Source organism: Prionailurus viverrinus, chromosome F1 (genome assembly GCF_022837055.1).
Source record: "Prionailurus viverrinus isolate Anna chromosome F1, UM_Priviv_1.0, whole genome shotgun sequence".
Lineage (NCBI taxonomy): Eukaryota > Metazoa > Chordata > Mammalia > Carnivora > Felidae > Prionailurus > Prionailurus viverrinus.
In genome coordinates, this window is record NC_062577.1 from 18,594,668 (window position 1) to 18,871,022 (window position 276,355).

Consider the following 276,355-nt stretch of genomic DNA (forward strand, 5'->3'; position numbering starts at 1 on the left):
GTTCGAGCACCACGTCGGGCTCCCTGCTGACAGTGCGAAGCCTCCTTGGGATTCTCTCTCTCTGCCCCGCCCCTTCTCACTCTCTCTCTCTCAAAATAAATAAAAACTCAAAACAAATCATCTAACGGTTCTGCCTAATTTTGGGAAGACGCATTGCTTGGCTAAAGCCCTCGGGCACACAGGCTTGGGCTAGAGCGTGTGCTTTCCCAGCTGTGGATGGAGGTGAGGAGGCAGCTTAGAGGTGTATAACCCAGACGACCCTAGGTTGGCATCATTGCAACTGCTGTATAATAAGGTACTGCTAGGGAGTTTCTGGTCTTTTGTTTTTGGAGGACAGGAGGATTGGTGGAGAGGGCAGAAAGGTAGAAGTGATTGAGAGAACAGAAAAGGTAAAGCATCCTTGATCCTGGGCCTTGTTTCTGTTACTTAAACATAGTGGGGAAACAGCCTGTCCCCGATGGACAAAATGCTATAAAAGTTTCTAGGTCCATTCCTATTTCATTCGTATTTTCATATTTCTAGGTCCATTCCTATTCTATTCACGATACATTTTCTCTGTGAAATAATGCTCGGTTGGGTTTTATGGGCTAACGTCATAAACAAAAACACTTTACAGGTGTGTTTACTAAAATGTTTAAAGTTCTCAGGGATAGCAGGAACACATCTCCAAGGTAAAGTAATAACCTTGGATTAACATGAAGAGGAAACAGGTGGTCTGAAGGACAGAGCAGTCACCAAATAGTTACCATTTCTTTCCGTACTAGCAACATGGAAGTTCCCATTATAAGTAGCATTTTACTAACATACACGATTTTAATAGTATTTTTGTAGTGTAAGATTTTATAATATTATTGATTTTTGTAAGTCTTTAGAGGGTTTGCCATATACCTCAGCATGCTTTCTTAGTTACTTGGCTAATTCTTTTCTGTAGCCACATATTTCTAATTGTGTAAGACAAGTACACAGGAGAAGCTTACACTAATTGTGTAAGATGAGTTAGTGGACACTAAGACTTACAAGAATGTATTCATATTTAAGATTATCTGTACTAGAAGAGAATACTTCAGAGCATGTATGGATCACATAATGTCATTGCTGTTTGAGAAATAAGCAAGCTGGTAAATTCTATACTGAGAATACATCAGCCCCATGTTTACAGTGATGCTTCTTCAGATTTGAAGCGACATGTATCAGGTAAATGCTTTTGTCCTTTTATTTCTCTATTTTATTTATTAAATTTTTTTTAATGTTTGTTTATTTTTGAGAGAGAGAAACAGAGACAGAGAGTGAATGGGGGAGGGGCAGAGAGAGAGGGAGACACAGAATCCAAAGTAGGCTCCAGGCTCTGAGCTGTCAGCACAGAGCCAGATGTGGCCTGACGCGGGGCTCAAATTCATGAACTGTGAGATCATGACCTGAGATGAAGTTGGATGCTTAACCAACTGATCTATCCAGGCACCCCTATTCCTCTATTTTAAAGAGGTCTCCAGGGGTGCCTCGGTGGCTCAGTCAGGTAGGCATCTGACTCTTGGTTTCTGTTCGGGTCATGATCTCATGGTTCATGAGACTGAGCCCCATGATGGGCTCTGCACTGACAGCACGGAGCCTACTTGGTATTCTCTCTCTCCCTCTCTCTACTCCCCCCCACCCCCGACCATAAACTTTTTTTTTTTTAAAAAGGGGACTCCATAAAAAGAAATCCTTTTAAATTCTTTAATTAGGTGTAAACTTTATCTCCAGACCAAGTGTATCTTATTTTTTTTTCTTTTACTCAGGAACATTCAAGTGTCACTATGGTGCAATTATCAAGGTTAGATGTGAATATAGGGTAGAACATACAAGGTTGAGTGTGGTCAGGGAGAAAATGACCAAGACGTGCCTGTGAGGAGTTCATAGTATGGTTGGAGAGAAGCCTGAATCTTAAGTTCAAGATTACAGTAAAGTGTGATGAACACAATAATAGGGGCAGGTAGAAAGGGCTACGGAGCACATTTGACCCACATCTTCGGAAGTCAAAATTTAGCCCTGTACAGACGCAAAATTCTTTCCAAAGTAGAATGTTGGCTAAAGCTCTTTCCCATAATTACTCTGATTAAATGATGCATCTAAACCTGTTATATGGTTTCTCTGTCATTACATCATCTCATTGTCTTCTCATGCAGATTCCTGAATTGTGACTGTGTGCATTCCAAGGGCATTCCATATGGCAACCAAAGAAAGGGCAGGAGGTGAGGACAGAGTGCCTGACTCAGGGATGTGGCTGTTATAAGTCAGGCCCCTTCCAGTCACATTACCCTTGGCTCTTCCTATAACATGGGAGAGTCTTTCTTTTTAGGATTTGGTGGCTCAACAGGTCTGGAAGGATTTGGTAAGGGGAGGCTTCCTTGAGCTCTGTTGCTGGGAGAAGACAGGAAATTTAGCAAGTCAAACGGCAAAGGCAAAACCACTGTGGCAGGTTTGTCTGTGGACAAGGACTGGAGCGTGTGGAGGTATCGCAGCTGAGCGGCAGCCGGAGTGCCCGCTAGGATCTCAGCTGCTGTTCTCAGGGACTCGGAGGCGGCCTTCTCCCCTTCCGCAGCGATCACCTAGAGAACGGATGTGCAGAGAAGCAAAGTGACTTTTCCTCCTCGTTCCTCCAAGGCTTTCCTCACTATTCAGGGTTCCTCAGCAAACATGGAGCATGGAGCACCTAGTAGGTGACGGGCACTGTCAGGCACAGAGCAGACTGCCCTGTTTCTCAAGGATCTGGTCCAGGGGAGACAGGTGATACTACTGGTGTAATTTAGGGCAGAATCTGTCAAGGGCCCTGACAAGCAGAGTGAAGTGTTGAGGGAGTTGTTATGTCTGCTGGGCCTTGAAAGATTAGTAGGATTTTGCCATATTGAGAAAAAGTTGGCCGGCATTCTAGGCAAGGTCGTGGAAGCCCGAAAGGGGGACTCCTAACTAGGGCAAAATGAACAGTAAGCATTTCAGAAGAAAAAGCACTCAGCTCACCATCCAAATGCCACCGTCGAGTGGACAAAGAGGGCGACCCAGAGATCGGGAAGGTACTCTGCCCAGCGGACCACTTCCTTCCCTCCCTCCTCCTCCTCTCCACACTCCGGGGTTACTGACCTCTTCTGTGGTAGGGTTTTCTCCACGTGCTTTCTGTTCTTTAAGAGACGTCTGTCTCTCCTTCTGTCCTCATTTTCCTTTTCCTGACACCCGTCCCCCCACCCCCACCTCGGTCCTCGGGAGCTGCCGGCAGCCACATCCGTGCCACTCACTGGCGTGGCCGCGTGGAGGCTGCGAGCCGCGCAGCCTTCCCTCGGCTCTGGCATTGTGGGAATTGGGCCCTCATCATGGTCACCCCTGCACAGCTCACACAGAGGTAGGGACACAGGTCTGGTGTCATTCACATAGAGGTGACGGGTGACTGGCATTCCCTAGGGAAAGGCGTCAGCACAAGAGAAGGATGAAGGATGGAGAGACGCCCTTAAGGAGAGGGAAGGCAAGACTCCAGAAGGAGGAGGTGGTCACTGTTACCAGTAGCTTCAGAGAGAGGGCGTAAGAGAGATGGTTTTAATAGAGTGGGGTGGGGGGCACAGGCCAGCGTCCTCCCAGCTCCTGCACAGATGGGAGGTGAGGAAGCAAAGGGGACATGTTCTGCAGGAGCAGGCCTGGAGAGCGGGCGCAGCGCTGACTCACCCGCGCTCTGGCCTGTCTCTGCGCTTCGGCTTCCATAGCCAGTGAGTGTTGGAGCCCGGCCGGCAGCCTCACATCCTTACTGGAAGAGAGAGACAGTGGGCACGTGGGTAAGCAGCACTGCTTGCAGCAGCCGGGGCTTCCTACAGGCTGGCCACCCGCGCAGCAAATTCGGACCGCTCAGCGGGGTGTCCTGTCCCTAGACTCTGAGGTAGACAGTGGCGGGGGAGAGCATCTCAAAAGTCAGTGCCTCAAATGCAGACTGCTGTTGTCGTGGATGTTACCGTAGAGCTGTGGCTTTTTTTTGACAAGTAGAACACGTTTTTCGGTTGATGGGTTGTTACGATCTTTCCCACTTACAGTTTAGGCTAAATCCCAGCTATTAAATTTGAATACTGAAAACAGTCTTGGGGCACCTGGGTGGCTCCGTCGGTTAAGTGTCCGACTCTTGATTTCGGCCCAGGTCACGATCTCATGGTTTGTGAGACTGAGCCCTACGTAGAGCTCTGTGCTGACAGCATGGAGCCTGCTTGGGATTCTCTCCCTCTCTGCCCCTCCTCCACTCATATGCTCTCTCTCAAATAAATAAAAGATAAAAAGCACATAACCTTTAAGAAAAAACACAGCCTTGAAGGGCCATACTATTTAGAATAAGGGAACTCATCTAAGTTTATAAAGGAATTGATTTTGAAAAGAGTAGAACTGACCAGACAAGAGTAATACTTAATGTATTACATAAAAGATACAAAATTGTATTTTTACCCTATTTGAAACTATGAAAATCACACAGAAAACAATTTGGCAGTTCCAGGCAAAGTTAAACACAGAGTGACCGTATGGTCCAGTAATTCTATTCCTGGTTGTATCTGAAAACGTGTTTGCACAAAAACTTGCACCTGAGCGGTCACTGCAGTGTTGTTCATAATAGTCCTAAAGTGGAGACAACCCAAATGTCCATGACCAAATGAGTAGATAAGCCAGATGTGGAGGATTATCTGACCATAAAAAGGAATGAAGTGCTGATACCCACTTCACCATGGAGGAACCTTAAAAACAATATGTTAAGTGAAAGAAGCCAAACGCAAAGGGCCATATAATATATGACTACCTTTGCATGAAATGTCCAGGACCGCCAAATCCAGAGAGGAGACCCGTGCTGTCAGGCTGAAGGGGGTAAGTGAGCAGTGAGGGGTTCCTGCCTAATGGGTGTGGGCTTTCTCTTTGGGCTGATGAAAATATTCTGGAATTAGATGGTAGTGATCGTTACACCACTCTGTGAAAATAATAAAACTCTTGATTGTACTTTAAAATGGTTATATTGGTCCATTTTTATGTTATGTGAATTTTATCTCAAAAAAATTTTTTTTAATCCATGAAAGGAATTTGCCTAAATGTTACAGTGGTTCTGTTATGGCTATGAGTACTGGGTAATTTTTTCCTTTTTCCAAATTTATGCTAATGTGGCTATAATACTCAACTCACTGAAAATAATTTTTGAAATTATTAAAAAAAAAACCCAACACATTTCCTTTTATCATATTATCTTTCCTGGTTGATTTCCTACCCACATTTCTGTTCTCTCCACTTTGATTCCCCAGATACAGGTCACTGAATCCAAGGCCACCTGTGGAGGGAAGAGTTGAGATGTCAGTGAGAACCTCCAGGTGAGGGGAGCACCTCTACGCCCTCATGGCCCTTGTTCTGTACTGAGGAAGTACATTTCCTCTGAAAGGACTTTTGTGTTAGCATTACCGTACCTTGCAAAGAGTTGCTTAACTTTGCACGGTGCCACTCAACAAACATTTGTGGAATTAAAGATGGTGTGGTAGGCTGAATAGTGGCTTCCAAAGACAACCGTGTCCTAATCCTCAGAGCCTGTGAATGTTACCCCGGAAGAGCCCTTGCAGATGGGATTAAGTTAGAGGATCTGAAAATGGGGAGAGTATCTTGGGTCTTCCCAGTGGGCCCCGAATGCAGTCACAAGTGTCCTGTTAAGAGGAAAGCAGAGGGAGGTGTGACTACAGGAGAGGAGAAGATGATGTGATTCTGGGGGCAGAGACTGGAGTGATGGGTTGTGAACGTGGAGGAAGGGGCCGCAAGCCGGGGAAGGTGGGGGAGAGGGGGTTGAGAGAAGCTGGAGAATGCAAGGAAACGAATTCTCCCCTCAGAACCTCCAGAAGGAAGTGGCCCTGCTGACTGACACCTTGACTTTGGCCCCAGTGAAGCTGATCTGGCACTTCTGGCCTTCGGAAGTGTAACAGACTAGACCGGCATCATTTGAAGTCCCCGAGTTTGTGGTAATTTGTTACAGAAGCCGCGGGAAACCGATACAGATGGTGTAGTTGTTAAATCTGTTTTAAGATGCATCTGTTAGAGAAACCAGAGTCTAGTGTCTCCCAAATGGCTGGCATTTAAATACAGGTGCCTCCTTCCCGCCAGTGGCACCGATTCCCCCCACTTCCCAGACCCACAAGGCAGGAGAAAGGCAACTGGGCTCTGGGAAGGAGGGGAGGGGATAGAGCTCCGCATGTGGACCCACACTTTTCCTTTTAAATGATTTCTGATGATTTCTCAGTGGCTACACAGTCAGCTAGCTTCGTGCATGGAGGGCCCTGAGGAGGCTGGCTAATCTGGGGGTTAGGGTTGGGGTGATGACAGGAAGGGATGTTGAAAAGAGGAGGTGGCGTCTTAAAGGACAAAGAGGGTTTTGCCTGCAGGGAGAAGGGAAGCAGCCCAAGAGGAGGCGTGCAAGTATGAAGTGTTGCACGCGGGCCAGGCACCGAGTGCACGGGGTTAGCTGCCCAGGCGGAGTAGGGGGAGTAACAGTGGGGTCACTCATTCACTCATCCAAAGCACACTATCTGACTGCTGTGGGACAAGCCCGGTGACAGGTGCTGAGAACAGAGAGACGAATAAAATATGACCCCTGCCCTTATGGAGTCCATAATCCAGGAAGACAAATGTGTGAATACATAAAAATTCAGTGTAACAAAGGCAAGCTTGTGTGTCCAGAGTCTGGACCCTTTCCTTTACCCTTTAGAGGGGAGGGATGAATAGGAAGAAAGGCTGAGGGGGACGAGGGGGAACACACTGGAGTGGTTTTATTTTATTTTTTTTAAATGTTCATTTTTGAGAGAGAGAGTGTGAGTGATCGCGGATGAGGGGCAGAGAGAGGCAGAGAGAGAGAATCCCAAGCAGGCGATGTCAGCGTAGAGCCCGACGGGGGGACTCGATACCATGAACTGTGAGACCATGACCTGAGCCGAAATCAAGAGTGGACACTTAACTGATGGAGCCCTCCAGACGCCCCCATGCTAGAGTGGTTTTGAAATTCCAGAGCAGCAACTACCTGTGTTCCTCTTATTCTAACTTTTTTCTTTTTTGGTTCTCTTGTTTTCTCAATTTTCTCCTTCTCCACCAAGATGCTAATCTCAGTTTTATGAGTAACAAGTTGGACAAATCACAGACACCTGGGTACTTCACCTTCTAAGATTAGTGACCGCTCAGGCCCCATCAGACGCAAATGCAGATGACTGATTGGGAGATTAACCACTAAGGGTCTGTGACATCTTACCTCTTTTGATCTGAAAGTCTTATTTGAACTTACTATTTAACTTTGCTGTTTTCCCAACTAGGCCGTAAGCTCCCAGGAACCATTCCTGACCATCTGTGTATAACCACCACCCTGTCCTGTCCAGCCCCGCCATCCCTGCCAGCTCTCACTCCCACACTTTGTGCTATGTGGGCACTTCGCAGTGAGTCCAAAGCCACTGGGGCAGGGTTAAGAGCAGAACTTACGGCAGTGACTGACTAGTCATCACCAGATTGACCCAGGGTCAAATTTGGCGGCCTCTTCCTTAGCGGTCAGCTTAGCAGTGAAGGTCTGGCACATGCTTCCATAGCACATGCTTCAATAAGTGGCTAATGAAGAAATGAATAAAAGAGCTATTTCAACATACTTGATGTTAAATTTATCTAAGTACCTTTATATCTTGGGCAATGCTCTTCCTCTCTAGAAGAATCTCAGTGAGGGAGCGATGTGCTAGGAGACGCTTCATGGTGGTTTGCACAAGAAACTGGACAGCTTTGGACACGTGAGCAAGACTGCTCAGGAGAAGAGAGGCATTTTCCATTCGGTAGTAGCAGATGGCATCTATCTCCATTATAAACATGTCTTTGGTCACAACCTGGGCAGAAAAAAGAGTTTGGATAACAGGCCTTATGTTAGGGCTCCTTTCCCAGGTGGGGATAGAGAAGCTAAATGTGTTCAAAGGAAAGCTTCTCAGTAAGATTATAGCAAGAAAAAAAGTCATTGGCCCACGCTTTATTCAAAATAGATGTGTTTTTGAAGATTACAGAGTTTTTATTAAATACAATAAAGAACTCACAATTTAAAGGAATCCTGTTGTAAATGGCTTTGTAAAAATATCAGGAATACTTTTCTTAGGCGAAAACATCCAGTTAATTGTATACCAGACCTTTTTAACCTGAGGCCGAAAGAACCCTGATGCTGAAAGAGAAGCACATTCTGGGAAACGAGCACTCTGATGAGTTGCTTGCTGGGAGTACGAACGCTATAGGGCAGACTGGCGACGCACTCCAAGAGTCCTAAACGCTGCACATGCTCAACATTTCCGTCTTAGACGCTTACCACAAGGACATATTTTAAGGATTTAGCTGCAAAGATGTCATTCACAGCGTTGCTTATTATCATAAAAAATTAGAACTAAATAGTCACCATAGGGAATTGGGAATTGTGTATCCATATGCTATGTGTCCATTGAACACAAAGGGGTAGAAACATAGCTAATATATGCAAACGTGATCACAACAGTGTTGACTGAAAAAGGCATGTTATGAAGCAGTATGGTATGTATACCTGTCTGTAAATATAACAACACACATGGAAAAATCTGAAAAGATACACTCCAAAATGACAATACCTATCTATAGATATATATAGGATGGGGCGCCTGAGTGGGTTAGTTGGTTAAGCGTCCAACTCTTGATTTCAGCTCGGGTCATAACTGGGTTCATGGGATCCAGCCCCACATCAGGCTCTGTGCTGACAGTGCAGAGCCTGCTTGGGATTTTTTTTTCTTTCTCTCTCAAAATAAATGGATAAACATTAAAAAAAAAAAAAGAATTTAGATATGCATAGGATATAAATATAAATATGTATATGTATATACCATTTATATATACATATAGGATACATATAGGATTAGGGGTAAGTTTTATTTCTTCCCTTTTTACCTTTAATTATCCAAAATAAGCCTCTTAAAAATTTATGTATTATTTGTATTTAACAAAAGATGGAATGAGAAAGACCTTCAAATGGACAGTGGGAGACAATTTAGGAAAAGTTTACAAATCTAAATTACTAATACAAAAATCTGGATATTTACTTTTAGTTTTTAATTGTGGCAAAACACACGTAACATCCAATTTACCATTTTAATTTTTTTTTTTTTTTTTTTAGGGAGAGAGAGTGCGAGCTGGGGAGAGGGATAGAGGGGAGACAGAGAGAGAGTGAGGGAGAGATTCTCAAGCAAACTCCATACCCAACATGGAACCCAATGCAGGGCTCAATCCCATGACCCCAGGGTCATGACCCGAGCTGAAATCAACAAATGCCCAACTGACTGAGCCACCCAGGTGCCCCCTCTTTTTTAACCATTTTTAAGCATACAATTCAGTAGTAGTATGTTATACAAGTCACATTGTGGTACAACCAGTCTCCAGAACTCTCTTTTATCTTGCAGAAGTGAAATCCATTAAACAACTCCCCACTCCTTTCCCCCAACCTCTGCAACCACCATTCTACCTTCTGTCTCTATGAATCTGACTCCTCTAGGTACCTCATATAAACGTAATCCTAAGAATATTTGTCTTTTTGTAATGGCTTAATTCACTTAGCTCAATGTTCTGAAGGTTCATCCATGATGTAGTATATGTCAGAATTTCCTTCCTTTTAAAGGCTGTGTAATATTCCATTATATGTACCACATTTTGTTTTCCAGTCAGTCATCAGTGGACACTAGGGTTATTTTCATCTTTGGCTATTGCGAATAATGCTGCCATGAACATAGGGATGCAAATATGTCTTCAAGACCTCGCTTTCAATTCTTTGGGGTATGTACCCAGAAGTGGAATTGCTGGATCAAATGGTTAATTCTATTTTTGATTTTTTGAGGAATTGTTTTCTATAGCAGCTGCACCATTTTACTTTCCCACAAACAGTGCACAACACAATTTCTCTACACCTTTGCTAACCCTTGTTATTTTGTTGCTGCTGCTGTTGTTTGTTTTTATAGTAGTCATTCCAACAGGTGTGAGGTGGTATCTCATTGTGGTTTTGATTTGCCTTTCTCTAATGATTAGTCTGCTGAGCATCTGTTCATGTGTTTGTTGGCCATTTGTGTATCTTCTTTGGAGAAATATCTGTTCAAGTCTGTATTAGTTAGGGCTCTCCAGAGAAATAGAATCATTAAATCATTAGGGTGTGTGTGTGTGTGTGTGTGTGTGTGAGAGAGAGAGAGAGAGAGAGAGACAGAGAGAGAGAGAGAGAGAGAGAAAGAGAGAGAGAGAGAGGGAAAAACAGTAATTGGCTTACACAATTGTAGAGGCTGATTAGTCCAAAATCTTCAGGGCAGGCCAACAGGCTGAAGACCCAAGGAAGAGCGACGTTGCAGCTCAAGGCTGAGAGCAGTCTGCTGGCAGAATTCCCTCCTCCCAATGGGAGGTTAGTCTTATGGCCTTCAACTCATTGGATGAGGCCCACCTACATTATGGAAGGTAATCTACTCAAAATCTACTGATTTAAATATTAGCCTTATCTAAAAAATACCTTCACAACAATACTCAGATATGTTTGACCAAGTTTGGGTGCCATAGCTTAGCTAAGCCGACACGTAAAATTAACCATCACAAAGTCCTTTGCCCATTTTTAATTGAGTTGTTTGCTTTCTTGTTGAGTTATAAGATTTCTTTATATATTTTGAATATTATCAGGTATATTATTTGCAAATATTTTCTTCCATTCCATAGATTACCTGTTCATCTTTTGATCATGTCCTTTGAAACACAGAAGTTCTTAATTTGATATAGTCCATATCTTTCCTTTTCTACTTTTGAGCTTAAATATTATTTTGCCTTGGGTCAGACCTGGTAGCTCAGCCATATGAAATGTAGAGAGAAAGCAAAATCCATCATTTGGCTTACCTCATGAAAGGGTATCTCCAAGGTTTGGAGACGAAGGTCGACCTTGTGGTAGGTATCCAGGCAGGGCAGAAAGAAGAAAAGGCCTATAAGAGGGGGCAGGGAAATTAACAGGTGAATAATTAGTAGGGAGACTGCTTGGGGTTCACCTCTTTGGTGTCAGGTCGCATATTGCATTGTTTTTCTTAGCCTCCAAATACACACAGATCATCGGGCAATCCCACCTCCACCCATATAATGTGTTTGTGGTTGCTAAGGTTACCATATAAATTTTTTTGTTCAATCTAGCACACTTCTGAGGATGAAAGGAGAGCACTGTTACAATGTACTCCAGGAAACTGGCATTAACAGGGATTAGCCCCAGCAAAATGGGCCATATGGTTACCTCGGTCATGGTGCTGACCCCTCCAGATCTTGAGTAACATGTCTGTCCTCTTCACTAGATTTGAACTCCCTAGCAAGAGTGTCTTATGCACTATTGCTAGCTTTACTGCCTGATGTAGTGCCTTTTAGGTGCTCTGTAAAATTATTTTTGAATGCGTGCACGTCCCAAGATGACAAACTTTAGAGCCAGCAACCTCCCTGTGGTACTTCTTAAAATGTGAGCCCCCAAGGTAGCACAATAGCAATATCATGATACCAGCCATTGAGTTGGTTCATTATTCCTTATGTACTTAATGTAATGTACAGGGTTAATGGGCAATAAATAGTTTTAGATTGATTTATCGAGATTTTCTAGAGCCAGTGGGCAATGTGGGCTCCAGCAATCGCCAAAGCCTTACTGGAGCCAGGAGCACCTCACAGAGCCCAGGACCTCTCTGAGGAGCAGCCCAGCTACTGGCCCTTTCTAGCCCCAATAAAGAAGGAGGCCGACAATTAGAACCAGAACAAGATGGTCGCTGTCCTAGACTACAGGGTCTGGTTCTACTTTTATGTGGACCCATCTGCTTGTCCTGAATCGTCAAACTCTGATTTGTGTCCTCTAGTCTAGTCTCTCTTCTCTGCTGTTTCTGTTTTCCTGGCTTAGCACTTGGACCCTTTCCAATATATGCACAGTGGGACTTTGTTCCTTCCTATGACTTCCTGGCTGGCTTGGATCTCTAAACCCCAACGACTAGACTTTATAGGCTAACCATGCTTCTATCTGTGCACCATAATCAGCTTGGACCTCTAGAGAGCAACTCTACTAAACTGTAAGGTCCTAGAGATCAGAAACCATGTCTCATTTATCCACCTTCATCTCCCTGGTAGTTTTTTTTTTTTTTTTTAATGTTTATTTATTTTTGAGAGAGAGAGAGAGAGAGAGAGAGAGAGAGAGAGAGAGGAAATGAATGAGTCGGGGAGGGGCAGAGAGAGAGGGAGACACAGAATCTGAAACAGGATCCAGGCTCTGAGCTGTCAGCACAGAGCCTGATGCAGGCTCAAACTCACGGAACAGTGAGATCATGACCTGAGCCAAAGTCTGCCGCTTAACCAACTGAGCCACCCAGGTGCCCCCATCTCCCTGGTAGTTATATAGTATGTAAAACACAGGAGGTGCTCAGTCTATGTTTTCTAAGTTCCATGAACCAAAGGCCAATTTTCCACTTGGATGCTAGACTTTGCCTATCTCCCATGGTTTGGTCTGACCCCTAGATTCTGAACTAGCTCAGCTTTGCTCTGAGAATGGACAGCACTCTAACCAAATACACGTTCTGCTCAAACCAGTGCCCAGCCATGGGCCCTAAGCCTACTTGCTACTCCAGCCAGCCTGGCCCTGGCATTTGACTTTCTGCACCCATCCTCTCTCTTGGTCACTGTGACTTGGTGGTAATGCTCTCTGACTAATCTTTCATAACCTGTGCTACAAATAACAGAGGGGTGCCTGGGTGGCTCAGTCGGCTAAGCATCCAGCTCCTAGTTTTGGTTCAGGTCATGATCTCACGGCTCTTGAGTTTGAGCCCCACATTGGGCTCTGTGCTGATGGCACAGAGCCTGCTTGGATTCTCTCTTTCTTCCTCACTGCCCCTCACCTGCTCTTTCTCTCTCTCCCAAAATAAATAAACTTAAAAACTTTAAAAAGATTAGAAAATGCAAATACCACGGATCAAGTTATTTCATATTATCTGAGGTCCAAATGACAAATATGCATGGATTGAAGAAACTGGCAAGTCTATGGGGGATAAAAATGTGTTTCGTACCAGGGCCTTTGGCTCTTCCAGGAAGTAGATGTCCCAGTCGGAATATTATTACTCTCTCATACTCCTGTACAACCTAAAGGGAAAGATTATACTTTTGAAACATTCCAAGAAAGAAAAATAAAGTCTTCAAAAGGCCTTGGCAAGAGAGTGATCCTAAATATCAGAAAACTTTAGTTCTGAGAACCAAGAAGAAATTTCTATTAATATTTACATTTCCAAAATCTACACTTAGCAAGTGGAGAATTTCAGAAACATGTTATTTTTTTTGAACCTATGAACAGAATTTTGTTTAAAGAGTCATGATTATTTAAAAAAATACTTCTACTATGTCCAACATATCTAAGTCAAGAAAATCACGGCATGTTTTATCTTGTATTTTCCTGGGACTTCTGCATTATTAGCTTTTATATGTATCACGCATTAGCTATTTAATAGAGAGGGTATATTTTTTTTTTTTAATTTTTTTTTCAATGTTTATTTATTTTTGGGACAGAGAGAGACAGAGCATGAACGGGGGAGGGGCAGAGAGAGAGGGAGACACAGAATCGGAAACAGGCTCCAGGCTCTGAGCCATCAGCCCAGAGCCCGACGCGGGGCTCGAACTCACGGACCGCGAGATCGTGACCTGGCTGAAGTCGGACGCTTAACCGACTGCGCCACCCAGGCGCCCCGAGAGGGTATATTTTAATACCACTTGTGATATTTTGTTTCAAACTGCAATTTTTCTGAGGTTGCTTCAAAATCATTCAATTGGCTTTTAATTTGTCTATTCTCATTGGTGATGTATCTAGAAAAATTAAGTGCACCCTGGAAATGTGTAGTTATTTTGTAAATGGCAAAAGGGGAGATTCTCTGTGTAGAATGTCTGTGTATTAGAAAAGCGACAGGAAAGTTAATGAACACTACTTCAAAAATAAACTTCATTTTCTGGCCCAGTATCAAGATTTGGGTTCTAATGCTTGCTTATCATTAGCTTACATGGTCTGTTGTTTTGTATATATGCCCCCACCTGTGAACTGTTGAATGAACAAATGATTATTTGTGACTGAGCCATATATCTATTTTCCTTCTTCATTCTCTTTCCGCTTTAGAAAGCTCCACTGAGGGGCACTGGTGGCTCATTCAACTCTTGGTTTCAGCTCAGGTCATGATCTCAGAGTTCATGAGTTCAAGCCCCACGTCAGGTTCTGTGCTGGCAGCGCAGAGCCTCCGTGGGATTCTCTCTCACTCTCTCTCTGTTCCTGCCCCATTTGCACTGTCTCTGTGTCTCTCAAAATAAAACAGTCAATTATTAAAATGTAACAAAGAGACCAAAAGTAACACATTTTGAAGTGTGCTTCTTAGGGTAACAGGCTCCACTCTTCCACTATAAGTTCCTTGGGGTCAAGAACCATGTCTTGTTGATCCTGCTGAGTCTTATAGCTCCTGTGCCTGAATGCTGCCTTGCCTGGTGAAACAACGAATGAGAATGAATGTCTAGATTTGGTTTCCAGAGCAGGCCCCAGGTACCCACAATTTCTTGGCTCTCTAGCATTACTTGTTTCTCTTCTGCTTTTATTGGAAGAAACAAATTCTTCCTAGAGACGAAGAGGAGTCTCACTCCTTCAAGACCTTGCTCAAATGTAATACCTCATTCTGCTTCAATATGCTCTTCCTAATTGGCTTTTAGGGTTTACCATCTTAAGTGGCCGGACCTGAGAGCCTTCACCACAATGCGTGGCTGAGTTAGTGTTGGACTCTAGGGCAGCCATACAGGTGCTCAGATCCCCCTTCAAAAGAACCCACTACCCACTATCTGCTGTCTATAGAAGACACATTTTGGATTAAACGTTACACATAGATGGAAAGCAAAAGGATAGGAAAGACATACCACACAAACAGCAACCAAAAGAAAGCAGAAGCAGCTATACTGATACCAGACAGAATGGAATTTAAAGCAAACACACAAAAATGTTATAGGTGATAAAGAGGGACGCTACATAACAATAAAAGGGTCGATGCATTAGGAAAGTATAACAATGATAAACATGTATGCACCTAAAAACAGAGATCTAAAACATAAGAAGCAAACACCAAGAGAATGAAAACAGAAATAGACAATTCAAGCAACCCTAATAGTTGGAGATTTTAATATTCCACTTCCCTTTTTTTTAAGTTTATTAATTTATTTTGAGAGAGAGAGACAGAAAGAGTGTGAGCAAGTAGAGGAGGGGCACAGAAAGAGAGGGAGAGTGAGAGAAGTATGGGGCTCGAACTCATGAACCGTGAGATCATGACTGTAACCGAAGTCGGACACTTAACCAAATGAGCCACCGAGGCACCCCTTTAAAATTTTTTTTTTAACGTTTATTTATTTTTGAGACAGAGAGAGACAGAGCATGAACGGGGGAGGGTCAGAGAGAGGGAGACACAGAATCCGAAACAGGCTCCAGGCTGTCAGCACAGAGCCCGATGTGGGGCTCGAACTCACGGACCGTGAGATCATGACCTGAGCCAAAGTCGGCCGCTCAACCGACTGAGCCACCCAGGCGCCCGAGGCACCCCTTTAATATTACACTTTCAATCACGGACAGAACAACTAGACAGAAGATAAAAAAGGAAACGAGACTTGAACAACACGATACACAAATTAGACCTAACAGATGCTGACACACAACTCCACCCAACAACAGCAAAGTATGCTTCCTTCTCAAGAATGCAGGAAATCTCTCGAGGATAGACTAAATGCTAGCCATAAAATAAACCTCGATAAATTTAAAACTACTGAAATTACACACAAAGTATATTATCTGACTACAAAGGAATGAAGTTAGAAATCATTAACAAGGAAATTTGGGGAATTTGCAAATATATAGAAGCTGAACAACACACTCTAAAATAACCAATGGATCAAAGAAGAACTCAAAAGAGAAATTAGAAAATATTTTGACTGAGTGAAAACAATAACACAAGATACCAAAACATATGAGATGCAGCTAAAGCAGTGCTGAGAGGAAAATTTATAGCTGTAGATGCCTATAATAAAAAAGAAGAAATATCTCAAAATAAAACCCTAATTGTCTACCTTAAGACACTGGAAATAGAAGAGCAAACTAAACCTAAAAAAAGCACAAAGAAGAAAATGATGAAGATTAGAGTGGAAGTAAATGCAATTGAAATTAGAAAACCAATAGAGAAAATCAACTAAGCCAAAAGTTGGTTCTTTGAAAAGATCAACAAAATTGTCAAATATTTAGCTAACCTGACCAAGAAAAAAAAGAAGACTCAAATTTCCAAAATCAGGAATGAAAAGGAATGACAAGAACATCATTTCGGTCCTTAGAGGGAAAAAAAAAGATTATAAAAGAAAATACTATGAACAACTATATGCCCCAAATTAGATAATTGAGGTGAAATGGACAAATTCCTATATAGACACAGTGACCAAAACTGACTTGAGAAAAAAGAAACCTGAAAAGACCTAGAAGTAAACGACTGAATTAGTAGTTTTAAAATTTCTCATAGAGAAAAGTCCAGGACCAGAGGCTTCACTGGTAAATTGTGTCATCCATTTGACAAGGAAGTAATACCAGTTCTTCACAGATTCTCCCCAAAAACAGAAGAGGAAGAAAATATGTCCAACTCATTCTCTGAGGCCAGTGTTGCCCTGGTCCCAAAACAAGAGTGAGACATCACAGGAAAATAAAACTGCAGACCAGTATCTCCTATGAACATAGATGTGAAATCCTCAACAAACTGCCAGCAGCCTAAATCCAGAAACCAGTGAAAAGGATTTTACACAACAACCAAGTGGGATTTATGTTAGGAATACGCAGTTGATATAACATTCAAAATTCAGTGAATGTAATACACCGTATCAATGGAATAAAGGGCAAATACCACGTGATCATCTCAATGGGTGCAGAAAAAGTGTGGGACAATATTCAACACCCTTTCCTGAAGAGAGAGGAGGAGGAGAGAGAGGAGGCAGAAGAGAAGGTCTTAACGTGAGAAGTATAATCAGCAATGGCCCCAGCAGCACCTGTAGCATTCCAGCCAAGGACATGCTCTTCCCCAGCAGCTCCAGACACTGGTAACAATGGCAGGGGTCTTAGGGCCTGGCTGTTTCTGCCCATCATGAAGCAAACTTAGCTCTGGAGTTCCCTTTCAGGCCAACACTACCTTGGGGCCGTGCCACAGTCTGAGGCTCTTTCTGTCCAATCCTTCCTTCACTTCTTACAGCACAGGTATCAGAACCACATCATTATCTGAAGGCTTTCTTTGCCTACTCTTATTCTCTCTCCCCTTAGTCTTTCATAGAAAATGCCTCCCAATAAACCCCTTGCACTTATGTTCCTGTCTTGGCACGTGCTTCCTGAATAGACATGGTCTTTGGTCTTCATTTACTTCGAGGACAGGCATGTGGGCCAAAGAGAATCATCGTTCATAGTACAGAAGCTGCCTGAGAAGTTTCTGGAAGTGCCAGAAGTGGACATCATGATCTATTCTGGGTTGATCTTTGTGTCGCAGAGTGCAGATGACCTAGACAGAGCCCCTGACCTGAGGGCTCTCAGTCTAACGGGAGAGACTGGGTGCCAACAAAGATTATACATGTACTAAGTGCTAGAATGGATGTGAAAGCAGAGAGACACGAGAGCACCGGGAAGGAAATGACAGTCTTGGGGAGTCTGGGAAGGCTTCGCAGTTACATTTGAGCAAGGTCTGAAAGGAGTAAGAGCTCTCCTGGCAGACAAGTGGGCGGAAGGCCATCCTATGCAGAGCAGATGGCACATACCAAACCGCAGAAACGTGGACGTGTGGTCAGTGAGAGGCACCGGGAGATTACGTATTGGGTCCTCATGGAATCTCACCTTTATGCAGAACCAGATAGAAAAAGGGAAGGTCACAATGACGAAGAGCAGGGATGTGAGGACAAGAAGCCATTCACAGGCCCCTAAACCTGAAGACTTGGTACCTAAAAAAAAGTCAGGGAATAATTATATTAGAACTTTACCATACTCACTGACTAGCACTTGTTGGTCAGTCCTTGGTATTAGGGGCAGGGCAGACTTTGTTGGAAATTTAGAGTGAGGTGGATGTCAGTGGTCAGTTCCCATGATAGGGCATGTCTGTGAAGGGCTATGTGGGCCTGTGGAAGGTGGAGAAGATTCCTGGAAAGGGGGGGAATGCCTCAAATAAGTACAGAATCTGGGCGGAAGGTCTGAGTTCGAGTTCTGGCTCCACCATTTTCTGTCAAATGACCTTAAGCAAGGCACGTGATCTTTCTGAACCTGATTTCTCATCTATGCAATGGGGAGGCTAACTATGCTATATCTGTTATATAGACATAACACTATCTCTTAAAATCTCATACCAACACTCTCATGAGACATTTTCCATAGTATCGATGTAAGTATGAGATGGCATAGATGCACAAAAAGTACTGAAGTGTGCTTCTCATGTACCACGTGTTGAATCCGAGGAGACTGGACCTCTGGTCCGGTGCAGAGGCTCATCTTCCCTGAGCTTACTTCCCCCTCCACTCCTGCCCCAAATGTCCCCATTCCTCCACTGGAGTCCCTTCTTTGGGTCAGGGTGTGGATCTCCAGACAGTCGTTACCAAAGTAACGATGAACTGGACTGCAGAACATCCGGGTTGCTTGGGTGATAAAGGAAAATGTATGAGGGAAAGTTAATCTCAAGAACACAAGCTTCTTGGGGCCTTGTCTTGGTTACATTGTATCCTCAGGGCCTACAATAGTGTCTGACGCAACATAGGTGCTCCATAAATATTTGTTGAATCATAAGACTGAAGAAGTGGATAGTGAAAATTAGTTAAATGTAATACTTAGGGAAATCTCAAGAATTTTAATCTCCAAGGTACTGTGACACTGGCCGAAGGGATATGATTTGTGAGTTTAAAAACCTCGTAGAGGACTAGAAGGTGACTAATCATTAGGAATGGTGAAAAGTCTATTTTTGAGGGATGGAAAAAAGAGGAAAATTAATCGGTAGGTTTGAATGTTTGATTTCCATGCCTGTGAAATAGTTGGAAAGGTCATCACCAAATTGATCACTTGAAGAAAACAGATGCAAAGCTATGCTAGCACGAAACTAGCATCAGCACTAAATGCTCTAGTACATAGTTCCCCAGGTCTGTCCCATGGAACTCTAATCCCACAGGGTGCCCCACAAACCAAGAGTTCCCTGGCTAAACAAGTTTAGGAAATACTGTGTACTGTATCCCAGTGTTCACCTGCATACTGAAGCTACGAGTGTCCCTGCAGTAAAGAAGCATTCTTAGCTTTGTTTAACCTAGGATTTCCCAAACATTTGGCCAGGCAAGTTTTCTCCAAGGAAATTCATGTTCTATAAAATTTATTTCCTTTACAATCTATTTTGGGAAATGCTACTCTAGCAACATCATATTAGTTTTTACAGCATTCTTTCTTAGGGGCAGTAAGGGTGTTATTGCCATGTTTAATTAGTTTATAAATATATTTCATTTGCCAGTGGTAACCGTGCAAGTAAAAATAAATAAAAGTACATACAGACAAAATAACATCTTAGAAGGGAAGGAAGGCCTCAAAATGCCTTCCTGCAGTAGTTAGGGATGTGAACAGAAAACTAACAGTTATATTCCAAATCTAGCTTATAGCTTTACTCACAAAATATTATTCTCTTGAAATGAGTTCCTTGTATACTCAATTTGGTTTAAGTGAATGGTGAAATATTAAATGTTAAGGCAGAAGGAGCCTTAGATATGACATAATCGAAGAATCTCCAACATTTCGGTAAGGTGAAGCTCTACTCACGTCCGAAGCAGCCTGGCCGTGGGAGTGTGGTTCTAGGTGAGAAGGGGATGTTGTTTCTCTTGCTCCCTGTCCCCTGGAAGCCACAGAAAGTTCAGACAAGGGCTCAGCAAGGCCGACTCACCTTCAGTGAGATTTCTCATCTATTGCTTGGAGTCTTGGGCTCCAGTCATTTAATAGCTGGAGAAACTGAGTGAAGCCCACGAAGGCGACGTTACTTGCCTGAGGCCACATAGCCGGTTGGTGGCAGTGCTGGGACCATGACCACAAAGCAGGACCACAAAGCGCGGTACCATGCGAGGATGGGCTTTTCAGTGAGACCACCTTACTCTGGAATTCTGGCTCCTCCACTTCCCAGCTGTAGGTTTTTGGCAAGTTACTTAATTTCTCACCATGCTTCCTCATCAGTGATATGGGAATGATAATACTCAGTAAAATACCCAGTGTGTGCCTGGCACAGAGTTAAAACTCCATACAGGGCAGGGGGCGGGGGCTTTCTCCCTTGCCTATCCTGCCAATGTGGTCTGAGGCATAATACTTACCTCTAACCTCATCCATACTGTGGCATTGACCCAACAAACCTTTAATGACCAGAAGTTTCTGAGTGATGAAAGGGCTCAGTTGGGCAAAACAGCATTAACACGGTCTGTATAAACTGCATCCCAGCTGCAGGAATCTTTCATAAATCATAGCTTTCAATGTTCCAGCATACACTGTTTTGCTGGTAACCAGGAAATTATGTTAAAATTTCATTGCCAGCAGGAAGCAATACAACACACTATTCCTTATTTACTATCCTCTAGACCCCTGTCATTCTACACTGAAGGTGTAATGATTTTTTTCTCTTCCATTCATTACGAAAAGGGCTGGAAGCAGATATATTTGTTCCTAAGAGTGGCTTCACCCCCAGAAGCCAAAAATATCTATTTTCCTATGATTCCCTCCTTCAGTCTAACTTTCCTCTCTCTTGCAAGGAATCTGTGCAAATTTGGTATATTCTCTGCTCCAAGCTTTGTGCAAAGTGCTTTGGATGGCATATCTCCTTGTACCCTCACCTCTTTCCTCCAAGGTACCTATTGTTGTTATCCCTGGTGCTTAGGTGGTTAAGGCCCTGCCTCTGATCACATGGCTAGTTAGCTGAGTTGGAATCCAGGTCTGACTCTTCTTGGCTCTGCCGTCAAATGATCATCCCAAAGTTTAAAATACTTTTAGGTAAGACTGGGGATGAGGAGAGAATAATAAGCTACATAGTGGCGTAGAACCACCAACTCAAGAATGTCTTCACTTAAATTAGGTGCCCCTATACTCATTAGCCACGAAAACCAGCTGCACATTCCTTTGCCATATTCACTGGTCCCCAACCTGGACCACACTCCCCTCCGCTTCCCATCCATGGCTGGCCTCTAAGACCAACGTTATTCAGTTGATGTTATTTGTATTTCTTTTGTATTTTGGTCCCCACCACTTGGTGGAGGGTTGGTGGGTCCTAACCAATTTAGGCCTTTCATTCCCTGGGAATCTGAGCAGGAGCAGGAGGTTGCTCTGGCGTCGGTGGCTCTCGGTGCCATGACTCGTTCCACTTGATGTGACATCCCGTGGTACCACCTGGAGAGACACCCCCCACCTCCCTGCCCATATCCCCCGTCCTCCCGTACCTTCCTCGGGCCGCTCGCTCTCCAGCAGCGCCGCCACCTCGGTGCCCTCCTCACCGGAGCCGCGGACCTCATCCACGTCCACCACGGTGGCTGCGGGCGCTGGGGGCTCCCCCCGGCTCCCCGCCTGCTCCCGCCCGGCGTCCCGGCGCCCACGGACACCGCCGCCCCTCTGGGTCTTCGCCCTCCTGTCCTCCCTGTGGGGGGATCCGGCGCCTCTCCCGCGGGCCTCTCTGGAGGAGCTCCGAGCCCTCCTCTCCATCGTCGGAAGCGGGCCCGGGATCGCGGTCCCTGCAGAGTGGCCCGCGGGCGGGACCAGGGACCATCTTGACCGTGGGCGGGCCCGGGCGGTGCGCGGGGCGGGGCTCTGCTCGCCCGGAGGCGGGACGGCGATTCCCCGAGGCACGCCCGCCCGCCCAGCCCGGCGACTCGCGCGACCTTGGCCACGAGGCGTTTGTGAGAAGCCCGCGTGCCGCTTGGTGTGGCATCAACATGCGTTTCTACGGACGACGATTTGAGCTGTAAAGCAGGTTCGGTTGCCTGACCCACCGCGGAGGCTCGCAGATCGCCGAAGGGGCGATGGCGCTCTGCGCGGCCTCTGCGCGGCCTAGGAACTAGGGACGTGGTCCTCGAGGGGGCGCTAGACAGCTTAAGGGAACAGAATATAGGTCGTCGAATTAGGGTAACCCTAAGGTAAAATGAGAAACTTCTCCCAAGCGTCCCCTTACCCCCTGGAGGCTTCCGCAGGGCGCCTTTCCCCTCTCCCCCTCATTTATTTTATATCCTGGCCCTGCTCTTGCAAGTGCTTTCAAAGTGGAATTAGTGTCGTCGGACTACTTTTGGGAGGATCCACATTTCAAAAGGTGGGGGGATTAGGGAAACTCTTTTAGGCCCCTTCTCTCTCTCTCTCTCTCTCTCTCAGTCTCTCTCTTTCTTATTTACATTTATATTTCTTTTTTTTTTTAAATTAACTTATTATTGTGTTTACTAATGCTTAAGCCTGTTGATGATGTAATGCTTCTTGAAGAATCATAGAAGGGAAGGGATCTGATTTTTTTTTTTTAAGGATGCTTTTGTCCTTTGCTAGGCTCTGTTCCCATGCTTCCTTGATGAAGGCAGGACTGTCACTTTTTCAGGTTCCTGGCCATGCTCCATTCAGCAACAAACTGGGGGAGCTGCCCCACTCACTTCTGAGGAACTTGAAACATTGAATAAATTTATTTCTCTTTTACTATTAATCATTTCTCACTGAATGGGTAATGCTTCAAACTCAAGATTGAGGATTCTGCTCCAATACCGCAGATCACGATGGCAGAAATGTTTTTTATTTTTCCATAGTTACTGAGTTCACACAGGTTTTCCTGTCAAAAACCTTATTAAAGAATGTGGACCCGAAGTAACTCCCAGGGCTCTGGAAAAACCACTCCAGTACTTTCTTCCATATATTCTAAATTAGGTCACTGGGAATAAAATAAAGGATTAGTAATAAAGTAACTTAAATAGATTTGGCTTTTACTCTCTAAACCTGATTCTTGCATGGTAGGAATGTAAGAGAGGCAAATGTTTCTTTCGAGTGCCTGCCTCAATTTATAGTTCCTGCCTAGAGCAGGACACTTAGAAAAATTCTGCAGCTTCATTTGGTCCATAGAGGGAAAAGTATCATGATTACCTAATATTCACTCAAATTAATAGTTGCTATTAAACACAGTTTATCATCCTGTAAATATTTTCCTGTTCAGAAAAGCCTGAAATCGATGATAGTATTTGTTTTTCTTCTCAGCCTTTGATTCTGTTACAAATTAATTGGACCTGGGGTCCTAGCTATGGATTCTTAAAGTAAACTTGGCCCTCAATTTTTACTCCAGGAATTGGCAGGCTATCTGGCCAAATGATAATCTCAAAATTGCACCCTGTCTGCCAAGAAGATAGAGGGATTTCTGGCCGGAGAAAAATTGATGAGAAAAGGCCCTACTTGGCATTGGAGCCCATGTAGGGTGCCTGTTGTCAGTCTCCTTTGCTGTAGGGATGATGGAGAAGTTACATGATCTGACTTCATTTTCAGTATCCACATATAACAGTAACACACGCACCTGCTTACAACACAAGGCTGTTGAGATTATGGATGGCAATGACAATAGCTGAGAAAGAGCATCACGTTGCATGGTAGAAAGGTCAACCCAGCATCTCTGAAAGGTGTGGGGTGGGGGGGTTGGGGAGTGCTGAGGCAGCAGAATGCACCTCAGGCTGGCTGTACTTACAAGGATGTTGCTGTTTTCTTTCTAGATTCCTTTTTAATTGAAAGTATTGGTCATCCCTTTGTTGAAAGTATATGTGCACATTTTTGTACTCTTAATACTTTACTCCTTGTTTGGATTTGTTATGAGACTGGCATCTGTGAGGGTTTACTAGGAAGGGAGGACCAATTACAGTTGTTGACTTTTGAGTTTGTTTCCAAGATCAAAGGCCAAAGGTCTTGGACGATTTCAAGGCTTTCTAAATTATTATAGTTATTATTTAGTATTTTGAAATTTTATATCCATTTGCTAAGTGGAGTGAATATTGGTTTATATGAATTATTTAATAGAAAGCCTGGACTTCCTTGTCACTAGATAAAGTTGCAAATCTTATCATTTTAGAGCTGGAGGAGACTACAGGGACTTAAATTTGACTTTCTCAATTTGTAGATGGCAGAGAGGCCAACCAGGAGGGCATAGCAGAGGTCTAGAAAAGTGGTGCTATTGAGAGCTGGACCTGGGCTGTGGCAGTGGGAATGGCCAGGAGGCAGAAGCTGCTTCTCCGGCGGAGAATCAACAGAATTTGGTGACCACCTGCGTTAATGAGGGGGGCAGTGAGGAGATAGAAGACTTGGGAAGGGTGGGTATTTTAACCTTAATAGGCTGGGCAGTTGGTCACAACCGTAGACATCTCTGGCAGACCCACTTCCCCTAACTATACTGATCTGGAACATCTATGTTCCTTCCCACCTTCTTCACTGGCGATGCACTTGTCCCCTTGTCAGGTCCAGTGGTGAGGTAAGACTGACCTGACTTTTCTCTCATTAATTCACTTCACAGATACTTAGTGAGCACCTGCTATGTGTTTGGCACTGCTCACCTCTGAGGACGTAGAGGTAAGATATGGCACATGCCCTCGAGGAACTTACAGTCTAACAGGGAGAAACTGATGTGTAAACAGGTGTAATAAAGTGTTATGATGGAAGGGTAGCCTGGGATAAGGCTGTTCCTTTTATTTTATTTTATTTTATTTTATTTTTTATTTTATTTTTTATTTTTTTAAAGGTTTTTTCGGGGGGTTATATATTTATTTTGAGAGAGAGAGGGAGAGAGGGCACATGCAGGGGAGGGGTGGAGAGAAGGAGGGACAGAATCCCAAGCAGACTCCGTGCCATCAGCACAGAGCCTGATGTGGGGCTTGAACTCACGAACTGTGAGATCATGACCTGGGCCATGATTGAGAGTCGGCCGCTTAAGCGGCTGAGCCACCCAGGCGCCCCTCCTTTTATTTTTTTAATGTTTATTTATTTATTTTGTGTGTGTGTGTGTGTGAGAGAGAGAGAGAGAGAGAGAGAGAGGCAGAGAGAGAAGGAGAGAATTCCAAGCAGGCTTTGTACTGTTAGCACAGAGCCTGATGGGGGCCCTGATCCCACAAACCCTGAGGTCATGACCTGAGCGGAAACCAAGAGGCAGACATTTAACCAGCTGAGCCACTCAGGTGCCCCAAGGCTTTTCCTTAATTGTAGGTAATCTTCCGTCCCAAATCTGGAGGTATTCCTGATTGCCAAGAGGGAGGGAAGACAGAGAACCACTAAAAGAGAACATAGCATGCAGAAAAGGGATTATGGACAGCTTTGGCTCCATTATACTTCAATTTAGAATTTGTTCCCATTATAGATGAAATTCCCTTAAATTTCTTATTTCTGGTGACTTGTGTGACCCTGAGGATGCTGAAAACAGGTATGTTACCTGTTTAAGTGTTGGGTTATGGAGGAGATGGAGGGGGAGGGAGAGGGAGGGGGAGGAAGAGTGAGAGAGAGATCTTGAGATCCTAGAGCAGTGCTTCTAATTTGCCCATTATGGCAAAAAAAATTTGAATAGCATACTGGGGCATACAAAAGGATTTGAGGTTATCTATAAAGGGCACAGCAATAAAATTATATCTTTGAGGGGAGCTGGGTGGTGTAGTGGGTTAAGCGTCCAACTTTGGCTCAGATCATGATCTTGTGGTGAGTTTGAGCCTCATGTCCAACTCTTGTGCTGACAGCTTGGAGCCTGGAGCCTGCTCTGGATTCTGTGTCTCCCTATGTCTCTGACCCTCCCCAGCTCATGCTCTGTCTCTGTCTCTCTCTCAAAAAATAAACACTTAAACATTTTTCAGAAAAATACATCTTTGATATATGATCATGGTAAAAAGAAAATGGAAAAGTATTAGGGATTCAATATCAGAAGGTTTGTGTACTAATAAAATATTTTTTAATTACTTTGAAAAAATGTTTATTTATTTATGTTTGAGAGAAAAAGAGCGAGAGCATGAGCAGTGGAGGGCAGAGAGGGAGAAAGAGAATCCCAAGCAGGCTCTGCACTGCCAGCACAGAGCCCAACGTGGGGCTTGAGATCTCACTCATAAACTGTGAGATCATGACCTGAGCTGAAATCAAGAGTCAGACAGTTAACTGACTGAGACACCCAGGCGTCCCCTAATAAAATATTTTCAATTTTAAAATACAATCTTGAAATGCATGAAGGGAGTAAAGAGATACAAACTTCCAGTTATAAATAAATAATGGAGATATGTAGTGGCATGGTGACTGTAGTTAATAGTACTGTATTTCATAAGAGAGTACATCTTACAAGTCCTCATTACAAGAAAAAAAATTTTTTCTAAACTGTGTAGGGGCATGGATGTTAACTGTTGTGGTGCTCATTTGCAATATATACAAGTATCAAATAATGTACACCTGAAACCAACATGTTACATGCCAATTAATTATACCTCATTAAAAAAAATTAAAGTTCGGGGCGCCTGGGTGGCTCAGTCGGCTAAGCATCCGACTTCAGCTCAGGTCACGATCTCACGGTCCGTGAGTTCGAGCCCCGCGTCGGGCTCTGTGCTGACAGCTCAGAGCCTGGAGCCTGTTTCAGATTCTGTGTCTCCCTCTCTCTCTGACCCACCCTGTTCATGCTCTATGTCTCTCTGTCTCAAAAATAAATAAACGTTAAAAAAAAAAATTAAAAAAAAAAATTAAAGTTCATTTTAAATGAGGAAAAGAAGAATCGTGAGCTTGCATCCACAAATATATTTTTTGAAGTTGTTACATAAAATTTCTAATCAAATCTTTTTAATAAGCTTTTAAAATTTTTGTCACCATTGATGAGAAATGTGTTCACACAATTTTAAAAGTTATTTTCCAGCTTTAGTGAGCTATAATTGACAAAAATTATTTTTAAGGTGTCTAACACGATAATTTGATATACATCGTAAAGTGATTAAAAGAGTTTTTAAAACTGGAATGTGTGGGTGGCTCAGTTAAGCACCGAACTCTTGATTTTGGCTCAGGTCAGGATCTCACGGTTAGTGGAATCGAGCCCTGCGTTGGGCTCTGCACCGACGGTGCGGAGCCTGCTTGGGATTTTCTCTCACACAAAATAAAAGAACGTTGAAAAAAAAAGCTGAAAACTCTTTTTACAACCACTTAAAAAAATTTAGGTTAACAGTTGAAGAGTCGAGTAGCTTTCATCAACAAATGTAATTTTGATATTCCTTGTGATGATGCAAATGGATTTAAAATCCAATCAACCTTTTTCCTAAGGACTATTTCAGAATCACGATGAAACCTTAAGGACCAGGTGCCTTACTAAGAGCGCTCAAAGCACAGCTAGAGCGGAAGCTGTCCTGAGTGCGCAGACAAGGGCCCAGCAAGAGCCACGCCCCTCCACCATCGCGGGCCTAGCTTCGCGCTGCGCTGCGCAGACTCTGCGTTCAGGTCGGGAACTTCATCCGCGCAGCCGCAGGGGTGGCCCTGAAGCAGAAGTAGAATCTTTAGCGCCTAGCTTCTTGAGCCTGTTGGTGAGTGTTGAACGGCCCTTGCCTTCCTACCTGGGTCCCTGTGGGTACTGCGTCTGACCCCACTTGCTTGCCTCTGAAAAGTCTGGGTGGAGGCTACTTTGGGCTGGAGGGCTTCCAGCACCTGCTTGCCCCCACCCCTGAAGCCGCCCCAGTGGGCTGAGAAAAATCGGCATTAGACTCCACGCCTGTAATGTATTCATGACGCGTGCGGTGGGAAACTGCTCTGGAGTGGTGGTTCTCACTTTGCATGCCTCAGAATCACCTGGAGGGCTTATTAAAACACTCTGCTGGACCCTCTACCCCTCCCCCGCTGCCGTTTCTGATTCAGCAGGTCTGGGGTGGGGTCTGACAACTGGCGTTGCTAACAAGTTTTCAGGTGATGCCGCGGCTCTGGAACCACACGTTGTAAAACCACTATCGTAGAGGCCAAACAAAAACAGTTTTCTAAATACTTCATTTAAAGCAGTCCCTTCTCACTCCCTTAAGCAATTATTACTCAACATTATATATTTATCTGCCTTTTGCTTGTCCTTGTTAAGGTCCGGGAGAACAGGCACTTTGTTTTGCTGTTTTAGTTCCATCTTCTAGAACGCTGCCTGGAACGTAATAGGAGCTAAAAAGATATTTGTTGCTTAAATGAACAAAGGCAGCCCCCAAAGCTGAAACCATGAGAAAGAAAAAGGTCACTCAGGAAGAGGGAAGAGTAAAAAGGAGAAGGGCCAAGGACACACCCTGGAGTACGTGGGCATTTCATATCAGAAATAGGAAATAGAGCAGAAAGCTAGGATCCAAGGCTGGTGCAGCATAGAAACCCACCAAGGAGAGATTTTTAGAAAAGGAGGGGACACCAAAAGTAAACATCAGAGATTATCAAAGATGAAAAGATTGAAAAGTCCTTAAGATTTGTCAATTACAAGATTTATCATTGGTGATTTTGCTAAAAGTAGCTTAAGAAAGCTATTTAGAGTAGCAGGCTCCTTGCTTTGGGTTGAGTAGTGAGTGGTGGATGAAAAAGTGGGAAAAAAATGAGTGTGGACTGTTTATTCAAGGACTTGGCCACGCAGGAATGGCTACAGAGGTACATAGGTCAAAAGTGTATTTTTACGTTTCCCACTCCCTGTGTCTGTGTTGTGTAAGATTAAAAGGATTAGCGCATAATTTTGTTATAGGAAAGGAGTGTAAAGAGATGTTGATTATACAGCACTGTGTAATAATAGCCAAAGGTCATGGAGCTAGAGGAGTTGGGGAGATAGACACAAGAGTAGGATGGATGGGTGAGATAGATGGTCCCTCACCTGCTGGGTCCACAAGGAAAGCTGAGAGCAGGGCTAATTGAGTTGTTTCTGAGTTGGAAGCTCAGAAGGTTCATGCATGAGAGCCTCCACTTTCTCTGGGAGTCCAAGCAAAGTCAATTTCTAGTGGTGAGGCAGGAGTGGGTAAAAAGTGTAGGAGGGATGGCAAAAGTTGGAGTAATTGCTTGTGGGAAGAAAAATTGAACAATACCATCAAATGGTCCCAAATTAGGCATAATGTTAAAAAACGTTGGGAGGCAGGAATGCTATATTGGTTCTGTCATGAACTTGAACTCACCCACTCTCTCTTCTGTTTGTCTAAAGATCCTCTCATTCTTGTCATGAGGCATATTTAAAGCTTCAGAAGCTTGAACAAAACACAAAAACCTCTTTCCTGGCTGTTTTCTAAGGCAGAACTGCTGGTAGCAGCAGCTGCAATTGAAATACGCTCCTAGATGCAAGCAGGGATGGGAGGAGACCAGCTGGAGACAGTTAATTACCAGAATTAACTGATCATCATAATAGGCAGCAGGGTGGAAAAACACATTGGTCTAACTCACAGAACTCTCTGGTTGTTGTTAATTAATGGTAGGATCCCAAGGAATGAACTCAAAAAACAGCGGAGTCTTTTTGATTTGTGTAACAACAAAAGCAAACAGACCAACAAAACACTATTGGAGGTCTAGGGAACAGAGGCATCTCATGAGTGAGAGACCTGGCTTTGTCACCCTGTTCCTCAAACTAAATCAGATCCTGGACCCAGAGTCTCTTGAATGCAATCTGACTATTCTCTTACAGAAAGATGCTGCCCTACCTAACATTACAAACCTTCATCCTTTTTAGGATAACTGCTCTGAAGAAAAGGAAGCGCCTACGTTTTTCAGTGACTATCACTTCCTAATGCTAACTAACTCTAATTTCTGGGACCCCAAAAGTCACTGTTTGCCATTCACATTCTGAGTGTACAGGGGTTGGTGATAAATGAATTCTGGCCCACTGTCACCTTTGGATAGGGCTAGTGGGACTGTGAGTTCCTCTTGGGGTTATGTACCCTGCTTGCCAAGTGAAAAACTGGACTAGGAATCTCAGTAACAGACAGAATTCCTGCATTGGTGCATTCACTCATTGAGTAAGGGCTATTCTGGTAGAAAATGCCAAGCAGAGTGCCAGAAACATACATCAAAAGCCTACCTGGAGAACTGCAGAGGCAAGTGTTACCATAAGACATGGAAGATACCTGGTGTGATTGTTCCTACCTTATTTCCATTCACTTCCCAGGTGAGTCATCACAAAAGACTTTTGGGTCTTGGAGAATGACTGCATTATCATAAACCCAAGCACGTGAGGACTTCCAGTGGGATCTCCTCACTGGAGTAATTCAAATAGCCCCTGACTCTTGGTTTTCAGTTATTGATCTGGGATTTAGCTCCAGAATAGCTTTCTAAAAGTCTCTTTTTTCTTACCTTTCTAGATTGAGCCATAAGTTTTATGTTTTTCTTGCCTATCACTCTTTGTTGTACCTTTGTTCATGTCTGTATATCCGTTTCTTCACTTTAATGTGGGGATCATGATTGTACCTCAGAGTAACTGGGGAGAAAATTAGATATTCTACATAAAAGAGCATCTTGTAAGTGCTCAATGTGTGGTAGCTGTTAGATAATTGGGGATGAGAATCTGGGATAATGTTTTTTCAATTCTTTGTTCATTTTGCAGGAGTCATTCTCAAGTTAGATAAGCTTTCTGAATCTTACATGTCTGAAAATGTCTTTTCTTTTCCTGCACTTAATGCTGGTTTGGCTGGGTAAAGGATTTGTTTCAGCTTTGAAGATACTGCTCCACTGAGAAATCCGATAGCCATCTAATGTCCAGTGCTTATATAATCTCTTTATATAAAATCTCTTGGGTGCCTGGGTGGCTCACTTGGTTAAGCATCTGACTTTTGGTTTCAGCTAGGGTCATGATCCCACTGTTTGTGAGTTCGAGTCCCACATGAGGCTCTGTGCTGACGGGACAGAGCCTGCTTGGGATTCTCTCTCTCCCTCTCTCTGCCCTTCCCCCACACACTCTCTCAAAATAAGTAAACTTAAAGAAAAAACAAAACTCTTGATTCCCTTTCTTCTAGGCTTGGGATGGGATCTTCTCCTAGGATGGGATCTTTTTTTTCATTACTTATTCTAAGGACTCACTCGGCCCTTTTAATCTGAAAATGTGTTTTTCTTCACATCTGGGATATTGTCCTTCTTTTTTAACTCCCAGACCTCATCACCATTCTTTCCGTTGCTTCTGTAACATTTGTCATTTGGATGTTGGAACATCTAGATTCACTTTTCACATCTCATCATTTTCCTTTTTGTTAATTTGCTATTTAGCCTTGTCCATTCGACTATAAACCAGCCCATAAATCTTTTCTATTTTCTGTCAGGGGTTCCTCAATATACCTGCCTCATTGATGGAACATTTTGTTCCTAGAGCTTTTTTGGATTTAACATGTCATGGAATTTTAGATGGAAATTAAAGTAGATGTGCGTGCACAGCTTTCCTTAATTCAGATTCCTTGGTTATGTTTTGGTTTGCCTTTTTACTTTTTTAGAGTGTACATCTTAAAGGTCTTTATACTGTGCCTCTGTTCTGCACCTCTTAAACTGTTTTCTAGTTTTCAAGGACCATAGAAATCGGGCTCATTCCACCTGTCCAGTAAATACATTCCCAGGTTATTTACCCAAATATACATTCCCTTTTTTAGTTTGCCAGCTCGTTTTTCTCCAATGGCACCTGGAAGTGTCTTTCTCCAGGTCCCAGTCATTCGTCTCTTCCGGGAGCTTAAATTGCATGTAACTCTGCAGGGATTCAACACCTAGCGTCAGAAATGCCTGTAATTTCCCCCGACGATCAGACCTGGGTATCTTTTTTCCCCTTAAACAAGCTCCACCGGTGACTATGAGGCACACCCAAGTCAAGAACCTCGAGGCCCCCTCCACCTCCTCCTCCCACCTGCCTGTCCCAATGGCGGGACGGCCCGCTGCCCTTGCCCCTGTCGGTCTGGGGATGTGGTCGGTGGTCGGAGAGGTTCTTGAGCCGCGGCCCCACCTGGCGTCTCCCAGCCACGCTGGACGAGGTAGGCGCCGGCGATTTCCGGCCCCCCCCCCCCCCCCCGAAGGAGCCTACGCCGCCCGAGAGCCTAGCGTGGCGGCCCCGCGCCGGCCGCCCCCAGCCTGGACCCCCGAGCGTCCCGCCCTGCCCAACCGTCCCACCCGCCGCGCGCCCTCGGGGCTGGAACGCCGCGCGGGTTGCACGCCTCCCGCCCTCCAGCACTGGTGCGCAGGCGCGCGGGCGCCTTGGCGCTGCTCCTACAAGGCGGCTGGATGGGAGAGCGCCTTTGAGTCTCTGGGCCACGCAACGGCAGCGCCCGCCCTGTGGGCTACACGGGTGAGGGGCGACACTCCACGACGCCTGCCTCCTGCCGGCCTCTCCCCACAAACCCCTCGCTGCGTGGGCAGTCCCCAGGGATCGAGGGAAGGGAAGCTTCCCCTTCCGCCTGGCGGCAGGGAGGGACGTTGGGGTGGGCAGGGGACCCCGCTCCCGGGCACAGATGAGGTCGTTGACTTGGGTAAGAGGAAGTGGGCAGCCTCCCCGTCGGTCTGGGGAGGTATGCCGGTGCGAGCTTCTTTACCGGGAGCCCTCTCCTAGCGCTGGGGAAGGCGGTATTGCGTTTGCCTCCTTCCCGAGCTTTTTCCCAGCGTCGAGGAGGGATCCCGTCTGAAGCGAAGTTTGCGGTGTAGAGACCCCAGACAAACCGTTATCGGGGCTTCAGCAAAGTCGAGCCAGGAACTTGGACTTCCCACACATTAGCCAGGGGCAATGATGTCTCCAGACTCGTGCAGGTGAATCGACACAGGTTGAGAGAGCTTGAATAGTGTGAAACGCCGAGTTTCAGAGAATCCTCATAGTTTTGCTTCTGCTTTATCACCTTTAGAACTCTGGTGTCGATTGTTTATATTCCACTATTGATCCTTTTAAACTCTCCCCTCCCTCCGTCTTGGGTTTGTCTGCTCTTGCTAATGAGCCACGTTTCTATCTTAAATCCGGTAGGGTGCTATGTCTGAACAAGAGCGCATCCAGGAATGCCTGAGGAAAGAAATAAGGTCACTTCTCATCTCCACCAAAGATGGTTTGACCCCACAGCAGTTGGAAAAGGAGTACCTTTTGATGGTTGGCAGCCATTTACCACTCCGGGTTCTTGGATATCGGTCCACTATGGAGCTGGTGTTGGACATGCCTGATGTTGTCACTGTCTGCCCTTGTGGGGATGGTACTGTAATACTGAAAGGTAAGCTTAGAATTTGAAGATCTATAAGTAACACGTAATTAGTAAAGAATTTTTCTGGTAAATAGGCAATGGGGAGTACGCCAGGTGATGTATGGAATTATTGAATGTGGTACACCTGAAACTAATATAACACTGTATGTTAACTGGAATTAAAAATATAAAAGAAAAAAGAATTGTAATAGCGATTATCCTGCACCCCAGGCAGGGGATTTTAATTTTTTGAGGGGGAGAGGGTTCATGGTTACCTTTGAAGTTGTGAGCAGAGTTAAAGCTTTAGCAAAATCAAGAATTTATTTCTCCAGAAAAATGTGCATTCACAGGAACTACATTTTGCATGTGATTCAAATTATTGCACCTTAAATTGGAAGAAGCATAACAATGGGACTTTAACTACGAATTCATGTTTTAAATTTCGTGACGCACAGAAAAAAACATTGCAGGAAAGTTTGTTCATCTTGAGAGTTTCAGATATTTCAGGAGTCAGAAGTAATGTTAAATATTGGGCTTGATCTTTCTGTCTTCATCGTCTGATAGAGGAGCTAACAAGTGGTTGTCTAAAAGATGGAGGAACCAAGGGTTCATGTTTATCATGTTGCCTAGATACACAGCTCCTTGGAGAATTAAAATTGTATAACCACAGATGTAAGGGTAAAGAAAGGAGCACGTTTTCATCTAACTGTGATTTCTTTTTTCACACCTCCTTAGCCATTCCAGATGAATCCACCAAAGGAATAGCAAGTTTAGTTGCAAAACAGAGGAGCAACCATAAGGTTCGAAATTCCATGCCAAGGGGAAGGGCCAGTGTTTGCTCTGGGCCGAGCTCCCGTCGGCGAGTACCTTACCGGGGAAGGGTGCCTCCCATTCTTCCAGCTGTTGTGAAGAGTGAGTTGAAAGACCTGTTGGCGTTATCTCCCGTTCTCCTTTCTGATTTTGAAAAGGCATTTTCCAGGCGATTTGGACGTTCATTCCAGTATGTACAGTATGGATTCCTCTCTATGTTCGAAGTACTTAATGCTGCTTCAGATGTCATTTCAGTAGAGCAGACCAGAGCAGGTTCTTTGTTGATGCTAAGGAAGAGCGTAACAGAGGAAAAGCAGAGAGGATGGCCAGCAGGTAAGCATGTTAGCATTAGTACTTAGTAACTTAGTACTTAGTAATTGTGGGTTAGCAAATTTTGGAGCAGTCATGGTAGATAGAGAGGTGGGTAATGCCTAAGCTCCCAGAGTTTGTCAAAGTTGCATCTTGGCTCTGCCACTTGCTGGTTGAGTGATCTCATTCCAGTTACTTAAAACATCTGAGCCTTAGTTTCCTCATCTCTAGAATAGGAATAATCATACTTGCCTCTTGGAGTAGTGCTGACGATGAAACGAGATGAGGTCTGAAAAGTGCCTGGCATTTATAAGGGTGTAATAAGTGGTAGCTATTATAAAAATACAAGATCTGTTTTCTCTGGAACACTGTAAGCGAACATTAGTTGTGTGTGTTGACGTAAGGAAGATAGGGAAGATGAAAAGTTTAAAACTAATACTAGTTAGTAACATTTGCCATCTGAGTTTTGCTGGCACTGATGTTTGGTATCCTAGCAGGCGCTGCAATAATTTATGTAGTGTAATGATAACCACTTATATAGCGTTTTACCTTGGATTCTTCTAGCCACACCGTAGGGTAAATGACCCAGTCTTAGGGATAAGGAAAACAAAGCTCAGGATACGTAAATGACTTTTGCAAAGTTGCATGGCTAGAAAGGTGTTATAGCCAGGGTTAGAAACGCAGCTGTTAATACTGTTTAGCCAGTGCTGTTCTTACCCAGTCATTGTCCCTCTTGTTTTTGTTTTATGTTTATACACACACACTACTATATACCTATATAGTAGTTGAGTTGACACACAGTGTTACATTAGTTTCAGGTGTGCAGCACAGTGATTTGACTACCTTGTGCTGTGCTCCCCACAGTGTAGTTACCATGTGCCATACAATGTTGTTACAATACCATGGGTTGTATGCTGTACCTTTCGTCTCCGAATCACTGTCCCTCTTAAAGTCTCAGAAGACCAATGTGATCATTTGTATAGTGCATCACTAGACCCTTGACGATACAGAATCTATACACTGAGCCTATTTTGGGAATCTCTACGCCTATTTCAGTGATTTTTCTTTTTCTATAAAATCTGTATTTAGATTATTATAGGTGAAACCATGAGAATGTCCCCAGTTTAGAAACCAATACTTAAACTGTGGTAGGAAATGTAATTTGATATAGATATCCTAGGGGGTTTACGAGCTCTCGTCAGGGAAGACTATAGGGGCCAGTGTGTGTTTTGAATCTTACCCTCAACCATCAGCAATATCAGTATTCTTGAGTTACTTGAACTTGGGGAGACAAACCTATGCTATTAAAGTTGTAAGAGGTTGATAGTGTATAAAGCAGCTTGCCAACTTATTGAATGGGGGGAGTGATATTCCTTCCCAGTGATTGGATTGTTCATGTTTCTCATCTGTGACCCTTCTTCCTATCATCAGGGTATCTTGGAAACAATTTGTGTGTGTGTGGGGGGGGGGGCTTGATCTTATGGTAAAGAAAGAGACCACAGTGAGGTCTAGTGATTGATCATGTTGTACATCAGCATATATCTTGCCAGTGGTATTTTCCTCCCTACAAATCTTGAAGAAAAAAAATCTGTACTCTAGAATAATATCCTTTATTCTATAGCTTTTTATCCCCCTTTCCTGCTCCCATACTACTAGGTGATTATTCAGTTTGAGAAGCATAGTTTTAAGCAGACTTCTTAGTTGGAGACTTTTTGGCCTCCTAAACGTTTTTAGGTTTTTACCTATTGAAATCTGCCTTTCTGTAATTATATTCAGGTGATCTTAAATGGAGTTTTTAGATAGCTCCAACCTTCTCAGTAACATATGTATGATCCCTTGGTTTTCTTTTATAGATGACTAATCTTTTCCATTGTATGTAAATTTTATTTGGCAATATGAAAATGTAAACTTACTTTCCATAATTGTTATTTCTAAGTTGGGAACAGTTAGGTCACAGTAGCCTCTATATAGAATCACCAGAAAATAAAGTAGAAATTGTTAGTGACAACTTTTCTCCGCTCTTCTTTTATTCACAAAAGGAGGTAAAATGTTTACCCAGCCTTTTAGAATGAAACAACAAAGGTCCTACCCTACAGTCTCCCCAGTCACAAAGGCACGCTTTTCGCAACCCACTTCAAACTTGGAACCACCGAAGCAAATACTGAACGTGGAAAATACTTTTAAGTCAAATGTGGTAGAGACTTCAAGGCTGAATCACGCTGAAAAATTAAACCAGGTGAGATATAGGAGTTTGGAGGTATAAACCAAAAATGTGTTTAAATTCAGTGGTTAATACTTAGACGGAGAAGCTTAATTTCAGATTTAACTTGAGCATTTTCTATGGTTGTGTGAATTATTAGCTAGTAAGAGGTGGCAGTGAGAAAAGAATAAAATTGTATCAACTCCCATGGTTTCTGTTCCAGGCTTCCCCCACTGTTGGAAAGTAGGGTGTTCCTATGAAACCTTTTGAAAGTTGAAACCGTGTAAAGCAAAGAAACAATTGCCATTAATTTATATAGAGAAAATTTTGAGCCTTCTTAGACCCCAAAAATAACCTCTCTTAGGCTTTTCTGATACCTTATGATACATCTAGCCAATGGATTTTGTACCTTAGGACACATCTTGCTAATGGATGCACAAAATAAATGGGGGTAAAGCACAATTCAAAGCTATGGTGGTTTGATGCTGAATGTAGTTCTTGGGGAAGGAGGCTGGTGATGCCACTCTGGCTGCTCGGCGCGCGCTGCCCCTATAACCGCTCACTGCAAAACAATTGCTGGATGCTCTTTTTGCTTTTGGCCTTTATTGATAAAAGTGAAAATCCTCTTTCGATTTCTTTGGGTTAGCAAAAATGAGAACGGACCCTAGATTTTTCGTAAAAGTGAAAGGGCATAGCATGAACTTTTGAAAAGTGAGGGACACCTGTACTTTGTGCAGCTGTCTCTAGTTCCAGCTTCTCACCAAAGTCCTAGAAGTATATTTGCAGCTTTCCTCATGAATATCTTCACCTGAATGGCTGGCCCTGAGCACTACAGTCCTGGTACTTTTCTGACTGTGTGTATGCTGAAGGAGTTTTGAACAAAAGCTACTAGAATATAACCAACAAAAACCCTGGTTAAATTAGCAAGATGACAACTTTCGTAGAGCTTAGAAGAAGCACATGGAAATTAAATTCAAGATATAAAAGTGCCTTACCTCTATAACTTAAAAAATACTAGCTTTAGTAGCATAACTTACATATAGTTTATCCATTTAAAATGTACAGTTTGAATTTTGACAAATGTACCTCATTGCATAATCATCAAAATCAAGAGGCCAAACATTTCCATCATTCTCAAAAATTTCCATTATGCTGCTTTGTAGTTGATCTCTTTCCCCAGCTGTAGACACTACATAAATATTGCTTTCTGTAAGTTTGACTTTTCAAGAATTTCATATAAATGGAATTAAATAACATCTAGCGTTTGTGTCTAGCTTCTTTAACTTACCATGGTGCTTTCGAGATTCATCAGTATCAGTAGTTTGTTACTTTTTCTTGTTGCGTACCGTTCCACTATATTGATCTATCTCAATTTGTTATCCATTCCCATCAGGTGACATCTGGGTTCTTTCCTGTGTGGGGTATTTATATAAATAAAGCTGCTATGAACATTTGCATACACTTTGATCGTGGACTTCTCTTGAGTGAATACCTAGGAGTAGGATTATTGGGTCATTCAGTAAGGGCATGTTTAACTTTATAAGAGATTGTCAGACTCTTCTAAAGTGGCTGTATGATTTCACATTACTCTAAACTACATATGAGAGTTCTAGCTGTATCTTTGTTAATGTTTGGTATTGTCCACTTAAAAAAATTACTATTCATGGGGCGCCTGGTTGGCTCAGTTGGTTAAGCATCCAAGTTTGGCTTGGGTCATGATCTCATGGTTCATGGATTTGAGCCACGCGTTGGTGTGGTGACACCTGTGCTGACAGCTCAGGGCCTGGAGCCTGCTTCCGATTCTGTGTCTCCCTCTCTCTGCCCATCCCCAACTCGTGCTCTGTGTCTCTTTGAAAAATGAATAAACATTAATTTTTTTTTAAATTATGGGTGTGTAGTGGTATTTAATTATGGTGTTGAAATTTCTCTAATGATGAATAATGTTGGGCATCTTTTCATATGCATATTTTCCATTTGTAAATTTTCCTTAAGGTGTCTCCTTGCATCCTTTGCTTGTTCTTAAAAATTGACTTTTGTATTGAGTTGGAAGAATTATTTATATATGAATGGGTACAAGTCCTTTACCAGAGACATGTTTTGCAAATACTTTCTCCTGGTATATGCTTATCTCATTTCCTTAGTTCTGCCTTTTGTGAAGCAGAAGCCTTTAATTTTGATGAAATCTAATTTATTTATATTTTTCTTTTGATTCTTGCCTAACTAATCTTTGTTAAATCCAAAGTCACAAAAATGTTGTATGTTTTCTTCTAGAAGTTTTATGATTTTAGTTCTTAGGTCTATTACTGATTTCAAGTTAATTCTTATATAAGGTACCAGTATGGACCAGAGTTTTTTGCAATGGATTGCTAATTCCTCTAGCACTATTTTTTTGAAAAATACTCTTTTCCTTGCTGAACTACCTTATTACTTTGGCACCTCTGTGAAATCTGTTGACCACTTGTATGTGTAGGTTCTGTTTTTAGGACTGTCCATTCTGGTCCATTGATCTACAGGTTCTTTTGCCAGTACCCTTCTCTCTTAATATAGCTTTATAATATCTTTCTTTTTATTTTTTTTAATGTTTATTTATTTTTGAGAGAGAGAGAGACAGCAAGCGGGGGAAGAGTAGAGAGAGAGGGAAAAACAGAATCAGAGGCAGGTTCCAGGTTCCGAGCTGTCAGCACAGAGCCTGACACGAGGCTTGAACTCATGAACCACGAGATCATGACCTGAGCCCAGGTCCGTCGCTAACCCAGTGACTGAGCCACCCAGGTGCCCTTTAACATCTTGAAATTATGTAGTTAAGTCCTACAGCTTTATTCTTTTTCAAATTGCTTTGGCTACTTTAGGTTCTTTGCATTTTCATATAAACCTAATTTGATATAAATCAGCTTGTCAATTTCTACCAAAAATAAATATGCCTCTTGTGATTTTGATTAGAATGAAACAAGGGATCTAGAGGTAAGTTTGGGGATAAATGACATCCTGACAGTATTAAATCTGCTGATCCATGAGCATAGTATAATTTCTCCACTTCAGTCTTTAAATTTTTAGTACTCTTTTATAGTTTTAAGTACTCAAGGCCTACATATGTTTTGCTAAATTTAACCCCCCCCCCCCCCAACCACCATTTTTCATACTTTGGATATTATAAAGGGTATTTTCAGTTTATTTTCTAGTTAATTGTTATTAGTACATAGAAATCAATTGGATTTTTGTATATTGACCTTGCATCTTGTGACCTTGAATCAAGGTACTTGATAAACTCAATACTGTAGTTGACAGGTATTTTCAGTTTATTTTCTAGTTAATTGTTATTAGTACATAGAAATCAATTGGATTTTTTTTATATTTTGACCTTGCATCTTGTGACCTTGAATCAAGGTACTTGATAAACTCAGTACTGTAGTTGACCTCATTCTAGTAACTATTTCGTAGAGTTGGGATTTTCTGCATAGACCATCATACCATCTGGGAGTAGACCATTTTACTTCCTTTTCAATCTGTATGCCCCCCCCTTTTTTTCCCCTTACATAAGCTGGGCTCTCTAGTATAATAATGCATAGAAATGGTGAGCATGGAAATTCTTGTCTTGTTCCTGACTATAGGGGAAAAACATTCAGTCTTTCATCATTAACTATGGTGTTAACTCTAGCATTTTTATAAATGCTGTATACCAGGTTGAGAAAATTCCCTTCTGTTCCTAGATTCTGAGAATTTTTTCCATGAATGTGTGTTGAAATTTTCTCCATCCATTGAGAGGATTATAGGATGTGCTATTGTGATTTATTATATAAAAATTATATTCCTTTTCTCATTTCTAGCATAGAGCTCCTAAAACTCTTGGAATTTTTGAAGTGGTAAGAAATGTAAAGGTATCTTTTGTTGCTAATGAAGTGTCTTTAGAAAGGACCTAAGGATGGGGGCTGGTTGCCAGTTGGAGCAAACAATGTCGTTAGAGGGTCTGAACTTTTAGTCCTACCCCAACCTCCTGAGAGAGGAAGGGGGCTACAGATAGAATCACTGGCCCCTAGTGAATGAATCAATCAGTTGTGCTGTTGTAGTAAAACCTCCATAAAACCCCAAAATACTGGATTTGTAGAGCTTTTAAGCTAGTGAACAGTAGAGTTTTGGGGGAGACTGGCATGCCTGGAGAAGGTATGGAGCTCTGTGCCTCTTCCCACTTATCTGGCTGTATGCATCTTCTCCATCTCACTATTTCTGAGTTCTATCTTTAAAAAATTTTTTAACTGATTTTTAAAAAAAAATTTAAGATACAGTTGATATATTAGTTTCAGGTGTACATGATGCTTTGATATGTGTATAATGTGAAATGATCACAGTATGTCTACTTAACATCCATCAGCACATATAGTTAGAAATTCTTTTTGTGATGTCTTAAGATTTACTGTCTTAGCAATTTTCTGTAGTAACATATATAATACATATTATTATAATTGTATAATGTGTCATGTAGTCTTATTATATTTATTAATACATTATGAAATATAGTTACCATGCTGTATATTACATGCTGTACAGGACTTAATTATTTTATAACTGGAATTTTATACCTTTTGACCCTGTCCACCTATTCTACCCACTCCCAAATACCTGCTTCTGGCTATCATCCATCTGTTCTCTATATCTATGAACTCAAGTTTTTATTTATTTATTTATTTTTATTTTGTTTTTTAGATTCTGCGTATAAGTGAGATCATACAGTTGTCTTTCTCTGACTTATTTTCCTTAGTGTGATGCCCTCAAGGTCCGTTCATGTTGTCACAAATGGTAGGATTTCCTTGCTTTTTTTTTATGGCTTAATAATATTCCAGTGTGTGTGTGTGTGTGTGTGTGTGTGTGTGTGTGTGTGTGTGTGTATCATACCATCTTTGTCCATTCATCCGCTGATGAATGCTTAGGTTGTTTCCATGTCTTGGCTATTGTAAATAATGCTGCAATGAACATAGGGATTCAGATATTTTTTTGAGTTAGTGTTTTTATTTCCTTTGGATAAGTACCCAGAACTGAAGTTGCTGGATCATGTGGTAGTATAGTTTTTTTGAGGAACCTCTGTAATGTTTTCCATAGTGGCTACACCAATTTACATTCCACCAACATGCCCCAGGGTTCCTTTTTCTCCATATCCTCACCAGCACTTACTGTTTCTTGTCCTTTTGATAATAGCCATTCTAACAGGTGTGAGGTGATACTTCATTGTGGTTTTGCTTTGCATTTTTATGATGATTAGTGATGTGGAGTACGTTTTCATGTACCTCCTTGTCATCTGTATGTCTTCCTTGGAAAAATGTCTATTCAGATCCTCTGCCCATTTTAAAATTTGGTTGTTTTCTTGCTGTTGAATTGTATAAGTTCTTTATGTATTTGGGATATTAACCCCTTATCAAATATTGGACTTAGAAATTTTTTCTCCTTTTAAGTAGGTTGCCTTTGATTTTGTTGATGGTTTCCTTTGCTGTGTAGAAGCTTTTTTGATGTAGTCCCATTTGTTTATTTTTGCTTTTGGTACTTTTGGTGTCCAATCTAAAAAATCACTGCCAAGAATGGTATCAAGGAACTTACCATCTGTGGGTTTTTTTTTTTTTTTTTTTAGGGTTTGTATGGTTTCACATCTTACATTCAATTTTAATCCATTTTGAGTTTTTGTGGGTGTAGCATTATATTGTTTTATAATAAACCAGTAATAAATCAGTAAGTAAAATGTTTATGAGTTCTGTGGCTGCTTTAGCAACTCGGTTGAACCCAAGGAGGGTGTCATGGAACTTCTGATTTATAGTAACTTGATCAGAAGCACAGATAATAACCTGGACTTGGAATTGTGGTGGGAGTGGGGCACAATCTTGTTGGACTTGGCCCTTAATTTATGGAAGCTGATGTAATGCCAGGTAGATAGACATGAATTGAAGTACAAGATACCCAGCTGATGTTGGAGAATTGCTTGAGTGTGGGATAAAATCCACATACATGTAATTCGAGTCAGAATTCTATAGTGCTTTTCTTTTCTAAAGAAAAATTATTATAATTATAAAAAAATTATAATCCAAGTAATACAGGCCTCTTAAAAGGAATTGGGAAGTTTTTCTTTTATTTACTTATTTATTTGGCATTTTTTTATTTTTTATTTTTAATATGAAATTTATTGTCAAATTGGTTTCCATACAACACCCAGTGCTCATCCCAATGGGGGGGGGGGCGCACCCCCCCCTTCCCTCCCTCCCACCCCTCCCTCCCATCAACCCTCAATTCTCAGTTTTTAAGGGTCTTTTATGTTTTGGCTCCCTCCCTTTCTAACATTTTTTTTTCTTCCCCTTCTCCATGGTCTTCTGTTAAGTTTCTCAGGATCCACATAAGAGTGAAAACATATGGTATCTGTTTCTCTGTATGACTTATTTCACTTAGCATAACACTTTCCAGTTCCATCCATGTTGCTACAAAGGGCCAGATTTCATTCTTTCTCATTTCCACGTAGTACTCCATTGTGTATATAAACCATAATTTCTTTATCCATTCATCAGTTGATGGACATTTAGGCTCTTTCCATAATTTGGCTATTGTTGAGAGTGCTGCTATAAACATTGGGGTACAAGTGCCCCTATGCATCAGCACTCCTGTATCCCTTGGGTAAATTCCTAGCAGTGCTATTGCTGGGCCATAGGGTAGATATATTTTAAATTTTTTGAGGAACCTCCACACTGTTTTCCACAGCAGCTGCACCAGTTTGCATTCCCACTAACAGTACAAGAGGGTTCCCATTTCTCCACATCCTCTCCAACATCTATAGTCTCCTGATTTGTTCATTTTAGCTGTTTTCACTGGCGTGAGGTGGTATCTGAGTGTGGTTTTGATTTGTATTTCCCTCATGAGGAGCGACATTGAGCATCTTTTCATGTGCCTGTTGGCCATCTGGATGTCTTTGGGGAAGTGTCTCTTCATGTTTTCTGCCCATTTCTTCACTGGATTATTTGTTTTTCGGGTGTGGAGTTTGGTGAGCTGTTTATAGATTTTGGATACTAGCCCTTTGTCCAATATGTCATTTGCAAATATTTTTTCCCATTCCGTTGGTTGCCTTTTAGTTTTGTTGATTGTTTCCTTTGCTGTGCAGAAGCTTATTATCTTGATGAGGTCCCAGTAGTTCAATTTTGCTTTTAATTCCCTTGCCTTTGGGGATGTGTCGAGTAAGAAATTGCTGCGGATGAGGTCAGAGAAGTTTTTTCCTGCTTTCTCCTCTAGGGTTTTGATAGTTTCCTGTCTCACATTCAGGTCCTTTATCCATTTTGAGTTTATTTTTGTGCATGGTGTAAGAAAGTGGTCTAGTTTCATTCTTCATGTTGCTCTTCCAGTTCTCCCAGCACCATTGGTTAAAGGGACTGTCTTTTTTCCATTGGATATTCTTTCCTGCTTTGTCAAAGATTAGTTGGCCATACTTTTGTGGGTCTAATTCTGGGGTTTCTATCCTATTCCATTGGTCTATGTGTCTGTTTTTGTGCCAATACCATGCTGTCTTGATGATTACAGCTTTGTAGTAGAGGCTAAAGTCTGGGATTTTGATGCCTCCCACTTTGGTCTTCAATATTACTTTGGCTATTCAGGGTCTTTTGTGATTCCATACAAATTTTATGATTGCTTGTTCTAGCTCCGAGAAGACTGCTGGTGCAATTTTGATTGGGATTGCATTGAATGTGTAGATTGCTTTGGGTAGCATTGACATTTTGACAATATTTATTCTTCCAGTCCACGAGCACGGAATGTTTTTCCATTTCTTTATATCTTCTTCAATTTTCTTCATAAGCTTTCTATAGTTTTCAGCATATAGATCTTTTATATCTTTAGTTAGGTTTATTCCTAGGTATTTTATGCTTCTTGGTGCAATTGTGAAGGGGATCAATTTCTTTATTTGTCTTTCTGTTGCTTCATTATTAGTGTATAAGAAAGCAACTGATTTCTGTACATTGATTTTGTATCCTGCAACTTTGCTGAATTCATGTATCAGTTCTAGCAGACTTTTGGTGGAGTCTGTTGGGTTTTCCATGTATAATATCATTTAATATTGTTATAAATCTATTCTTCTATGCTTATAAAGGAAACATATATACTTGTAGAGTTTTGAGTAGGAACAGCTAGTAAACTCCTCTATAATTTTGAAGAAATGGCAAGTTGTACTTTTATAAATAGGATCTTCAGAAAGGTAATATCTTTGTGGGTAGCTCTAGACTGAAGGTTTTCTCTGGACTGTCTTAGTCACTAGTGCTTCCATAATAAAGTAACTTAGATCAGGTAGCTTTAAACAACAAAAATTTATTTTCTCACAGTTGTGAAGGCTGGAAGTTCCAGACTGGGGCCATAACGTAGCTGCGTTCTGCTGAGAGTTCTCTTGCTGGCTTGCCCCTTCTCGCAGTGTGCTCACATGGCCTTTCCTCAGTGTGTGCACATGGAGGAGACCAAGCTCTCTGGTTTCTCTTTTTGTAGGGGTGCTAATCTCATCACGAAGGCTTCACCCTCATACCTCACCACAAAAAAAAAAAATTACATTGGGGGTTAGGCCTTTAAAATATGAATTTTAGGAAACATAATACCTATCCTAACAAAGCAAAACTCAGAATGATTTAGTCCAAATAAATTAACTGTGTGAAGCTCCACAATGAATAAGTTTGTTTTGGCTTTTCCAATGTTTGAAGTTATTTCCATTTTCCAAATTTATTGTATTGATTAAAAATTCCCGAACAAAATATTAGAGAATGATATAGCATGTTTTTTGGAGACTTTATAGAATTGGGTGGGACGACTGTGCGTTTAGCCATCAGAGCCAGGGAATAACAAATGCAAAGTCTAGGACCTTTGCTCCTGGCATGGCTCCAGGGAGAAGGGTGAGAAAGATGCACATACACTTCTTCTATATCTTTTCTCCTTTGAGTTTCATCCTGTGTTTTGCAGCTCCAAGAATTCCTCGTAGCTGCTGTCTAATAACCACATTTCACTTCTGGGTGAAGTTTTTGCCATTGGAACTATTTAAATCTTGTTCCAAAGAGTTGGCTCTCATTCTTGAACTATGTATTTTACTTTGGTAGCAGACCATACTCTACATAATTACCAGATCTTACATAATCCTATTTCTAAAAAGTACAAATTCCATTTCTTCAGAATTTTAGATCAGTTTGCTATGTGTTTTTGATCAAAACTCCACATGTATTTATGAACATAGAAAAAGAACAGATCTATAACAAATTTAAATTATGAATTTACAGACTTCTTTTTGATCATCTGTATTTCACGTATTTCCAGTGAACACGTTATTTTGTAATAAGGAAAACATGTTATTAAAAAGAAGAAAAATAAGTTTCTCCTTTGTAAAATGAGGGTTAGTATTTTTTCATCTTTCACCTTCAAGAGAAACAGCCAGGGTGGTCACTAGTATCTACCCTTTGTCCATTGTAATGCTTTGTTTCACAAAGGAAATGGTTAGAACAGTTTAAAGCCTCTTTTGCAAGATACGAATAATCTTTTTACCACATTCTATTAAATTTCCTTTAGATTGACTGAAGGGAAGTTTGGATGGAGATGCAAATGTGAGTAGGTGAGAATGGATTAGCTGTATTTTCTAGTGAATGAAGCTTCCTGTAGTCCTACATCACAGGTAACCATAGTGTTACTGTTACTGTGAATAGGTCATGGCCTGTAACAATGGCCGGGGTTTGGTCGGGGAACAGGGATCTGACATTTCTAGGTTGTCTAGCTTTAAGAGTACCCCATCCCACCCTACCCCACCCTACCCCATCTTACATAGTAGAAAACTTCATTGTAACATTCAGCATGAGGTTTAAAGTAGATAAACCTGGAATTATAAAAAGATCTCGCCTTAAACGAATTAAAAATCAGGGCTGGGTGTTAGTTTGCACCTAACTTTTAATTTGCAACCAGACAATTTGGTAGTTTCTGTGTGAATAAGGAGGTGTGCTTGGTTATTGCATATAAGAAAGGATACTTCTTGTATCTCACTTGGTGACCTGGCTCAACTATCCTGTGAGCATCTTCCCTCAACAAGCAGCTGGATACGCTAAACAGTTCCTGTCGGCAGGAGCCGTTCCTGGCTTCATTAATGCAGTTCTCCAGAAGTTGTGTTCTCTGGCCAACTCAAAGTAGCTGTTCGCTATCTCGTTTTCTTGTGAGTTTGGGTGAAGTTTTTAGTATGGCAAGTCACATTCCGTGCTGCCTGGCCTTTAGTCAGATGAGGTATCTGGCAAATATTTAAGCAGTTGAAAGCTTTGCTTCCGTGTGTGTATTGGTGCCAGTTTTGTGATCTTTATCAGAAATGTGTTCATGTTGTACCATATGGCCAAAGGGCTGGAGTATATTCTTCTAAGATGTCACTTCTGTACCTTCCTTCCTTTCAAAATGCTTCCACCCTCATGTTTCTAAATAGCACCCAGGTGTCTGTTTTTAAAACCTTTTTTTTCTTATTACAAAAGTAATATAGATTGATTATAGAAGACTTAAATACAAGAAGGCACAGAAGAAAATAAAAATCACCTGTACTTTTATCATCCAGAAAAGCTGATTTTTTAATTTAAATTCCAGTTCGCTAACATAGTGTAATTAGTTTCAGGTGTTTAATACAGTGATTCAACCCTTCATACAACACCTGGTGCTCATTGCAAGTGCCCTCCTTAATCCCTATCACCTGTTGACCCCTTCGCCTCTCTAGCCATCATCTGGTTCTCTGTAGTTAAAGGTCTGTTTCTTGGTGTGCCTCTTTTCCCCCGTCTTTGCTTGTTTGTTTTGTTTCTTCAAGTTCACATATGAGTGGAATCATATGGTATTTTTCTTGCCCTGACTTATTTCAAAAAGGATACCTACACTCAGATGTTTATAATATCATTATCTACAATAGCCAAATTATGGAAATAGCCTGTGTCCATTGACTGATGAATGGATAAGGAAGATGTGGTATATACATACACTGGAATATTATTCAACCATAAAAAAGAATGAAATCTTGCCATTTCCAATGATGTACATAGAGCTAGAGAGTATTATGCTAAGTGACTTTTTCTTTTTTTAAATAGAATCATTCTGGTCCAGGTTTGTGACCTGCTTTTTTAAGTCATAACTGTGAATTGTGAACATCCCACACTGTTAAATATTGTAATGCAACATAATTAAAAAAATTTTTTTAGTGTCTGTTTTTGAGAGAGAGAGAGACAGAGACAGAGCATGAGCAGGGGAGGGACAGAGAAAGAGGGAGACACAATTTGAAGCAGACTCCAGGCTCTGAGCTGTCAGCACAGAGCCCAACGTGGGGCTCAAACTGAGGAACCGTGAGATCATGACCTGAGCCGAAGGTGGACACTTAACCGACTGAACCACCCAGGTGCCCCACCAATACAGTTTTTAATGGGAGTAGGATGCACCATAATTTATTTAACTTGTAACTTTTGTTAGGCACTAAGGCTGTTTCTAGTGTTTGCTATTAAAAATAGCCTTGTGGGGGCACCTCGCTGGTTCAGTCGGTAGAGTGTGTGAGTCTTAATCTCAGGGTCATGAGTTTAAGCTCCACGTTGGGCATGGAGCCTAGTTAAAAAAATAAAAATAGCCTTGTGATGAAAATCTTGTTCAAATTTGCATATATCCGCTACTCCACAGAATAAATTTCTAGAGCAACAGTCACTGCATCAAAAGGAGTGTGTATTTTTATGTAGTTAAGTTGTCCTCATAAAAGTTTCAGGTAGCACTGAGGTAAGGTGCGTAAGGAATGTGCTTCTTGTACCTTTGATGATACTCAGTATAAATGATCTCTCCCTCACCGCCAACCCAGTATGTTCGGTCTCCCAGTGCTTTTCTAATGCCTTCTGGCATATTATCCCTTCATAACACTCTGTGGATCTTTTCATGATATTTTTTATAATTGCAATTATATTTATGATTGTTTCATGTCTGTCTCTCCACACCAGACTGCAAGTTCCAGGAGGGCAGTGACCATATCTAGTTTATTGACCCCTACAGTGTGCAGCACATAGTATGTGTTCAGTACATTTTTGTTGAATGAATGGGCATTATTATAAAATTAATTTTCCAATATGATAGGTAACTATATTGGACTATTGTCTTTTTATGAGCTTGATGCTTTTATTGCTTAATATTTATCAGTTGCCTGTTTATGTCTTTATCCTTTTTTCTGAGGAGTCCATCTTTTTGATTCAAAGTTCTTCTCTGCCTCTTCTCTGTTCCTAGAGGCTCCTCTCTGAATATGGTATTTTTTCGCATCACTTTCCATCTTTATTTGTGCTCTGATAATGTTTTGTTCACTTGATTTATTCATTCTTTTTGTTTGGTATTTAGGCATCTGGGACTGGAGGATTATTGAAATCAGAGGCCCCTCTTGATTACTTTCCTTATGTCAGTCACTGATTACCTTCCTTTCTTACCCCTGCCCCGGCCCCCATTTTAATTTCTACCCTCCAATTATAGATATCCCCAAGATTAACTGGACTTTAAAAAATCTCCCCACCCCATTCAGTTTAAAGTTAGCTTAATATAGTGGTCTAGCTTGAGGCTAAAACCCATTTTTTTACTTTAAAAAAAAATAATAAAAAAAATTTTTTTTAATGTTTATTCACATTTGAGAGAGAGAGAGAGATAGAGCACAAGCTGGGGTTGGGGGCAGAGAGAGGAGGAGATACAGAATCTGAAGGAGGCTCCAGACTCTGAGCTGTCAGCACAGCCCGATGTGGGGCTTGAACTCACAAACCATGAGCTTATGACGTGAGCCAAAGTCAGACATTTAACCAACTGAGCCACCCAGGCGCCCTGAAGAAAAATTTTTTTTTTAATGTTTACTTTTGAGAGAGAGAGAGAGAGAGGGAAGGGCAGAGAGAGAGGGAGATACAGAATCCAAAAGCAGGCTCCAGGCTCCAAGCTGTCGATACAGAGCCTGATGTGGGGCTCAAACTCAGGAACTGTGAGATCATGACCTGAGCTGAAGTTGGACACTTAACCGACTGAGCCACCCAGGCGCCCCTGTTGTGTTGTTGTTTTGTTTTTTTTTTTTTTCCTTCTTGAGAAACACTCTGTTCCTAGGTAAGAGCATTGTAAACCCAGGCTTGGTAACTGTTTTCTCTAAAGGGCCACGTGGTAAATATTTGAGGCGCTGTTATAAACACCCAACTCTGCCCTTGTGGTGCGAAAAGCAATCATGTGGATAATGGGTAAATGAGTGAGTGTGGCCATGTTCCATTAAAACTTTATGAATACTGGAATTTGAATTTCATATAATTTTCATGTGTCACAAAATATTATTTTCTCCCCTAGCTGTTTAAAAATGTTGAGACAATTTTTAGCTTGTGATTTGCCTGTTACAAGCCATAGTTCAGAGGGAAAAATGACATTTGTAATCCTCATCCTGTTACCTCCCAGTTTCTCAAGCTTTTGGAATTGATTGAAAAACAGCAAAATCCTATCTCTGTGTTCCCAGGTCCTTTTTCCTTCTAAACTGTATAGTCTTTGAGGCTGTTTCCCTGGCCTCTTCCTATTCATCCCTCAGCAGTTCCCTCCTTTGCACGGTGTTCTTTCCTAATTTCCTGGATTCCATGTCCCACCTTTGTCGTGCCCCCTCTCTCTAGTCTGACTTGCTTAGTGCCCTGGTGAAGACGCCTGCCCTCAGTTTTCGTGGCCTCCCAGTTGGTCGTCCACCCTCCCAGTATCATTTTCTGCTGCTGCCAGATTAAACTTCTGATGATGCCTCTCCCCTGCTAAAAATCTCCAACATATGGATTTGTCTACATAACCCGGTGAAACTCCTTAGTTTGGCGTCTTAGGTATTCTGTAGTACTTCCTTCTCCTTTTGTCAGTGTTGTCTTCCGCTCTTTCCTTATTCCCTTCAGGCAAATTATTATTTTTTTCCTTTTTTCCTGTGTTCGTGAAGTTCCTTATACCTTTATTGCCTTCTCTACCACCCTTCTCTGTGATGTTCCCCGGAAGGAAGCCTTCGTTATATTTATAACTTAGTGTGATAATATGTCCTTGTGCAATTCTGCACCTCTTCTTCAGTGATGCTCAGACTCAGCCTTAGCTTATAGTGGTTTATCCATTTATCTCCTTTCCCTACTTAATTTTAAGGGGCTTGAGAAGAATGGCACTGAGGTGACTGTGTGTGTGTGTGTGTGTGTGTGTGTGTGTGTCCGTCCCCTGAAACACCTAGCACAGTGATAAGACAAGAAGTTGTTGTATTGAATCTTCAAATGAGGGGACCATGTTGGGATGTGAAGAATCCGTTACCTTTAGATGCTCTTACTGTTCACTGGGGGAGCTTTAGGGGGTTATCTCATGGCGATTCAGAAGATGTGTGAAGAACATAAGCCCAAGGGCCGAGGCTTTTTGTGAAAGCTAGTGATATAATAATCTTAGGAACCTAATCCGCCCCCCCATCCCCTTTCCCTGTCAACCTTAAGAGATAGTGAAATTCATTTTTCAGATGAGGAAACCCAGACCTAAAAAGGTTACACAGTTTGTAACTAATAACAGACCAAGTGTCAACAAGAAGAAAGATGAAAAAATGCAAAGTTTAGAAGGAAAAAGTATTAATAATGTTTGTGTCTGTGTGATAAAATTTTAGGTAATTTGTTGTTTTTCTCTTTTGTGTCTTTTGTAACATATTTTTTCCACTCATTGTCTTTAAACATAACTCCATGATCTTTCATTCCACTTTAGATCTCCCTGCTGTAGCTGTTCCCTGGGTGTGGGCTGTCTGCATATGCTCCGTGCTTCTCTGACCATGCTTGCCTATGCTTCCAGCTTGCTTTTCCAAGTATTCCTGTACATCTGCCTTACTGGGGCCTCTCCATGCCATTGGCTTCTCTCAGCTAAAATCCTGAGTCCCCTGTTGTCTTAACTTTGGCCTCTCCTGTTTTCCTTTAGAACTGCCGGCCTGTTGCCCTTGCACAGTCCTCCATCATTTTCTCGCCTTTATTTTTCTACTGTCTCAACTGCCTGAACTTTTTTCCCCTTCCCTCTAACTCTTAGGAATGGGCCTTGCTGCCCAACTCACAGAGAATACTGAAGTCATCAGGTAGTAACTCCACCTGACCCCACATTCTGTATCATATGCCTCCTGGTTCTTTCTCCCTTTTTTTTCTACTACAGCAGAAGAGCTTTTCCTTCTTGCCAGGCTCTGGTGCTTTCCTGCCTCCCAGGGACCTTCCATCATCCAGTCTCTTCCTTGCATTTGGCATTCACTAAGCATATGTTTAGTAAACACTGAATTTTTTTAAATAGAAGGAAACTAGGGGCGCCTGGTTGGCTCAGTTGGTTGAGCATCCGACTTCGGCTCAGGTCACGACTCGCGGTCCGTGAGTTCGAGCCCCGCGTCAGGCTCTGGGCTGATGGCTCAGAGCCTGGAGCCTGCTTCCGATTCTGTGTCTCCCTCTCTCTCTGCCCCTCCCCCGTTCATGCTCTGTCTCTCTCTGTCTCAAAAATAAATAAATGTTAAAAAAAATTTTTTTAAATAAAAAAAAATAAATAGAAGGAAACTAGTAACAAGAATCCTTTCTGGGTATGAGTAGGAGATTGAAAAATTGGATACTCTAGAATCTAATTGTTAAAGAGAATGTTAATTATTCTGGAAAATTGAGAGTGTTTAGTTTTATAGATTGCATCTATTTTAGAGGTATTTTATGTGGTATGAAATGCTACAGTGCCTCTTAACAATATTTTACCCATTTGATTGAAATAAAATTTCCTGTGGTAGATGTTTCCTTTTACATATTGTTCATATTTATCTTTGATCTTTTTGGATTATAACCTGAACTTTTTTTTTTTTCATAGTTGGAGAACACATTCAAATCAGTTATTGCACAAATTGGGCCTGGAGGGACTATCAATCCAGAACTAAAACATAAGATAAAATTGGTAAGTATTTTCTGTTTCTGGGAAATGAATAGGGATGATTGATTGTACAATTTAAAAATCTTTTAATGTTGGTTTGTTTTTGAAAGAGCACGAACAAGGGAGGGGTAGAGAGAGAGAGGGAGACACAGAATCCACAGCAGGCTCCAGGCTCTCAGCTGTCAGCACAGAGACAGATGTGGGACTCAAACTCACAAACTGCTAGATTATGACCTGAGCTGAAAAGTTGGCGTTGAACAGACTAAGCCACCCAGGCACCTCTAATTATATATTTAGATCTCATTTGTGGTTAAATTTAATTTGCCTGTAAGTATTTATTAGTTTTACACTTATACCTGATCTTTTCAAATATATAGCAAATGGAGTGGCTATTCGTTTAAGATCAGAAAAAAAAAATACCCACTCCTAAAATTTTTTAATGTTTTCAAAATTATTTTAAAAATTGAAGTGCCAGAAATGCTGTCTGCCTTTTGTTCTTCCCCTTACCCCAATAAATCGTTAGCAAACAGTTCAAGATCTTTACAGTATCAGTTTCGTACATATGTATGTCAAATATTCTAAAAGTTACGTGGCATTTTACTCTGTCGATGTACTATGTTTCATTTATAAGATGTGCAGTTAATTAAATTGGGTTATTCTAGCCTTGGCTATTAAAAAATACTACAGGTAATGTCCTCAAACATGTATCTAGAAGTAGACTTGCCAAAGGTATTGAATAGTCTAGTTTTGGTCATTAATACCTAATTACCCTCTAAAAGGTTTGAACAGATTGACACCCCAAGTGACCGTGAAATGTTACTATCCAATTGGGTTTTTGTAGTTTATACCCCTTGATTTTTACATTGAGCATCTTTTCATATGCTTAGTAGTCATTTGTATTTCTTTTTTTTTTTTAAGAGAGCATATCTTTTTTTTTTTTCAACGTTTATTTATTTTTTTTGGGACAGAGAGAGACAGAGCATGAACGGGGGAGGGGCAGAGAGAGAGGGAGACACAGAATCGGAAACAGGCTCCAGGCTCTGAGCCATCAGCCCAGAGCCCCACGCGGGGCTCGAACTCACGGACCGCGAGGTTGTGACCTGGCTGAAGTCGGACGCTTAACCGACTGCGCCACCCAGGCGCCCCAGCCATTTGTATTTCTTATGTGAATTGCTTTTTCTTGTCTTGGCTTAATGTGTTGTTTTTCCCTATTAACTTGTGAAAGTTCTTTGCCTGTTACGTATCAGGCTAAAGGGTATGTACACTTGAAATTTTGGCAGGAGCTATTTTTTTTTTTTTTTAATTTTTTTTTTTTAACATTTATTTATTTTTGAGACAGAGAGAGACAGAGTATGAATGGGGGAGGGGCAGAGAGAGAGGGAGACACAGAACCGGAAGCAGGCTCCAGGTTCTGAGCCATCAGCCCAGAGCCTGACGCGGGGCTCGAACTCATGGACCGCGAGATAGTGACCTGGCTGAAATCGGATGCTTAACTGACTGTGCCACCCAGGCGCCCCAGCTATTTGTATTTCTTATGTGAATTGCTTTTTCTTGTCTTGGCTTAATGTGTTGTTTTTCCCTATTAACTTGTGAAAGTTCTTTGCCTGTTACGTATCAGGCTAAAGGGTATGTACACTTGAAATTTTGGCAGGAGCTATTCTTTTTTTTTAATTTTTTTTTTTTAACATTTATTTATTTTTGAGACAGAGAGAGACAGAGTATGAACGGGGGAGGGGCAGAGAGAGAGGGAGACACAGAATCGGAAGGAGGCTCCAGGTTCTGAGCCATCAGCCCAGAGCCTGACGCGGGGCTCGAACTCCCCGACCGCAAGATCGTGACCTGAGCTGAAGTCGGACGCTCAACCGACTGAGCCACCCAGGCGCCCCGGCAGGAGCGATTCTTAATTGAATGATCAGAGTGCCATTACAACTCTTACTGCTTTTGAAGTTATTCCATTTCTGATGTCATGATTTTACTGGGAGAAATGCAAAAACCATGGTGCATTCAAATCCTGCTTTTTTGTTTGGACATTTGACCATGTATCCAACGATTATTTAAGGATGTTGAATATGATTTTTTTATGGTAATAAAAAGGAGAAAAATTAAGTATTCACTGGTAAAGCATTGGTTAAATTAACTACCCAAACTAGACAACATCATGTGGCTCATAAAAATGTTTCTTTATATCTCACTTAATTTACATGGAAGTATCTTCTTGACATATTGTTAGACTTTAAAAACAGGGTTTATAGAATAGCATGTTAAGTGTTGTCCTTTCATGTAAAGTCATGTGTAATGTGTGTGTACATAAAGGGGTTTCTGAAAGGATGATTTCTGAAAACCAGCAGCAGCTATCTCTGGGTCACAGGATTTTGGAGTCATTTTTATATTTTTCTGAAACTTGATTTAGACTTTTTAATTAAATATGTAAAATTTGGAAGAATCTGGGAAAACAAAGCTTTTTATACTTTCAGGGGATAGAATAAGTTTGCTTTTAGGAATTTTTCCTAAAAAATTGGACAAGTGTGAAAGATGCAAATAAGAGAATAATTATAAGAATTGTGATGATAACAAACAGGACACAACCATAAAGAGAGGATCTAGTAAATAAATATAAATATATTGAATTATTAGAAAACCCTATAACCAGTAAATATGTTGATCCGTATTTACTGCCATGGAAAGATGGTGGTATGATAATAAAAACTTGTTATGGAAATGACCTTATTTTTTATACTAAATATAGATATTTTTATGTGCATATGGGCAACAATGACTATGGATAATTTTTTTCTTTGCTTAATGGTATTTTTTTCAAAGTTTTCTATAGTGTCCATTGTATTTTTTCCTTCCATTTAAAATACTTGAAGCTATGCTGTAGGGTATTTATTTTATGTGAGCTAAAGCTAAATAGGTTTGCTAAAGATTTGTAGGAATTTCTGGAGAGCTGTGGCATTGCAGTGTTATGTAAGAATGATTTCCCACTCTGGAAACATTGGAAATCACTGCCTTCGTTTGGTTATAACCTTTTTTAAAACTGGAAACCGATCTAAATTATTGTGAGTTTTAATTCATTCACTCAATAATTTTTTTTTACCTTTATTACTATTTAAGTTTATACTGTTTTATTTTAATACTTTGTTAGCAGCACCCTAATGGTGTCTATTTATATTGCATTTTATTTTCTATTAGGTTGTATCCAAATTTCCAGAGGGTTTGCTTATTTCTAAACTTCTTGGAGAGTTTGAGGTGAGTATTTTTTTTTTTTTAATGGCTTATGTTTCTTGTGATGGATAGAAATTTTGTTGCCACTCGTGGGATCTTCCAAGTGTGTGCCCTAGAACTTAAATATTTTGTTTTGCGTTTTGGTATCCTTTTCTTTACCAAAAGAGTTAAGAATATGGTGCTTTGTAAGTACTTCATTGTACATAGGAAGGATATCTTTACCACTTAAAATTATTATTAGAATCAAAGTTAATTTATTTTTAAGGCCTGATAATACTAAGTGTTAGTCGGCATGTGGAGAAACCAAATACGTCCTCCACTGCTTGTGCAATAGAGCCCCTTTGGAGAGCATTTTGTCAGTATCAAGTAAAGTTGAAGATTTGCACCCCCAGTGATCCAGCATTTCCACTTCTAATGTATACTCTAGAGAAACTGCTGCATGTGTGCACATGCACACATATGTAAGACGTGCACGTGGCAGCAGAGTAAAAACTGGAAACAGATTAAACGACTGTCATAGGAAGATGGATAAATTGAGGTGGACATTGATGCACTGGAATAATACACAGTAGATAAAATGAACTAGGTTTGTTGTGCAATGCAGATCATTTTTGGAGCCATCTGTTGAGTGAAAAAAATCAAGCTGCAGAATGGTAATTCAGTTATTACTTTAAATCCAATTAAAAAAATGCTAAGACCTGTATAAGTTCTATGCCAAGCTGCATTCTGACTGCTTTTCATATTGTAATTCATTTGACTTTCACAACAGACTGAGGCACAGAGCAGTGACTTGCCTAAGGGTCACATAGCCAGTAACAGGTAGATCCAGGATTTGAACCCCAGGCATCCTGGCTTCAGAATCCTAAATCTTAACTACTGTGCCATGAAAACTGTCATATATTCGCAGATATAAACACAGATATTGTGATATACTACCACATAATAGTTAAGATACATTAACCTTTATGTGCTAGGTAAAAAAAATTTGTTTTAATGTTTATTTTTGAGAGACTGAGAGAGGCAGAGCATGAGTGGGGGAGGGGTAGAGAGAGAGAGGGAGATACAGAATCTGAAGGAGGCTCCAGGCTCTAGGCTCTGAGCTGTCAGCACAGAGCCTGACCCGGGGCTCAAACCCATGAACAGCGAGATCATGACTCAGATGCTTAACTGACTGGGCCACCCAGGCACCCCTGTGCTAGTTTATAAATGATATGTAAAGTCAGGATATTATTTACTCAGTTTTGTGAAGTTGTAATGACTTCAAAATGAAATGCTTAGAACAGTGCCTGCCATTGCTCAATAAATATTAACTCTTAGAAGAAAAAGAAAGATTGAAAAGACACACATCATGGCTTGGGGTAGTGATAGAGAAAGCTTAACACTGTTTAAAAAAAATGAATCTTTTAGAGCCACACAGTTTATTTCAAATGAACTTAAGGGCTCTTTTTTTTTTAACCAGAAAATTAACTTATCTAATGAAATTCCAGAAAAAAGTCTATAATAGAATATGACTTAATTATCACAAATTTATGGATGAAATCAATCTCCTATGCGAGATTCATAACTCAAAGTGAATAGTTTTATACCACAAATGTAGCTTATGATAAAGTTCATGTCATTAAGGTTGCAAGTCAGCAATCTTGGAGAAATTAAAACAAACCTTTTAGGCTAGTCTCCAAAATCTGTAAAGAGCTCACCAAACTCCACACCCAAAAAACAAATAACCCAGTGAAGAAATGGGCAGAAAACATGAACAGACACTTCTCTAAAGAAGACATCCAGATGGCCAACAGGCACATGAAAAGATGCTCAACGTCGCTCCTCATCAGGGAAATACAAATCAAAACCACACTCAGGTATCACCTCACGCCAGTCAGAGTGGCCAAAATGAACAAATCAGGAGACTATAGACGCTGGCGAGGATGTGGAGAAACGGGAACCCTCTTGCACTGTTGGTGGGAATGCAAATTGGTGCAGCCACTCTGGAAAACAGTGTGGAGGTTCCTCAGAAAGTTAAAAATAGACCTACCCTATGACCCAGCAATAGCACTGCTAGGAATTTACCCAAGAGATACAGGAGTACTGATGCATAGGGGCACTTGTACCCCAATGTTTATAGCAGCACTCTCAACAATAGCCAAAGTATGGAAAGAGCCTAAATGTCCATCAACTGATGAATGGATAAAGAAATTGTGGTTTATATACACAATGGAGTACTACGTGGCAATGAGAAAGAATGAAATATGGCCCTTTGTAGCAACGTGGATGGAACTGGAGAGTGTTATGCTAAGTGAAATAAGGCATATCTGTATGGCAGATCTGAAAGACAGATACCATATGTTTTCACTCTTATGTGGATCCTGAGAAACTTAACAGAAACCCATGGGGGAGGGGAAGGAAAAAAAAAAAAGGTTAGAGTGGGAGAAAGCCAAAGCATAAGAGACTCTTAAAAACTGAGAACAAACTGAGGGTTGATGGGGGGTGGGTGATGGGTATTGAGGAGGGTAACTTTTGGGATGAGCACTGGGTGTTGTATGGAAACCAATTTGAAAAAAATTTCATATATTGAAAAAAAACCTTTTAATGTTACAGCAGAGCTCTTTGCTCTTCCTAGTAAACAGATTTATGCAGAAATTCACCTTGATGATTAGAAGTATATACTAAGTATAGATTTAATTTAACTTTTGTTCTAACTTGTGGAAACACTTGCTTAACCTTTATTTATCCAACGTGATATAAAAGCTACCTTTATGATTTGCTCTCTTGAAATACCTGGTGAGTAGTCTGTCATTTGTTCAAGATCCCTTGTTAAATTGCTAATTGAAGGGAAGATATAGTGCAGTGGCAGCATAGTTTTTGGCTTCTCCTGAGGCTCCACATAAAGAGAGAAAACCAGATAGCAAAACCAGAACTCCACTGATAATATCTACAACAAAACTGGGTAATATATTTTCCAAGAACAATTGTGTGGGGAGTAGTTACCAGCAGCCACAAGGTCTTACTGATACCAGTGTCTGTGTCAGGATAAAAGAGGGAAGCAGGGGAGCCAATGTCTGATGGATCTAGAAACAAAAAACTATGAAATAACCATCAGATATTCACTAGATAGTACAGCAAGCCATTTTGAAAACAGCAGCTGAGACTGGATAATATTTTGATATATCTAATAGCAGAGAGTGCAAAGCACATGTATCTAAAAGCAGGGAGTGTTTCATGGTAAGCCTTGAATTAGGCTGGAACATATAGTTACCTGTGAATTCTTGAAATGGACAGGTCAGAACTCTCTTCCAGATAGGACCAAAAATGAGGGAGAAATTGAGCAGATAGGGACCATAGAAAAAGAAGAGTCCAGATGTAAATAGGATTAAGGGAAAAGAGCCAGGACGCTTCAAAAACAAGCTACTATATATATATATTTTTTATTCATTTTTAAATTTGAATGTAGTTGACAACGTTGCATTTAGTTTCAGGTGTACCACATAGCAACTTGACAAGTTTAAATATAATGGTGTGTTTACTGAAAGTGTAGCTACCATCTGTCACCATACAACACTTATAATATCATGGACTGTATTTCTTGTGCTGTGCCTTAATTTCTGTGACTTATTCCGTAACTAGAAGCCTGTATCTCCCACTTCCCTTTACCCATTTGGCCCCTCCATTCCATCCCCTCCCTTCTGGAAGCCATCAGTTTGTTCTGTGTGTTTACAAGTCTGATTCTGCTTTTTGTTCTTTGTTTGTTTGCTTTTAGATTTCACATATAGTGAACTTATATGGAATTTGTCTCTGACTTATTTCACTTAGCATAATATTTTTTAGATCCATCCATGTTGTTGGCAAGATCCCATTCTTTTTTATGATTGGGTAATTGTGTGTGTGTGTGTGTACACCACGTCTTCCTTATCCATTCATCTACTGATGGATTCTTAGGTTGCTTCCATATCTTGGATATTGTAAATAATGCTGCAATAAATATAGGGGTGCATAAATTAGTGTTTTCATTTTCTTTGGGTAAATTACCCAATAGTGGAATTGTTGGATCATCCTGTATTTCTATTTTTAATTTTTTGAGGGATATCTACAGTGGTTATAGTAGGATACTATATTTTTTTTTTAATTTTTTTTCAACATTTATTTATTTTTGGGACAGAGAGAGACAGAGCATGAACGGGGGAGGGGCAGAGAGAGAGGGAGACACAGAATCGGAAACAGGCTCCAGGCTCTGAGCCATCAGCCAAGAGCCTGACGCAGGGCTCGAACTCACGGACCGCGAGATCGTGACCCGGCTGAAGTCGGACGCTTAACCGACTGCGCCACCCAGGCGCTCCAGGATATTATATTTTTTAACAGTATATGAAAATAGTAGAAGAAGGAACTCTGTGTAGCACAAAAGCCATCCAATGTGATGTTTTAGAAATTAGGAGAAAGAATTTCACCTAAAATGTGCAACAGAAGAGGATCAGGGTCAAACCTCTTCATTGTGTTAAGAAAAAAGAGAAGAAGAAGTAGAATATATTTACAGGTAGTGAAAGTATATCAGAAACACATGCCCCTATACAGATCAAAACTGAATCTTCTTTTTCAAAATGATACATTGAGAAAGTGATATAAAACATGATATAAAACATAAATCCAAAATACATGAGTTTGAAAATAAGGTAATAATAGACTGGAAAGAATGGGAAATGAAAGAAAAAGTCATTTCCAAAATGAAGACTAAACTGCAAAGATGACAAGAGCAAAAATGCAACAGATAATGCTCTCAGAAAAACAAATAAATATGAGCAACCTTTTGAAAATCAAAAGGAAATGAAGGAAACACTGGGCATCCAGGCATAAAAAAGTCTGTAAGGTTTTTGAAATCTAGTGAGAAACTCAGGTATGCAAATAAATTAAGATGATACTGTGTCTGAGTAGCATATATTGGAACAGTCTTGAAGGTATTACCAATTCTGGACGTAGCGTAAAAAAACTATCTGAAGTTACTAGATCAATACCTAAAAGTAAGCAGAAACTGGACACGTTTCAGTATTTGCAAGAGGGAAGGCTCCCACCCTGTTTTTGTTTTGGCACCTCTTGTTTGCCTAGATTTTGTCCTGATGGTGGTCCCCATCCAATGTTTGGAATTTGGACAAAAAATCAGAAGTTTTTGCTTCCTCAAGTAACCAAAGGAGCTACATAAGCAGCTGAGAAATGAGAAATTTTAGGATGGAGACAGCTACAGAGAAGTTGCATTAAATTCTTCATGTAAATTCTCCCCAAATCTCTGGCTGACAGTTGAACTGCACATAGTTAGGGTAGGCTCAAAGCAGCCTACTAAGGCTAAAAGAACTGAATATATTTTGGCTGTTGACCATTACAGAGAGGCAAACTTTGTGTTTAAGTTCAGCCAAATTAATTCCCTGCTGAAACAAAGCAAAAAGCAATAGTCTTAAAAGGAATATAAATGATTCCTAAGTCTTTACACTATATAATTCATGATGTCCAGGATACGAAACAAATTACTAAATATATTAAGAAACAAGAAAATGCGATCCTTGGTGAAGAGAAAAAGTAATCAGTGCAAACATTGGTAACGCAGATGTTGAAGTTAGAAAAAGCGTTTTAAAGGCACTTTTATAGTCACATAAAAGGATATAAAGAAATACATGTTTTCAGCATTACCTTGATTTCAAAACCAGACAAAGATCCCATTAAAAAGGAAAGCTACAGACCAGTTTTCCTGATGAACATGGATGGAAAAATTCTCAAGAAGATATTAGCCAACCGGATCCAACAATACGTTAAAAAAAAATTTATTCACCATGATCAAGTGGGGTTCATTCCTGGGCTGCAGGGCTGGTTCAGTATCCACAAATTAATCAGTGTGATACAGCACATTAATAAAAGAAAGGACAAGAACCACATGATCCTCTCAATAGATGCAGAGAAAGGATTTGACAAAATATGGCATCCTTTCTTGATAAAAACCCTCAAGAAAGTAGGGATAGAAGGATCATACCTCAAGATCATAAGAGCTGTATATGAAAGACACACTGCTAATATCATCCTCAGTGGCGAAAACCTGAGAGCTTTCCCCCTAAGATCAGGAACACAACAGGGATGTCCACTCTCACTGCTGTTAATCAACACGGTATTGGAAGTCTTAGCCTCAGCAATCAGACAACACAAAGAAATAAAAGGCTTCCAACTCACAGAGGAAGTCAAAACGTTTTACTCTTTGCAGGTGACATGATACTCTATATGGAAAACCCATAAGATTCCACTAAAAAACTGCTAGAACTGATCCATGAATTCAGCAGTGTCACAGTATATAAAATCAATGCACAGAAATTGGTTGCATTTCTATATACCAATAATGAAGTAGCAGAAAGAGAAATCAAGGAATTGATCCCGTTTACAATTGCACCAAAACCCATAAAATATCTAGGAATAAACCTGACTGAAGAGGTAAAAAATTTATACACTGAAAACCATAGAAAGCTTATGAAATAAATTGAAGACGACACAAAAAATACTCCATGCTCCTGGATAAGAAGAACAAATATTGTTAAAATGTCAATACTACCGAAAGTAATCTACATATTCAATGCAATCCCTATCAAAATAACACAAGCATTCTTCACCGAGCTAGAACAAACAGTCCTAAAATTTGTATGGAACCAGAAAAGACCCCAAATAGCCAAAGCAATCTTGAAAAAGAAAACCAAAGCAGGAGGCATCACAATTCTGGACTTCAAGCTGTATTACAAAGCTGTAATCATCAAGACAGTATGGTACTGGCACAAGAACAGACACTCAGATCAGTGGCACAGAACTGAGAACCCAGAAATGGACCCACAAACCTATGGCCAATTGATCTCTGACAAATCAGAAAGAATATCCAATGGAATAAAGACAGTCTCTTCAGCAAGTGGTGCTGGGAAAACTGGACAGCGGCATGCAGAAAAATGAACCTGGACCACTTTCTTACACCATACACAAAAATAAAATGGATGAAAGACCTCAATGTAAGACCAGAAGCCATCAAAATCCTCGAGGAGAAAGGCAGAACCCTCTGTGACCTAGGCTGCATCAACACGTCTCTGGAGGCAAGGGAAACAAAAGCAAAAATGAACTACTGGGATCTCATCAAGATAAAAAGCTTCTGCACAGTGAAGGAAAACAATCAGCAAAACTAAAAGGCACCTGACAGAATGGGAGAAGATACTTGCAAACAACCTATCAGATAAAGGGTTAGTATCCAAAATCTATAAAGAACTTATCAAACTCAACACCCAAAAAACAAATAATCCAGCTTAGAAATGGGCAAAAGACATGAATAGACACTTCTCCAAGGAAGACATCCAGATGGCCAACTGACACATGAAAAAATGCTCCACATCACTCATCATCAGGGAAATACAAATCAAAACCACAATGAGATACCACCTCACACCCGTCAGAATGGCTAACATTAACAACTCAGGCAACAACGGATGTTGGAGAGGATGTGGATAAAGGGGAACCCTTTTATACTGCTGGTGGGAATGCAAACTGGTGCAGCCACTCTGGAAAACAGTATGGAGGTTCCTTGAAAAATTAAGAATAGAACTATTCTATGACCCAGCAATTCCACTAAGTATTTATACAAAGGATACAGGTGTGCTGTTTCGAAGGGGCACATACACCTCAATGTTTATAGCAGCGCTGTCAACAATGGCCAAAGTATAGAAAGAGCCCAAGTGTTCATTGACAGATGAATGGATAAAGAAGATACGGTGTGTACACACACACACACACACACACACACACACACACACACACACACACACACAATGGAGTACTACTCGGCAATCAAAAAGAATGAAATCTTTCTATTTGCAACAACGTGGATGGAACTAGAGTGTATTATGCTAAGCAAAACTAGAGGAAGACAAGTATCACGATTTCACTCGTGTGGAATTTAAGATACAAAACAGATGAACATAAGGGAAGGGAAGCAAAAATAATATAAAACAGAGAGGGGGACAAAACATAAGAGACTCTTAAATATAAAGAACAAACTAAGTGTTGTTGCAGGGGTTATGGGTGGGGGGATGGGCTAATGGTCAGGGGGCATTAAGGAAGACACCTACTGGGATGAGCCCTGGGTGTTATATGTAGGGAATGAATCACTGGATTCTACTCCTCAAATCATAAGTGCACTATATGCTAACATATAAATTGTAAATTTAAATGTAAATTAAAAAAAAACTTTATTGTTACTGATATGAATATTAAGCAATTTTACTCTGTAAAAATGAATTCCTAGTGGGGAATTACAATGTAGTTTGATACATTAAAGTTATTTTATGATTACTACACTAAAATTTTTTGAAGATTCTTCTCACTGAAAACCAAGAAAACCTTTGGTAATGACAAAGCAAAAGCTGATTGGAGGGTTTTGAAGTTAATGCTAATATGAATTGCAAGTTATTTTTACAGTGGCTTCATTCAATATGACAAGAACAAAATTTTTTAACTGTTGTTTGTTTTTATTGGTAATATTTTTCACCATCTTGAGTATTCCTCAGATGTTTTTAAGTTGAATAGTTATGAAATGGAATATAAATTATTAACTTACTGGAATTTATATGTGTAATCACAATTGATGATGACAATCCTTACGAATTTTTCTTTCCCATGTAACCATGCACTGTTTTCTACAGAACTAAATATTGATGAAAACTTAAAAAATAAGAAAATAAAGTTAAATGAAGTCATGAGGTGAGGCTCTAATCCGGTAAGACTGGTGTCCTTTTAAGAAGAGCAAGAGATAACTAGGAGTGCGTGAGTGCAGAGTAAAGTCCATATGAGGGCACAGTGAAAAAGCAGCTGTCAGCAAGCCAAGGAGAAGCCTCCTTGCCATGTATTTGATCTTGGGCTTTCCAGCCTCCAGACCTGTGAGAAAATATAAATGTCTGTTGTTTAAGCCCCCCCATTTGTGGCATTTTGTTACAGCATCTCTGCTTATACTAATACGATATCTAAGATTTTTACCTATTTAAAAAAAATACATATGCTCATATTGAATGAACAGATAAAATATGTTAATAGAGAAAAATGATTTTCTAGAACTGGAAATAATAGAAGTAAAAAATTCACTGTAGTATCTTAACAAATTGGAAATGGCAGAAGAAACCATCAGTGAACTTTAAGACAGATCAACAGAAATAATTCAGTCTGAAGGACAGAGAAAATAAGGATAAGAAAAAAAGCAGAGTCTGAGAGACTGCTGGGAAAATACCAAGTGGTGTAACATATGTGTAATTGGTGTGGAGAGAAAGGGCAAAATATTTGAAAATATGGCTGGAAGTATTCCAAATTTTATGAAAAGTTTACAGATTTAAGAAGCCCAGATAATCCCACACAGTGAATACAAAGAAAACCTTACACAGGCACATTCTAGTCAAACTGCAGTAAACCAAAGATAATTAGAAAATTCTGAAAGAAGCCAGAGAAAAATGATTTTCAGAGAAGATCCTGAAAGCACCCAACAAAATGCACACGGTTGAACAATGATACAAATGATGACTGACTTCTCATTAAAAACAATAACTAGAAGATAGTGGAAGTATATCTTTAAAGTGCTCAAAGGAAAAATGTTAGGCCAATATTTTGTATCCAGTGATAGTGTCTTTTTTAATGTAATTAATTTTTTCTTTTATTTATTGAGAGACCACTCAAGCAAGGGAGGGGTAGAGGGGGAGAATCTTTTTTTTTTTTTTTTAATTTTTTTTTTTCAACTTTTTTTAATTTATTTTTTTGGGACAGAGAGAGACAGCATGAACGGGGGAGGGGCAGAGAGAGAGGGAGACACAGAACCAGAAGCAGGCTCCAGGCTCTGAGCCATCAGCCCAGAGCCTGACACGGGGCTCGAACTCACGGACCGCGAGATCGTGACCTGGCTGAAGTCTGATGCTTAACTGACTGCGCCACCCAGGCGCCCCTAGAGGGGGAGAATCTTAAGCAGGCTGCACACTCAGTGTGGAGTCTGACGTGGGGCTCTGTTTCACACCTGTAAGATCATGATCTGAGCCAAAATCAAGAGTGAGATGCTAAACTGACTGAGTGAGAGACCCAGGTGCCCATCCAATGATGATATCTTTTAAGAATGAAAGTAAAATAAAGACATTTTCAAATAATCAAAAATTGAGAATAGTAAGCAGTCCTGCACTATAAGAAATTCTAAAGAACTTTCTTCAGGAGCAATGAAATGATTCTAGATTGGACTTAAATCTGCAGGAAGAATTGAAGAGCACAGGAAATGGGTATATATGAGTTTTCTTTTTTTTTATTTTTTAATTTACATCCAATTTAGTTAGCATATAGTGCAAAAATGATTTCAGGGTTAGTTACCCATTTAGCCCATCCCCCCTTCCACAACCCCTCTAGTAGCCCTCTGTTTGTTCTCTATATTTAAGAGTCTCTTATGTTTTGTCCCCTCCATGTTTTTATATTATTTTTGCTTCCCTTGTGTTCATCTGTTCTGTGTCTTAAAGTCTTCATATGAGTAAAGTCATATGGTATTTGTCTTTCTCTGACTAATTTTGCTTAGCATAATAACCTCTAGTTCCATCCACATATTGTAAATGGCAAGATTTAATTCTTTTTGGTTGCCGAGTAGTACTCCGTGTGTGTGTGTGTGCGCGCGCGCGCGCGCGCGTGCACGCGCTCATGCGTGCCACATCTTCTTTATCCATTCATTCATCGGTGGACATTTGGGCTCTTTCCATAATTTGGCCATTGTTGATAGTGCTGCTACAAACATTGGGGTGCATGTGTCCCTTTGAAACAGCATACCTGGGTGGCGCAGTCGGTAAAGCGTCCGACTTCAGCCAGGTCACGATCTCTCAGTCCGTGAGTTCGAGCCCCGCGTCAGGCTCTGGGCTGATGGCTCAGAGCCTGGAGCCTGTTTCTGATTCTGTGTCTCCCTCTCTCTCTGCCCCTCCCCCGTTCATGCTCTGTCTCTCTCTGTCCCAAAAATAAATTAAAAAAAAAAAAAAAAAAAAAAAAGAAACAGCATACCTGTATTCCTTGGATAAATACCTGGTAGTGCAATTGCTGGGTCGTAGGGTAGTTCTGTTTTTAATTTTTTGAGGAACCTCCATACTGTTTTCCAGAGTGGCTGCACCACTTTGTATTCCCACCAGCAGTGTAAAAGAGATCCTCTTTCTCCACATCCTCTCCAACATCTGTTGTTGCCTGAGTTGTTAATGTTAGCCATTCTGACGGGTGTGAGGTGGTATCTCATTGTGGTTTTGATTTGTATTTCCCTGATGATGAGTGATGTGGAGCATTTTTTCATGTGTCAGTTGGCCATCTGGATGTCTTCTTTGGGGAGGTGTCGATTCATGTCTTCTGCCCATTTCTTCACTAGATTATTTGTTTTTTGGGTGTTGAGTTTGGTAAGTTCTTTATAGATTTTGGATACTAACCCTTTATCTGATAGGTCGTTTGCAAGTATTTTCTCCCATTCTGTCAGGTGCCTTTTAGTTTTGCTGATTGTTTTCCTTCACTGTGCAGAAGCTTTTTATTTTGATGAGGTCCCAGTAGTTCATTTTTGCATTTGTTTCCCTTGCCTCTGGAGACGTGTTGAGTAAGAAATTGCTGTGGCTAAGATCAAAGAGGTTTTTGCCTACTTCTCAAGGATTTAAAAAAAAAATTTAAAAAAAAAATTTTTTTTTTCAACGTTTATTTATTTGTGGGACAGAGAGAGACAGAGCATGAACGGGGGAGGGGCAGAGAGAGAGGGAGACACAGAATCGGAAACAGGCTCCAGGCTCTGAGCCATCAGCCCAGAGCCTGACGCGGGGCTCGAACCCACGGACCGCGAGATCGTGACCTGGCTGAAGTCGGACGCTTAACCGACTGCGCCACCCAGGCGCCCCTAAAAAAATTTTTTTTAATGTTTATTATTGAGAGACAGACACAAAGCATGAGTGGGGGAGGGGTGGTGTGGGGAGACACAGAATCTGAAATAGGCGCCAGGCCCTGAACTGTCAGCACAGAGCCCGACATGGGGCTTGAACTCACAGACTGTGAGATCATGACCTGAACCAAAGTCGGTCACCTAACCAACTGAGCCACCCAGGTGCCCCTCTCCTCAAGGATTTTGGTGACTTCCTGTTACATTTAGGTCTTTCATCCATTTTGAGTTTATTTTTGTGTATGGTGTAAGAAAGTTGTCCAGGTTCATTTTTCTGCATGTCGCTGTCCAGTTTTCCCAGCACCACTTGCTGAAGAGACTGTCTTTATCCCACTGAATATTCTTTACTGCCTTGTCAAAGATTAGTTGGCCATACGTTTGTGGGTCCATTTCTGGGTTCTCTGTTCCATTGGTCTGAATGTCCATTCTTGTGCCAGTACCATACTGTCTTGATGATTACAGCTTTGTAATACAGCTTGAAGTCCAGAATTGTGATGCCTCCTGCTTTGGTTTTCTTTTTTAAGATTGCTTTGGCTATTTGGGGTCTTTTCTGGTTCCATACAAATTTTAGGGCTGTTTGTTCTAGCTTGGTGAAGAATGCTTGTGTTATTTTGATAGGGATTGCATTGAATATGTAGATTGCTTTGGGTAGTATTAACATTTTAACAATATTCTTATCCAGGAGCATGGAATATTTTTCCATTTTTTTGTGTCATCTTCAGTTTATTTCATAAGCTTTCTATGGTTTTCAGTGTATAGATTTTTCACCTCTTTGGTTAAATTTATTCCTAGGTATTTTACGGTTTTTGGTGTATATGACTTCTTTCATCAATTAAATATATGACTGCTTAAAGCAAAAATTATTACATAATTGGGTTTGTAACATGTAGGTGCAATACATGTGAAAACTATAGCATAATGAGTGGAGTGCATGGAGCTATAGGTTTCAAGGTTCTTTATAATTTATATGAGGTTGTACAGTCATACTGAAAAGTTAAGGCTCTATAAAGAAGCCATAAAAATGCAGATTTGCAGCTATAAAACCAGTAGATAAATTAAAATGGAATTATATAAAAATACTTTGTAAACCCTAAGGAAGATAGGGCTTACCGATCAGCTCTCTTGCTTAAAAGATGGTGAAGGAACAAAGTCTGAGAGGAACAGAATTCAGATAGTATCAGAAAAAATTGAAGAGAAAAGTGGTAGCTGTAAATCCAATTACATTAATTTCATAAATGTAAGTATACTAAATATTTGGTTTAATGCAATTATAAGACAGGGTGAAAAGGCAAGGTACAACTAGCTGTCATCCATAAGAAACACACTGTAAATATAAAGACAGAGACTGAAAGGAAAAGATGAATAACATGTACAGGTACATGCAGTAAGCATAAAAGGACTGAATTGATTTAAAAAAATCAGATAGGGGCACCTGGCTGGCTCACTCTGTGGAAGTGTGCAACTCTTGATCTCAGGGCTGTGAGTTTGAGCCCCATGTTGAGTGTAGAGCTTACTTAAAAAATAAAATAAAATATTTAAGAAAATCAGATAAAGCAGAGTTCAAGACAAAGTATATTATCAGAGGGCCCTTTCATAAGGGTAAAGGATCAATTTATTAGGAAAACACAACAGTTAAATATGTGTTTACCTATTATTTTAAAATAAATGGTCCAAAAATGGACAGAACAGTTATTTCCATAAACAGATTTTTTTCCCCAGCAGTTGATGGGATAGTAAAAAAAATGAATAAGGACATAGAAAATCTGAAACACCTCTTTACCATTTTGATCTATTTTATAGAACACTAGACTCCGCAGTTGCAGAATACACATTCTATCCAAGTATACATGGGACATTTGCTAAGATAGAACATAGAATAGAGTTAGCTATAGAATGAAGTCTTAAAAAGTTTCAAAATACTGAAATCATAGAGTATGTTCTCTTATTAAGAAGGAATTAAATTACAAATCAATAAATTAATTAAGAATTAACCCTTCAGATAATTTGGAAATTAAGTAGCGTTCTTCTAAATAATTATTAGAGAAGAAATTACAGGGAAATTAGAAAATATTTCCAGCTGCACGGTAATGAAAATGGAACATATCATCTGTGAGATGCAGCCAAAGCAGTCGTCTTATGGGAATTTATAGCTCTGAAATGCCCAGATTAGAAAAGGAGAAAGGTATAAAACCATCACTGATCTAGGGGTTTACCTTAAGAAGGCTAGAGAAAGAGGAGCAAAGTAAACTCAACAAGTAGGAGGAAGCTAAGGATAGAAATCAATAAATTACCAATTAAGAGAAAGTTAACAAAGCCAAATGTTGATTCACCAAAACTGATGAACCACTGAATACTTAGGAATAAAAAGAGAGGGCACAGATTGCAGTATTATGAAGGAAGAAGATTTTGCCATTATAGATAATTTAGTATTCTACAGGTACTAAAATGACAGTAAGGGAATTTATAAACTGTGCCAGTCATTTGACAACTTAGATGAAATGGGCAGGTTCTACAAAAAGCAAATTGAACCTGAAGAGGAGAAATAAAATTGTCTTTATTTGCAGAAAACATGATTGTCTGTAGAATATATTAAGGAATCCAAGAAAAAGCTACTATAATAAGTGAATTTACTGAGACCAAAGGTTCATGGTTTAATATTTTAAAAATCTGTTACATTTCCCGATAAAGCAGAAAACAATTGGAAAATGAAATTTAGAAATTCCTACTTACAATAGTGTCAAATTACTTGAAGATAAGATTAAGAAACATAAAACATTTACACTGAAAACTGCTAAACATTGCTGAGAGAAATGCAAGAAGAATTTATTTTTTTAAATTTAATTTTTTTTTAATTTAATTTTTAAATATAATGTATTGTCAAGTTGGCTAACATACAGTTTGTACAGTTGGCTCTTGGTTTTGGGGGTAGATTCCCCTGGTTCATTGCTTACATACAATACCCAGTGCTCATCCCAGCAAGCGTCCTCCTCAGTGTCCACCACCCATTTTCCCCCTCTCCCCTGCCCCCCCCCCTGCCATCAACCCTCAGTTCTCTGTATTTAAGAGTCTCTTATGGTTTGCCTCCTTCCCTCTCTGTTTGTAACTATTTTTCCCCCTTACCTCCCCCCATGGTCTTCTGTTAAGTTTCTTGAGTTCCACATAGGAGTGAAAACGTACGATACCTGTCTTTCTCTGACTGACTTATTTCACTTAGCATAATATCTTCCAGTTCCATCCACGTTGTTGCAAATGGCATGATTTCATTCTTTCTTATTGCCAAGTAGTATTCCATTGTATATATAACCCACATCTTTTATATCCATTCATTAGTTGATTGACATTTAGACTCCTTCCATAATTTGGCTGTTGTTGAAAGCGCTGCTGTAAACATTGGGGTATATGTGCCCCTATGAATCAGCACTCCTGTATCCTGTGGATAAATTCATGGTAGTACAATTGCTGGGTCATAGGATAGTTCTATTTTTAATTTTTTGAGGAACCCCGTACTGTTTTCCAGAGTGGCTTCACCAGTTTGCATTCCCACCAGCAGTGCGAGAGGGTTCCCGTTTCTCCACATCCTCACCAACATCTGTTGTTTCCTGAGTTAATTTTAGCCACTCAGACTGGTGTGAGGTGGTATCTCAGTGTGGCTTTGATTTGTATTTCCCTGATGATGAGTGATGTTGACTTGAGCATCTTTTCATGTGTCTGTTTGCCATCTGGATGTCTTGTTTGGAAAAGTGTCTGTTTATGTCTTCTGCCCATTTCTTCACTGGATTATTTGTTTTTCAGGTCTTGAGTTTGGTAAGTTCTTTATAGATTTTGGGTACTAACCCTTTATCTGATACATCATTTGTAAATATCTTCTCCCATTCCATCGGTTACCTAACCGAAGATGTAAAAGATCTGTATGCTGAAACTATAGAAAACTTATGAAGGAAATTGAAGAAGACACAAAGAAAGGGAAAAACATTCCATGCTCATGGATTGGAAGAATATACTGTTAAAATGCCAATACTACCCAAAGCAATTTACACATTCAATGCAATCCCAATCAAAATTGCACCAGCATTCTTCTCAAAGCTTGAACAAACAATCCTAAAATTTGTATGGAACCACAAAAGACCCTGAATAGCCAAAGTAATATTGAAAAAGAAAACCAAAGCGGGAAGCATCACAATCCCAGACTTTAGCCTCTACTACAGAGAAGAATTTAAATAGAGAGCTGTAACACATTTATGGCTGAGAAGTCTCAGTATTGTTATTCATTGCTAGATTCATTACATTTGCCATTATAATTCCTGAAGGCTATGTGTAAATCTTGAAAAACCCACGGATTAGCCATATATGAGTATACTTGAAGAGATCTACTCAGATGCACTCAAATGATTTTTGACAGAGGTGTCAAAGGAATTAAGTGGGGAAAGGAAAATCTGTTCAGCAAATGATTCTGGAACATCTGAATATCCATAAAGGAAAAAAATGAACCTCAGCCCCAACTTCATACTGTGTACAAAAGTTAATTTGAGATGCATCATAGACCCAAATGAAAATTTAAACATCTAGAAGAAAACACATATTCACAATCTGGGTTTGGATAAGAGTTTCTTTCTTAGGACATAGCAATAATTGTTTAAAGGAAAATTGACAATGAGGCTTTATTAAAACTCTCTCTGGGAGAGGCACAGACTACAGACTTGGAAGAAATACTTAAAACCATCATCTAAAAGACTTAAATCTAGAGTACATAAAGAGCCTTCTGTAGCTCCATTACAAAAAGGCAGACAACTCCATTAAATTGCATAAAGATTTGAACGCTTTACAGATGTAGATATGTGAGTGATTAATAGTATAAAGCACAAATGATGGTAAACTTGTATTTTTGGTACGAATATAAAATGGTGCAATTACTTTGGAAAATGTCCTGTTTCTTATAAAATAATTATATGTATACCCTTTGACCCAGAATTATACTCTTAGATATTTACCCAAGAAAAATCAAAGCCTGTGCTCCCCCCCTCCCGCCAAAGACTTCTATATAATATAGCAGCTTTATACTTGCTTAATAGCCCAAACTGAAAATGCTATTATTCATCAATCGGAAAATGAATAAAGATATTATGATACATTCTACTACAATGAAATACTTATTCAACATTAAGAGATAAGCTACTCCTTTGGATTCTGTGTCTCCTTCTCTCTCTGCCCCTCCCCCACTTGCACTCTGTCTCTCAAAAATAAACGTTAAAATTTTTTAAAACTGTCTCTCAAAAATAAACGTTAAAATTTTTTAAAAAAGAGATAAGCTACTGACACATGAACCAACATGGATGAATCTGAGAAACGCTGTGGAGCGAAATCTCACACAATGGAGTATTATTGGATGTGTTCCATTTGAAGTGCAAAATAGCCAAAGTTAATCTGTGGTGAAAAAGAGTTGTTTGTCTCTGGGAAAGGGAGAACTTACTGGACTGTTGGAAATGTTCTAGATCTTGAATACTTTCACTTTTTCAAAGCTAATTTAATTGTAAGCTTAAGTTTTAAACATTTCACTGTATGTAAATTTTTACCTTAAAAAAATGAACAGATCTTGAACTCAGCTAATTATGTACATGCTAACTTATTTTGGGGTGAAGGGCAGGTTCCTTTGAAATGTATAAAAAGATAAGATGGATTGGTAGGTGGATGGATTGATAGATGATAAAGCAAATTTAGTGGAATACTAATAATTGTGGTAGATGGTAGGTGGTAGATGTTCACTGTCTAACTCTTTCACCTTTTGTTGTGGTTGAAATTTTTCATAAGAAAATGCTGGAAAAAAATGAACAAAGAAAAAGATTTAAGAGAAAGTAACAGATTTTGAAAACATGCCAAGAAGAGCCAATATAGAAGTAATAAAACCAAAGAATGGAACACAACAAATACTGAAAACTGTAATTTGAGTGAACTTTACTGAAATGGAAAATGTGAAACTATATATTGAAAGAACACATGACATATGTGAGAATGTTGACCAGAATGACCCACACCAAAATTACCGGACTTAAAGAACAGTCCTTTGGGCATCTAAAACAAAAAGAGCAAGTGACTTATAAGGGAGACAGAATTAGGTTATAGATATTTTCACAGTAGTGTTTTATACTAGAAGAAAAGAGAGTAACATATTTCCTATACTCAAGGAAACAAAATGTAGGTCAAGGATTTTATAACTAGCAAAATTGACTTTGAACTATAGAAAGCCAATGAAGCTATTATCACCATGTAAGAATTTAAGAACTGTTGTTCTGATGAGCCCTTCTCAAGGAGTCTACCGGACAATGAACTTCAGATAACCAGAAATGTTGAGTGATACCAACAGAAGAACTAATCTGTGTTACTTATAAAACTAAGACCAAATGAGAGTTAGAAATGAGAGAATATATAATGGCTATATACTCTGACAATGTAGATAAAGAACAATTACACAAAATGGTAGAAAGAGAAGGGGTCAGCACAGGCAAAAAAGTTTGATTGCTTTTATTAATGGTATTGATGTTAGTACTGTTATTCAGTTTTGAGACTTGTGTATTGTATAGAGCATTGAATAATTATGGAATATATGGGATTAATTATGGGATAATTTTTATTGTGTACATAGTCTAGTTGCATATGCAGAATCTGGAATGTCTTGTCATTCCAGACTAGCAAGGAAGCTTATTAATGACTAGGTTCACATCAGGATGGCTTAGGAATCCACTTGAGTTAGTTGAGGTTTCAATAATGGTAATACTTGCAGTGTTTTTGAAACCCACCAAGTATGTTTAACTCTTTGAGTTGCTCTGATATTAAAAACTAATTGTTTATCTTGGAGGATGATAGAGTACCAATTTATTTTCTTGAAAAAAGATTAAAAGAAGGAGCCAATCACTTATCCCTGTTTTCCAAATAATCTGGTATGACTGGGTAACCAAGCAGCAGATGAGTGGAGCATATCTCTATAAAATGTTCCAACTAAATAACAAAAAAGAATTGATACAATTTCACTCTACAATTTCTCTTAGTAAAATAGTGGATCTAGGCATTGACCAGGAATGGCTACTAACACCATCAAAAAAGAGACAGCTAGACGTTACATGCCTCTTCATAAATACAGCATCACTTACAGTCATGGAGCAGGAGTCTGACCAAGCCTTTGGATCTAGCTGTCAGTTTGCAGAAAATAGTGTTTGCACTATGAGTATGTCATCTGCAAAATCCACACAGTGAGGAAATGAAATCAGGTTAATAGGAAATATTCATATATTTGAAGGCATAAATATAAACTCTATGGAAGAAATAATATAGCTAAAATTGGAGATGGAAGAGAGAAATCAAGGAAAGTGGGAGTAGAAATACATCAATTCTTCCTTGCTTATGGTTGGGAGTCTGTATCAACCTGGAGGCATAACAAAGAAATTAGGAAAAAATATATCTGACATACCAATCAGTGGACAGAACCAACTTACTAAAACTGATTTTCAGAATCACAAAGCAAAACTCAATTTTTCATGTACTGATATGGAATTCTCCCTGTATTAACTGAAAGCAAAAATGGGCACAATAAATATATGTTGAAACATGATGTGTATTCATGTTTTGACAATTTCTAGAAAGTTGCCTAAGAAACTGGTGATTTTGGTTTGTGCAAGAAACTGGTAATAATGGTTACCTCCAGGGAAGTGATCTCCTGGACCACTGAGGGTTGGGAGTGAGCCAGAGACTTAGTTTTTGCTGTATGTTTTTTTTGAACCTTCTAAATATCATGTATTTAAAAAGTAATAAAATCCTTTCCATCCTAGTCTTGTATTTGACTGACTTGCATGTTCATAGTACTAGGTACTTACAGACAAGGTAAAGAAACCATTAAAGAGACTAATGAACATAAAAGGTAAAGAAGTCATAATATGTAATGTGCAAAGAAGTAGAGACATAAAGGTTGTGTGGGTGGCTTAGTCAGTCAAGTGTTGGACTTTTGATTTTGGCTCAGGTCATAATGTCATGGTTTTTGAGTTCAAGCCCTCTGTCAGGCTCTGTGCTGACAGTGCAGAGCCTGCTTGGGATTCTCCGCTGTGTACATACTCTCCCTCAAAATAAATAAACTTTAAAAAAAGTAGAGATACAGTGTCATTTACCATTACGTGTCCCCTGTCTTCTACCAAGCCTTTCTCTCTTGGTATTTTCACGATTGGTTATAGAGGTGATATTAATGACCGTTTAAAACCATGACTTGGCTGATGCTGGGCCCTCATTTTTCAAGTGTTTTGGAAGAAGTCATAAAAGAGTAGAGTTGGGTCTCAGCATCCATCAACAAGAAGGTATACAGCTGTCTCATCCTCTATTGGAGGTCCATTCTTTTAGAGGGTTTGCTTTCTGTGTTTCTATTGATTTTTCCCTAAGGTTATTAAGTCAGAGAAAGTTTATTTCCTACTCGAAGTTGGAGGAACAGAAAAAGAACTATGAATAGCTCAACTGCTTTACCTTGGTTAGGGAGACAAAAGTTTGACAATTTGAACATTTTTTTCTCTTTAGAGGGAGCCTGAGAATAGGGGAGAGAGAGGGAGAGGCAGAGGGAGGGTGTGCAGAACCCTGTGTGGTGCTCAAACTCATGAACCATGAGATCATTATCTGAGCTGAAATCAAGAGTCAGTTGCTCAGTTGACTGAGCCACCCAGATGCTCCAAGAATTTGAACAATTTAATAGGAGATCTTACTAAAAAGGGCAAAGTGCCAATTTACTGTGCAGTTTAAACCAAACATTTAGTATATACCCTGTATATACATTTTTTTATTTGGTGTAATTTTTTCCTAAGGCAAGAGAAACAATATTGTGGGTGATAACACTGATACCTGCTTAGTCATCTCAGCTTCTAGGGTGAAATCCTAGAATTTTAAGGAAATATTTTAAAATCATATTACTTTATTGCATGTTGAAAATGGTAGTGAATACTTTCAAAACTGAGAAATATCAAGTTTTATTATGACTTTTGTATTTTGTGTACCGCCCTTTATTCTTTTGCTTTATAATTAGACATTGTTAAGAACAGGAGGTAAAAAGTACCCTGATTTTCACTTCATTGTACCACATACTATATTTCTTTATAAAGTTTATTTATTTATTTTGAGAGAGACAGCAAGCAGAGGAAGGGAAGAGGGAGAGAGAGAATCCCAAGCAGGCTTCACACTGTCAGTGCAGAGCCCAACATGGGGCTCAAACTCATGAAACTGTTAGATCATGACCTGAGCCGTAATCAGGATTTAGAGGCTTAATTGACAGAGCCACCCAGGTGCCCCACCATATACTTTAAAAGGAAGTTGAAACTGGCCTGGAAGCTTTATGTTGTAGTTCTCTAGGTTTGGATTATACCTATATGGAAACAAGCCTTTAATACCTGAGATTGCTGACCCTTACAAATTTAGTTTGACTAAACCAAAATTAAAAAAAAATTTTTTTTTCTTAATGTTTTTATTTATTTTTGAGACAGAGACAGAGCATGAGCAGGGGAGGGGCAGAGAGAGAGGGAGACACAGAATCCGAAGCAGGCTCCAGGCTCTGAGCCATCAGCACAGACCCCAATGTGGGGCTCGAACTCACAGACTGTGAGATCATGACCTGAGCTGAAGTCGGATGCTCAACTGACTGAGCCACCCAGGCGCCCCTGACTAAACCAAAATTAAGACATTGTTTTAATTTGTGTATGTATCTGTATATATTGTATTCCATTTATCTAATGTTTTATGTTATTTTTGTTTCTTTTGTGACAGATAATCTTTAAAGAGCAACTTTCACCAAAAAAATTGGGCTTCTTAAATGTGACAGAACTCGTTGGAGCTCTTAGTGACATTCTGCGTGTTGAGTTCAGGGAAGGAGAACAAGACTTACTGGTGTTTGATGCTGATATGAAGCCACTCCCGCCTGGTGAGTTGAATCACAATATGATGCAAACCTGATTTTTTCTTTTTAAATTGAAGTATAGTTAACATCCATTTATATTAGTTTCAGGGGTACAACATAGTGTTTTGACAATTTCATACATTTTGCTGTGCTCACCATGATGAATGTAGTTACCATCTGTCACTATACAATATTATCACAATATTATTGGCTATATTCCCTATGCTGTATATTTCATTTCTGTGACTTACTTATTTTATAACTGGAGGTTTGTACCTCTTAATACCTATCACCCGTTTTGCTCCTCCCCTGTTATCCTCCCCTCTGGCAACTACCAGTTCTCTGTATTTATGATTCTGTTTCCATTTTTGTTTGTTTTGGTGTTTAGATTCCACATATAAATGAAATCATGCAGTATTTGTCTTTCTCTGTCTGACTTGTTTTACTTAGCCTAATATCCTCTAGGTTCATCCCTGTTGTCACAAATGGCAAGATTTCATTCTTTTTATAGCTGAGTAATATTCCATTCTATATATACTACATCTTTATCCATTCATCTATCGATGGACACTTAGGTTGCTTACATAACTTGGCAACTGTAAATAATACTGCAGTAAAGATAGGGTTGCATATGTCTTTTAAAAAAATTTTTTTTAACATTTATTCATCTTTGAGAGACAGAGAGAGACAGAGCATGAACGGGGGGAGGGGCAGAGAGAGAGGGAGGCACAGAATCCAAAGCAGGCTTCAGGCTCTGAGCTGTCAGCCCAGAGCCTGATATGGGGCTCGAACTCACAAACCACGAGATCATGACTTGAGCCGAAGTCGGAGGCTCAACTGACTGAGCCACCCAGATGCCCAGCATATATCTTTTTTAATTAGTGTTTTCATTTTTTTGGGGGGGGGGTGGCAAATAACCCAGTAGTGGAATACTGGATCATATGTTATTTTTATTTTTCATTTTTTTAAGGTAACTTTACAGTGTTTTTCACAGTGGTTGCACCAATTTACATTCCCACCAACAGTGCACAAGGGTTCTCTCTTCACATCCTTGCCAACACTTGTCTATTTCTTGTCTTGATATTAGCCATTCTGAAAGGCATAAGGTGATGTCTTACTGTGGTTTTGGTTTTGCATTTCTCTGATGATTACTGACAGTCAACATCTTTTTATGTGTCTGTTGGCTACCTGTATGTTGCCTTTGGAAAAATGTCTATTAAGATCTTCTGCCCATTTTTTTTGGGTTCTGTGTTTTCTTGGTATTGGATTGTAGAAGTTCTCTGTGTATTTTGGGTATGAATCCCTTATTGGATATATCATTTGCAAATGTATTCTCCCATCCAGGAGATTGCCTTATTGTTTTGCTGATAGTTTCCTTTGTTGTGCAAAAGGTTTTTAGTTTGATGTAGTCCCAATATTTTATTTGTGCTTTTGTTTCACTTGTCTGAGAAAACATATTCATAAATACATTGCTAAGGCTGATGTCCAAGAGATTACTGCATATGTTTTCTTTGAGGAGCTTTATGGCTTCAGGTCTCATATTTAGGTGTTTAATCTGTCTTGAGTTTATTTTTGTGTTTGGTGTAAGTGGTCCATTTTCATTCTTTTGCACGAAGAGACTGTCTTTTCCCCATTGTATATTGTTACCTCCTATGTCATAGATTAATTGACCATGTAAGCATGGGTTTATTTCTAGGCTCTCTCTTCTATTGCTCTGTGTGTCTGTTTTTGTGCCAGTACCATACTCTTGATTACCATAGCTTTGTGGTATGTCTTGAAATTGGGATTGTGATACCTCTGGGTTTGTTCTTTTTCAAGATTGCTTTGGCTATTTAGAGTCTTTTGTAGTTCTGCATAAATTTTAGAATTGTTTGTTTAGTTCTGTGAAAAGTCCTATTGGTATTTTGATGAGAATTGGATTGAATTTGTAGATTGCTTTGGGTAGTATGGATGTTTTAACAATATTGGTTCTTCTAATTCATGAGGATGGTATATCTTTTCATTTGTCTCATCTTCATTTTCTTTCATCAGTGTTTTATAGTTTTCACAGTACAGAACTTTCACTTGGTTAAATTTATTCCAAGGTATTCTGTTCTTTTTGGTGTAGTTGTAAATGGGACCATTTTCTTAATTTGTTTCAGCTTACTTCATTATGGTATAGAAATGCAACAGATTTCTGTATATTAATTTTGTATCCTGCAACTTTACTGAATTCATTTATTCTAATAGATTTTTGGTGGAGTTTTAAAGATGTCGTATATATAGTATCATGTCATCTGTGAGTAGAGACAGTTATATTTCTTCATAATCAATTTGGATGCCTTTTTCTTTTCTGATTGCTGTAGGTGGGACTTCCAGTACTATGTTAAATAAAAATGACAAGAGTAGACATTCTTCTTTTGTTCCTGAGAGGAAATCTTTCAGTTTTTCACCATTGATTTTGATGTTAGCTGTGGGTTTGTCATATATGGCCTTTATTATATTGAATTATGTCCCTCTATATACACTTTGTTGAGAATTTATCATGAACAGATGTCAGATTTTGTCAAATGCTTTTTCTGCATCTGTTGAGATGACCATATGGTTTTTATCTCTTCATTTTGTTAATGTGATATATAAAGTTGATTGTTTTGTGGATATTGAAACACTCTTCCGTTCCTGGAGTAAATCCCACCACTTGATTGTGGTGAATGATCCTTTTAATATATTGTTGAATTTAGTTTGCTAATATTTTGTTGAGGATTTTTGCATTGTATGTTCATCAGGGATATTAACCTGTAGTTTTCTCACTCTCCCCCCCCCCCCCCCACACACACTTTCTGTGTGTCTTTCTGTCTTTTTTGTAATGTCTTTGGTTTTGGTTTCAGAGCAATGCTTGCTCATTGAATGAATATGGAAGCTCTCCTTCGTCTTTTATTTTTGCCACAGTTCGAAAGAGTGGCTGTTAATTATTTAAATGTTTGATAGACTTCACCTGTGAAGCCATCCAGTCCTGGATTTTCATTTGTTGGGAGTTTTTTGATTACCTATTCAGTTCTGTTACTAATAATTGGTCTGTTGATATATTCTGTTTCTTTCTGATTTAGTTAATTCATCCATTTCTTCTAATGGTCCATTGGTTGTCCAATTTGTTGGTATATAATTTTTTTGTAGTGTTCTCTTATAATCCTTTGTATTTCTGTGATGTTGGTTGTTTTGTGTTTCATTCTGATGTTATTTGTTTGAAACCTCTTTTTTTCCCTTGGTGAATCTGGCTAAAGATTTATCAATTTTGTTTCTCTTTTCAAAGAACCAGCTCTTGGTTTCATTATTATTTTTTTTTAATGTTTATTTATTTTTGAGACAGAGACAGAGCATGAACAGGGAGGGTCAGAGAGAGAGGGAGACACAGAATCTGAAACACGCTCCAGGCTCTGAGCTGTCAGCACAGAGCCCGACACAGGGCTTGAACTCACAAACTGTGAGATCATGACCTGAGCCAAAGTCAGAGACTTAACCGACTGAGCCACCCAGGCCCCCCTTGCTTTCATTATTCATCTACTCTGTTACTTTTTAGTCTCCATTTCATTTATTTCTGTTCTCATCTTCATTATTTCCTTCCTTTTACTAACTTTGGGCATTGTTTATTCTTTTCCTAGTTCCTTAAGATGTAAGAATAATTGTTTACTTGAAATTTTTCTTGTTTCTTGAGATAGGGCCGTATCCCTATAAACTTCCCTCTTAAAGCTGCTTTTGCTACATCCCAAAGATTTTGGACCATTATATTTTCATTTTCTTTAAAAAAAAAATTTTTTTTAAACGTTTATTCATTTTTGAGACAGAGAGAGACAGAGCATGAATGGGGAAAGGTCAGAGAGAGAGGGAGACACAGAATCTGAAACAGGCTCCAGGCTCTGAGCTGTCAGCACAGAACCCGACGTGGGGCTCGAACTCACGGACCGCGAGATCCTGACCTGAGCCGAAGTTGGACGCCCAACCGACTGAGCCACTCAGGCGCCCCATTATATTTTCATTTTCATTTGTCTTTGTTTTTTTTTATTTCCTATTTAATTACTTCATTGATTTTTTGTGGTTAATAGCATGTTGTTTGGCCTCCATGTTTTGGTGTTTTTTGCAGTCTTGTTTGTAGTTGATTTCCAGTTTCATACTGTTGTGTTTGGAAAAGATGCTTTATATGATTTCAGTTTTCTTAAATTTATTGAGTCTTGTTGTGTGGCTTAACGTGATATAGAGAAGGAAAAAACTTGAAAAGAATGTATATTCTGTTTTTGGATGGAATGTTCTGTATATATTAAGTCTATCTGGTTTAATGTGTTGTTCAAAGCCATTGCTTCCTTATTGATTTTGTGTTTGAATGATCTGATCATTGATGTAAGTGAGCTGATAAAGTCCCCTACTATTACTGTGTTAATATCAGTTTCTCCCTTTGTGTCTTTTCATATTTGCTTATTTAGGTGCTCCTGTGTTGGGTGTGTAGATACTTACAATGGCTCTGTTTTCTTGTTGGATTGATCTTTTTAACATTATACACTGCCCTTATTTGTCTCATTACAGTCTTTATTTTAAAGTCCATTTTATCTGATGTATTGCTACACTGGCTTTAAAATTTTTTTTTTGCTTCCATTTGCATGGTATAAGTTTTTCCAGGTCTTCACTTTCAGTCTGCATGTCTTTAGGCTTGGAGTGAGTCTCTTATGGGCAGCTATAGATGTTTTTTTTTTTGTTTTTTTTTGTTTTTTTTTTTGTTTTTAATCCATTCAGTCACCCTTGTCTTTTGGAGCAGTTAGTGCATTTACATTTAAAGTAATTATTGGTTAAGTATGTACTTACTGCCATTTTGTTTTTGTTTTCTGGTTGTTTTTATAGTTTTCTGTTTTTCTTTTCTATCTCTCCTTGTGATGACCTCCTTCAGTGTTATGCTTGGATTCCTTTCTCCTTATTTTTTGTGTATCTGGTAGAGGTTTTTGTTTAGTGATTACCATGAGGCTCATATATAACAACCTGTGTATGTAGCAGTCTATTTTATATTTTTAGTTGATGGTAAGTTTGAACACATTCTAAAAATAGACATTTTTGTTTTGTGTATATCATATTTTGTATCTTTTTATTTCATGAGGCCCTTAACTAATTTTTTAGATAACATTGATTTTACTACTTCTGTCTTTTAACCTTCATACTAGTTTTATAAGAGATTGATTTACTACTCTCCGTTTGCTTTTACTTGTGAACTTTTTTCTTTTTATAATTTTCTTCTAATTATGGTCTTTTCCTTTCCACTTAAAGAAGTCTTGTGAACATTGCTTGTAAGTCTGTTTTGGTGATGATGAACTTTTGTTTGCTGGGAAACTAGTTCTTATTAAATTCTGAATGATAACCTTGCTGGGCAGAATATTCTTTGTTACTGTTTTTTTTTTCCTTTCATCAGTTTGAATATACCATGCCATTCCCATCAGAGCTGATACTCCTATGGGGTTTCCCTTGTACATGACTTGTTGCTTTTCTTTTGCTACTTTTTAGATTTTCTCTTTATCTTTAATTTTTGACATTTTAACTAATGTGGACCTCTTTGCGTCCTTGTTTGGGGTTCTCTCTGATTCCTGGACTTGGATGTCTGTTTTCTTCTCCAGGTCAAGGAAGTTTTCAGCTATTATTTTTTCAAGTTATTTTTCTGTGCGCCTTTGTGTGTGCTGTCTCTCTCTGTCTCTCTCTCTGTCTCTCTCTCTCTGTCTCTCTCTCTCTTTGGGACCCCTATAATATGAATGTTAGAATGCTGGATATTGTCCAAGAGATCTCTTAAACTTCTCTGAGTTCTCTTAAACTTATCCTCATTTGAAAAAACATTTTTCTGTTTAGTGTGGGTGCTTTCTATTACTGTTTTCCATATCACTGATCCATTCTTCTGCATCCTCTGATATGCTGTTGATTCCCTCTAGAGTATTTTGCATTTCATTTACTGTATTCTTCAGCTCTGATTGGCTCTTTTTTATATTATCTGTTTGTTGAAGTTTCACTGAGTTTATGCACTCTTCTCTGAAGTCAGGTGAGCATCTTTATGATCATTATCTTGAATTTATAAGATAGTTTGCTTATCTCCATTTTGTTGAGTTCTTTTTTGAGGTTTTGTCTTGTTCTTTGATTTGAAGTATGTTATTCTGTCTCATTTTATTTGACGCTCTGTGTTTTCCTATGAATTAGGTGGAACAACTACTTCTCCTAGACTTGAAGGAATTGCCTTATGCGGAACATCCTCTATGTAGACTGTGTGTGTGTGGCAGCTTTGGCTGGCTGGCTTAATCTTTAGCAGGTACAGGCTGGGTGTCCCATGGCACTTTGTGCTGGGACTACCCTGGTGGTATGGCTGGAGCTGAAGCAGGTACACACCAGGGGATCCTGGTGCTCTTCATACAGGGGGTATTCTGGAGGGACAGTTGGAGCTGAAATGAGTGTGGGTTGGGAGTTGCCAGAGTGCTCTGCATAGTGGGTGCCCCGGTGAGTTGTCTGTAGCTGAAGTGGGTATGGGCCTGGAGTATGCTGGGAGATGCTAACCTGATTTTTAATTGTCTTTGTAAGGACAAGGAAAATAAAGCATGATTATGTAATATTCTTTATTGTAAGCATATGAACCAGACAGATTACACATTAGCCTTGAAAACACTTTGTATATGATGACCTTTCTGGTGATACTTATTGTAATAAGGCTAATCGGTATTACTAATAAAGACCATCTATCTGACTTTTTAAAATATACTTTCTTCATTATCCAGATTTTTCTATAACTTTGAAGAAACCAGTTTTCTGAAACAGTGATCTGATGGGGAAGTGCTAGATCAGCGGTTGTTAACTCTGGCTGTGTATCAGAAAGCTTTTAAGAAATACAAGGACATTTTTGATAAATGGGTGTGCATTGGAACCTAGCACATGTATTTGTTTTTTAAACAAACTTTTTCAAACCTAAAACTAAAAATTATCTTAGGTTTACAGAAAAGTTGCAAAGGTATTATAGATTCTCTTGTGCCTTTCATCCATCTAATATTAACATCTTACATTAATTACTATGATACATTTATCAAAACTAAGAAATTCTGATATATTATTATTAGCTAAACTGTAGATTTTATTTAGGTTTTACCAGCTTTCTCACAATTGTTCTTTTTCTGTTTCTGGATCTACTTCAGGATACCACACTGCATTTAAGGCACTTGATTTTTGGTTTTTTGGGTTTTTCTTTTGAAATTTTTATTGAGAGTATTGTAGGCTTATATACCGTTAAAAACTAATACAGGGAGGTTCCGTGTATTCTTTATTTTGTTCCCTCAGTGGTAACATGTTGCCAAATTATAGTAGTGTAAGGTACAGTTGACTCTTAAATAACATGAGTTTGAGTTGCATAGGTCCACTTATATGTGGATTTTTTATGGTAAAATCAGTATAATATTGTAAATGTAATTTCTCTTCCTTATGATTTTCTTAACATTTTCTTTTCTCTGGCTTACTTTATTCTAAGAATGGGCATTGAGGAGGGCACCTGTTGGGATGAGCACTGGGTGTTGTATGGAAACCAATTTGACAATAAATTTCATATATAAAATAAAAAAAAATAAACTGTAATGGAGGGAAAAAAGAATATAGTATATAATACATACATAAAATATATGTTAATCAACTATCTATATTATCAGTAAGGCTTCTGGTCAGCAGTAGGCTCTAGTAGTTAAATTTTGGGGGAATCAAAAGTTATATGCGATTTTTGACTGCATTGGGGGTTGATGCCCCTAAATGCTGCAGTGTTCAGGGTCAACTGTCCTTGTATTTTTATAAGCTTCTAAAAGTGGTTTTGATGGATCGCAACTTTTTTCCAGAATATCAATGTATCTTTGATATAAACATACCCACTTTGTTGATTTTTCTGATTAAAATAACATGAGTTATAAATAATGTGTAAATAACTCATGTTATTTTAATAAGTTGAAAGTGAATATTTCCCATCATTTTACTTCCCTGAAAAAATCTGTTAGAATTTTTATTGGTCTTTGAGATTTTTTTCAATGAATATGTAAGCATACATAGATTTTTAAAAAAATTATAAAAGCAATATTTGTTTAAAAATTCCAGTAAGGTAGATTGGTAACTAGTAATTATTTTAATAGGTCTTTTTCTGGACCTCTTGTATAATGCCATAGTTATTCATTACATGTAGAATTTTCTTGCGTAAGATAGTGTTCTGTATATATATATAAGTTCTTTTTATACTTCGTATGTTATGGATGTTTTTCCATATCAGCATATGTAAGTTTATTTCATCCTTTTTAACTACATACAATTCTTTTATGTGACTGTATCATAATTGATTTAGTCTCCTGTTGACAGACATATAGAGTGTATTTATTTTTTGTCATTATAAAAGATACAGTGATAAACATTCTTGTACCTCCATCTTTGTGCACTTACTAGTTTTTCTGTAGGAGCCACTATGGTTTTAGGTCTATCTGGGTCTGTTTTAAGGTGTCAGTCTTAAAATCATCATACACATGTAAATTTGAACACAATATGTGATTGATTTGGTAATCCCCTAAAAATTAAGGCATTATATTATGGGATATTCAGTAGTCACATTAATACATTAAGTAACTATGCATATTCACTGCGAAAGTTGAGCGGGAAGTAAACTGAAATCAGGATATTGAAAAACAAAACCTTTAACCAAAGTTCAAGAAACTTGCCCTTTCCCTGCCAATGTAAGTAATTTAAGATTTGTTCCCATCTAGAACTTCATTTCGTTTCTCCATACTGAAAGGTCTATAAAGTTAGGTTTGTATCTCTCATTTGTCATTATTTGCCCAGTGCCTGGGCCATAGAATGTGCTTTGTAACAGTTAGACAAATTACTATAATGGCTATCCACAGGCTACTCTGTTGATTTTTTCAGATGAACCCATTTCATCAGTCAAAAATTCATGTTTAGTTCAATCAGATAAGAAAATAGAAGTCAAAGCTTGTGTCTCCAGCCCCCCTAGAAATTCACTGTCTACTGCTGCTATCAAGGAGACTGCCTGGGATTGTCTTCCTAAAAACCCTAAAGAGCCAGAAAAGAAGATTTGCAAAAAGCCTAATCTGGTGGTAAAGCCTTTACAGCTGGTGAGTAGGTGTAAAGACTTTGTACACTGGAGATCAGCATTATGGAAAGTAACTAAATGAATATTTCTTTTTTTAATGTTTTATTTATTTTTGAGAAAGAGAGAAAGTGGGGGAGGGGCAGAAAGAGAGGACAGAGGATCCGAAGTGGGCTCTGTGCTGACAGCAAAGAGCCTAATGGGCTCAAACTCACTAACCATGAGATCATGACCTGAGCTGAAGTTAGACACTTAAGTGACTGAGCCACACAGGCACCCCTAAATGAGTATTTCCTTACATCAAAATTCTATTCAGGAAAATCTTGTTTCAAGATGCATGATTTTTTAGAAGAGAGCAGAGTTTTGGTCTGAAATCACCTTATACAGCATTTATTCTTATTTTCGATCTTTTGTATAACTAACTTTCAACTCTCATTTTAAAGTTTTCAGATGGGTTTGAAGACTTGCCAGTTTTCTCAGGATGATAAAGCCAATGGTCTGTCCATGTTTTTGAAAATGTGGGCTGGAAAACCCTTAAGGGCTTCAGAGGGAAGATTTGAGGAGCTTTGTTTTAGCTATATGTCTCAATAATTGCTGCAAATTGCCCCTGCTCGTGTACTCAATTATAGGGTGTATTTATTTTTTATTTTTCATTACGTTTCCACACACAATTTTCCTTTTTTGTGTTCTCATCTTCTGTTATTTATTTTGTTGTTATTAAGGAATTAATTGCTTACACTTCTTCTATCGTCTGTAACTGGCTTCTTTCATGGAAGGAAAACATTTTGTTTCAAGAGACTGCTACATATTTTATAGAGGGTGAGAGAAAAGTCTAAAGGAAAATAATAGATTTTAGAATGAAAATGTTTGAGAAACCCTATTTAAAACAATTCTGGGGGGGGGAATGCAAGCTGGTGCAGCCACCTTGGAAAACAGTATGAAGGGTCCTCAAAAAACTGAAAATAGAACTACCCTATGACCCAGCAATTGCCCTACTAGGTACTTATCCAAGGGATACAGATATGCTGTTGCGAAGGGACACATGCACCCCAATGTTTACAGCAGCACTATCAACAATAGCCAAAGCATGGAAAGAGCCCAAGTGTCCATCGATGGATGAGTGGATAAAGAAGACATGGTGAATGGAGTATTACTCGGCAATCAAAAACAATGAGATCTTGCCATTTGCAACTACGTGGATGGAACTGGAGGATGTTATGCCAAGTGAAATTAGTCAGAGAAAGACAAAAATCTTATGACTTCACTCATATGAGGACTTTAAGAGACAAAACAGATGAACATAAGGGAAGGGAAACAATATAAAAACAGGGAGGGGGACAAAACAGAAGAGACTCATAAATATGGAGAACAAACTGAGGGTTACTGGAGGGGTTGTGGGGGGGGGGATGGGCTAATTGGTAAGGGGCACTAAGGAATCTACTCCTGAAATCATTGTTGCACTATATGCTAACTGATTTGGATGTAAATTTTTAAAAATAAAATTAAAAAATATAAAAATATATATTTTTTTAAGTTTTTGAGAGAAAGTGCAGGTGAGCATGTGAATGGGGGAGGATCAGAGAGAGCAGGGGAGGGAGAATCCCAAGCAGCTTCCACACTCAGGTCTGAGCCCAATGTGGGCCTCCATCCCACAGCTGTGAGATCATGACCTGAGCCGAAATGAAGACTTGGACACTCAACCTCCTGAGCCACCCAGGTGCCCTGAGAAACTATTGTTGATTGGAAGATTAGTGTGAAATTTATTCTTTAAAGTTACCTTTGTTGGTAGGGTTGGGTAGGAAGACTGTCTTCGTTTAGCCTGAATATTTAAAGTACCATATTTTCAATTTTGAATGGGGCAGTTGTATAACATACTTTTGACTCTTAATTTCATAAGGCAGTTTTCATATATTAATGTAGGTAAGGATCACCTAGGGAATTTTTTTTAATTTAATTTTTTAAATTTACATCCAAGTTAGTTAGCATGTAGTGCAACAATGATTTCAGGGGTAGATTCTTTAATGCCCCTTACCCATTTTGCCCATCCCCTCTCCCATAATCCCTCCAGTAACCCTCTGTTCTCTTTATTTAAGAGTCTCTTATGTTTTGTCCCCTCCATGTTTTTATATTATTTTTGCTTCCCTTCCCTTGTGTTCATCTGTTCTGTGTCTTAAAGTCCTCATATGAGTAAAGTCATATGGTATTTGTTTTTCTCTGACTAATTTCACTTAGCATAATAACCTCTAGTTCCATCCACATATTGTAAATGGCAAGATTTAATTCTTTTTAGTTGCCGAGTAGTACTCCGTGTGTGTGTGTGTGTGTGTGTGTGTGTGTGTGTGTGTGTGTATACCACATCTTCTTTATCCATTCATCCGTCGATGGACATTTGGGCTCTTTCCATAATTTGGCTATTGTTGATAGTGCTGCTACAAACATTGGGGTGCATGTGTCCCTTTGAAACAGCATACCTGTATCCTTGGATAAATACCTAGTAGGGCAATTGCTGGGTCGTAGGATAGTTCTAGTTTTAATTTTTTGAAGAACCTCCAAACTCTTTTCCAGAGTGGCTGCACCAGTTTGTATTCACACCAGCAGTGCAGAAGAGATCCTTTCTCCACATCCTCTCCAACATCTGTTGTTGCCTGAGTTGTTAATGTTAGCCATTCTGACTGGTGTAAGGTCTCATTGTGGTTTTGATTTGTATTTCCCTGATGATGAGTGATGTGGAGCATTTTTTCATGTGTCAGTTGGCCATCTGGATGTCTTCTTTGGGGAGGTGTCTATTCAGGTCTTCTGCCCATTTCTTCACTTGATTATTTGTTTTCTTGGGTGTTGAGTTTGGTAAGTTCTTTATAGATTTTGGATACTAACCCTTTATCTGATGTGTTGTTTGCAAGTATCTTCTCCTGTTCTGTAGGTTGCCTTTTAGTTTTGCTGATTGTTTCCTTCGCTGTGCAGAAGTTTTTTATTTTGATGAGGTCCCAATTGTTCATTTTTGCTTTTGTTTCCCTTGCCTCTGGAGACGTGTTGAGTAAGAAGTTGCTGTGGCCAAGATCAAAGAGGTTTTTGCCTGCTTTCTCCTTGAGGAATTTGATGGCTTCCTGTCTTATATTTTGGTCTTTCATCCATTTTGAGTTTATTTTCATGCATGGTGTAAGAAAGTGGTCCAGGTTCATTCTTCTGCATATCTCTGTCCAGTTTTCCCAGCACCACTTGCTGAAGAGACTGTCTTTATTCCATTGGATATTCTTTCTCCTTTGTCAAAGATTAGTTGGCCATATGTTTGTGGATCCATTTCTGGGTTCCCTGTTCTGTTCCACTGATCTGAGTGTCTGTTTTTGTGCCAATACCATACTGTTTTGATGATAGGGAATTTTGTTTTTTTAAGTTTCGAGATAGCACTAGCTGGGGAGAGGGACAGAGGGAGAGAGAGAGAAATCTCAGGCAGGCTCTACGCTCAATATGAGACTCAATGTCATGAACCATGAGATATGACCTGGGCCGAAATCTGGGGTCAGACACTCAACTGACTGAGCCACCCAGTACCCTCTAGGGAATTAAAAAAAAAAAAATTTTTTTTTAACGTTTATTTATTTTTGAGACAGAGAGAGACAGAGCATGAACGGGGGAGGGGCAGAGAGAGGGAGACACAGAATCTGAAACAGGCTCCAGGCTCTGAGCTGTCAGCACAGAGCCCGACGCGGGGCTCGAACTCATGGACCACGAGATCATGACCTGAGCCGAAGTCGGCTGCTTAACCGACTGAGCCACCCAGGCGCCCCTCTAGGGAATTTTTTTAATACATAATTATGGGTCCGACTTCTAGGTATTCTGAATTAGTAAGTCTGGAATAAGCCTAAGAAGCTTTGTTTTTATAATTTTCCAGGTGATTCTGATAAAGATGACTCATGAAGTATACTTAGGGAAATGTCATCATAGAGTTTGAAATTTCACCCAAAGATTTCTTTTATTTCTTTTTTTAACTTGTAGCAAGTGGAAGTTGATAAGTCACAGCTCAGCCTGGCAATTGCAAACCATGATATCCCACCAGATGCTGTACGGGACAAGAAATTATGCAGACTGCCACCATTAGATACCAGTACCCTTGTGGGGGTCTTTGTGGAGTATATCATCTCTCCTAGTCAATTCTACATCCGAATCTATAGCAGGGATTCATCAGAGTTACTTGAAGACATGATGATTGAAATGCGGTAGGAATCTGTTGTTTTCAATGTACTTTTCATGTATCTCATTCTAAATCAGTACTTGTCAACATTTTGGTTTTAGAGCTTTTAGCAGTTAAGGACTTGAGAGCTTTTCTTTACTGATATTTATCTTAGAAATTAAAACTGCAGCATGTAAAAAAATTTTGTTTAAAAAAACAGTAAGTCCATTTGTGTGGATATAAATAACATATTTCTATGAACAGTAACTACTTTCTGGAAATTAGAACAGTGACATTATTTTATTACATTTTTGCTGATCTCTTTATTATCTGTCTTAATAGGGGAAAGTTTGTTTTTAATGTCTACTTTCATCTTTAATGTCTTGAGCTTCGTTGTTTTGATTGTAGTGTATGAAAACATCTGGTCACACAGATACATAGTTGTGAAGAGGAGTATTTTCTTTCTTTTGCCAAAAAAACCTATTTTTATTTTAGAGAGCATGTGAGTGGGGGTGAAGGGCAGAGGGGGAGAGAGAGAATCTTGAGCAGGCTCCATGCTCAGCATGGAGCCTGATGTGGGATTTAATCCCATAACCCTGGGATCATGACCCGACCCAAAATGAAAAGTTGGATGCTCAACCGACTGAGCCACCCAGGCACCCCTCTTTTCAAATTTTTATTTTAATTTTAGTTAGTTAAACATACAGTGTAATATTGGTTTCAGGAGTAGAATTCACTGATTCATCACTTACATACAACACCCAGTGCTCATCACAAGTGCCCTCCTTAATACCCATCCCCCATCTAGCCAATCCCCCACCCATTTCCCTCCATTAACCCTCAGTTTGTTCTCTGTATTCAAGAGTTTCTTGTGGTTTCTCTCTGTTTTTCTCCCTTCCCATGTGATCATCTGTTTCTTAAATTCCATATATGAGTGAAATCATACGGTGTTTGTCTTTCTGTGACTGTCTTATTTTGTTTAGTGTAATACATTTTTGCTCCATCCACATTATTGAAAATGGCAAGATTTCATTCTTTTTGATGGATGAATGATATTCCATTGCATATATATACCACATCTTCTTTATCCATTCATTAGTCAGTGGACATTTGGGCTCTCTCCATAGTTTGGCTATTGTTAATAATGCTGCTATAAACGTCAGAGTGCATATACTTCCTTGAATCTGTATTTTTGTATCTTTTGGGTAAATACCTAGTAGTGCAAGTTCTGGATCATAAGGTAGTTCAATTTTTAACTTTCTGAGGAACCTCCATACTGTTTTCCAAAGTGGCTGCACCAGTTTGCATTCCTACCTACACTGCAAGACGGTTCCCCTTTGTCCTCATGGGAAAAGGAGTATTTTAGTAGCCTTTTTAGAAATTTGTGAATAATCTTTGATATTTAAGGAAATTTGTGAACATTCCAAAACTTGACAAGTGGTAGTTTCTTAAAGATTGGTTGCAATGTGGAATTTGAGCTTTTCATACACTGCTGTTAAAATTCATTGGTCTTCCTTTGTACTTTGAACAGATTCAGGTTTGGTTATGCTGTTTCAGGTTCCAGTGCAAAATTAAAATGCAAGTCTCCAAGTTGTAAAATTATTAAGTATTTCAAGACAGCAATAGCAGAACATTAAAGCAAGCATAAGGCACTCAGTGTAACCAGCCCTGAAAGCATCTTTTACCTTCATGTATAATTTCAAAACATCATGCATTGGAAAATACTGGTTCACTGAGTTATGTAGGTCTTCCAAATGTTGACACATTTCATCACATAGTATAAAAAATCACATTCTTTAATATCACCACTGATCTCATCAGAGAAGTATTACGTATTAGGGAGCTGTCAAACTCGTGGTGGATGCAACATTTCCAGAATCTAAATTTTCCCTCGAAAGTCTTGAATTTTAACATTGATGACAAATACTGTCAGTGTTTTTCTTGAAGTGACGGGCTCACTTCATTTTTGAGAAAATGTGCATCAGATACTCAAGTCTGAATAAACATAGTTTGATAGTAGTCATTTCAAGTAAAAATGATGTTCCATGAAAAAAAATGTCTAGTTCCTCTTCCAAGTAAAAATGTTACACAAAAACAGCTAGTTCAGTTCTCAGATGCATAATTGCTTTTCTTAAGACAACTTGAGCAGTGTTTTATGTGTCTATTACTTCCTTTTTTGTCACATAGAATATTAAAAAGATGGTCACTCAGTGGTTGAGATTTAATATACTTAATTTTTGTTGGTTTATGAAGGACATTCTTACGTGACATTGGCCTCTTTTTTTTCTTCTTCTTTGTCTTTTATTTAATGTGACTGCATGGCAGTGACAAGTGACTGCTAGTAAAGTTTGGTGACACTGCCTTGATTTGGCTAAGGCACCTTGCTTTTACACCTTCATTACAAATGTTAATGCAGTGAAAAGGGCAAATAAGTATTTTCATAGTAACACTAAAATATTAAATTAGTCTTGACCTTATGGACTTGTTAAAAGGGCATCACGGTCCTGGGGGTTTGTGAACTGCACTTGGAGAACGACTACTCTAGTTAATCTCTTTTATCTGCCGAAATATCATGTCCTTTCTTAGTAAAACACCCTGTAAAATGTGTACATTTGCAGTCACTTTAGATTTATTCATGAACAACAGTGTCTGATTTTTACATTGATGTCGTATATAAGAATAATGTATTTATTTATCCAAGAGCATTCCATCTTTTAATCTAATTTTACTGCATTATCAACTCCTCTCACCCAAGAACACCTGGTATAATGTAAGTCACATAATAAACACTCAGTAAAAATATTATATATTCCATTCCAGTATGCCTGTAAGATTTAGTACATGTTTTAAAGCACACGTACTGGCTCTATGGCCTTGAAGTTACTTTTAACTCTGGGCCTAGTCTCCTTATCTCCAAAGTAGGGATAGTACTCATACCTGCCTCACAGAGTTGGGAAGATTCAAGCACTTAGAATGGAGTCTAGCTCACCTGTTGGCTGCTATTGTTACTAATACCACATCTGCTGTGTGCTTGGGATTTGGGCATGAGCAGTATGAGGAGAAGACAGACATGGTCTTTGCCTTTGTGAACACCACGATTATCTGGGGATACAGAGAGCAGATAAGTGGGGTACTGCATGAGGCAGTAATTCTGCCTGTTGAAGGTGGAAAAAAGCTTCACAAAAGGAGAGATTTGAACTAGGCTTAAAAAACAAGTAAGAATTTTCCAGTCAAAAAGGTGTGAGTGGGTATGTGTGGATCCAATCGCTGGCACCAAGGCCACTGTTGACAACAGAGTAGCATGGTGTTCTGGGAGCAACAAATAGGGAAGTGAAGCACCACTGCATGAGGTTGGGTGACAGTGACTGAATGTGAAACTGGAATACTGGGGAAGAGCTGGAGTATGAACACCATGGGCGGGAATTCTGACTTATTCTGTAGACAGTGTGGAGCCTCTGAAGGTTTAAGAAGGTAGGGGCATCAACAGGTTTGTATTTTAGCAAGATAACTCTCGTTGCAGTGTGGAAGATGGGTGAGTGAACAGGAGAGCATCCATTAATATGCTAGTCTTGGTAAGAGAGTGAGAGTTGAAAGAAATTGGAAAAAATTTGGGGAAGTAGTTGTCAGGTCTTGGTGACAAGAATGGGTTTGAGAAGGATGAGGGAGAAAAGGAGAATATGAAACCTGTGTTGACTTTAGAGATTGAGTAGGTTTGAGCCGGGGCTAGAAGTTTACACCTGGTGCGTCTAAGGTGACCATGGAGTAGTGAATTGACAATGTTGAGTGGACAGTAATAGTTAGGATTAGGTTTAGCCACTGCTACAGAGACATAACTTAGCCTAAGACATAGTAGCTTAAAAAAGATAAAAATTTATTTCTTCTTCCCATACTAGTCCATATGTAAGCAGTAAAGGTGGATAAGGTAGCTCCCTGGTGTTAGGGACACAAGAGTTTTCTGTCTTGCTGTCCCAGACAGTGTGTTGCCCCATCTACATGGTCCAGCATGTAGCTCGCCATCACATCCATGAGATCCTCATTTCAGCCAGTGGGAAGGAGAATGAGAAGAAGGTAGGTGGTTGGAGATGTGCCGTTTTCTTTGAAAGACATGAGCTAGAATTTCTATACTTTTACTTTTTTTAATTGTGGTAAAATACACATAAAATTTACCATCCTAATCATGCACACTTTTTCTCACATCTCACTGCTCAGGACTTAGTATTCACATCTAGATGCTAAGGAGTCTGGGAAGTCTGAATGCCTATATACTCAGTTAAAATTCGGGATTCTATTAGGAGAATGAAAATTGGGGAACAACTAGCATCTTCTCTGTACAGCTGGAAATAAAGTTTTAAAGTTCCGAAGTGATTCAGAGTTTAAAGATCAAGATGGAGAATCATCGTTTTATTTGTAGTGGTATAAAGATATGAAAATGGATGAGATGGTATACAGAAAGAATAGTAATAGTTAATGGGTACTTAACTGTATTTGGACTCTGTGCTTGGCATTCATCTATTTTTGCTAAGGTTTTATTGTCCTCTCCATGCTCAACAAGTAAACTGAAGCACAGAAAGATAAAGTCACACAGCTAGTAAATGATGGAGTCACAATTTGAGCTCATGTGACTGGGTTCAAAGCCTGAGCTCTTATTATTTTATACTTCCTAAATGTAAGATCCCAGAGAACCTAAACTTTAAAGGCAATTAGAGAGCCAATATAAGAATAATTATTGACAGAGAAGAAATAGGAGAAAATAGTGTCTTGGAAACTAAGTAGGATAGAGTTTGAAAGAGGATAGGATCAGGGTCATGTTGCAGAGAAAGAAGTACATCGAAAGCTGGCGAGACAGGCTATTGGATTTGGGAATTAAGGGGCCATTGGTGTCTTAAAAATGTCTATTTTAGGAAGTGCTGACGAACAAAGTTGGATTGCATTTTGCTCAGAGAATATGAGATAAAATGAGTGTATAACTTTCCATGTGAAGAAGTTTATTGATGAAGAGAAGGGATTTGGCAAAGAAAGAGGAAAATAAAATTAGTTGGTATTAATAAGCATTAACCAATCAGAAAAAGGAGGATTTTTTTTCCCTTGCTTTTTGCCACGACTTTCTTGGTCTTGATGCATCAAATGATATTTTCTCCCTCTTTGAAATTCCCTGTTTTATGGAATTCTACAGGCGCTGCTATTCCAATCAGCTGGTTTCTGATCGATATGCCATGCCGGAGTATTTTATCCAGCCGGGACATCTCTGTTGTGTCAGGATTTCTGAGGATAAGTGGTGGTATCGGGTCATTATCCATCAAGTCCTCGGGAAACAGGAAGTTGAAGTATTCTACCCAGACTTTGGAAATATTGGAACTGTTCAGAAGTCCTCCCTAAGGTTTCTCAAGTGAGTTAACAAATCTGGTTAAATTATTACTAAGTTTTGAATCATAATGCTCATAATGCTAAAGCTGCATGGGATTAAGATTGCTCTTTTCTCTTGCCTTCCTTTCTTCCATCCCTCTTTTTTTTTTTTTTTTTTTTTTTTTTTTAGTGCAAATGAACTTGGCATATGGTCCCTTAGTTTCACGTTGGGATTATAATCTCTTAGGTCTTCTTTCACATGACTGAATCTGAATGGACCATGAGACTCTAAAAAACAATCTCTTATTAAGAAAATGATTCTTGGGGTGATGCTAAGAATTGCATTTATATAGCATGAAGGTTGGTCTGTTCCTACCTATATTTTAATTGCATGGGTTTCAAGGACTATGATGTTTAAAATTTTTATTACTTAGAATGCTTTAAAGTGTAAGGCATTAATTTAAAGATGCATGAGTAAAATAGTCTGAAGTGCTGTAAACAGCTAAAATCAAGAGTGGATTAGAGATCCCATAAAATGCAGTTTTAAAACATGATGGAATATTGAGGTTTGTGATCATCTCTTGCAGGTGCTGCTACACAAAGCTCCCGGCTCAGGCCATTCCTTGTTCCTTGGCTTGGGTGAGACCAGTACAGGTATGCTTGTTCCCATTTAATCAGCAAACATTTGGTGCTGAGAACAGTCTGAGGATCTCAGGATACAAAAACAAAACCTAGAATGGGCCCTAAAAGAAATCGTTGTAGATAGTCTGGAAGATGGACATGGAGCCAGAAGTCAGTCCTGTGCTGTGTCACATTCGCTGTACGGATATTTAATAGTGTGTGCCAGGGGTGCCTGGGTGGCTCAGTCAGTTAAGTGTCCAGCTTCGGCTTAGGTCATGATCTAGCAGTTTGTGAGTTTGAGCCTCACGTTGGGCTCAGCTCGGAGCCTGGAGCCTGCTTCAGATTCTGTCTCCTCCTCTGTCTGCCCCTCCCGTGCTCATGCTCTGTCTTTGTCTCTCAATAATAAATAAACGTTAAAAAAAAAAAAAAAGCATGTGCCAGATGTGCAACAGAGGACTGTGCTTACATCTCTGTTGAGTCTGGTCAGGGATGACCCTGTGGTAGAGTGGAACTTTGAAGGAAGAGTAGGACTATTACTGGACACAAAAGGAAGAACATTCCAGACAAAGGGAAAAGTAACATAAAACATCTCGAATTTGAGAAATGTTAAGTGGCTCTGCCTCTGTGGCGGCACGTGAGCTGGAGCTGATGGACGGCAAGCTATGCCAGAGAAATAGGGCCCTGTGGTGGGGATCCGTATCCATGTTCAGGAGTCTACGCGTTGTCCTGTAGATATGGGGGAGCAACTGAAGGGCGTACCTCAGGAACTGCCGTACTCAGTTATGTGGGTTTTTTTTTGAAGAATTCTCTAGTAATGTAGTTGCGTGAGATGAGTGGCATGAAGCAGGAGGCGTCTTCATCCACAGAGATACATTTGTTTATGTAATTAAGATTATCGTGCACCTGACTTTGTGTTTTTCCCTCAGAACTCTTAAATATATGTGGCATACACACTTATTACACCACATTTGTTTACCTTATCATTTGCTTACATGTACATGCATTATTCCTTAAAACTTTTTTTTTTTTATCTGGAAAACACAGTAAAAGGAAAGAAAAAGAAGAAAACATGACCTGTTATTCTACCATTCAGACACATTCAGTTTAGAAATTTGATGTGTGTTCCTTTCAATTTAGTTTATTGGATATTGGGGGGGTCAGGGTTTTTGTAGGGTTTCCAGGGTTACATAAAATAGTAATCATATTCTTCACTCAGCATTATTATAGCATAAATTTATGTGTTGCCATAGTTCTCAATTTTCATAGATTCACAGTAATCTCTTAGGTAAGTGTCTATCATAGGTTAACTGTCCCTTTATTGTTAGACATTCAATCTGTTTTGATGTTATTGTGAATAATGTATGCAGTTACGATTTTTGTGCAAGTCAGTATTCAGGATTGTGTTTCTAGGGTGCATGTTAGCCTTGACCAGGCTTCTCTCTACTACTGCCAGGAAGCTCAGGGCTAAATTTGTGACCCACTTGTAGGTAGTGGTCATTATTCTCATATTATTCAGATGGCTTCCATTTTTGTTTCTCTTTTTGTTTTCTTATTTCCTTCTTGAAATTCTTCTGACCTTAGGGCTTTTGCCGGTTCTGATCATTGGAATAGCTTGTTCAAAGAACTCTCATGGGTGGTTCCTTTTTGTCATTCAGATTTAAGCTCAGTTGTTATTTTCCCAAGAAGGACTTCCTTGACCATGGTGCCAATTGAAAGTACACATTTCCACTTCATTGTCACTTTATCTTTATAATACCGTCGGGTATGATCTTAATTATTTGTTCATATACACAGGGTAAGCTCCTGAGATGAGGGCCATTGTCTCTTTACCACTGTACCTCTGATGCTTAGATGAATGGTTGTTTTATGGTAGGTGCTTAATAAATGTTTATAACTAAGTGAATGACTCTCACTGTATTTCTGCATCTTTTTCCTGGTTTCAAAAATAGTAAATGCATTTGGTAATGGCAGAGTAGCAATAGAGTAGCATGGTGGGATGACTACTCCCATAGACAAAATCCAAAGCAGGCAGAGAAGCAGAAATCTATCCTTGGAGGTCAAGCTGCAGTAGGTAAGATCAGGAAATTTTCAGCTTCTATCCTGGGGTCACTCCCCAGTCCATAGCCTTGCTGGCTTGAAGAGTTAGAAGACATCATTTGGGACTGGCTGAAGCTGAGAGTTAAGGGAGAAATGCTTGAAGGGAGGGAGCCACAGAATGGGTGTTCCAAAATCAGTGCATGCAATCTGCCCAAATCCTTAGTTGATTACTAAACTCTGCTGGTGCTAGGAGAACCTAGTGGCCCTGGTGAAAAATCACTGGCTTACCTATTCTTTTTTTTTCTCACCCTGCATGCATCATTTGGAAGTTTTTAAATAATTCCATTAAGTAACACACTATATTATTTTAGGGATTCCTCTAGGACATAAACACATCTGTATGTAAAGATGCAAGAACATTAGAACACGTTCTTCTTTAACCTCCTCTGCTGATCTGTTTTTGTTGTATAATTATTGTTATTGTTTTTAATCCCTCAACAAATTGACCACATAAAATAATGTGCATTTAGATTTAGTCATGTATTTCTCAGTTTCTTGGCTCTTTGTTCTCACCACTCAAACCCTACGGGAACATTTTGCTTGTATTTAAACTGTATCCTTTAAGATTTCATTTTGTGAGGGTTTGCTGATGGCAAACTTAGTTATGTTTACCTGGAAACATAACTTTGCACTTAATTTTGGAAGATACATTCACTAGGTGTAGAATTTTAGGTTGGCAGGTAATACATTTAGTGAATTGAAGATCTCATCACAGTGGCTTCTGGTCTCCCTTACCTTATTGGAGAGGTCAGTAGTCGGTCTGATGGATGTTCCTTTGAAGGCAGTGTCCTTTTTGTCTGTAGCTCTTTGTGACATTTCCTGTTGGTTGCTTGTAGCTTCAGTGTTAGTATCTTTATGTGTGAATTTATTCTTATTTATCCTACTTTGTGGTTCATTGAATTCCATTTTATCCGTGCTTTGTTACTTTTTATTAAATCTGGCAAATTCCCAGCCATTATCTCTTCAGTTATTTATTGTCTTTCCCATTATTCATATTTATATTCCATCTGTCTCTGTTTTTACGTCTGTTTTTCCAGGACCACAATTGAACGTATGTTAAACTTTCTCAATTTATCTTCTGTATTTTTTAACCTCTCTTCTGTATTTTACATATTTCTTTCCATGTTGCATTCTGGGTATTTTTTTCCCAAATTATCTTCCACTTTACTGATTTACTCTTTAATTCTACCAAATCTGCTACTGAATCAACATATTGGGTTTTAAGTTTTGGTTATTGTGTTGTTACTTTCTAAAAGTTCTCTTTGACCTGTAATTTTGCTAGATAAATTTTTGTAGATTGCTGATACTTGCAAAAGCTTTCAAATCTTTTTTGTTTTTGCTTGAAGTGTAGTAAGTCTAGTTGTTTATAATTGTCTGGGAAATCAAATATCTAAAGTTTTTGAAGGTTTATGTTGTTCCTCCTTGTTCTTACTTGTGATTTGTTGTTTCTTTGTGTGCCTTTTATCTTTGCCTGCATACTTTTCATTGTCTTTGAAAAATTATTTGTAAGAATGTTTGAATAATATGGGCTGAGACTGCCTACCTCTAGAGAGATCTGCATTGTTCCTACCAGGTGCCTAGGAATACTACCAGTCTGGAATCACCTTAATTTAGATGAACAACTTGAGGATTTGTGTACTGTCCAGGTGATGTGAAAATTGAACTGCAAATCCATGTGAAGGCTAGTTTATTTCTTTTCCTTTTTAAGGTAAAATAGTTCCCACTTTCCCTTTAATTTTGTCCTGATAATAATGTTACTCTTGATAGTTCTTGGATACTTTTGGACATATTTTAAAAATACTTTAGAAATTTCAGTTGTTTCTGTGGGAGAGTTAGTCCAGTAATTTAACCATTTCTGAAAACGGAAGTTTTTCACCACATAAATGATAAAAGATTTTCTACAGTCACATTTTTCATAATTTTTCCTTTTTTCTTACTTTTCTCATTCCCAATCATAACTATCCTGAAGTGTGTTATTCTAGTACTGTTATGGTTTTGTTTTTTGACTAAAATCTCTAGTTCATTAGGAATTTATTTTTGTGTATGGTTACTATAATTCATATTTGAATTTATCATCTAAATCTCATGTCTTGATTCTATTTCAGGAACACTGGACGTCCAGAGCTATTTTGCAGTTCCAGAAGTTGTGTGGTTTAAAGCCATTAGTGGGGGTAGTGGATGAATATGTAGATGGAATCCTTAACATTTTTCTCTGTGATACATCCTCAAATGAAGACATCTACTTCCATCATGTCTTGAGAACAGAGGGCCATGCTATTGTATGCCGAGAAAATGTCCCTTCTAAGGTGGATCAGTCGGGATGTATTGTGTAATAGATTTTATTTAATCTCAGCCCTTGAAGGTGTAAGAGAATTTAATGCAGGAGGTTATTTGATATACTCTTTAATCTTGGAGACATTTGTAAGATTCCTGCCCTCTTAATGCAGAGCACTCTCTTAATTTTCAAATAACCACAAAAAATACATTTGGCTTATGGTTCTTTAGAATGTGAGTGCTTGTATTTTAAATAATTGATTTGAGGATTCAATCTTACCTCAGACTATTTTTTTTTTTAATTAAAAAAAATTTTTTTTTTTTAACATTTATTTATTTTTGAGACAGAGAGAGACAGAGCATGAGCAGGGGAGGGTCAGAGAGAGAGGGAGACACAGAATCCGAAACAGGCTCCAGGCTCTGAGCTGTCAGCCCAGAGCCCGATGCGGGGCTCCAACTCATGGACCGTGAGATCATGACCTGAGCCAAAGTCGGACGCCCAACCGTCTGAGCAACCCAGGCACCCCACCTCAGACTATTTTCTTGGAGGTCATCTTAGAGAAGACAGCAGTCTCTTATTTTGCAAATATTGATAGTGATGTCTGTATCACTGTTAATATTGATGTTGATAATTTTTGTGACTAGGAAAAATTGTCACTATGGAAAATTTTTTAACTGTTAAGTTTTTGAAGATAATACATTTCCACAACACTTGAAAATTATGAAGTGCTAACTTTTTAATTGTTTTCTCTAATTAACCTCTTCCTTCTTTTTTTAATCCTAGGGTTTCAGAGAACTCAACCCTTTAGCTTTATATACTAACTCTGATGCAGGACCAGAGGACGTGGTCCTGACAGAACTGGGTTATCCTTCCCAGCAACGCTATTTTAACAAAAACCGAGAGATAAGTCCACAATCAAAGGAGAGTGAGTTATATACCCTGGTAAGAGTTTTTTTGCAAATATTATTATAATTGTTTTTATTATTATTAACATTTAATGAGTACCTGCTATATGCCAGCCCCTATAAAAAGCACTTTTCAGCATAACGTATTATTTAATTCTTATAAAATCCCTGTGATAAAGTTACCATAATTGTTCTTATTTTAAAATTTATTTTTGGGGACGCCTCGGTGGCTCAGTCGGTTAAGCATCTGACTTCGGCTCAGGTCATATTCTTGAGGTTTGTGGGTTCCAGCCCTATGTTGGGCTCTGTGCTGACATCTCAGAGCCTGGAGCCTACTTTAGATTCTGTGTCTCATTATCTCTCTGTCCCTCTCCCACTTGCGCTCTGTCTCTCTGTCTCAAAATAATAAAAATAAAATTTATTTTTTTAATATTTATTTATTTGGGGGGTGGGCAGAGAGAGAGGGAGAGAGAGAATCCCGAGCAGGTTTCACGACACGGGGCTCAATCTCACAACTGTGAGATCCCAACCGTCCGAAATCAAGATTCGGACACTTAACTGACTGAGTCACCCAGGCGCCCAATCGTTATTTTATAGATGAGGATCTGAGCCTTTCCAAACCTAGGAAACTTTGGAAACTTTATGCAATGATCTTAACAGTACCTTGTCTCTCATTATTTGGTTTGAACCTTTGCTTCAGGAACGCCTGGGTGGTTCAGTTGGTTAGTCTCTTGATTTGAGTGACTCTTGATTTCACCTCAGGTCATGATCTCCTGGTTCGTGAGTTCGAGCCCAGTGTTGGGCTCTGTGCTGATGGTGTAGAGCCTGCTTGGGATTCTCTTTCTCTCTCCTTCTCATTCTTCTCCTCCCCTGCTCGTTCTCTCTCTCTCTCTCTCTCTCTCTCTGTCTCTCTCTGTCTCTCTCTGTCTCCTCTTTCTTTCTCTCTTCCTCCCTCCCTCCCTCCCTCCCTCTCTCACTCTCTCAGAATGAATAAATACACTTAAAACCCAGAAGTCTTTGCTTCAGTCATGCTTTCTTCTGTATTATTTCTTGCATATGCTAAATCCCATGGCTGCCTTGGTGCATTTGTGAGTTTACCTATACTCATCCAAATGCTGTTCTTCCCTCTGCGCACTTCAGACTCTTCATACTTTATTTCTTTCTCTGTAAACCTTGGTGACTCCCACCCACAATAATAACAATATTAGTATCATTACTACTACTATTGTAATTATGTATTATTCCAGCCAACAAATTAAATAAAATTAAAAAAAATTAGCAACAGCAACCTTTATTGAACTTGTACTACATGGGAGGGGCTGTTTGAAGCACTCACATGTACTGGTTAATTTAGTCTTCACGATCACTTTACCAGCTTGGTATTTTAGTATCTCTGTTTTAGATGTAAGTAAAGTGAAGCACATAGTAAGAACTTAAATGATTTTTGAACAAATCAGTATGTCCTCTAAGTCTTCTATTCCTCATGACAACAACAAGTATTGGGCTACGAATACAGGGTGTGTTCAATTTGAGAGCCAAACATGTTTTGAGCACAGCAAGCCTTTTTACTCTCTTTGAAGAAAATAAGAAAAGGGTATTTTGCTTAAATAGGATTTATATATTTGACTTGTAAAATCAAATTGTGGATATGATCTTAATATTTTTAGTAGACATTTACAAAGTATTTGATAAAAAGGGAAGGCCAGTTTGACCACTGGGAGATTAACCTGTTCTGGAAAATATGTATGAATGTTTATTGCTGCATGTTTGAAACAGTAAAAGAGTTTTAGATTTCTAGTTTATGTTAAAATTTTAGGCTCGTTTGGCCCATAACACTTTCTGAAGCCTGAATTTTCTTAATATTTATTACTTGATTAGAACAATTACATTTCCTGATTCTTAAATAGTGGCTTGAATACAACCTTTGTAATTTTAGAATATCCTGTCATTATTGTATTGATCATAGTTCAGTCCCGAAAATGAAATAAGGCCATCTTTTCTGCAAAAGAGATAAGACTTAAAATTCTCGTATCCCACCGCCACCTATATTTTAACATTTTAAGACCCTCCCCCACCCCTGAAACCCAGCCCCTGGCACACCGCCCGCCCACCCGCCATATACCTGGTTCCTTATAATTCCTACTCTTCTTTTAAGCATCCTGACAGTTTGTGTTACCTCTTTCATTGCATCTTCTCAGGCGTCTTCCTCCCCAGCAATATTTTGGTCATGTCTCTGTGATGGTTCTACACTGAAGGTTGTATGTTGATTATCTGATTGTGTGTCTTCCTTCTATATTTTGAGTTCCTTAAGAGCTGGGACATGCTGCACTCATCTCTGTATCCACAGAGCTACCCTGTGTACATTTCATAATGTGTGCTCAACAAATGCTTGTTGGCTTGGACAGTTTAGCAGGATAGGAAGATACAGGGTCATGGATAAAGTTAGAAAATAATGTAGCATTTGTGTGACCCATAGTGAAAAATTCCTCCTAGAATGTATGGGCATACAGATTTTAGAAACAGCATTAGTGTAGAAAATAAGTTCTTTAAAACAATTTTTTTTACCATTTATTTTTGAGAGACAGCATGAGTGGGGGAGGGGAAGAGTGGGGGAGGGGCTGAGAGGGGCACAGAATTGGACGCAGGCTCCAGGCTCTGAGCTGTCAACACAGAGCCTGACATGGAGCTTGAACCCACAAACCATGAGATCATGACCTGAACTGAAGTCGGACGCTTAACTGACTGAGCCAGCCAGGTGCCCCTGTAGAAAATAATTTCTAAAATAATTATTTTAGAAAATAATTCCTTCTTTCATATTTACAAGCAGGATATTAATGATGAAAAGGCTTTCAGTCACCTTAAATCTGAGTTAAAGGAGCCATTAAAGGATTCTGAATTCAGTTCTTTGAAAACCCAAGATAAGAGCTGTGGAGAAGATCCCAAGTGGTCCTTCCCAGAGCTGAAGGATCTGAAGGAAGAAAATGAGGTAGGAGAAGGAAGGAGTTTTTTGAAAATGTGATTAATATAATTAATTCACAAGTGAAGGGGATTGGAATAAAATAGCTCTTTACATTCTGCTTTCAGTGCCATCAGAGCACCTTTCACAGATGAATTACATTTTCTCTACAACTGTCACCAACACCAAAGTTGAAGCAACATAGTCTTGATCACAAAAAAGGAAAGGCATTATCTGGCTTTGATGTGTTGGTTTCTATCTTGTTGCTTTGGATGGTCTTCAAGAATTGTGTAGTGATTAGAAACTAGTATTGAGAAATAATATTGGGAAAACCCAAGAGGAAAAGTGTTGACAGTTTTATTGGAGGATGTATTGTATTTTGATTTTCTTATGTTTTAAAATGTTTATTTTCAGAGGCAGAGAGAGAGAGAACATGTGTACTAGAGTGAGCGAAGGAGAGGCAGAGAGAAAGGGGGTGAGAGAATCCCAAGCAGGTTCCATGCTGTCAGCACAGACCCTGATGCAGGTCCGATCCCACAAATCGTGAGATCATGACCTTACTTGAAATCAAGGGTTGGATGCTCAACCAATTGAGACACCCAGGCACCCTTTATTTTTATTTTAATCAAATGTTTATGTACACCTACCTTAGAGTGACCTATAATCCCTTCCTCTGCATTTTGTATTTCACAGAGCAACCATTTCATCTCTTTTAGCTGCTGCTTTTGGAATTTACTTCTATTTCTTTCATTAAATAACATGCTTATGTTGTTATTTACTGAATTTTCTGTGTTATGTCCCTCTACGAATGATGAGGGTTTAGTTCTCTTTAATCCCTTCACCTCACCACACACACACACACACACACACACACACACACACACACACACACACATATCCTTTCTGCCCCCTCCCCCTCCATCTTACTAATGTTGTTAAACTTTTTTTTTTTAATGTTTATTTATTTTTGAGAGAGAGACAGAGTGTGAGTGGGGGAGGAGCAGAGAGAGAGGGAGACACAGAATCCGAAGCAGGTTCCAGGCTCTGAGCTGTCAGCACAGAGCCTGTTGTGGGGCCAGGCTCGAACTCACGAACCGTGAGATCATGACCTGAGCTGAAGTCGGACACTTAATGACTGAGCCACCCAGGTGCCCCTTACTAATCTTGTTATATACCACGCTTTCCATTAGATCAATATTTACATTATTATGACTGTGAATGCTATTGACAGTCAAGTAGTATGCTGTAGCAACTTTTCCTTTCCAGAATGACTTTTTATTTTCTCTAGTGTTAGGATTTCTTTCTTTTTAAATCAACGTAGAGTAAAATTGACTTTCTTCTGGTGTATTGTCCTATAAACTTTAATACATGTATCAATTTGTGTAACTGTCATTATAATCAGGATACAAGATGGTTCAATCACTGGACAAACCTCCCTGGTGCTATCCCTTTATAATCAGTCTTCCCACATCCTCAACTCTTAGCAACCATTGTTTTCTGTCACTATGTGAGTTTTCCATTTCTAAGGTGTCATGTAAGTGGAATCATAGACTACGTAACTTTTTGAGACTGGTGTCTTCAGTTTAGCATGGTACCTTTGGGATTTATCCAAATTGTTGCATATATCAATAGTTTGTTCCTTTTGATGGATGAGTAGTAGTTTATTGAATGGATATACCATAATTTGTGTATCCTCACTCACTGAAAAATATTTGGGTTGTTTCAGTTTTGAGTAATTGTGAATAGAGCCTCTATAAATATTTGTGTACAGATTTCTTTATAAACATAATCAGGAGTAATATGATAAGTGTATGCCAAACTGTTCTTATCTGGAGAGCAGTAGATATTATTAATAATTTTTATTTTTAGCTATTCAAATATGTAGTAGCGTCACAGTGTGAATTTGCATTTCCCTAATGACTTGTTGAACATCCTTCCATGTGCTTACTTGCCATCTATAATACATAGTTCTTGGTGAAATGTCCAAGTGTTTTGCCCATTTTTTGGTTGGGTCATTTTTTTTCTTTAAATATTCTGAATACAAGTGCTTTGTCAGATATGTGATTTTCAAATGTATTCTACTTGTAGCATATCAGATATTCTCTTAATAGTGTCTTTTATATGGCAAAAGTTTTTAATTTTGAGAAATTCCAGTTTATCAGTATTTTTCTTCTATGTACAGTGTTTTCTGTATCAAGACATCTTGAGTTAATTTTAGTGTAAGGTATGAGGATTAGGTCAATATTAATTTTGTTATGTATGGATGTCCAGTTGTTTTAGTATCATTTGAAAAGACAGTGCTTTCTCCATTGATGAATAGCCTTTGTAGACTTGGCAAAAATCAGTTGTCTACATTTGTGTGTGTCTGTTTCTGGACTCTGTGTTCTGCTCCATTGATCTACCTGTCTCTTCAATAATACCACACACTGTCTTGTTTACTGTAGCTTTATAATACCTCTTAAAGTCAGGTAGTAGGATTCCTCCTCCTTTATTCTTTTTCAAACTTGTTTTTATTTATTTATTATTTATTATTTTTATTTTTATTTTTTTAATGTTTGTTTATTTTAGAGAGAGACAGCAGGCAGGGGAGGGGCAGAGAGAGAGGGAGACACAGAATCTGAAGCAGCATCCAGGCCCTGAGCTGTCAGCACAGAGCCTGAAAGGGGCTTGAACCCACAAACCATGAGATCATGACCTGAGCTGAAGTCGGCCACTTAACCGACTGAGCCACCCAGGTGTCCCTCAAACTTGTTTTTAATATTCACCTTCCTTTTACTTTTCATGTAAATTTTAGAATCAATTTATATCTGAGATTTTGATTGGAATTACATTAAATCTATAGATAAGTTCAAGGAGAATTAACATCTTTAATCTGTGAACACAACATATTTCTCTCTCTAGGTTTTCTTTTATACCTTTGTCAGGGTGTTACAATTTCAGTATACAAGACATGTTTTATTAGCTTTATGCCTAAATATTTCACTTGTTTTGGGAGCAATTGTGATACCTTTTTGTTTTCATATTTTCATTGCTAATAAATACAAGTTGAGTTTTGTATTTTGACCTTAATCCTATGAACTAGCTAAACTAGGAGGTGCTTTATGGATTTCCTTTGAGATTTTCTACAAAGATGATAATGTCTGAATTGGGACAGTTTTATTTCTTCCTTTCCAGTCTGTATGTCTTTATCTTTCTTCCTGTCTTATTAATAATTATACTGGCTAGAATTTCAAATATGATGTTGAACACGAGTTGTGGGAGAGGACATCTTGTTGTCCTGCTGAATGGTTTTATCATGAATACATGGGTGTGAATTTTGTTAAATGGTTTTTCTGTACGTATTGATGTGATCATGTTGATTTCTTCTTTTGATCAAATATTGCAGAAGACTGGAATTCTTGGGATAAATCTGACTTGATCATGGTGTATTATTCTATTTATATTGCTTGATTCCATTTGCTAATATTTGGTGTTTTATGTCTGTTTTCATGAAAGATACTGGTCTGTAGTTTTCTTGTACAGTCTTTGCCTGTTTTTATTTTATTTTATTTTATTTTTTTTTCAACATATGAAGTTTATTGTCAAATTGGTTTCCATACAACACCCAGTGCTCATCCCAAAAGGTGCCCTCCTCAATACCCATCACCCACCCTCCCCTCCCTTTGCCTGGTTTTAGTACCTGAGTACTGCTGGCTTCATAAAATAGATTTGGAAGTGTTCTTTTTCTTTTCTATTTTCTGGAAAAGATTATATAAAATTAGTTTTATTTCTTTTTTATTTTTGACATTTTGTGGTAACTGAAAATTCTTGTGCAGTTATAAGAAATGATACAGAGAGATCTTCTGTAATCTTTGCCCATTTTCTCCAATGGTCACATTTTAAAAAATTGTAGTAAGTATTGCAACTGGGATATTGACATTGATAAAATCTGCCTATCTTATTCAGATTTCTCCAGTTTTAATTGTATTTGTGTGTGTGTGTGTGTGTGTGTGTGTGTGTGTGTAGTTTTATATAGTGTTAGTACATGTGTGGGTTCGTGTATCCAGCAGCACAGTCAAGATACTGAGCACTTCCGGGGGCACCTGGGTGGCTCAGTCGGTTAGCATCGACTTCAGCTCAGGTCATGATCTCATAGTCTGTGATTTTGAGCCCTGCTTCGGGCTCTGTGCTGACAGCTTGGAGCCTGGAGCCTGTTTCAGATTCTGTGTCTCCCTCTCTCTTTGCTCCTCCCCTGCTCATGCTCTGTCTCTCTATGTCTCAAAAATAAATAAAAACATTAAAAAAAAATTTTTTAAAGATACTGAACACTTCCATCCTCATGAGAATTGTATTGTCCTATTACAACCACACTCATCCTCTCTCCATAATCCCTAACCCCTGGCAACCACTAACCATTTCTACATTTTAAAAATTTTGTCATTTTAAAAATGCTGTATAAATGAAATCATATAGTTGGCATTTTTTGCTCAGTATAACTTATCTGAGTTGTTGCACAAATTGTTCTTTTCCTTTTTTTGCTGAGTAGCGTTCCATGTACATGTACATGTCACGGTGTTTCACCATTAGCCCTTTGAAGAATATTTGGGATGTTTGGAGGTTTAGCTATTGGAAAGCTGTGATGAACATTTGTATACAGGTTGTTGAGTGAACATAAGTCCTCTGGAATAAATATTCAGGAGCGAAATTGCTAGGTTGTGAGGTAATTACATGTTTGGTTTGATAAGAAACAGCCATCCTGTTCTCCAGAGAGGCTGTACTACTTTACATTACCTCCAGCCAAGTATTGAGTAATCCAATTTCTCTACATCCTTATTGGCATTTGGTGTTGTCACTATTTTTTAGCCCTTTTGTTAGGTATACAGTACTTTTATTGACATTTCCCTAATGGCATATTTGCCCTTTGTGTATCATCCTTGGTGAAATGTCTTTTTCCCATTTTCTAATTGTTTTTTTTTTTTGATGTTTTTACTCTTGAATTATGAGAGTTCTTTATATTCTGGATCCCACTCCTTTATTAGATATTTGGTTTGCTAATATTTTCTCCCAGTTTGTATCCTTTGTCCTCTTTACATGGGCTTTTGCAGAGAAAACATTTTTTAATTTTGATGTAGTCTATTTTAACACATTTTCTTTTTTTAATTTTCATTTTTTAAGTTTTTAATTTTAATTCTAATATAGTTGATAATAAAGTGTTATATTAGTTTCAAGTGTACAATATAGTGATTCAAAGTTCTATGCATTACTCTGCGCCCATCATGGTAAGTGTACACTTTAATCCCTACCACCCACTTCCCCTCTGGTAACCATCAGTTTGTTCTCTGTAGTTAAAAGTCTGTTTCTTGGTTTGTCTTTCTCTCTCCTTTTTTATTTTTTCCTTTGCTCATTTGTTTTGTTTCTTAAATTCCACACATGAGTGACACCATATGGTGTTTGTCTTTCTCTGACTGGCTTATTTTGCTTACATTATACTGTCTAGCTCCATCCGTGTGGTTGTAAATGGCAAGATATCATTCTTTTTTATGGCTGAATAATATTGTTTATATATGTATATGTATATATATGTATATGTGTATATGTATACACACATATATATAACAGACACCACTCTTTACACACCATACACACACACCACCTCATTATCCATTCATCTATTGATAGACACTTGGGCTGCTTCCATAATTTGGCTCTTATAATTAATGCTGCAATAAATATACAGGTGCACGTATCCCTTTGAATGAGTGTTTTTGGGTAAATACCCAGTGCAATTACTGGATCATAGGGTAGTTCCATTTTTAACTTTTGAGGAACCTACATACCGTCTTCCAGAGTGGCTGTACCAGTTTGCATTCCTACTTACAGTGCACAAAGATTCTCCTTTTTCCATATACTCTCCAACACTTGTTTTTTGTGTTTTTGACTTTAGTCATTCTGACAGGTGTGAGGTGATAGCTCATTGTAGTTTTGATTTGCATTTCTCTGATGATGAATAATGTTGAGCATCTTTTCATGTGTCTGTTGGCCATCTGTATGTCATCTTTGGAGAAATGTCTGTTCATGTCTTTTACCCATTTTTAAATTGGATTATTTTTGGGGTGTTGAGTTGTATAAGTTCTTTGTATATTTTGGATGCTAACCCTTCATCAGAGATGTCATTTGCAGATATCTTCTCCCATTCAGTAGGTGATCTCTTAGTTTTGTTGACTGTTTCCTTTGCTATGTAGGAGCTTTTTATTTCACTATAGTCCTAATAGTTTATTTTTGCTTCTGTTTACTTTGTCTTAGGAGACAATATCTAGAAAAAATTTGTTATGTCCAGTGTCAGAGAAATTGCTGTCTGTGCTCTATTCTAGAATTTTTATAGTTTCAGGTCTCACATTTAGGTCTTTAATCCATTTTGAATTTATCTTTGTGTTGGGCATAGGCCAGTGGTTTAGTTTCATTCTTTTGCATGTAGCCTGTCCAGTTTTTCCAACACCATTTGTTGAAGAGACTTTTTCCCCATTGCATGTTCTTTCCTCCTTTGTTGAAGATTAATTGGCCATATAAATGTAGGTTTATTTCTGGGCTTCCTGTTCTATTCCATTGCTTTATATGCCTATTTTTGTGCCAGTACCATACTTTTTAGATTAATATAGCTTTGTAGTATGATTTGGAATTGGATTGTGATTTTTCCAGCTTTATTTTTCTTTATCAGATTTTTTTTCAATGTTTATTTTTGAGAGAGAGAAAGAGAGAGAAAGGGAGGGAGGGAGAGGGGCAGAGAGGGAGACAGAATCAAAAGCAGGCTCCAGGCTCTGAACTGTCAGCCCAGAGCTGGTCACGCAGCTTGAACTCATGAACTGTGAGATGGTGACCTGAGCCAAAGTCAGACATGCAGTTGACGGAGCCATCAGATTTTCTTTTGATGGATTGTGATTTTGACGTGAAGACTGAAGACTCTCTGACTAGCTTATAAATCTGTCCACTTAATTTTTGTATAAAACAGGAAGTTTAGGCCAAGGCTTTTATTTATATTTATATATATAAATGATTATTTTTGAGAGGGAGAGAGCACAAGTGGGGGAGGGGCAGAGAGAGAGGGGTGCAGAGGATCTGAAGTGGGCTCTGCACTGACAGCTAAGAGCCTGATGTGGGGCTTGAACTCATGAACTGTGAGATCATGACCTAAGACAAAGTTGGACGCTCAACTGACTGACCTACCCAGGCACCCCAGTCAAGGCTTTATTATTATTACTATTATTATTGTGCCTGTTGATACCCACTCGTTCTAACAACATTTGATTAAAAGACTACTTTTCTCCATTAAATTGTTTATGCACCTTTGTAAAAAGTCAGTTGAGCATATTTGCATTGGTTTATTTCCAGGTTCTCTGTTCTGTTTCATTGATCCATATGTCTCTCTCTCGACCAATACTACCCTATTACTGTAGCTATATAGTATGCTTTAATATCTGCTAGAGTGATTCCTCTCACATTATTTTTCTTTGTCGAGATTATTTTAGCTATTTGAGGGTTTGTGCCTTTCCATATAAATTTTAGTATAAGTTGTCTACTTCAACAAAATACCTTGCTGGGATTTTGCTAGGAATTACATTACACTTACTCATCAGTGGGGGACAGTTGACATCTTTACTATGTTGAGCCTTATAATATACAAACATGTTTCTACATTTATCTAGATCTTCTTTGAATCTTTACATCAACATTTTGTAATTTTCAATGTATAGGTCCTGTACATGCTTTAAGTATGACCTATTTATTTCATATTATTTGGAATGATTGTAAATGGTGTTGTGTTTAAATTTTAGTTTTGTATGCTCATTGCTGGCATATAGAAATGCATTTGATCTTTCTATACCAATCTTGTATTCTGTGACATCGCTCAGATTTTTTGTAGATTCCTTGGCATTTTTTTACATAGACAACTGTGTCATCTGCAAATAGGGAGGTTTTGTTTCTTCCTTTCTGATCTGCATGCCTTTTATTTCCTAGCACTATGTTGAATAGGAGTGGTGAGAGACAAACTTGCCTGATTCCTAATTTTGGGGAGAAAAGCATTAAATATAATTTTGGTTTTTTTTAAGATTTTTTTTTTTTTTATCAAGGTGAGAAATTCCCCTCTATTCCTATTTTTCTGGGAGTTTTTCTCAAAAGTGTGTGCTGAATTTTATCAAATGCTTTTTCATTGATTGTTACCATATTATTTTTCTTCTTTAGATTGTTCATATAGTGGGTTACACTGTTTGAGTTTCACATGTTAAACTAGCTTGGCATACCTATAATAATAGCACCTGGTCATGGTATATAATTCTTTTATATATTGTTATATTTGGTTTGCTGATGTTTTATTGAGGATTTTGCATCTCAGTTCATGACAGATACTAGTCTGTAGTTGGTTTTTGTTTTTGTTTTTTGTACTATCATGTATGGTTGTAGTATCAGGGTTGTATAGTATCAGTATACTATCTTCATAAAAGGACTTGAAAAGAAATGTTGCCTTTTATTTCTTGGAAGAGATTATGTAAAAATTGGATCCTTTTTTGTGGGTGGAGGTTAAATCTTTACATGGTTTGTAGATTACTTCAGTAAAACTGGCCTGGAGATTTCTTTTTCAGAAGAATTTAATTCATTGCTTTAATAGATAAAAGATTATTAAAGGTGACTGTTTCATTTTGGGTTAGTTTTAGTGTTTTGGGTTAGTATTTTGTGTTTTTTGAGGAATTGGTTCATTGAATTTAAATTGTCAATTCTATGTGTCTACATAGAATTGTTAATAGTATTCCTTTATTATCCTGCAGCAGTGATACCCTCTTCCATTCCTGATCCTGGAAATTTGTATCTTTTATTTTTTTGTCAGTTTTACTAGAGGTTTATCAATTTGAGTGAATTTTTTCCAAATAATCAGCTTTTGGTGTCATTGATTTTATCTGTTTTTCTGTTTTCAAGTTCATTTTTGTTGTTCAGTGTTCAATGTTGTTCATTGTTCTTTTTGCTTTCTTTGGGTTTATTTTCATTTCTTTTTCTACTTTCTTAAGATGGAAACCTAGAGCAGTGCCTGGGTGGCTCAGTTGGTTAAGCATCCGACTTCGGCTCAGGTCATGATCTCATGGTCTGTGGGTTCAATCTCCATGTCGGGCTCTGTGCTGACTGCTTGGAGCCTGAAGCCTGCTTTGAATTCTGTGTCTCCCTCCCTCTCTGCCCGTCTCCTGCTCATGCTCTATCTCAAAAATCAATAAACATTAAAAAAAAAAAATTATTTATTTTTAAAATTTTTTTTTTCAACGTTTATTTTTTTTGGGACAGAGAGAGACAGAGCATGAACGGGGGAGGGGCAGAGAGAGAGGGAGACACAGAATCGGAAACAGGCTCCAGGCTCTGAGCCATCAGCCCAGAGCCTGATGCGGGGCTCGAACTCACGGACCGCGAGATCGTGACCTGGCTGAAGTCGGATGCTTAACCGACTGTGCCACCCAGGTGCCCCCAAAAAAAATTTTTTTAAAGATGGAAACCTAGATTATTGATTTGAGACTTTTTTCTTCTAATGTAAGCATTTCATGCTATGACCTTCTAAACACCACTTTAACTACATCTCACAAGTTTGAATCTATTATATTTTCATTCATTTCAAATATTTGGTGATATCTTTTGAGCTGTCATCTTTGACTCATTGTATGACCCATAATTGTTATATGGGGCGTGTAACAGTGGGTCATATACATATGGATTGTTTAGAAGTGTGTTGTTTAGTTTCCAAGTGTTTAGACATTTTCCTGTTATCTTTCTCTTACTTGTTTACAGTTTAATTCTCTAATCTGAGACTTACATTGTATCACTTCAGTTTTTTAAATTTGTGAAGGTTTGTTGACACAGGATGTAACCTACCTTGGTGAATGTCCCATGTGCCTTTCAAGAGACTGTATGTTCTCCTTTGTTGAGTGGAGTGTTCTATAAAGGTCAATTAGATCTAGTCGATTGGTGGTATTATTTACTTCTGTATCCTTGCTGACTACTAGTTTACTCATTACTGAAAAGGATGTTGAAGTCATCAACTATAATCTTGGATTATAGCCATTTCTCCTTCTTATTTTTTCCTTATGTATTTTAAAGCTTTATTGTCAGGTGCTATCTAGTTAGGATTGGTATGTTTTCTTGGTGAACTGACCCTTTTATCATTATGAAATGTCTTTCTTTATTCATAGTTACTTTCTTTGCACTGATGCCCACATTGTCTAGTATCAGGATAGCCACTCTAGCTTTATTTTTTTATTCTTGACGTAGTGGATCTTTTTTCATCCTTTTACCTCTAACTTAACCTACCTATATCATTATATTTGAGGTGTTTCTTGAGACAGCATGAAACTTGGACATTTTTTAATCCATTCTAATTATCTGAATTTTAATTAATATGTTTAAACATTTTACATTTAATATCATTATCGGTATGTTTTGATGATAGGTCTGCCATTTTATTATGTTTCTGTTTGCTCCTTCTGCTTTTCGTGTTTTTGCTTTTTCTTCCTTCTTTTAGTAGTATTCTTTTTCAGTATTTTTTTTATTTAGTACTTTCTTAGTAGACCATTTTAGTTTATTATGTTTTTATTATATCTACCTACGTAGTGTTTTTACTAGTTACTGTAGGAATTACAATATACATCTTTGACTTTTCACAATAGACATAATCCATATTTACCACTTCAAGTGGAATATAGATATCTTAGCCACCATGTAGGTGTTTTACCCCTTCCCACGTCCTTTATGCTATGTTTACATATAACAACTATGGATGTTGAGAATTTATAATGCTAAATTTTTTTGCTTTACACCTTCAAACATATAGATGATTTAGGAGAAAAATAGTCCATTGTACTTACTCAGGTACTTATCATTTCTGTTATTCTTTATTTCTGATACTCCAATCGTCCTTCTGGTATCCCCTCCTTTCTGTCCAAGGAACTTCCTTTAAAAATACCTTTAGAGTATGTCTGCTGACAAAGAATTTTTTTAGTTTTCTTCATTCAGAATGTATTTCATCTTCATTCTTGAAAGATATTTTTGCTGGATGTGGAATTCTGGATTACTAGTTCCTTTCTTTCAGACCCCTTTAAAGATTTCATTCCACTTCCTTCTGGCTTTAATAATTTGTGATGAAAAATCTGCAGTATTGAGATTGTTGTTCCTTTATAATTATCATTTTCTTTTGGCTACATTTTAGATGGTTTCTTTGTCTTTAGTTTTTAGCAGATAGATTATAATCTATCTAGACATGAATTTCTGTGGGTTTATCCTGTTTACTAAGCTTTTTGACTCTGTAAGTTTATGTCTTTCATCAAATTTGTGAAGTTTTCAGACATTTCCTCAAATAATGTTCTACACTGCACTCTTCCCTTTTCTCATTCTCGGACTCCCATGAAACAGATGTTAAGCCTTTGGTATTGTCCCCAGGGCTCTGTTTGCTTTTGTTTTCCCAGTTTTTTTCTCTTTGTTGTTTATATTAGATCTGTCTTCAAGTTCATGTATTGTTTACTCACATTGTTTACTCTCATCTCTGTCCTGCTATTGAAAACAGAGCTGGGGGGGTCTTAATATTCAGGATAAAAACCTTCACTTAATTCCCCTGTTTTTATTATGCTTGCCTTACCCTCAGTTTTATGCCCCAAGAAGACCCTCTGGTTTTCCAGTGGGGGAAAAAAGTATAGTTTCTTGGGTTTGTGAAATAGGGGAGGGTGTCTGAAGAGCTAACTGCTTTTTACACAGACTTTCAACCAGTGCTTTTGTTTTCATTCCCACTTTACATTCTCACTTCCAAAAACCTTGTAGTAGCAATTCCTGAGGGTTTATAGTATCTGTAGTATAAATTTGGGTTGCTTCTCAGTTTTTCCTGCCTATAAGCTCAGGATTCTAGTTTTTCAGGACTGCTTAGTAAGTTGTCACTTGTCTGTTTTCCTGTATCTATAATTGTAGGTGGTGTTTTCTCCTCTTTTCTCTTTATGAGTTTATACCTAAATCTGTTTATTTTGGTGATGTTTCAGAAGAGAGACAGTAATAAATTATGTATTTATAAATTATGGCAAACTGCCATGTTTACCTGGAGTCAGGAAAAAAATTGTAAACCTAAATTTTAAAATGTACTCATATAGCAACTGTAAATTAAAGTTTTACTTTGTCTTCTGATACATTCTAGGATGAGATCCCCACTGGAATGCCATGCCTAGAATCAGTGACTATTGGTGATGATGTTTGGGATGAGAACTGGCTACCTTTGCAGGCTAAAATGGGAAAAGGGGGTGATGCTGCCTCCCACTTATTTACCTCAAGCCTTGGTGGAAAGAAGCCTTATCCGTCATGTGAGGAAATGCCGCAGAAGGTTAGATCCCTGGGAAAACAGAAAGCTTATCATTACTGAAAAACGGAAATGTAAATTTCCTCAAGAAATCTATACACTCGGGTATTCAGAAGCATCTGTCAGATGATAATTCCCAAGAATTCATTTTTTTCCCTCAAGATGACAGTGGTCGGGAAGAGGACAAGTTGGAACAGGGAAGAGTAAATCATGGGCTTATTGTCCCATCTGTCCTTTCAACTGTTATGATTTTTGTTTTATCACTGGGAACCTTTGGCCTTAGGATCTATAAATAAACTGTTTTCCCTAATTTTATTTTTATTAGCCTTGTAATATAATCTCTGAATCTCTGCATTGAGAATATCAGCTAATATTAGGCCTAACTATATACTTAAAATTTATTTCCCACTGGTTATTAGAAGAAATATCTATAGTTAAATTGCTCCTTATTATTTGTGCTGTTTAAAATACTAGATGATCATGAAAAATCATCTGGCCATGAAAAACAGTATTGAAGAAAATAATACAAACCAGAGTTGTATTTGTTTCTATGAGAGCTGTGTTCCAAGGAATTCAAGGTATTGGGTGTGGACCAATAAAATAAGGGGGGAAAGTCACACTGATACAGAAACTTAATAAACACTTTTTCTTGTTTAATTGACTTTGCCTCTTTGCCTTTCCCTTGCCCAAGTTATTCTCTGTTTGGATCATGTACTCATACAGCAACTATAAATTAAAGCACTCTAAAACGTATCTTAGTTTATTGTAGCATTTTTTTCTCTATAGGATTGGTGCTTTTCTAAACCCAAAGATACATGGGATGATTCATGGCAGCCTTCAGGCCTTGTGAATGGAATGAAAGTAGAAGCTCAAAAGCAAGAGGGACTGGGTGCTCAGGAGAAAAATACTGGCACAACCAGAATTCAAAAGGTAAATGTCTAATGAATGTTACTGTGACAGATTCTTATTGGGAAGTACTTTCATTTTTAGAAAGTAAAGTTCTGGTTAATGATCCCACTCTGAGCATTTGGTGGAATACATATACACAAAATGTATGTTGATTTAAAATTAATTTCAGTCAATTTAATATATTTATCTCTTCAGAAGAAAATCCTAAGCCTAGAATTGAAAGACTGATTAAACCTCTATGTTAGAGAAATAGAAAACAGATATTTTCATATAATTTAGCCATAAGGAATGTTGATAGCAATAAATGCGTACATAAAAAAGAACAGTGACACACGACTTAACTTTATATCTTTGGGAACTAAAACAAACAAACAAACCAAAAACAGCAATGAAAAAAACAAACTAAGACCAAAGTTAGCAGAAGGCATGAAATAATAAAAATTAGAGTAAAAATCTATGAAATAGAGAACAGAAAAAAATCAATGAAATTAAGAGCTAGATTTTTGAAGCTATAAACAAAATTTGCAAACCTTCAGCTAGACAAATAAAAAAAGGAATACTCAAATATCAAAATAAAAGAAGAAACATCAAATTTGATGCCAAAGAAATAAAAAATGATCTTACTACAATTATATACAAACTGGATAACCTGGAAGAAATGGATAAATTCCTACAAACATAACAACCTACCAACACTGAATCACGAAGAATAGAAAACTGAATAAATAGGTCAATAACAAGTAAGACTGAATTAGTAACCAAACCCCACCCTTCTCCCCAAAAAAGGATCAGATAACTTCACTGGTGAATTCTACCAAACATTTAAAGAATTAACCTTCTCAATCTTTCTCAAACTATATATCATAATCATCCTCGTGAGTGTGAAATTGTATGTTATTGTGGTTTGGGGCTATGCTTTTGATTGCATATGTTAATCATGAACATGTTTCTTGAAAGTCTGTCATTAATCTCTAGTTCCATGAGGTATATTTCTAGATAACTATGATGGAGTCAGTCATTAACAACTGTAGAGAGCTGAATTTGGCAGAACAGTGCTTCTCGAACTATAATGTGCCTACAGATGCCCGGAGAATCTTGTAAAAATGTGGGTTCTGACTGGGTGGCATTGGGACGGGGACACAGGTTGTGCATATCTAACACAAGCATCCGGTTGATGCTGCTACTGCTGGTTGGCGAACCACACTTTGAACAGCAAGGCTGGACAGCGCTCTTTGGAGAAGGAATCTTGATGGTTGCTAAGTGCTTAAGTTGACTGAAGGTACTTGGTCTCAGTACCATACAGATTTAGAAAGGATTCATCCATGGGTTTGGGGTTGTTGTTTTGTTTTTGTTTTTTTTCAGAATGAGAAGCTATCACAGTGCATCTTAAATACGTTTTAACGGTGCATCTTTCTTCAAAAATCACACTTAGGAAAGCAAAAGAATATAGCTTTAAAAACTTGTTTCTGATTTTGATTTTTGTTCAACTTGTAAAAATAGGCAGCAGACGTGTGGGTGCCTGGGTGGCTCAGTTGGCTGAGTGCCCGACTCTTTATTTTGGCTCAGGTCATGATCTCACGGTTTATGAGTTTGAGCCCCATATCAGGCTCCGTGCTATCCGCGAGGAGCCCATTTGGGATTCATTCTCTCTCTCTCTGCCCCTCCCCCACTTGCATGTGCATGCTCTCTCTCTCTCTCAAAACAAACTTAAAAAAAGGCAGCAGGGCATAATGTAAAAATCACTTGGTCTGAGTGGTCTGCAGTTTAGGGTTTAGCCTTATCACAACTTAATGCCAGTTAACATTGAAGAAGATAAGTGCTAAGTTACATAGATTGTATCTACTTCAGTAATGACGGTATAGTAGGATACAGGATCTCATGGTTAAAATTTGACACTCCATTCACTGAAGCCCAAATTTAGTCTCCATATGGGATGTTCATCTCTTTCTCTCAAATCCTAGTTCTTAATGCTCCATTTTGTCTCTTCTGAGGAGCCTTCCTTTAACTACTTTATGTTCTATGCAGGTAATGCCTCCATTTGTGGCTCGCTGCAGCACATACGCTATTTCCTAACTGAGGACTGTGAGTTTAGGGACAGTGATCCTATCTTACTAGGAGGTGGGCAGGTGGGGCATAGAGAACATGGACTGGGCTGAGTTCTGGTCTCTGCTTTGTCTCTTACTTGTTGACCTTGGATAACTTAGCCTCTTGTGAAAAGCATTATGCTAAGTTAAAGGACCCACAGTAAGGAAGACCTAACACCTAGGCTAGTGCCTTGTACTGTGGTTTAAAGGAAGAAGCACGTGCAAGTAACTTCACGCTGTGCCTGACAGTGTGCCTGCCGTGTGCGCTTTCTCATTTCCTGCCACTCTTCCTTAGCTCTGTGTGGCAGCAGACAGTACCATGTTTGCTTATAACATGTGTTCAGTAAATGCTTCCTGGATTGAATGGATGGTCACTAAGTTAGAAAAGGACTTGTTTCTTCTGGAGAGTATCTAGGTTCTTAAAAGTGAGTCAGTTATTAATGATGATATGAAAAATATTTGTCTTGTATATAAGGATCCAAAACAGGGTTAATTCTTCCTGTTACGCTAACAATTACCTTTCATGCTTTTGCCCTACTTTTCCCATACTGCAGCAGCCAAGCTCAGAGAGTTCTTCAGACTCTTCCACATTGCCCAAATTGGAAGAGTTCTACATCTCTCTTATCCAGTCACAGCAGTCAGCAGAAGGGAGCCAGTTTGAGCCCAGCAGCACTCAGACTCAGGCAAAGCAAACCCAGCTACCCCCAGCAGCCTTCAGCGCAACCCCTACGGGGATGGATTCCCCAGAAAAACACTCTGGTTCAGGTAGGTTTACATACAATTGACAGATACGGTGGTTTGTCATTTATCTTTTCCAGAACATAACTTGAAAAATTGCTGACTTTAGCATTTGTCTCAAGTCCTTACGTTATTCTGGGCTCAATTGTTCCCTTTTATTTTGCCACTCCTTTTTTTTTTTTCTTTTGCAGTTTGGTTGGGGGAGTCAGTTTTACAGACAGTGAAATTTGCCACTTTTGATGTGTACAGTTCTGTGAGTTTTGACATATGTATCCAGTCTTGTAACCACCACCACCACCACCATCATGATATAGAGCAATTCCACCAGTTCCTCGCGTCCGTCTGTTGGTCTGCAGTCATTCACTCCCGTTGCTTGCTGGTTCCTGACATGTTACTTTCCTTTTTCTAGAATTTCATAAAAAGAGAGTCATACAGTGTATAGTTTTTAAGTCTGAACTTTTTCACTTAGGATGTTTTAGAGATTCATTTATATTGTTGCCAAGGTCAGAAGTTTGTTCTGATTTACTGCTAAGTAGTACCCCATTGTATGGATATAGCATAATTTGTTCATTACATGACAGACATCTGCGTTGTTTCTGGATTTGGGCCATTATGAAAAAAGCTGTGAACGTTCACATACAGCTCTAGTACATGCCAAGGAGTAGAATTGCTGGCTCCCATGATCATTACATGATTAACTTCTTAAGAACTGCCAAAATGTTTTCCAAAGTGGCTGTACCATTCTTTATTCACACCAGTAATATATGAAAGTTCTAATTGCTCCATCTCCTTGCCAACACATGATATTATCAGTCTTAAAATTTTGCCATTCTAGTGCGTGTGTGATGGTATCTTGTGGTTTTAATTTGAATTTCCCTCTTTGCCAGTGATGTTGACCGTCTTTTCGTGTGCTTACATGCAATCTGTATATCTTCTTTAGTGAATTGCACGTTCAAATATTTGTTCATTTTTATTAAATTATCTTTTCATTGATGTGTAAAAATTATACTTGACACAAAAGCTTTTTTCAGATATATATATGTGTGTGTGTATATGTATATATACATCACAAATATTTTCAAGTGTGTGATTTCCTTAACAGCATCTTTGGAAGAGCAAAAGTTTTCGTTTTGATGAAGTCTGATTGATTTTTTTCTTAGTGTAAAGGTTGACCTTTTTGTGTCCTGTTCAGAAATCTTTTTTAACCCAAGTAACTGATTTTCTCTTTTTCATATGAAAGTTCTCTAGTTTTAGGTCTTACAATTAGATCTGTGATCCAGTTTGTTAATTTTTGAGTTACTATTTGTATTGTTATTATTATTATTATTATGGTGCGATATAAGGATTAATGTTTATTTTGACTGCATATAAATATTCACTTTTAGCACCAGTTCTTGAAAAGGCTGTCCTTTCTGGGGCACCTGGGGTACTCAACAGTTAAGCATCTGACTCTTGATTTCAGCTCAGGTCATGACCTCATGATTCATGGGTTTGAGCTCCCACATTGGGCTCTGAGCTGAGCCTGCTTGGGATTCTCTCTCCCTCTCTCCCTCTCTCTCTGCCCCTCCCTGGCTGGCTGTCTGTCTGTCTCTCAAAATAAATAAATAAACTTTAAAAAAGAAAAAAAAAAGGCTGTCATTTCACTTTTAAACTGCATTGATATCTTTGTCAAAAGTCAGCAGGCTGTATATGTGAGGGTCTATTTCTAGACTTCTATTATGTTTTAGTAGTCTGTATGTCTTTATACCATTGCCTTGATTAGTGTGGCTTTATAAGTCATGAAATCATACAATTTTGTTCTTTATCAGATTGTTTTGGCTATTTTAGGTCATTTTCCACATGAATTTTATTTATTATTTTTAAATATTTATTTTGAGAGACAGAGAACGTGCGTGCGCGCAAGTTGGGGAGGGGCAGAGAGAAGGAGACAGAATTGCAGGCAGGCTCTGCACTGTCAGCACAGAGCTCAATGCAGGACTTGAACCCATGAACCATGAGATCATGACCTGAGTCGAAATCAAGAGTGGGACACTTAACTGACTGAGCCACCCAGGAGCCTCTTCCATATGAATTTTAGGATTAAGGTAAATTTACACAAAGCTTGCTAAAGTTTTTATTGAGATTTTTTTTTCATATGTTATAATATTAGTTTCAGGTGTACAATATAGTTATTCACCACTTGCATACGTCATCTGGTGCTCATCACAAGTGCACTCTTTACCCTCCATCACTTTGCAGGTAGGTACCTTCTCCCATTCAGGGAGGTTTTAGGTTTTTGATTGTTTCCTTTGCTGTGTAGAAGCTTTTTGTTTTGATGAAGTCCCAATAGTTTATTTTTGCTTTTGTTTCCCTTGCCTCTGGAGACTTATCTAGAGCTATGACTGATGTCAAAGAGCTTACTGCATGTGTTCTTCTCCAGGATTTTAAGGTTTCAGGTCTCATATTTAGGTCTTTCATCCATTTTGAATTTATTTTTGTGTATGATGTAAGAGAGTGGTCCAGTTTCATTGTTTTGCGTGTTGCTGTCCAGTTTTTCCAGCACCATTTGTTGAAGAGTCTGTCTTTGACCAATGATAAGATTCTTTCCTGCTTTGTTGAAGATTAATTGACCATATAATTGTGGGTTCATTTCTGGGTTTTCTGTTCTGTTGATATACGTGTCTATTTTTGTACCAGGACCATACTGTTTTGATTATAGCAGCTTTGTAGTATAATTTGAAGCCCCAAATTGTGATGTCTTCAGCTCTGCTTTTCTTTTTCAGGATTGCTTTGGCTATTTGGGATCTTTTAGTGTTTCCATACAAATATTAGGATTGTTTGTTACAGCTTTTTGAAAAATGCTGTTGGTATTTTGATAGGGATTGCATTAAGTGTGTGGATTGCTTAGGGTAGTATAGACATTTTAACAATGTTTGTTCTTCCAATCCATGAGCAAAGAATGTTTTTCCATTTCTTTGTATCCTAGTTTCTTCATAAGTGTTGTATAGTTTTCAGAGTACAGATCTTTTACCTCTTTTGTTAGGTTTTTTCCCAGGTATCTTGATTTCTTTTTCTGCTGCTTCATTATTGGTGTCTAGAAATGCAACAGATTTATGCACATTCATTTTATATCCTGTGGCTTTGCTGAATTCATATATTCTAGCAATTTTTTTTGGTGGAGTCTTGAGTTTTCTATATAGGGTATCATGTCACCTGCAGATAGAGAAAATTTGACTTCTTTGCTGGTTTGGATGCCTTTTTATTTCTTTCTGTTGGCTTATTGCTGAGGCAAAGACTTCCAGTACTGTGTTAAATAGTAAAAGTGAGAATGGACTACCCGGGCTTGTTCTTGGATGTAGAGGGAAAGCTTTCAGTTTTTCCCCATTGAAGTTGATACTAGCTGTGGGTCTTTTGTATATGTGTTTTATGTTGAGGTATGTTCCATCTATCCCTACTTTGTTGAGGGTTTTTATCAAGAATGGATGCTGTATTTTGTCAAATGCATTTTCCGCATCTATTGACAGGATCATATAGCTCTTATCCTTTCTTTTATTAATGTGGTATATCACATTGGTTGATTTGCAAATATTGAACCAGCCCTGTAGCCCAGGAATAAATCCCACTTGATTGTGGTGAATAATTCTTTTAATGTATACTGTTGGATTGAATTTTCTAGTATCTTGTAGAGAATTTTTGCATCCAGTTTCATGAGGAGTATTGGCCTGTAATTTAGTGGGGTCTTTGTCTGGTTTTGGAATCAAGGTAATGATTCATAGAATGAGTTTGGACATTTTCCTTCCTTTCCTGTTTATTTGGAACAGTTTGAGAAGAGTAAGTGTTAACTCTTCTTTAAATGTGTGGTAGCATTCTCCTGGGAAGCCATTTGGCCCTGGACCCTTGTTTGTTGGGAGACTTTTTTTTTAATTTTTAAAAAATGTGTATTTATTTTTGAGAGAGAGACACAGAGCATGAGACGGAGAGGGGCAGAGAGAGCAGGAGACACAGAACTCGAAGCAGGCTCCAGGTTCTGTGCTGTCAGCGCCGAGACCAACATGGGCTCGAACTCATGAACTGGGAGATCATGACCTGAGCTGAAGTCAAGGCTTAACAGACTGAGCCACCCAGGCCCCCTGTTTGTTGGGAGAGATTTGATTACTGATTCAGTTTCTTTGCTGGTTATGGGTCTGTTCAAATTTCCTATTACTTCCTCTTTCAGTTTGGGTAGTGTGTGAGTTTCTAGGAAAGCAAAGCAGCCATAAATAATACACAAATGAATGAACATAGCTGTTTTCCAATAAAACTTTATTAAAAACCAGGTGGTAGGTAGGCTGGATTTGGCCCACAGACTGTCGTTTATCAACACCTTTGTAGGTCCAGGTTTCTGTCCAGCATTATTTTATTTTTTGCTTGAAGAACTTACATATCTTGTGGTGCTGGTCTGCTACTGATGTCTTTTCTCAGTTCTTTCACGTTAGGCAAAGCCTTTATTTTTATTTCATTTCATTTCTTTTCTTTAAGTTTTTTTTCTGGATATAAAGTCATAGGTTGGTATATTTGTCACTGCATTAAAAGATGTCACTTTGCTTGTCACTGTGATGTCAAGTCTGTTGTCATTTTTGTGTTTGTTCCTTTGTAATGTGTTATTTTCTCTGGATGCTTTTAAGATTTTCTCCCACATCACTGATTTTCAACAATCTGATTATAAGGTGGCTTGGTGTAGTTCTCTTTGTATTTCTTCTGCATAGAGTTCATTGAGCTGTTGGATCTCCAAGTTTATAGTTGCCATTAAATCTGAAAAAAATTCAATCATTATTCTTCAAATGTGTTTTTCTGTCACTCCCCCTTCTTTTTTTTTTTTTTAACTCCAATTTTACACATTATATGCGATAGGTCACTTTTTCTACACCTACTGGTATACTTCTTTTCCCTAGTCTTTGGATGGTTTCTATTACTGTCTCTTAATGGTGCTCACCTTTTCTTGTTCAGTGATTAATATATTCTTTTCCCATCCAGTATATTTTTCATCTCAGAAATTGTATTTTTCATCTCTACTGGTTTGGTTTGGGTCTTTTTAAATCTTTTTTTTTTTTTTTTTCCTCATCATACTTGTATTTTTCTCTGCCTTCTTGTATACCTGGAGTACCCTTTTTAAAAAAAAATTTTTTTTAATGTTTATTTGTTTTTGAGAGAGAGAGAGAGAGGCAGACAGAGCACGAGCAGGGGAGGAGCAGAGAGAGGGAGACACAGAATCTGAAACAGGCTCCAGGCTGTGAGCTGTCAGCACAGAGCCCGACGCAGGGCTCGAACTCACAAACCGTGAGATCGTGACCTGAGCCGAAGCTGAACGCTCAACTGACTGAGCCACCCAGGTGCCCCTACACCTGGAGTACTCTTAGAACAGCTATTTTAATACCCTTTCCTTGTGATTCTGGCATGTGTACCATTTCTGTCATTTGTGTCATTGCTGAATTGGCTTCTACCTGTTGCTTTTTCTCCTGAGAACAAGTCCTATTTTTCTCTCTTCTGTGCACATCTGGTAACTTTTTATTATATGGCAGACACTGAATTTTACATTATTGACTGGGCCTCTTTTTCTTTTCCCTCCCCTCCCCTTCTCTCCTTCTTTTCTCCTTCCTTCTCTGTGTGTATCTCTCTCTCTCTCTTTCTCTATCCACCCATCCACCAATTGGTTGGGGGGGATTGGGGAAGATGCAGTTTAATCACCTGAAATTGGTTTTATCATTTTTGCATTTCTTTTAGGTTTCATTAGGCTGGCCTAGAAAAGTCTTTAGTCTGTTGGCCCTGCTATTTAGGCAGTACCATTCTGAGGGTAGAGATAGGACTAGATGTTCCATATGTTAGGATTTCTTTACACTCTGTCTGGTGGGAACACGACCTACTTTGCCTAGAAGCTACAATGATTGTTCTGCCTGTTCCTTTCAGGATGGTTTTCTCCTTGGCCTCATGGTCTCCTCACGTGCCTGAGCCAGATCACTAGCCAGCCTAAGACTCAAAGGGACCTCTCTGCAGATTTCCATCTGCTTCTTCTTTGGTACTTTCCTCCCACAAATTCTAGGCAGCTTGGCCTCCATGAGTTCCAAACTCTGTCTTTTCAGCCCAGTAAGATCTCCAGGCTCAGTTTGGATTCTCCCTTCTTGTACTGAAGCCAGGAAATCATCTTAACAGTGAGCTGAGGCCCTTGTAAAGCTCACTTCATTTGTTTCCCTTCTCTCAGGGATTACTATCTTGCATGCTTGCTGTTCAGTGTATAAAAGCTGTTGTTTCATACATTTTGTCCAGTTTTCCAGTTGTTTAAGGCAGAAGAGACTGTTTTTCAATTCCTGTTGAATTAACCTTATGTCTGGAAGCAGAAGTTTCACTACTCTTTATCCCTTTTAAAATCTGAACTCACCAAAACTTTGTGTAAAACCACTTGTTTTTATCTGAATGCACCAGCTCTTTTCCCCTCTTGTGGGCATTAATTACAACTTTTTGATCAGAATTTTACTCTCAAATTCTTGAACGTAATTCACCACAAATGTACGGAACATATGCCACATGCTGCTATGTTAGATGCTAAAAATGCAAAGATGAATAAAGTACTGATTATGCCTGCGTTTTCTCTAGATTTTCTGAAATATGTGTTTTTAAGATCTAGGGCAATGCTTTACAAAATGTAATCATACCGGTGGCAGTTTGGGAAGTGTTTGTGATGATGGACATTGTTTAGCTCACCTAGATTTTTTTTTAAACTAAAGCAGAGCTTTCTTGAAGGAAGCAGTGTGTTTGCTTAGATGCTGGCATCAGAGTGCCTTCTCTCATTGTAAGCAGGCGGTAAACGGGTGTGCTGGCCTGGAGTAGACGCGTGAGAATGCCTGGCATCCCTTCCTGCTGTTCAGAACTTTTGGCATTGGAGTTCCCAGCGAATTCATTTCATTTAAAAGGTTCTTTCTTCGTAGTTGAAACTAATTCCTAAGGAATTTGTTTTATGGCTGATAACTGGTTTTTGGAACTCCTTACAAACATCTTGGTCAATTTTGTTTTTACACTGGCACAGTCTCAAATTGGAGCCACTTTGGCAATAGAAAACACCCGTGGGGTACACTTGTGTTCATTGCCGGATGGAAATAGGGGAGCTTAAGGGCTCCTCCCTGGAGTTGGAATCATATCCAACTTATTTTTATCGTGTCCTAGAGAGAAAATTTCCCTTCCTGTTCATAAATACGTTTCCCCCCTCTCTTTCCCTCTCCTCATTCTGACAAGGATTTACTTCATCTCAACGCATGACTCTCCACCCTCATTTCTTTTCCATTTGTTGACTGGTTTCCCAGGCTCATCTCTGATCGTAACAGAAGGTGTCACCATGTAACAGAAGTTGATTGTAACACATGTTAATAAAGAACTAGAATGGGAGAGAGAAGGCAGAGTATGAGAACCCCTTGAGAAGACTTGTGTGTTCTTTCTTTTTCAGTGGAGAGCTCTCCAGAGCGCCTGAAGAATGATTTTTCTAGTAGCCATGCTATTACAGTGTTCAAAGACAAGAGTCACGGAGCCATGGACCAGCTGTCTTTGATTTTGTCTCCTGAGCACCAGATCTCCCAGAAGCTCTACATTCCCCGGAGTACAGCCACTGCTGCCTTAGGAGCTGCTGCGCGGCTGGCCACATCCAGGAGCCTCCTACATTGGTATCCCATGTGAAAAGGATGGAAACTTGAGGGAGGAAGTCGAGGAGAAAGCAATAAGCCAGGTGCTTTAGGGCTTGATGATTTCCCAAGGCCAAAATAAGGCGGTATTGAGACAAAACAGTATTTTGATAGTTGATGCTTATGTCTTTCTGTGTGATTGTATGTTAGCTGTGTTATGCTAACAGTCTACTTTGTTGTGTAAGTATTGATATTTAATGTTTTCATTTTTATTGTTTCTTCCCTATAGTTTTGTTCACCTCAGTTTAATGTAGTGTGAAGGAATTCGTGTGTGTGTTTCTATAAATGTCTTTCTTGTACATAACATGACTGATAAATGAAAACTGGAAAACTGATGTCTTGTGATCCATATTTAGTAAGACAAAAATGATCTCTGATTCTTCAGAAAAAGGATGTCTGAATTGTAAGGCTGCTTTTTTTTTTTTTTCTCATTTGAAATTTTCTAGATCATGGAGATAATCCAGAGCTCCACTTCTTACCATTATCATTTCTTTAAAATGCTAGGCTCAGTGAGAAAATCCATATCCTGAGGCTTTGGTCGTGAAAGAACTTTCACATTAAAAAAATTAAGCTGTCTTTCAGTACAGGCAGTTTCTTGAAGACTCATAATGCAATTCTAGAGACCGGTTGTTCACACTTAGCTGACTGAGCCTTCCCTGTAGGACTCACGGTTCCCAGGAGCTCCTGGGTGGTAGTCATTCAGGAGGGTACTGTTTAAGCATCTGTGTAACATGATGCTCTCTGAAGTCAAATTGTGGGAAACGCTATAGGACATTTTGTTAAGTTCACAGAATGAACCATCAAGAACAAACAAGAGACTGAAAGGTGAAATTAAAGAATGTGAGTGATACTAATTTAAATTCTTTGTGGTAAAATACTAGACTTATCCCCAAATTTAAAAAATCCAATACAGAATCATTTCTTAGAATTAAAATTTGAGAAAGAGCTGTGAGTTACTGGTGTGCTACTTATAACTAGAGTTTCACCTTTCTAGCCCCTCTTCTAGGGCTTCTATTTCGGCATTAAATGCCAGAGCTGGCCCCTACTTCCTTTCTCTCTCTCTCTCTACAATACAGGATTTCTCTTCTTCTCAAGTACTTAATCAGGAAAATGTCCACTGAGGAAGAGAATGAGATGAGAGTAAATTTAGACTATTACTGGCTGGAACTTCTTAGGATTAAGAATCGTGAAACAAAGTTAAACCCAAAGTCTCTAAATACTGATGGCTTTTGGTTTAAAAACTTAAGAGAAAACATATTTAATTCAATAAAATTTGAAAATCCAGATTCACCTTTAATTCCAATATATCTTTAAGAATGATATTCTAATTGACAAAAATAATAATAATAATCTGGAAACATCACGATAGCTGGCCTAGTAGAAAGAGCAAGTTCCCATTTGGGCTTTTGTGATTTTATATCAGACATCTTTATTGGAGAAGACAGTTGAAAAGTTATATGGAGGGTCAGTGACCAGTTAAATATCCTACTCAACTGTGATATGAACTGGAAAAGTTCTGGTTTTCATTGTAGGTTTACGTAATCCACAGTTTGTTTCTAAAGAAAAAGATTCATTTTAGAATCACACTTCTTAGAATTCTTCCTTTAAAGAAACCAAGTGTGAATAATATACTTGACTTCTCCAGATGGGCAGTCATTGGGCTTGGGGTGAGGTGAATCTGGTAGAAGCGATGTTTATATATTTCGTCGGTTACACTGTAACTCTGTGTAATGGCACTGAGCTATCAGTAGGGATTCTGCCAATACTGGGTAACCTGATGGGGATTACAGAATCACTGTGCTAAGGCTCTTTCATATTCCCATCCTTTTGCAAATGGCCAGATGATTATTTAGACAGAGGCATCTCTAACAAGTGTCAGTATACTTTGTAAGAAGCCTATTTGGCAATTAATAGTTAACATCCTGAGTGAGCAGAGTGAAGAATGAGCCTCTGAGAGGCTTGTACATATTTTGACTACTTGACTTTGACTGGGACGGCCAGTCTGCCAATTTGTTTATCCCATAAGGTGGGTTTTGCTTGGTAGTTAACTAAAATAGCCCAACACATCAACAAAATTTAGTAGATCATTTGAACGTGAGTAAATAGATTTATGTATATGGGCAGGGATAACAATAAGAGATGTTAAAACAATAGGTAGCTGCTCTGTAGTTTAGGGTTAACTATATTTTATTGTCTAAAGATTGGTTGACACATATACTTAGAACAGACCCCGCCCCCTGTATTTTTGTTGTTAAAGATCTGTTAGAAGTGATGGAGGTCCCCAAGTGTTGACTGGGATGTGGGGGCCTGAGGTGTGTGAGAAGGAATGGGTATAAGAACATAAAGGAAAATTCTGGTTATAAACTCTTTAGGGTTGGAAGAAGGAGTAGCTTTACTAATAGCCATTCAGGTTTTAAAACCAGTGGCTTGTAGCCAATACCTGTCTTCCATCTAAAAACACCCCACGGGATATCAAAAGGGGCCCTCCTCACTGCAGTCAGCCATGCCTGGACTGACCCTTTAACTTGCAAACATTTGAGATGCCAGTTGCCCAGTTTAAGGTATGAGGCTAACTAGAGGCTTCTGCCTACTGTCAGACTCTGTCTAACCTAGAGACTTAGAATTGTAGAGTTTTGATCTACATCTTGATGTTAGATGAAGAAATTTGAAGCCTAGAAAGACTGACTTGTCTATGGTCACATGCCTCAAATTCCCTTATCTGCTGACTTCTAGGGTCAGTGCCTTTTCCAAAGGAAAATATTGCAGCTCTGTGTTTTGTAATTTAAATGATTTGGTTCCAGAAGACAAAGTTTACTACATAAGTCCAAAAGAATGGTGATTCTTTTTTTTTTTTTATTAATATTTGTTTATTTTTGAGAGAGAGAGGGAGACACAGAATCCGCAGCAGGCTCCAGGCTCTGAGCTGTCAGCACAGAGCTGGATGCGGGGCTTGAACCCACAAACCGCGAGATCATGACCTGAGCTGAAGTCAGACGCTTAACCCACTGAGCCACCCAGGTGCCCCTAGAATGGTGGTTCTGATAGCTGGGCAAACCCCTGGTGTTGGAGGGGAGAATGATTGATTTACAACATCTTGTATTCTTGAATGTAGATAGCTTAAATGACAGTGGGCCAATTCTATGGCTAAAGAATCTAAATGGGGTGGGGGGCATGGTAAGGGATGAGAAACCAACATCTTACAGAGCAGTCTTTCTGAAGCTTCCTATTATATTTATACATGTGTAGCAAGGCTTTTCTAACAAACTTTGGATCCTCTTTTCAGAATTAAATTCATTTTATTTATATATACAGTGCCATGGACAGCATTATTCATAATTTTACAGGAGCCATCACTAAGACATCAAAAATTTTTCACTTCCTATAGCCCATTCAGATCTTGATGTTTTACAAGATGACAGTGAAGTTCTGTCTATATTCTTTGAACACAGTCCTTTTCCTAACAGGTGTCATTTGTCTCACTTAGTCACCAGTCAGCCTGGTAAGTTCTTGGTGTCATTAGTCTCTGGTTCTGCAGGAACCAGAATACTTTAAATTCTGCTCGTTTTTAAGCACGTAGACAAGTTACTTTAACTTCTCGGTGAAGAAGGTCTTCTCTAACATTTGGAATCACAATTGACTTGGGTGCCACTTCTCACAGGAAATTGAGTGACCCACTTAACAACTGAGTGGAGAATTTATTCACAGCTACATTTTCTTGGTTATAAGCATAGTTTTCAGGAAATGCTTTTTAGATTTCTGTTTGATATAAACTTTGTTTTATATTTTCTGTTAACATTTTTTCAAATGTTTTTTTACTTTGTGGAAAAATATAAGAAACAATGTTTACTTGATTATTATTACTTCTTAGTGCAATTTAGATAAATAATTTGATGAGGAAACCAAACTTCTGACCCTTTCTCTGCTCTCTAAACTTTTGTTATAGAACTAATGGGAAGTTACTGGGATCAAGGAATTATGATTGGCCTGCTCTTTGGAGTTTGTAACAGCATTTTGTTTGACTTCTATATATTTATGAAGTTGGAATTTGTTTTGTCAAAAAATGTCTAGGTTTTTTATTTTGTCTAGCTTATGTTGTGATGATTCTGTAGGAATGAAAATTTCACTTAATATATGACCCAAAGAACTTAATTGACTGAAATACAAAGGTTGCTTATATAGTTATGAAAACAGAGATTTGACAATTTTCTTGATTAAAACGTTTGTCTTCATATTTGGCACGACCTTTTTGTTCTTGACCTTTGTAAGCCTTTGCTGTGTTGTAGATAAAGACTTTTATTCCATGAAGTTGGAAGTTCATTCCCACTAGAGCCACTTCTTAAGTGCCTGACAGCTACATCTCAGACTTGTTTTATTTCTCTTGTTAATAGCAACATCTCAAACCCTTGTAAGCCATGTTCCAGTTTCTTAAATTCTCTTCTGAGACTGTTCCACACACTGAATACCAGTGTAGTCTCCGCTTGCAGCTGTCATTCAGTGCTGTCTCAGTTGCTTACCTGATTTCCTGATTCCACATTCAGAGCCTTTGCTACAGTGGGTCTTCTGTCCGGAGCAGATGATTTCTGTTCTCAGGCTCCATTTGGGTGGTTTGGTACAAACTTATCCTTAATCTGTCATTCGATGGGACTATAAGTAGGTACCAAAGCCAGTTTCTTACTGGAACAAATGACTCCTTGACAGAAGTATCCTGGTACTGCAATTGTCACTCATATATTCTTACAAAAATTGCTTCTGATACCATATATACGAAAAAACCTGTCAGCCAGATAAGACTCTCTGTGTACCATTTAGGATATTGACTGTTAGGCACAGCGTATCCTTCTGTTCTCTATTTCTTCCTCATGATACCTGTCTTTCCCTTTGCTTAGAAGGAACTTAAGTGAGCATATATGGGCCAGAGCCAAAAGTTTACCCTTTCTTTTCTGAATTTTAAAAGTGATGGCCTTCCTGTATTGATTTGGAGTAGGATAGTTAAGCAAATGGAGAGTAGGGAGGTGGAACATTTGGCTCTAATTAAGTGATAGCATCCTTTTTACACCTTATGCTTTTGGCAGTGGAACATCTGTTTATGATCGGATAGAGTGTGAGCTTCAACAACCTTTTCTACAATTGATGTAGATTTATTTTTGCTAAACTTTTTAGATTCAGAAATGGAACTCCATGAAAACTCTTTGGTCTCTATGTAGTTTTTATGTGGAATTGGTCCAATTACCTGGACTCTGTCCAGATTCATGAGGCTCGGAAAAGTTGCCTCAGCAACTTGATTTAAGAGAAATGGTGAGTATTTCAATGAAAGCCAAAATCAGGTGTCACAGGCATCAGTGTAGTTAGTTACCAGTGAACCTGCCTTCTGTTTTGGCCTGGCTTAGGATCTTGTCCGAGTCAGAGAGTCCTTCAACATTGTGGAAATCAGTTTGTGGTATCAAATCTGGAGGTCGGTGGAAGTTTTGTCAAGTCTTTTGGCTAAATTGAAAGTAACCCATGATCACTGGTACTACTTTGTCCTGGTACTGGGTCAGAAGCATGGAATGCTCTCGAGACATAGCCTTATTAAAGACCATTTGCTTGAGCAGCTTGGTAGAATCATCTGTTTGACATGAATGTCTAAAAATTACCAAATTCTGTAAGCAATGGACCAGTGATCCCTGACCTTTTATGATGTTATTAACTTCATTTAAAATGTCAAATACTGAGGGCCGTTTCCTGAGAAAGTACACATTCATACAAAATTATTTCCTAATTTCCAGGAGTCCCTGACCCCTGTAACTTACCCTACACTTTCTTGAACAGGAGGAGTTGGAAAGATAGCCCTCCTCCACCTCCAGTGTTCCCCACATTGTCCACTAGTTGCTTCAGATGAAAACCTAGGAGTAGAATCGTCCTTGAATACTCCTGGCCCTTCATCCCCACGTTTGATCCATTGTCAAATCCTGTCAGATTCTACCTGCTAGGTATCTCAGTAGCCCTCCTGTTTTTCTGTAAATCTGCCATCACCTTAGGTCAAGCCAATTTCACGTCTCTCCTGGCATGGGGTAGATGTTCAGTAAGTTTTATTGGGTGAATGAGTAAACAGGATGGAATGGGATATAAATAAGGTTCACCAACATCTTGATCTTTTTTCTACGATGCTATGTTCTGAATGTCTATGAAACAGAAGGCTTCATTGGGAAGAGTTTAATCAAACACGAATAGACACCCAATTTAAACTTTGCATTTAGAATTGAATGAAGAGCACATTGCTCAGGTAAGAGAACAGAGTAGAAAGACCCAAATATTTTGTCTAGGTTATTCTTCTGTACAAACCATACTTGGTTATTTTTCTGGTTTGGTCTGTGAAAGAAAAGGGCAAAAAAAAAATAATAATAATGATTTGCAGCTTCTTAGCAATCAGCCTCTTGGCCTTCTTCCAGAAAAGTTTAATTTATCAAATTGGCTCTTTTTAGTTCATTGTTCTTTGTTCCTGGAAGTACATCTCTGACCTCAAAATCCTTCAGTTCTATAGACCCCAGTTCGGTGATGAAACAAATTCATTTAAAAGTGCTCTTTAGGGTTAATGTATTAATTTGGACGCAAACTGCTTTTTGTGGACTTTCTGGTGGTCTCTCAATTTGGGGCTGAATTGTGTTGTAACGAGGGGGAGGCAGGCCTGTGGCAGTGCTGAACTGTGCCAGAACCAGATCGTGACTCCAGGGGTAAAGGCAAAATGAGAGAAACTGAAGAATCTGCTCTCCTTAGCAAGATTCCCCCCACCTTCTGGTTTCGTGGTGACTTTTCTGCCATTAATTTTTTTAAAGAACATATTGACTTTGAAGATTTAATATTGTGAGGCTTCCTGTTTTGAATTCAGTGTAGTGTGAGAAAATGTGATAAAAAAAATCACTAAGGCAACTAAAGAAATGAGCAAGGAAATTACCTCTAGCTTTAAATTTGTTAGCCGGTTAAATTCTGGATTCACACTGACAAATAAAATGCTGTGACTAACCGTTACCAAGCACCCCTGAGCCAGCAGGGAGTACCAAGCACCCCTGAGCCAGCAGGGAGGGCAGCAGTTTGCAGGCCTGGCCTTGTATGGTAATCACCTGGAGGAGTGCTCAAAAACTTGCTTGGATCACATCCCTGAAGGTCCTGCCCTTTCCTCCTTTCCCTTTGCCTCTCTCCGGTGGAGCCCATCGTCCAGCCAACCTCCCTTTCCTCCCAGGCATCCCTGACACAGTGAGCTGCTGGGACAGACTGGCGTGGGAAGAAGTTGAGAACTGTGTTAGAAACACGGTAGTGACAGGCTACTACAGCTGATCGTTTAGATTTTATTTAATCGTAGTAAGAACACAGCATGGGGTTTTACCCTCTAAACAGGTTTTCCTTTCCTTTTTTTTTTTTTAAATATGTAATTTATTGTCAAATTGGTTTCCATACAACACCCAGTGCTCATCCCAGCAGGTGCCCTCCTCAATGTCCATCACCCATTTTCCCCTCTCCCCCACCCCCCATCAAACAGATTTTCAAGAACACAATGTTGACTATAGGCACAGTGTCGTACAGGGGATCCTAGAACTTCTCCATCTTACTTTACTGAAGTTTTAACCCCACTGATTAGCAACTCCCCATTGCCCACCCAATGATCTTCAGTTGATTGTCATGTTCTTTTATATCCTGTGATGGCACCTTCCCACTAAGTATCATAAAGGTTTAATGTGGGTAGTGTTGCGTCCTTGAATTGTGGTGACCTTACCCCCGCCCAGTGAGGACCGAATGTTATGGCGCCCGGAGAGTGTTGAAGCAGCACACCCCACAGTGGGGGGGGGGGAGGGGGAGCGCTCTCCTTTTATTGTTAACCAAACAGTGGTCGTTTTACCTTGGAGGCTTGATAGGAAACCTGAACAAAACTGAATTTCCTGCTGTCTTTGGAAGGAGTCTGTAGGAATGTCAGGGTGGTCTGGTAGTCACGGGGCACTGGCTGGGGGCTTTCCTTCTAGACTCCACACAGCCCAGCTTTCAGGAGCAGCTGCTGAAACAGAGGTAGTGTATGAAAACCTCGGGGGAGTTTTCACGTAGGGATTATAAGCCTAGAATGCTTCTACTTGAATTACTTGCCAGAATAGATTTGGTGAAAGGAATATTTCACCAACGCTGGATTAAAAAAAAAAAAAAAAAGTTTGTGAAATGAAGTATTCTTTACAGAGTAAGTCTTGCCTTCTCCTTACCACCGGGTGGCGCTCTAGGACAGGCGTTCCATTGCCAAGCCCGGAGCCAAATCCTTGCCCTGAAATACTTTTGTTTCACAAAAAGGAAAAATAAATCCTTTGTTTCATGGCACTGTATGGAGAATTGTTGAGTTGGAAGTGGAGCTTGGAGTTCACTTCCTCCAACCGGTCTTTTCACTTGAAAACAAGCTAAGTGACAAGTGAATTGGGGTAGGGTCTTGGAGGAATTTTCATAGGATCCTCTTTCCCACAGTTTAAAATTTCTCCAACTCGGCCTTACAGGAAGCTGCCTTTTTACACAACTTAGACTTTAATACTGTATGGTTATTTTTACTCCTTGAAGGCAGTGGGGAAACACAACAGGCCTCTATCATATTCAGATGCGACAGCAACTAATTCTGGCTCCAGTGAAAAAATTGTAAGGAAAAAAAATTCACCTTTCCATCTTTATTTTGGACTTTCCAGGTTCTTACCTCCTTTCTAAGTTTCTGTTGTAGAAAAAAAAAGAAAAAATTCTTACGATTTAGTCACATTTTGAGTCTTTAAAGGGATTTTATTCCAGGCATTAAATGTTGTGTGTTTGTATGTTTTCAGAGGAAGGTTCCTCAGGTCCTCAGAAATGATTAAGAACGCCTGCATGAGTTCTGCATCCTGTGTTCTAAGACTCTGCTTCCCAGGTTCTCCAGGGAGATGGAAAACAAGTGTTAACCTTTGCGACTTCACTCCCAAAGATCCCTGGTGTAGAGAGTGGGTTTAACTCACAATGAGATCCTGAGTCAGTTATAATAACCATCACTTGCAAAGGGTTTTACACATCACAAAACAGCAGAGACAGCTGCTGTTAAAACATCAAAAGACATCAAAAGTTAATGAGGTTAGGGGCGCCTGGGTGGCTCAGTCTGTTGAGCGTCCGACTTTTGATTTCTGCTCAGGTCATGATCCCAGGGTTGTGTGATCAAGTCTTGCAGTGACCATGGAGCCTGATTAAGACTTCCTTTCCCTCTCCCTCTCCCTCTCCCTCTCCCTCTCCCTCTCCCTCTCCCTCTCTCTCTCTCTCTCTCTCTCTCTCTCTCTCTCTCTCTCTCCCCCCCTCCCCCCCCTTTCTTACTCCTTCTCTCCCTCTCCCCAGCTTGCACATGCTCACAGGCGCTCTCTCTCTCTCTTAAAAAAAACCAGTGAATGAATTTAGATCACATTACCCAAGGATAGTATTATCTGACAGGAAATTATAAGTTCTGCACCCCATTCACTTCTGAGCAGCACTGCATTTACAACATTCACAAGAGAATTGCTTGGATAATCAGAGCTTTATTGCCACAAGTTATTTGCTTCCAAGTGCTGTAAGTAGATTATCTCATTTAATCATTACAACAACACTATGGGGTGGGTACTATTATTGCTTCTACTTTACAGATAAGGAAATTGAAGCACAGAAAGCTTAAGTATCTTACTACACTCTGACAGGAATTAATACTGTCGTAACAATGTTAATGTTAATTTACTAAGTACTTATATGCTGTGCCCTTTACATATTTAATTTTCACAGCATCCTTATTACTATTTCTTTTTTTTTTACAAGAGGAGACACTTGTAGCTCAGAAGATTAAGTAATTTACCCAAAGTCAATCTAGGGAGTTGCAGGAACTATAGTTCGATAGTTTCAGGAACTGTCTATATTGTCTTCTATTATGCTTCCCCTGTTCCCTCTTAAACCCGCTCCAATTCTCCCTGTGCCATTCTTCCAGAAATGCTCCTGTTGAGGCATCCACTGATCTCCGTATTGCTGAATTCAGTAGTCAGTCCTCAGCCTCCGTCTCATCTGACTTATCAGTAGCATGTGACACTTTACATGTCCTCCAGTGACCTCACATTCTCTAGGGTTCCCACCTAGAGAGTTGGTCAGTCCTCCACTCCTCCTTTTCTGGCTCCTTCTCTCTTCCCTGACGTCTTACTGCTGAGGTGCAGCGTTAAGGAACTTGCTGAATTCCTCCAGGCTCATGGCTTTAATTACCATCTACACTCTGAAGATGCCCACATTTAGATCTCCAGCTCCAAGCTCTCTCCTGAGCTCCATACTCAAATTCCTACGTGACCTTTCTACTCAAGCTACCCAAATGCCATTTCGGACCTAACAGGTCCAAAATGGCACTCATGGTATTTGTCCCACCTGTACCCCAAAGCATGCTATCTACAGAGCCTTCTGTAAATTAGTTGCTGCAACTCCAACTACACAGACCAAATTCTTGGAGTTACCACCGACTCTTTCTCTCCTACCCTGCACCCAGTGAGCCGGGAAATCCTATTGGGCATTCTTCCAAAATGTACCTGCAACCCGTCCCACCACTTGCACTCCTCCCACCTGGTCTGAATCGTGGTGTTTAGTCTGGGTTACTCCAGCTTCATCTAGTTTCCCCGCATCCTACGTTACTCTTTCATCTGTTTTCCACAAAATAGCCGGAGGGAACCATTCAAACTCTAAGTCTAATGGAGTCCCTCTTCTGCTCAGGACCCTCCAAGGGCTCCCAGTTTTACTCCCAAGTCCCTACAATGGCGCTCGCGTGGTGGCATTGCTAGGTAACATGCAGGATGCCCAGTTCAATTTGGTTATCAAGGAATGACTTTTTAGTATGTCTCCTGCAATATTTGGGACGTAATTATGCTTTTAAAATATTAGGACTCTGAGATTCAGGTTAACTGGGAGTCCATGTTTTTATTTGCAAAGTCGGCCAGCAGTACCCACAGGCCCCACGTGATATGCCCCTCACCCCATTGCCTCTGACCTCATCCCCCGCTGCCTTCCCTTGGCTGACTCCATCCTGCCAAGGCGGACGGTGTGTTCCTCCCGCACAACCAGGCAGCTCCCACCTTTGACTCTGCCTTGGCTGCTCTCCCTCCAGTGTCTGCATTGTCTCAAAGAGGTCATTTTGAAAACGATTAATCTCCATCCTCCTCATGGCTCCCTTTGCCCTGCTCTACTTTTTCCCCATAGCACCTGACTTTTAGGCTACACCTTTTCATTCTGTTTTATGTCCATCAACCACAATGTAAACTTCCCACAAAGCAGGTATTTTTGTCTGTTTTGTTCATTATTGTATCCCGAGAGGCTGACACGAGAGCACACAGGTACGTGATGCATTTCTGTTGATAAATAATTGTTGAATGAATGATTTTAAACGCCTGTGTCCCTTTCCGTTGCATTATAGCCTCTCTGTTTCAGTTCGTCTTAGGACAAATACTTCAAGAACCTGAGAGGGTGTAGAGCCTGGAGAGGTGATGGGGGAGGCCGGCGCGGGGCGGGTAGAGCACGCACATCTCAGATGTGAGTTCTTTTATCCTGGGGCATTCTGGGTCAAGGCACAGGGCTGTCCGTGCCTCTCTGCTCGGTAACTACCATGTCCCGGCGCCCTCAGCATTGCCTTCTATGTAACAAAAAAGTTTATTTTCTATATGTCAGGCCTCATGCAAAACTCCAAGGCTGTGAGGATAAACAAGGTAACTCCTACTTAGAAGGACCTTACAATGAGGTTCCTGCCTGTCTGACAAAATGATAGGGAATGGGGCCTTTCCTAATAAAACAAGATAGCTTCCACGTGCCCCGTATATCCATCTCCCCCTAGGTTTTTTGTTGTTGTTTTTGTTTTTGTTTTTTTCCTACTTTGGTAATCCCCAAGAGAAAATCCCAGCGAATCTGAAGCAGGAGAAGCGAGAAGAACAACTGCTCTAACCTCTCTGTGACCCCGGTCCGTGGCTCGCAGAGATAAATTGCAGCAGGCGCAGGACGCCAGTGGCGTCAGTCTCGAATGACGCCAACAGGAAGGTGGCACGGGAGGCCGAGGGAGCGCGAGTGCGCACACGGGCGCTGAGAAGCCGATCTGCAGCTGAGAATCCTTGCCCCCCGCCCCGCCACGTCCCAGGAGCAAAGAGCATTAAAACTGGGGAGGTAATGCTTATCCAGGGGCTTTGTAGAAATTTTCAACCCACCTTGTTTCTGCACGATTATGTTCCTGAATTACCGAACAGAGAAGTATCTGAACATGCAATTTGCTAACTAGGAAAATCTAGGGCAGGCCGCGGAAGTGCCCTAGTGACATGGCTAAAATGCATAAACTAGGAAGATGGGGAAAGAAATCTCTTTGGGGGAGGATGGTTTTCTCTTCTGCCTTCCCCAACATTCTAGGTGAACTGCCGGCATGTATCTGTCGCTAGATGAGAGGTTCTGCCATTTTCTAATTCAATGAAAATTTATTGTGGGCCTGCTTGACACAGGCTGCGTAACTTCCTGTTTCCATGGTATTAAATTTACTAAGAGAGCTCATCCTTTACTCAAAGAACATAGCTCCCTGGTGCAACTGACCAGGCCTACCAGGGCGTAAAAAAAAACAGGCCTTGGGATCTATTATATGCCAGTAGCAAGAACTTGTTCTTTCTTTAAAAAAAAAAAATGACCGGGTGCCAGCTAGAACTCAGGACACCTCACAGGACAGCCCGGGGATATAGAGGGAAGCGGACCTCATCAGGTGAACTGGCCCAGCAAGACTGGGAGTGAGCCATTCTGATCCAGTACTCTCCCTTCTAAATTTGCTCGCTGTGACCCAGAACTGGCCACAGAGTGCCTGGCCCGGCCCCATCCTGGTGCACGTCTTAGAGTCAGGATTTAGCGGCCAGCGGTACCCACAGGCCCCAAGTGATATGCCCCTTGCCCCATTGCCTCTGACCTCATCCCCCATTCCCTTCCCTTGGCTGACTCCATCCTGCCCAGGCACACGGTGCATTCCTCCCGCACAGCCAGGCAGCTCCACCCAGTCCAAACTTCCACTCATTACTTAGTAACTATGAGCGTCTTCTAGTGAAATGTGTCCCTGACTAAACCTCCCCCGCCCCTTGCCTTTCCTTTGCAGTGTACGTAAAAAGGCAGAGAATCTATGCTCTCTGAGTGCTTGCTTCAACACTCTTCATCCTTGCCCTAATACAATGCTTTTCTGTTCCTTGACAATAATGTTCTGTGAGGAAGTATTTTAAACTTATTTTGGCACTGTGCATTTATTATTCTTACTACCTCGATGGGGTGGAAGTCTGGAAGTAAATAAGAATTGAATTGCCAAAAAAAAGAATGGTTTTCTTTAAAATTAAATAATTTTACTGGAAAAAAACTACACTTTGAGCACCAAAATAAGAACCTTGTTTTCAATCAGTCTGGTAGATCATGTCGCAAGAGCAAAATGCCCAGGGCAGGCCTGTCAGACCTCCCATAACTATCGGGAATGTTCAGGCATAAATGTCTAGTGCCGTTACTTTTATTTTAAAGGTTAATAAAATTTCCACAGCTAAAAGTAGGATCTCACAGGATCTGCTTAAAACTTTATCCCAAACCCCAGTCTTCCTCCCTATAACAATTCCCAGGAAACTCGGCTATCTAGCAGGGGAATGTGACAAAACCAAATTAAAAGGAGTACTGATTACTATAATAGTTTATATAACCCTTTCTGGAGAGCTTGTCTTTTGGAAAGTCAATGAATGAATAAAGAAAGTGAGGCTGTAAGTGTCTAGGACAAAATAATTCCTTCTTAGATTTTATGCTTCAGAGTAATATGAAAACTAAGTGAAATTCTGAGCATTATACCAAGGAGAGAACATTCCATTGACCCTCATCATAATGGAGTCAACTTTCAGTTCTTTTTAAAAAAAAATTTTTTTTAACGTTTATTTATTTTTGAGACAGAGAGAGAGGGAGACACAGAATCCGAAACAGGCTCCAGGCTCTGAGCTGTCAGCACAGAGCCCAACACGGGGCTCAAACCCACAGACTGTGAGATCATGACCTGAGCCGAAGTCAGACACTTAACCGACTGAGCCACCCAGGTGCCGCACAACTTTCAGTTCTTAATCCTCCCCTGTTTCAGACAAATGTCGGTGAGTAAGTAGTTCCCTTGTTTCTAATTGCTCATATATGGTAACACAAAGTGGTATCATTTTAACTATGAAAAGATGTTGCATTTCTTCATCATGTTATTAAAAAGTGTGTAATTCAATCACACACAAAATGAAAGATGGCTGTTAAAGTTTTCTTCCAAGATATGTTAAATCTCCAACTCTTCCAAACTCAAAGGACCCATTTTAAACTGAGGAATCAGCTCTAACAGGAGACGCTAAAACAAGTGTTAATAAATGTCTGGATGCTTCTGGACGGCTAACGCTCACCTTCTTCAAGAAGCAAATAATTGCCAAGGACCCACTGTGCCAGGCGTTGTACTAGATGCTAAAGAAAAAAGATTATTCCTATATTTAAAGGTTTCACAGTTGGGTGAGAGGGTGGACAGGGTGGAGAGAACTTGCAGATCGACGACCATAATAGGATGTGATAAGTGCCGTAGGGAGCATGTACAGGCATCCTTGGCCACATAGAAAGCTTGACCCAGCGTAGGTTTGGAGGGCAGTATACATTGCAGGGAGTTTTTTCAGAAGTTGCCACCGAGGCCGGGTTTTCAAGGTCATACACCTGTGTCTAGTTTTAGTTCATGGAAGGTATTTCAAAAACACTTAAAAGATACTTAAAAAGCACAAAAGGAAGACACAGACCATTGGGAAATAACATTCCAGTTGGCTGGGAAAAGAAAAAAGTTAAAAAAAAATCAGTTTAAGGAAAATTACCCCAAACTTTTAAGCGTGTAAAAGATCATTTTATGATCTTTTATGTTAAGCTGGGAATTTTCTGATAAGCCTACCCAACTCGTACTTGCACAGCTAATCATGGCCTAAACATTTTACAAGTCTGTAACATTTGTAATGAGATTTTCTTTCCTGCCAATGTAAAGAAGAAACTCCAAGGGTTGTGGTTTATTGTCCTGTTGGGCATTAACCAATTGGAAACTAACTTAGCAAATTTATTTCACTATTTTTTTTCTTCATTCCTTATAAATATCCCAAGTTTTCACAGAGTCTTTGAAAATAGCTTTGACATCCTGCTGGTGTCATCATTATATATAAATAAACACATTATACATAAATAAAACTTTGCAATGAGCTCACTGGTTTTTGTTTAAGAATCAAGTGTTTACAATTTTGAGAATGACACCTTGATGGATAAGTATGAGCAGAAAATAAATAGCTCATTATAAAAGCATATGCTGTACATGAAGTGTTTATTCAATATAGGTATTTGATTTACTGTTGTTACCCAACCGTCATTAGCTACCCTTTGTTTTTCCATCCTAAGAAAAATTATGATATTCAGTAATGCTCTAGACTCGGCATTTTTATCTAGGCAGCAATTCCAATCATTGTTCTGTCATCTATATGCACTAATAAGGATATTTTTCCACTGCTTCATCTAGGGAATCTGTGGAAATGTTAATTTGTGCTTCTCCTTCTGGTTTAAAAATACTCTCAGAAAAGCATATACATTCACAGAGATTAACTTGAGAACATCAGAACCATACAGTGTCATAGAGAACACGTGTACCTGCCAGGAAATCACCTTAAATCCTTCCAGAAGCAGTGCAATCCCGTGATCGGGATACTTTCTACTGCTCTTGCCCATCACAAAATCCAAAAGTTTTGATACGAATTTAAACAGGGTAAGTTTTAAGTGAGTGCATGGATATTTTTAAAGGGGTTCATTCCTTCTTCACTTAATTCATTGCACCCACAGTGAGGGACAAGTGTATAGATAGATAAGATGGAGAGCAGCTATGCCCCAAGGAGAGGGACTGCATGTACAGAGGCACAGAGATGTGGGGCGCAGGGGCAGAGGGTGTTTAAGGAGCTTCGAATAGATCAATATGGCTGAATCACGGAGTGCAGGTAAGGTAATGGAGGAAAAGTGCTGCCCAAGCAGGCAGGGGCAAAATGAAAATGGGCCTTGCAGGTCATGCAAAGGGGTTGTGATTTCTGAGAGCAATAGGGAGTAATTGAAGGATTTCTTTTTTTTTTTTTTTTCTTTTTTAGTTTTAATTTAAATTCCAGTTAGTTCACATACAGTGTAGTATTAGTTTTAGGTGTACAGTTTAGTGATTCAATATGTATATATAACACTCAGTGCTCATCACAAGTGCCTTCCTTAATCCCCATCACCTATTTCACCCAACCCCCCACCCACCTCCCTCTGGTAACCATCAGTTTGTTCTGTATAGTTAAGAGTCTGTCTTGGTTTGCCTCTTTTTTTCCCCTGTGATGTTTTTTTCTTTTTTCTTAAATTCCACATATGAGTGAAATCATATGGTTTTTTTCTTTCTCTGACTGACTTATTTTGCTTAGCATGATACTCTCTAGCTCTATCCATGTCATTGCAAATGGCAAGATTTAATTCTTTTTTATGAATTGAAGGATTTCAAATGCACTTTATAAAGATCACTTTGACACCAAATATGAAGCCTAGTCTGAAAGACACAAGACTGGAAATAGGGCCATTGGCTAAGAGGTTATTGCAATAATTCATAATTCATGTAGGAGTAATGAAAGTCTAAAGGTGGTAAAAGGGGTAGAGAGGATCAGATTACTTCTTTCTGAAAAGGAAAAAGTCTAAAGATCTTATCAGAAAATACAGCTCTTTTCCATGTCTTGTCTCCACATCTATTTGTCTGAAAATAAAGAGACAACAATAAAATACCAAGCAATAATTGTATCTATGTGTCTGAGTCTATTCAGAGAACAATATCCATTGACATATGGCCTCTCCAGCTATATCTAACTCTGTATGTGTATTTAAGTACTGAAAGTTCATGAAACTTTCCCCCCATTTCTAGGATGAGCATACTGAGAAGAATTGGTCATATGGAAGGAATACTGAACTACTGTTATCTCCCGGTTAGTCTTTTGGAAACAGAAAATTTCCATTTTCACAATTCCAGTGAATCACTTATAACTAATCAAAGCACATTTCTTTAAAAAAATGCATCATTTTCTTTTACTAAATTTGGTATTTTCTTTGGCATGTGGTGGAAAAGCAGATAAGTTGATTTCTTAGAGGGGGCTGCGACACCAGCTGGTTATTTAAGAATGAGAAGGAGGGGCACCTGAGTGACTCAGTCAAGTGTCCAACTCTTGATTTTAGCTCAGGTCGTGATGTTATGGTTATGAGATTGAGCTCCACATCAGGGTCTGTGCTGAGTGTGGAGCCTGCTTGGGATTCTCTCTCCCTCTCTCTCTGGCCCTACCCCCACTTGTGCTCACTTTCTCTCAAAATAAATAAACATTAAAAAAGGCAACGAATGAGAAGAAGACAACTGAAGAGCCCAGGACCCAAAGCTGTCCTGTTTTTCATAAAAGCAACAAGAACACTGGCAAAGTTGTCAGAATCATCTTTTTCAGAATTCTGGAAATTAACCAAAGGTTTGCTGCAATTCAGAGGATGTTTATGCAAGAAAAACTTGCTAAGAAGAGCAAGATTTGTGGCATTTTAACTTGCCCCTGTTTCCATCCTCTCTCCCTAGCATCACAGTAGCCTGGAAACCAACCACCCTCATACAGCGAAAATCAGCAGACTGGCAGCTGTTGTGGGGGGTACAACAGGATTGGAGCTCTTTCAAGGCCCTATTACCGGAGAACGTTCATTGTTTGACCTGTCCAGTGGTTCCCTGGAACACTCCACTAGCAAGTATGTCTTTGCTTGACCTGATTCAGAGTTTAACCAGTGCAAACAGCCTTTTATCTGGGGATATTTTATTGAAAATAATCAGAGGCAATTGTTTTACATCATGAATGCCTGAGGTAGCAGATAATAGTTGGAACTATAGGTGAATCCAAAAGCTTGAAAGTAAGGAATGAGAAATGCATATAGAGCTTTGGAAAACTTTGAGATATATATATATATTTTTTTAAATTCCAGTTAGTTCACATACAGTGTAGTATTAGTTTTAGGTATACAGTTTAGTGATTCAATATGTATATATAACACTCAGTGCTCATCACAAGTGCCTTCCTTAATCCCCATCACCTATTTCACCCAACCCCCCACCCACCTCCCTCTGGTAACCATCAGTTTGTTCTGTATAGTTAAGAGTCTGTCAGTATATGTATATCAGTATATATATAAACTTTGATATATTCCTGGGAATAGAGAACGCCACATGCAAGGCTATGCACATGCTCTGGAAAGAATTAAGAAAGCCCTAAGCTCTCACCTTTGGCTAAACTTGAGGCTCTCTGCAAGCAGGTAATTAAGGCTAAAGCAGAGTTATAAACAGCCTGGCTGAGTGTTGAAGGCATGCCCCAAATATACACAGAGGTCCTTGGCAAACAGTGAGAGAATTACTGGCCTCAAGCATTTAAGGAAATCTCCATCCATTATTAGCTTACTTCTAAGCTAACAAAGAAGGGACTTCAATGGCCACATGAGACTAAGAATACAAACTTCACAGAATTAGTTCACTAAACAACAGCTACAGCAACAACAAAAACCCTAGGAGGAGGGAGAATATGACTTCCAGAGTTGCTCATTATATTATGTCAGGAATTCCATTTTCAACAACAAATTATAAGACATTCAAGGAAACAAAGTATGGCCCACACATAGGAAAAAGCATTCAATGGAAACTGTAGCTGAGGAAGCCTAGATATTGGGCATTGGACTTACTAGTCAAAGACTTTAAGTCACCTATTTAAAATATGTCTGAAAATGTAAAGGGAAGTATTAGAATGATATCTTGCCAAATAGAGAATATTCATAAAGAGATAGAAATAATTTTTTTAAAAAAGAGAAACTTGAGGTGAAAAATAAAATAAATGAAAAATTCACTAGAGGAGTTCAACATTAGGTTTATGCAGACAGAAAGAAGAATCAGCAAACCTGAAAATAGTTCAACTGAGATTATCCAGCCTGAGGAGCAGAATGAAGAAAAATGAACAGAGCCTTGGAGATTTTGTCAAGACATAGGCATAATGGGTGCCCCAGAAAGAAAGGAGAGAGAAAAAGAAGCAGGATATTCTAAGAAATAATGGGCAAAATCTTCCCAAATTTGATGAAAAACAGAAGTCAAATAGACTTCAGTAGAAAAGGTCAAATGCATCCCCACCTGAATCAGTTTAACCAGTGCAAACAGCCTTTTATCTGGGGATATTTTATTGAAAATAATCAGAGGCAATTGTTTTGCATCATGAATGCCTGAGATAGCAGATAATAGTTGGTGAGAATATAAAATGATGCAGCTGCTTTGAAAAACAGTCTGGCTAGGTGTGCCTGGATGGCTCAGTCGGTTAAGCATCCAACTTCAGCTCAGGTCATGATCTCATGATGTGTGGATTCGAGCCCCATGTCAGGCTCTGTGCTGACAGCTCAGAGCCTGGAGCCTCCTTCAGATTCTGTCTCCCTCTCTCTCTCCCCCTCCCACTCCCCCGCTCTCTTTCTCTCTCTCTCTGAAAAATAAACATTAAAAAAAAGAAAAACAGTCTGGCTGAACACATTATTGCCCTATGACCCAGAAATTTACCTCCTACCTATTCACTCAAGAGAAGGAAAAAAAGCTACATCCTTACAAAAACCTGGACACGAATATTCATAGAAGCACTATTCATAGTAGCCAATAAAATGACTCATGACAACTCACGAGTGAATATACAAAATGTGGTCCATCCGTAAAATGGAAAGTTACTCAGCCATAAAATGGAATGGATTAGTGGTGTATACCAACAACACCAACAGAGATGAACCTTGAAAACATGCTAAGTGAAAGAAACCAGACACAAAAGAGTACATATTCTGTGATTCCATTTATATGACATTTCTAGAATAGACAAACCCATAGAGACAGAAAATAAGATTAGTGACTGCCAATGGCTCAGTGGCGGTGAGGGGAGAACAGGGAGTAAATGCTAATGGGTATGGAGTTTCTTTTGAGAGTATTGAGAATATTCTGGATTAGGTAATGGCAATAGTTTCACAATTTTATGAAAAAACTAAAAACCACTGAATTGTACACTTTAAATGGCGTATGAATTATATTTCAGTAAAAAAAAAAAGTTAATAAAAAACAGCCTTTTGATAGGAGCAAAAAAGCCCATGTTGATCAAGCAAAGAGATGTTGACTTCACAGACTCCAGAGGAGGCTTAGTACAAAGTGCTGTGTGGTGATGGGTCTTAAATAGAGACATAGTTGAGAATCACCTGTGGAAGTCTCAGAATATACAGACAACTGGCCCATTTGGAGGTTTTCTGATTTAGTGGGTCTGTAGCGAATCTTGAGTGTTTCCATGCCCATCCCACCCACCCCTAAAGTGTGGATAAGATGGAAAATAGGATTTTGTATATTCCTGACTTAGTTGTTGAAGACTGCCCAGTTATTAGAGGACAACATTAGAAATCAGAATTAGGAAATCCAGATGCCTCTCATTGTAAGTTATTTTGGTTCTATACCAAAATTTCTTTTACGTGGTCTAAGAGCAGTTGCTATCCATGACTCATGAGGAATATTTACGCAATATCTCCGTCACTGATACTTCCTTTCTCAAATTCATGCCAACATCTCAATTGTGTCAGACATGTAGGAGGTACTCAATAAATGTAATTTATATTCCCTTCTTTATATCAACTTATGTCCAAGACCCTAAATCTTTAGGAATGTATAGCTTACTCTACTAGTAGCTTTGGGATTTGGAATAGTAGCTTTTGTAATAATACTTGGAGGGTATTTCTATAACAAAAAGAATTTAGACAAAGATTAATATTGGTTGATCTAAAAGTAAATATAAATTCTAGTGAAAATGGGAAATCTCCTTCATCACTGAATGAATGCCTGAATGGCGTTACGTATGTAATTCTGTCGCTCACAGCCTGCCTTGGCAAGTGTTAGAACACGAACTCTCTAGGGTTGTCCCAAACACAGTGGGTCCCAGAAAAAGAAGAATGACTTGTGACATGAACCCTGCAGAGTACCTCAATCTGTTTCTATGATTTACGATTCCCTTACCTCAGTGATGACTCCCACCATTTGGTTCAGACCTACAGAGGCCATGTCTGAAATTTTGGCAAAGAGAGGGGCACGTACCATATTGAATCTATCTTGGGCTCGCGAATCACCTTTCTTCCCTGCAAAGTTATCAGCTGCTTAATTATAGATGAGAAGTTTGCATCTGTGGCCAGAAACCAGGGCCAGGTTTAGTAAAACCTGAGCTGGCTCCCAGTTTCCAAGGACAGTCAACATCAAGGAATCCCACTGCATGCTTTCCCAGGACTGCAGGGTTGGTGAAAAATGCCAGTCTTCCCAGGTATGATGTTTTCTCAGATTCATAAATGGCTCCTGACAGTGTCAGTACAACAATGCTAATCCATCTGGGTTTAAGTGAGATGGCAAGAAAACCAAAATTCACTATCAAGGTGACCTATAAAAATTACTTCCCATCTGTCTCCATTCCTTGTCCTCTAAAACAATATGGTGGGGCGTTTGGTGGAGCCCTGTAAAAGGTAGGGGAGAGGAATGAATGACTTCTCCATATTCTTTCACTTCCCACACCGTATATTCCAGTATTGGGGAAATTTTGCGCAATTATTGTTTTTATAGCCCAAAACATACACATTGTACAAAACTTAAGAGAATTGAAAAGGTTCCACAGTCTCCCCTCATCCATTTCCCTTAATCTGTTTAGTATCTCAGCCACAGTGGCATTAGACACTGCCCTAGGTCCTGGGGAGAGAGCAGTGAATGAAACAGAGTTCCCGTCCTTCATGAGCTGCATTCTAGTGTAGAGAGACACAAAACAGCTTTGGGTACTGATAGATCCTACACGAAAAATAAAAGAACCTGACAAAAATCAGCCTTTGAGGCTCTGAAGGAGAGTATGGTCAGCTCTTTCAAATGTTACCAAAAGGTAAAGAATGGAGTAAGATGTAGTCATGTGTCTACTACTAGATGGAAGGTAGTCTTCAACCACGAAGATGGTTGGTGACCTCGAAGGTAGGAGGAAGAATGAATGGGAAGTGAGACCGTGGAGACAATGTCGGCTCACCCTAGAGACTTTCTGTGAGTAGGCAGCAAATGGGACGTTGTGACACAGCTGGAACGTTGTGACACAGGCTAAACGAAACCGTGCGCGTTCAAGTCCTGAGCCCAGGGCCCGGCCTGGAATGAGCACATAGCTATTCTTAGTGTTATATCTCCTGCCCCCTGTCTTTCCTGTGTCTCTTCAGAGTTCATTTTTCTCCTGAAAGTGTTTCTGGTCTGTGACTGTCTTATGCGAGTCCCAGGAATGTACAGTCACTCAGAGAATTATCCACAGTTATGAATGATTGTATCTCTGGCCTCTCTAGACGAAAGTTACGCTTCCAGGAATCGTAAATGGAAGGGCTTTGTGTCTTCAGCGGCCCGTCAGAGTGCATTTGGTGCTGGCAGGATGAAGCTGCGTGTCCGCTCACGTCAGCCTGACAGGGTGCTTTGGAGGTGCCAGCAACTACCAGATTTCAGGCCGTGAGTGATCTTCCTGCTTCTCTCTGTGGCGCCGCAGCACAGATGCGAGAGCACCCAGGGAATTCGTGGTCTCCAGACAGGTTTTCTGGTATTTCCGTATTTTCCTGTGACGATTTAGGAGAGGTGATGTTAGCCTGTTTGTGGTTGGATGGCTTCTGGTCTTTTGTTTGCTAAATGTCTGCCAAAAGGACATATGTCCCCAGTTGTCACTATTCATGATCACTTATATGGCCAGAGATTCGTCACAGGGGTTAAAAGACAAAGCAATCTGGATAGCCTACAATCAGCACCAACTACCCTAGGGATGGTTGTGTTCAACCTTAAGTCACTGTGATCCTGTTCCTCAGGGCACCAGCTCATGGCCCAAGCACCAGACCCATATTTGTTCCCGAACGTGGGCCTAGGTGCACAGCATGTCAGTCCTGTTAAAGAATCAGTTAATCCCAGATTCTCAGTAAGTGCACCTATTTGTACCCAGCTGGGTAGCTATCATTATGGGAGAGGAAGAACATTCCTTGTCATATTCAAGGCGCCAGAGTCAGACTGGACTCCCTGCTTCTCCTCCTCCCAGCTGAACAGCAGATCCTGAAGCTACTCTTCTGGGAGTTGTTGCTTCTTAATGCCCTCCCTTGGGGTCTCTCTAGCAGAATCTCCCTTTCCAAGGAAATCTGATGTCCATTCTTCATATAACACCACATATTTGTGACTTCACTCAATCATTGCCTTGCATTGACAGAGAGTTGCTTCGTGTCTGTCTTATTTTTGTGAGCCGTTTAAATGTCTTTGAATTCCATTCAGCTGAGTATGCAGTGTAGACAGTCTGCAAATATTTTTGAATTCGTTTTAATGCATTGCTTTACCCTCAAGCATCTCGGAGTTTCACTGGGAAGGCAAGGGGTAGCCAGGTGAAATAGTTCACTAACAGGGCAAGGCAATAGGTCAGTGCCAAAGCGGAAATGTAGACCCCGGAGGTTCTGTGCTGAGGAAGTGGGGGGAGAAAAGTCTGGAGGCAGGGCCAGTCCGAGAAGGCTCTTGCTTGTAACAGCGGTCGCCTGCAGAGAGAAAATAAGTCCGTAGTTGCTTTCCAACTTGGCCTGGTTTTACAAATGAATCTAGCTAGCATAACAGTATTTCTGCGACTGTCATCATGTCCTTTGCACACTGGTCTCTCTGCTTCCTCAAAGGCATTTGTCCTGCAGACAAGCCAAGCTCCTGACCCCTAGAAATCTCACAACAAAGTTGACTTCTGTCCTCCTTTCCCACTCACCAAAGCCCTTTCATCGCTAGTCTTTTTTTTTTTTTTTAAGCCTCTGTTTCTTTGAAAAGTTTTATCTTATGGTTCAGCTCTCTGAAAAAAAAAAAAAACAGAGCCGATAGCAGGAGAAGGAGCAGACAGAGGATGCATACGCTTTCTGGCACTGCTTTCTGGGTGCTGCACTTGTGCTTTTTAATCCGGCTGCTGTCAAGCTCCATTAGGAGATTTGAACATCAGCCTCTTGCCTTTGGGGCCTCGCCTCCCATCAGCCCTGGCTGGAAGGAGGACGGCGTTTGAAGACGAAAGACAGGTTGAGTGTTGCAAAGAGCCCTTCCTCACCGTCCTCACAGCCCAGTCACCTTTCGTTCCATATGGCGGCCTTCATGCTCCCACGTGCAAGCACTGACCACTACAGGGAAGCCATCAGATTGCCACGTGCTGGCATCCGCAAGGTGATTCGAAAACCGTAGAACAGGAAGCAAGGTCAAGCCCTCGTAACCCCTGTCTACCTTTGAAAAGAAGCAGATTTCCTCCTTCAGGAACGCCGAACAGTGTTGGAGGAGGATTAGAGCCTCCACTCCCACCAAAGTGGTAAAAGTCACTCAAAACGGTCCTGGGACCGCAGGGCGACAGATGTTATAGCCAGACAGCCTTCCACCTCTGGCCTCTGCTGTGGCTTTGGTGGGTCGAAGCAACATTTGGATTCTTGCCTCGGGGGCCTGGCAGCAGGTTTCTAGGAAGGAAAAGTCCCCTGGTGACATTCTCTTTCTTTGCATTTGATAAAAAATAGAAACCAGTCCTGCAGAAAGAATCTATGAGGGTGTTTGTTTCTCAAGCTGAAATTAACACTTTTGTTGGCATCAGCAGAAAATATTAAGTGCCTGACTCTGTAAGTCATTGTGCTGGATCTAAAACCAGAGTCTATGTATGGTTTGTTTGTTTGTTTGTTTGTTTGTTTGTTTGTTTGTTTTGGTGAACCTTAGTGTAAAAAAGCAGTGGTTTGCATTCAGCAAATCTTGAAAATTATATGGAAAAAAAAAATAGATGGACCATAAAGCTCAAATCATTGTTATTAGGAAGAACAAATGGAGAGTATGTGTTTATCCCTGTGTTGTTACCACTATTAATTATTACAGTAAATGCTTCATTGAAGAAAGCTCAAGGTTTAGAAAGAAAGCTCAAGGCTTGCTGAATCAGGCATTTAGTTTGGAAATTTAATTTATTTTCCATTTAATTCAAAATTTTAATATATATACATATTTTTTAAATGTTTATTTAATTTTGAGAGAGAGAGACAGAGCGTGAGTAAGGGAGGGGCAGAGAGAGAGGGAGACACAGAATTCAAAGCAGGCTTCAGGCTCTGAGCTGTCGGCACAGAGCCCGACATGGGGCTCGCACTCATGAACCTGTGAGATCATGACCTGAACTGAAGTCGGGACCAACAGGCACCCTTTACAATTTTAATATATTTTTTATGTAACGTGGCATTAAAATGAATTTGCAAAAGAAGGTGTATTGTAATGCCTATGATTGGGTTTAGTGATACAAATCCAACACACTTAGTTTTTGAAATGGTTAAGTTGTGCTTCCTTCATTAAGTTGGAGCAAAACTTCTGCCAGTGTTGGGGCACCTGGGTGGCTCAGTCAGTTAAGCGGCTGACTCTTGATTTCGGCTCAGGTCATGATCTCACGGTTTGTGAGTTCAAACCCCACATCAGGCTCCGTGCTATGAGCAACTCACGCTGTCTCTGTCTCTCTCAAAATAAATAACTAAACTAAACAAATAAACTAAAACAAACAAACAACTTCTCCCGGTATTGTGTGTACAGTCAGTGGACAAATCCATGCAGCACTGAAGGTCTGAGACAAGCTGAGACAGAATGGACTGGGAGGAGAGGGGATACAGACTTTGGAGGTAATATGCCCTGAAGAGCTACACACGCAAGCTTGGATGTGAAGCAGTGGAGGAGGGACTGAAGCAACCGGAAATGTCCAGATGACAATGAGCAAATTCTGATGGGAGAGCCTCAGAGAGCAATACTGAGCTAAGCACAGAGATTTGGGGCTCCCCTCCGGGCAGCAATGGTAACAGTAGGAGAGCAGTCTCAAATTTTCAGAGGAAATAAGGCAGTTTGCTCCACAAGACAAGACATAGGAGACAACAGTACATTTATATGGTAGATTTTAAACTAGAACTTCTGGAATAAGAAAAAAATACTGACCACCTTGGGCCAAATAAACAATGCTCGGCCCTTGCATCACTGCAGCAAGACTAAGTGTTGTCCCCACGGCGGTACTAATGGCCCATCACAATCCTCCTGTGTCTTCGTGCAGTTTGCAGATTGCCAGAACACCGTCTTTTCCCTTGTGCTCATCTACCTGCTTACAAATATGCTATAAAAAGTCTTTTTTTAGGGAGCAAATATTGCATCCTTTTTTTGTTGTGGCGTTTCTGTCCTTTATTTTTTCTTTTTTTCCAGCTTCATTGAGGTATAAATGACAAATACATGTATTTAAAAATGTATGATGTGGTGACTTGACATACTTTGTGAGATGATTACCACAATCAGGTTAATGAACATCTCCATCAGTTCATGAAGTTACCTGTATGTGTGTGTGTGTAGTGAGAATGTGTAAGGTCTACTCTCTTAGCAAATTTCAAGTATACAACACAGGATTATTACAGTATTACAGAGACCATGCTGTATGTTAGCTGCCGAAATTTATTCTTCTTATAGCTGAAGGCAAGTACTCTTTGACCAGCATCTCCCCATTTCCCCTACCCCTCAGCCACTGGTAACCACCATTTTACTCTGTTTCTATAAGTTCAGTTTTTTATATCTCACTATAAGGGATATCATGCTGTCTTTGTCTTTCTTTGTCTGGCTTGTTTCACTTAGCATAGGCCCATCTGTGTTTTTACAAATGTCGGGATTTCCTTCTTTCTCATGGCTGAATAATAGTCATAATTATATGATATATGTATATATCACATCTTCTTCATTCACTCATCTGTTGGTGGACACTTAGATTGTTTCCATATCTTGGATATTGTGAATAATTCTGCAGTGAACATGCAAGTGTAGAAAATTTTAAGATAATTACTTTGTTTCCCTTGGATATATACTCAGAAGTAGGATCACTGACTGTATGATAGTTCTATCTTTAGTTTTTTGCAGAGCCTCCATGCTGTTTTCCACAATTGCTACACCAGTTTACATTCCCACTAACAATATACAAGGATTCCTTTTTTTCCACATGTGTTCGCTTGTCTTTTTGATAAAAGCCACCATGACAGGTATGAAATGATACCTCAGTGTGGTTTTGATTTCCATTCTCCTGATGATGAGTGACGTTGAGCACCTTTTCATGTACTTGTTGTCCATTTCTGTGTCTTTGTAAAAGTGTCTATTCAAGTCTTTTGCTCATTTTTTAAAAAGTTTATTGACTTATTTTGAGAGAGACAGAGACAGCGCTAGCAGGGAAGGGGCAGAGAGAGAGAGAGGGAGAGAGAGAACCCCAAGCAGGCTCTGTGCTGCCATGAGGCTTGAACTTACAAAACCGTGAGATCATGATCTGAGCCAAAACTAAGAGTCAGACACTTAACCTACTGGGCCACCTAGACACCCCTTGCCCATTTTTAATTGGATTTTATTTTGTTTTGTTTTGCTCTTGAATTGTATAATTTCTTTATATAGTTTGGATAATAACCCCTTATCAGATCTATGGTTTGTAAATATATTTTGCCATTCTGTAGGCTGCCTTTCATTTTGTTGATGGTTTCCCTTGCAGTGCAGAAACTTTTTAATTTGATGTAGTTCCACTTATTTTTGCTTTTGTTCCTTGTGCTTTTGGTGACATTCCAATAAATCACTGGCAAGACCAACGTCAAGAAGCTTTTTCCCTAAGTGTTTTCTTCTAGAAGTTTTTTAGTGTTCGGTCTTACCTTTTAGTCTTTAATCCATTTCTGGTTAATTTTTTTCTGAGTAGTGTAAAATAGGGGTTCAATTTCATTCTTTTGCAGGTGAATTTACAGTTTTCCCAGCACCATTTATTAAAGGGACTGTTCTTCCCCTCACTCCCCCCCCCAATTGCATGTTCTTGGAGCCCTTGTCAAAGATTAGTTGACTACATATGCATGGATTTATTTCTGGGCTCTAAAATTTGTTCTATTGGCTTAGGTCTTTGTTTTTATGCCAGTACCATACTGTTTTGATTATGGTAGTTCGTGTGATACTTCTGGGCTTGTTCTTTTTCCAGATTGCTTTTAGCTATTGGGCCTTTTGTGGTTCCATACAAATTTTGGAATTTAGTATTTTTTTCTACTGTTTCTGTGGAAAATGCCACTGGAATTTATTTTAGAGATAGCATTGAATCTGTAGATCACTTTGGGTAGTGTCGACATTTTAACATTATTAATTCTTCCAGTCAGTAAATGTATCTTTCCATTTATTGGTGTCTTCTTCAATTTATTTCTTCAGTGTCTTGTAGATTTCAGTGTATAGGTCTTTTTCTCCTTGTTAAATTTAATTCTAAGTATTTTATTGTTTTTGATGCTATTGTAGCCAAGACTGTTTTCTTGACTTCTCTTTCTGATGGTTTGTTGTTAGTGTATGGAAATGCAACTGATTTTTGCATGTGGATTTTGTATCTTGTAACTTTACTAAATGTATTAGTTCCAACAATTTTTTGATGGAGTCGTTAGGTTTTTCTATATAATATTATGTCATCTGCAAATGGAGACAGTTTTACTTCTTCCTTTCTAATTTAGATTTCTTTATCTCTTTTTGGAGTCTAATTGCTCTGGCTGGGACTGCTAGTACTGTGTTGAATAGAAGTGGGGAGAGTAGGCACCCTTGTTTTGTTCCTGGGGCCAGCATTACTCTGATACTAAAGCCAGACAAGGACACTACAAGATAAGAAAACTATAGGCCAATATCCCTGATGAACATAGATGCAAAAATCTTCAACAAAATAGTAGAAGCAGAATTCAACAGCATGTTAAAAGCACCAAACACCATGATTAAGTTGAATTGGTCTGTGGGATGTAAGGATGGTTCAACATACACTAAAGCAATAAATGTGAACATCACATTAATAAAATGAAAGACAAAAATCACTTGATTATTTGAATATAAATTGACAAAATCAACATCCTTTCCTGATGAAAACTCTCAGCAAATTAGTTATGGAAGAAATGCACCTCAGCATAATAAGGGCATTTATGACAAGGCCACAGCTAATATCATACTCAATGGTGAAAAGCTCTAAGTTCCTCCTAAGGTCAGGAACAAGACTAATATCACATCTTTGAAGGCAAAGAGATATTTTAGTGCCAACAATGAGTTCCTAGGTCTATGCAGATCTTCTGCATAACTTGAGTAAGTCACTTATATACTCTATCCCCACATGTAAAATGGGCTAATAATCCCAGTTCTTGTGGCCCTTGGAGAAGCTCCCAAAGATGTAAATTCTTTGCTACATGTATGATTGTGTTGGGAAAGATAAATAAGTTAATATCTTTCTCATGCTTTAGGTGGCTAAAAGCAGACCCAAGGCCAACTAATTCCATTTCTTTAATTCATTCTCCTGTCGTTTAAGATTTTACAGAAGTCTCAGGAACCACTTGCAGAGGCTACAAATCTGAATAGGAAATTGCTCCTTACTCATTTACTGAATTATCCTATAGCTCTTTTGTGAATTTCTATTAAAGAACTGATTCACCCTCAAGTATCTTCTGGTGGCCCATGCAAACATGTCAACTTTTCTTTATACTGAAACACAAATGCCCTTCAGCTCTTTGGTGCTGGTGCAACATTTAGGGCGTGGATGCTGGTACTCTGTCCCCATATAGCCACACATACTTTTTTTAATTCCCATTTTGCTCTACCAATTACTTTAATTCAATCATGAGAAAGTACTTCACTATGCTGAGAGTGCTTTTCAGCACATTGTTTTCATGAGTCCTATTTGTATCTTCCTAAGAGAAGAGGCTGACCAGTCACTCTTGAAAGCAGCTGTTCTGGCTGTGAAACGGTGGTGCAGACGGTCTCATGCATCAGCCAGGACACCAGGGCAGGTAAGGGGAATTCAATAATCCCTGAGTCCCACAAAATGACCATAAAATAAAAGACTTTGTCTCCAGAGAGGATGGATGTTTCACTTCTATGAGAGAGACCAGGAAACAGAGACAGAAGAAAACGCAAGATGACATCCAGACTTTCACAGCGGTCGCACGCTCTGTTATTACCTTTTCCTTAGATATTTAACTATACCCTACCACAATCCTAATTCCAAGACCTTGTGAGAGAGGACAACTCCCTCCCCCCAATAACTTCTGGGAGTACTCAGAACTGTCTCACATTCCTCTCTATCTCTGTGCTCACATATCCATCCCTACTTGCTGCCTCTTTTCTGACCTACATTGAAACAGGCACAAAGCCAACCACTTGCCCCCGTTCCCACACACCTGCAAATTCACTCACAGAAACGCACAGTGTCAGTTTGGAAACACCGCTGAAGATCTGGGGGGAGAAGGTCACGGAACGTGGTGCACCGAGAAAGCGCAGTCTTCAGCCATATGCCCGTGTCCACTTTCCTCCTCTCTTCCTCCTTGTCCCTTGCATCCCAGGAGCAATCGCGTCTTCCCCTTGCCTCACAGAAAACAGGTTTTTGAAAAATCAATCACCCCTCCCAAATTTAGAAAGGTAATTTGGTGCACTTCCTGTCTATTAGCGTAACACACCCCTAACAGAGACCTGAGCGGCAAACACATCTATGTTTTTGCAGCAAAATGAATAAATATTGGCACCAAATGAGATAAAGATTTTAAACATCCTCCCTAGAGCTTAAGTTTTGCCCCTACATCAGATCAGGTCAGCTCTGGTTTTGTTCTCAAATGAGATCTTTTCTAAGCTGACTTTCAGAGAGTTGTGAATTTCAAATTGTGGATAAGCCATCGTAGATCTATATGAGAGAAAACCACTGAGCTGGGCCTTATAATCCAGTCCTCTCTAGAGAGAGCTGTGATCTTAATTGCTTTAAAAAGAAAAACTTGAATCCTAATGTGTAGTTTGAATATCAGATGGCAGAGTTGGTCACACAGAAGAAATTAAACTAATATTCCTTTCTGATATGTCAGGAATCTTCCACCAGAAGAACTTGTGTTTAGACAAAAAGTAATTTTTCCCCCCAATGATACCAACAACACAAAAACTGCTTTGGGAAGAGAGGATGGCCTCCTCAGATACAGCAGGAGAAGAGGCTTCCAGTGGCCCTGGGAAACGGGGGGTGGGAGGCAGGGTTTTGTCTCACTCCTATTAAGTGATGTGGCCCCTGTCGGAATGGTCCTTTGATTGATTGATTGATTTTTTTAATGTTTTTATTTATTTTTGAGAGATAGAGCATGAGCAAGGGAGGGACAGAGAGAGAGGGAGACACAGAATCTGAAGCAGCCTCCAGGCTCTGAGCTATCAGCACAGAGCCCAATGCAGGGCTTGAACTCATGAACTGCGAGATCATGACCTGGGCCAAAGTCAGACGCTCAACCAACTGAGCCACCCAGGCACCCCTGGATGGTCCTTTGATTTTATAATGAAAGTTGGCAAAAAAATAATACTTTACTAGAATGCACCTAAGAGTGCAAAAGGTCTTGGTAATTACTTTTTTCCTTGATGTAGTGCTATTGATGTTTAGCAAAAAGGCAGTATTTTCACCCAAAATAAATCCTTCCAGATTAAAACAACAGCACATTCATATATGCAACCGGAGAACTTGTGCTTCTGATGACGATGGCAGACCCATCGTCCTGCAGGGTAAGCTGAAAAGAACTCAAATATTTGATAAAATGTTTTAAATCATCTTAAAAGCATCAAAGAGCCAACTAATTCATAAGGAATTACTAGCTTTAAGTCTCAAGAGAGGGTAGACATTCAAACAGATGAGTCTTACACGTGGGGCCACTGGGGGGCATCTAGTAATCCTGGTTGGAAGTCAAAAGTTAGAGCCCATGGTTCGCCGGAGGTATGGGTGCTGTAGAACCACCCCCTGCTTTGGGTTGGGATCCTAAAGGAGTTACACTCTAGGGTGGGGTGAATGGGAGGCACTTGTACCTGAGTGTGGACTGGATTCAGTGACTCACTTCCAATGCATATTGTCTGTCAAAAGTGACTTTTTTTGCCCATGGCCTTTCATCCTGGGTTTCTTTACACCATGGTGGGTTCAGGGCTCCATATCATACTTATGAAAATTTATAAGTTTTGCTTGCACATTCATATGTGAAAAATGTCATAGTTCCAAATTACATGAAACAAAAAGTGATAGAATGAAATGAAAAATAGACTATTCTACAACGAAAGTTGGAGACTGTAATTTTAGAAAACTTTTTTTTTTTTTAATTTTTTTTTCAACGTTTTATTTGTTTTTGGGACAGAGAGAGAGACAGAGCATGAACGGGGGAGGGGCAGAGAGAGAGGGAGACACAGAATTCGGAAGCAGGCTCCAGGCTCCGAGCCATCAGCCCAGAGCCCGACGCAGGGCTCGAACTCACGGACCGCGAGATCGTGACCTGGCTGAAGTCGGACGCTTAACCGACTGCGCCACCCAGGCGCCCCGAAAACTTTTTTTTTAAAGCAAGCTCTACATCCAGTGTGGGGCTCAAACTCACAACCCTGGGATCAAGAGTTACATGCTCTACTGACAGAGCCAGCCAGGCACCCCGAAAGTTGGAGACCTTAATATCTCACTTCTGAAAATGAATAGAACAACTAGACAGAAGATCTACCAGGAAATAGCAGACTTTGAGAAACTTTAAGAAAGTTATTCACAAATAGGAAGAAATTAAACAGCAAATAACCACTCCCACATAACCAATGGTTCTAGGAAGAAATCACATGGAAAGTTAGAAAATTTGAGACGACTGAAAATGAAACCAGAATGCACCCAAACTCATGGAATGCAGTGAAAGCAGCACTTAGGGAGAAGTTGACGCCTAGAAACACCTATATTAAAAAGGAAAAAGGATCTCAAATCAACGGCCTAAACTTCTACCTTAGGAAACTAGAAAAAAGAGCACACTGAACCGAAAGCAAGAAGAGAGAAGGAAATAATAAAGATTAGGGTGGACATAAGTGCCATAGAAAATATAAAAACAATAGGGAATCAATGAAAGTAAAACTGTAACTTGGAAAAGATCAACAAAGTGAACAGACCTTTAAGTAGATTGATCAAGAAAAAAGAGAGAAGAAAACTCGAGAATGAGAAGTAATCACCTTACACAAGCATCAGGATGCTAAAGGAACACCACAGACAGCTGTATGCCAACAAACTGGATGACCTAACTGAAATGGAGAAACTCCAAGAGAGACACAAACTATAGAAACTAACTCGAGAAGAGATACAAAAGTCTGAATACACTGAAGGCAGATTGAATTAGTATTAAAAAAATTACTCTCAAAGAAAGCCTAGACCCAAGGAGCTGATGGATTATACTATTTCAAGATGAATTAACATCAACCTTCACAAACCCCTCCAAACAATACAAGAGGGAATAATTCCCAATTCATTCTATGAGGTCTGTATAACCCTGATGCCAAAACCAGAGAAAGACATACGAGAAAAGAAAACAAATATCCCTTATGAATACAGGTGCCAAACATCACAACAAAATACTAGTAAACCAAATCAGCAACATATAAAAAGGATTATACACAGGACCAAGTGAGAGTTAATCGAGGAATTCATGGTTGTTTTTAACATCCAAAAATCAATGAATATAATACACCATTTGAACAGAATAAGGGCCAAAACCATTTGATGACAGTAACAGATGCAGAAAACATTTAACAAAATCCTCCATCCTGTTATGACAAAAAAACCCTCAACAAACTAGGAATAGAAGGGATTTTCTTCAGCCTGATAAAGGATATTTATGAAAAACCTACAGCTAATAATTTACCTAATGGTGAAAGGCTGGATGCTTTCCTCCTAAGGTCAAGAACAAGACAAGGATGTCCGCTCTTTCCACTGCAATTCACAATTTCACTGGAGGTCCTAGACAAGACAGGAAAAGTGGAGAGAAGAAGGCTGACCGCATGGAATCAAAGTAGAAATCAATAAGTGAAAGATAACAGAAAATCTCCAAACACTTGGAAACCAAACAACACACTTGTAAATAATGCATTGATCAAGAAGAAGGTTTTAGGGGAATAAAAAAATACGTTGAACTGAATGAAAATGAAAATACAAATGTCAACATCTGTGGGACCCTGCTAAAGCAGTGCTAAGGGGGAAATTTATAGCACTAACGCATATATTAGAAAAGAAGAAAGTCTTTAGTCAGTAATCTTAAGCTTCCACCTCAAGAATCTAGGGGAGGGGCGCCTGGGTGGCTCAGTCGGCTAAGCGTCCAACTTCGGCTCAGGTCATGATCTCGCAGTTTGTGAGTTCGAGCCCCACGTCAGGCTCTGTGCTGACAGCTCAGATCCTGGAACCTGCTTCAGATTCTGTGTCTCTCTCTCTCTGTCCCTCCCCTGCTCACGCTCCGTTTCTCTCTGTCTCTCAATAATAAATAAATGTTAAAAAAAATTTTTTTAAAGAATCTAGGGGAAAAAAGAGCAAAATAAACCTAAAGCAAGAAGAAAAAAGGGTATAATTAAGACAAAACCAGAAATCAATACAACTGAAAATAGAAGAAAATCAACAAAGAGCTGTTTCATTGAAAGGTTCGATAGAATTAATGAAACTTGGGCAAGACTGGCAAAGGAAAAAAAAGGAGGGCACAACACAAATTACCAATGTTTCTGGAATGAAACAGGGTCATTATACAGTCTGCAGATATCAGCAAAGAAAAAAAAAGGAATAAAATAAACAACTCTACACACATAAATCTGACAACTTAGATGAAGTGTCAGTTCTTTGGAAAATACAAAGTACAACACATCTCACCCAATATGAAATAGGCAATTTTAATCACCCTATAACTACTAAGATAATTAAATTTATAATTTCAAATCTTCATTTTATTTATTTTATTTTATTTTATTTATTCTCAAGTAAGTTAACATACTTCAGGAGTAGAATCCAGTGATTCAACACTTACATATAACACCCAGGGCTCATCCCAACAATGCCCTCCTTAATGCCCATCACCCATTTTCCCCACCCCACTCCCATCAACCTCCAATTTGTTCTCTGTATTTAAGAGTCTCTTATGGTTTGCCTCCATCTCTGTTTTTATCTTATTTTTCCTACCCTTCCCCTATGACCATCTGTTAAGTTTCTCAAATTCCACAAATGAGTGAAATCATGTGATATGTGTCTTATAATTTCAAATCTTCTAAAAGGTCCAGGCCCAGATAGATTCACCAGAGAATTCCAGCAAACATTTTAACAAGACTTTACACCAAATCTACATGGTCTCTTCCAGAAAATAGTAGAGATGGGAACATTCTCCAATTCGTTTTATGAAGTTAGTATTACTCCAATACCAAAACCAGACACAGACAGCACAAATAAAGAAGACTACTGACCAAAAATCCTCTCGTGAATATAGATGCAAGAAATGCTCAACAAAATATTAGCAAATATAATTTAGCAATACATAAAAAGAATTTTATACCATGACCAAGTAGGCTTTATTCCAGGGCTGCAAGGCTGCTTTAATTTTCAAAAAGCAATCATCAACATAATCCACCATATTAACAGGCTAAAAAAGAAAAATCACACGATTACATAACCCAATGTAAAAGCATTCAACATTTACTAGCCATTTATCACAAACATTTCCACAAAAAATAGAAAGAAATTTTGTTAGCTACAGCTAATTTATACTTAATGATGAAAGGCTGAATGTTTCTCCTTTGTAAAAAAAAAATTTAATGTTTATTTTTGAGAGAGAGAGAGAAAGAGAGAGAGAGAGAGAGAGAGTCAGAGACAGAGTACAAGCAGGGGAGGGTCAGAGAGAGAGACACACACACAGAATCCAAAGCAGGCTCCAGGCTCTGAGCTGTCAGCACAGAGCTCGACTCAGGGCCCAAACTCATGAACTGTGAGGTCATGACCTGAACCGAAGTCAGATGTTTAACTGACTGAGCCACCCAGGCGCCCCTGAATGTTTCTCCTTAATATCAAAATGCTAGCAAGGTTCTTGGTAGATATAGAGAAGATTATTCTTAATGTGTAAATGGAAAGGCAGAGGACCTAGAAGACCTACAACAATTTTGAACTATTTATTTTAATGTTTATTTATTTTTGAGAGAGAAGCAGAGTGCAGAGAGAGAGCAAGCAGGGGAAGGGCACAGAGAGCAAGACACAGAATCTGAAGCAGGTTCTAGGCTCTGAGCTGTCAGTGCAGAGCCTGACGCGGGGCTCAAACTCACAAATCGTGAGGTCATGACCTGAGCTGAAGTCGGGCACCCAACCGACTGAGCCACCCAGGTGCCCCTAAAACAATTTTGAATAGGAAGAATAACATGGGCAGAATCAGTCTGTGTGGTGGTACTGGTGGAGGAAGAGATCAACGCAACAGATAGAGCATCAGAAATAGACCTATGCAAATACGCGCAATAGGTTCCGGACAAAGGTGTAAAAGCAACACATGGGGCTAAAGCAATTGGACATACTTAGGCAAGAAAAAAGATCTCAACCAGAAGTTTACATCTTATATAAAAATTAACTCATAATGCTTCATAGACTTAAAGGTTAAAATGCGAAACAAAAAAATCTAGGAGAAAATCTTTAGGATCTAGGGCCATGCAAAGAGTTCTTAGACTTGACAGAAACTGCATGACCCACAGTAGGGAAAAGTGAAAAATTGGACCTTATCAAAACTTAAAAATTCATCTGCAAAATCCACGCAAAGAGGATGAAAAGATGATCTACAGACTGGGAGAAAATATTTGCAAACCATGTATCTGCAAAAGAACTAAGATCCAGAATATGTGAAGAATTATCAAAACTCAACAGTAAAAAAACAAACCCTCTAACTAGAAAATGTCCAAAAGGCATAAACAGATATTTCGCCAAAGAGGGCATTTAGATGGAAATACAGGTGCCAAGATATTCAACATCATTCGCCATTAAGGGGAATGGTAATTAAAAAGCACAATGAGGGGCGCCTGGGTGGCGCAGTCGGTTAAGCGTCCGACTTCAGCCAGGTCACGATCTCGCGGTCCGGGAGTTCGAGCCCCGCGTCAGGCTCTGGGCTGATGGCTCGGAGCCTGGAGCCTGTTTCCCATTCTGTGTTTCCCTCTCTCTCTGCCCCTCCCCTGTTCATGCTCTGTCTCTCTCTGTCCCCAAAATAAATAAACGTTGAAAAAAAAATTAAAAAAAAAAAGCACAATGAGATATCACCATACATTTATCAAAATGGGTAAAATTTTTTTAAAAAGTGACAACTCTAAATTGCTGGCAAGGATGTGGAGAAACTGGTTAATTCATACACCGCTGGTGTGAATGCAAAAAGGTACAGCAAGTCTGGAACACAGATTGGCAATCTCTCTTAAAAACGAAGCGTGCAACTAGCACATGATCCAGCACGGCATTTCTGGGCATTCATCCCAGAGATATGGAAGCTTATGTTCACACATAAACCTTCACACGAGTGTTTATAGCAGCTTTAATCAAAATAGCTCAAAACTGGAAAAAAACCCGGATGTCTTTCTTATGAGTGAATGAATGGTTACACAAGCCATGGAACATCCATACCATCCAGTGGATAAACCTGGATGAATCCCCAAGGAATTACGCTGAGTGGTGAAAAAAAATACAAAAGTTTACATACTGTATTATTTCATTTATATAATATTCTTAAAATCACGCTGTTTTAGAAATGGTAAACAGATAAGTGGTTTCTAAGGGTTAGGGATGAGAAGGGAAGTGGGTGTGGCTATAAGAAGGAACTATGAGGGACTCTTGTGCTGATAGAAATTGTTCTGTATTTTGACCGTGGCAATGCCAATCTCCTGGTTGTATATTGTACTATAGTTTTGCAAGATGTTAAAGATGGGGGAAATTGGATAAAGGGTACCTGAGATCTCTGTATTATTTCTTACAACTGCATTTGAATCTACAAGTATCTCAAAATGAAAATTCTGCTTTAAAAAATTATTCCTGATCATAAGATGAAGGTTAATGAGTGGAGAAGATACTTGCAATCTATAACCAACAAAGGCATTTAGCTAGAAAATACAAAGAACCTTTATGGATCAACAAGAAAAAAAAATCAGATAACTCAATAGAAAAATGGGTAAAGATTTGAATAGGCACTTCACAAAACTGAAAATTCAAATAGGCTATAAGCACATGTAAAGGCCCACAATCTTATTGGTAACTAGGGATATGAAATGAAGATCACAACTTTGATATCATTACACATCCACCAGATTGACAAAAATCAAGAAGCCTAGTAATATTATCTTGGCAAAGATGTGGAGCAATTGGAACATAGCTGGTGGGAGTGTACATTTCATGACCGTCTCGGTAAACAACTTGGTATTATCTAATAAAGTTAAATAGAAACATACCTTATAGCCCAGCAATTCCACCCCAAGGTATACCCTAAAGAAAAGTTTGCATTAAAAAATTTTTTTTAACGTTTATTAATTTTTGAGAGACAGAGACAGATTATGAGCGGGGAAAGGGCAGAGAGAGAGGGAGACGCAGACTCTGAAGCAGGCTCCAGGCTCTGAGCTGTCCGCACAGAGCCCGACGCTGGGCTTGAACCCACGAACCATGAGATCATGACCTGAGCCGAAGTCGGATGCTCAACTGACTGAGCCACCCAGGCGCCCCAAGAAAAGTTTGCATTTAGACACCAGGAGATATACACAAGAATGTTATTAGCAGTACTACATTAGCAGCCCCAACTACAACTATATGCAACAAAAATAACCCCACAAACATGACCAAGTGAAAGAACAAGCAGGCTACACATGAAAAATCCATGCTATATTATTCCATTTACAGAGATTACGAAAACAAGCAAACTAAACTACAGTGTTTAGGGATTCATAACAAGCTAATAAAACCAAAAAGATATATAAGGAAGTGATTACTATAAAGTCAGGATGGCTGTTGCTTGGGGGGGAAGGGAAGGGCTCCGGAAAACAAATGGGGGCATTTGTAGGGTGATGTCAATGACCTGGGTGAATACACCAGTTTGGTTTATGATGATTGGTTAGGCTGTACATATACTTCATTTTCACTTTTCTCTCTTGTGTCATTGTGTACAACAAAATAACACGTCTCTTCATATTTCACTTTTGTCTCTGAGAAGAAGTGAGGCCAGGAAAGAATGTAGGTGTGAGGTTTGACTGGGTGAGAAAAGGCAGCACGTCAAGATCTGAGGTCAAAATTTAAAACCTGCGAAGAGAAGGAGGAAAAATGTGGAGTGTTGAAGCAACAGTAAATCTTCTGGAATGAGCAGGTGGGTAGCTTTCCTTTGGATATGATATGTTTTATATATAAATATTATATATCATAAATAAATATAAGAAAAAATATATTTAAATAGTGGTTTAGGAATAATAAAGTTTGCTCCAAGTGCTAAATTTCTTACTCCTCTCCGTTACAAGTTGGACCTGGGCTGAGGGACCAACGTTTTTCTTTCTTCCTGTTTGAGAAATTGATACAGTGTTCGCGTTTGCTTTGAATCCTCCAGACTGTCCAGGGTATGAAGAGGAAAATATATTTGATGTGGGGAACACCGCCCCCCCACCCCGAGCATTAATTTGGGTGACTCCCTTTCCTCCTCCCCTGTCTTCAGTCCAAGACTGGAGAGCAGGGTCAGGAGAAACATGAACAGATTGGAACAGGCAAAAGTTCCACACTGAGATGCTTTGGTGACGCTAAAAAGTGAGTTTCCTTCCATCTCACCCCACCTACCATGTTGTCCAGGCAGACTGATGTCAGAACTTATTGGCTGGGGGTACAGCACATAAGCTACTTGTAGAGTTTTAAAACACCTTAAGAGGGTAATTTCAAAGAAATCTAGAGCACCGTTAACGTTTTCTCCTCCTGCTGGGGGATGGGGAAGACATTGTGTCCCCTTCCCTGCCTTTTCCTGCTAGATCTCGCGGTCACACTTCCAATTACAGATTGACTCCCTCTCTGCCCGCTACAAGGACGGGGTACCCCTCAACGGCGGGGGCACCCAGGTGTGACTGGACTTCCAGGGAACAGTGCTAGCCAGAAATAGGGAAGCAGATGAGCCTTTCAGGCGGCTTTCCAGGCAAAGTCCGGTGGACAGCGACACACCCTGGTCCTTAAAACTATCATTCCCACGGGATTTTCAATGCTGGACTTGAGCTGTGGCACATAGAGTTCCCTGTATAAGGCGTTCCTAGGGGGCCCGACTCCTGAGCTTACATTTCTTAGGCGAAAAGGCAGCGGAGCTACGGGAAGGCTCTTTGGAAGACGCCAGCCTGCTCTGCTTGGTCCCTTCCCTCCGCCCTCGTGCAAGCAGCCTCTCTCGTGGGGGATTCTCCCAGGACTGGGGCCAGCGCCAATCAGGTGGCTCGGTACCTGCCCCCAGCCCGGGCCACCTGGAGGGGCGATGAGGCTGTCGGCTCCGTGCAGGGGCAGTTCTCGGAGTGCCGGGGAACGCACAGGAGCCTCACGTGGGCAGCCCCAGGCCCAGGCGCTCAGCAGGACGCGCGCAGAGCTGGTGCCAGCCCAACGCGCGAGTGGACGCCGGAAAGGAGCTGCTCAGCCGCGGTAACGGGTTAGGGTGCTCTTCGAGCGAGGTTCCCCGAAGGAAGAAAAGGAGGGACGGGGCGGAGCGGGGCGGGCCGAGGATTCCTTCCCCGCCCCCCACCGGGGCGCCCGGCTCCGCGCGGGGTGGTGCCCGGCCGGGGCGTACTTCCGAGGGCGCCTTAGCACCGGGGTAAGCGCGCCCCGGGGCCACCTTCCCCGCGCGCCCCTATCTTGACCGCGGCCGTGCCGGACTGGGTCTGGGTCGCCGCTTGGCTCTCCCGCTCCGCACCGCGGGCCGCGCGCTCCGAGGGGGTGGGGGTGGGGGTGGACGTCCTCGGCCTCGTGGCCAGGCCGCCGGTCGCGCTGTCCCCGCCTCGGGGCCGGACTTGCCGAGTCCCCGTCCCCGCCTGCGCCGCTGCCGCGCGCTCCTGCTCCGCGAGCGCCTTCCGCCGGCCGGAGCGCACACGGACCCGGCAGCCGCGCCTCGGCGCCCGCCAGCACCCGGGAGCATGCGGCGGCCGGGGCCCGCGACGCTGCACGCTCGGCGGGACCGCGGGGCGCGCGTAAGTGAGCCGGGCCGGGGCTGAGCACCGCGGTGGGTGGGTGCGGGGCGGGCGGGCGGGCGGGACGCTCCGCCGCCGTCGGTCTGTGCGTGTGGGTTCCTCCGAGCGCGCGGGCGCCTCTGCGCCAGCCCTGCACCCTGGTGATCCTACTCAAGTTTGACCACGCTAGGAGGGCGGAGGTGCGTTCGCGGTGCGGGGTCGCCATCTCCGCCGGGCCGTCCGGGTCCAAGACATCCGGCGCCGACGTCTGCCTAAGGGACAGAGAAACCGGACTGTTACCCGGGCCGCTGTCCGTTTCCTCCCGAGGAGGGAGTTGCGTCCCGCACCCCTATCCCCAGGGCCGTGCGCGGCGGGCCGGGCTGGGGGCGCCGGCCACATAGAAGCTTCGCTCAGCGGCCGGAGGAGGGTTTGGCTCAAATAGAGCAGGGCAGGAGCGGAGAGCAGTGTCGGGCTAGGCCCGGCGTTCCCCTGCTCCCGTCCTCTTCACCCTAGCCGGCTGGGGTGGCTTGGGTAGAGTGCCCAGCGCGGCGCCCCGGAGACCTCCTGCCCGGGTGACTTCGTCCGGTCTCTGCGCTTCCCGAGGCCGCGAGGGAGGGCAGGGATGGAGCTCGGTCTTCTCTGTCGGTGCCCTTGGGCTGCATACACCACCCGTGCTTTTCTGTCACACTTGGGCATTCCTTTTCTCTGGGTGGAACTGTGGGGCCCCAGAAGTTCGCTCTTCCTAGCAAGTTGGCCGCGGCGGGAAGGTGGTGGGGGGCAGGTGTGCAACCGCAGGCAGCCCCCACTCCCCCCTGCAGTCAGTTGAGGCACTTTCTCCTGTCCTTTCCAGTCTGCCCAGCCCGGGACCCTCCTTGAGGAGGCCACAGTCGTGGCCCGGGGCTGGAGGACCCGGGTTGGAGCTGGGGGTTCAGTGCAACTGGCAAGGGTGGACGTCTACGTAGTCGGATCTCTGTGCCCTGTCCCGCGTCCTCCAGTGGTTGAGCCAGACTCACGTTTTATACCGCGTGAGAAACAATGATGGGGGGACTTCAGATCTGGAAAAGTGCACTTTGCCTGAGATTTGCTGCGATTTGGGGTGTTCTTAGGGGGGTAGAGTGGGGGTGGAAGGCAACTTCCTTTCTGTGCTAATAAAGTGTTTGGAAGTACATTTGGCCCCTGCCCCTTCCCTTTATACTGGCAGAGGTGGATCAAAGGGGAGAAAGAGCAAAGGCATATTCTCTGGGAGCAATGATAATTTCTCAGACCCCTCTCCAGAGGTTCCAGCTCCCGTGTCTGTAGGGATCTAAACCAGTACGTAGAGACAGGGGTCGTGTTGGCACTCGGGGTGGCTCAGCTGTGGTCTTAGGCAAATCAGCTGCACCCTCCTCACAGTTCCCCCTACTCACAAGCAGAGCGGGGGCAGGATTTCTGCCCTCCTGGGAGATGACCATGAGTGAATGAGAGAGGACCATGTGTGAATGGGAGAAGCCTCTGAAGTCCTCTGGGGGTGGGGGTAGGGTGTGTGTGTCACATGCATGGGTAGAAACCCTGGTGGTGGGTTTCACTGGCATTCCTGCCAGAACCAGAAATTTGCATTTAGTGACCTTATCAAAACCAGTGCTCAGGAAAGGCAGAATGGGCTCCAGTGCTGATGAGAGCAAGTGCCTCACATTTTGCTCAAGGATCTCTGCTTTGTCTCCAGTGTGCCCATCTGTAATTGGAAATGAGCTCTGCTTAGCTCAGAGCGGCTTCAGTCTGAGCGCAAACATCATCCAGCAACAGGGGGGCCTGTGTTGGCACGGAAACGACCCACCCTCACCCAGAGACCCAGGGTAGGATTTTAGTGATGTCTCCCGATAACCTTGGAAAGGAGGCTGGTGGCAGGGGGTTGGGGGGGGGGGGGAGATCGTAGCAGAAACTGGGAATAGTCTTGGTGGCCCCTTTATCGTCAGAATGGCCCTGGCTGGTCTCATCAGTTGTGGAAAGTGCCCCGAGGTTTAGAATCTGGCCTGATGATCGTTAGCACTAAGGAAAACTGCCACCATGTATTGAGTACTTTCTATATGTCAGACACAAGGCTCTGCTAAATCAATATTATTATCCCTGTATTTCACACGAGGAGGCTGAGTTTGGGAGAGGTTAAATAACTTGCTAAGACCCTAAAGTGAGTCCGTGGCAGAGCTGTTCTGTGAAGCCAGGTGTCTCAGTTCCAAAGCCCCCTGCTCCCTCCACACGGCCGTTCTTCTCCCATTAGGAACGGACACATGTGGCAGCTGAAAATCCAGAACCGTTGTGAATAAACACGATTTGGAGGCGCAAGAGATGTTTGTGACCCCGTTAGGCTTTAGGGAAAGTGCTGGCCAGGTAAAACTGCTTGCTCTTCATTCCCTCTAGGACCCACGGGTTTAATTGTACACAAGGGATTGATCCTTTAACATGTAGACTGCAAACTGGCGGCAGTGGGGCAATGGCCTACTTATTTCCCTTTCAGTTAGCAAACATCAAAAAGATGGATAAACTGCTAATGAGGTTCTAGAAAAATAGCCCCTCCATATGTTGCTGTTGGAAGAGTAAATGGGTACAACTTCTTTGGAGGGTGTTTTATTTATTTATTTTTTTTTTTTTTAAATTTTTTTTTTCAATGTTTATTTTTGGGACAGAGAGAGACAGAGCATGAATGGGGGAGGGGCAGAGAGAGAGGGAGACACACAATCGGAAACAGGCTCCAGGCTCTGAGCCATCAGCCCAGAGCCTGACGCGGGGCTCGAACTCACGGACCGCGAGATCGTGACCTGGCTGAAGTCGGACGCTTAACCGACTGCGCCACCCAGGCGCCCCTGGAGGGTGTTTTAGAACCATCTACCAAAATTAGAAATGCACATGCCATTGGACCCAGTGATTCCATTTTTAGGGGTTGAACTTGTCCTTACACTTGCCCATGGGCACAAAGACGTATGTACAGTGTAGCACTGAAAGAACAATCCACATGCTCATCAAAGATGAACTTGTTGAATGTCTTGTGGCACCTCCAGGCAGTTGGATACTGTGCTATTCATTCATAAAAAGAGACTTGGGAATTTCTCTGTAATTGACATGGAATGATTTCCAAGATATATGGCTAAGTGGAAAACATGCATAGAGTGTCTCTATGATGCTGTTTATGTTATAAAAGAGGAGGAAGAATTCCAAGAGAATTCCAAGATGTTTGCTTGTGTATGCATAGGTATGTCCAAAAAACCTGATAAGATCTGTTGCCTTCAGGAAGAGCAGACCTTTAAACCCTTCTGTACCCTTTCAATTCGGAACCATAGGGATGCATTAACTATTTAAAAAAAATTTTTTTTAACATTTATTCATTTTTGAGACAGAGACAGAGCATGAACAGGGGAGGAGCAGAGAGAGAGGGAGACACAGAATCTGAAACAGGCTCCAGGCTCTGAGCTGTCAGCACAGAGCCCGACGCGGGGCTCGAACCCACGGACCGTGAGATCATGACCTGAGCCAAAGTCGGACGCTTAACTGACCAAGCCACCCAGGCGCCCCAGATGCATTAACTATTTTTAAAAATCCTCTTTCCTTGTCCTGTGCCTGATACATTCCCTCAAGCTCTTCTCCGGGTGAACGGTGTGGAGGTGGCACCCCCACCCTCAGGTTGCTTGAGGGGTTCCCTTTGGGGTAAAAGCCAAAGGTCCCTGAGAACACACAGGATCCCTCAGCTCTGGGCCATCCAGAATTCCTTTAAATACGTAGGTTGTGCTTGGAAAGCTGGAGGGAGAGGTGCCTTTAGACACCTTTCTGAGCTGGGTAGGCAAGATATGACCCTCTGGCCTTGAAGACAATACGAAGAAGTAGAAATTTTTTGCCCTAATATTCCCTTATACAAGAGAAACTGCCAGCACTGGGGTAGCCTCAGTGGGGCCGGGGGTAGGCGGGAGTAGGGGGAGCACTGTGCCTCGTCATCAGTGAGGGCAGTAAGTCTATTTCTGGTGTTGTATTTGGACTTCAGAAAGGAGAGGGAGAGAGATATACTTGAATGAAAAGTTTTGAAAATTATTCTGGGGTCTCGGGCTGTTTTGTCCCAGAGGAAGGAAGAAGGTTATTGACGCAGCTGTAATGGCATCAGTTGGTATGTTCTGGAATGCCCCTTTGGGCATCTCCCATCAGCACAGATGTCCAGCCCCTGCCCTGCTCCCCAGCCAAGAATTCCCTTCTGCTGATCACTTACTGTGGAAGCTGCTGGATGCATGAAGGGGATGGGAGCAAGTATTAGGAACTGCCTTCCCTCCTTCAGGTAAACAGACTGTTGAATAGCAGAAGCAGAAGAAAGACTTTGTTCCAGCCACACGAGAAGGGACCTTCCAGTAGGTGGGAAGCCTTCGTTAGGAACTTTCTGTGTCCAGGTACTCCGCGAAGCACTCTGCCTACATCATCTCATTTAATCTCCTGATCAGGTATGTGTGAGAGCCCAGGCTCTTTGCCATGAAGCAGCACCTTTTTTGCTCTTTCTTCGATGACTTTCTTTCCTGCATAGTAACCTGCACCAGAGACACAAGAGCATCCCAGGTGCTCAGAGACTTGGTTTGGGTTATAACAGTGTGTAGCTGAGCATTACATACTTTGATGGATGAGCTGGAATATTTGCAGTCTGGGTAGGTTTGTACAGGGCACAGTTCAGAGACAAAGCAGTCAGCATTCTTGGTTCAGGGTCCCATCTTTCCTGCTTCTGTCTCTGTGTGTGCATTAGGGCCAGGCCGAGTGGACTGTGAGTGTGATGTTCCCCAGGGACGGAAGGAGGAAAGGGAGTGCTTGTGAGGGTCGGTGTCTGCACCCAAGGAAGAAGGTGGGCAGGGTGGCCCCTGAACTCCCCCCCCCCAGGTCTGTGCTGGGGGTCTGTCTGCTGTTTGGCAGAAACAGCCTGAGAGCCAAGGGCCTGGCTCATTGCACACCTTTCTCCTCCCACACAGCTTGCTGGCCAGGGCTCGCCTCTGACTCCCACTCCACTTCAAAAAGAAACCGCTCGAATTTTCCCCCAAATGAATTGTAGCGCAAAGGCAGCCATTGCTGTGGCTTATGGGGTTGAGAGCAAGAAGCTGGGCTAGGCGCTCAGCTAAGGCTGCCAGAACCTAGCCATGAGGGGGAAAGCCAGATGCCCAAATGGTGTTTTTAAAAAGTCCTCTTATGATACCCCAAAAATGATGTTTGCACAGCCAAGCAAAATAGTAGTGGATGATCGGTGTAATACACGTTAGAAAGTGAGTATTGCTCAAAGCACTGGGAAGACCAAAAGATGAGCAAGCCGTGGTTCCTGGGCTCGAGTTGCCCACAAGGCAGTGTGGGAGAGGGACATTTGCGTCAGCAGCAGGATCCTGCAGACTGAGGAAGCACGTGCTAAGTAGAGGTACAAATGGCATGTGGTCAGGTGTTGAGGGGTGACAGTGAGCCAGAGGCTGGCCCCAGTAATTTGGTAGATTGTTAAGGTCTTTTTTGGAGGAGTGATTTTTGAGCTGGGCTTTGAAGGTTAAGTATGATTTTGATAGACAAGCTCAGAAGAAAGGGTAGAAGAGGCCAAGAGAACGGTTTCGGTAGAATATGGAACATTTCAAGATACATTCATATCAGTAATGTCATTATTTACTCAACTTCTGCCACAGACATAATACATGGCATTTTCAGGTGCTTACAGAGTAAAACTGTTTATGTCCCCATAAGATAGGCAATCACAATGATTTTTTTTTTTTTTTTGGTGGTAAATCAACAGGGCTTGATGACGAATTAGATATTAGAAGGGCTTCTCAGAGGCACAAGGCTCTAAAACCATATTAGGCTTCTATCAGATTCATTTTACTTGTTAAAATAACAACAGGTGATATCGGACGTGTGTGAACTCGACATGTCTGTCCTATCAAACCACTGAATGACCATGAGCTTTCCAGTGGGGAGGCAGCGGGGTGCCAGGAATGGGGGCTCCAGTTCTGCCTCAGCATTTTATTCTGTGTTCACTCATGTATTCACTCGTTCATTTATTCTTATGGGCAATGAAGATGATCCATGTGCCCGAGCCAAGTGCTGGGCTGGCTGGGGGCAGGGGCGAGTGGAGGGAGAGAGAGAGAGGGAGGGAGAGGGAGAGAGAGAGAGAGAGACAGAGAGAAGGGAAAGTCAAGGGCCCTGTAGCCTCCAGGAGCTTGTAGTACATGGGAGATATCACAGGAGAAGGTGATAAATGCCATAGTAAAAATAGCAACAAAAGGCTATGGGAAAACGTAATATGTGCTCAATAAATGCTTGTTGCTAAAACACATAAACATCACGATCGGCAGTACCAGATATCACCAAGAGAACAAATCAGAGGGCTAAAAATATTTCTTTGGATTTGGCCAGTGGGTCTCAAAACACTTGTTCATGGCATGAAACCCATGGAAATTATGGTGCTTGCTGGAGAATACCATAGAATTTTGAAAGGGCTGAATATATAATTTTGAGCTAAATCAGAGAGCATCTTATGCTAGATTCTACTACAGGCATAGAATAGCAGACACCAAGTTTTAAGAAAGAAAACTTTATGAAACAAAAGCCTTAAATTGAGGATATTCTGTGAGCTATTTTTTTTTTCTATGAATCAGGGAAAGCCTGCCAAGATTCTATTTTAGTGCAGGAAACCCTCAGTCCAGCTGGTAGAACACCAGGGATCCACAGGCGCATAGTTTTGGCAGTTTGAAGGTTGTTGATGACTCTAGCAAGGGCAATTTCAGGAGAGTAATGAGGCCAGAAGCCCGATAGAATTGGGTTGCATTTTCATGATGTCAACCAAGTATTTATTGAATGTCACAGGGGATACAGTGTCTGTGTGTGTGTGTTGGGGAAACCAGAACTGTCAAAGCCCCAGCCTTCATGGAGCTTGAAGTCATTCAGGGAAACAAACTTGTCACAAAGTAAATGTAAAGCGCCACTTATACAAGCAATAAAGTGGAGGTCCGTGGCATTGTCAGGGTGTTTCATAGGAGGTCTGGGCCACTCAGGGAGGATCTGGGAAGTCATTCTGGGGAAATGATAGTTCAGTAGTCCTGGAGAGTGAGTAGGAGAGAAGGAGGTGAGTGGGGTTTTGGACCTGAGAGAGGATATTCCGGGAATGGGGGAGGGTCTTGGCTAGAGCAGGCATAGCATTTTGAGGTGCCAAAGGCCAGTGGCCTGGGGTGCCTAGAGGGAGAGGGAGAAGAATGTGAGATGAACAGGAGAGGCAGGAGGGAGTTAGAACCCTCAGTCTTATCAGCCACGGTAGGGATTCTGATGTTGATTCTACAGGAACAGGTAATCACAGAAGTACTTAAGCAGGAGGGTGATATAGTCAGATTTCCTACTTTAGGAAGATCTCTGTGGCTGTAGGGTGTGGACAGTATATTTGAGGTGGCCAAGGGAAGATCCGGGGAGACATCTCGAGAGATGGTTGTTTACACTGGGACATTTGTAGTGGAGAGAGAAAGAAGACAGAGTTGAGAGGTTTAGAAGTGAAATGGACAAGAAGTGATGGTTTGGTCAGAGGGGAGTTTTGGGGACGAGCCCTGGGCTGCCAGCTATGTAGCAGTGGATGGGGGTACCATTTCCTGAGACAAATGACATGAGTTCAGTCTCAGCGTGTTGTGCTTGAGGAGACTTTGAACCATCTGGGTAGAGGGAGAGCGGCCAAGGGGATATATGGACAGGAGTTTGAAGGAGAGGTCTGGGCAGGATCTATGCCCCCATAAGCTGTCAACATCCAGGGGTAAGTGAAACCATGGCATGGAGGAGGCTGCCGAGGGAGGAAGGACAGGCTTAGAAGAGAAGGCATGGGGTTAACTTTGAGTTAGGATGGGCCTAGAAAGGAAGCAGAGAAGGATGATCTAGAGAGATAGGAGAAAAGCCAGGAGTGGGAAATGTCATGAAAACCAAGGGCAGAGTGTTTCCTGAATAAGAGAAGAGGAAGTATAGCCCATTATGATGAGGACCAATGAAAGTCCATTGGCTTCAGAAACAGAGATCACAGGTGATTTAAACAACAGTTTCAGGGATGTGATGGGCAAAAGTCAGACCGTAGTTGGCGGAGGGGAAAGTAGACGCTGAATGTACAAATAAGTCTTTCCAGAGGTTTGGAGAGGTGGGGTGGTTTTGTTCTGTTTTAATGGGGGACAGTTGAGCACCTTTACATGGCAGTGTGAAGGATCCAGTTGAATGGAAAAGCTATAGGTTCAAGGAAGGATAATTCATAATGTGAGGTCCCTAAGAAAAATGGGTGGACAGCATCAACCAAGCAGGTGGAGGGAATAGGCCTTAGGATGGAGAGGGGCCATGCTCTGGGATAACTGGAGAGAAGGAGGGGAGGAGAAGGCTCATGCCTGTTTGTTTTTATGAGATGGTGGAAGATGAGGATGTTTCCATCTGATGAAGAGAAGGAAGGATGGCTAGAGGGGAGAAAGGATGGAGGACGTTTACTTTAGAATGGGGGTGGTGAGGACAGTGAAGAGAGAAGGGGTGAAGACACTAGTCAAAGGTGATACTAGTCAAAGTGAAGACACTAGTCAAAGTCGAGCATGTATTAGCCGGGTGACATTGAGTCCATTTTCTTACCTGTAAAATGGGAATGATACCCACGATGCTTACCCCACAGAGTTGCGCCTGGCACGTAGAACACCATCAACAAATGCCTGCTGCTGTTTTGACTTTTCTTCTCACCGTCAGTGGCTAGCCTAGTGCTGAACACATAACTGGGTTTAGTATGAAAGAGTCGTCAACACTTCCAGGTACTTAGTACCTGAAATTTAGACGGACGTCTCTCCTTACACCACTTGTCTCCCTTCCATCAGCACCAGCCTCTTTTCTTCTCTAAGCAATTGGAAGCTTTTCTGCTACTTAATGCTTAGGGATTCATTTATATGTGGTGCTTAGCCAGGGCAGATTCTATTAGGGGAGTTAAGCATATGGACAGGGCACTGGGCCAGGGTGAGAAGAGACGAGGTTCAATTAATTCAAGAGCCCCATCTCCTCTGGCCTCATTGATACACAGAGGACAGGGCATCTGTGGGACTCACGCCTTCATCACTTTCCTAATATCCAGTGAAGCCAACTCTGAACCAGGCCTGTACCCGGGGCTGAGATACAGAGACTAATAGAAATGGTTCCTGCCCTTGTGATATTAATGTGATCAGATAAACGTTGTAATGGCTGCATCCCATGCTGGGGAGCATAAAAGAAGGAGCCCTTGGCTGTGCCTGGGCTAGGCAGGGAGGGCTTCCCAGAGGAGGTAGTGTTTGAGCTGGAATGTGAAGATCAACATCTTTGTAGAGCAGAAAAGGGAAACAGACAAGGAGGGAACATCTTTGCAGGTAAGAAGGGAAGTCTTTGGGTCCTTCAAGGCGCAGTTAGGCCCGGGAAGCTCAGGAGACGGTGGGGGGAAGCAGAGACTGAATTTGGTCCAGCAATGTCAGAGCAGGAAATGACAGGCGATGGGGAGGGGGTGAGACACAGGCCGGCAGGCTGGTGTTCTGCCTCCTGGCCTAAGGACCTGGACTTGAACCTGTGGGAGTGGTAGAGCCACTGGAGGTTTCTGAACAATGGCAGAGTGATTGGTCAAGGTTCAGTGGCGGTAGTCTAGGCGAGGGTTGACCGCAGGACAGTTTCAGTGATATGGGTCCAAGGTATGGTCATTGCTAGTGAATGAGTGAAATGAAACTAAAAGCCAGTGGCATTAAGGAAGTTGTGGAAATACGATGCTAGGGCGTTTGGAGAGGCCATCTTTGTGTGTATTGAAACTTTCTACGATGATGACAGAACCTTAAATGAAGGGGGACAATTGCTAACGTCCTCAATGAGTGAGGGAGAGGCAGTGGTATGGTGAAGGATAGAGTGAAGAATAATCAAATATCATGGACCTCAAACGGATAAGGATTTTGACAAGATAACAGAAATGAAACACTCTAGAGTCTAATTCTGGAAAACAGAATAAACGCCTGAAAGGACTGAACTGTTGTTTATTTCCAAGGTGAGGGGGCCACCAAAAAACAGGTGGAATGTATTTCCAAGCTGCTGGACCACTGAGTACCGCTCAAAGACACCATACAACATCACAGATGGGTGCCCACCAGTTCGAGATCTCAAAAATCAGCTGAGTCCTCGTGATGGCACCACAATCCATGATGCTGTCCTTGCTGGAGTCCATTTCCCAGGCCCCTCAGAGAATCATTTCCAACATCTTTGCTGAGGTCTTGCTGATACCAAGCATGTCCTCTCGTTGTGGCAGAGGAGTTAGGCACCCAGCACCCTTCACCTCAGGGGGCTGACAGCTCAACACCAGATTTCTCTTAGCAGATGGGTCTCATTGCCCGCTTTCTTCTCTGCTGGGCATACTCTGTACCCAGTGTTGTGCTCGGGACATTGGAGGAATCAGAAAAATCCCAGACATGGTCCGTGCCCTCAAAGATCTCAGGGTCTAAATAGAAAAGCTGGACTGGCACACCTGGAACAGCGATGCCCTTTGTTGTTTGGTTTAAGGGAGAGGTGGTTGGGTGCAGGAAGGAAATAAGGCAGATGTACTGCAACTGTCTAGTCAAGAGTTGAGACAGAAGGAAAAGACAGAGTAAGGAACCTAAAATGACCTGCAGATTTTTGGATGTGGGGAGTAGGCCTGGCAAGTGGGGGTGCCGTTCTGAGAGACAGGAAGTACAACAGAGGAGAGACTTGGGAGGGCGGTGAAGAGCTCTGACTTGAAAATGGACAGTTTGGGGCGCCTGGGTGGCTCAGTGGGTTGAGCGTCTGACTTCGGCTCAGGTCACGATCTCACGGTCCGTGAGTTCGAGCCCCGCGTCAGGCTCTGGGCTGATGGCTCAGAGCCTGGAGCCTGCTTCTGATTCTGTGTCTCCCTCTCTCTCTGCCCCTCCCCCATTCATGCTCTGTCTCTCTCTGTCCCCAAAATAAATAAACATTAAAAAAAAATTAAAAAAAAAGAAAAGAAAATGGACAGTTTGCAGGCTCATTTATAAATGACACAAGTAGATGTGGAGCTCAGTTGCCTTTGTTGATGTGACTGTATTAAGAGTAAGTGTTTTAACAAAGGGAAAAAAGTTAATGAGGAGGCAGATGAAGACAATGGTCATAAAAGGATGGAGAACGGATGTACTTTGGAAACATTTAAGGGATAAAGTGAGTAAGATTTGGTGGCTGAGTGGATTTGAGGGGAGAGATGGAAGGGGGAGACTGCAGTGATTCACACACCGCTGGGCTTGGGGACTGGGGGGATGGTGGTCCCATTAATTAGGGGGAGAAAGGCAGGAAGGCAAGCACTTTGAGGGGGAAGAGCAGGTGAGATGATGGCGTCTGTTGGAGGCCATTCGAATGCAAGATTCCTGTAGGATAGCTAAGTAGACTGTGTCCAAGCACCAGTTGGTGGTGCAAGTCTGAAAACCAGGCCAGCCGAGCTCATAGCTCTGTGACTTGCCCATGGACAGGCGAGGGCCTAAGGAAGGCATGGGAGGGCAAGAATGGAGCCTTGGGAAGGATTCACGTATAGGAGGGGAGTGGTGTAGAGGGGACAGTCTAAGAGGGAATAGTCGGGATGGCATGAGTTGAACCAGGAGAGGTAGTGTGATGAGTGGTTGATGAGGAGAAAAGTTAAGGGATAAAGAGTTTCAAGTAGGAGTGGGTAGTCAACGTAGATTGTTTGGGAGGGACAACACACGGGTCATTGGAGATCTTTGTCAGAAGTGATTTCAGAGTAGCGGGTGGGAGCTGGAGGTGGATTTCAGTGAGTTCGCAATGAATAAGTTATGAGAAAATAGAGAAACAAGTGTACAGAAACATTTGAGGAGTTTTGCTGTGAAGAGGCAGAGAAATGCAGTGGTATCTGGAGGATTATCATCCAGATGTGGAGACACCGAGTTTAGGCTTTTTAAAAAATGTTTATTTTTGAGAGAGAGAGAGAGCACAAGCAGAGGAAGGGGTAGAGAGAGAGAGGGACAGAGGATCCAAAGCAGGTTCTGCACTGACAGCAAAGAGCCTGATGGGGGGGCTCAAACTCACAAACTGTGAGATCATGACCTGAGCCGAAGTCAGGCACTTAACGAACTGAGCTACCCAGGCGCCCCAAGTCTTTTATTCCTAGTGGCTTTGTTGGGAAAGAGAAGAGAGACAGTTGGGAAAGTAGCTGTAGGGGGATGTGAGGTGAAGCGATGGGTTGTTTTCAGAGTGGAAGGAACTCGATCATGTCCATGGGCCGAGGGTTTAGAGATAAGAGAGGAAGTGGGAAGCCTGGACTGGAAGGAGAGGGGGAGGTGGGTGTTTGAGGGGGAGAAAGCTGCAGTTTCTTGGAAACAGGCTTTTCGTGGTTTAGGAGAAGAACAATAGAAAGAAAAAACCTGCTCCCCTCCCACCCCATCAGCCTCCCCCCCCCCACCCCACCTGTGTGTCTGCTCATGCTCCCACTGTATCTCAGACCTACCCTTACGAGGTAAGTTTGAGTAAGTGTGGAGGACACGGAGATTCTATGTCTCCGTAGACACTAGAAAGAGTTCTTTCTTGCCCCTCACCTCTCTTCACCTCATTAGCCAGTTCATCGGAATTCCTGGCCTTCTGCACATCCATCCATCTGTCCAGGACTGACTTGGAGGAGGTATGAATTGGTAGGGCCATGCAGGGTGTTACAGTTTTTATATACTTTCTTATCAGGTGGCAAATGGCCACTTCCCGGAGTTCCTTGAGTCCCCCACCCCTGGGGCTGCTCCCGCACCCTCCCTTAGGGCATCCAGACTCCCCACAGTCCAGCGACCAAAGGGAAAATGCCTCCTCTTCCCAGCTCCAGTGCTATGGTGGGCATCAGTTCTGATCGGTCCTGATGTGCCCTGCCGGTTATGAAATAGGTTTAATAACACCCCTTCATCACCTGTCAGTTTTTCCACCCAGCTCCCTATGGAGGGAGGCTCACCGCAGACACTGAGCCAGGTGCTGGAGATAGAATGGTGAAGAACGCAGGCAAGGTTTCTGCCTTTGTGGAAACTACAGTCCTGAGCAGTATTTTCTTTTTTCTTTTCTTTTCTTTTCTCTTCTCTTCTTTTCTTTTCTTCTCTTCTCTTTAGTTTTCTTTTCTTTTTTTAAAATGTTGATTTATTTATTTTGAGATAGAGAGAAAGATCACGAGTGGGGAATGGGCAGAGAGAGAGGGAGAGAGAGAATCCCAAGCAGGCTCCACACGGTGAGCACAGAGCCAGATGTGGGGCTCAGTCCCACAAACCATGAGATCATGACCTGAGCCAAAATCAAGAGTCCAATGCTTAACCAGCTGAGCCCCCCCAGGTGCCCCCATGAGCGGTATTTCTCAGTCGAATCACCACTGACAGTTCTTTGTTGTGGGGGGACTGTCCTGTGCATCGTAGGGTGTTAGGCAGGATCTCTGGCTTCTGTGCGCCTAGATGCTAGCTGCACCCTCCCCCAGTTGCGACAGCCGGAAGTATGTCCAGACATTGCTGAATGTCCTGTTGAGGGACAGAATACACCCTCCCCCATTTAGAGAATAAAAAGTATTATCAAACAGCTGATCACAAAAATAAAAACACAATTACTAAGTATAAAGATACCCTGACAAAACATAAGCGTGTGCCATGACAGAGGAAGAAAGGAGACTTATTTTAGGTTCAGTTATAAAGCAAGGCTTCCTGAATGAAGTAACCCTGAGGCAGAAGCCTGGGGGCTGAGAAGGAGCCAGTCACACGAGGAATGAGGGACTGAACGTCCCTGGTGGGAGAAGACCCCAGTACAAGAAAGGGCCTTGGCTGTTTGAAGAACAGAAGGAAAGCTCGTTGGCTGGGGCTTAGGGACAAAAGGAGAGCAGTGCGAGATGAGACTGGAAAAATTAGTAGGGACTAGATTATGCTGGGCCTCATAAACTGTGTGTTTTAAGAGTAATTCAAAAATTTGTGCAGTGTTTTTAATTTTTTAAAATGTTTATTATTTTGAGAGAGAGACAGAGCATGAGTGGGGAGAGGGGGGGAGAGAGAGGGAGACACAGAATCTGAAACAGGCTCCAGGCTCTGAGCTGTCAGCACAGAGCCTGATACGGGGCTTGAACTCACAAACTGTGAGATCATGACCTGAGCCGAAGTCGGATGCTCAACCGACGCCCCTGTACAGTGTTTTAAGTAGGAATGAGACACACCCAGGCTGATGTCTGAAGATCATCTGTCTGCTGAGTGGCAGTCAGTCGGAAAAGGACTAAGTGGCCGAGGCAGGAGACGGGGGGGGGTGGCCTGAAGCCTGGCACTGGAGACAGAGAGATATATATGGACTTGAGATTTGCCCCACCTGTTCGTGATGTCTCACATATTTTGGCCATACCCAAGGGTTGGCAGTACTGGTTCTGGGACCGCCTTTATTCAGTAACATTTATTGAGTGCCCACTGTATGCCCAGCATGTAAGACACTGGCCCCGTCAGCTCCAAGTCTTGTAAGGACACGGACACAATGCGATCTGGGTGCAGAGGTGCGTGACCCTATAAGCGTGAGGTGCCACGGAAGTCTGTGGAGGTGGCGCTGGTCTGACCTGGGAGCGGGGAGGGCCAGGGAAAATTGGAAGAGGTGACACCTGCACCAGTTGATAAGAAAAAAATCAGTGAATCGAGTGAAGGGAAGGAGAACGCACATGCCAGGCTTCGCACAACCTGGCAGAGACCCGGAGGGTGCAAACAGCATGGCGGGGCAGAGGCAGAAGACCCAGGGCAGGGACAGGTGGGAGAAGAGGCTGGAGGGGTCGGCAAGGGCCAGACCATGACAACAAACCCAACCTTTGGGCCTCAAGGGCCAACTGACAGTGCGGTGAAGACGGGAGCCGATGCAAGTGCGGGGGTTCCAGTCTAGTCTCTTGCAGGACACCCGCTCTTGCCACCAGAGGGTCCTGTCAAAGTCTAGAACTGCAGAAGGTCTGCCGGTGTTCCTCTCATCTCCTGTGTCCCCCGACGCTCCCCACAATGGCTCCCGAGTGTCATCATCCCACCGGAGCCTGGCGCACTAAGCGACATGTACTTTCATCGACTGCCACCTTCTAAACCCCGTCACTCACGCTGCTCCCAAAAAATCCCAAAAAGAGAAAACCCAAGATTTTTTTCTCACAGTGCAAGTGATGAGTAGCAACGGACCTGTTTAAGATAAGAAGGAATTTCTCCAGTAAACTGGCAGCCGCTTAAAATGATGTCGGAACGTATTTTACCTGAAAAGATATTCATGACGTATTGTTCGATCATAAAGTGGAGCGGAAGCGTGTGCGGGTGTGTGGAGGAGAGGATGACAAAGTGTTAACTGTGCTTATCTCCAAGTGGACAGAGGCACAGGGGATTTTCGCTGTGGGCGTTCGACTCACCTATTTTTAAAATTTTCTAGTATAAGATTATTTTATGGTAAGACATAAACAACATACAAAGCTGCTCGGGGGGTCTGGTTGGCAGTGCTCCCAAGAGTCCTTGACCTCTAGCTGGTTACCCTGACTGCTCGTTGTAGACACGGCAGTATTTTTCTCCAGGAGGGCTGCAAGCAAGACTAATTCGTTACATGCTTTCCGTCCCGAAGATGACAGGAGCCAGGAAGGCATAAAGTCTTGTTACGACGACAGCCAGCCAACAGCCCAGCCGGTAGCCTTGATGTCTGTGTGTTTATTTATTAACGGGACTTTATGTATCCATCCTCCACAAGCTCCAGGAGCTCCCCAGCTGACTCTGATACAGATCATATTCTGAAAATGGTACAGCCCATCAGTCAGCATAAAGACAGGGCTGGCTCACCAGAGGATTAACACAAAAAGAACACTGTCCTAGGAAGCAAAATGAACTGGAAGTATTGACTGGGGCACGGAGTTAGGAGAAGGGAGTGTGGGGGAACAAGCTGGGTTCTTCGGTCACTTTTCTTAACCTGTCAATTATTGAATGCCTTTTCCGTGCCAAGCATGGAGTCTGTTTCTGTCTACACTTTCTCCCGTTTAAACTTCCTGACGGTTCTTTATTTTTAATTTTTTTTTAATGTTTATTTATTTTTGAGAGGGAGAGAGACTGAGAGCAAGTGGGGGAGGACCAGAGAGACAGGAAGACAGGGAGACGCAGAATCTGAAGCAGGCTCCAGGCTCCGAGCTGTCAGCATAGAGCCCGACACGGGGCTTGAACCCACGAACCGTGAGACCATGACCTGAGCTGAAGTCGGATGCTTAACCGACTGAGCCACCCAGGTGCCCCTAAACTCCATGACACTTCTATGAGGAATGATTCCCCTGTTGAAACAGGCTCAGGGAGAATAAATAACTAGTTAACAGCAGCTTAGGTTTTAACGTAGCTGTTTTTTCACCGAACACTACCCCTGCCTACACCTCCCTGCTTGAAGAATTCTGCTTAAAGGCGGGGAATTTTAAAGCTTGGAAAATGCCCCATTGATTTGGGCTTAGAAGTTACTCAGCGTGCAGTAGATGCCAAATGCTCTTGTTGAATGGACGGAGGGATAGAGGGAGGGATGGATGAATGAACAAAAGAAAGCATGAGTTTTGAAAGGTCATATAATCACATAAAGGCAGAGAGAGATAATCACATTAGAAAGCTATCACCAAGATAGTTGCCACAAATGAATGTGGCCAGGATTCAATAGTACTTTCTGTTGCTTACCCAAGAGTTACAAGAGATGGCTGTAATGGGAGTAAACGTCAGGAGAGTCATTTTTCGAGGGCTGGAGAGAATTGGGGTCATGTGGGTATGTGGGTCGGGTCAGTGCTGTCATGGTTCTGGGTGGGGAGGGGCTAGCCTGGTCGAGTTCCCGTGCACAAAGCTAGATGTCTGCTGTTCTCATTTGCAAATTGGTTACCAGGGTCCTACCGGGTCCTAGCAGTTTGCCTGGGCCTGCTCGGTTCTCAGGGCCTATGGACAGAGGAGCAAGGAGGCCTCAAACAGGGAAGCTTCTTGGGCCGCTTGGGAAGAGCAAGGCTTTATTTCTTTATTTTTCTCAAGGTTGCAGCAAACTGACGGCCTTCCTTGGCTCCAGCGAAGAGCTGTTTTTCTCCACATGTGCCGCTCAGAGATTGGTTACTGGGCCAGCAAGTAGAGATTGAGGAAAACCTTGGTTCGCATCCCTTATCTCCTCATTCATCTTCCCTGCTGTGCATAGAAGCTCGAGTGTTCCTTGTTCCAGCTTGGCAACGGGAGGGAAGGCCACGGCGTCCAGACTACTGTGGGAGCCTGGAAGAGAAATGGTTCGGGCAGCATGTTGGTCTTTGTCTTCCGGGAGCTCAGTTTCCTCTAGAGAATACACGCTACCCGTGGGGTTACAGTGCCACGCCGTTGAATCATGAAAATCCCGTGAGCGAGGTGGCCTCGGGACACCGGGCTGGCTAGTTTCTTCTTCTGAAAGATGAGGCAGTTGGGATGGCTTCTGCTTTTTCCGGTTCCCCGTCTGCTCTAAGAATGTGTGATTCTCCAGTCTAATACGTCTACTAAGGTTGATCAGGAAAGATCTGAAGGAACTGACTTAGGGCACAGCACTTGGGAGAGCTGCGTCCCAGCCCCGAGGGGACACACGGTCTCTGGTGAGAGGCTGTGGCAAGACCCATTTCACAGATGTAGAAACTGAGAGCCAGACCTACCCCCCCGCCAAAAGCAGGGAAATCCCAATGCGTGGACCACTGCAAAGGCTGCAGACAACTGCTTTCCCTGGTCTGAGAAGAGGGGCTTCCCCCAGAGGCCTCAGCCGGGTGTGTGGAGCAGTCTGAATTCCTCTCTCTGACCCTCCTCAGACTTTGCCCCTCGCGCCGTGCTTCCTCACCAGCCCCATCCAGTTGGGGTTGGGGAACTGCTTTAAAAAATTATTTCTAAAAGATCACACACACACACACACACACACACACACACACACACACGCTGAGTGAGCTCTTTGTATTTTATATGGGAAATCATAAATGGCTCTCGGGCTAAATGAAACCTGAACCAATCAAACAACTTTCCCAGGGGCTCAAAAGAAACAAGATTCACAGAACCGGCTGCCAGTCCTGCAGAAAATAGAGCTGATGGAGACACCCATGTGGGTGTCGGTTGACCTTGACAAGGGAAACACTAGCCAGTATTTTTATCTACCTTTCTTTTCTCAGGACATTGGTACTGTCACATGCACTAGCAACAGGCCCCTGTTTCTTCTGATGCAGTGCTCCGGCAGCTCAAATTCTATAATCTCAAGGATTTCCTATTACATTTCTTTTCCCTTTATTTCTCTTCTGTCTTTCCTCTGTGGGAGACAAAGCATCAGCCTGTACCTCTGAGGCAATTAACTTGCCCAAGACTCTCCCAATTTTAGCCCTGAAGGTCTCACATCCAGGGAACCCTCTCAGTCCTGGGCAAACCAAGACTGTTGATTTCCCTGAAGGTACGTCACTGCTTCGAAAGAAACTCCTGGGGTGGGGAGTGTTTCTCAGCTCCCTTCCGGGGGCGGTCTCACATGGTAATCATCTGTGCCAGGTAAGGAGCAGATCACTTGACCTCTCTGTGCCTCAGTTGCCTCATCTGTAAAAGGGGGATAATGATAATCTGCACCTGGAGAGGTTGCTATATGAAATCATGTAAATCAACACATGTATTTTGAAATAGTGCCTGTCTCATAGTAAGGGTCCAGTAAATCTTAGCCACGGTTATTATTCAGTCAGCATCTGCCTGAGATCACAGGCCCTCAGAATTGATGGGATGCCTTCTTAGATTTCATCTCAGTGTCCCCACATTTATTTATTTATTTTTTAAGTTCATTTATTTTTGAGAGAGAGAGGGAGGGAGAGGGGCAGAGAGAGAGGGAGGGAGAGAATCCCAAGCAGACTGTGCACCATTGCAGAGCTCAGTGCAGGGCTCAAACTCATGAACCGTGAGACCATGACCTGAGCAGAAATCCAGACTCGGAGGCTTAACTGACCGAGCCACCCAGGCGCCCCAGGGTCCCCAAGTTTAAATGCACTTTGTGCACTGTAGCAAGGTCCTGCTGTGTCTACCTCCCCTCTCTCTGCTTCCCCCGTCCCAACTATGGGGACAGCTGCAGCTGGTTAAAGTTGTTTGGATTAGAGTGGGTTCTTCCCCGCTTCACCTGGGGCAGGGGAGGTGGGGCGTGATGTGTAAGTGCAGGACCTCAGACTTGCTCACGCACACGAATCACCTGGGGATCTTGTTAAGTCTAGTTCAGCGTGGGTGCTGATGCATCCGCCTGGAGATCCCGCATTTCTGACAAGCTCCGGGGTGAAGCTGCTGGCCCGGGGACCACGCTGTGAGAGCAAGGCCACACTGTGTGTCAGCCTATGTGAGTCTGGGCAAAAGCCTATGAAGTTCATGCTCATGTGAAGTTCCTAAAATGAGAGCATTAGTATGGGGTGGGGGGTTGTTGCTTAGATGTGCTCAAAGCGTTTGAGGAGAGCAGCTCAGGCAGCGGGGAAGCCAGGAGGCTGCCAGTGCCCTAGGCGGGCGTGGACACCTGTGGTGAGCAGTGGTTGCAGGTAGTTAATAACACTGGGTAAGGAAATGAGCTTTGGGAATTCTTTTGCTTATTTGAAATATCAGAGCTGGTTCGAGGCTATAGCTTTAATCATACCTTTCTCATCTGTGTCCCTGGATTTGCACTCTTGAATGGTGGACAGAAGGCTGTACTCCCCTCCCCCCAATGCCCAGGAGTCACACGTGGTCAGTGTCAGGGACCCAGGGTGTGACTACAAGAAGGTTCAGAACTACTGCCTGAAGGGACCGAAGCCCCTAAACGAAGTTGGGCCCCCAGGCCCTGACCCAACACTCCTTCACAGTGACATTGCCTGGGAGGGATCTAATACTCCCTCAGGCATCTTGAACCTGACCTGTGAGAGCCACCTGGCACTTATACCTCCAGTTGGGATGGATCGACCCAACTCTCCCAAATAATCTGAGTACCCAAATGAACATAACCGGTGACCTTCGCGTTTGAGACACCTTTATTCCTTTTTCGAAGCCTTGAACAGGATCCTCTCTGCCATTCTCCTCCCAGCTGTCTTCCCTCAGAGTCCCCGTCAGACACCGACACAATGTTATCACCCGGCCACGGTCATTTTGTTCTCTGCTCTCTGGCCTGCGCAGATTCCAGACGAGCCTTTTCAGAAGAGGTAGGAGAGGGGCGCCGGGTGGCTCAGTCGGTTAAGCGTCCGACTTCGGCTCAGGTCATGATCTTGTGGTTCGTGAGTTCAAGCCCCGCGTCAGGCTCTGTGCTGATGGCTCAGGGCCTGGAGCCTGCTGCAGATTCTGTGTCTCCCTCTCTCTCTGCCCCTCCCCCACTCGTGCTCTCTCTCTTTTTCTCAAAAATAAATAATAAAACATAAAAAAAAAAAAAAAAAAGTAGAGGTAGGAGAGATGGAACCAGACAGGCAATTCTGCCTGCTGTTGCCTGGATTCCCTTAGGCCAGGCTTGTGCTAATCTGAAAAATAGCTTTAGGATAATGCACACTAAAAGCACTCTGCAGACCCTGGTGCCCTGGGAGGAGATTCAGGGACTCAGTATTGCCAGCTCCCTGCCCCCCCACGACCGCTGTCAGCATCTACGCACTTTTAATCTCCCACACGTCTGCCAAGTGTGGTACACATTTGTATCTGTCACTTCGGATCCCCCCGCATGGCTGCTCCCGGCCAGCTGGGCTTTCTCCTTTCTTCCCAGAATGTTCCCCGAGGACAGCCCGGCCCCGGATAAGGGATTCCACTTTCTTTTGTTTCTCTTACTTGCTGAACCCCCCCACCCCTTGGCCCCAACAAGTACCTTACAGAGCCTGCCCGGTGCCCTGGCGCCCCGACCCGCAGCCTCCTGTTTCCTCCTGGATGAGGCCGAAGTAGAGGAGTTTCCAGACAGCTTCCCTCCTGCCTCACTCTCTGAAGGAGTGTAGCGGTGTTCTGATGTGCCTCCCAACCCGGCTCAAAGCAACAGCTCAGGATTTATCACACCCCACCAACTCCTACTAGGACGGGCTGCAGAAGTGTTTTATGTTTTTTATTGTGGTGAAAACCAGAGCATAAACTTTACTCTCCTACCTCTGCTGAGTGCGCAGTTTCGTAGTGTTCAGTGTATCTGCACTGTTGTGCAACAGATCTCTAGACCTTTTTCATCAAGCAGCACTTAAATTCTATACCCACTAAACACGGATTCACCTCCTCCCTTCCCCCAGCCCTTGACCAACCACCTTTCTACTTTCTGTGACTTTTGACCACCTCAGATACTTCACATGAATGGAATGAATCATGCAGTATCTGCCCTTTTGCACCTGGCTTCTTTTGCTGAGCACGATGTCCTTGAAGTTCATCCATGTTGTGGTATGTGAAGGATTTCCTTTTTGAGGGTTGTGTAATATTCCACCGTGCACCACACACCACACAGTCTTTATCCGTTCATCTTTCTGTGGACGTTTGGGTTGCTTCCTCAGTTTTTTTAACCCCTTATTTTGTAGCTAGTCACCACATAAACATTTAGACTTACCTAAGGCCACGCAGCCAATGAGATGTGTGCTTGCTCAGGATTTTATGTTGTCTCCTTGGTTTTGGCATCAGCATGTGGGAGGCTCTGGTCCAACCCGAGTTGGCTAAAATAGGATCTCCAAGAATTTTACAGGCCACAGAGTCATGTGATGACATCCAGGCAGCAGGTCCTGATGACTGTGTGCCTGTGTGGCATCTGGCTTTGGTTACGTGGCCAAAGGCTCTGTGTGTATGGATACTGGAGTTTTTAATCAAATTATGCAACTGTTATTAATTTGTTCAGGTATGCTAATGATACTGTGTTATTACAGGTTTTAAAAAGAGGTACTTTTAGGGAGCCGCCTGGGTGGCTCGGTTGGATAAGCGTCTGACTTTGGCTCAGGTCATGGTTTCAAGGTTCGTGAGTTCAAGCCCCGCACTGGGCTCCATGCCGACAGCACAGAGCCTGCTTCAGATCCTCTGTCTCCCTCTCTTTCTGCCCCTCCCCTGCTTGCATTCACTCACTCTCTCTCAAAAATAAACATTAGAAAATAATTATAAAAATAATTAAAAAAGAACTACAGTACTTTAAAAAATGCATACTGCGGCATTTGTGAAATTAAATGTACGGTGTCCCAAGATAATATACTTCAGAATAATCAGTAGAAGGTATGGATGAAACCAGGCTGGGGCTCATTATATTACTCTCTCTATTTTTGTATATGTTTTCAGTTTTCTATAATAAAATGTTTTTAATTTTAAAAACATTTTTTTAAATCTTACATTTGGATAGGGCCACATGTACCCACTCTCCGGGAACTTAGCAGATTATTGCTGAAACAGGAGTGGTTCGGGCCATTATCGATTGTATGCTGTAGAGAATAAAATACCGCCACCACTGGGCAATGTGAGAACAAAGAGAAACCCTGCTGGCTGCAGGGGTGGCTTCTGTGTGTAGTCACGGGACAGAGCTGTGAGTGCGCAAGGGGCTCATCAGATTTCTTTACTGGAACAGCACAGGCCCTGGGCTCTGGCGTCCTTGAACCCGGGGGCTTCTCCACCAGACCTTCCCCTCAGCAGGGACCAGCTTCCTAACTTAAAAACGTTTGGCCACAGTAGGAAGTAAATATGTTTGTTTGTCCATTTATATACGCGTTCATTCGCCCATCCCTGGTTACTTCCTTTTCTAACCACCTACTTCCAAGCATCACCAGCTATGGCTGAATTTACCTCCTGAATACCTCGAACCTGCCCACTTTAACCCGCGGCCCCTAGCCAAGTCCCTGCATCAGCATCGCTTAGCTAGGTAGTGCAACACCTCCTAATTGCCCTCCTTCTCCACACTCTGCCCCTTCCCTTCCATTCTTGGGTTAGATCTCGTCACCCAACCCTGCTCCAGAAAAACCCAGAAAGTCTTGCAGGTGCCTGGGTGGCTCAGTTGGTTAAGTGTCCGACTTTGGCTCATGTCATGATCTCACAGTTTGTGGGTTCGGGCCCTGCGTGGGGCTCCACGCTGACAGTGCAGAGCCTGCTTGGGATTCTCTCTCTCTCTCTCTCTCTCTCTCTCTCTCTCTCTCTCTCCCTCCCTCCCCCCCCCTCCACCTCTCTCCCTCTCTGACCCTCCCCTGCTTGCGCAATCCCTCTCCCTCTCTCTCAAAAAATAGACTTAAAAAAAAAAAAAAAAGCCCAAACCCAGAAAAGTCTTCCCTCTGCCCTCAGATGTAGTCCAGACTGCAGTGGTGCTTCACAGAGTTGTTGGGGACGTGACTCTCCAGTCTGTCTGCACCCCCACCCCTCTTTCCCTGTGCCCCAGCCTCCCTGAGTTCTGAGTTCTTTCAGTTCCTCGGGACACCATGCTCTTTCTCACATCCGGGCCTTCGTACATGCTGTTCCCTCTGCCCCGGATACTCTCTCTTCCACCACTGCCTTCTTCTCAGTGACTCGCCATGGGAGGGGCTCAGTTAACCTCGCCACCCCCCCCCCAAAAAAACGTTCTTGCTGTCTCCCCCTCCCCCCGCCGGAAGACATGCCCAGTTGTTGGTGATCCTGCCGGGAGCACCTCCTGTAACTGCCCCCCCTCCCCCAGTGCGTTCAGCCCCACTTACTAGAGCTGCGCTGTACGAATTTTTTGAATTGACAGAATGCATTTGACTTGAAAGCAAGGAGAAAGGAAGCAGAGTACATTGCAACAAGCGGGTTGCAGTATCTCCGCCCACAGATCCCCTCGTGCTCTGTCAGGCTGCACACATTCCCCGGTCTGCTGATCAGAGGCGGATTCCAGTTGCTGCTGGCGGGCCTGCTGTGTCTCTTGTGATCTCAGCTCCCCATCTTCGCAGCATCCCCCACCCCCCACCCCTGGCTCTGGCCCCACCACGCACGCACGTGGGACCTCACACCGTGCCCCCTGGGCGGGGAGCTGGTCCCCTGGGTGGTCCCACAGTTCCAGGCCTGGTGGAGCTTCCTGACCTGGTGCGTGTCCTGTGCTTGCAGCCCCGTGGTCACCTCTGCGCACAAGCCTCACCCAACACCAGGGGCCCCACCTGCTCCTCAGATGCTCAAAATCCAGCTGCCTTGACTTCCTGCCCCCTGGGCCTTGCTGCGGTCCTTCTCTGAGAGCGCAGCCCCTGTGGTCTCCCCTTTGCAGGGTTTCTGTCCTTCCCGCATTCTCTTGTCATGTCTCTGAAGTGTCCCTCTGGCCTGTGTGTCTACCTCACCCTCTCCTCCCTCGCTCAGGACCCTGTTCCCTCCCTGCCCCCATTTTCCTGGTATCTTTGGTCTGCCCCCCTCTTCCCCGTGTTAGTGTTCTCTCCGGTCTATGCCTGTGTTTGGATGTTTTCCCTTGTAAAGCTCTCCCTGCCCTTGTGACCCCGTAAGCTCACAAAGGTGGCAGAGAGCCCCCTTTCCTCCCCAGGGGAGTGTCCCCACCCCCGTGTCATCAGCTCTCCACTCCTCACTCCCTGTCACCTTGGCACTCCCCATATCGAACCCCGGGTCCTCAGGAGTCTCCTTGACCTCTGTGCCGCCCGGACCCTGATCCCATCCTCTTCTCTCGGATGTTCTCCTCAGGCTCCCTGGCTCCACGTCAGCCTGCTTCTGTCCTTGTCCACACTTTCTGACTCATCTGCTGGCACGTCCCCGTCTTCCCAACCTCTGAGAGTAAGTTTCTGTGAGACTCCGTCCTCTGCCTGTCCTGTCTACACAGATGCTCCGAAAGACCCTTCTGTGCTCTTATTTGGGATTTCAACGTTGTCAAATGGGCTAAACTCCACGGCTCCCCTCTGAATGGCGGCTCCTCCGGAGTTTCTCCTTCCAATAGCAGGACCGCCATTCTCTGGGCCCTCCCTCCTTCGGCACCGTCCTCGGCTCACGTCTGTCAGCCTGCAGGCCCCGCACTTCCGCTGTCCCTGAGTTCCTCTTGGGTTAGTGGAAGCCAAGCTCCCCTCTCTCCTGCCCTCCGTCCTGTTTCCAGTCTTCATGTTTCCAGCGCACTGTTCACTCTCCAGGCCCCTGGACCAGCAGCTTCAGCAGCACCTGGGAGCACATACTCTCAGGTCTCATTCCAGACCCGCTGCTTCAGGAGCTCGGGGTGGGGCCCAGCAGTTTCTGTGGGGTGATTCTGATGTCCACTAAAGCTGGAAAACCACTGTCCTAAAACACAGCACTAAACAAGTTTCTCCTCTGCCTAAAAACCTAAAATGCTTTGTTTACTTACGGTTCGATTCAGCTGGATGTAACAACAAAAGCAGTGGCTTAAACAAGATAGAAATCTATTTCTGACCTAAGAGAAATCTGGCCATCGGCAGTGCAGGGCTGCTATAGCAGCTCCATGGTGTCATCAAGAACCCAGAGTCCTAGCTTTCTGTTTCAACTCCTGGAACATGGCCCTCTTGTTATCAAGCTTCCTCATGATTCAATATGGCTGCTAGTGCACCAGCTATCACATCTTCCCAGAGATAGCATCAGATCCCACAGGTTAAGGCTTAGTCACAAGACTAAGCTTCCCCCAAAATTCAGATGCCATGTTCAAGTCCACATTGTCACCTGTGATTCTATAGATTGGAGGTTCCATCGACCCTCTCCTTGTGGGTCCATCAATTTGCTAGAGCAGCTTACAGAACTCAGAAAAATATTTTACTCGCTAGATTACTGGTTTATTACAAAGGATATTAAAGGATACAAATCGCCAGCCAGATGAAGAGATACATAGGCAAGGTGTGGGGGAAAGGGCTCAGAGCTTCCTTGGCCCCTCTGAGCCCACCTCTCTCCCCAATCTGTTCATCAGCCTGGAAGCCCTTGAATCCCTCTCCCAAGAAGTTGGACTGAAAGTCCAGCCCTTTGATCACAGGGTTGGTTCCCCAGGCAGCCAGCCCCATCCTTTGGTTGCCTAGGGGCTTTCTAGAAGTTACTCTATTAGCATAACAAAAGACACTTCTACTGCTTTCTTAGGAAATCCCCAGGGTTTAGGAGCTCTGTGCCAGGAACTGGATGAAGACCAAATTTACATTTCTTGTCATAAATCACAATATCCCGCATCCTAACACAGACCAGGAGGAATTGCAGAGGAGCCAGAGGACTTTTCCAGCTGAGTCCCCTTCCAAGCTTTAAGCAACCTTACCATGAGACCCAGATAACACTGTCACTTAAGTCCAGTTGGTCAGACTTTTGTCCCAAAGCCACACGAGATTCAAGGGAGGCTGGGAAATGCAGTTTTTGTTGTGGGTGGCAGAATGCCCGGCTAAAAATTGAGGTTCTTTCAAAAGGTTACCTCCTGTATGATTCAATTTATATAACATCTTTGAAACAGCAAATTTACAGCAAAGGGTAACAGATTAAGAGTCTCTAGGAGTTGGAGAATGGGGAGGGAGGGAGGTGATTTGGGCTGTCAAACGGTAGAACCAGGGATCCTTGTCATGTTACTGTTCTGTATCCTGACTGTGGCGGTGGTCACCTGTTTCTAGACATGTGATAAATTTGCATAGAACTAAATATACATACTGCGCAAACATGCATGCGTTCAAATAAAACCCGTGAAACCTGCACGGCACTGGATTGTATCAATGTCAGTTTCCTGGTGTGATGTTGCACTATCGTTTTTGCAAGATGTTACCCTTGGGGGAAGGGATCTCTATGAAAATTTCGAACTATAAGTACTTACTTACTCTTTCTATAACTTATAAATTTATGGTTTTCTCAAAAAACTTAAGAACAAATTGAGGTTCTATTACTGATGAGGAAGGAGAGATGTTAAAAGCAACAAGTGGTCTCTGCCCTAAAATGAACCCAGCGTCCTGCTGTAAACAGTACCAGCTTATTAGCATAATGAGGACCTTTAAGATCCCACAGTAGGGTGCCTCCTGAGCAGCCCATACCTTGCCCGTGTGGGGGAGGAAAGACTCTCCTCTTACACTCCTTAGTTCAATAGCTGGGTCTAGGAAACAGATAGACAACAGGCAGATTACCAAAAGGCATACAAATTTATTAATTTTTAATATTTTATGCAAGGGGACCCAAATATTAATTCACAGGGGGAAAAAAGTGAATACACCGAAAGTCTGTGAGCTTTAAGAGCTTATATACAGTCTGTTTTTTTTTTTTTTAAGGTTTTTTTTTTTTTTTTTTTTTTGGAGAGAGGCAGAGAGCACGAGTGGGGGAGGGGCAACGAGAGAGGGAGACAGGATCTGAAGCTGGCTCCGTGCTGACAGCAGAGAGCCTGATGCTGGGCTTGAACTCACAAATGGTGAGATGGTGACCCGAGCTGAAGTCTGATGTTCAACAGGCTGAGCCACCACCCAGGGGCTCAGAGTTTATATACTGTCTTAATAGGGAAGAGGAATGGGGAACTGAGGGGAGAGTAAATGATTTTTGGGAAAGAGAAATGGGCCCTTAGAAAATAGATGGAAGCTATGAGAGTTTGTGATAGTTTGCATGTGGTGTGGACTTCTCGTTCCTGGGATGAGTCAGTCTTTCCTGGTTGGGGAACCTCCAGGAAGGGGATTTACGACCACTTAGTTCTTGTTGGATGATCTGTCTTTAGGCAGGAGTTCAGAGAAGGCCCCTGTGTGCACCTGCTATTCTCCAAGTGCCTTCAGCTCAAAAGAATCCATATACTAAGGTGGCATATTTTGGGTTGGTGTCTCCTGAACTCCTTCACCAGGTCAGTGTCGTGTGCCTTAAAGCGTTAGCCTCTAGAGGGCAGGCCCCAAAGGTGTGCACAGATTTGTGAAGCATTTACCTCTTCACCTGTATGGTCCCGAATAGAGCCAGTGAGACAGATTTTCCTATCCTTCCAGAAGTTTCCATTCTGAGAAAGCACCAAGATCCTTAGGTATGGCGCCATATGAAAATGGAAGAGAATGAAATGGACGAGAATGAAAATGGCCTTTTCTGGAGGAAAGGGGCAGTGAGCAGAGAGGGGCTGTTTAGATCCGTATGTTGCCGCGGTGACTGCAGTGAGGGGGAAGGAAGGACTGAAGCATATTTTAGCATGACTTTAAAAAATTCTGTCCTGGGGCGCCTGGGTGGCGCAGTCGGTTAAGCGTCCGACTTCAGCCAGGTCACGATCTCACGGTCCGTGAGTTCGAGCCCCGCGTCAGGCTCTGGGCTGATAGCTCAGAGCCTGGAGCCTGTTTCCGATTCTGTGTCTCCCTCTCCCTCTGCCCCTCCCCCGTTCATGCTCTGTCTCTCTCTGTCCCAAAAGTAAATAAACGTTGGAAAAAAAAAAAAATTCTGTCCTGTCATCTTCCACCATGTTCTGGTGCTCCTTGCTTAAGGCATTGCCCAGCACCAGCTGCTTTCTCGCCCCAGGGCGGCTTTGCTGAACTTGACTGTGCCCCTATGGGAAGGAATTAAACTGCCTGTCAGGAGCTTCTGCTCAACCAGAATCCTGCCCAGAGGCTTCTCCTGGCAGCTCTTTGCTCTGCCCCAAGAGGGGCAGAGGGAGGGCTGAGGTGGGCTGGGGAAGGAGGGCTGCCCCACAGGAATGGGTGTCTAGGTGGCTGAAGAGAGACAGGGATGGGCATCTGGGGCAAGAATAAAGGGGTGAGGCACAGACCGGGAGCCGGAGAAGGAGGGCAGAGTCAGGCAGAGCGGGCATCAAAGAGCGAGTGTGGACCGAGAACAGGGATGCCAGCCCAGCACGGCTCTCTTTGGCCCTGAGGGCAAGCACATTGCAGGGCAGGGGCTGCTGGCTGCGGGGCTGCTGGCCAGGCCTCCTGGGCCTCCTGAACCCATGGACTCGCTGTGGGTGGGGGAGGGTCCAGCAGTGGGCTTTGGGAGTTTCCATGAATTGCCTGAACTTGTCGGCAAAATTCCGTATGTGCTTTTTTTCTTCAGGAAGGGTATCCAAGGCTTATGTCGGATTCTCAAAGGGATCCATAAACCCCTGAATGCTGAGAATGATACCCAATAACATCAAGAAAGGGAGATTTGGAGGAGGAGGAGTAAGGGAGGGTGTGTATGTAAGGGCCAGGTGGAGCAGACAAGTAGCCAGAGTAGAAAAGCTTGCGAGGAAGTACTTAGCTGTGGCTTATAGGCTGAGCGGGTGCAAGTAATGCTCACTGCTCCCCCCTCCCCGTCCCCCATTCCCCGTGGGGTTAGCGGGCCTGCCCTGCTCTCAGTCTGGGAGGAAGTCATGGCCAGGGCAGCCAGGAGCCTATTTCCATGCCCAGGTCCTGGAGGAGCCCTTCTCCATGTTGGCTCTTAACCTCAAGTTCAGGGAGACTTCCCTGAGGCCCTAGACCTGTCTGTTCCCATAGCCCCCTGCACTTCCTGTCAGAGCCTGCACACTTGTAATTGTGGCTGGTTCCCTCTTCAGGGGATCCCTGCCTGTCCTGCCCACAGTGTAGCCTCCCCCACCTCCCCCCCCCCCGCCCCAGTCCCCTGGCCCAGTGCCTGACCCATGATAGACACTCTATATTCAATAAATACTAATTCAATGGATTGATAGATAAATCTATAAAAGAATGTCTTGTCTTCTGGGTGAGGACATGACACCCCGGGAATAGTTTGAGGGCCCTTAGAAAAATAGCTGAAGCTGACCTTTAAGCCAGAGGGAAAGAACGGGAAAACAAGGTGAGCCTGACTTTGTGAAGTAACCCTATAAGGAGGTTCATCTTAATTCTACCCACAGTGGATATACCCTGTGGGGTCCTGGCCCCGTAAGTTTTATTCTCATCATTCTTTGCTACGAGTTCAAGAGCGGATGAGGCTGAATGGATTGATGGGGGTGGGGGTTCATTAGGGAAATAATTAAGTGCGAGGGTAATAGGTGAAATAGGTGAGTCATAGATTCAAAATACAGAAGCCTACACTTGTTTGTGGCCTAGTCAACCAGTCCACATCTTAGGAGCACTTATTGTGGACTGAAGGCATTAAAACAGCGCCAACCCTATGCAGGAATCTCAAGAAAGAGAAATGACCTACGAGGGCCCTAACCTAATGGTATGCATAGGGCCATCTTACGGGCCACTCATCCCTCCGCTCTGCTCTCTAAGGAAGTCCGCGTGTGCGCATGGGCTCTGGTGAAGCTCTTCCGCTTCCGGGAGAATGTCAGCCCTCCCCTCTGCTCTGTTGATTGCCAAGCTGTGACTTGGCCTTTAATTGGCCACACTGTTGATCTAACCTCCAAGTTTTTCTATTTAATTTATTGAAGTTCACATAACATAAACATTTTTAAAATACATATATTAATTTTTTTTCCAGTTTATTCATTTTGAGACAGAGAGAGAAAGAGAGCGAATCCCAAGCACTGTCAGTGTGGAGCCTTACGCAGGGCTCAAACTCACAAGCTGTGAGATCATGACCTGAGCTGAAATTAAGAGTCAGATGCTTAACCGACTGAGCCACCCAGGTGCCCCTTAATATATGTTTTTTAAGTTTATTTATTTATTTTGGGGGGGGCACATGTGCGCACAGGAGAAGGGCAGAGAGAGAGGGAGAGAGAATCCCAGGCAGGCTGCACACTGTCAGCATGTAGCAGATTCTCGCACAGAGAGTCATGACGCAGAGGCTTTTCTTTTTCTTTTTTTTTTTTTAATTGTTTTTTCAGTGTTTATTTTTGAGAGAGAGAGGCAGAGCACTAGCAGGGGAGGGGCAGAGAGAGAAGGAGACACAGAATATGAAGCAGGCTTCAGGCTGTGAGCTGTCAGCACAGAGCCTGACGCGGGGCTCGAACCCACGAACCGTGAGATCATGACCCGAGCCGAAGTCGGACCCTCAACCAACTGAGGCACTCAGGCGCCCCCCAGAGGCTTTTCTTTTTAGGAAGCAACTTTATTTATGCTGGCACTGCTCAGTTGAGTTTGTACCCGAAGAACTGAGCCCCGAATGCCACATGGCATAGTTTTCCATACGTTTTTTACTTTTTTATTCCCCATATATGGTCACACACAAATATGTAGTCTGATTAAGTGGTCTTATGTTATAAGGTCGTGAGGGATGTTACATACGCATATAACCAGGTTGCCTTGAGGGTTTTTTTTTTTTTTTCTCCCTTAGGGAGGGGACTTACCACAGGCACAGAGCCCAACGCAGGGCTCGATCTCACTGTGAGATCATGACCTGAGCCGAGATCAAGAGTCATCCGCTTAACTGACTGAGCCACCCGGGTGCCCCTAAAATAACCATTTTGTTGAAGTGTGAAAGTCAGAAGCGTTTAATGTATTCACATTGTGCGATAACCATTCCTGTTCAGTTTCCATTAGTCCAAACTAAAACCCCATACTCATTAAGCAGTTTCTCCCCAATCTGGGTCCTGTGTCTATGGATTTGCCTATTCTGGAAATAATCATGTAATATGCAAACTTTTGTTTCTGGCTTTTTTCACTTAACGTAATGTTTTTGAGGTTTATCTGTGTTGCAGCATGTATCAGAATATAATTCCTTTTTATGGCTGAATAGTATTCCATTATATGAATGTGCCACAGTTTTTTACCCATTCATCCATTGATGAACATTTGGGCTGCCTTCATTTTTTGGCTCCTGTGAATGGTGATTCAGAGAACATGGGTGCACGTGTATTTATGTGGGTACCTGCTTTTCGTTCTTCTGGGTACATACCTAATAATGGAAACCCTCTAAGTTGTTGCCCCAAAATTTAACCATGAATTTAAATTCTGCTGGCAAATGCTTACCCGAAGCTCAGTGAGGAGAAATATTACTCATGACAGGTTTTTAAACTTCAGTTTCTTGATGCAAAGCCCTTGTGTCAAACAGCTGATCCCAAACTCTAAGATAGGAAACAGAGACGCAGATGTGCTCCGGGTGAGGCAGACAAGGAGGCCAGAAGCGCCGGGAGATCAGCCTCCACACACCTCCCCTCTCCTCCATGTGCCCCCGAAGACCTGAGGCGGGTCCCCAGACCTCCCAGGCTCTGGGTGGCAGCCGTCAGAGCCACTGCTCCAGATGCCCCGAACTCCAGGTCAGGCTGGCCTGTCAGAACTGAGGATGTGAACACTATCACCTTCCAGTATGCTTGCTTTTTATTTTTTTATTTTTTTAATGTGTATTTATTTTTCGGGGAGAGAGAGAGAGAGACAGAGCACAAGCAGGGAGAGGCAGAGAGAGAGGGAGACACAGAATCCGAAGCAGGCTCCAGGCTCTGAGCAGTCAGCACAGAGCCTGACAGGGGGCTCGAACTCACAAGCTGTGAGATCATGACCTGAGCCGAAGTTGGACGCCCAACCGACTGAGCCTCCCAGGGCTCCCCCCCACCCCTGCCCCCAGCATGCTTTCTTTCAGAGATTTGTCTTGGGTGTTAGGCCCTCACACTGCCCTGGAAGATACAATAAGAAGCTGCTTTTTAGAATATATGTGACAATATAGTGACAGCTTTCCCTGGTAGATGTCAGTCTCCCCTTTAAGAGAATTCCTCTCCACTTAGTGCGACAAAGAACTGAGCCCCTCTTCAGCTGGGATTTGTTTTAACTGACCCTATTTCCCCTTTGGCTTTGATCGCTGAGAAGCTCAGAGGTAAATTTGTAGCCCACTTCCAGCAATTCTGAATACCCACTGCTGGCTGGACACATGCTGCTATGAGACCCTCCTTGCGGTCTTTATCTACTTAATTTTTTTTTCTACTGTATGGTATGCATTTCTGAAGCACCCGCAATTCTTTTTGGGTTCAGCTAACATGTGAAGAATCATGTTCTCGTCTTGGCAGTCTTGAGTATACATGGCCTCACACCATCAACTCTGAGTACAGAATCCCAGCTGGTCCAGGTAAGATCATGAGGAGGCCAGAGCAGCCTCCTGACATTCTGCTGGCCCTGGTTCCCAAACAGGAGACACCACCCAGGACAGATCAGGTGAAGGTGGTCCCAGGGCCTTATCCATTCCTGATCAGTTTCAACCGACCCTCCACACCTACTGTGAACAGCATTTGTGGAATAAAATACCACGTAAGGACGGTCTCAGGCCACTAGGAATTCCAGAGGGCAGGATAGCATGCAGGTAAAAGACTGTGGTTAGGACATAGAAGTGGAGTATCACATGCCCCAGGAACAAAGGGGAGGAAGAGAATTTTCTGACCGTGGGAGGTGAAAAAAATGAAGACATTATCTGGGTTTTCTGATGAGTGGTGACAGGAAGGATAATAGCATTCCAGGCAGGGGAAATAGACAGTTTTAGGGGAAGGTACATAGATCAGTATATCTAGACACACACTGTAAACTCAGGGGTATGCAGTTAACACACGTGTGCAAGGCTGTTTACGTGTGTGTGTGTGTGTGTGTGTGTGTGTGTGTGTGTGTGTGTATGCATGTAAGGTACTCAGTGTCAAGCAGTTTGCAGGGGGGTCAGATACTGCCAGCACCAGCTGGTAACACTGCCCTTTTAAACACTGTGGGCCACCTGGGTGGCTCAGTCGGTTAAGCCTCTGACTTGAGCTGAGGTCATGATCTCACGGCTCAGGTCACGATCTCACACACGGGGCTCTGTGCTGACAGATCGGAGCCAGGAGCCTGCTTCGGATCCTGTGTCTCCCCTGTTTCTCTGCTCCTCCCCTGCTTTTACTCAGTCTCTCTCGCTCTCAAAAATAAGTAAAAACTAAAAAAAAAATGTTTTCAACATCGTGAGGCATAACAGACCAGCCAGCCAGGCGCATGCTTGATGGCTGTGCATCTCAGGCTCTGAGCTAGAGTCCCAGGGCTTGGGGACGAGGCTCAAGAGCAGTTGTTAGACCCAAGAGGGCAGCGAGTGTTAACGTTTTATCCCAGAGGTGGGAAGAACCTTTACAGGGTTTAGGCGGGAGAGCCACGCAGTTGCATTTTGGAAAGTAGCTTTCAAAACTGAATGCTGTCAATATATACTTATGTATTAAAAAAGTATAAAATATGAACAGCAGTTATCCTAGGTAATAAGAATCTGGGTGGTTTTTCTTTTCCTTATACTTTTCTTTATCTTTACCAATGTTTATTTTATTAGAAAAGGAGTCAGTAAAAGTTATATCAAAATAAACACTTAAAATATTTTATACTGGCAATAGTCTGCGAGGAGTCACAGGCTCTGAACAAGGGAATTGGTAACAGGAGCAGAAAGAAGGGGTTGGATTTGAATATTTTGAGGAGGAAGTTAGCCTAGGGGCAGAGGAGAGAGAAAGAAAAAGTGACAGGGAAGAAGGGAGGGAGAGAAAGAGAAGTTGGATGGATGCATGGGTGGATGGGTGGATGGGCTGGAGTGGTCAGGGTCAGGGTCAGGGTCACACCTTTACTTTGTGGTAAGGCACCCCTGAAGAGCCCAAGTGCCTCCTTGGCCCATCAATGTTCCTGATCCTCTGGTACTTTAATGAGAACTAATAAGATTGGGGACTGTGGGTGGCTCTTTGCTGAGACAGACAGATGCTTCCTCCCAAAGGCCTTAAAAGCCCCAGTGGGACTTGGTTAGTGGGTCTCAGAGATGGACAATGACAAGACGATGTTTCAGCTAAATGAACAGACTGAGACGTTCCAGGGAACATGGTCTTGCATTGGGCACATTTGAGACAAAATGGAATACGAATGTGCATTCACATTTTCTGCTTACGTGCACCCATTGGTTTCTGCTATTCTACCGTAAATAAACAGATAGATTTATGTTGTTTTCAAGTGGAGGTCCCAAGATCTTCATATTGACAGATGGGGCTTTACCTCTGGGAATCCATGTGAATGATAAAGTGCTGATATGTGGCCATGGCCTTGGTTAGAGGCCTGGATTCACTACTGGCTGCAGGATCTTGGGAAAATCACCTTGGTAAACCGAGTCTCAGATTATTTATGGGTTAAATAGAATAATAATGCCAGACCACCTTACTTATGTCGTAGGATCTCTTTGAGCTTTATATGAGATGATGTGAAAATACTACATAAACTATATAGAGCCACATAAAACTGTGTGTGTATTTACTGTTATGAATATTACTATTTCTTTATGGAAGAGGAGTGGTTGTTTTTGCAAAGAGCACATGCCCTGAAGAATGCCTGGCCATAACTCAAAGTCTGCTGCTGGCTCCGTCCCGGGAGCAAAGCACGTAGGGAGCTAGGGTCATGCAGGTTCGTGTGGATATTACGATACAAGCCATGACCCATGTGTTCGGAGGGTAGCCCTTTAAGATGATGGGCCCAGAGGGCCTAGGACTATGCAAATGTGTGTTTATGTTACGGGTAAAGATCTCAAAGATGACCATAACTAGTACGAGGATATAGTCTGTAAATTCACAGTCACCCTTCTATTCAGAAAGGAAATTATTTACTACCTGATTATGCCCTTTGCAAGCACATTAAGGATTTCTGATCTGGGCTCCCTAGTGTGAAATGGAAATTTTTGAACATAAAACACACTTAAGAAAGTATAAACAGTGTTATTTACCAACGACTACCGTCAAGACAAGACTTCAACTTAATTAGCTTGAAGAAGTGATGTATAGACAAAACCAGATGCATCGATCGGTGCTCATTCTTCCTTGCTGTGGCCCTTAGTCAATACGGGGTGGTAACCATGCATATACTATGTCACTGGTTCTCTAAATGTGGTCCTGGACCAGCAGCATCAGCATCCCCTGGGAACTTGGTAGAAATGCACGTTCTCAGGGCGCCTGGGTGGCTTAGTCGGTTAAGCATCTGACTTCAGCTCAGGTCATGATCTTGCAGTTTGTGAGTTCGAGCCCTGCGTCGGGCTGTGTGCTGACAGCTCAGCTGGAACCCGCTTCTGATTCTGTGTCTCCCTCTCTCTCTGCCTGCTCCCTTGCTCTCACACTATCTCTCAAAAATAAACATTAAAAAAAAAAAGAAGAAATGCACATCCTCAAGCCCCACCCAGACCTGCAGAATCAGAGACTCTGGGGATGGGGCCAGCAATGCATTCGAACAAGCCCCTCCAGGGGATTCTGATGCGTCCCATAGGTAGTGTGATTGCTTTACAGGTACCCACCCCAGAACAGTTTGCATTAACCATCTCTGTTTGGTTTCCTGTGTTTGCTTAAAATGCTTCATTCTTGATGCCAACATGAGTTGAAAACATTAGTTAAATGTTGAACACTACCTGATTATATAAGTTCGAGCAGAGATGTTCCGGACTTAACACCAAAGAACCAAGAGTGTTCTTCCCAGCATCTGGGTGGCTTGGGGACAGAGGGCACTTGACAGTCACGTTGTGTGGCAAGGACCGAGGAACCCGTAGCATTTGAGTGCTTTGAGGTCTTGGAAATGGAAGTATCTTATGTGCTCCGTGCAAAGGTCCTTTGGCACCCAGACATGACAAAGTGTAGAGATGGAAAGTGGGGAAAGCAGGTGTGCATGATGAGTCTTAGACCCAGTGGTTTAATAGAGATAGAAAGTAGATGAGTGGTTTTCCAGGCCCTTGGCAAGAGGGCAGTAACTGCCTGATAGGTATAGGGTTTCTTTAGGGTACAATGAAAATGTTGTGGAGTTAGGAGTGATGGTTGCACCACACTGTGGGTATTCTAGAATACCACGGGACTGCACACTTTAAAATGGTCAATATTTGAATTTTATGTTATGTGAATTTTATCTCAAAAAGTGCTTTTTATTTTTTAATTTTGTTTATTAGAGAGAGCAGGAGGAGGGGCAAAGGAGAGAGAGAGAGAGAGAGAGAGAGAAAGAGAGAGAGAGAGAATCTTAAGCAGGCTCACTGCTTAGCACAGAGCCTGACTCAAGGCTCCATGTCATGACCCCAGGATTGTGACTTGAGCCGAAACCAAGGGTCAGACGCTCAACCGACTGGTTCACCCAGGTTCCCCTCAAAAAATACTTCTAAAAGCCTGTGATTTAATGGGGAGAAACGATTATACTTCTCTTCATTCCCTTCCTCCCACACCCAGTGGCCGCACAGTGGGGGACACACAACAGATGCTCAGAATGTTCTCTGTTGGCTGGTTGACAGATCCGACCCCTGAGGAAGGGGTTCCAATGAGAATTCCAATGGGAATTCAGGAGGCTGGACTGTGGCCCCTCAGGACGGCTCCTGGAGGCAAGCGTATCTTTTCTTGCAGTCCTCACCTCTGGTCTGGAGATTCCCCTGGGATCGTGGAGGAGAAAAGTGAATGCGGGTTTGAGAAAAATGACTCTTTGCTTTGAGAGAGAGTTGTTTCCAGTTCACTGTGACGAGCACAAATTTGTTTATGCCGGCAGGGGCAAAGCTTGGGAGGCCAGCTGCTCTCCTTGAAGTGAGGAGGCGCCTGCCGGCCGGCCGGAGACAGCCCCAGGGAGCCGGGGAATGATCTCACGGGCCTGGGTGGAGCAAGTGCCCGGACAGGGACCAGGCCCCTCTGCTCACAGATGTAATCAGCTTTGATGGGCAGAGGCTGAGGCTGTTTTTCCAATTAGGGCTGTTAGAGGATTCTGGCAGGGGCTGCAGTGGGCTTAATTCGACAGACCCGGACTCATTGAATTAGCAAACGTGGAGGGGGTGAGGAGGGCCCTAATGTGGGGACAGAGGCGAGGAGGGGGCGAAGGGGGCCCGGGATGGAGTCGGTCAGCAAGGACGCAGTTCCTTTTGCAGGAGGAGCAAACTGTTTTCTTTTTTTTTTCTTTAACGTTTATTTATTTTTGAGACAGAGACAGAGCATGAACAGGGGAGGGGGCAGAGAGAGAGGGAGACACAGAATCGGAAACAGGCTCCAGGCTCTGAGCCATCAGCCCAGAGCCCGACGCGGGGCTCAAACCCACGGACCGCGAGATCGTGACCTGAGCTGAAGTCGGACGCTTAACCGACTGAGCCACCTGGGCGCCCCTGAGCAAACTGTTTTCTAGAGAAGTTGAGGAACTCCCCTGAGACCACCCAGCTCATGAGAGGCAGTGGCAGGGGTGTAATTCAGGCCTCCCTACGTCTGTCTCTCCCCGGAACATTCCACTGACACAATAGAAGAAATAGGAAAAGATAATCCAATTTCATATATGAGAAAAACAGGCCGTGGAAAGGTTGCAGAATTTGCCTACGGTCACATAGACATTAAGTAGCAAATCATAAGTCTCAGCCACTATGCGGGATGGCCACATGCTTTGCACTTTTTTATACTCCCCATTTTTTTCCTGCAATCGAGCACGTAAAAAACTCATGTACTTCCTGATGGGCTAGGCTAGGTGGCTCTAAGGAACATTTCCCTGGTTTTACCTGCTAGCTCCGGAGTTTGCTCAAAAGCTGGCCATCTTCACTCTTGGAGACACGTTTGGAAGAGAAGTCCCTAAGGAGAAATGGGCAGATGACATTCCTGCCTCCCCTGGCCCATCCGCACGGAGCCAGAGACTGGCTCTGGTCTGCAGTGACCGGGCTGGAGAATTGCTGGAAAGGCGATTCTGTGTTGGTTGTATTTGAAGATAAGCCTGCCCCATACCCACCAGCACCTTGGGCCTTCCAGAACCTCCTGTGCCCTCCAAGAATGACCTAGCCGGAGCCACATTTGTCCTTGTCCCCACCTTGGGCCAGTAAAGCCACATTGCTTAAGTTTCCATCCCTGCTCTGCCGCTTTCTGGTGGGGTGACATGGGCAAGTTACTTAAATCTCTCTGAAACTCTGGTCTCATCTAAAAATAAAGACAATTCTGCATTATAGAATTTGTTGTGAGGATGAACTGAATTTGGAACATCGAAAGTGTACCTCTGGTGTAACCTTCTGTAATTCCCTTCCAGCTCTGTTCGGCATTGCCTTAAAAACCTGTATCCCCAAACCCAGAAAAAACATGATGTGGTATCATCCTTGGAGGGGCTTAATCATCTTGTGAAGGCAAAAATCCTTCATCTCTGCAACACAAAGTTAGAAAAATAGACTGGCATTTGCTGATTTCCTGTTTTATGCCAGAGAAAGAAAGAAAAAAAAAAATACTGCATCTCATAGCTTTTCCATAGAAGGATAGCCCAAGATTGAGACATCGCAGTGCATGAAAGCTAGATGCTGGGGCTTTAGGGCATTCCTTCCAGGCTCCTTCCTTGTGATTATTTTTATTTCACTGACTTAATGAGTGATTTGAATCCTCCCCATTCCTGTCCCTTCGGCTCTGTGAGGCAAGCCTGATTCTTCTGTTGCTTGGCTACCAGGTGGGTGGTCCCAAATGTGGAAAAAAAAAGCTGTCCATCCTTAGAAATTGGCCATGGACGTCACTGCGGGAGGACAAATAAATATAGAACATCAAGAGATTATTCACTTAGAGCCCAGCTTCTCCAACGTCTCCTCGCTGTGATGCACCAGATCAATTAAAGGCACTGTAATTCAGTGCATGGGGGAGGTTGTGAAGAGAACAGCTCCAACCTCCCCCTCCCCACCACCACCCGCCCCCTGGGTCCACATCCCCTCCCCACCCACCCCCAGCCCTCACCCTGGCCTCTGATGGGATTTGTTTCTCCCTTGCTAGGGATATAACTTACCGCTGCTTGTTTCAAGAAAACCAATTAAGAAACCATAAATTGCGGTCGACTAGAAAGGTCACTGCACAGGCTATAAATACAGGCGATTCTAAACTGTGAGCGAAAGTCGGAAGCCACACCCATGTCTTCCAGCAGACCTCTCCCTCGGATAAAATGAGAGAACAGCCAGCCAGGAATCAAAAAGGCATTCCCTGGGTTTTCGTTCTGCATCCTGTCATATGGCATGTTCCAGGGAATTCTCAGCCTCTGGTGGGACCGTATACCTTAGCTACCCCAACCCAGACTCCAGGTTTTGTTTTTCCACGTAACAGCTGTTTCTTCCCAATGTATAAAAGGTGTATGAGTTCGAAGTAAAAAAACTTGGAAAACACTGAAAAGTACATGGGGTGGGGGGAATAATAACCCATAATCCTGTTTCTTAAAAAAAGATCTATGAACATTTTATTTTTTAATTTTTTTATGTTTATTTAATTTTGAGTGTGAGCAGGGGAGGGGCAGAGAGAGAGGGAGACCCAGAATCTGAGCTGTCAGCACAGAGCCTGACACGGGGCTCGAACTCACAAACCACGAAAGCACGACCTGAGCTGAAGTGGGAGGCTTAACCAACTCAGCCACCCAGGCGCCCCTATTAACATTTTAGTGTAATTATTCCAGGCTTCCCTATTTTTCTAGGCTGTATGTGTACATATTTGTTTTTTTTATGAAAACGTGTATAAAGAGTGTCACTTCGTAATACTGGTTTGTAGCCTGCTTGCTCAGCAGTATTTGTGTTAATATTATTTTTTTAATGGCATTCTGTAGGTACCATAATGTATTTAACTTCCCCCTGCTGTTAAACATTTTGATTGCTTCCAAATGGTCACTCATATAGAATGCTTCAGTGATCATTATTGACTTAAAGTTTACGTGTAGCCATAATTCCTTATTTGGAGCAAATGTGTGAAGTAGAATTGCTGGACCCTTGATTTTTAAGAGTGGTACATGGGGCGCCTGGGTGGCTCAGTTGGTTAGGCGGCCGACTTCGGTTCAGGTCATGATCTCACAGTCTGTGAGTTCGAGCCCCGTGTCGGGCTCTGTGCTGACAGCTCAGAGCCTGGAGCCTGTTTCGGATTCTGTGTCTCCCTCTCTCTGATCCTCCCCCGTTCATGCTCTGTCTCTCTCTCTCTCAAAAATAAATAAACGTTAAAAAAAAAAGAGTGGCATATGTTGCCAAATTGCCTTCTGAAAAGGTTAAACGTATTTACAGTGCACTAGTGTATGCTTGTGCATATTACCCCACACCCTTGTCAAAAATGGACTCATTAATACACATCTTTATTGACTGGTTTGTTGAGTTAAAAAAAAGCCATCATGTTGTTTTAGTGTAAACAGCCACTTAGAGGCATGTGGGTGGCTCAGTCGATTAAGCTTCCAACTTCGGCTCAGGTCATGATCTCCAGGTTCGTGAGTTTGAGTCCCATACTGGGCTCTCTGCTGTCAGCACAGAGCCCAATTCATACCCTCTGTCCCTTTCTTTCTCTCTGCCCCTCCCCTGCTCTTTCTCTCTCCTCTCTCAAAATAAGTACATAAAGTTAAAAAACAACAACAAAAAACAGCCACTAAGCCCCTACTAACACATCACAGAAGGCTCCCAAAACCACCAGGAACTCAACCTGAAGTGGGAGCAGCCCTGCCCCTACTTAGGATAGGCCTTTCTGAGATCCTCGCCCACAGGAGGGCAGCAGTCACAGCGCTGTGGTCCCAGTTAACCCTAGGTTGATCCAGAGCCAGGCACAAGTTGGTTGAAAGGTCCCTGTCCTGATCAGCCCAAAAGAGAAAGGACCCTTCAGGACTAGCCACCATGCTCGAGAAGTCATGAGCCAAGTGAAACGCACATCTGAACGGGAGCCTGGGCTAGAATGTGGGCTCAGGTGCAGGGGCCGGGCTGTTCTGCTTCCGTGGCTGAGCAGCGGAGAGGGGTCTCCGGGCCCAGTCTCACCAGCCACATTTGTGAGGTCCCTGCCTGCCGAGCCCTCTGACGTAATTGGGTCATTTAATCCTGAAGACAACCGTATTATCCCCATTGACAAAGGAAAGCGTCCAGGTTCGGAGAGATTGAGTAACTTTCTCAAGGTCAAGGAGAACCAGCATTTAAATTCAGACTTCAGATCCCAAATGCTGAGCATTTCCTATGTGACCCACGACCTCTCTGGCCCCTGGCGTTTCTCAGCCCAGCATCCCTGTCTGTGTCCTTATGCGTTTGTGTGTTTCAGGACCCAGATGCAGGGCCCTTTCTCCAGGGCCCAGTGGTGGAATGGGCGGGCACTCCCACCAGCGTTTTCTGCGTCCTGGCCACCTCAGGCTTGCTGCCAGGAAAAGGGAATATCAGGGATGTAGGAGGATGAATTAGATAAAGTCCATTAGGCGAACCCTGACATACTTTGACTTACAAAGCAGTATTATTAATAATGGTTTGAAATGAGATTATTTTAAAATATTAAGTGGTCATGGAACAAGTGATATCAAACCCAAAGCAGTCTTCCAGTTCCTAAACAATCTCTTTAGTCCAAGGCTACTTAATTTGTAGTAAATACAGTGAGATATTTGGCTGTGCAGTCAGCCCCGTGAGCAAGGGGAGCTCACCTTAAACACCTCTGTTCTTGGGACTTGCCCGATCTAAAGCGAAGAAATGATAGCTCAGGGTACCTGCGTGCATGCACTCATTCCTTCAGCTGGCGTTTATAGAGCCCCTACCTTGTGCTGGTCCCTGACTAGGTAGGAGGGATACAGGAATGAGCAAGACATAGCCCCTGCCCCGAAGGCTCCCTTCCCCGCGTTCTTGGGTAGTTAAATGGATCAATCCACAACCACCTAAGCCTGACAGTGGTGCTGATAGAAGATACACAGCACCTGCTACAGGCCTGGGGCGAAATCGGGAAACATTCCGCAGAGGAGCTTTGCACAAGGAGTGGGGTCGGAGTGGGGGGTGATGCGAGCAAGGTCTAGACACCCCACTGCACCACTTCTTCCAAGTGCCAGGCAGCAGCCTGAGGGAGTTTGGGGGGGCACCAGGGAGGGGCCTGATCGGGTGTGTTTCAGGGAACTTAGTCTGCTGGCAGAGTGGAGAAGGGACCGAGTGGGGCAGGACAGAGGACAGGAGTCCAACAAGGAACCCGTGGCAGGGCCCAGGGGAGAGACGATGGGATGATGGGAGGCGGTGGCAACTGACCCAGCTGAGGGCAGGTGCCCCAATCCCACGCCCCATGGGGAACCCTGTGGAGGGCACTTAACCATACAGCTTCCCACCTGCAGAAATTCTGATTCGTTGGTCTGGGGGGCATCTGGGGACCTGCCTGGTGACTAAACTCCCTGCTGCTGCCAGTTTGGGGACTACTCCTGGTGTGTGCTCCAGCTCAGAGACTCCGGGAGACAATGGGTTAATACATAGGCTTCGTAGGCTGTAAAACGCTACGCAAATATGAGTGATGTGTTTCTCAGGATTTTCTCTGCAAAGGTAATTTTGCCAACCACCACCTGACTACTTCTCTCAGCGTGCAATCAGTGGTAGGTTTGACCTTCACTCTAACACTTCTGCGTCTGTTTTCTTGGTCCTCCAGCTTCTAACCAGTCAAGACAAAAAAAGAATTCTTCTCAGAAGACAAAAAGGGAACCATTTTGAAAGTGAATGATCCTCCCTCTGTCCCACTGCCCACTCACCTGTTCCTATATTTGGTAAATCCAGATGATAGTCCTCTGGTTTGAAGTACGACCATAACTGCCAGACTATGCTTGTTAACCATTCAGAGCCCATTTGCCTCATTAAGAAAGTCTACTCTGGGGGCACCTGGGTGTCTCAGCCCGTTAAGCGTCCAACTCTTGGTTTCAGCTGAGGTCATGATCTCACGGGTCATGGGCACCCCTCGTCCCCGCATTTTAGAGATTTTAGAAATGGAAAACTGAGGCCCAAAGTGATTAAATGATTTATCCAAGATTACAAAGGTACCAAGCAATGGAGCCAGTATTTCGACCAAGGTCTGGCTCTCAGACTCTTAAGTCAGCACTGAAGAGCTGTTCCAACCCACCTGCAGATATAAGCTGGGATAAAGGGAGAGTTGGTTTGGTGAGCACGGCAGACCTAGCCTCTGTAGCTGCTGTCACCCTTCAGAGACCAAATTCACCCTTCCAGTGATCTGGGCAGGTAGCGGTCTGTCCTCACTGAGATTGGGATTTCTAGTTGAAGACATTTGCTGTAGAAAAAGCCTACTGTAGGGGTGGGAGAAGGCAGCTCCAGTTCAGATTCTGAGCAGATCTGGGAAGATGGTGGTGGCCTTTGGAACATCAGAGAATGAGGAGAGAGAGGAGGGGAAGAAAGTTGTGGGATAAAGGACAAAAGTTCCCCAAATCCCAGAACGTTCTTAAGTAAACGACGTTGTGTGGGCTTCTGGCCAGGAAGAAATGAGCAGAAAACATGGGGTGCCTGGGTGGCTCAGCCGGTTAAGCGTCCGACTTCAGCTCAGGTCATGACCTCATGGTTCGTGGGTTCGAGCCCCGCGTCGGGCTCTGTGCTGACAGCTCAGAGCCTGGAGCCTGTTTCAGAATTCTGTGTCTCCCTCTCTCTCTGCCCCTCCCCCACTTGTGCTCTGTCTCCCTCTGCCTCAAAGATAAATAAACGTTAAAAAAAAATGAGCAGAAAATAAAGGGAAATGAATTTGAGTCCCCATCAGTAATTTGGTCTGGGTTTCTGCAGCAAATATTCCTTTTTAGGCCACTGAACCCAAAACTAACAGTCCAGCAAAGCTTCCCCGAGCCCAGCTCAGAATCATCCAGCCTAGAGGTCTTTGTCCTAGATGGAGGATTTTGTTCTTAAACTCAGATAATGTAAATATTCAAAAGAAAGGAAAAACCCAAGGAATTTAACATCATGGAACTTCCATGTTGGAAATAGTTCTGAGATCCCTGCAGGAGAAGCCCCTGTCCTCCCTCTCCTTGGGCCATGCCACTCATGTGTGAGGACAAGTCTGTGGGGTTGAGAGGATGCATCTGTGCCCGCCTTGCCAGTCCGTACAGCCCCAAGCTGCTTCCAGAACCCGTGCAGGCCTCTTCCAGATCTATTCTTCCATGAGTATGCATGTGTAGGGTGGCCAAGAGGCAGATCTTGGGGACAGTGGATGGGGCCTGGACACTCAGACTGGAGTGTCCACACTCCATGCACATGCGGCCTCTCATGGGTATAGGACCAAGTCTGTGGTGAAGAGGGGTGGGGGGGCTGGGTATGAGGTTGCCAACTGGGCCAGCCATCACCACGCTGCCACATTTCAACATGGAGCTCCAAAGAATTCTAAAATGGAGCCTGGCCACCCAGGTGTTGTAAAAGGATATTTATCAAGGGAGGAAGATACAATTTATTTTTGTTTCATAGGTGCTAGCTTGACTTTTAACTTTTAAATATTTAGACACATAGTCTGCAGCCTCCATTTGTCGTCTTGCCCTGGGCCCCACAAGTGTTGGGAGCAATACCTCGGACAAAAGGAACCATAAAAGTCATCTACTCCATCCATCCCACCAAATGCTTAACACCTCCAATTATGGTTGGCACTGGTCTCACTGCCTCCTCCCCACTCGTCCTCTCCTTTTTCTCTGTAGTTCCTCACTATTAAAACGTGCTCCTTTATTTTGAGGCGTGGTCAATCCTCCTGTTCCAGAAACAGCATTCAGTAGTAATAATTGAATATTGAATCGAGCAATAATACGCAGGCGTTAATGCGCTTTGGCCTTATGAAGACCAGGGTCCAAATCCTGACTCTGCCACTTACTAGATGTGTGACTCTGGGAACATTTCTTAGTCTTTTGACCTTCAGTTTCCTCTTCTGTAAAATGGAAAATAGCAAGTTCCTCTTCAAAGCATTGTTTTGAGTAATAAATAGCTCTGGTAGACATTATTCATTCTCTAATTGAGGTGTAATTGACATGTAACATTGTATTAGTGTCAGGTGCACAACATAGTGATTTGAAATCTGTAAATATTATGAAATGATCTATACAATCGCCACACTAAGTCTAGTCAACCCCTATCACTGTACATAGTTATATTTTAAAAAATAAATAACAATGACTTTAATGTTCTTGTTTAGGTAGGATATCTTAAAATAGGACTCCAGCAAGGCTTGGCCATGATTCTCCTGAAAGCATTACTGTAGAAAACTCTTGTGACGAGTACTTTTATTTTTATTTCTTAATGCTTATTTATTTTTGAGAGAGAGCAAGCAGAGGGAGGGGCAGAAAGAGAGGGAGAAACAGAATCTGAAGCAGGCTCCAGGCTCCGAGCTGTCAGCACAGAGCCCAACTCGGGGCTCAAATTCATGAACCGCAAGATCGTGAGCTGAGCCCAAGTAGGATGCTTAACCGACTGAGGTGCCCAGGTGCTCCTGTGATGAGAACTTTTCAAATCTACTCTCTTAGCAACTTTCAAATATGCTATACAGTATAATTAACTGTAGTCACCACGCTGTACATTGCATGCCTGTGACTTATTTATTTCATAACTGGAAGTTTGTGCCTTTTGACCCCTTTCACCCATTTCGCCCACTCCCTACCACCTTGCTGGCAACCCTCAGTCTTCTCTCTGTATCTCTGAGGACATTATTCATTACTGATGTTTTAAACAGAAGGCCCAGTCCCAGCAAGGAGGGATGTAATCAGTGCAACCACTACTGGCTTGTTTGTGATTGCCTGGGTGTTTTCATACTTTCTTCTCAGGGCAGAAAGAAGTTAGCACTTAACACAGGAAGACCTGAGAACCAGTCTGTGACACTGCTGTCAAGTCATGTGGACTTAGACAAGTCACCTGTTGTCTTGGGGCCTCAGTGACCTCATCAGTACAATGGAGGTGATGACGATCCTCATCACCTCACAGAGCTTTATATGAAAAAGCGCCTTCCAAAAACTCATTTACTCATGTAATTTATTCATGTAAACATGCACGAAAGGTCTACTCTATATTAGGTGCTGAAAAACAAAAATGTGTTCCAGGGGCGCCTGGGTGGCTCAGTCGGTTAAGTATCTGACTTCAGCTCAGGTCACGATCTCACGGTCCGTGAGTTCGAGCCCTGCGTCGGGCTCTGGGTTGATGGCTCGGAGCCTGGAGCCTGCTTCCGATTCTGTGTCTCCCTCTCTCTCTGCTCCTCCCCTGTTCATGCTCTCTCTCTGTCTCAAAAATAAATAAACGTTTAAAAAAAAAATGTGTTCCAGCTCCTCCCTGCAGGGCCTCAGACTCTAGTGGACGAGACAAAGAGATAATGTGTTTTATTATTTTTTTTAAGTTTATTTATTTTGAGAGAGAGAGCGTGTGAGCATGAGTGAGGTGGGGGAGCAGAGAGAGAGGGAAAGAGAATCCCAAGCAGGCTCCTGTAGGGCTGATGCAGGGCTCGAACTTGCAAACTGTGAAATCACGATCTGAGCTGAAATCAAGAGTTGGATGTCTAACTGACTGTGCCACCCAGGCACCCCAAAGAGATAATATTTTTTAAAAAGAACAGCGTGATAGGTGCTGGCAGCCTGAAGGTGGAGACAACTGGCTTTGCCTCAGGAAGGCTTCATGGGAGAAGTGAAACTTGAGAGGTGGAGACAGTGGGGAAGGGAATATCATGAAAAAGAAAGCATGGAGTTACATAGTTTATGGAACAGAAATGCAGAATAAAACAAATCTTTCTTTCAAGTGACAGGTATTCACATATTAGACAGAAGTTATCATAGCCTCTCCTTCTATTCTTTCTCCAACAACTTCTCTGGGCAGACCCAACAAGACTGATTTCTCCAACTATTGCTCACCTGATTGGCTGTGAGTTTCCCGAGCCCCTCTCTGGACATGGTCCAGATATGCCCCAATGGCAGGAAATATTCAAAGGTCTACATATGCCATGTACATTACCATAACCAGTTTGTTAGCTATAGCATAATTGAAACCTTATTTTAAAGCTGTTTATGCTTTATTTGCAAAATTCCAGAGTCTATAAGCTATAGTACAAATTGGGAGACTCATTAGGCATTCACATAGTGATATATGGGCTTGTCTCATGGACACAGAAAAAATATCAGCGTGAAGAAAGCGTGGGGCATAGGGAAGAGAAAAAGAACATGTATACACACATGCAGAGATTCTGTGGATTGCTGGCTTAATGCAACTAGGAGACAATGAAAACATCAGCTTTGGATGGTTTCTTATTAAATCTCAAGGGATTCTAGTGAGCTAGGTCAGAGACTAGTATTTTAGTAGTCTCTTAGGCTCAAAGTTCTCAGAACTGGCTTTGATAAAACTGGGTGCTTTTCCATGATTGCAGATGAAAAGGAAAGGCAAAATGAACATAAGAGAAGTTCCCCTGGAAGAATACAATAGTCCAGCCACAGGAGCTAGAGGCTGCAATGCCACACTAGGCATGTGGCAGATGGCAGGGTGTCACCCCTCCCTAGGTGGCTATTGTTGGCTCTGGGCTGTCTGACTTAACACACGTGTTCTTTCCCACCATTTTATGTGGGGCATAATCTGTGTAACTGCAGTCACCAGAAAGTCCCATCTCTGGGTGAGAAGAGCCCGGTCCTTCAAGGGGACACCAGGACTAGTCCTGTCAGCTTCATTTGTGGTGACCACAGTCAGCATCTCTCAAGGTATCAGGAGGCCATTGTGGGCCAGGACCTACCTAGGACACCAGCTGTCCTTGTTCTCACACTCTTGGCCGACTTCTACTTCTGCTCTCCCTAATGGCAGCACTGTAGCTGCTGGCTCAGCCCATCATCTCAGGGTCTTGTCCTTGTTGTGGCCTATGAGAGAATTAAAGAAGGGAAGACACCTGGAGCTCACCATGAAAGGATTAGAACCTTGGTCAGTGGTTCTCACACATCACAGTAAATAAATAAAATTTATGACTCTTCTAGGTTTATGACAATTTTTCCAACATAATTAATAGTGCCCCCTTTTCCTCAAAAATGTCACAGTTTGGGCAATAAATTATGTAATTGCCCTACTTAAAATTCATATTTCCAAGCTCCGTTCATAGAGTCTGGTTTACTAAGTTTAGGGGTTCTTAGGAATCTGGATTTTAAACTAGCATAGGGGGCATTTTTGTTGCAGGTGGTGGATAGGCATGCTTTAAGAAATTCTAATGGTGAGGTAAAACCTTCTAGACCAAAAATCATTAATAATAATTCTAATTTTAAAAAACAGAGAGGGACTACAAAAACAGCCAGAAGGCAATTAACAAAGTGTCAATTAACACATACCTAACAATAATTATTTAAATGTAAATGGACTAAATTCTCCAATCAAAAGACAGAGTGGCTAAATATATTTAAGAAATAAGACCCATCTATATGCTGCCTGTAAAAGACAGTTTAGATTAAAACAAGGATACACACAGAATGAAACTGAAGGGATGGGAAAAGGTATTCCATGCAACTAGAAACTAAAAGAAAGCTGGAGTAGCTATTCTTATGTCTAACAAAATAGACTTTAAAACAAAGACTGTAACAACAGACAAAGAAGGGCATGACATATGATAAAAGGGTCAATCCGGCAGGAGGATACAACATTTGCAAATATTAATGCATCCAACATAAGAGCACCTAAATGTATAAAGCAAATATTAACAGATCTAAAGAGAGAAATAGGCAGCAATACAATAATAGTAGGGGACTTTAATATCACTTCCATCAGTGGATAGATCATCTAGACAGAAAATCAATAAGGAAGCATTGGCCTTAAATTATACATTAAACTAGATGTATTTAGTACAGAAATACAGAACATTCCATCCAAAAGCAACAGAATATACATTTGCCTCAAGTGCATGTGGAACATTTTCCAAGATAGATCATAAATTAGGCCAAAAACAAGTCAATAAATTTAGGACGATTGAAATCATATCAAGCACCTTTTCCAACCACAGTGTTATGAAACTAGAAATTACATAAACAAAACTGGAAAATTCACAAATATTTTGAGATTAAACAACATGCTACCAAACAACAACAGGTAAAAATAGAAATCAAAGAGAAATAAAAAACACCTTGATGCAAATGAAAATTGAAGTGTAACATAACAAAATCTTTGGCATGCAGCAAAAGCGGTTGTAAGGGAAAAGTTCATAGTGATAAATGCCTACTTCAAGGAACAAGAAAAGTGTCAAATAAACAACCTAACTTCTAGTTCCTCAAGGAACTAGAAAGAGAAAAACAAAGCCCAAGGTTAGTAGAAGGAACAAAAATTATAGTACAAGTAAATGAAACAGAGACTAAAAAGACAATAGAAAAGATGAAACTAAGAGCTGAATCTTTGAAAGAATAAATGAAACTGACACACCTTTAGCTAGAGTCACCAAGAAGAAAAGAGGACTCAAATTTAAAAAATCAGAAATGAAAGAGCTATTACAACAAATACCACCGAAATGCAAAGGATCATAAGAGACTGACTGATAAATTGGACAACCTACAAGAAATGAGTGAATTTCTAGAAATGTATGACCTGTTGAAACTGAATCATGATGAGATTAAAAATCTGAACAGACTGATTACAAGTAAGGAGATTGAATCAGTAATCAAAATTTCCCCCCAAACAAAAGTCTAGGACCAGATACCTTCATTGGTAAATTCTACAAAATATTCAAAGAAGACTTAAGACCAATTCCTTTTAAACTGCCAAAAAATAGAAGAGGAGGGAGCTCTTCCCAGCTCATTTTATGGGGCAGATTACCCTGATACCAAAACCAGACAAAGACACCAGGAGAAAAATTACAGGCTGATATCCCTGATGAACCTAGTTGCAAAAATTCCTGACAAAATATTAGCAAACCAAATTCAATAAGTCATTAAAAGGATTATATACCATGATCAAATGGGATTTATTCCAGGGATGCAAGGATGGTTCAACATGTGCATGTTAATCAGTTTGATACATCCACTAACAAAATGAAGAATAAAAATCATAAGATCATCTCAATAAACACAGAAAAAGCATTTGACAAAATTCAACATACATTTGTGATAAAAACTGTCAAGAATGCAGGAATAGAGGGAACATACCTCAACATAGTAAAGACAATATATGAAAAGCCTATAGCTAACATCATACTCAACTGTGAAAAACTGATATCTTTTTCTCAAAGATCAGGAACAAGACAAGGATATCCACCCTTGACGTTTTTATTCAACATCATATTGGAAGTCCTAGCCAGAGCAAGTAGGCAAGAAAAAGAAATAGAAATCATCCAAATTGGAAAGGAAGAAGTAAAACTGTCACTATTTGCAGATGACATGATATTATATATATAAAACCTTGAAGAATTCATAGGAAAACCATTAGAACTAATAACTAAATTCAGTAAATTTGCAGGGTACAAAATCAATACACAAAAATCAATATGTTAGTAGTGAACTATCTGAAAGAGAAATTAAGAAAACAATTCCATTTACAATAGCATTAAAAAGAATAAAATATCTAGGAACAAATTTAACTAAGGAGGTAAAAGACCTGTATATTTAAAATAATCAGACATTAATGAAAAAAATTGAAGAAGACACAAACAGATGGAAAGATACTCTATGCTCATGGATTGGAAGAATTAATATTGTTAAATATTCATACTACTCAAAGAAATATACAGATTCAATGCAATCCCTATCAAAATATCAATGACATTTTTCACAGAAATAGAACAAATAATCTTAAAATTTGTAGACCTTAAATAGTTAGAGCAATCTTGAGAAAGAAAAAGCAGGAGGCATTATGCTCCCTGATTTCAAGCCATATTCCAAAACTGTAGTAATTAAAACAGTATTGCATTGGCATAAAAACAGACACATAGATCAATGGAATAGAATAGAGAGTCCAGAAATAAACCCACACATATGGTCAATTAATACATGACAAAGGAGCCAAGAATGCACAATAGGGACAGAAGAGCCTCTTCCATAAATGGTTCTGGGAAAACTGGGCGGCTATATGCAAAAGAATGGAACTGGACCACTATCTTATAATATGCACAAAAATTAACTCAAAATGTATTAAAGATTTGAACTTAAGACCTAAAATCCTGAAACTCCTAGAAGAAAACATAGGCCGTAAGATCTTTGGCACAGGTCTTGGCAATGAGTTTTTTAATACGACCCTGAAAGCACAAGCGACAAAGGCAAAAGTAAACAAATGAGACTATATCAAACGAAAAAGTTGACTTACAGCAAAGGAAACCAACAACAAAATGAGGAGGAAACCGGCTGAATAGGAGAAAATATTTACCAAATCATATGTCTGATAAGGGGCTAATATCCAAATTATATAAGGAACTCACACAACTCAATAGCAAAAAGACAATCCAATTAAAAAATGGGCAGAGGTTCTAAATGGACATTTTTCTAAAGAAAAAGACACACACATGGCCAATAGGTACCTGAAAAGATGCTTGACATCATTAATCATCAGGGAACTGCAAATCAAACCACAGTGAGGTATCACTTCACACCTATTTAGAAAGGCTATTATCAAGAAGATAAAAAATTATGAGTGTTGGTGAGGATGTGGAGAAAAGGGAGCCCCGTGTAACACTGTTGGTGGGAATATAAATTGGTGCAGCCATTAGGGAACACAATACAGTGGTTCCTCAGAAGGTTAAAAATATAACGACCATATAATCCAGCAATTCCACTTCTGGGTGTTTATCTGAAGAAAATGAGGGGCGCCTGGGTGGCTCAGTTGGTTGGGTGTCCGACTTCGGCTCAGGTCAGGATCTCACAGCTCATGAGCTCAAGCCCCGCATGGGGCCTTGTGCTGACAGCTCAGAGCCCAGAGCCTGCTTTGGATTCTGTGTCTCCCTCTCTCGCTGCCTCTCCCCGACTTGTGCTCTGCCTCTCTCTGTTTCTCAAAAATAAACATTTTAAGAAAAGTAAAAAAAAAAAAAAAGAAAATGAAAACACTGACTTGAAGAGATATCGGCGCTCCCATGTTCATTGTAGCATATTTACAATAGCCAAAGCATGGGAACAACCTAACTGTCCATTGAGGGATGAATGCATGAAGAAATAGTGGTATATATTTTTAATGAAATATTATTTAGCCGTAAAAAGCATGAAATCTTGTTATTTGCAACAACATGGACCTTAAGGGTATTAAGCTAAGTAAAGTAAGTCAGACAGAGAAAGACAAATACTGTATAATCTGTCTTATGTGTGAAATCTTAACAAATGACCCCCCCAATACCAGTGTGTAGATAAGGGAAATAGATTAGCAGTGGCCAGAGATGGGTCATGGCGGGGGGGGGGGGGGTGGTGGGAGAAATGGGTGAATTTTTTTGTTAGTTTAAATAAATTGAATATAATAAAAGGCATATTCTGCAAAAAAAATTAAGAAACAGTAATCCTTTGCTTTTGTGAAGGGCTTATATGGTAGCTTTATATGTGAGACTTTGATTTTAACAAGTGTGAGTACCCATGATGTACAGAGCCCTTTGCTAGATGCTGTAGGAGACAGAAGATAAATAAGGTCCCTGCACCAGAGAAGTTTATGTTAAAAAGGAATGGGAGACAGATAATACAGGAGGGTGAACTCAGGTAAATGTCAAAGGGGGACATTTACACAACAGTGTAAGTATGTAAGTAGGAAAATTACCATAAGGAAACGGAAAGAGGCTGAATGACTTATCTAAAGTTCCACTGACCAGGAATCTAACCTGGCCCTCTAGCTCCAAGGCCGGGGCTTCTTCCCCACACACTCAGCACGGAAACTTGTAACCACAGACATCATCCAGCGACCTCAAAGAGAGGCCTGCACATGAGAGGTAGTGGGAAGGGGGCTTGGGAGAAGGTCACCAGAGTGACTAGAATAACTGAAAAACAAGTAAGAATTAATCTAACGAGGATTTATAGAGCCAAAAAAGAGTTTCATAAAACTATTTTAAAATAGCATTACAGAAAGCGATAAAAATAAAGGGAAAAAATCATCTACAGTCCTTTCGCATCACTTCCACCCTCAGCCCAGTGCCACATAGTCCATTCTTTTCTTCACTTATGTTCCATGTTTTGCCTGGTTATAATCCTATTTTACGTGAATTTGTGTCCAAATTTGCCCTCTTAAACATTGTTCCATGTTAGGATAAGGTGTTTGTAATTATAACTCAGTAACTATATAATGTTTCATTGAGTACCTGTATAATGCATAAACAAATAGCTTCCTTATCACTAAATATTTAGCTTGTTTCCAATTTTTTCTCACTTATTTTTAAAAATTTTATTTTAGAGAGAGACAGCACATGCAAGTGGGGGACAGGGCAGAAGGAGAGAGAGAGAGAGAGAGAGAGAGAGAGAGAGAGAGAGAGAGAGAGAGAGAAAGAGAGAGAGAGAGAGAATCTTAGGCAGGGTCCATGCTCAGCACAGAGCCCAAAGCAGGGTTTAATCCCATGACCCTGGGATCATGACCTGAGCTGAAATCAAGAGTTGGAGGCTCAAAGGACTGAGCCACTCAGGCACCCCCAATTTTTTCTCAGTTATAAATAACACTACAGTTAACTTTTTCTCTGATTCTAGCTTTTTCCTTATTTTGGATCATTTCATTCTGGCTATATTTCTAGAAATTAGAATGTTGGCTCAAACAATATGAACATGTTTCGATGTTACTCTCATTCACCAACTTTTAATTCAAATAGAGTCTTACTTTCCCTTGATCTCTTTAACATGTTCTCCATGGAAGAACTTTAACTCATTTAACTTCTACTGATGGATATTTATCACATTTTTGCAATTACAAATACAACTACAAGGAATATACTTGTACTTGCATCGTGCTCATGTGCATTTCTATTGGATGAGCTCTTTAGAAGTAGAATTGGCTGGGACAAAGTACACGTACCTTTCAAATTTTGGTACATATTATCAAATTGCCCTCATATCGGTTCTGCTAGTTTACAACCCACCAACAAGTGCATGTAAGGGCCAGTACCCCCCCCCCCCCACTTTCAACAGCACTGGGTATTATCTGGCCTTTTACATTTTAGCCGGTTAGGTGTGATGCTGTTTCATTATTGTTTCAACTTATATTTCCTTATTACTAGGAAGATGAACAATAAATTTTTTGACTTTCAAGTTTGGGGCCCTGTTCACCCCTCCTGATCACTGGGATACTGCTTTTTTTTTTTTAATTAATGTTTATTTTTGAGAGTGAGAGAGTGAGAGAGAGAGAGAGAGAGAGAGAGAGCGCACACAAGTAGGGGAGGGGCAGGGAGAGAGGGAGACACAGAATCCGAAGCAGGCTCCAGGCTCTGAACTGACAGCACAGAGCCCGATGTGGGGCTCGAACTTATGAACCATGAGATTATGACCTGAGCCGAAGTCAGATGCTTAACCAACTAAGCCACCCAGGCACCCTGGGATACTGCTTTGTTTATCTAACTTTAGTGTCCATTCTAGGAGTTTCTTGTGGTGAAATTCCTCCTTCAGAGAACTTTGAACTTGAGCCTTATCCTACATCCCCATCAGCTCAGACAGTAGGGGGAGAAGCTGGCTTAGCTAGTTTGTCTGAAGGCCCAAGTTTGAGGCCTAAGATCTTCTTCCTTCCTAAGGTCCAATGCCTCTGATATTGGGATTATGCCAGAATTCTGGTAGGAAAGCTACTTGGGTTGGATGTCCTCTTGGCCGTCTGTTATGCGGTCAGGGTTGTTGGGGTTCACCATCAATCTGCTCTCATCGGTTTCACCTCATACAGAAATTCCCAATTGGAGGCACACTGTCCTGATTTTCCAGTACTGCTATTAAGGTTATTTTTCCATATGTCTTCTATTATTTCAGTGAGACATTGGGAGGTAGGAAAGATAAATACAGCCTTCTGATCAGCCGTTTAGAACTAGAAGCCTTTGTTATGTACATGTGTAAAACAAATATTGCCAAGTATTTTCCCATGGAGTTTTACAAATTTCCGTCTAACAAAATAGGGTATCAAACTCCAATCTGATCAGCACTAGCTATTGTAACTTCCCCTAATTTAGTAGAAGGAAGATATATGTCAATTTGCCTTCTTTGACTATTAGTAAGCTTGGATATTTCTACACATGTTTATTAATTCATTTCATCCTTTGTAAACTCTCCATTTCTGTACTTGCTCATTTACCTGTTTGATCTTAATATATTGCTTTATCATCAAGATTGCTTTCATATTTACGTAGTAACTTTCTCAATTTATTATTTACCTTTTCATTAATTTTTTGCTCTGAGTTCTTTCATACCTAAGTTTGAATTTTGAATGTATTTAGGTTTTTATTCTGTGCCTATAATTTGGGTAACCCACTTCACTAGCCTGGGTCACAAGCCAATTCATAGCTCTTATTTCTCTAATTCATTGTCCAACCCTAAAGTGTTTTTATTGGCAGAAAGTTCAGTATCTCCCTCTTGAGGCTTCTCTACCATCTTCCCCAAAACCTTAAGGGTCTCATTCAACCCAGAGGAGACGGCTTCTGTTTCTAGGTAGAAGACTGGGAAAGAAACTAGAAATTCTGGTGAGTCTGCTTGCATTGATTGATGCTATTGTGGCGTACTGCTGAAGGCTAGCTCTGTGCTGTCCCATGGACATGTATGTCCACTGTAGCAAAGTCCTCCTGCTGATGTGGTCCCTGAACAGGCCATGGTCCCAAGTTAACTAGCTCTTGGTTCCCATCCAGCCATTGTTCCCCACGGCGCCATACTATTCCAAGGCAGCTGGATGAGGAGAGGCTTCTGGCTTGAGCCAGGTGACATGTCAGAGCCAGCAGTTCGCCCACAACTGTGTGCCCTTCACAGATATCCACTTCCTCCCCACAGTGCTTTATTTCCAGCAGACCTTGGTCAGGGCGACTCCACAGGATTCTCTAACTTCAAATCTTGGGAAGAAGGAGTTTAAGTCTTGGTTTCCGCCCTCTCAGAAGAATCTTGGGATCCTTCTACAAATTCATACTCCGATGAGTTTTCAGCTTGGTGCATACTAAACGGTCTCCAGAAGAGAGGTACCGTTTTCTTCAAGCCGCAGAATGTTTGGGTGACCTTTCCTGGAGGTCAGTGGATGCCTACTCATTGGATCAGGCTGCAAAAACCAGAAATCACTCTACCCATTTTTTAGAATTATTTTCCTTTTTCTCGTTGTCTTTATTTTTGTTTTATTTCGTTCCATCCATTTCAAGAAAGATGTATTTAATACAGGGGATTAGGTGCTTACAAATCATTGGCAGATCTAAGGGGCAGGATCTGGGCTGAGCCCCTACAGGTGACTCCTGGAATAATAGCACCACGTCGGGAAGCTGAGGGATCATGAAGCAGACACTGTAGCTGCTGGCCATAGCTGCACATGGCCTGAGCTATAATCCAGAGATCCGGAAGCTGCCACCACAACTGTTGGCTCCAGAACCGCATGGATCCTGCCGGATCCACTAGTGCAAAAAATAGACGCCACTCGCCCTGCCTCTTGAGGGACCCTGAGACGTCTGATAACCCTGCTCCAGAAAACTCCATGTCTTAACTTGCCAGCAGAAGCAGCAGAAAAGCAGCGTCTGCCTCACTTCCACTTTCCAAGTCTCGCACAAGTGCATCTGGTTGGCTACACTTTAAGTTGTCCAGAACCCTCGATACAAGAGAGTCTGGAAAACATCACTTTTAGCATTCTAGCCTTGGCCTTGCAGTAAGACAGGCAAGAAGGAGGATGGAATAGACATTGCACTCCATCCACCATACCAGTCATTTGTATTTATATGACAAGAAGAGGCTGCTCAAGTGATTCCCACATTAGGCGAGAAAATCTGCTGCAAAGTGACTGTCCCTATCTATGGACGTAGAAGCATCTGGCGTAATTTCCAAAGCCCCACATTACCCAGCAATACCTTACGCATCTAAACTTAACATCCCTCCTCCAAGGTCTTTAAAATGTTCTATTAGAATGGATGATTGTTGGATGAGATCGTAGATGTGCCTGGATTGGGCGTGGGGAGGAAGTTTTCCAAGAGGAAAGAAGGGTCTGTGGCCAGAGCTGAGGTCCTGTCCCACATCTGCTGTGGACTTTACTGTCAAGCAAGGGGGCAAAGTCGGCCCAGTGCATCAGCGCCAATCAGTTCAAGGCCAGAGGGCCCTGTTCACATCTGTGGCTCCACATCTTCTGATGGATGTAGGCAACTTGGGGCTCACTCTGAAGATGGAGACAGGGATGGTGAGAAACTGGAAGCCGTGCTGCTTGGGGAAAGGTAGAAGGAAATGAGAGCACTTAGCCTGAAGAAAAAGAAAACTAGGGGGAGATGCTCTTTTGTTCATTCAGTCAGTGAGTGTTTACTGAGTCGTTTTTGTTCGAGGCACTCCCCTAAACAGGTACAGGATAAAAACATCATTCCTAGGGACGCCTGGGTGGCTCAGTCGGTTAAGCATCTGACTTTGGCTTAGGTCACGATCTCGTGGTTTGTGTGAACCCCACATGAGGCTCTCGGCTGTCAGCGCAGAGCCTGCTTTGGATCCTCTGTCCCCCTCACTCTCTGCCCCCCACCACTTGTGTGCTCTCTCCCTCCCCCCACCCCCTCAAAAATAAATAAACATTAAAAAACATTCCTGCTTGCACTAGACTTGCAGTTTAGCAAAGGAGGCAGGTTTTTTGGACGATTAAAAACAATTATAAATTATGAATTATAAATTATGCCACCGCTATGAAGGAGGTTTCCATAAGGTCGAGAATAAGAAGTGATTATGTCTGCCTAGACGCGTCAAGGAACACCTAAAAGGAACAGGAGGGGTTCCTGAGCTGATTCCTCGAGGAGAAATTGAAATTTGCCAAATAGATCATGGTGGAGAAGGTGGCCTAGGAAGACAGAACAGTATATAGAAGGATGGAGAGGCATTGAGAGAGATTGGCTTACCTAGGATGCATTTCGGTATTTTTGGAGCAAAAGTGCAAAGAGATAATGCCAAGAAATAAAGATGGATTAGAAGTTAGGGACTGTGTTCCTCCTTACTCCTGGGCACATACCCCCCTTTATGCCTCCCAGCCTCCCGTGCAGTTGGGCAGGGCCTGTGAACAGCATGTGGGCGGGAGTATCGTGCATGGCTTCCTGGTCTGGCCCACAAAACCCTTCCTGCCGTGATCCCCCACCCTTCTCTGTCTGGACGGCTGCAGGCAGAGTCACTAAATGGGAGGACCCTGGGTCCCTACATTACCACATGGAAGGCCCAGGTCCCAGATTTGGAGGCTTCTCTGTCCCGGCAGGTAGCTGAGCAAGAAGGGCCTTGGACGCCATGCTATCTTGAGACCTGAGAAAATGTCTTTAGAAGAGAGACAGATCTGTCATAACTGACCCTTGGGGGGCAAACCAGCTTGAGCAAACAGACAGGAAGTGTTCAGCTCATCTTCTTTCATCTGTTACCCTCACCCCTCTCTCCCGGCCTCACACCTCCTCTCGGAAATTGAAGAAAACAGGGAAGCTGGTCACATCTGGCCACAAGACAGCCACTAGCTGTCTTCTCTTCCTCATGGTATGCTCCTTTTCTTCCTCTCACTGCCATGCTCAGCTGCTCCACTGTGGTGGCTCTTCCCCGGGGACTCCGGGGTCTCTGTCCTTCTGATGCTGTGCTGCGTCTGCTGCATTAGCGTCCATGAAACAGTTGAGTGGAGAAGGCAACCTCTCCTTTGGTGGCCCAGCCTTCCACCCTCCTGCCCCCGAGGCTCTGGTGTGTAACAGATTTGATTGGCAGGTAGGGAATAATTAGAAGGGTGACTTCTGTAGGGCAGAGAAGGATTTAAATGGATACGGAGCCTGGCCAGTCAGATACTATAATCTAAAGGGATAGAAAGCAAGTTATTTCCCCCTTCGTCCTCCTCTGTCTCTTTTTCTCAGAAGGGACCATTCTTCCCATCTGTGACTCACAAGGTTTGATCTTTCCTTAGGATCTGTCCCCCTGTCCTTCCACGGCAATGCAAGGACACGGTTTGCCAGCAGTCCATTTCACAGAGTCTGAGCCAATCAGTGTAGAGTTACGGTGGGCACTTGGGGCGGGGCGGTCAGAGTTGGGCTTTGGCGCCCCACATCTGTCTCTCTCTCTCTGTCTCTCTCAGGCAATGTGATGTGCAGAGATGCCTACTGTAGTTCTCCAGGGCACTAGTATTGGCTCAAACATGCGCATGCACACCCACACTCATATAACATACCTTCCAAGGTCAAATAATTCTCACAGTTCAGTCTAAACTCAAGAAGGAAAAATATCTTCTTAAATACAGCATCACCCATAAGGATTCCCCTGTCCGCAGTAGAGAAATGATTTTACAGTGTTACCCAGACCAGCTCTGATTTGGGACTGGATGTCCTCCCCTGACAGCTCTCTGTAAGGAGCCCCTGGACTCACCCACAGCCCCCAGCCCACTCAAGGGGACTGTGTCCCAGATACTCCCCATCGCACTGGCCCGGATGGCGAAGTTTGAAAAGGGAGTGGAACAGCTCTTCTAGCTGTTGATGAGAAGAAACTGAGGGTAAAGGCTTCAGTCACTTTTCCCTTCTGTTCATTGACGATGGTTCAGTGCCCTTTCTGGTGGAAAAGCCTTAGAGCAGAGCCCAGATTTCTTTCTTATCATAGTCCAGCCACAACAATCTTCTCTACCGTGGCTTCTTGTTATGAGGCCCTGAGCCATCGTGTAAGAAGCTATAGCCCAAGAGTTAGCAGCAAAGGAGTTGGTGGCCACGAGAAAGTCTGGACTCTCGTGCCACCCAGCAGAGTTAAAGCAGGCCCATGAGCCAAAGCTCCAAGGGAAGCTTCTAGGGTGCAGCTTACACAGGTGTGTTCCACGTGAGAAGATTCATCAGGATGCTTATTTATGATTTGCGTACTTTCCGTATGTTGCGTTTCAATAAAAAGTTAAAATATAGTTTTACTGGCTGTTAAGATGTATTACGAAGCAGCTTAATACAATAGTGGGGTTTATTAATAGTTAATTATTAAATTAATTAATTTCTGAGTAGCAAATTCAGAAATAGACCTGTATATGAATAAGGCTGAAATTAATATAATGTGTGCATAATATGTACATAAGATGATACTTTAGTTTAAGAAAATTAGGCTCAACGGGCAGAATTGGTTCTCTATCTAAAAAAATATACTAAAACTGAAATCCTAGGAGTATGAAACAGATCTATGCTGGGTGAAGACTTACATTGAAAAAATGAAAAATGCCTTACGTAAACTTGTGTGCAAGAAAACTTCCTAGTGGGAAAACTTTCCCGGAGTAGAAAATACTTATAGTATTTATGACACTGCAAGTGTTAATATGCCTAGTCAGTAGTTTTTCAAAGAACGTGGTAAGAGTTGTGAATTATACCTCCATAGATTGTTTGCGAGGATGTGAGAAAATGCACCAGCATACATTCCCAGTAAGAGTATAAATGCGGTGCGGTCTCTTTGAAGGGCAGTTTTGACGATGCCTGTCAGAATGAGCAATACAGACACACACCTGACCCAGGCGTGTCACTTCTAAGCGTCATCCTGCAGGTATACTCATGTGTGATGTAGAGACAGTCGTACAAAGATGTCCTTTGCAAAATTGTTTGTAGTAGCAAAAGACTGGAAATGACATAGGAATCCATCCGTAAAGGGCAGGTTAAATAAATTACAGGGCTACATTTTAATAGACTACAATGCAGCTGTTAAAGTAAGAAGGGAGACTGCCTTCTGATATGAAATGATATTCAAGATATATATGATATATTGACACACAGAAAAAAATGTGTAGAACAGAGTTTATAATATCTTCCCATTGGCATAAAAATAAATGTGCCTGTGCAATGTATCTTGAGAGGTACATAAAGAACTGGGAGAAAAAAGAGAAATTGATAAGAAAAGCACAAAATAACAAGTAGGAAAAATGAATGAAATTAAGAAGTGATCATTGACGTAGAAGGAGGTCTTTTTAAAGGACGTTTAATCCATTTGGGGCTTAAAAAAATGTCAGAGACTCAGATGTGCTCTGCTGCCTTGTCCCAGAGGGGTCACCTGCCAGGAACATTTTGAGGAATTGTGTATCATTCATGATTCCTACCAAATCCCTGTCTTTGTGTCTTTTTAGTTTTTTCTTCCGTTTGGCTTGTTTTTGCTTGTGGAAATGACCTCCTGTCTTGATCGTTCATACCTGATTTAAATGTAATTATTCTTCCTTCCTCGACCCGTAGAGGAAGACAGGAGTCTTCCTGGACAGAAACCCCCCTCCCTCTCTCTGTCCGTCCCTCCCTTCCTTCCTTGCTTCCGTTCTATTTTTATTTTTATTTTTGCAGCTGCTGTCTTCTTAGCCATTCCCTTCTTATACATTCTCCCTGTACCTCATCTCACTTGGTAGTCCTTAACCTCTCTGAAGTCACAGTGCTCTCTGATATCTGACAAAAGCTATACACTGCCTCTCTGGAAACTAGAAACACACACACACAGACACACACACACACACAAGTTTAAAGTTTTGGAAGTTCATAAATGCTAATCTAGCTGTCTCTTTCTTCAGATTATTCAGATTTCTTTCAGATTTCTTCAGATTATTTTTTCAGATTATTATTTCTTCAGATTTCAGCTGTCTCTTTCTTCAGATTTCTTCAGATTATTTTTCTTCAGACCAAGTAGTCTTTCTTTATGATTATAACCCACAAAAGGAAAGAAAAAAATTATCACATTGTCTCAGTCTCTTTGAGGTGTCTCATTCCAGGAAATTCAAATCCAGTATGCAAAAAAAAAAAAAAATTTGGAGAGCAATTTAAACCTTTAATGCACATTTTGGGAAGATCCCAATGGGAGAAATTGTATTCATAATATATATTAAAAAAAAACTTCAAAATTTCATCTTCCCCCGTCTCCTGCTCTCCCTGTATCTCACCTTGAGCCTCCTGTTCTGTCTGTCCTTCCAACATGCTTTTCAAATGCCTTTCACACTGGCTCCTGGATCTCTCTTCCTGTCCTCTCATCGTCCAAGTGTATTCAGGTCAGTACTCTGACCTGTCTAGCTCCCATAAATTCAAATAGCATGGGACCTCCCAGCCTCTCTTTTACCCCAACTCTGCCTACTCCAAGAGATGAGCCAGTAGACATAGCTTAGCAGAAAGTAGAAGAGGAGAAAGCCTATAAATATTTTACATTAACACGTTTTACTGTTACACAAAAAAAGCATGAAGTTGCTCTTTCTAATCTTCCTAACCTGTTTTCTGGCTTCTCTGGATCAACCTATCCTGGAGGCTTCCCTGAAGGGTAAACTGGCCACCTCAGTCCCCCTGCGCCCCCTCCTAAATCTCTATTTCTGGGGGAAGAGTTAGAAACCTGCAGTTTAGAATCTGTAAACCCCCCACCCTCAACCCCATCCACAAGGTGCAAAGGGATCAAGATTCAGCTGAAGGAACCATCACAAGACGACCACTGCCAGATAAGTCAGAGTATGTAGCTCAGCCAGAAATACGATTCACTGAGATCCAGACGCTGCTTCCTGAGTTTTGCTCCCTCTGTGTGCTAGGATGTTGACTGGACTAGTCAAGCAGGTCACTTGGCGGAAGAGTTTACCTTGGCAGTTCACAAAGACATGCAAAGCGTTAGTTGAGAATTACTAGACCCAGAATATGGAGCAGGTACCCTGTATATTGTGGGGTGCAGTGGCCTTGAGGATGTGCACATCCACTGTTAAGACGATGAGACATGTCTGGAGGTGAGCTCCCCCTTCCTGCTCACTAAGGGTGGGAGCTCCAGCCCGTGTGGCCAAGGGGATGGTTTTGTTCTGATGTAGTCACGTGCCTTCCCTGCGGATTCTGCTGGCCCTCTCACAGACCTGCTGTGTCTGTGCCCGGCTTGCCGGTGGGGTTCTGCCCAGAGCCCTTGCTGAAGCCCTGGGTTTGGGCTTCCGTGGCTTCCATAGAGGGCCACACCTGTGGCAGCAGAGGCCTGCCGTCTCCCTCACCTGATCTCCTGTGCCTGGACTTCTGAGAGTCCTCCCCGGGTGCTCTTGCCCATTTTAGAATGTTTTCTGTAAAATGATTCAAGGATTCTGCATAAATTCTGCTGCATTTTTTTAAGGTCCCCAAACCCAGAAGCTGCCCCATTCCGCCCTGGATGTCCCACCCCCCTCCTGCCCTCAGTCTGGCCCAGTCACACCCGACAGGTGCAGAAATAGGCCCTGTCCTCTGGACTGGGGGTCAGGAGAGGAGACCAGCTCTGTGATGCTCCCAAGCCTCCCTGTGCGACATGAGTTAACAGTTTCCAAACCTCTGTTACACTTGCTTATGTCCTGTGAGATTTGTCTTGGATTTGGTCTAAATTTCCCTCGGTCCAATTTTATCCCTATTTCAAATCCTGCCTCCCCTGGAAAGCCCTGAGCAAGCCTCCCACTTCTTCTTCCCCTGCTTTGATGACTGTGGGTCAATGACCAGTCTCTTATAGTCTAGCTCCCTCTGGCTGCCTTTTCAGTCCTAATGCCATGCTCTCCTTATCGCCATCTGGCCTCAAAAAACAAGCTCTCCGTCCCTCGCATGACCTGTGTTCTTACTTGGATCTCTTCCAGCCAGCTGACATCTTGCTAGAGAGGAGAAACAAACCCCACAGACACTTCTGCCTTTTCTAACAAGCCTGTTTAGCAGTCATCAGGCCGGAGGCCTGGTGCCTGGGGATCTCAGAACACCTTCTGAACAATGGTAGACATCAAATACAGATGGAGAGAAACGCAAGTCTATGATGCAGAACCACGCACTTTACGGAGGCCAATGGAGCCTCCTTCCCTCCTGCAAACGGTCAGGCCAGGAAAGAGTATGGAATGTGGGCTCAGAAGAGCTGGGGTACCACAGACACGGGCCACTCTGCATGTTCCCACAAAACCCACGCTGGTCGTGGAAGAACAGTGCCAGCAGGGTGTCCCGGCGCTCCCGGAATTAGCTGCGTCCATGGCTTTTCTGAACTTAACTGTTTTCTGTAGAATAAATAAAAAAACTGCCATGCCTGGAGATCAAACAAGACGAAGCCCAGGGAAATTCTGTAAGCAGTGATGAACATTGTTTTGAAAGGCAGAAAGGGAAACAAAGCCAAGTCTAAGGGGAGCCACACCCTTAACAAGTTTACTGGCCTCTGCACCCGTCTCCCTGTAGCAGAGAGAACAGATCCACCACGATCGGTGACCCTGATTTCAAGAGCTGCAGAGACAAGGGTCATCTGTCCAAAATAGCCATCCAAAGTGACACGTAATTAAGTCCCACTTGTGTGTACAGACTATAAGCACAATGGGGGTTTGCGGGAGGAGAGCTCAGGACGGCTGTAGACTGGGACAGGGGGCCCTGGGGGTGCCCATGTGATACTCTGCACTTCTGTGCCCGGTTTCCATGACCCGCACAGTGGTGACTGAGGGACCACGGGTCCTTTGGGTCAGCCCTGGGCTGAGAGGAGCAGCCCCTCCCCCCCATCTTTGCTATTTATCTGCAGTAAACGCTTACTGATACCCCCGGACACTGGTCCGGAGCTCTGCCTGCTCCAGGGAGTTTGCAGGCTCAAGCACCGTGGTGATCTGATAGGGACTGCAGTCAGCCTGGGCCTTCCAACCACCGGGCCTGAGACCATGTCCCCCACTGTTTACAACGCCCCCCTCTCCCCGTGAGCTCCTCGAGGGCGCTCTGTCTTATCATGTTTGTGTTCCTGAGGCAAAACTCAATGCCGGGCACCGTGCTCAATAACTACTACTAATACTACAAATAATAACTACTACTAATAATAGTAAGTGGAGAATAAATGAGGAGAATGACATAGGGTGTCCATGAGTCTGAGACACAGAGGTCCCAGCTGGAATGCTAGTCAAGGTCACGATCGGGAACCTCAGGACACATTTGATCTGAGAGGCGTGACTCACATAGGAGCTGGGGTCATGCGTTGTAAGGGTCTCGATAGTCCTTGCTCAGCCCCGTCTGCTGAATTGGTCCTTACTGCGTCATCCGCATTCCACCGATCCGAGCCTGAGCTCAGCCTCTTCAAACTATTGCCACTATGAGAAGAATATCATTCACATTTGTGAGTTACCGACAATTTGAGAAGACACTGCAAAAAACTTAGAGACCTCCTTTGGCACTAACCAACTGCCGGGATTTTTAACTGGCCAAGAGACTCAACAGAAGCCCCCCAGACTCAGTCATTTTTTCTGGATCTCCTTTCTTTCCCATCCCTCCCTCTCTGGCCTACCTGCTACCTTACACCTCAATAAACTCTCTTAACTCTGTTATGTCGAGTGGTCCAGCTCTTACCACGTCTATTTCCAAACCGTGACATGGCCAACTCATCGAGGGACAAGTGAGAGCAAAGGGCCATCTCTTCTGTTGGCAGCAGAGGACCACAGGGACCCTGAGTCCTTGGAACAACATCCACTCTCCTTCGAAGCTGGCGTAATTTAAAATAACACCCCCTTTCCCATAATCCTTACTCTGTGAGGGAAGGTGTGTCATTTACTTTCATTTTGCAGATGAACCTCAAAGAGATCATCAATTATCCAAAGTCACCGCAGGGAGCCTAGAAAGTAGAACTTAAGCGCAAATCTCGGCCCTCGTAGCCTGGTGCTCCTACAACTACCTGCGGCGGATGAGCCCAGAACACCCGGCTGTGTGTTGGAATAGCACTCTGCATACAAAGCAACTTCCCCATTAGAGCTGGTCATTCCATGTTTGGAATGTACACAACATCAAGCAGTTGGAGTGGAGCTTTACGAAGACACAGGATTCCAAGTCTGTGCCCTCAAATGGTCTGTAATCTAATGAAGGAAGCAAAGTACACCCCCACAGGACACGAGTGTATGAACAAATATAGTTGTCTGGGGACAAATAGGAAGGCTAACCAAAAATGTGCAACATTAAATGCATCATGGAAGGCTTCCTGGAGGTGGTCAAAGCCCCTTTCTTTCTTTACCCTTTGTTCAAGTTGGACCTCAGATGCAGACGGTGAAGATAATTATGCTGCGTGCAATCATAGCACATTACCACTTACCATGGGTCTGTGCCAGGTCCCTCTCTTGCGTTATTTGCTTGTCTCTTCTTCTAGTCCTGTTCAACTCCTTCCATCGGTGGCCATTCTAACACCTAATGAGATCCATTTTTTCGGTGTGTGTTCTTGAACATGTGAACCGTTGTTCTGTAAGCTTGGATTTTAAGTTTATGTAGGCACTATTTTACATCTCACTGTTTGGGGGTTTTTTGTCTGCTTTTCACTTAGCGCTGTGCTAAGATGTATGGTTGTTGCTATGGCCCGCCTCTCCACAGAGGCGTCATCCCTGATTTTACTTCTCCACTCCCCAGTGATGATCACTGAGCTTGCTTCCGTTCCCTGCCTCCATAAACAACACAGCCATGAACATCTTTCACACATGACCCCCTTGTGGACGTGTTGAGAAATTTTGGGGACATAGACTCAGGCGCGGAATTGCTTCTCGTGGGGTATCTGTGAACTTAATATGACGAAGTAACACCAGGTCAATGGCTGCTCTCGCTACGCCCCTCCCGCAGTGTCCCTGCATTCCTGCAGATGCTCGGATCCTTGGCATTATTCAGCTCTCTAATTTTTGCCAGTCCTACCAGCGTAAAGTAAGAGTGTACTGTGGTTTCAATTTGTCTTTCTCAGATAGTCATGAGTTTGGGCATCTCTTCACTTTCCTGTTAGCCTTTTTGGTTACTTCTTTTGAAAACCACCTGTCCATTGCCTGTTACTACATCCAGATTCCCTTTATCCCCTTGATGATTAGCAAGGGGTCCCTTTAAAAAAAATTATTTATTTAGATAGAGAGACCACATGCATGCACACGTGCTTGCAAGCAGGGGAGGGATGGGAGCTCTGTGCTGTAAGCATAGAGCCCGGTGCAGGGCTGGATCTCAAGAACCCTGAGATCATGACCTGAGCTGAACTCAAGAATCGGATGCTTAACAAACTGAGCCACCCAGGCACCCCTGCAAGGGTTCTTTGTATCTCCTACAGAGGCCTCTTCTCAAATAGCACACACCTCTGTGGGGCCGTCATTACCTATGTATTGGGCACGGAGGAACCTATCTGGCCATCGTTCTTCCACGCCTTCATCCTGGGGATATGGGCCTGCCAATGGCCACAAGCACAGTCAGGGTAAAAGGAAACCCTTCCTCCGATCCCCTCTGCCAACCTCGCGTGAGGATTGCAGTCTAGGAAGTCTGGTAACAAGGCAAAAAACCTGTTCCTTTTCTCCAGGGCTGCTAACCTGCTGTGTCAATTTCATGAGTTAATAAATGATTGGAGAAGGCTTACTTGCCTCAGAAGAAATTGAGATCAGTGGTGCTTAGGCCCCACTCAATTAACTTGTGCTCCTAGGGGGGCTGAGTGGGGAGCAGGGGCAGCCGGTCGTTAATTACATGTACGGCTGCCAACTGTGGCCGCGTCTCCTGCCAGCATCGCTCAGGCAGCGAGGAGGTGACCCTGCGTCAATGAGCTGAAGTCACTCAGGGCAGGGGCCCTTCAGACACAGCACAGGCACTTGGCCTTGTGAGGAGTGGGACACTCACTTCCCAACACGTCCTGTCAGGTTGGCCGTTAATCCCCCCACCAGCCTCTACCAGAAGAATGGCCTTTAAGGTCCCCCACCATGGCGTCTTTGTTGGCCCCACCCCACCCAGGGTTGCCGTGTACCCTGGTTCTTCTGCACCTCCCTCTTCCTCCTGCCTTCTGGCCCACTTGCCCAAAGGACACAGAATCTGGAACCAATCTTATGGGCATCAGATGATGATACAGACTCTGCAAAGTCACCTGCCTCCTTGCTGCCTGCTGCCTGAAGTCCTCCCAAAGACCTTCGTTCCTACATCATTTCCTAAAAGGGCCAGATGGGAAGACTCAAACCTGTAAAAAAGGCAGGTCCCCGAGCCCCTCCTCTGGAGATGCCTCGGTAGGTCTGGACTCGGGTGTCTGGACACCCGACTCAAGTGATTGTTACCGTCAAGCTGATTTGAGAGACCCTGCCTCAGGACACCGTAGCTCCTGGTGTAGTTAGTGCAGATCTTCTGGAAGGAGAGACAGCAGCCTAATGGCAGGGCCCTGGCCTGGGGCCAGGAGGCTCCACTCCCAGTGCCTCTCCTGCTCCACCTCTATTTTGCTGTGTGTGGTTAAGCCAGTCACTTGTCCTCTCTGAACTTGGTTTCTTCATCTAGAAAATAGATAACTGGGCCAGATCCCTTAGAGTCCTTCCATTTCCATGTGTTTTTCTGTCAGTAACTAATAGGTTAAACGTGCATTTTGCATGATTTGTGCTCAACGAACAACTTTGGCTTTTTTTTTTTTTCCTTTGAGAATCCCTTCATGTTAAAATGTATTCAGTGGAAGAAATCTCCCCCTGCCCCTAGATAAAAACTTGGGCCAGTCCCATTGCTGGTCACCCACTCTTAGGTGATAATCTGTGGTGCCTCTCAGCTGTAGCTACAGACTCAAGTTAGAAATTGGAATCATTGAACAATTGACAGTATTATGCTCCTCCTTTCTGCCAGTTTGGATCTGCTTTGGGCTGGAAGCAACTGGGGAGATGGGCCGTGTCCCTCTGCTGTCACACTCCCCCACCTCTTGCCTTCCTCCCGCTGCCCCCAAGAGCTGCTGTTTCACTAGCTGCCAGATTGAAATGGGGAGTTCTTACTGGTTAGAGAGCCAGGGAAGCCTCCTGGGCTCTTGCTTTTGTGGATGTTTTTTGTGGGCACTTTTGAGGGTCCCTGCTGGGCCCCTCTCTCCGGCAGCCCCTTTGCCCAGGCAAACACATCTCTCTGTCCCAGGAGGGCCTTGCAACTCCTTGCCCAGCCCCCGGGCGTCAGGATGTCCAGCTCCAGCCTGGTGGACTGGGCTTTTCTCATGCCTCCAGGTGGCCCTACTGGACAGGACGCAGGGCAGCCAACCTCTGCCTGCCCCTCGGCCCCGCCCCTTGGGGGTTAGAGTAAGGATTTCGTGGCTCAGCAACAGCTCTTGTCAAGGAAATCTTCTGCACCAAATCTTCTCCAAATTTTTGGCCCATCTGTATTTTACAAAGTGGGAGAAAGTTTCCTGGATCCTAAAACAGACGTTTTGACATTCCCATGTACACTTCCCTGCTCTCGGCCAGGGAAGAGGGACCTGTCCCAACCTTACTTCAGTCTTCTGATTTCTATCAATTGGCATCTCAATCAGACTTAGATAAGGGGGCGCCTAGGTGGCTCAGTCAGTTGAGCGTCGACCTCGGCTCAGGTCATGATCTCGCAGTTCCTGAGTTCAAGCCCCACATCAGTCTCACTGCTGCCAGTGCAGAGCCCCGTTTGAATCCTCTATCCTCCTCTCTCTGCCCCTCCCCCACTGCGCTCTCTCAAAACCAAATAAACATTAAAAAAAAAATTTAAGAAGAGTCCCACTCTGACATCCAGCTACCTGTGATTTCCATATTAGTGAGAGTGAGAGCATCTTTGAGAAAAGAAAGCCGGGGTGCCTGAAACATCCCAGGCGGATTCCAGGCAGTAAGGCCTAGACCTAGAAGGGAGGTGAAGGAGGGGATGGGCTGAGTCTGGAGGTGAACATCTGCCTTTCTCAACTTCTCCCAGAAATCTGCTCCTGAGACCAGCTGAACTCAGATGAACACAGGGCCTGGAGGCATGCTAATGTCTGCCCTTTGACCCCCAGCTTCTGGCTGAGGCAGAGAACGCTGAGGAGGTCAGCCCATCCCCTGTTGAAGGTGATGCTGTGGGTTCACTTAACAGCTGGGTTCCCTCTCAATACAAAGACACCCAGTGGGGCCTTCCTCCTCAGGACAATGAGCAGGGCTAAGCCTCCCCAGAGGGCATCCTTCCTCTCCCCACTCCTGTACTCTCGGTCCCAGACTCCCCTGTAAATAATTTAGAGAATTTTCGTTTGAAGGGAGCTCCAGTAATTAGCCTAGACTGGATTCCTAAATGTCCTGGTAGGATCCTGCCTCCCCCTTCTCCATCAGCCCACCAGCGTGAACTTGCTCATCCGACCGTCCAGTTGGTATGTTGTCCTGGGGGAGGTCAGGATATTGGAGTAAGAGGAAGGAGTGTGTGGCTCTGGGCACTGGGAATACGGGCAGGCCCAGGGAAGAGTGGGGAAGGGTTTGGGGAAGAGTGTGTGGGGCCGTGGAGAAAAGGACCAGCCATGCAGGCAGCAAGGACACGTTCGCCAGGGCACAGCCCAGAATTCTCCAGGAGCGTGAGCGACTCCCTGCCCCCCATTGAGCCTCACTTCCCAGAATAGGCAGGAGCTCGTGCCCAGTATCCTGTGTTGGCCAGCGGGGTCCGGACAGCAGCACTGAGGGCAGCAAACAAAGACGGGATAGGATGTGGCCTTACAGGTCTGTCCTTGGGCTCCTGGGCTAGGAGCCTCAGAGACTGAGGCAGCCATGGAGGTTGAGAGCCAAGGCCCTCTGGGGGGTGTCCATTCAGAATCTTGGGGTCAGTTCATCCTCTTGGCCTCTCTCTCTAGCTCTCACTGATCTTCCCCTCTCTCCTCTGGCAGGAACTGATGTCCTTGGCCATGACGCACCCCCAACCGCTGTCTGCTCAGGCACAGCCTGTGTGACCGAGCCATTGCTGCCCCAGCTGTTTCACGTGAGTGTGTGGCTCAGGCCAACCCTCTGTCCCCAGGAGAAGGTGTCCGGGCCCTGGGTAGCGAGGGGTGTTGGTGGGGAGGAAGTCCAGAAAGTCCTGGTCACAGAGGGCAGGCCCGGGAGTCTTTAGCGGGCAACAGGTTTGTCCTCTTTGGCCGTCCTTGGTCCCTGACTTGGCCACCACTGAACCCATCTGTTCAGATCCACTAGGCCCTGGGAGGGGACCTCTTTCTCCTGTCCTTTGGAAGCTCCTCAGAAGGCAGCTGGGTATTATGGAGACTTTATGGCACTGGCCCTTGGGTCCTGACTCAGACACTTGACTTTAGGCACATCATTTATTTAATGGTCTGGCTTCCTCTCCTGCATGTGGGGTTTTTGCGTGGTGCTGAGGTGTATTAGTTATCTCTCGCTGTACAATGGGACTACTACAAACTTAGCAGCTGAAACAACACACACTGATTACCTTGCAGTTTCTGTGGGTCAGGGATCCAGGCGTGGCTAGCAGGTTCCTGTCTCTGGGTCTGTCAGAAGGCTGCATTCAGGCGTCTTGGGGCTACAGTTTCGTCTCAAAGCTCAACTGGGGAAGGACCCGCTTCCACTCTCACTTGTGCGATTTTCCAGTTCCATTTAGGTCATTGGACTGAGGGCCAGAGGCCACCCTCTGTTCCTTGCCACATGGGCCTCCCAACATGGCGACTTGCTGCGTCCAAACCAGCAAGGGAAGGAGTTGGCTAGCAAGAAGGTAGTCAGAATGCTACAAATCTATTCACAGAAGCGACATCCCGTCATCTTTGCTATGTTCTGTTGGTTAGAAGTAAGTCACAGAGGGCACCCACCCTCTAGGGAGGGCGACTACCCGAGGCATGGCTGCCAGAGGCCATCTCAGAGCCTGCCTATTGCAGGAGGGGCCGTAAATGGAAGCACACTTGTAGACTGTAGAGTGCTGTCCTTTGCATCGAGTTGCAGAGAGAACCTGAACCCACCGGAAATAATAGAAGCCACTGGTTATGGGAATTTCAATGCCAAATTGTACCGTTAGTAGGGGGCCCTCAGGGAGAGTGGCTGGGACCTGGCTCGTTCCCTGCCCGCCCTTTTTCTGTGCCTTCGTGGCTTATGATTTTAAGGCCAGATTTAATCAGACACAGACAACATCTGGGCCTTCCTTTTCCCCACAAATAGCTGTGTTTGCAGGATCTTTTGGAGTTTCCAAGGGACTCTTGCACACATGAGTCTCACCTTTTCCTCAGAGTCATGCTTGTAAGCTGAGTTTTTTTTTTTTTTTTAATCTTTCTTTTACAAGCGAGAAAGGAGGTCAGTTTCCAAGATGGGGTGGCTGCTAAATGGCACAGCTGGACCTCAGATGGGTCTTCAGATGTGCGCCTCTGCCTGCCCTGCCGTGCTCCCCGTTTCCAGGTCACTTGTACCGTACAGCGTCAGGGTACTGAGAGAGGGGAGGCCAGGCGTGGAGGTCAGAAGGAGGGGAGGGCACTGTTCTTATATAGCTTCATAATTCGCTGCATCCTAAAACGGGCTCAGCTCATCCCAGGGGACGAGGCCGAGACTTTCAGGTAGAGTGGGTCACTGCTGCCTCCAACTTCAGGTCACTCCACAGGCCTCTGTCTCTTCAACAGCCCTCCCTGGTGAGCAAGCAGGGGAAGTGGACTGATGTTGTAATGAGGGCACATACATTCTCCTAAAGCTGAGGTTCATCTCCTCACCCGCCGCCCGCCCCCAAGCCCAGCGAATGCCCGGTGAAGCCCTGAAGCATGGCCCACCGTGCATCTGGGCAAAGTCAACTTGGTCTGGAACAGTGATGCTCAGGTCTGAAAATGGGAAGCGAGCGGATAGATACAACTTGCTGCCCCCTGGTGGTGGGTCCGAGTCATAACTGCCAGGCCCCTGAAGGAAACGCTGCACCGCGAGGTGATTATCAAGTACCCACTTGGCACCCAGCACTGTGTACAACGTTGCAGGCGTAGGAAGCAGTAGAGGACACAACTCCTGATCCCAAAGGACTTCTAAAGTACTGGAGGAGTTAAGATGTTCCCATGTGAAACTTGACAAGCATTTTACCGGGACAAGATTTTAAAAGCGGCCAATGGGGGAGCCTGGGCGGCTAGCTCCGTTAAGCTTGACTTCTGCTCAGGTCGTGATCTCACGCTTCCTGGGTTCAAGCCCGCGTCAGGCACTGTGATGACAGCTCGGAGCCTGGAGCCTACTTCCAGATTCTGTGTCTCCCTCTCTCTCTGCCCCTCCCTTGCTCGTGCTTTCTTTCTTTCTCAAAAATAAACATTAAAAAAAAAAAAAAAAAGAAAAAGAAAAGTGGCCAATGAATGGAAGGGGAGCCTGGGTGGCTCAGTCGGTTAAGCATCTGACTCTTGATTTTGGCTCAGGTCATGATGTCGTGGTTTGTGAGTTAGAGCCCTTCATTGGGCTTTGTGCTGCTGGTGCGGAGCCTGCTTGGGATTCTCTCTCTCCCTCTTTCTCCACCTCTCCCCTGCTCTCTCTCTCTCTCTCTCTCAGAATAAATAAATAAACTTAAAAAAAAAGTGGCCCATGGAAAGGCTTTGCAGTAGGAGTCTAGAGAGAGAACACCACTATGGGGAGGTCAGGGAGGTCTCGCAGAGCCCTGGATGGTGGGTAGGATCTAAACAGGTGGAGAAAGCGGGTTCATGCACTCCTTTACCCAGAGTTCTTCAGGAAACCCCCTTGCCTCGAAGAGAGTTAAATGCCAATTCCCTGCCTGGCTCACAGCCTCTCCCACTTCCTGCCTACCCTGCCTGAGCCTTTGCAGATTCGCTACAGGTCCTGGAACCCCCTGTGGTCGTTCACATGCCTGGGCTGTTCATCCAGCCCTCTGCACTTGTCTACTGGACAAGCTCCCTGTCTGCTTCTAGGACTCAGCTCAAGTGTAACATCTTCCAGGGAACCTTCCCCGAGTAGTTAGCCACTCCCTCCTCTGTGTCCCCACAGCCCCTGGTCTGTGTGTCTCACACCATATCATCTGGTATATGAAGTGTCTTTTCATCATGAGGTTCTAAGCTTCTTAGGAACTGGGCCTTCCTGGTGGACGGAAGATTCGTGTAGGGGGGCAGTGGGAGGTGGGGAGGGAAGACAAATTGGTGGTGAGCACGCAGGGAACTGGGGCAGGGCAAAGCGTGCCAGGGCACATGACGGTGGGTGGCAGGAGGGACCTGGGTGAGGAAGAATCGCTCCTTCCACCAGGTGAACATGGCAGGGCCTACACCTTCCTCAGGGGCCCGCAGCTTGCGTTCCGGCCCCACTTGCCCTTTGAGTGACAAACATCCCTCCAGGCCCCTCGTGGCAGCCCTGGTGAGAGGCTGGAGATGGGAGCAGCCCTCTGGAAAGAGGGTGATGACTTAGGCCGTCACAGTTGAGTGTGAGATACCAGAGGGACATGCGAATGAAGCGTCTACCTATCAGTAGTGGGAGGCATAGCTGGAGACCGGGCTGGGGACGTGTGGGTTTCTCAGTGGTGGACCACACAGAGGGGAAAGCAAGGTGAGGGCCTTAGGGACCGATCTTACCCTTGGGGCCTTTTTCAGAGGTAACACTTCTTCCAACATCTCTGTCCCTTTTATTGTCTTGCAGGTCACTGTTCCCTTTACTGAACGTAAGTGCTCCTGGTCACTCTTCCTTCCTCAAGATGCCGAGTCTCCTCCCACCGTCCTGCTCCATTAGCAGGGCCAGCCGTGGTCCCCAAGTGCCCGCGAGGGCGGGAAGTCCCCCTTCAGTGCCTGAGAGGGAGTCTGCCTGAGGCCACACAGCCTCACGTCCAGAGCTCACCCCTGGCCCATTATCCGCATTAGCAGGACCCGTCCTCCGGCCTCGCCGCCAGCTTCCGGGAGCCAGAATGCTGCCCGTTGCCCACTCCCCCTGGGCTTATCTTGCCCTTGTTTTCCATAAGAGTTGGAAAGAGAGGAGAGATGCCCCCGAAAGGAGTGTGGGTTTGAGCCAGGGCAGAACCGGGCAGAACTTTTCACATTCGGACCCTGTCCCCTCCACCTGGGTCAAAGGCTCAGGAGTCTGCCGTTTGTGTCCTGGAGGGCAGGGATTAAGAGCATGGCGTCAGGGGTGAACCAGGCTGGACAGGATCTCAGCCAAACCAATCAAAGCCTCGATTCACCGTGTGTGAAACGGGGATAATGGATAACTATCCCAAGAGGTATTTTGAGGATTAACGGAGACAGCCAGGGAAAATTTAGGGCAGTGCCACAGACTAAGCCCTCAGGAGAGGAAGCTGCTGTCTTTGTGTCTTGGAATCATGGGGTGAGTGTGTGGAGAAGGAGAAGAGAATTAGAGAAAGACGGCAAGATCCTTTGAACAGAAGCAGAGAGCAGAATTATGTCCTCAGTGAGCACTCTGCCTCCTCTCTTCCCTCCTGCAGCCGTAGGCCTTCAGGTCCGGCTGGCCCAGGCACAGGAAGTCCCTGGGGCCCCTCCTATTCCAGCTGCCCTCAGGTCCGCCCAGCCTCCAACTGTGTAGAAAGTTCCAGGAGGCCTCCCCGCCCCGCGGCCAGTGTGGCCGCCCCTCACCTCTCTGCACCCATCTTTGCAGAGTTTGATGGGGCATCGGGCGGATGACAGCGGGAACAGTTGTGATCACTGGCGGAATCCTAGCTACGGTCATTCTCCTCTGCATCATCGCCGTCCTGTGCTACTGTAGACTCCAGGTCAGTCCCCAGGGGGCACCGGGGGCAGAAACGGGGGGCCCACTTGGAGGGTGACAAAGCCCAAAGCCATGGAATGTGGGAGGCATAAGTTAAGGGGGCTGGGAATTGGGGGTGGCCAGAGGGAGCCATGCAGCCCCCACACCCTGTACACTTTCGGGTCCCCAAAGGCAGTGTGCTGGGAAGATGCTGGGTCACTGTGTTGTGTGTCCTGCGTATTTGAGCTTTCAGGAGTGGTGGGAAGGGCATCCTTCTGGGGAGACGGAAAACTGCTCCCAGCTGCCCCAGTCCTGTCCTGGATAGGACATACATGCCCCTCCTCTCTGCCGCCCCGCCTCTCTCAACCACAGCCCGGAGCTAACGTGCCGGGAAGCAGGGGGAAGGAAGAGGGAAGGTACTGGTCTCGCAAGGCTGGGACTGTGTATTGGTGGAACGTGGGCGTCTGGTGTTGCATTTTAGTTTCGACACCAGGAAGCTCTCTGCACAGGGTCCTCCGTGGACAGGGGCGCGGGTGCCTTTGTGCGCGCTGGAAGGGGAGCATCCAGCCCTCAGGCATCCCTCCCCACTCTCCCCTCAGTATTACTGCTGCAAGAAGAGCAGGGCCGAGGATGCAGACGAGGAGGAGGAAGAGCACGACCTGCCCACACACCCCAGAGGCCCCACCTGCAATGCCTGTAGCTCCCAAGCCCTGGACGGCCGAGGCAGCCTGGTGCCTCTCACCAGCGAGCCCTGCGGCCAGCCGTGTGGGGCGGCAGCCGGCCACTGCACCACCTGCTCCCCATACAGCTCCCCCTTCTACATACGGACGGCTGACATGGTACCCAACGGGGGCGGAGGCGAGAGGCTCTCCTTTGCTCCTACATACTACAAGGAAGGGGGACCCCCGACCCTCAAGCTGGCAGTACCCCAGAGTTACCCGGTGACGTGGCCAGGCTCTGGGCGTGAGGCCTTCACCAATCCAAGGGCTATTAGTACAGACGTGTAACCCCATTCACCCCTGACCCCTCCGCGTACCGATGCTGCTCTCCCAGCAGGAGCCATGGGGGCGGCAGGTGATCCCCTCCAACAGCCCACGAGGACTGTCTCAGTTTCTTTTTTTTGGCTTTTCTTGCCCCACGGTGGAATCCAAGCTATTGAGTGCAGTGAGGACCAGGGCAGGGCCCAGCCCCGGGGCTCAGAGGTGGGGGCTGGCAGGTGGAGCGGGTGGCTTTGCAGGCTTCCGTGCTGGGACGGTCCTCGGCCGGCTCTGGCCCCGTCATAACCGCTCTCGCTCCCCTCGCTCCCCCAGCTTTGGTGGACGGCGGGAGGAGGCGCACCAGGAAAGCTAAGCAAAGGCCCCAGAGGCCTCCAGACTCCTTGGGGGATGGACGAAAAAGGGGCCCAGGGCCAGGGGAGACTTGAGAATCTGAGGAGGGAGAAGGAGGTGCTCCGGGGACCTCCCCAGGACCCGCGAGCTACGAGGAATCCAAGAAGTAGTTCGCGGTCTAGTTTCGTATTTGGTCATCACGAGGGCCGCAGCCTCTGCATCTGCTCCAATAATGGGCATTGATTCCAGAACACACAACAGCTGTACTGGCCCCCTTCCTCGTGGGACACGTTGAGTTGACTTTCAAGGTCATGGCATAAGGTTGTTTGTGGGGGATGCACCGAAAGGGTCATGTCTAGCCTTGTCTCCCCGCAGATCCCCGTTCTCGGCCTTGGGAACCAGCTGCCCCTGCCGGAGAACCTTGTCCAAAGTTTTGCTGCTGAGTTTGAGCAGCTTAGCGAAGCAAGTCTACTTGCTGATGGTCTCTGGGGCCCCGGCCCACCTCCCTGAGCGCAGCGTGCGGGAGCAGTGTTGTGAGGGTGTGTGTGTGTGTGTGTGTGTGTGTGTGTGTGTGTGTGTGTTCTCCACCAACTGGTGGAGAACACACACACACACACCAGGGGCTTTGCCACCTTTGGGAGCTGCAGAGCGAAGGGTCTCTGATGTTCCAGCTAGAAAGGAAGAACTGACCCACAGACAGCAGGAGTGAAAGGTGATTAAGGTGGCCGGTCCCCACGGCAACCAACTGGCTGGTGGAGAGCCTGCAGAGTCTCCCAGGGGACATTCCCTGGTAGCTGGATTCCATGGATTCCCGGCTTGCTTCCCTCCCACCGCTGCTCCCCCAACCCCACGCCAGTCTCCAGCGGGGGGGGGGGTGCTGTTAATTGTCCAAGCCCCGCCCTCAGTCCCCACTTAGAACTAGGCTGTGGCCTTATGCCATTTGAAGGAAAGCACCTGATGGGTTTTCTGGTTTCCTCTACAGTAAGGGGTAGCTGCTCCCCCCTTCTAAGGGCATACCTACCCCCCTCCCCACCACTGTGGCATCACAGAATGCTGCAGAGGGTGGGGCAGGGGAAGAGCTGGCCCCTTTGCTGGAATCCCAATTTTGCATTTGAGAAAGGGCCAGGTGCAGCTGGGAGAGAGCGGGGCAGGGAGAGAATTCACCACACTTCTTGCTCCACTCTGTCTGGACACACTTGTCACCTTGCATCTCCTCTGTAATTAGTGCACACTGGCTGAAGAATCAGAGGACCTGGGGGTCTGGCACACACACTCTGGTCACTCATTAGCTCTAGGGCCAGTCATTTGTCGTCTCCGAGACCCCATTTTCTCCAGGAAAATGAGACCTGCCCAGATAGACCTAAGAGCCCGCTAGTACTCCAAACAGCCAGGACTTCCTGAAGAGACCTGCCCGCTATGCTGCTTTCCTTGCCCTCACCCTGGCAGGGTCTGGATGTACTTACCGACAGCCTGATCCAGTGTGCCAGGATGTGTGTTGAGGGCTGAAGGACCACGGTGAAACACAGGTTTAGCAGGCAAAATGATTTTCATGGTCAGGGAAAAGCAACCATGTCTGATCCTACTGAGTGATTTCAAATGGTAGCATTTCCTAACATCGGGAGGCAGCTCTGGGTGGGGGTGATGAGCTCTCTCTCCCAGACCAGAGGGACCAGCCTAGGGCAGCAACTTTAACCTGCTCCATCCCCTGAGCAGTCGTCATTGGCCCCAGGTGCACCCCCTTGACATGAGCTTCTGGGTCTAGCAGCCATTGTGGCTTCCCGATGACCAGCCCCAGTGCCTCCCCGCCTGGGAATTTCACAGCCAATCAGCCACAGCAAGGGCTGTCCCTCCCTTGTACCTCCTGCCTTTGGAGAAATCAAGACAGCCCAGTCAACTATCACCTGCTTCTTGCATCGATCTATTGGGGTCCCTCAGTGAAAAGCATCGTAGACAGTCCCCTCTCCTCCTATAGCTTTCTTAGCCTAAATCTTATCAATCTACACACCAAAATCTGGGTTTTGGGCACTGGAGGGATGATGGGCCATGGCCCTCCCCCACACAGCCCCACAGTGCACAGGACACAGTCTCCAGATTGCCTGTCTGTCTCCCTGTAGCTGTGACGGTCTAACCTACGGAAGAGGAAGCGCACCCATTCAATTGTGCTGCACTTTTTAGCTATGGAGTCTGTGCTATGGGACACTCTTTGGACACCTTTCAAATTGTTCCCTAACAGGAAGAAAAGGAGAGGCTGGGAGCACCCTGTCCTCTCCGCCATCTTGTCTCCACCGCCATGTCACTGCTCCTGCTGCACATTTCCTGTCCTGCATCTTTGATAACTTGGAGTCACAACCAAGTGAATGTCAAAATAAATGAGGAATTTGAAATAGAAATCCCACAGAATGCTCTGTTATTCACCTGAGGAGGGGGCAGCTGGGCACGGATTTAAGAGTGAACGCTCCTTTTTATTTCCCAGAATGTCCATTTTCTTTTTTTTTTTAATTTTTTTTAACGTTTTTTAAATTTATTTTTGAGACAGGGAGAGACAGAGCATGAACAGGGGAGGGTCAGAGAGAGGGAGACACAGAATCTGAAACAGGCTCCAGGCTCTGAGCGGTCAGCACAGAGCCCGACGCGGGGCTCGAACTCACGGACCGTGAGATCATGACCTGAGCCGAAGTTGGCCGCTTAACCGACTGAGCCACCCAGGCGCCCCCAGAATGTCCATTTTCAACACCAAGATGCACCAGCTGCTTCTCCCTTCCTGCTTCCGCACTAATAGGTCTCCTCTGCCATGTCGCCTGCTGTCCCCCCGCCCGCCCTGCTACCTCAGTCAGAACTCGCACCCAGGGAGGATGTGTTGTTTGTTGGGAGAGGGGATGTGAAGATAGTAGCTGCTGCCGCCCCTGAGGCGGAAGTAGCCCAGCCCGCTTACAGGGAGCCTCACAGGGAGCAACCCAGGCTTCCGCCCTGCTCCCTGCCCCCACACCCCCTCACTGTCCAGGCCCCTGGTGTCCCCACCTGTAGTTCTGGGTTAAATCACCAACCCTCCAAAGCCTGAGGAGACCTGAACACACTGCCAGCCCTTGCACGTTGGGAAGAGACAGAAGAGAGAGTTTGGGGATCAGAACCTGGCAGACGCCGCAAAACCAGGAGAGGAATGGAGTGTGGACCAGAGAACCCGGAAAATAGCTTTGTGCGTGAAAGGGAGCGTCCGGGGAGGGTGAGGATGAGGATGGATCTGTGTGCGGGACTCTGCGTGTGTCTGAGAGAGAGAGGGAGACACCCCCTCCCCTTCTCGGGGCCAGTGTGACTACAGCTGGGTGGGCAGTGGGCAGCCTGGCCTGCAGAGCTCAGACACTCTGCTCCTGCAGGCCTCTGGTAGTGCCGTGGGGCACAGCTTCAACCTCAGCCCTGGTGGCCATTGGCCACAGCGCGGCCACCAGTCGTCCTCTGGGAACAGAAACCTTAAGCTCTTCTGTCTCGTCACCACACCCACCCCAACCTCAAGCCATCTCCTCCCCTGCAAAGTGGCTCAGGCCCACTCTATCCCTGCCTCTCAGATGGCTCCTCTGGGAGGTTGGGCTGCCCCACATCTTTGTGCAGCCCCAGACGATGTGAGGGTCACAGCCCTGGCCCAGTTCTTCTCCCTGGTGGCACCTGAGTGCCCTCAGCCTCAGCCCCAGGCCTCGGGTCTTACTACACCTTCTATGTCCAGATGGGCAGGGACGGGAGGACAGGAGCAGTGGTCAAGATCACAGGTCCATCAACTCAGTACCCATGAGCTTCTGTGACCATCACAGCCCTTGGCACCCTAGACACTGTCAGCCCCCTAAGCTGCATCATGCCAGTCCGGATCCCTGAGGTTTCTCCAGAGAGAAGCTTCTTCCACTGTCAAAGCTTCTCATCCCATTTTCTATACTCAAGTTTACAAGTACTGCTCAGAGATCACTGATCATTTCTGGGAAAAGAGGACCAAACCATAAGTATCTGAGGCCAGGAGCTCCTGACAGCACAAAAGCAAGAAAAAGCATAAGGAGCCCAACCCCAACCCCCCCCCCCAACCCAGCCCTATTTGTTCAGAATGGAAATGGCCCCTAGTCCTTGAACCTCAGGCACTGACCTAGGCATGTCCCAGACAACAGTGACAAAGCCAGCCAGCACCTCTTCCTCCCTCGTCAGCCTGGTCCAGGCTGCTCCTCTCTCCTCCCTGTTTGGCCACCTTCTCCACCCGAGACCCCCGGCCCCAGTGGCCATCCGCCTTCCACTGCCTAACGTCTCCTTCTGCGGAGAACCCAGTAGCACACAAGCTCTTAAAAAATGCCCCTGCACCTCAGGTTTCTGAGAGTCCCCATAGCGTGTCTCAGGGTGCCCAGCACACAGCACCCTCCTGACCATCCCCCAGCCACAGCTGTGTGTGCTAGGCAAGCAGCCATCAGGAAGGAAGGGCTCCTTTCTCCCTGTGACCTAACATCCCAGCAGGTGCAGTAATGGAGTAATGGCGGTCAGAGGGTGGAGTTTTGTGTCAGACTCTGCTTGGAACCCTGGCTTTACCACTTGCCATGTGACTTTTCAGGCAGCTTTTTGCTTCTCTCTGATTCTGTTTCCTCCTGTATACAATTGAAATCAGAACACTTACCTTATTCTATCGCTGTGAGGACTGAGTGAGACTGGCACACATGGTCGCCATTGTCATTAGTAGGATTTGTAGGTGGGCCCAAACCTGAGTTCTGGAGGCAGCAGGACCCCAAGTTGCGATTGCTCAGGCCCCAGGGTGGAGGGCTGCTCTGGGTTGCATTTCATCTTCTTGCCTCTACTCTCCCCTGAGCCTTTCCTAAACCCCTCCTCCCTCACCGCCTCTCCCCGCCTGTTCCAGGCATTGTCGAGATCACCTCTCTGCTCCCCACAGCCTCTCTCTTCATTTGGAGCCCCCCTCCCCGATAGCTACCTATGACCCTTTGAGAGACCAAAGGTCCCATCAACCCAGGACTGCATTTTTTGACCCACATTGCTCCAATGAACTGGACAAATGAAGGAGGGTAATCATATTCCAACTCAAGACACAGCTCTCGGCTCGCCTCTGTGCTTCTTATTTCACTGGCTTCCCCCAAGTTCAACGTTTGAAAGTCAAGTCAGAAGGGATCCAGAGGAGCTCTAGCCCCTCCTCTTAAGCCGGGACTCCCCGACTCGCTCATCTCTGGCCCTGCTGGGCCTCACCCAGAACCAGCTGGCTTCCCTGCCACCAGAAGTGGATAAGGGACTCTGGGTGATAGTGGGGAGGTGGGTGCGGGGAGGAAGGGTGTCTTGATGTCTGGCAGGAAGGGACAGAAATGTGCTTTTGCAGGACACCATCTGCATCTTCACAGAGCTAGGAAACCAAGGAGAACCATCTGGTTCACACCCCCGTTGCCTCTCCCAGTGCTGGCTCAGTGGGACCCACCTTCGCTCTGCCCCGAACCCTCTTCCTCACGTACTGCCTGGATCCACGGAGGACAAGGAGAGACGATGGCATGGCTGTTACCCTCACCCACAGGCCAAGGGGGGGCCTCGGCTTCCCTGACCAGACATCATATGGCCACTTACATCCCCTCCTTCCGGGGCTGTCGTTCCTCTGAAATAAAACCTCTCTTCACCTTACAGAATGGTTAGACTGACGCTGCACCTGCTATGCTCCTGTTCCTCCGTTCCCATGTACTAGGCAAATTTTCTGTATAATCCTAAGTTGTCAGAGGGAATGTCGTGTCTCTGGACTTGTTCCCACTTCAGGATGAGTTAAGGCAACTTGACTGGTGCCGGGAGATTGAACTCTGGGACAATAAGACCCTGAGGCCCAATCCTGCCCATTCTGTGAGAGAGTTGCCAGGCAGTGCACTTGCCAGGCCCCCTGCACTTAGCCCCCTGGAGGAGGGTGGCCGGCAGGATTCAGACAGCCTGCCAAGCGCCACCAACCAACCTTCTGCACCACTTGCCTTCATCTCTGTCCTGTGCCTGCCGTGGGTGCAGGTGGTACCGGGCTTCACTGGGGCAGCTCCTGGTGCCTCTGCCTTTCCCCTTTTCTTACGGGGCTTAGTGGGTACTTTTACATGGGAGGAAATAAAACCTATACCTATACTCCTGGACACTTTGGTCATGGAGGTTTAAGACATCTTTTTAAATTTGTTTTTATTTAAGAAACAGAGAGAGCATGAGTGGGGCAGAGAGGCAGAGGGAGAGAAAGAATTTTAAGCGGGCTCTAGGCTCAGTGTGGAGACCCATGTGGGACTTGATCCCAGAACCCTGGGATCATGACCTGAGCCGAAATTAAGAGTTGGATGCTTAACCAACTGAGCCACCCAGGTGCCCCAATGATTTGTGTTCTGGATCTAAGTCAGCAAGTCAAGGTTAAACAGACGCCTGACCCTCCTCACAAAGCCCTCTGTACTCTCCCCCAAACATACAGGCCCAAGCAAAGGGAGAGGCCTTCTCCAGGTGACCAGTTTGTACTGTTACCCACAGTTGAGGAGGCCGTAACTCAAACCCAGGGAGGAGTCTCTTTAACTCTTCCTCAGGCAGGAATCCTCAGGCAGGACAGAGTCCTGGGTAGAGGGACAGAAGCGGAGTGGAGGATGGCCTTTCCACCTTCCTGTTCCCAATCTCCAAAAGGCAAGATCATTGAAAGTAGCCACATGCAGGCTATGAAAAGGTCAACATTCTCCACATAAGTGAAATTATTGTCCAGCAAGCATATTCAGATACATTCAGGCTAAACCCACTTGTCATGTATGTTCTTATAGATAATACGTTCTGCTTCTTAGCCCACTTGTTGGGCAGCCCTGAAGTCCGCCTAAAGCTTAGGATATGAACATCCAGCCAGGATGTTCCAACCAAGGCAGAAGTCACCCCTTATTCCAGAGGACTGCCCCCACAACCCGAGGTGAGGTCACTTCCCACGAAGTCCTTTACCAAGGGTGGCCGGTCCCTGTGGGAGGCTTTGCCCAGGCCTCCAGGAAAGCCCTTGGCTATCCCACTTCCTCTGTATTCTGTTATCAATGCCCACCCCTGTTCTACATACACACACATCACCACCACCACCAAGGAACCCAGCCACAGCTAAGAGAGGAGGGTAGGTGAGGCAGCCCTCTCCCCCTGACTGACTGGCTCCCACCCAGTGGGCAGAACAGTTCCGGTCTTCACAGGGGTAAAAGTCCAGAGACTTGGTGGCTGGATCACACTGGACATTTGACATCACCTTCCCTTCCAGGTCTCCGCAGAAGATGATGTGGCTCATCGGGCCCTGGCCCCAGGCCCCCGAGCACCTGGAGGAATGCTGTGCTCCAGTGCTGGCCTGCTGGCTCCTGCATCCACTTCAACCCATCTGATATCTACCTATCCTCCTGGGTTGGGTTTTGCCTTGGGTCACAGTTTTCTGCCCAACAACATCCTTATTTCTAAAAAAAAAAAGACCTCTGCCCTTAGAGTATTTGTGTGCTGAGTCTAATTAACCATCTTGGAATTCTAGCGGAGGCCTGACCCTCTTTACAACGTCCTCTGGATTCTTTTTCCTTAGGTATAGAGCCTGACCGAAAGGATCCACGACAACCAGAGGTCTGCAAACCCCAGGTCCCTGCATTCCAAGGGTCTTACCGGCACCCTCACCCTTCTCCTGCCTCTACCTCCCTCTCACCCCTCCCGCACCCCCCCCCCCCCCCCCCAGTACACCCGTCCCAGGAGGAGTTAGGTACAAGTGACAATAAATGAGGAGGAACTCAAGAGAGAAAAATTAAGAATTCAACACTTTAAATAAGGGAGAAAATGGTAATAGATGTGCCTGAGATAGGCATTGGAAGAATACATCAAAAACTAATAAAACTGGTTTCCTTTGGGAGGGAGTGGGGAATCGATGAGATGGGAGCAGACACGCAACTTCAGGGTCTGCCTGGTTGTATTATCGTGAATTTTGTGACTCCGCATTTTGAAACGAGTTTTTTCCCCCTGAGTTAAAGTACCCCAGGACCGTGCCCGAGAATAGTGCATGCTGGGTAGTTGCATGCAGGTGCGCGCGCAGCGGCTGTGGGCGGGGCCCCGGGGGAAGTCTGTGCTCTGGTCTCCACCGGAAGAGACGCTGGGTTGTCTGGCCGCCTGGGCCCGTCGTGAGCCTTCTAAGATGCTGCCACGCTTGAATCCCTCCACTCTTGGGGCTGGAACACGGCTGGCTGCCGTGGGGCCTCCCAAGGGACCCTCCACAGGCAAAGGGCCTTCTCGGCTTTGAGTGGGAAGCAGTTTTCTCTCCACCAGGCCAACGACGGGAAGACGACAGGGAAAACAATGTCAGCCAACAGCGGTTCGTATCATAATATATATATAACATAAGATTTACAATTTTAACCATGTTGAGGTGGACGATTCAGTGGCATTAATTACTTTCCCAAGCTTGTGCGACCATCACCACTGTTTCTGAAGCTTTCCGCCACCCAAAACAGAAACTCTGTAACCATGCATGATTCAATTATTTTTAACAGCTATGTTTTATCTCTGCATGAAAACGATGCTTTCAGGGGCCCTCCCGGTGCCCTTCCTGCCGGAAGTCTGAGGCTAAATAAAGCCGTAGGAAGGCAGGGTGATGAGGGATCCTCACCTCCCTGCCCCCACTATGGAATCTCCTAAACAAAACGTGTCTTCAAGGTAACTCCAAAGATAAATGTGTTGGAAAGTAGTTTTGCAGCCTATCCGGCGGGAAAAGTGGGGGAGGCCTGGGCGGGCAGCATATTTTAAGACGACAAGGAAGAGACTTTGGACAGTGGAGAGAATGAACCAGCTGTAAGAGTAGGTGCAGTGGGTGGCTGCCAGCACGCTCAGGTCCTGGGCTGTGCCACCCAACTGGATGGACGGCAGGGGCCTCATGGGGACCATTCGGGGGTCCCCAGGCAGTAGCCGTGCATGAGGGCAGCCTCAGTATCCTTCCTGGCAGCAGACCTTGGGGGCCTGCTCCGCTGAGCAGCCACCTGCCCCCTTCATGTGTCTCATGGTCCACAGCGGGTGGAGCACTAGCCACGGAGAGGGGAGGGAAAGGGATCAGGGAAGGAGCACACTAGCATTGCCAGACGTCCCCCAGGACCCAACCATGCGCGTGTTTGAATGCGCACGGGGTTTATGAACCCACTGGGATTCAACATAAATGCGTGTGTATTGGGTATCCAAAAAGGGTCCGTGCCTTCCCCACCAAAAAGGTAAAACAACAACACCAGGAATTTTCTAGATCCTGTTCATCCCACCTGGAACGACTTTTCAGTTGCAACTCCAGCCCCACACTCCCATCTCCACCAGTGCAAATTTCCCCTGTCCTTCGAACCTTTTCCATGATTCAGTGTTTTACTCTTCTGTCGACACTTGCAGTAAGCTGTCCTGTTTTCTGGATAGCCAGAAGAGCATTCTAGGTTGGAGCACTGATACTTGGGGTGCCCTCTGTTTCCTTGGCAGACAGAATGTTCCTGGAGGGCTGGATTCACCACCGCATGAGCCCCGGCACCTGGTGCGGTGTTGTGCACACTCTTTGCAGTCAGCCAGAGTCTGCTAAAGGAAGCAGGATGTGTTTCTCCCTTTCATTAGGCCGTTCTTAATGTTTTAAAAAATTCAGGTGTATTCAGAAGGGGAGAGAAAGAAATAGAATAATACTATAAATACAAGAGGACTAGACAAATTCGAGTTCAGGGAGAGAAGAATGCCCCCCCCCTTCCCCTTTATATGTGTCTTTTAAGTGGCATTTATTTAGTTCCAACACTTGAGAAGATGAAATACTGGACTTTATTTAGCCCAAAGCACATGATGATGGCAGGGATTTAATGAGGTTATAGTTTGCCTCCCTGGAAAACACGATCCCACCGCCAGTTTGCAACAAAGTAGGTAGCTGGGGAATCTGAGCAAGGTCCTAGGCTTCCTGGTGGGGAGCACCCCTTGGACCATTCTCAGAGCTGCGACAGTCTTCTTCATCTGCTCCTGGATCCAGAGCACAAAGTCTGGACCATTAGAGGCTGTGCTTCTTTGGGAACATCTGAGTCTTCCGGTTTCTCCATCACCTCCTTGCTAAGCTCCATCTATTTTGGGATTTACTCAGCAGCCAGGACCAACCCTGACGAAAGGAGCTGGTCATTTATTGGTTCTTCCAGTGTGACGCTTCCCGAAATCAGCTCATGCAACCCCCCTGCCCCCATGCCTCTTGCTTTGATAGCCAGCTGTGAACAAGTAGATCCCTAAAGGCTCCCATGTGCAGCTCAAGGCTTGGCTTTTCTCAGATGCACATTTTTCAAGAGTCCCAGACTGACCTGGATGGAGTGGCACCCACCCAATGCGGGGCTTGAACTCACAAGCTGTGAGATCATGACTTGAGCTGAAGTTGATCTAAGCCACCCAGACACCCCCTGGTCTCAGTTTTGCAGTGACAACCACATGGTCTTCACTTAGTCCCTCACTTAGTCCCTCAGTTTTCCCATCTGTAAAGTGAAGGGTTTTGACTATATGACCACTTCAGTCATTTCTTTGTAGTATTTCATGCCCTCCTTTCCCTACAGCCTCTTGACTTAGAGGCTTCTAGGCAAAGAATCTTACAAAGTGTAAAGAACCTATTGGTTATTCAAGTGTTGTGGGAGGTCATTGAGAGGATGTGACCACTGGTTGACCCATGAGCTGGACCTGGGCACCTGGAGGCTCCTCACCCCTATCCTTGTCCCTGGAATCTGGGTTCCACTTGCCTTTCCAGCTCTCAGAGTTTGTCCCAGGGACAGAAGTCAGAACATTTCGGTAAAGAAAAAATAACTCGGTTGTCAGAAATCTGACTCAGGTGTAACTTTCTGTATGTTGCATTTGTTACATATTCAGTTAAGTGGTCAGAAACTGTCATTCCCTTGGTTCTCTCTGCGGCTGTGTCCACAACTTCAACCGTGTGACCCAACTCCTATTCCAAGGGTGAGCCAAAGAGCTTGTGAGCTGACGTGTGCGGAAAAGCCAAAAGGGCACAGATTTTGAAAAATAGCCATTAGTGAGTAGGGCTAATGCAGGCACAACTGTTCATTCAACTAACATTTGTTGGGGAACCTGACACCAGGGGATAAACATTGTTCTCAGTGTTAGAGAAATAGAAATGAAAAGTGCACACCTGCCCTCAAGGGGTTTCTACTCTGGGACAGAGAATGAATGCACATTTTCACAGGTAAAAACCTTCCAGGGATTTGCTTGTCCTGGACTAAAACATGTAATAGGAGAGTAAGTCTGGTGGTCTCAGACTGGCAGGGGCAGAGACAAGGGTTCATCAGCCCATGAAGTGTGGCCCAATGACTTTAGGAAGTTGATACTGGCCTCAGCACTTCTCTCTGGCCGGATTCTGTCCTCAGTTTAGAGAGGAAGAGTGAGATTACCAACCACAGTGTCTAGGTCAGTTCAGGCAGCTGTAACAAATTACCATAGGATTTGTGGCTTAAACAACAATTCTTTTTCACAGTTCTGGAGGCTGGGAAGTCCAAGGTCAGGACACCAGCAGATTTCGTGTCTGCTGAGGCCCTGCTTCCCAGGTCATAGAGAGCCATCTCTTCACTGTGTCCTCACATGGTGGAAGGGACAAGAGAGATCTCCAAAGTGTCTTTTATAAGGAAACTATCCCATTCATGAGAGGTCCACCCTCATGACCTAATTACTTCCCAAAGGCTCCACCTTCTAAAACCATCTCATTGGGGGTTAGAATTTCAACATATGAATTTTGGGGGGACACAGGCATTAGGTTTGTAACAGATGAGTTCTAGGTCAGTGGGGGCAAGAAACCATTGATCAAGGTGATTTGTAGGCAGTGAAGACAGATTGAAATTCAGCCAGGGATGGGTGCAGATATTCTGAGGACGTGCTAGGTGAAAGGCGAGAGCCTTGGGAAAGCAGACATAGACAATGTGGTGAATTAAAGAGCCAAGAGGAGAAAGAAGATAGGCGATAAGACTTGCTCCTGGCCATTAGGATCATGGAGTCCTAGGCTCTAGAAGACTGTCAGAGGCCGTCACATCTATTCCCACCTCAGTGCACTTCACAGAAACTATCTGACAGGAAACAAAAATGCCCAGTTTCGAAGAATAACCAGACAGTCCTGGAGTCGGAGGTGTTCATCACACACCAGAGCCAGCCTTGGCAGACCCCGCCCACCCCGCTAGTGTTTGGCAACTGTCATGGAGTCAATCACCTGCACAGGTTCAAGGGCAAGGGCCTTTGTCTTCTCAGTCCTTTCAGAAAACCCAAGCCCCTGCTGCTTCTCTACAAAAGGAAGATGTCTGAGCTACAGAAAACATGTAGGCAGAAGGCACTTCAAAAATAAAAGGGGTTGGGCCAACTGGCTCAGGTCATGATCTCATGGTTGGTGGGTTCTGGCCCCGTGTCGGACTTTGTGCTGACAGTGTGGAGTTCGCTCAGGATTCTCTCTCTCCCTCTCTCTCTGCCCCTCCTCCTCTTGTACTCTCTATCTCAAAAATAAGTAAATATTTTTTTAAAAAGGAGGAGTATAATTCCCACTTGAGTGTCAGTTTCTTAGACACTGGACCCACAGGCACTAACTGGACTAAATGAAGAAACCCCAGGAGTGGCCACCGGGAGGACAAGATGCAGGTCTTGCCATGGCTTTGTGCGTCTACAAAAATAATTGCGTGTACAGGTGCTGGACCATATGTAGCACACCTCGGTCACGCAGGCATTTGTGTCTGTACCCCGCACAGCTGACAGCCAAAGCCCTGGCACTGCATTGCCTTGGCTGTGGCCAGGAGGCCAGAACGTGGCCAGCCCGTGACCTCTTTGAGGAGGAGAAGAATGTGGACTTGGTATGCCTGGGCAGGGTGGCCACAGACAGCATTGCAGTGGGATAACCAATCCGGGCAGGCGTATGCGGCGAGACTGATTCCCTCACCACAGCCCACCAGGCCATTTTCATTCATCTGCATCACTCCAGACCAAAGCAACCAGTGCTCACTCCACTTTTCAATATTTAAAAAATGTCAAGTTAGAGCAAATTGCAAATGACAATGCGTAGTTGTGTGTGTGTTGGCGTGTGCATGTGTGTTTTCCACAAGGGCATTTCTACTCCTCCCGTAGGCATCTGCTGTACGCATTCGATAGAGCCTGTGATTCCAAGATCACTGGGCATCAGAGGATGAAAAAGAAAACAGAGTGAAAATGGTAAGCAAAAGGTTATGTGCTAATTTCCCCCCAATACAGCTGCACACTCTTCCCTCCTGTAAAATAAAGTTGTTTGCTTTTGCTTTTTAGTATGGTATGTTTTCTCTGGATGACTGAAGATTCCTTTGAGTTGATGCTTACAGGTGGGGTTGGTGTATGGAGAGCTAATTGAAACACTAAGCAACATAAATCTACAAGTTCTCATCCTTCCTCTATATATGGACCTGAACAAGTCATCCCACTATTTTTTTTTAAGAGAGAGAGAGAGAAAGAGAGAATGAGCACAATCGTGTGCAAGCAGGGGAGAGGGACAGAGACAGAGAAAATCTTAAGCAGGCACTACACTCAGCACAGAGCCTGACATGGGGTTCGATTCCATGACCCTGGGATCATGACCTGAGCCAAAATCAAGAGTAGGATGCTCAACCGACTGAGCAACCCAGGCACCCCAAGAGAGATTTTTGGGTAAAGTGTCATGCCATTATCATTGACAATAGAACCAACATGGGAATTCAGTAACCAGAAGCATATGATTACTGTTCACATTATTTAGTAATGTGTCTGGTGAGTAATTATAGCCCCACATCATGTAATAAAATTACTGTCGATAAGCAGAAAGCTAGTGGGGCACGTTCATATTGACCTTGTTCAGCCAAAGACAAACTACATGACACAGAAGAGATTATTAAACTATGTGGAATTTAAGAACTAAAACAGATGAACATAGGGGAAGGGGAAAAAAAAGAGAGGGAAGCAAACCAGAAGAGTCTCTTCACTATAGAGAACAAACTGAGGATTGCTGGAGGGAGGTGGGTGGGGGCTGGGCTAAATGGGTGATGGGGATTAAGGAGGGCACTTGTTGGGATGGGCGCCGTGTGTTATATGGACGTGATGAATCAGTAAACTCTACACCTGAAACCAAATGTGTTAACTAACTAGAATTCAAATAAAAAGGTGGAAAAAATAGAAGAGATTATGAAACTGACTTGTAGCATACTTCTGTACTAGCATTCAAACTAGATGTTTTTTAAAAGGCTCCTGGAAACGAAATAATTACTGAATATTTGCAGTGTAACGCCACCAATTTGGCAGGGGTTGCCAATAAGCCGTCTTGCTTATGTAACTGAATTTGGGTGCCTTGCTGGGAACACTCATGTTCTAAGTGTCCAGCAGCCCCTGCCTGACTGGATGCAACATCCATGTGGTTTCAGCCCATCTCACCACCTGGTTTTTATTCTGTTTCTGATCCTCAAAGATGCTTTTTTGTGTTTGAGCCTGGCTCTGTATTTTTAAAGTTCCCTTGAAATATTTTATCTATTATTGTTATGTGTTTGGAGTTACATAGGGTTGTTAACTCAAAATGAGAACCTAAAATGGCATCTTAGGTTAACACGACAATACAAGACATTACTACATTGATGGTTCATCTCAAATATTGATCTGTATTGATATTAGAAAATTAGGGAACCTGCAAAGTGTCAGACTACAGGTCAAAAAAGACAGTGTCTCGATTTTAGTGTTTGTGGGTGTGCAGGCTTCGCCAGGCCCTGAAGTCATATCCCATGTGGGTGGATTTCTCAGTAAGGAGTGCCCAGCACCTGTACAAAACGGGATCTGTCCACTCCGTTTCCTTTTCATAAAGTAGCGAAGGGTCATTCAGTAGCTTATATCCTTTCTTCATGTAGCTTGATGAAGGTACTTTGTTAAAGAAAAAAATATTCAGTGACACTTGTTAAGGATGGTAAGGCAGACTTTATTCAGGACCCTCCTGATAGGTGTAGGGAACATTGCAGTGGGATTTTACAGTGGGGGGGGTGGGGCGGGGAGACCTCAACTCTGAATACAGCACGGGCAGGGAGGAATTTATAGGCAAGGGGCAGGGTGGGGGTCGGTGGATGCATAACTACTAAGAAGAGGAAACATCAGGGTTGGAGGGGGGGCAGTTCTGGTTAAACTGTCCTAACAGGATTCTTGCCGAAGACAGGCTGGGGTGATCAGACATCCCCTGGAGGGAGCCAGATCAGATATGAGGGTGGGGGTTCCAGATTAAACTGAGTTAGAAAGGTTCTTGCTAAAGCTGTATTTTATAAGAAAGTGCTTAGATGAGCCTACGAAAAGGCTGAGGAGCCTGACTAAAGTTTGGTCAAGAATCTTTGTCAGCTTCTGTATCAACCATTCAGTTACCCAGATTGCAATTTCAGACTTGACATTATTTTTATTATATACTATTTAAAAGTGTAATTCCCACAGTAAGTAAATCATTCATAGCACCTCTCTTCCTCATCAGCCAGTTTTCACAGTATGGAGGCTTCAGTGGGTTGCAATTTATTTGAAGTATGTAACATCCTCTAGTGGTGAATTTATGTATTAAAAAATCATGTTGCTGCAAACCTATTGCAGATCTTGGGAATGACTATTCAATTCTATGTTCTTTGCTTTTAGCTCTTTGGCTCTTGAATGTATTGTTAAATGAGGGCAGTTTCCTGTCCCATCATTAATGACACAGGCCACTTCTATACACTTGCTCTTTTTGGAACTGACCAGGCATCAGTCGACTGAGAAAAATTAAAAAGATTTAGTTTTGGTAACACAAGACAGCTAATTGGAATAAGGCACATTCGTCGACATCCATAAGAAGCAAACGGAGAAGCAATCACGGCTGCATAAAGGAGAAGGGGAATGCCAAGAAATTTGACATGAATATTGGCCAAGCCCATTTATTTCATTTTTTTAAAGTTTAATTACTTTGAGAGAGACAGAGTGTGAGCAGAGGAGGAGCAGAGAGAGAGAGAGAGAGAGAGAGAGAGAGAGAGAGAGAGAGAGAGAGAGAGAGAGAGAATCCCAAGCAGGCTCTGCCCCGCCAGCATGGAGCCTCATGTGGGGCTACAACCCATGAAACCATGAGATCATGACCTGAGCCGAAACCAGGTGCAGGACACTTAACCGACAGAACCTCCCAGGTGGCCTCATTTAATTTTTTAGTAGAAACAAAGCAAAAGGCCCTGTGTTTGGAAGTCAGGGTGCTGCTTCTTTCTTTTATGACCGGATGGGACATACATTTAAGTGGCTTATAATCTGATCTGCCTGGAGCTTTGTGTTGATACTGCTGAGGCCCAGTTTGGGTGCAGGGGAAAGAAGGCTGCCATTGCAATGGACCAATGGTGGCAAGCATTACGTCTTCTTGCCAGCTTTGCTTTATTGCAGTGTTACTCAGGCTCCTGCTTCCCAAGTCCAAAATACGCTTTTTGGTTTAGGTACGCGTTCCTTAGCCAAGGGTAAATTTAGTTTATGAGCTTCAATGAGAAAAGTGGGAGATCATCTCCTAGTACAGGAACCAATGTATGAATTTTTCAAGATATCAAAACAAGCTAAAATAGACACGACAGGTAATACTGGAAAGCAAGGCATTGACTCTAGTTTTACGGATTAAAGATTAGAGGATGCCGTTGGTTTACAGATAGGGCTAAACTGGGCAAGCTGGTTGTGGTATTCTCTACAAGAGAAACCTGGGACCTCATCAGGTAGCCGGTCTACTGGGGACTGACTGTTGCCCATTTCAACTTATGGCTCAGAGCAATTTTCAATGGGTGGCTCCCTGAATTCTTAAGTCAGTGCAGTATTTAGGGATAGACCCCAGCTGCACAGGCCTGGAGGGCCCCTGACTGCTCGAAGGCAGCTGAAGGGGTACACGCTGAGCCATGCAGATCAAAGTAGCCAGGGACCTGGAACAGGGCAGGTGTCTGGGGAGGTGAGCTCACAGGAGTGAGCTTTTGGGGCTATGTGGTATCTCATTGCAAGCCTTAACCTATATAAATGCGCATATTCCCTTAGAAGGTACAGGGGAAGAATCTGGACTGCCTTGCCAAGGCTGGATGGGAGGGCTGGCCAGGGTGTACTCAGTAAAGAGACACCTGCAGGCCTTGATTGCACAGCGGCCCATCAGGCATTCTGTTCTCATGACTGATAGTCACCCTTTGCAGCTGCTGCCTCAGAGCGGTTTTCAGAAGGTGGGATCCGTAGGTGGCAAGGCTACACAGGGGGCCTGGCCCATGTTATACAGGCTTGGAGGACTGGGCCTGCCCAAGGCCAGCTTATTGGTGCATAGTGTACATGAGCGGGCTGGGCAGCTCAGCGTAGCCAGGGACCTAGAGTAGGGCAATGCAGCTCACAGGAAAGGCCTCGAGGGGGTACTTGGGATTTGCCTAGTTCCAAGCCTTACCTACACAAATAAGCATACTCCCCTGATGACAGAGCTACAGAAAACTACGTTACCAGCGTGGGATGGTCAGAGTGATGCTGACAGGCTGGTCTGAGGACCCAGAGGGGGTCCTGCAGGATGGAAATCAAACATGAGCCAGTAGGAGGTGAAGGCAGAGTTTATTGAAGATACAGGGAGGGCAGATACAGATGGACCATCCAGGAGCCTTGGAAAAGGAAGGAGCATGAGTTTCATCTTTGGGGTCTGGTGTATGTGTTGTTTCAAGCATCCAGTTAGAACAAGGTTAGAACAAGGACAAGGTCACTTATTCCTTGAAGCCAGGGGTCTCAGTGTTGAGATGTCTAGTGCCAGTGGGTTAGAAATTATTGTGCTGGAAGACTCCAAAGATAACATTAACGCTTTGTCCCATACAAGGAAAATATTTGTTCCACGCATTAAAGCCTGTGTATGGTGGGGATGCAGATCCTAGCAAGAATAGGAGCAGGCAGAAAAAAAAAGCAAAGGGTGAAAAGCACCTTTTTCTTTCATGGGGTCCCTTGGCTTCCCTGTCTCAAAAATACTCTTTAATAACAGACACATGGGAGCCTTGCCTGATGGAGAAGCTTGGGACCTCACCAGGGGAGCCTGTCCACTGGGGCTGATAGCAGTTTAATGCTGATGCCTCAGCAAGATTTTTGGGGAGTGGGCAACTCTCCACCCTGGAGGCTATGCAGGTTTTGGGGACCAGCCTGAGCCCAAAAGTCCTAACATGCCCCAGCAGCCAAAGGCTGGCTGGCAGAATGTAGACTGCTCATGCTGGAGCAGCGCAGGTGAAAGGAGCCAGGAACCTGGAAAAAGGGATGTAGGGAGAGGCTGAATCACAGGAGCAGGTGATTTGAAGTGATGGCACCTGCCTCATTTCAAGCCTCATCCTACACAAAGGCGCATATTCCCCCCGAAGGTAGAGCGGGAGGAAATTGCACTGTCTTGCCAGCATCTGACCCAGCAGACTGGCCGGGGTACACGCCAATAAGACGCACCTGGGAGCCTCGATTTCTGGAGAAGCTGGGGCCCCCAACACGCTGCCAGCCCAAATGTGGACTGACTGTTGCCGGTTTAAAGCTGTCACCGGTGATTCAGGACTCACCTGAGCTCCACCCCCAGCGGGCCTCCGTGGCCTAACAGCATGTTCCTGAATGTGTACAAGCCGGCAGGTAAGGGTAGTGGGGGACCTAGAACGGGACAAATGTCTGGGGAGGCTGGGTCAGGGAAGTGGGCTGTGAGAGTACAGGGCATCTGCCTAATCCAACCCCTAACCTACACGAATGTCCATATTCCTGCTGAAGGCAGATCTGGAGCAAATTGGACTGCTTTGGTACCCTCCTATAAGAGACCCCTGGGAGCTTTGATTGCTGGAAGGCTTCTGGACTCCCTCAGGCGGCCAGTCCAAATGGGGACTGACTGTGGCCAGTTAAATCTGCCGCCTCAGAAATGTTTTCCTGGTGTGGGCTTCCTCCCCGAGGCCATTCGGGAGGTTCAGTCCTCACATACGTAGCTCCACACTCCTGGAGCGCCCCCTACAAGCCCCCAGGTGGCTGGCAAGGTGCACATACGCAAGCTGCGCAGGTCAGGGTAGGCAGGAAACTGGACACAGGGCAGTTGTAGACACAGGTCTGGTCACAGGAGCAGGCCATTTGGGGTACAAGTGTCTGCCTAGTCTCGAGCACTGTACAAATGTCCAAATCCACCCTGAAGATGGAGTTGGAGGAAACTGCACCGCTCTGCCAGCATCCAGCCTGGCAGGCCAGCCAGAGTATCCTGTGGTAAGAGACACTTGGGAGCCTCGATGGCTGGGGAAGCCAGAGGTTCATCAGGCAGCCAGTCCTCATGGCCTCAGCAAGATTTCGGGGAGTTGGATCCTTCCACCCAGGAGGCTTTACTGGTGGTTTGGGACCAGCACGAGCCCCACGGGCCTGGAGGGCCCCAGCTACACTTAGCAGGTGGACGTGGTGCATACTGTGCATGCACAAGCCATGCAGATCCGGGTAGTCAGAGACCTGCAATAGGGCAAGTGTCTGGAGAAGCCAGGTCCCAGAGATGGGCTGTTGGTGGCACAAGACATCTGGCTAATTCTAATTCATCTGGCTAATGCACATATTCTCCCTGAGGGCACAGCTGGAGGAATCTGGACCTGTCTAGCTAGGGTGGGCCACAGGATGGTCAGGGTCCCCTCCAATAAGAGACACTCGGAAGCCCTGATTGCTGGAGATGCCTGGGGCACCATCAGGCAGCCAGGCCAGCTAGGGATTGGTAATCCCCAGTTTCGAGTGAAGACTCCTATTTTCATGGTATGGGCTCTCTGTATCCTGAGGCCATTCTGGTGATTGGGGTACCAGAGCTCACTGCCAGAGCTCACTGGTCCTGGAGTTCCCCTTGCTGCCCAAGTCCTGCTAACAGGGTTTGGACTGTGCATGCACAGGTTGGGGACTGGGGAGACAGGTCAGGGTGGCCAGGGTCCTGAAAAAGGACAGTATCAGTTGAGGCCAGTCACAGGAGGGAACTCCTGGGGTCCCTGGCATCTTTCTAATTCTAAGCATTAACCTACACAAATGTACATATTCCCTCTGAAGGTAGAGCTGGAGGAATCTGACCTGCCTTGCTAGGGCAGTGCCGGATGAGACTACTGGGGTACCGTCTCTTAAGCAATCCTTGGGAGCATTGATTGCTGGAAAAGCTTGGGATTCTATCAGGCAGTCAGTCCAAATGGGAACTGAAAGTGGCCAATTTAAGAAGCAGTCTTGGAAAGATTTTGGGTGGGTAAGGCACTCTCAACCCTGAAGGCTGTGGACCAAGAAAACCATGAGGCTGTGGACCGAGAAAACCATGAGGCTGTAAAGCCTAAAGTGTTTCTTTGGGGCCTCAGGGATTGCAACATGGGAGACATGCAGTTGATCAATGCGTGAATTACAAATTGTGAGCCCAGGAGTACAGGCTTGTAGAGGCAAAACCCACAAGGTTACATGACTTGTTTTGAAAGAATTATGATTGGTGCTGGTGTAGTTAAACTGACTATCTAATATAGGATTGGATATTTAGCTAGCAGGTATTACATTATGTCTATTTCAACCCAAAGTAGAAGAATACATTGCAGGAAGTGAGCCAGGTGCAATTGACAAAAGTCAAAAGTTCATGGTGTTCCAAGAATTGAACCGGAGGCGGGCATAGGTTCTGCTTCCTCACTGTCTTCCAGACTCTATTTTGAATGACTCTGTTAACAATGCTTACTTCGTTTTGGAATTTTCTTTCACATTTCTCCCTTTTGATCAAGATCTGTATAGCAGCAGAGAATCAGTGATTGATTTCATGATGCAGGAATTCCCTTTCGTTGCTGGAGCCGTTGGCAGCCTGCTCTTGGTCCATCATATCCCTCGGAAGAGAGCACGTTTCATACTTGGTTGAGATTTAGTATATTCAACAAGCGTGCTAGGTGAGAGTCTTATGGCCCACATTTAAGTAATAAGGAGGTTTGAGGAAATAAGGTCTAGATATCAGTTAGGTTCTCATTTATTTTAGTCAAAGGGTAGATCTGGTGAATGGTTTTGAGTCTTTGAGGTATTGTTCCTCTGATTTATTATATCAAATGAGCCTAATTAGTTTAATAGATACTTTGGAATGTTCCAGGGACCCTCTGGGGTTAAAAAACACCCAAATTTCTTCCAGGTCAGAGAGACTTTATTTAGAATTTGATCTGGGGAAGTTTGTTAAAAATAACAGGTTTGGACACTTAGCTAAATAGGATCACAGAAAATTATGAAAGTACCTAATTATCTACTGAACCAAAGTGGCAAAAAAAAATTTCAAGTATAAATATAGAAGATTACATACCTGCAAAAGTCTTAGCTCTTTTTGAATAGAGAAGACTCAGTTTTGCTAAGTAAAAGAAGATCATGATAAAGACAAAAACCCAGAATCATTGTCTCCCAGGCAGATTACATTAATGGTAAAGAAACTTTGTTTATAATTTCTTACTAAGAACAGGCTAGTATCTGAAAGTGAACAAAATAAGAAATAAGAAAATTTTGTTGTTTTAACAGAGAGAAAACCAAACTCTAGTTTGGTATCACTACACTATTGAGCTCATTTTAAAAGATCTAAAAATAACATTCAGTCTTAGCTAGTTTTGACCGTACAACATAAAACTCCTTTTCTACAAACTTTCTACAACATTCTGCATCCCATTTTGTTGGGATCACTCTTGGCCATGTCGGCTATGTCTCAGAGTGATTTTTGGGGGGTTGGCCTCCTCCACACTGAGGCAAGGCATTAGCTTGGGGATGGGTCCCAGCTCCACAGGCCTGAAGGGCCCTGGCTGACCAAGGGCGGGTGGTGAAGTGTGGACTGCATGAACAGACTGCAGGGTTCAGAGTAGCTAGGGACCTAGGATAGGGCAAGTGTCTGGAGAGGTTGGTTCACAAGAGCAGGCTCTTAGGAGAATAAAACATTGGCCTGATCTCAAGGCCTACTGACCCACTGGGGAACATTCCCCCTGTAGGCATTGCTGGAGATTTGTCAGCTTCGCCGCCAGGGAGGGATTGGGCAGGAGGACAGGGTATCCTCCATTAGAAGACACGTGGGAGTGCTGGTTCCTAGAGAAGCCTGGAACCCCAACAAGCATCAAATGCACGTGAGGACCGTTGCCCGTCTGCAGCTGCCATGTCAGAGCAGTTTTCAGGAGGTGGGCTCCATGCCAGAGATTATGCATGCGTTTGAAGGGAGCTAGAGTTCCCCAGGCTTACAGGGCTGGGTCTTCCCAAGGCTGGCCTATGGGTCTGTACCTGGCACATGTGAGCCATGCAAGTCTGGGTAGCCAGGGACATACAGCAGGGCGATGCTGGGTGAGGCTGGGTCCCAGAAGGTAGGGCTCTTGGGAATACCTGGCATCTGTCCATTCCAAGCATTAATCTCCACAAATGCACGTGCTCTGCCGGAGTCCAGCTCCAGCAGGTCCTGGTGTTCCCGAAGGATGAACGGCGTCGGCGAAAAAATGAAAATAAAATAAAACAAAAATAAAAGTGGACACAGACAACAGCAGTGTGTTGAACTGGCCGCTTTATTGTGGCAAACGTGGCATTATATTTGTTAGCAATTTCCTTGTAACGTGCGTCATCTATGTTTTCTAGCATTACCTAATTCCAAAAATGTTCCTATGCGTAATCACCCTTTAAGGAATAACATGGTTATTTTCTCATAATGTTCCCTCCTGCCTTTTGCTTATTGATTAATTTCTTACATTATTTTCATTATGTATCTACGTTTATCTATAAAGCATTTGCTCTGCTGTTTTCATGAAAGGTCATCTATCTCTCAACACCTCAAGTGGAACAGTTACAGGGATGTGACCTTTTAGTTGTTTCCCCGAACCATTTGTGGTTTGAGGAACAAAAGTGTTCGCCTTGGTCAGAGGTGCCAGGAAGGGGCCAAGAGGGCCTTAGGAACGCACGCCTTATACATTCTCAGAGAGACAATGCGCCTAGGAACTAATGAACCATTCTGTACTTTAACCGACTAGGTTCAATCATCATCTGGAATGCCTCCTGGGGGCCAAGTGGGCCTAGGGGTTGGAGTAACTTGTGCCCATAGATACATTCCTTTGTTGCCGGAGTGGGGCTTTTAAATCCATTTGTCCCTCCTTGGTTGGGAAATGTATGAGGCTAGCCTTCCTTTAGGTGGAGGAGTCTTTACAGGCGGTGGCAAGGGCTAAACGCACAATTTCCTTGCGGAGCCTTATTTCTTTCCCAATGGTTCTTTTTCCAGGGGGCCTGTCGAGGGCAATTCCCCAGGTACTTTTATTAAGGCCAAATTACATAAAAGCGGGAATACAAGAAGCTTCACTGTCGGTGGGCCGCCGCCCTGCAGTCCTGATCCGTCCACCGCCCAGGCCCTGCCATCAGGCTGGTTGGATAGCTCGGCTCTGGAAGAAGAGCTGGAGGAACCTGGACTTCCTTGCCAGAGCTGGAGTGGGTGGGTTGGCTGCATTGCCTTTCCTAACAGACACCTAGGAACCTTGATTGCTGGTGAGCCCTATACCTCACCAGGCAACCAGTCCAAATGGGGATGGAGTGTGGCCAGTTTGAAGCTGCCACCTCACAATGGATTTTGGGGGTTGGATTCCCTCTACACTGGAGATTATGCATTTGTTTGGGGACCCATCTGAGTTGCCCAACCCTGGAGTACTCAGGTAGCCCACGGATGGCTGTCAGGGTATATACTGGACACTCATGGGCCACTGTAGATCTGGAAACTCAGTGACCTGAACGGAGCCACATTTGGAGCATCTAGTTCTCACAAGTGGTCTCTTGGAGAATCCACAGTATCTGCCTTATCCTAAGCCCTAACCTACACAAATGTGCATGTAGGGGTCAATGACAGTCTGCCCTAATATGCACCTTTGGTATATTCATTATTTTGAATTAAAGTTATGTAAGAAACAGCTAGTGCAAAGAGAACACCCAGACCCCCACTTTATTTCCTCAAAACAGGAGATAAATTGCCCACGTGAGAGGCTGGGGATACATTTCCCTGTACCAGGATATGAAGAGACATTTTTATCATCAGATTTAGGGAATTCAGAGCAAAGAAGGCTATATAAACAAATCTTGTTTCTTTTAATAACTTACTACCTCAGAACAAATTCTTTTTACACTTCCTTACTAACTGAAGCCATCAAACATAAATTTTCTTTTTACTATTATTCACAGGTTTGTTGTTTCTTTGCCCAAAAAGCATAAAAGTTGGCTGCCTTGGTCATTCCTTTGGGTCTCAATTTTAATATTAGACCTTCATGCACAGTTAATTAAACATTTTTTTTCCTCCTGTTAATCTCTCTCATGTCAATTTAATTCTTAGACCAGCTAGAAGAACCTTGAATGATAGAAGAGTATTTTTCCTCACCAACAGCTGGCATACGCAGAAGGATGAACTTCCCTGGCTGGACACTGCTACCGTTGAGAGATCCTGGGACAGGTGGTAAACAGCAGACGTAAGGTAAGAATCCTTACCTGGTTATCTAACTGCAGGGTCTAATGGAATAAGAATGAAGAGACTTCTTTTAATCTCTTTCTAAAGGTAGATTAGCAGGAGAAAATATTTGTGGAACTAGTTGCTTGGGCTTAGCATCTCTGGTAAATTTGGTAAAGTACTCTTTGCTTGGCCCATTTCCTCTGAGAGATGATCACTGTTTGTCTTTGTCTTCTGTGTCATTTGTCACAAAAGGAATTATGTTACAGAAGGGACACAGGCATTGGTCTTATCAGCCTGCTGTTTGACCTAGCCTCACAGCCTGGTGAGTTCACAGTTCTCATCAGACCAGCGGCTAGACAAACTTTGCTGTGGGCCCATATATGAAAACCAGACCAGCTTTTTCCTTTCGTCTTGTTTTATGTCTTGAAACCTTTACTTTGTGACCAGTGAGAATATTCTGTCTGGTCTCCGCCATCTGGAGGGTGGCTTAGCTGGGCACAACTTGATAGCCAGTTGAATAGACTGGGTTCAGAGACACGCAGTTGCAAGCAGCTGTCTCTTTGGCTGTGCCAGCCCTCTGGGGAGTTTGTCATAAGAGGTCCCTGCCCATAAGGGACTTTTGTCATCTTAGCCTTTATTGCTTGGTAGTGATGGAAAAGTCCCATTGCAGAAGTGTCGGCCTAGTGTCACAGATTAGCATGACCAACTGGAGGCATCTCACACTTTGTGGGAGACCAGAGACCTCATTTTCACTACACCATTGTTATTACTAGTGCAACAAAGGCCTTTGTTTTCTTGTGCTATTTTGGGGCACAAACTTGTGGATCATGGGGACTGCATCATCTCTGTGGTATCCAGGGATGCCTCCTGCACCCAAGGACAAAGCCTGGAAAGCTACCTCTGGGTCGTTTCATAAAAAGGCTTTTTGGTTTGAGTCACTATTGAGATTAATATGATCCTACTCATCAGAGCCAGATGATGGCTCCTTTAAATTGGGTGTATTTGAAAGAAGAAAAAATTCTTTATAGAATGTTTTCAATTGTCCTTATTAGTGTAACAGCTGGCCTTAAGGACTCCCTTGGCAAGATGAAAAAAACAGAAATTAGACTTAAGATGAAAATTAATATCCACATCTGTAAGTTCCCCTTCTCAAAATTTGGCCCCGTCTGCCTATTTAAAAATATTTTTTCAATGTTTATTGATTTTTTAGAGAGAGAGAGAGAGAGAGAGAGAGCGAGCAAACTTGAGCAGGGGAGGGGCAGAGAGAGAGGGAGACAGAATCTGAAGAGGCTCCAGCACAGAGCTGTCAGCACACAGCCCGACGCAGGGCTCGAACCCATGAACCATGAGATCATGACCTGAGCTGAAGTCAGACGTTTAACCTACTGAGTCACCCAAGGATCCCCCTACCCCTGTCTGTCTCTTTTCCCTTTCTCCTCAAGAAAGATTCCTGTCCACTAAAAAGCAGAGATCTTTTAAGTTAAAAAGTCCTTTTACCTCTGTTTCAGAAAAACCTGTCAAATTTAGAGAAGAATTAGAAAGATTAGTGGCCATTCATGGCACTTCCTCACAGAGAAAATAGATGACCAAAATTTCTCCTAGGCCTTCCTACAAATGATCAGTGGAAGGATGATGTTCACGGACTGATAAAAGTGAAGGTTGAATTGTATACTCAGAAATAAGGCCTTTGTCAAAATTCTTTATACAGACTTTATAAAGATATAAATCTTTTGATTCTCATTTTAGTTAAAAATCTTCCAGATATAAAGATGCAAGTTTAGTTAAAAAGGTAGGTCAGTCTCTTAATATTCAGGCTGTAATCCAGTTCTTTGGGGATTAGAAACAACTGTTTTTGTCTTGTAGATCTCTACAAAACCAGAAATGTAACTCTAGAAACAAGTCAAAACCCACCTATCTTTACCAATCCTAAAACCTTGCCTATTCCTGTCAAAATGTTTGTAGACACTAACAAAACACCAGAATATTAGAACAAGTTTCTCTGAAATTTAAAAAGGTAAATAATAATTACTCCAAAACTAAAAAAACTTCCATTCTCTATCCCTTAAGGTTATAAATGTTATCATACCTTTGAAATGTAAACACAGCACACAATAACCTTAGACTGAAGAACACAAAAAGAGAGAGGCCTTTTAAAGTACAAACAGCTAGGGGGGAGGAGCCAAGATGGCAGAACAGCATGGAAGTTTTTTGTGTCTTGCGTCCATGAAATACAGCCAGACCAACACTAAACCAACCTGCACACCTAGAACTGATCTGAGGATTAACACAACAATATGCACAACCTGAACCACAGAATTCAGCAGGCACGCAGTGTGGAGAGGTGAACTTGGGGAGAGAGAAGCTGTGGATGGCAGGGAGCTGCTTTTAAATGTGGAGAGAGGATGGACACGGGGGTGGGGTGGGGGGCAGAATATGGGAAAATCATCCCCCTGCCAAAAGCAGCTGGAGAGAAACTGGAAAATTGGAAACAGCCGCAGGGACTGAATTAAAAAGGGAGAAAGGAGAAAGGAGAGGGTTTAAATTCCATTAAGACTGTAAACAGGGGGAGCGCAGAGTCTGAAACTCTGCAGCTCGATATCTGGAGGTGCTCTGGTGCGAAGGGCGAATCCCCAGGAGCAGAGTGGGGTCTGGGAGGTTCTCGGGCCGCATGGGGAGAAGGGGTTCCACTGCTGGAAGGACACTTGGTAGAGGCTGTGAGGCCACCTGGCCCCAGCAGACCCCAGAGAACAACAGCTGCTGGTGCTGGAACAAGGTTGTTAAGGGTGAAGCCTGGTGATGTGTGTTGTGATTTTCCAGAATCCCTGAAATGCTGCTACACCATCTCACGAACTTTTTCTGGGGCAGGCTGGCACCCAGGCATAGTCTCTGGGCATTGGCAGCATCATGGTGCTGTGACCTTTCCTGGGTGTGGCCGGCATTTGGCCATTGCTCGGTGAGACCGTCCGCAGAGGGCCAGAATGGGTCAAAGCCGCAGTCCCTCAGAAATAAGGGGCCAGGAGAAACAGCCACATCTGAGACAAAACTAGGGAGGGAGGTGCTGCCTGGGACTTGGTCATGGACTGTGTAAAAGCGGAGCATGGATGGAAACTGAAGACAAAGGATGGGTGTGTGATTGCTGATTGGGGAGAACAGAGTTCTGATACTAGAGATTGGGTAGCTGGGTGACGCCATTTTCACCGCTCCCATGCATGCGGTGTGTGCGCACACACAGACCTACAAGTGCCACAACAATCCACCCCAGTAAGCTAAGCAGCACCATCTAGTGGAAAAGGGAGCCGTTACACTAAGCCCCGCCCAACTGGGCCAACCTCAATGTTCAAGAACACAAGTCTCACCACTTGCTTAGTTTATGGACTATAAAGCGCTTCATCATTTGACTTCTAGTGGAAAATGAAATAATTTTAGTCGTATTTCAGTCTGTTAGCTGGTTCATCTATTCAATTTTCTTTCTCTTTTTTCTCTTTTTCGTTTCTTTTCTTTTTCTTGAATACAGAAAGAAAAAATCATTTTTATTTTCAATTTTTATTAAAAATATTTTTCTTTAAATTTTTTCTACTATATTTTTTTCTTTTGTGTAATTTTTTCAAATTCTATTTTACTTCCATCATTTCATTTTAGGCTACTTCAGTGTATTCATTTTTTCAAATTTTCAAATGATTTCCTTTTTTTCTCCCCATTTTTTCTCTAATCCATGAAGCCACTTTCAACACCCAGACCAAAACACACCTAGCATCTAACATCATTTATTTGATTTTTTTTGGGTGAGTGGGTTTGTTTTTAATTTTTTAATTTTAATATTTTTTAAATTTTAATTTTTTCTACCTCATTAATTCCTTTCTCCCTTCAAAATGACTAAACGAAGGAATTCACCCCAAAAGAAAGAGCAGGAAGAAACGACAGCCAGGGACTTAACCAATACAGATACAAGCAAGATGTCTGAACCAGAATTTAGAATCACAATAATAAGAATACCAGCTGGAGTCAAAAATAGGTTAGGATCCCTTTCTGTGGAGATAAAAGAAGTAAAAGCTACTCAGGATGAAATAAAAATGCCATAACTGAGCTCCAATCTTGAATGAAGTCTATGGCGGCAAGGATGGATGAGGCAGAGGAGAATCAGTGATATAGAGGACAAACTTACGGAGAATAATGAAGCAGAAAAAAAGAGGGAGACTAAGGCAAAAGAGCACGATTTAAGAATTAGAGAAATCAGTGACTAATTAAAAATGAACAACATGAGAATCATAGGGGTCCCAGAAGAGGAACAGAGAGAAATAGGGGTAGAAGGGTTATGTGAGCAAATCATAGCAGAAAACTTTCCCAACCTGGGGAAAGACACAGACATCAAAATTCAGGAAGCACAGAGGACTCCCACTAGATTCAACAAAAACCGACCATCAACAAGGCTATCAGAGTCAAATTCACAAAATACTCAGGCAAGGAGAGAATCATGAGAGCAGCAAGGGAAAAAAAGTCCCTAACCTATAAGGGAAGACAGATCAGGTTTGGAGCAGACCTATTCACGGAAACTTGGCAGGCCAGAAAGGAGTGGCAGGATATATTCAGTGTGCCGAATCAGAAAAATATGCAGCCAAGAATTCTTTATCCAGCAAGGCTGTCATTCAAAATAGAAGGAGAGAGAAAAAGTTTTCCAGACAAAAATTAAAGGAGTTTGTGACCACTAAACCAGCCCTGCAAGAAATATTAAGGGGGACTCTCTGAGAGGAAAAACAAACAAACAAACAAAGACCAAAAGCAACAAAGACTAGAAAGGACCAGAGAACACCACCAGAAACTCCAACTCTACAAGAAGCATAATGGCAGTAAATTCATATCTTTCACTACTCATTCTAAACATCAATGGACTCAATGCTCCAATCAAAAGACATAGGGTAACAGAATGGCTAAAAAAACAAATCCATCTGTATGCTGTTTACAAGAGACCCACTATAGACCCAAAGACACCTTCAGATTGAAAGTAGGGGATGGAGAACCATCTATCATGCTAATGGTCAACACAAGAAAGCCAGAGTAGCCATACTTAAATCAGACAATCTAGACTTTAAATAAAGACTGTATCAAGAGATGAAGAAGGGAATTATATCACAATCAAGGTGTCTATCCACCAAGAAGACCTAACAATTGTAAACATTTATGCACCAAATGTGAAGCACCCAAATATATAAATCAACTAATCACAAACATAAAGAAACTCATTGATAGTAATACCACAATAGTAGGAACTT

General features: G+C 42.9%; 3 protein-coding genes and 1 long non-coding RNA gene across 15 annotated transcripts; 3 read left to right on the forward strand and 1 right to left on the reverse strand.

Moving 5' to 3' along the window:
- Window positions 1-1,693: 1,693 nt before the first annotated feature.
- Window positions 1,694-21,859, reverse strand: NPHS2 (NPHS2 stomatin family member, podocin). Its single transcript, XM_047841194.1, has 8 exons — window positions 21,532-21,859; window positions 17,936-18,039; window positions 13,086-13,158; window positions 10,909-10,991; window positions 7,668-7,871; window positions 5,253-5,308; window positions 3,688-3,766; window positions 1,694-2,585 (listed from the first exon to the last, which is right to left on the reverse strand). Exons 1-8 carry the CDS (start codon window positions 21,788-21,790, stop codon window positions 2,307-2,309), a joined length of 1,137 nt encoding a protein of 378 aa, XP_047697150.1. The 5' UTR covers window positions 21,791-21,859; the 3' UTR covers window positions 1,694-2,306.
- Window positions 2,608-7,201, forward strand: LOC125155683 (uncharacterized). 2 transcript variants are annotated; one of them, XR_007148305.1, is made up of 5 exons: window positions 2,608-2,692; window positions 4,812-4,857; window positions 5,283-5,348; window positions 5,853-5,981; window positions 7,107-7,201. It is a non-coding gene; the product is annotated as an uncharacterized LOC125155683 (long non-coding RNA). The 2 variants fall into 2 exon arrangements; XR_007148306.1 differs by lacking the exon at window positions 4,812-4,857 and having other exon boundaries at window positions 2,614-2,692.
- Window positions 21,860-21,950: 91 nt separating the features above from the next.
- On the forward strand, window positions 21,951-131,569 carry TDRD5 (tudor domain containing 5). Of its 6 annotated transcripts, XM_047841191.1 has the most exons (22): window positions 21,951-22,058; window positions 24,603-24,658; window positions 25,440-25,502; window positions 27,356-27,612; window positions 32,994-33,231; window positions 33,937-34,001; window positions 34,170-34,344; window positions 36,360-36,556; window positions 52,355-52,438; window positions 55,607-55,663; window positions 77,370-77,523; window positions 86,425-86,633; window positions 90,602-90,822; window positions 95,950-96,162; window positions 96,707-96,773; window positions 100,943-101,143; window positions 101,896-102,054; window positions 104,842-105,003; window positions 117,155-117,337; window positions 118,100-118,243; window positions 120,861-121,071; window positions 128,495-131,569. In XM_047841191.1, the coding sequence occupies exons 3-22, from the start codon at window positions 25,490-25,492 to the stop codon at window positions 128,719-128,721; spliced, it is 3,237 nt and encodes a 1,078-aa protein (XP_047697147.1). In that variant the 5' UTR covers window positions 21,951-22,058; window positions 24,603-24,658; window positions 25,440-25,489; the 3' UTR covers window positions 128,722-131,569. The 6 variants fall into 6 exon arrangements, with proteins under 6 accessions (XP_047697147.1, XP_047697144.1, XP_047697145.1 ...); XM_047841188.1 differs by having other exon boundaries at window positions 33,937-34,344; XM_047841189.1 differs by having other exon boundaries at window positions 33,937-34,344; window positions 104,845-105,003; window positions 128,495-131,568.
- Window positions 131,570-169,199: 37,630 nt separating this feature from the next.
- On the forward strand, window positions 169,200-258,310 carry FAM163A (family with sequence similarity 163 member A). 6 transcript variants are annotated; one of them, XR_007148002.1, is made up of 7 exons: window positions 169,621-169,848; window positions 240,611-240,702; window positions 244,314-244,335; window positions 245,280-245,394; window positions 245,969-249,015; window positions 255,775-255,776; window positions 258,300-258,310. XR_007148002.1 is itself a non-coding variant. In XM_047839651.1 (6 exons), exons 5-6 carry the CDS (start codon window positions 245,302-245,304, stop codon window positions 246,374-246,376), a joined length of 501 nt encoding a protein of 166 aa, XP_047695607.1. In that variant the 5' UTR covers window positions 169,621-169,848; window positions 174,119-174,278; window positions 240,611-240,702; window positions 244,314-244,335; window positions 245,280-245,301; the 3' UTR covers window positions 246,377-249,087. The 6 variants fall into 6 exon arrangements, 4 of the variants coding, with proteins under 4 accessions (XP_047695605.1, XP_047695607.1, XP_047695604.1 ...); XR_007148003.1 differs by lacking the exon at window positions 255,775-255,776 and having other exon boundaries at window positions 245,969-246,571; XM_047839651.1 differs by lacking the exons at window positions 255,775-255,776; window positions 258,300-258,310 and adding an exon at window positions 174,119-174,278 and having other exon boundaries at window positions 245,969-249,087.
- The last annotated feature ends 18,045 nt before the right edge of the window (window positions 258,311-276,355 follow it).

Coding starts and splice junctions, on each gene's coding strand:
- FAM163A (XM_047839649.1), top strand. CDS start 245,302: ATGACAGCGGGAACAGTTGTGATCACTGGCGGAATCCTAGCTACGGTC. Junction 245,395..245,968: donor TGTGCTACTGTAGACTCCAG/GTCAGTCCCCAG, acceptor CTCTCCCCTCAG/TATTACTGCTGCAAGAAGAG.
- NPHS2 (XM_047841194.1), bottom strand. CDS start 21,790: ATGGAGAGGAGGGCTCGGAGCTCCTCCAGAGAGGCCCGCGGGAGAGGC. Junction 7,872..10,908: donor TGGAGATACCCTTTCATGAG/GTAAGCCAAATG, acceptor TTTTCTGCCCAG/GTTGTGACCAAAGACATGTT. Junction 5,309..7,667: donor GCATTGCCCAAGATATAAAG/GTACTTAGATAA, acceptor TTCCCTCCACAG/GTGGCCTTGGATTCAGTGAC.
- TDRD5 (XM_047841188.1), top strand. Junction 27,613..32,993: donor CTAGCTTCTTGAGCCTGTTG/GTGAGTGTTGAA, acceptor TAAATCCGGTAG/GGTGCTATGTCTGAACAAGA. Junction 121,072..128,494: donor AGAAAAACACTCTGGTTCAG/GTAGGTTTACAT, acceptor TTTCTTTTTCAG/TGGAGAGCTCTCCAGAGCGC.